Genomic DNA, 288,358 nt, shown 5'->3' on the forward strand with positions numbered 1-288,358 from the left:
TTCTTAGGAATTATAGTGTTGTCTCTAGCCAGAATCCTTATTTTTCTATGATTGCACCATTGGTTTCTCTGCGTGGGTTCTTCCCCACCTGAATTATTTTCTCCTTTTGGATCATCTCAAATCTCATGTGAACCTATCCCAAATACCACAGTGACTAGTTTTGTTTTGTCTTGTCCTTAAAGACACAATTTTACATTTTCAACTCCTTTTAAGGCCTTTTAAAATAAATAAATATGTTTTAAATTCCTGGCTCTATTGATAGAGCTCTCTTGTGTGCCTCCACTCCCTCTACTCACCAAATGCTAGTCCAAGTTGGGAATGCTCTACTTGATTTGAAGCAAGACAAGTTCCCATCTTAGTCCTGTATTGCTCCAAGAACAGCACCCTTACCTAGTAGATTTTGACTTCCACATTGTTCTCCTTCAATAGGGCAAAGAGTTGGTATACTACTTACTATCATGTGTGAGTTCTCACTCTTCATAGCAATGGCCTCCTGGACTTAAACAATGTATTCAACATCATTGTGGATTAAAAATGACCTCAAAGTAAAGATATGGCCAAGATTTTAGTTGTTAGTCCCTTTGTTAAGATCTCAGAAGGATTTAAGTGTGTGCCTTGTAGACCTTTTCTGTGAGACACCAGGATTTCTAGGAATCTGAAGGTGGCATACCACAGCAGTTTTACCGGTGGCCCAGGGTAGAGAATAGCCTGGATCAGAAAAGGACAATATGGGTGTGGCTTTTGTCTAGTGGAGTGGTTTATAAATCAATATATAAGAAATTCACAAAGTTTTAAATAGAATTTTACTAGATTGAACTGTAAAATATGGGAACCATATAAAATTTAAAGAAGCCTTTGAGCCTTTAAGCTTCTATGGCCAGAAATGAGACTGAGAAGACTAATCAGTTGAAACCGCGGTCCACTTTTATGGAAAAGGAAGAATGACTGGGAGTGGGGGTTGGGTGGTGGGAAGTCCAGAGGGAGGAGACGAGACCTGTGGAGAGTAACTCCCAGGGAAAAGGGTTATTCAAGGAACTGCCAACACGTGCCTAGCTAAATTTTAGAATCTCTATGGACCAGGGACTGCTATGTAATTCTAATGTTTCCTCCTTTTTGAATGGGAAAGGGCTAGTCTATCTTGGCTTCATCACTGTATGGCTAGTGTATAGGAGGCACACAATTTGTCTCTTTCATTCACAGGTCTTCAGAATGAGAGGTACCATACTTTTAAAACCTCATTCAGGAAGAAGCCTAGTAGAGGCCAGGCACAGTGGCTCAAGCCTGCAATCCCAGCACTTTGGGAGGCCAAGGCAGGCGGATCACTTTAGTCAGGAGTTTGACACCATCCTGTCCAATGTGGCGAAACCCCATCTCTACGAAATACAAAAATTAGCCAGGCGTGGTGGTGGGCGCCTATAATTCGAGCTACTCAGGAGGCTGAGATAGGAGAATCGCTTGAACCCGGGAGGCAGAGGTTGCAGTGAATCGAGATCATGCCACTGCACTCCAGCCTGGGCGACGAGACTCTTGTCTCAAAAAAAAAAAAAATAAGGAAAAAATGCCTAATAGATGCTTGGACTTGATTTAAATAATGGGGATCCTGAGGCTTGAGTCTTGAGTCTGGTCCTAATGTCCTGATGATGTAGTAGGATGAAACTGCTAGAGTTTTATAAGGAGGGAGTTTATTTTATATGTAAGAGAAACATAAATAATTTATGGACAGAGGGTGGACGGTGGCAGATTTTAAGCGGACGCAACTAGTTCTTTGACACTTTAACCCATCAGAGATGGATGGTACGGCCCCCTCTCTTAAATCTGGATGGGCTCTGTGAAGTTTTAAGCAAGAAAATATGATAGAAATGACATTGTGCAAGTTTCTAGGTCCAACCTTAAGAGACTATTATATTCAACTATCTCTTGGGACATTTATTCTTGGAGCCCTAAGCCATCATGCAAGATGTCTGGACCCTGTTGAAGAGACAATATGGAAAGGCCCTGAAACTACATGTAGAGAGAGAGGCCCACCTGAGCCCAGACTTCTGGTCATGCCCTCTAAGGTGTGTTAGTAAACCTGTCTTTGCCGCTCCAGACTAGCTATGCTGCCAGCTGAATATTACTGGGTGACTCTACTTAATGCCACATGGAGCAGCAGAATTGCCCAGATGAGTACTCTGAATTCCAGACTCACAAAGCCATGGAACATTACATTAACAAATGGTTGCTTTTTTAAACCACTAAATTAGAGAGTAGTTGGTTACACAGCATACAAAGTTTAACATTTAATTAACATTACATTTGATGATCAAATTATTGTAAATTTAACCAGTGGAAGCGCTTTTGGTTTGTTCTGGCACAACTAAAAAAACTACATGATCACTACGACAGACCAGGTGGCTTAAACAACATAAATTTATTGTCTCACAGTACTGAAGACTGGAAGTCCAAGATCGAGGCAGTACATCTGATTTCTCTACAGGCCTCTCCTTGGCTTGCAGATGAGCACTTTCTTGCTGTATCCTCACATGGTCTTTGGTTTGTGCATGCACATATCAAATATCTCTCTCTCTTTAGTCTCTGTTCTTATAGGGATATCAGTCATATTGAATTAGGGCCCCACCTGTAGGATCTCATTTAACCTTAATTACCTCTTTAAAGGCCTATCTCCAAATACAGTCACAGTAGGGCTTAGGGATTCAATATATGAATTCTGTCAGGGACATAATTCAAGTCATAACAATCATCTTTGTAAAGGATATTAAAAATAACGCCCTTTATATTATGATTGTCATACAGTTTACTTTTACTTATGCATATAACTGTAAAAATAGTTATTTTTTGCTTTAAACAATTATATATATATATAATTTTTTTTTTTTTTTTAGACAGAGTCTTGGTCTGTCACCCAGGCTGGACTGCAATGGTGTGATCTCAGCTCACTGCAATCTCTGCTTCCTGGGTTCCAGTAATTCTCCTGCCTCAGCCTCCCAAGTAGCTGGAACTACAAGCACATATCACTATGCACAGCTAATATTTGTATTTTTGGTAGAGATGGGTTTTCACCCTGTTGGCCAGGCTGACCTCGAACTCCTGACCTCAGGCGATCTGCCCACCTTGGCATCTGAAAGTGTTGGGATTACAGGCGTGAGCCACTGTGCCTAGCCATCTTTTGAAAAAATTAAAACAGAAGAAACATTTTTAAAATATATACTCACTTATTTAGTATATTTGGGACTGCTAATTTTTAATGTAGATCCAAGCGTCCAAGAAATTCCTTTTTTTTTTTTTCTTTTTAAAAAAAATTTGACTCCTTAAAAAAAGGAACTCTTGGCCAGGCACCGTGACAGCACTTTGGGAAGCCGAGGTGGAGGACCACGAGGTCAGGAGTTTGAGACCAGCCTGGCCAATATGGTGAGACCCTGTCTGTACTAAAAATACAAAAATTAGTCAGGCGTGGTGGCGGGTGCCTGCAGTCCCAGCTACTCAGGATACTGAGGCAGAAGAATCGCTTGAAGACAGGAGGCGGAGGTTACAGTGAGCCAAGATTGTGCCACAGCACTCCAGCCTGGGTGACAGACGAGGCTCCATCTCAAAAAAAAAAAACAAAAAAAACAAAAAAAAAAAAACTAAAAAAGAAACTTTTTTTTTTTGGTTTTAACATTTCCTTTTAAACTTTTATTTTAGGTTCAGGGGTACCTGTGTAGGTTTGTTATATAGACAAACTTGTGTCACAGGGGTTTGTTGTACAGATTATTTCATCACCCAGGTATAAGCCTAGGACCCAATAGTTATTTTTTCTGCTCCTCTCTTTTCTTCTACCCTCCATCCTCAAGTGGGTCCCAGTGTTTGTTGTTCCTCTCTTTGTGTCCACATGCTCTCATCACTTAGCTCCCACTTATAGGTGACAGCATACAGTATTTGGTTTTTTCTTCCTGCGTTAGTTTGCTAAGGGTAATGGCCTTCTCCTCCATTCATGTTTCTGCAAAAGACACAATCTCATTCTTTTTCATGACTGCATGATATTCCATGGCATACGTATACCACATTTTCTTTATCCATTCTGTCATTGATGGGCATTTAGGTTGGTTCCATATCTTTGCTATCGTGAATAATGCTGCTGTGTGAATAATTCACATGCTGTGAATACATGTGCATGTGTCTTCATGGTAGAATGATTTGTATTTCTCTGGGTATATACCCAGTAATAGGACCGCTTGGTCAAATGATAGTTCGTTTTTAGCTCATTGAGGAATCGCCATACTGCTTTCCACAATGGTTGAACTAATTTACACTTCCACAAACAGTGTATAAGTGTTCCCTTTTCTCTGCAACATTGCCAGCATGTTATTTTTTTGCTTTATTAAACAGTCAAAAAATGATGATGGTATCTCATTGTGGTTTTGATGTGCATTTCTCAAATGATCAGTGATATTGAGCTTTTCTCATATGCTTGTTGGCTTCATGTATGTCTTCTTTTGCAAAGTGTCTGTTCATGTCCTTTGCTCACTTTTTAATGGGGTTGTTTGTCTTTCTCTTGTAAATCTTTTGAAGTTCCTTATAGATCCTGGATATTAGACCTTTGTCAGATGCATAGTTTGCAAATATATTCTCCCATTCTATAGGATGTCTGTTTGCTCTGTTGATAGTTTCTTTTGCTGTGCAGAAGCTCTTAAGTTTAATTAGATCACTGTAGTTAATATTTGCTTTTGTTGCAATTGTTTTTTTGTGTCCTTGTCATAAAATCTGTGCCCATTCCTATGTCCAGGATGGTATTACCTAGTTGTCTTCCAGGGTTTTATAGTTTTGGTTTTTACATGTAAGTCTTTAATCCATCTCGAGTTAGTTTTTGAATATGGTGTAAGGAAGGGGTCCAGCTTCAATGTTCTGCATATGGCTGGTCAGTTATCCCAGCACCATTTATTGACAGGAAGTCCTTTCCCTTGTTTTGGTTACTGTAGCTATGGTATAGTTTGAAGTCAGGTAATGTGATGCCTCTAGTTGACTCCTTTTTGATTAGGATTTCCATGGCTATTTGGGCTCTTTTTTGGTTCCACATGAATTTTAAAATAGTTTTTTTCTAGTTTTGTGAAGAATGTCATTGGTAGTTTGACAGGAATAGAATTGAATCTTTAAAAAACATCCTTTTGTATTTCTTGTAGTTCAGATGCATTGGCAACAAATTACAAATTCACTAGTTTCTTTTGTCTAAAAGGGCTTTGTTTTGCCCTCATATTTGAAGGATATTTTTGCTGGATATAGATTTCTTGTTTGTCTCTGTTGTTTCCTCAGCACTTTAAAGGTATCGTTCCATTGTCTCCTGACTTGCGTAGTTTCTGAGAAAAGACTTGTTTATATTGTTTTTCTTTGCATAAAATATTGCTTTCTCTGTCTACATTTATCATTTTCTCATTATCACTGATTTTCAGCAATGCCATTATGAAGCATCATGGTGGTATGTGTGTGTGTTAATCCAGTTATGGAGGCCAGGCACAGTGACTCACACCTGTAATCCCAGCACTTTGGGGGGCTAAGGCGGGCAGATCCCATGAACTCAAGAGTTTGAGATCAACCTGGGCAACTGGCAAGACCCCATTTCTACTAAAAATACAAAAAAATAGCCAGGCATGGTGGTGTGTGCCTGTATTGCCAGCTACTCAGGAGGCTGAGGTGGGAGGATCACTCGAGCCTGGGAGATGGAAGGTTGCAGTGAGCTGAGATCATGCCACTGCACTCCAGCCTGGGCAATAGAGCCAGACCTTGTCTCAACTATGGGTTTTTGAGTTTCCTGTATCTTCAGGTTTATAGTTTTCACCAAATTTGGAAAATTTCAAAGCTTTTTTTTTTTTTTTTTTTTTTTTTTTTGAGACGGAGTCTTGCTCTGTCGCCCAGGCTGGAGTGCAGTGGCCGGATCTCAGCTCACTGCAAGCTCCGCCTCCCAGGTTCACGCCGTTCTCCTGCCTCAGCCTCCTGAGTAGCTGGGACTACAGGCGCCCGCCACCACGCCCGGCTAGCTTTTTGTATTTTTTAGTAGAGACGGGGTTTCACTGTGTTAGCCAGGATGGTCTCGATCTCCTGACCTCATGATCCGCCCATCTCGGCCTCCCAAAGTGCTGGGATTACAGGCTTGAGCCACCGCGCCCGGCCTAAAGCTATCTTTAAAGTATTTTTTCTTCCTCTTATTTTCATTCTCCTGGGTCTCTAAGTAGATGTATTATAGCATCATTAATTGATCAGTGTTCCTTGCTCTCTTGTATTTTTTTCTAATTTTTTTCTAATTTTTTTACTATGTTTTTTACTATGTTTGCTTTCTCTTGAATAGCTTCACTTGCCATGTCTTTAAATTCTTTAATCTTTTCTTCCAAAGTGTTTTAGAATTAAGCCCATCCAGTGAATTATTTCAGATATTCTATTTTTCATCTCTAAAAGTTCAATATAGTTCTTTCTACCATCTGCTTTTATTGAGTTAATGTTTTTCCTCAGATCTTGTGCATATTTATAGCTGTTTTACAGCCCTCTTCTAATTCCATTATGTGTAATTTCTGAGTCTCTCTTTTTTTTCTTTTGTTTTTAATTGACATACTGATTTTCCCGCTCATATCTTGTGTCATTTTTTTTATTTCCTTAAGTCGGACTTCACCTTTCTCTGGTGCCTCCTTGATTAGCTTAATAATTGACCTTTTGAATTCTTTTTCTGGCAACTCAGGGATTTTGTCCTGGTTTGGATCCATTGCTGGTGAGCCAGTGTGATTTTTGGGGGGTGTTAAGGAACCTTATTTTGTCATATTACAGTTGTTTTTCTGGTTCCTTCTCATTTGGGTAGGCTATGTCAGAGGGTAGATCTGGGGCTCAAGGCTGCTATTCAGGTTGTTTTGTCTCATGAGGTGCTCCCTTGATGTAGTACTCTCCTCCTTTTCCTAGGGATGTGGCTTCCTGAGAGCCAAATTGTGGTGACTGTTATTTCTCTTCTGGATCTAGCCACCCAGCTTCTTCTGGATCTTCTGGATCTGCCAGGCTCTGGGCTGGTACTGGGGGGTGTCTGTGCAGAGTCCTGTGATGTGAATCATCTTCAGGTCTCTCAGCCATGGATATCAGTACCCGCTTTTGTGGAGGTGGCAGATGAGTGAAATGGACTCTGAGTATCTTTAGTTGTAGTTGTTTAATGCACTAGTTTTGTTCTGGTTGACCTTTTACCAGGAGGTGGTGCTTTCAAGAGAGCATCAGCTGTGGTAGTATAGAGGAGGATCAGCCAGTGGGCAGGGCCCTGGAACTCCCAAGAGAATATGACCTTTGTCTTTGGCTACCAGATCGGGTAGGGAAGGACCATCAGGTACAGGAAAGGTTAGGCGTGTCTGAGTTCAGACTCTCTTTGGGGAGGGCTCCTGCGGTGGCTGTTGGGGATGGGGGTGTGGCTCCCAGGTCAATGGAGTTGTGTTCCCAGGAGGATTATGGCTGTCTCTGCTGTGTGAGGTTGTCAGGGAAGTGCAGGAAAGCTGGCAGTTACAGGCCTCACCCAGTTCCCATGTAACCGAAAAGGCCGATCTCACTCTCACCATGCCCCCCAACCAACAGCACCTAGTTGGTTTCCAGGCAGTGGGCAAGCAGGGCTGAGAACTTGCCCCAGGCTATGAGCCTCCTGGCTGAGGAAGCAAGCAGGGCTTTCGCGCCTCCCCGCCTATGGAGTCTGCACACCTGATTCACACCACCCCCTGAGTTCTGGCCGGGAGACTTTGTGTTCAGTTGAAATTGTTACAAAGTTCAGCTAGAGGTTTCCTTCTCCCTGCGGTCTTTTCCCTGTTCCTCTGGCAGACCTCTCCAAGGATCCCTGTGAGACAAGTCAGAAATGGCTTCCGTGGGGACCCGGAGAGCCCACAGGGCTTTTCCCACTGCTTCCTCTACCCATGTATTTTGCTTGGCTTTCTAAATTGTCTCACCTCCAGGTAAGGTCAAATCCTTCTCCCATGATCTGAACTTTCGGGTTTCTCAGTGAGGGTGTGTGTTCAGGGGCAGATGATCCCTCTTTCCCATTTTCACAGTTTGGGCACTCACAGTATTTGGGCTATCTCCTGTGTCCTGCAAGAGCAATCCGCTTCCTTCAAAGGGTCTGTGGATTCGCTCAGCTTTCTTGGTATATTCCTGCAGTAGTTCCTGGAGCAAGAGTTCACAGTGTGAGTCTCCACCCACTGCTCTGTATGAGCGGCAGCTGTGATTTAGTCCTGCCTCCTATCCGTTTTTTTTTTTTTGGGGGGGGTGCCCAAGGTATTGATGGGAGTTGCTACAATCCTCATTCCTACTTACTTACTGAAAGAAGTTCCTCCCGGTTTTCAGCTAATCCTAGTTGGGGAATGGGGTGGTAGAGACCCAGTGTTTTCTTCTGTTTTCTATGTGGCTGTTTCTGTTTCCATCTAGATTTATGTTACTCCTCTGAGACACTCTGGCACTCTCCCTCTGTTTTATTTTTGTTTGGTGTTTTTAAAATGTAGTGTTTTGAGACAGGGTCTCACTCTGTTGTCCAGCCTGGCGTGCAGTGGTGCAATCATGGCTCATCGTGATATACCTCAAATTCCTGGGCTTACGCAATACTCCTGTCTCAGCCTCCCTAGTAGCTAGGACTACAGGAATGCACCACCCACGTTTGGCTAATTTTTAAATAATTTTTTGTGGAGATGGGGTCTTGCTATGTTGCCTAGGTTGGTCTCAAACTCCTGGCTTTAAGTGATCCTTTCACTTCATCCTCCCAAAGCACTGGGATCACAGACATGAGCCACCATGCCCAGACTAAAATGTAGTTTTCATTGTTCTGGTTGTCCTCGTGAGAGAGACAAGTGCTAGAACTTCTAGTCTGCCATGTTTTCTGTGTCTATTAACTGATATTTCTCGTATGAGTCACATTTTTCAGCTTCTGTTCCTGTCCAGTAATTTTTGATGGAGTGCCGACGTTGTCCCAAGCAATTTCAAAGTACAGCAGGGAAAATTCCATTCAGTTTCAAGGCCTGAGAATAATCCTGTGATTCAAAGCTCTGCTCTCTGGGCTTACAACTCCTGGCTCTGCATGCAGAGCTCTGCCTTCCTGTAAACATTGCATATTTGTCTATATTCTATATCTATTATTTTCTCTACAACAACTTTTTACTTATTTTTTGGCTCATTTAATTTCTATCCTCTCTGTTCAGTGTGTGCTTTCAGTCATATCTCTTCTCCCTTGGGCCATTTCTAATTTAGCCTTGATTTAGGAGATAATTTTGCTGTTTTCATTCCTGAGTAAATGCAGGTCCTGTAAATGCAGCCTAGGCAAAAGTCAGACTCTGTTGATCAATTAGTAAGTTAGAATGTTTTGAATTACTGCTTTCCTCTGTTTCATGAAATTATTTTGGAGGGTGGTTTATTTACATTTTTATTTTTGGCACAGTCTCACTCTGTCACCCAGGCTGGAGTGCAATGGCACAATCATGGCTCACTGCAGCCTTTACCTCCCCAGGCTCAGGTAATTCTCAGCTTCCTGAGTAGCTGGGACTACAGGCACGTGACACCATGCATGGCTAATTTTTCTGTTTTTTATTTTTCTTTTGTAGAAGAAACCATGTTTCCCAGGCTGGTCTTGAACTCCTGGACTCCCACTTTGACCTCTCAAAGTGCTGCAATCACAGACATGAGCCACTCCTCCTCCCTTGCATTTTTTGAGACATGGTCTCACTCTGGACCCAGGCTGTAGTGGTGTGATCACTGCTCACTGCAGCCTCAACCTCCCCAGCTCAGACAATCCTCCTGCCTCAACCTCCCAAGTAGCTGGGACCACAAGAATGTGCTACCATGCCTGGCTAATTTTTTTTTTTTTTTTTGAGACGGAGTCTCTCTCTGTAGCCCAGGTTGGAGTGCAGTGGCGCGATCTCGGCTCACTGCAAGCTCCGCCTCCCGGGTTCACGCCATTCTCCTGCCTCAGCCTCCCGAGTAGCTGGGACTACAGGCGCCCACCACCTCGTCCAGCTAGATTTTTCTATTTTTTTTTTAGTAGAGATGGGGTTTCACCGTGTTAGCCAGGATGGTCTCGATCTCCTGACCTCGTGATCCGCCCGTCTCGGCCTCCCAAAGTGCTGGGATTACAGGCTTGAGCCACCGCGCCCGGCCTCACCTGGCTAATTTTTAAATTATTTGTAGAGATGTGGGGTCTCGCTATGTTGCCCAGGCTGGTCTTGAACTCTTAGGCTCAAGCAATCCTGCCTGGGCCTTCCAGTGCTGGGATTACAGGAACTGGTCACTGCACCCGGCCTAGAGTGTTTTTATATGTTTAAAAAAAAAAAAAAAAAAAAAGTTTTGAGAGTAACTTTGTGTGGTTTTTTTGTTTCACATGTGGTGTCAACTATTCACATTATAACAGTAAATAATCTTATGGACAAGTGTAGGGAAGAATATGGGGGGCTGTTTTTTTCATTCAGGAACACAGTGCTTTATTTGTAAAGTGAATCATGATTTCCTTTAAAAAAAAAAGCACACACCTTTATGGAGGATATTTTTGGATTATTTGATATCTTGTTAAATGACACTTTCATTTACTTCTTTTTTTCCCTTCACCAATAAGCCTCCAAAGGACATCAGTTCCTCTGAAGATGGCCTCCTATTTCAGAACTAATTTCCCAAAATATTCACATCTAATCACATACAATTTCCAACTATTTTTCAGTAGCCAGTTATTTGTTCTATTTCACCATTCAAAATGAGACCCTCTCCTTCTAAACTCCAGTTCATATTGTGTCAGTCCCAGTAGAATCCTTCTGCACTCTTCTATGTACCCCCTTTCCAATCATTTTCTGCTATAGTGTGGGGTCTAGGAGTCTCAGATGTTGATTTCCCAAATTATATGTAAAGGTTGCTGCCTTCTTTGCCATCTAATATGCTTAGGTATAGTATCTGAGTGATTTGTTCTTTTTCTTCTTTAAAGGGATTTGTGGAACAGTTGAAATTTAGGTGATTGTCATTACTGTATAAGAATCAGGCTTCTATGAGCTACAGGGCCATAGTGAATGCTTATATAACTTATTAGGGGGATCTGTTGGGCTGAAGTCTAGCCCTTGCTTCATTTGCTAAGCTGTTTCTTGTGGAGCTGCATTCTCAGAAGAAATGCCTCATTTGTGGGGCTACATTCATCTACACATGAAGTTTTCTCTAATGTAAGCTCCAGATGGGGCATTTCCCACCCTCCCCGCCCCATAAAGCTTCTCATTAGGAAAAAGCCCCATGAGATCTTAAAATACATTGCAAGTATTGTAGCTTGCTTAGTTATCTTCATGTCTGAATAGCCATAGTAATCTGATGCATTTTCTGCAAAACACAGAATGAAACAACCCAAATACAGACAACCAGATACTATTTTAAAGAATTATCTTTGCTTGTGTTCAGAATAAACTAAAAAGAAAGGTATGGCTTCAAAAAATAAATATGCTGCAATTTCAGAAATGATGCTAAGAGTAGATTCCAAAGGATTTTTAAAACTTACTTAACATGCCAGGCGCGGTGGCTCAAGCCTGTAATCCCAGCACTTTGGGAGGCCGAGACGGGCGGATCACAAGGTCAGGAGATCGAGACCATCCTGGCTAACACGGTGAAACCCCGTCTCTACTAAAAATACAAAAAACTAGCCAGGCGAGCTGGCGGGCGCCTGTCGTTCCAGCTACTCGGGAGGCTGAGGCAGGAGCTTGCAGTGAGCTGAGATCCGGCCACTGCACTCCAGCCTGGGCGACAGAGCGAGACTCCGTCTCAAAAAAAAAAAAAAAAAAAAAAAAAACTTATTTAACATATGTCCGGGGCTGATACACCATACAGGCTTGAGTTCTGTTACACAGGTCATATCTGTACATTGAACAGATAACTGATTGTCCATGAATAAAGCATTTTTTCCACTGTGGAGTGAAATGTGTTGTCACACCAATTGTTTCTATTACTCATCTGTATTTGCAGTGGGAGAACTTAAAGTGTTCTTGTTCCAAGGACCCCTGTGAAACAATGAGTATTAGTTCCCTGAATAATGGACCATATATATGCAGGGACAGCCAAGCGGAAAGGAAAACCATCTTGAAAAGCTCAAAAACAGATTCAGCTTTGAAAATAACTGTACTAAAATCTACACACATTTCTAAATACTAACAGGCACATTCAAATCATCTATGATCAGCTTTTTCCAGGTACTCCAACGCAGCAATCCCCAAGTGTTTTGGCACCAGGTTTCGTGGGAAGACGATTATTCCATGGACCCAGGACCGCAGGGGCTGAATGGTTTCAGGATGATTCAAGCGCATTACACTTCTTGTGCAGCTTTTTAATTATTACATTGTAATATACGATGAAATAATTATACAACTCACAATGATATAAAATCAGTGGGAGTCCTGAGCTTGTTTTCCTACAACTAGATGGTCCCATCTGGGGCTGATGGGAGACAGTGACAGACCATCAGGCATCACTCTCATAATGAGCGCACAGCCTAGATCCCTTGCATGCCCAGTTCACAACAGGATTCTCACTCCTATGAGAATCGAATGCCTCCACTGATCTGACAGGAGACGGAGCTCAGGCGGTAATACAAGCAAGGGGGAGCAGCTGTAAATAGAGATGAAGCTTTGCCTGACACTCACCTCCTGCTGTGCAGCCTGGTACCAGTTGTGGCCCATGGGTTCGGGACTCCCACTCCAAAGGGTAACATTTTAACATTCAGATTAAATAAATTTCACCAAAAATATCTCAACGATTCAAAGAGGAGTGTTCGGACACTGGATCACTTTATTCAACAGAGCAGCTCCCAGTCATGAAGTACTATTTGGTTTAAAAATAAAGCTATTTTTCCCACGTACACACATTCAACAAAACTTTTTGGTATTATGACTTTACTGAGAGAGTTTTAAAGGAGTTTGGAAAATTATTACATTCTTCTTCCTTTTCCCAATGTTAAAAGTTTTGTGTATTTTTTCCACACACATTTCTTTGTTCATATATATTTTTTAAAAATCTAAACAATATAGGATATTGTATCTTTTGCTTTGTAATTATTTTTCCTCATCAACCTCTTCTCAGGCCAACAGATACACATCTAACATTCTTTTTAGTGGTGAGAGAATATTCTATAATATTACATGTATGTACCACAATTTATTCAACCATTTACTTGCTAATTAACATTTAGATTTCCAGTTTTTAAAATTTTTATTTTATTTTATTGAAACAGAGTCTTGCTCTGTCACCCAGGCTGGACTGCAGTGGTGCAATCTCGGCTCACTGCAACCTCCACCTCCTGGGTTCAAGTGGTTCTCCTGTCTCAGCCTCTTGGAGTAGCTGGGACTACAGGCTCACAATCCCATACCCCACTAATTTTTATATTTTTAGTAGAGATGGGTTTCACCATGTTGGCCAGGCTGGCCACGAACTCCTGACTTCAAGTGATCCGCTCACTTCAGCCTCCTAAAGTGCTGGGATTACAGGTGTGAGCCACCACACCCAGCCTCCAGAATATGTTTCAATCAACATCTGTGTGCTTACATTTTTGCGCATGGATACTTTTATAATTTCTCAGAAAGTTGTTTACTGAAAGTTATGTGTACTCGATTTTAATTCACACCCAGATAACTTTGTCAGCAATGTTTCTGCCAATTTCCCTGCATCTTCACCAAAATGGATGTTGTCACTATGTAACCTTAAACCAATCTGATAAAAACTAGTATTACAATAATACTTTTTAAAAAACATTCCATTAGCCCTTATAATGAAGATGAACATACTTTATATTTGTTGACTTTTTCAATGTCCTATTCTGTGAATTGCTTATTCACAGTTTGACCACTTCTCCAATAACTCTCTTTGTATACAGGGACACTGACATGTTTCCTATTACTATACAAATATTTCTTCTAGTCTACTTGTTGTTTTAACTTTGACTGTGGTCCCTGCCATATGACATTTAAATTTTTTATTAAGTAAAATATGTCTGTGTTTCCAATCTTGTTAAAAAGATCACTTCCACCCTAAGGTTGTATAGGCTTTTCTTTGAATGTGTCTTTGTATTGTGTTTCCATTGTTGAGACCAATGTGAGAAATTTCTGCAATGTTTTTAAAAAATATTTTTTTTTTTTTTCAAAGGGAGGGCAAGGGCAAAGAGCAAGAAAGGAGGATGGAGATGACTGTTCCATGGTTTTAGTTAAGAAAAATCCTAGATTTCAGAAAATAAGATTTGTTAATGCTGTGAATCCTTATATGATCACAAAGCCACATTCTTAGAAAACACACAATTAAAAAATGTATTTGATGTATCTATTCCATTAATGTGGATAATGAAATTTTACATATATGTACATCATTTTATACTTCAACATTTCAACAATTTTTATTTCCACCTTCCTTGAATAATGCTTACCTATCAACTTAAAAAGACTGTGGCAAAGAACAGGCTATTTGGGAAAGTTATTCCATCCTCCTTATATTAACCAAATACAAATATAGAAATTCTTGATTTTAAAATGTCACATATTTTAAGTCAGCTAAATTGGCAGAGATCTTAAAACAACAGTATATCCCCCAAAAAAGTTTCTGCATGATTGTTTATTTAAAATATTATGACTCTGGATGTAAATACATATGGGCTTACATAATGTATGATTATCCATATAAACGCTCAATTAAAATATTTAGTTCATCCTTAACACCTTTTGTTCTAATAAGCATAATAGTAAATATTTTATCTCATTGAAAGTATTTAAAGCTGTTTGAATCTTGATTTGTGAAGAAATTGCTGAAAAATAACTTAGGGTTAACTACATCAAACAATATTATTGTTTGCAATGCTGTCAGATTTCTCCATGGCAAAATAGTCACGTATGGTTATTGCACAACTTATAGGTACAGGTTATTATGTGCATATAAACTCTCTACATAATGACAGTGTTTTCACTGCAACTTGCTCAACACATTTAAAATTGTTGAAATACAATTTACAAACATACTTTTAAGATAAAAGTATCCTGAGGATATTACAAAATTCATTTTACCAGCCCTTCATTTCTTTGACTCTTTAATTTCCAAGATAATCGTTGCCCATATTTTATTACATAAAATGCTATTATATATTTCCTATTAAACAAAATATATTTAAGTTAAATAGTATATAATTGTCCCATAAACACTTAGTCCCATCTGCCTGTAGCCTCATTGGTTAAAATCAAGTATTTATCAAGTTTTCTATAATTCTGAATCAGAAACGGTACAGCACAAAACAGAGAGAAACAGGGTTAGCACATTTAAGTTAAAAGCATTGTGCATTTTAAATATTTTGGTCATACTTTATAATAAAATATTTTGGCAAAAATAAAATATAAGGTTTAGTTTATTTTCTATCAATGGTAGATCTGGAGAGTATTTTACATTTCTAAATAGTATCTACTTAATTTGACTGTTTTCACATTTGTTTCTGAAAACACTGCTATAAGCTTTTCAGAATTTTGAGATTAAAAGCACCTAAAAATAAGATAAAATAAAATTTAAGTAAAATATGTTTGATGCTCCAAAAGTTGACAAATTCACAAACTTACTTTAAGTGTCTTATATGATATATGCCACCACAGAAACTTTATTGCCTGCTAAGACTTATTTGACTAAATCTAATCTTTAAAACAATAATCCTGAAAGTCTCCTTGAAACTTATTTGAAAATTAGGATGGGAATTCAAAATTTTTTTAAAAATGAAAAGCACAGTTGCAAAAAAAAAGTTATTCTGGTGGCAGTAGTTGTTATGGCACAAAAACACATGAAAAACCAGTTTTCGCTAATATATACAACTAAGTTCAAATAAGATATGTAAGATACACACACACACACATTATACATACATATAACTTGGGCTTCAGAGGGGAAACTGATGAAAACCTTACATAATGAGCCATCTGGCTCATTTATCACTGACATCTCAATGACAATTTTAATGAAGATGTTTTTTTTTTCATTCTTACTCAAATGTCTATCATTAATTAAGAAAAGAGTTTGAGATGTATAAGGCTAATAAAGGAAGTGAGAGTGTGATGAATTAAGGGATAAGTATTATGTACAATTGCCTTTTCAAAAAAGGTATTTTTACTGTGGAAGAAATTCATGCAGAGATGCCTGTGGAAGAGTATCAATAAGAAAACAAAACACCTTCAACACTATGACATATTGATTATAATATACTATGATATGTATTATTACAGCATTACTTACACATTCTACTTTAGGCAATGTAATCTACTTCTGAATGACCTTGTTAATTTTTAAGGCATCAGTGCATCAAGGGCAAAGCTCCATAAAATAAATATAAAAACAAGAAAGCATTAGCTAATTTGTGGCATAGAGAATGATCACTGTATATTACATCTGGTGGCCACTTCCATGTAGGTAATAAATTGTACATCTTATTGTAAAAATGTTATAGCATAAACTTCACATCATTTTTCAACACTTCATTTAAAGGGCTAAACTGATCTGGCAGTATTCTCATTTTCATTGTTCCATCAGCTCCACAGGAGAAAATGTGATTTGCGGGCCCTGTCTCAATTTGCATCACTCCAGTTCCAATATTCCTAAAAATGGACTGCCGAGCATGTTCACTGACAAAAGTATGGAGAAGACCAAAGGTAGAGAGACTCCAAATCTGAAAGATATTAAGAACAAAAGGAAAATTAGAGTTGATAATGACCTTAAGAAACCAAACGAGTCCAGGTGCAGTGGCTCACGCCTGTAATCCCAGCACTTTGGGAGGCCGAGGCGGGCAGACCACCTACGGTCAGGAGTTGGAGATCAGCCCGACCAACACGGAGAAACCCCATCTCTACTAGAAATACAAAATTAGCCAGGCGTGGTGGTGCACGCCTGTAATCCCAGCTACTCAGGAGGCTGAGGCAGGAGAATGGCTTGGACCTGGGAGGTGGAGTTCACAGTGACCCAAGATCGCACCACTGCACTCCAGCCTGGGCAACAAGAGTGAAACTCCATCTCAAAAGAAAAAAAAAAAAAGAAAAGAAAGCAAATGAAAATTTTAGGCCTGCATTCCTGTGCAGTAAGGAATTTCCAAAACAAAAATAGAGAAAAATCTGTGTAGGCCTAGGATCATAACACCTTGATTCTGTACAGGGTGTTGTAATTTACCAATCGCTTTAACACAAAATACTTAAAAATTCATCCAGTAAGAGAGACAATGTAGGTAACAAGGAGGTTAAGTATACAATGCTACAGAAACTTGTAAACTATAGTGATTAAAATCAAGGTTTCCTATCTCTTAGCAGAGCTTTTGCTGTATAGTTGTACATTAAGGTAATCTCTTCTTTATATTATTGAATGTTCACCAGGGATCAGAACAGCTGGAAAGAGGGAAGTACTTGACATCTAGAGGCCCTCTGACCAGGCAAAGCTATATTTTAACTATAAGACAAAGTCAATTATTACAATTTCAGGATACTTAATTTACTAAGATTTTGTATTTCCAGCCCTTATCAAAATAAATGTGTCTGTTTGTAAAGCAAATTATAAGCATCTTTACTTATGTGAAGAACTTAAATGCTTTCAGGACATCTATATTAGGTTTAGCGAAACCAACTTATTTCCTGGTTTTATTGGAGATCATTTTTTTAAACGTTTATTTACTCTAAGAAATTCATAAATTCATACTACCCCACCCATGAATTTGTTAAATTAGGGCTTCCGAATACATTGTATATTTTCAAGTCTTTTTTTTTTTTTTTTTTAACCTTGATTAAACAATAAACCACAGGATCAAAGTACAAACTAAAGAACCAATCTAGGCTGGGCGCGGTGGCTCATGCCTGTGATCCCAGCACTTTGGGAGGCAGAGGCAGGCGGATCATGAGGTCAGGAGATCGAGACCATCCTGGCCAACATGGTGAAACCCCATCTCTACTAAAATACAAAAAATTAGCAGGGCATAGTGGCGCACACCTGTAGTCCCAGCTACTCAGGAAGCAGAGGCAGGGAAATCGCTTGAACCCGGGAGGCAGAGGTTGCAGTGAGCCGAGATTGTGCCACTGTGCTCCAGCCTGGCGACAGAGCAAGACTCTGTCTCAAAAAAAAAAAAAAGAACCAACCTAACTATGGCATATTCTAAACTAGACAGTTCAAATAAGAAAGTAGTTTCAAACTAAAGGAAAATAATTCTGTTGGTATATATTTGATTTTAAGAAAAAGCCTTTTAAAACTTCCATAATTCTAGTCTTTTCCTGGATGAGAATTATGAAAATAATTTGCTGGCTCTAAAAAACCCATCTGATTCTACTAAGTAAGTGCTTAAATTAATAAACTCCTCTAGTCTAGGGTTGCTGATCATTAAAATAACATAGGGATTAGTCTAAACTGACTTATCAATTACCAAACAGGGCCAAAGGACCCTCCATTAAAATTGCTAGGTATGTGTTATTAAAATGCAGACCTCTAAGTCTTGGACTTACTTATCAACTGAGTATTTCTGGGATGAGACCCAGCAATTTGCATATTTAATAAGCTGTTTAACATTTGTAACAAGCTGCTCAACATTTTAAACAACCTGTCTTTAAGTTTTCAACACAATGGACTCTGAAAAAGACTGCTAAAGGCAAGGTTTATCCACAATTCTTGAATTAGGCACTGAGTGACTGGATAATAACATATATGAAAAAACGGGGAACAATGTAGGATAAAAGAAAATTATCAATACATTTCTCAGCCCCTGGAAATTCAGTACATTTATGTAACTCTGAACATGGAGTCAAGACAAACTCTAATATCTGAATTATGTTTATATCCATGGAAAATTTGGTGTTTTAGTATGAGTTAAACATATTTTAAAACAACTGAAAAATATAAAATTTTCAAGTTAAACAGTATTACATTCACTGAAAGATTAAATAGCAATTACCATTGCTGACTACAAAGGAGTTAATATAACTATTATTTAAATAGACTGATGTCATCGACATGATTAAAGAGCTAAGGTTTCTGAAGATTTCTTTTCATTTTGTAGATGTGGCATCAACTGTGTTTACCTTTATATTGCCTTCAGCAGATCCTGTAACAAAGTATTCTTCAGTTGGATCAACAGCAATGGCTTTAACAGGAGAATCATGGCTCTGGAAAAGCTGCCTCTGTTGTCGTTGACAAAGGTCAAATGCATATGTAAAACCTTTTCTGCCACCTGATATTAGTAGCTGATGTTTTGGAGCATATGCTAAAACTGTGGCTCCATTGTCATGGCAGGTAAAAGCTGAAAGTAAATTAAAAAAAAAAAAAAAAAAACACTTAACAATAAAAGACATAGACTTCTGGCTTTTGGCTAAGGTGAAATAACAGACCAGATTTGCTCTCCTGCTTGAAACAATTAAAAAATCAAATGAAATATAAAAACCAATATTTTGAGACACTGGACGTAAGTTAATGAAGCATGATCTCTGAGAGATGGGAAACAAACTGGGTTGGTCATAAAACTGCCCTAGCTTACTGCCTAGAGTTTTCTGACCATGGCACTAGGAGAGGAACCCTGGCTGAACTGGTTCCATACCAGCCTCAGTGGAATACTCAGAAGCATTTGACACAGTAGTGGAGAAAAATCAGCCCCAGACCAAATGTTGTTCTGGTCCTGTTTAACCAAGGTCTCCCAGATTCAACTGTTTCCAAGTAAGTTAGACCTATCCCAGAGCAAAGAAGCTCAAGAACATTTACAGAATACAAAAATAATAGGCACTTCATGAGGTAAAATTCACAATGCTTGGCATCTAATAATAAATTAACAGGAATGTAATAAAGCAGGAAAATATAACCCATAAGGAGAAGAAAAATCCATCAATTGAAACTAATCCAGAAATGACAGAGATGACAGAATTGGTAGGTAAGGAAATTAAAAGTCCATTATAATTATAAGTTAAGTAGAGGCATGAGAGGCCTAAATCAAAATTTAACAGATTAAAAACAGCAAGGCTCAAGATAAAAAAGGAACTGGATGGAATTAACAGCAGATTAAGACTCGTAAAAGAAAAGATTCATGAATTTGAAGACATTAGTATCAGAAATATAAAAATATAACACTATTTTTCTTTAAAAAAGAGTCCAGCCTAACAAATTTTAGGGAAAAAATCTGCACATAGCTTAAGGAGAATATTGCATAATGAAGAGTGAGGATTCTGGAGTTAGATCGCCTAGGTTTCAATCCTGGTTTCTGTGTGGGTTTAAATGTGTGCTTTTGCTGAATTACTTAAGTCTCAGTTTCATCGTTTGTAAAAGAGATTATCACCTACCTAATAGGGTTGCCTGATGATTAAATTAGTTAATATATGCAGATCATGTAGAGCCCATGGCATAAACTAAGCACTTGGTTATTATTGTAAGACTTGAAATAAAATTAATTATAGAGAAGGAACTTTGACCAGTACTTTGAGATACAACTTCCCAGAAGAAAATGCACACGTTTTAAGTATATACCTTGATGAGCACTGACAAATGAATACATCTGTGTAACCATCACTAAGATCAAGGTACAGAATATTTTCATCATCCCAGAAGGTAACTTCATGCCCTTTCATGGTCGATTCTCCTCCCCAACAAAAGCAATCACTATTCTGACTTCTATTCAATTCATTCCTTACAGAAGTTTTATTATTTTGCATATTGCATGCAGGTTTATGGTCCATTTTGAGTTAATTTTTATGAAAGGTGAGGTCTGTATCTGGGTTCAATTTTTTATATGTTGACACTCAATTGTTCCGGCATTATTTGTTGAAAAGACTATCGTTTCTCCACTGAATTGCCTCTGTGACATATTAAAGGTAAGTCTACTATATATGTGAGTCTATCAGTGGGCTCTCCATTCTGTTCCATGATCTATGTGTATATTCTTAAGCTAATACCACAATGTCTTGATTACTGTAGCTTATAAGTGTTGAAATCAGATAGTATAGTGTGAGTCCCACAAGTGTGTTTTTCTCCAGTATTTGGTTGGCTATTCCTTTGCCTTCCCATATAAACTTCAGAATCAGTTTGTTGGTATCTACAAAGTAGCATGCTGGAATTTTAATTAGGATTGTGTTGAACCTATGAAATCAAGATGAACTGACATCTTAAGAATATTGAGTCTTCTAATCTGTGAATGTGGAGTATCACTCATTTATTTAGATCTTCTTTGATTTATTCAATAGATATATTGGAACATTTTTTAAAGATTTGAGATAATTTGAAAAAACTTGCAGACAACCCACATAGCCAAGAAATACCAAAAAAATTAAGAAAAAGTATGCTATGAATGCATAAAATATATGTAGATGCTAGTCTATTTTATCATTTACTACCATAAAATATACATAAATCTTTATAAAAAGTTAAATTTATTGAAATGTATGCACACAAATATAGATTGTAAGTGGTGCCACTGACAGTCAAGAAATGTAAACAAAAATAAAGACAGTATGAAATCATAAGTGCATAAAATTAATTATAGTACATACTGTATTACTGTTATAATTTAGTAACCACCTCCTTTTGCTATTGCAGTTAGCTCCTAAGTGTTTCAAGTATACACTTAAAATGCTGTGTGATGCTAATCATTTCCACGTGGGCAGGTCCTCTCTCCAGTAAACTGTACATTGCGGTGAAAAGTGATCTCCTGTGGTACTTGTGAATTCTTCATTGTATTTAGTGCAATAGTGTAAACCTTGAATAACACCAGGGGAACCATAAACATGCCACTAGTAATGCTGGAAGTGTTCCCAGAAAGCAGAGGAAAGTCAAGACATTACAAGAAAAAAGTTGAATTGCTTGATATGCACCACAAATTGAAGTCTGCAGCTGCAGTTGCCTGCCATTTCAGATGGACAATTCACTTTGTAAACAGATGACATAAAAACTTTACAGTATCAATCAATACAGTACACTACTATATGTACTCTTATGATTTTCATAACACTTTCTTTTCTCTAGCTTCCTATATAATACATATACAAAACATGTGTTAATTGACTATATTATTAATAAGGTATCCAGTAAACACTAGGCTATTAGTAGTTAAATTCTGGGGGGAATAAAAAATTATATGAGAATTTTCAACTGTGCAGGGGTCAGCATCCCAATCCCTATGTTGTTCAAGGGTCAACTGTATACTGGCCTTGTATCCTGGGACCTTGCTATACTTGTGAGTTTCTTTTGTAGATTCTTTGGGATATTTTATAGAAAATTATGTCTTCTGTGAATAAAGACAGTTTTATTTCTTCCCTTCCATTTATATACATTTTATTTCCTATTATTGTGTTACTGCATTAGCTAGGACTTCCAGTGCAATGCTGAATAGGAGTGGTGAGAGGGGACATAATATTGAGTTTACATCATGTTTACAATAACCTGTGGCTATCAGATTCAAAGTAAACACAAATGATTTTTATATTATCTATGTCCCAATGCCCCCCATCAAGGTATAGTGAAGAGTTAATTATGTATATTGCAACTTTTTGCTTTCAAATCCTGCCATCATGGGCAAAATAAATCTCATGGGTTAATAAATATATGTGTCATTAGTAACAAATCCATTTATAAATAATATTTAGCTTATGAATTTCCTGACTTTCAAAAGTTATAAAATGCTTTGAAAACTTACCATGGACTAAACTATTGGCAGGTGCTACAAGAGTATCCCACAAACATACGTTTCTGGAAAAAAAAAAAAAAGATTACTTCTGAGTGACACAAAAAGTTAACAGAATAAAAAATATGTCATATATAACTGTGTGACTAAACCTTGCTATCACAGAAGGTTCTTAAATTTATAAAAGCAACAAATACAAGTAACCAACAAATTTATATGACATTAATTTTTATATAAAAAAAGGGAGCAGTAGTGGAATCTTGGCTCACTGCAGCCTCGATCTTACGGGCTCAAGCAATCCTCCCAACTCAGTGTCCTGAGTAACTGGGACTACAGATGTGTGCCACCATGTCTGGCTAATTTTTAAAATTTTTTGTAGAGATGGGGTCTCCCTATATTGCCCAGGCTGGTCTCAAACTCCTGGGCTGAAGTGATCCCCCTGCCTCAGCCTGCCAAGGCGCTGGGATTACAGGCATGAGCCACCATGCTCTGGCCACATTTGAGATGGAGTTTTGCACTCTTGTCGCCCAGGCTAGAGTGCAACGACGTGGTCTTGGCTCACTGCAACCTGCGCCTCCCAGGTTCAAGCTATTCTCCTGCCCCAGCCCCCTGAGTAGCTGGGATTACAGGCACTCGCCACTACGCCTGGTTAATTTTTTGTATTTTTAGTAGAGATGTGGTTTAACCATGTTGGCCAGGCTGGTCTCAAATTGCTGGCCTCAAGTGATCTGCCCACCTCGGCCTCCCAAAGTGCTGGGCTTACAAGCATGAGCCACCGTGCCCGACCCACAATTCTTACAGAAAATGTAAAACTACTATTATAGCTTAAAGTAACTTTAGATTAACAAGCATTTACAAATAATAATGTATGAAGGCTGAATATGGAAACTTCTTTTTGTATTCACTGATTCTCTAACAGTTGGACTGACATACATAATAGGAGAGATGCTGAATTTTCTTGAGCACAAAGAAAATTTATTTCTACTGTGTGGGGGGACCAACATACATTAAGAAATATCTACGGAAGACGAGCTGAAGAATCTATAGTCTTACAATCCTGTTTCTAGCGCAAAGTGAGGCCTTATGGATAAATACAAAAGCTAAGCAAACTCAGTGGGCCTTGATCTCAAAACTCAGTTATATGACAGAAATCAAAAGAGGCAGACAGACATTAGGGGAGGAGATGACACTTTCTTACAACCACAGCTTTTGGGGCTGGGGCTGGAATAACATGGCCAGTAAATAATAGTTTTTAGAATAAAAATACTGTATCTAAAGCCGTAAGTAAACTTTCGTGAAACACAAGGACAGAAACAATAAAAAAAGTTCAGCTATACTTTCTCATACTTCAATTTTAACTATCATCTCTTACCTATTGTCAGTTGAAAGACCAGCTGTAGCTATCAGAGAGGAGGAACTAACGAAGACAAAATCATTGGCTGTTTTGTTATGACACTGCCAAGTCTGGAATGGTTACAAACAATACATGTTACTGCTCTCACTAAAAATGTCATAACCAGGCAAATGTATTATTCAAAAAGTGATCATGTAGTTTCTGGCTTTCTTAAATCCTCTGTATCATTTTTTTTCCTTTGAACTTGAGAAAAATTGTAAAAGTAATACAGAGAACTTTCATATACCTTTTCCCCAGATGCAGCAACTTTTTAACATTTTGGCACATTGGTTTTGCTTCTACTTCTCTTTCATATTTGTAGACACCCACACATACACACACTTTTCCTGAACTATTTAAGTAGGCTGCACATATCATGACCTGTCATGAATCTCTTTGCTTTTGTTCAACCAAAAGTTCAAAGGAAAACATAAGGAGGTTAAACTTAAAGATTTTCCCCTAGCATAGTGAAAATTTTTGTTTTAGAACATAGAAACTAGAATTTTAGATGATACTAGACTTAATTATCTTTTAAAAATAATTGACATGTATTTTTCAAAAATATTTAAGCTTTTAAAAATTCAAGTACATGAAAAAAATTACTAATAGTTATCAAAATTAGAAAACATATACCATTTTTCAATATTCTACCAAACACTTAATTATGAGGTTTCATCATTTATAAAAGCTTCAAAATTATGTTTTAGATATTTCTCTTTAACAAAAAATGAATTTTTTTAAGTATCCCAAAATCACCACACCAAAGATTATTCCTTTGAGCCACCTGCCCATTTCCCCTGGAACACTACTGGAGCTGTACTAGATTATGTATCCTTAAAACAGACAAAATCCTCTTAATCTCCAAAAGCCATTCATTCACAATTTAAACCAATTTATTTTTTTAAAAGTTAAAAAAAAAAAAAAACAGTCCCTTAGAGAACATAAACTTATACATCTAAATCTTTAGGCTTAATACAAATATGAGAAACAGTATTAATATTCTTTCAAGGTACTCTAATCAATCCTCCCACGCTTGCTTGCATTTACTAAGATCAGTGCTGTATTCTAGCAATTAACCTTGGGTAAATTACCAGAATCTTAACCTATATTCTTCATTTGATCCTAGCCAAAAAGCCAAGAAGCGATTAATCTGTATTCTTAACTTTTTTCTGCCAGGAATTGCTTAGTCCTAATAAAGGGCTTCACTGAAGAATATAAAATACAAATTCAGTATTCTATGAAGCCATAGAAAGTTCATAAAAGCCTGCATAGTCCTGAATACAGATGTATCAATATGCCGTTAAAAAAAGAGATGAACAGGAAAATAGCAACAGCACCAGCTATAGGATGTCCTTTTCACTTTGTTTGTTCATAAGAGATAATCGCAGAAAAATAACCAGACGCATTGGTCTGGTAATCATTCTATTTAGGCATAATATAATAACCAGCTTAGTGAGCTTAGAAAAGGGATGTAGTAATCCACAGGATATATAGGTATCTGGGAGCATCGTGTTGCTTCTATACATGTCAACTTTCCAAATTACCAGAGACTAAGGAATTTTATGCTTCACAGAGTAATTTTCACATAACACAAGGACAGAATCTTACAGTAAAGTGACTGAGAACACAGGACTACATTTTATTTATTAGTTCTATAATTCTTGTCTCAAATACATATTCTTGGCTTATTTAAAATTCAAATTCAAATTCTATTTAAAGGTAGAAATTCTTGGCTTACCAGGTATGGCTTAGGCATGCTTCCAGTAACTGGACAACATTTCCAGTTTGTTTGATACAGACTTAAATATCCATCAGCATCAACTATCCCAAACTTAGAGAAAGAAAATATTTAAAAGTATTTAATATAAATATAAAAATATATTTATCCTTACCCTCAGTGTGACACTCATATTTTGACTCTTAAACATTTGATTGTATGTCATTTGATTTTTCACTTCACCTACACATGGATCTATTTCAGAAAACCATTCAGCTACTACTTTAAAAATCCCAGGGTGGACATAAAGAGAACAAACATCAGACACCCATTTTATTATACTAGGCTCTAGCATAGTCTATATATTCTCTATAAATATTACAAAAATAGGATACTGGATTAACAGATTATGCTAAATGACAGAACTTTATCATATATACGAAAGAAAACTGTTCATTTCCAAAAAGACAAAATAAGGACTTTCAGAAACAAACAATAAGGAAAACACATGAACAAGAGTACAAAGTAAAATAACGTAGGGATTATGAAAGTAAAATAATTCCTCTATGGGAGCTCAGGGCAACTCTGATTGGTAAGATGTCAAAATAATCCAGTAAGGGAGGTATGTGATACAGATCTTGAAGGATAAGACAGCAAAAATTCTTCCCTTTGATTATAAAAAGAATGCAGCTTATTGTTATTATTATTATTATTATTTTGAGATGGAGTCTCTGTTGCCCAGGCTGGAGTACAGTGGTGCGATCTTGGCTCACTGCAACCTCCGCTTCCTAAGTTCACGCCATTCTCCTGACTCAGCCTCCTGAGTGACTGGGACTACAGTTGCCCGGCTAATTTTTTATATTTTTAGTAGAGACGGGGTTTCACTGTGTTAGCCAGGATGGTCTCGATCTCCTGACCTTGTGATCTGCCCGCCTCGGCCTCCCAAAGTGCTGGGATTACAGGAGTGAGCCACCGCGCCCGGTCATAATGCAGCTTATTATAAAGTATGTAAAATAAAACAAATGTCTGTTTTGGACTCCTACCCTCCTCTGTCTCTAGACCTAACATCTGTTAACAATTTGATGTGTTTCCTTTCAGATTTCTTTCTCTGAATATTCAAAAATTCACAATATAGCATTAAAAAAATGGGATCATAATAATACCATTACACAATTACATTTTTGATTTATTGTAACTGTCTTTCCCATGTAAATACACATACATTTAGCTCATTTTTGTGCTGTGTGTAGTATTACACTGTATAGTGGTTTTATAATTTAAAACATATCGTTTTCAATTTTCTCTAATATAAAAAGGGTTGCTTTGAACATTCCTATATATACACATACCTTTGCGTAATTATGTAGGATAGACATCTAGAAATGGGAAAGTTTTGTTAAAGAACATCACTTAAAATTAACAGACTATGCCAAAATTAAATCCTATGTGGTAATATAAATTGACAGTCATTTTTCTTACACTTTAGTTAACATGGGGTATTATTAAAATCTAAAATACTTGTTAATTTTATGCAGACAAAAATAAGTCTCATTTTATTTGCATTTCTTCAATTATTAGTGAGGGTTGAGGGCTACTGGCCAGGCATAGTTTCTTGGTAAACTGTTAATATCTTTTATCTATTTCTCTATTATTTGTCTTATAAAAAATTTGACTGATAGGATGAATATTATGAATATTTAACCTATTGTTTTTATATTTGTTAATAATATTTTCCCAGGTCTATTCCTTTTTCTAGTTTATTTCTGGAGTAGATTTAGGTATGTTCTTCAGAAAGGGTATACACATAGAATGTGTTAAGTCTCTCTATACCTAAAAATATGTTTATTTTGCCAGCAAATTTGAACGATAGTTTGGATGGACATCGACAGTTCCCATTCCTTGTCCATCGGAATTCTGTGAATACTGTTCTCCTATCTATTTGTAATAGGCCAATGACATTTAGTGGCAGGGTGGGATGTGGGTTGTAAGTAACCATTTTCATTCTCACTCCTTTTTAGAACCTTATAGGATTCTCTCTTTAAAAACCAAAAGATACACAAACAGGATGTGTGCATGCATGTGTTGTTTCTCAATGCTTGGTGGGCCCTTCCTCTTATAATAGTCTATTCTTTGCTTTGGGGAAATATCTATTATTCCTCTGACTACTGTTTTTCCTTCATTTTTTCTTCTGAAATATTTCCTAAATTATTATCATCATGGGATAATTTCTTAATTTGTGCTTCCCATCAAGAAACCCGATTTTCAACTATTTCCATTCCGCCGTTCAGCTTTTCTAGTAAGTAGTTCCCCCACTGACCACATTTTGGGGAATCATATTTTTAATTTCCAGTAACTCTTTTCTGTTCTCCTACTGTCCTTGTTTAATGCTAGTCTGTTCCTGTTTTATAAATGTAATATATTCTTGAATCTCTGAGGAATTAGTCCTCATAGGTTATTTATTATTTATTCTGCTTAATACCCCTTTCCAGATGCTTAGTTTTTCTGAAATATTCACTGGCTTTTGGCACTGTTTTTCTATTCATAATTGAATATCAAATTCATCAGAATTACTGTGATACAGTGTGGGTCATCTCTTCCATTTACCTTAAGAGGCTTCCCTACTAGAAGAGATAGCATGCTTAGGGGCTATGCTATTAGACTTCATCAAGGCTAAGGTGAATGAATAGTAAGTTGGCTGCCTGTCAAAGATACCTGGGCAGGCAAAGACAAGCAGTTTTTTGTGCCTTAAAATGGCCTATGCAGAAGGCTGTAGTGAGTGTTAAAGCTGAAAAATAAAGTCACATTATAGAAGGTCTTAAATACTTGTTAAAGAATTTGACATGAGGAGCCTTAAAGGGTTCTTGAAAAAAATAATAACATGATCTCATCTATATTGTAATCATGTAACTATGTTTTTTGTTATATAATATGTTGGCAAGATGCATTAGAGAGATAAGGGTTCAGGTATAGAGATTAGTTAGGAGCAATATAAAACTGACAACCAAAGTGGAAATGCATGACCACAAAAAGCATACTGATAGAGAATACAACTGAAAATACAGTAGAATTGTAAAGGCAGATTTGTACTAAGTTCCCTTAATTTCCCATTAAGAAGCTAAGAATGTTGCTAACTGGTATTAAGAAACAAGCTCTCAAAATTTTGTTTCACAACTACATAAAACTATATTGACTTTTGTGAAATGAAAATACAGCCATGTGACAAACATGGTAGACAAAAAAGGCTGCAGCACACAATGATACAAGGAACGTGTGAGAATTTTAAGGTTGGGAGGCCGAGGGGAAAGAAAAGGCACGGTAAACCATCAGTTAGAGTCTGTGAGAGTAATTTTTGGTGAAGCATGGCCCTGAAAACAAAAAGAAGATAGATTTACCCTTTAATCATTTTGTAAAGGGCTAATAAGATATTAGGAGCAAAAAGAGGCAGTTTGGGCTGGCTGTGGGTGCACTGCCTCTGAATTAGCCCTGCTTCACAAGGAGTACTGTTCAATAAAAGATTGCTGTCTAACATCAAAAGCGGGGGCAGTTTGAACAAAGTAGGATTATGAGAAGTGAAGACAGTAAACGATGCTCTAGAGCAGGGCTGGCAAACTTTTTCTTAGGTGGCCATATTTTATTTTGCCGGCTATAAGGTCTTTGTCCTCCTGAACTATGTATGCTGTTGTAGTAGGAAGTAGCCAAAGAAAAATAATGAATGGGGGTAACTGTGGTCCAATAAAACTTTATTTATAAAACAGGCGGCTAGGATGTAGTTTGCTGATGTTCTGTTCTGGAGCAGTACCCCTTCCTCTTAAAAAACTTTAATATTTGTACAATCACAACAATATCAGGTTAAAATGCAGATAGTAATTCAGTACATCTGGAGAAGGAATAATAATATGCATTTATAATAAGCTCTAGATGTTACTTGCTGCTGGATCACACGTTGAGTAGGTTCCAAGGGATAAAGAGAGTAGGAGCATTTAATAATAAAAAGTGTGTAATATAAGGTGAATTGATAATCGTTTGGTCAGGCCGGGCGCGGTGGCTCAAGCGTGTAATCCCAGCACTTTGGGAGGCCGAGACGGGCGGATCACGAGGTCAGGAGATTGAGACCATCCTGGCTAACAGTGAAACCCCGTCTCTACCAAAAAATACAAAAAAAACGAGCCGGGCGAGGTAGCGGGCGCCTGTAGTCCCAGCTACTCGGGAGGCTGAGGCAGGAGAATGGCGTAAACCCGGGAGGTGGAGCTTGCAGTGAGCTGAGATCCGGCCACTGCACTCCAGCCCGGGCGACAGAGCGAGACTCCGTCTCAAAAAAAAAAATAAATAAAAATAAAATAAAATAAAATAAAATAAATAAATAAATAAATAAATAAATAAATAAATAAAAATAAGATAATCGTTTGGTCATTAAGAATCACTTAAATGAGTTTTAATGGACACCTACATAACATACTTCCATGAAGAACAAGTGAAGTGTTCTTTGAGAAGAATTTTTAAAAATCCATATAGATGAATACTTTACTACTACCCACTGAGCTGTTCTTTTCAGAAACCCAAACTAGTGATATTTATAAACCTCCAACACAATAAATTATTTTTACCATTTACATTTTTATATAATACCTTATTTCCCTGATAGTTAAATCTCATTCTTGTAACTCTTGAATTGCCACCAGATCGAAAACACGTTATTTGTTGAGAATGGCCCCATTCAAACATTCTTACACTTCCATCTTGAGCTCCTGTCAGATCTGCATTACAAGAGGGCAAAAATTGCATATTTATTTCAAGAATCTTTGGGAAAAGTTATTTCCTAATCCAATGTGAAAATCTTTATGAAAGAAACATCTAGGAAATAAATCAGTCAATTTATATAAATTTACCTTTGTATGAAATTTCAGTTGAATACTCTTCATCATAAAAACAGTTACACAATACATTTTCATTTGACTAAGAACACATCCTCAAATACAATAGGAGCATTTAGATCATAGCTCTATAAATTTTATTTCCCTTTAAAGTTATCTCAGTGATGTCTTAAGAGCCTTTTATTTTTTATAATAAATTATGTATTACTCATTATAACAAATTCTTAGGTAGAACCAATCCTTATCATACTATTAATGTTTAAATATGTATACATTTTTCTTTGAAAAAAATCAGATTAAAGAAGGTTTTAAATGCCATGCTAGAGAAAAAAATCAGTTCTAAGTTATCCTGATTGGCCTAATATCTCAAATATGTATTATGTTTATTTTTTAATTTTGTAGTTAATTTTTGTTTGTTTTTTTTAGAGACAGGGTCTTGCAATGTTGCCCAGGCTGGTCTTTAACTCCTGGCCTCAAGTGATCCTTCCACTTCAGCCTCTAAGAGGCTGGGATTTATAGGAACGTGTCACTGCACCTGACTTCTTGTTTCACTGATAAATATGAATAAGCCAATGACTATTAATTCTTCACTTTGCCATTTATTATTTGTGTTATACTAGGATATTTACTTAATCTCTCTGAGACTATTTCCTTCCTGTAAAAAGGGACTAATGATATATAAGTCACTGGACAGTTGTGAGTAGTAAATGAGATCACTCAGAAATATGCCTATCATATAACACTCAATTTATAGAGTATAATTATCAATATTAATGTGGTATGGAGGTAGTAAAAAATTACATTTATATAAAACATCTAGCACTTGCTAGTCACATATCAGTCAAGTTTCCCTCATTCCTTATCAAATATTTAAAATAAATGAACTTCGATGGGTTTGAAATGTTTTACCATTGGGCAGTGGATAGAGTTTTTTGAGACTAGGTATTTGACTGGCTCTACTCCCTTTCCCCCAATGCGCTTGCATAGCTTAATCAGAAAAATAAATTGGGGTAGCTGTACTAAAAAAAAAAAAAAAATCACTGAACTTTTCTATTATTATTTTATGATGTTAAAAAATTAAGAGCTGGGTTTGGTGGCACACACCTATAGTCCTACTCAGGTGACTGAGGCAGAAGAATCACTTGAGCCCAGGAGTTCAAAGCTGTAGTGTTCCTTGATTGTGCTGTAAGTAGCCATAAAACTCCTGCCTGGGCAACACAATGAGGCCCAGTCTCTTTTAAAAAATAAAATAAAATAAAGAAATCAATTGGGAGGCTATTAGGCTAAGACAGCTCCAGGGCCTTGTGTGCCTATATGAGCAAATCAAAACTCAATTCAACGTAAACAGTAGAATGAAGCTTAAGCTTAACCAATCAAAAACCACCAACTAACTTCTAACTAGACGCTTATCAATTAGAAACTCCCAACTAACTTCTAACTAAGGACTTTCCACTTTAACCGATCCAATATTGTCTTTGTTTTGCTTCCTTGAACACTATAAAAGTTTTCCCCTCATGCCACCTCGGTGAAGCCTTGATCGCTTCTGGTCTGGTGTTGCCCAATTCATGAATTTGAGCTAAATGCTCAAATAAACTCATTAAAATTTTAATGTGCCTATGTTTTAAGAGTTCTCAGCAGAGGAACAGGAAGGATATCCCCTGATGATGACCTCCAGGAGCAACAAGTAACCAGGGCACAGGTACCTCCCAGTAGGCCCCTTGTGCTTACTGTTTCTCATTGTGCATTTGAAGGTTACCACTTGAGCTGAAACCTGCAACTTTTACCCTTTAAGCATTTTTCATCCAGATCGGCTCTGGAAGTCAGACTGAACCTGACTGGATTGGGTCCAGTAAGAGGCCTCAGGTAGATAAGATTTTAGGACAAGAAATCATGGGTTCTTCTGAATTTAAGGAATTCAAGAACTCCTCCAACTGGAACTCCAGCTAATTTTATGTATAAACATTATGGACCCAGACCCTGTGCTTTCCTAGAGAAATGAGTATTTTTACCAAAGACAATTTAGAATTATGGTGGCCACAACAGGGAAGTTTTTAACTTATACAAAATTGTCCATCTACAGGAAGCACTAAATAAAAGGGAATCTCTAATGCTTCACAAACAGTGGGAGGCATTTTTTGATTGGTATGCAGAGGCTACTAGAAGACTAAATGAACTGCAAATTGTCTCTCTAAAAGAGTATTCACAAAAGACAAATGAGAAATCTTAAAAGTCTTCTTCCACAAATACTAGTAAAGTTTTAGCAATCTGGGTGGGTAATCTTGTCCCATTTTCAGGAACACAATTTGGATCCAGATATCCTTTTTATTATCTATCTATCTATCTATCTATCTATCTATCTATCTATCTATCTATCTATCTATCTATTTTTGAGACAGAGTCTCGTTCTGCTGCCCAGGCTGAAGTGCAATGGTGCGATCTTGGCTCACTACAACCTCCGCCTCCTGGGTTAAAGTGATTCTCCTGCCTCAGCCTCCTGAGTAGATGCGACTACAGGTGCATGCCACCATGCCTAGCTAATTTTTTGTATTTTTAGTACAGATGGGGTTTTACCATGTTAGCCAGGCTGGTCTCAAACTCCCAACCTTGTGATCTGCCTGTCTTGGCCTCCCAAAGTGCTGGGATTACAGGCGTGAGCCACTGTGCCCGGCCCAGATATCCTTTTTATAAACTACTGAGTTTGACATTTTATATCTGGCAGATCACTAAAATTTAGAATGAAAACTATAGAATCTGCTTCTGCCTGTATGTTTGTGTATGACTATATATATGTTAAATACATGTGATATTTTTCTATTACCAGATGGTATTCTCAAAATTTTTAATAATTATATATAATGGGTTTAAAGAAAAATAAGCACTTATATAAATTAAGTATTCCTTAAACTTTTAGAAAGATAGAAACAGACCCAAATGTTTTTCAAGTCCATCTGATGTCAGATAATCTTTGGTAAATGAAAGCTAATTTAAGTTTGTTGGTTTAATTAAAGCAGGCATATCCTTAGAGTTACCAGCACTAAATATAATGTGATATACATCTTTTATTTTACTTATGCTTACTAGTCAAATACACTCACGTTGTCTTTGTTACAAAATTTGTTAGCAAAAAATAAATAGTAACGAACTTGATGGCTGGCCTTGTCTGGTGTTATGTCTACTTGAAAACAGTTTTCCAAATCCCTTTGACAACTTATACTCTTAGTATTTCATTAAGTTTAATTAAATGATGGATATTAATTGAATATCTAGATAACTTCCAAATTACATAAAATACTAAAACATTAATTGCTAAATATAGGTTTATCTACTTTTGGCTTCTTATTACAGAAGAATAAAGATATTTGGGTCTGTTAGTAAACGTGTCCTGTGACACACTTTTGAAAAACTATACTATGAAAAAGAACATGCTTCTGTAAATTATGAAAGAGTATAGGTTTGCTAGTCTATAGAATGCTGGTGTGACTGACAGTGCACAACTGCTTATTACCTAGTTTTCACTAGAAACTAACATCACTAACAGTTAAGAATTCTAATCAATATATGTAATTTAAACTACTGAAATAAATAATTTTGTATGTCAGGAAAGTAAGATGCTTTTGGAATGTGAAGCTATGTGGTGTGAAGGATGTTTTTCTTATGGGAAAAAGAATAATTTTCGTACTAAAGCAGACTGTTTCATACTGGGAAAGAGGAAGAGTACAGAACAAAATATGAATGGATACAAGAATGCTATAGAAGGTTTGTGTAAGAGGAATTTGGAAAAACAATGTTATGTATGGCCAAGCTGGCTAATATGTATTTATATATGTTATTAAAAGAATGATGAGTCTTAATATCAGAAGTACATTGGTGCAAAGTTTTACTGCAGTATTGGTTTTCTCTTGACAAGAGATTGTGAAAGGTTTTCCTTTACCTTTTAAGCAAGCTGACTACAAAATCGAGATTTTATCAAGATGATTTTCTGTGCTTCACGTCTTTTTAGGTCTTTGATCACCTAAGACCTAATGTTAATATTATTATTTTTACCTTTTAAGCAATCTGACTACAAAATCGAGATTTTGTTTCTTTGTCTTTTTTTTTTTTTCCTCTTTATTGTGGAGAATGGGGTCTCCCTTTATTGTTCAGGCAGGTCTCAAACTCCTGGACTCAAGCTATCCTCCCACCTCTGCCTCCCTGAGAGCTGGGATTACAGGCATGAGCCACCGCGCCCGGCAGAGATTTTGTTTCATCAAGATAATTTCCTGTGCTTCATGTCTTTTTAGATCTTTGATTACCTAAGGCTTAATGTTAATATTAACATTATTACTAAATTAGCTATATTTCAATATTAAAATAGCTAAGGTTTTTTCCTACAACATTAAAATAGCTAAGGATTTTTCTACAACAATGTAACTTTCTGTATTTGCCTTTGAAGTATTTAAATTATCACTCTGGTTAAATATTTTTCCACAGAAATCTTATTATAATCAAGTGTTTTAAACCGTTTGGTATTTTTGACAAACTTCCCCCAAATACATTAAAAATGAAGTACTTTTGACCTCACTCTAACTTTGTGAGTTTCCAAAGGGCCCTTGGAATATCTCAAAAAAATTTGTTCTCTCTCCCTCTAAAAAGAAGAATGTTATAATAATTAGGCTTTGTTAAAACTAATTAGGCTTAATTGATATGTTAAATTGCATGGGAAGCATTGTCAAATAAAGGTGATACCTTCTTATATTTGTATGGGCATATGATATTAGGTAAGTATTCCAGAAATTGTGTGAAGTTTCTAAAAATCTGACATGTTCTGGTATAATGTTATCAGCCATACTTTCAGTTATTCTGTTAAAATATCGTATGCCACAGAAGCAATCAAATTTACTTGTCTATTGTGCATTATGATAATGAACTGATCTTTAGTTATGGCCATGTTAAGTCTTTTGTTACTGACAGATGGCTATTGTTTCACCTGATCTTCACTGAAAGTGTTTGCAAGTAACTATAATCCTAAAGTGCTCTGTCTTCAAGGAGATTCATAGAAAAGACTCTGAAAGGTACTGGTTTCTGATAACGTTTAGATACTATCATTGGACAGTGTAAGAACTTCCAGAACTCTAAGGGAGAAAACTTATAAATTCATTAAACTGCTAACCAAGATCAAGCTGAGCAAGAATTGAGTATGAGAGGCTGAATAACTTATTGAAGAAAAATTATGGTTTCTTAAGAATTGTGGTTTTGAAACATTGCTAGTTCTTTAATATTTTGTTTTCCAGATTTAAGAAAACCTTTTTTATTTTCTCTTATGTTATTCAATAGTTTATGGCAATTTGGCAAAGTATGCCTTCATGAACAAAGATAAAACAATTACTTTTTCTCCCTACCTGATCCCTCCAGAATTTGGAAGCTATTAGTGAGTATTTTTATTTTCATGGCAATATAGTTATTTGCGTAAGTTCAATAAGAATCTGTTCTTTACAGCTTGCCAGGAGTAAAAGCAAAAAGAACCTGTCCTTCTTATAGCAGGACATAATTGGAAACATCAGTCATATTACCAAGGCTTTGACTCATATATCATATTGGAGACTATGCACAAAATCAGATATGACCCAGACAGTTTTAAGGAACCAAAGGCTGACAGAGCAAATAAGGCACCTTGAAACCGCCCCCCACCCAAAAAAACAGAAAAACTGGCCTGGTACTGTACACATATAGTCCCTTACATGGTTGCCTTACAGAAGAGTAAGGACTATCACTTCTTGGCAGACAAGGGAATCCCAGGATTTTCTGAGGACCTCAAGAAAAGAGGAATTCACCCAAATCTACAGGATTGCAGGTGAAATCAGATGGCAAGTCCTTGGTTTGGCTTCCGAGCCTCGAGAGGTTTTTAAAAGTCTTATCTGAGATTCCTTATTAATGTTTCAGCAGAGCAGACTTCACTTTTACTCAGCTAGGCTTATATGGAACCTATCATGTAGCATGATTTCAACAAATACTTATTAAAAGGGGAAAACACATTAAACATTTTAGAAGGGGAAAAAATGATCCCTTATATAAAATATATATTTGGTCTTTGTGTGACATAAAATATATATTTGGCCTTTGTCCCTGGATCCTGGCATACAGCTAACTAAAATGCATGGAAGAGCACCTGAATTTACACTAATGCAGTGACTTAGATGGGGTCCCACAGATAGCCTAAAGCATTGAAATTTTCAGTGCCACTCGCCAACCTCCAGAAAAGGGCGGGAAAGGGAGCTGGAGATTAAGTTCTATAAAAACTCTTGAACAAGGAGATTTGATGAGTTTCTTGGCTGGTGAACACATCCACGTGCCAGGTTTGTAGTGCACCCCAACTCCAAGGGGACAGAAGCTCCTCTGCTTAGGAGTCTTACAGACCTCATTCTATGTACTTTTCATCTGTTTCTTTTATGATTATCTTTTATAATAAACTGATAAATGTAAGTAAAGTGTTTCTCCTGAGTTCTGTGAATCAGTGTAACAAATTAATCCAACCCAAGGAGGGGGCGGTGGGCACTCTGATTTATAGCCAGTATGTCAGATGTGTAGGTGACAACTGATAACCTGCGATTGGTGTCTGAAGTAAGGAGCAGTTTTGTGGGACTGAGCCCTTAACCTGTAGGATATGACTCTGACTCCAGGCAGACTGTGTCATAATTAAACCAAATTACAAGGCACCCAGCCAGTACTTGGAGAGGTGGAGAATGGCTTGAGGTGGACAAAAGCCAACACATCTGGTATCAGAAGTGTACACGACAGTATAAAGAAACAGTGTGTTTTCTACTCAAAAAATTATAAATGTACTAGGCTAACTTCTAAAAAGTTGTTTAAGGATTTTTCAAAAGATCTACTCCAAGGAAAGAAAACAGCTATCCTGACGCATCTGAACTTCAGACTAATATTTAAAAAAAATCCTGTCTCATAACATTTTCACAACACGAAAAGTGTTTGTTATCAAACTAAATTATTATCTGTGGGACTTGTTTGTGACATGAAAAGATATACTGGAAAAAAAATCCAGTAATTAAATTAGCTTTTAATTTTTCAGGTGTCTTATCTGCTAGTGACAGCAGTTCTCTAAACAGAGAAAGTACTTCTCTCTCAAGACAGCAGCAGCAGTAACTGATGCTGTCTAACACCTCTGACAATAGGTGCACTGAACCTTTGAAGCTTCGAGGGTGGACACTTTAAAGTTTATGGGCTTGAGGTATAGAGTATGTATACCTGCCAGGACACATGGTATGGGATTGAGAGAAAAATGAGGTCCCTTCAGTATCTCAGAAAACTTCCAAACCAGACTGCATAGAAGAGGGTAGTTTTAAGCAGTATCAAGTATTTCTTGATGTGGAGTAATATTTAAATTTTATATATAAAACACATTTTGACTCCTTAACACTACAGGCTTCATGACTGTTTTTTAGTTCTCACTTCACATTAAACTTGTGGGTAAAAAATACACACTTCTAGTGATGAATAAATTTGACATAGTGAAAACAGACAAATTTTTTTATATTATTTTATACCTCTAGCATAAGTAACAGATGTTATTCTCTTCAATATACATACATGGTTCTCTTGAGCCTCTCTTTGTACAGAGTATACAACTTTGATAATAGAGTCTTTAAGCATTTATCGTAAATGAAGCAGAAAAGAATACTGATTTTGTTAACTGCATTTTATCAGAATATCTCCCAAGACAAAAGTTTCTAAAGTTTTTAATAGGCTATTAAACTGGGGGGACATGAATACTCATTAATTAACATTCACTATTCTTGTTACTATGTAGGACAACTTGACGAAGGGCATAACTTAAAAAAAAATGTTAAAAATTGGAATACTCACACACCAGTGAGTATTGACTCCAACCCACCAGAATCAATACCTCCAATAAATTCCCCATTAATTAAGTTCTTGGTTGAAGGAAGAGAAACTTTTGAGATTCCTACGAAGATTAACTGAAAACAAATATATTCTGCCTTAGAATATAAAAACTTACTAATAATAACTTCCTATGCTTACTATTAATGTGTCTCATAAAAGACAAACTGAAAAAAAAGTAATAAAATACAAACTGAGTATAATGAGGTAATAAATAATCGAGGTATGGTTGTGGCTTATGTAATAAAGGTTGGCAGTGGTTCTATTATTAAAATAATTATTCACTATAATTTAGCATGATCAAAGAAATCCAGAAATGTTCAAAGATAAAATGTGTTAACTTAGAAATACACAAATTTTGTGTATTGGTAGTCGCAAATTTTGATTGGTAGTCAAAACACCAGAAAATTTACTTCATTAAATCAGTCTTCTCTTTTAGGGAAATATCTTTTTCTATTTTTACCTAGTTTTGAAATCAAGATTCTATTTGCTGGCAAATATTATCTAGAAAAAAAGTCTAATAAATGCTTTCAATTAAAACAAAAAGGTTTCCATACATTTCTTATAATAAAATTACCAAAAATATGTTTAAGAATAAGAAAGGATAATTGCTAATTATTATTCAACTTACAGTAAGGAAGAGTTGGATGAGAAGTCATTCTTCTAACATTATTAATGGCTTTCTTAATCATCTGGTAAAATAGAAAAATTATTTTACAGCCACAATAAAAAGGATTAAACATGTAAATTGTGACAGGAAATTCAAATAACATTCATGTATTTATTTTTACGTGAGTTCATAACGATCATTATGGGTGCTAAAAATACTAAACATGGTAACAGAGATTTAATAGTGCAGCTCTTATATTTGTACATACATTTTGGGCATTACTGACTAGGATCTAAAGATAAATTCCTCTCAAGAATTTAGTCTTCCCTCCTTTCTTGTCAATTCTTTTCTGATCCCATTAAATTTATTATTCAGTAATAATCCTGAATAGTATAAGTTTAGAAGACAGGAGCATATGAAAATAAAAGAAGATAAACAGATTTAAAAACTGATAGTTTGGAACTATGTGTTTACTCATTTTAAAGTTATGCTTTGAATAATTTAACTAGCCTGTCAAATGAGAGTAAAACAAATACATAAAATTAAACTAAAAATTTATAGAACATTTCCTATTTATATAGCATCATAACTACAAATATATGTTATCTTAAGTTTGTAGCATCAGTCTCAGGTAGATTTTGTTATTGTTATTCTTTTGGATTTTAAATGGTTCAATTAGCCTAAAGTTGTGGAGAAGGTGGGGAGTTGGTAGGGAGGACAGAGACTAGGCCAGAGAAAAAGTGAGGGATAAAAAAACTGAAACACATATATGGATGCAGTTATACTCCAAAATAGCAGAAGCTAGTCATAATGATTTTTTTTGCTATTAATTTTTATCATTTGATAAACTGAAAGGATTAAGAAAATATTTTATCAATTCTCTAGAAAAAATAAAAACCTGCTGCATATGACTTCTGTTTAGTAAACTTCATATTTAAATCCCATGTTCTTTTTAAAGAAATTCTTGAAGGTTCCTATCTTGCTTTTGTGTTCTTTTTTAATATTCACAGGAGAACCATGAGTAAAAAAATACATAAACACAGGTTTAAAAAAGTTTCTGAAAGCGTATGTAGAATACGTAAAATCATTATTTTAGAAGATCCACATAAAAAAGAACAACCTTATTCTACTGGTGTCTTTCTGTTGAGGGTAGAGTGAGGCAATCCCAACCCTTATGTTAACAAATCACAATTATTCAAAATAAAAAGATGACCTTCTAAGATTTAGGTAGGAAGAAAATTCAATCCTTAGTGTTATGCCTAGGGTAGATTTCTGTATTACAAAGCTTTGGAGTATAAACACATTTTTCTGAACACCTACTATACGTCCAATACCATTCTAGTTAGAAATCATCAATCTGCAAGACAGGAAGAATCCAAGTTCTCAAAGAGCTTAGATTCCAGGGCATATAAAAAAGACAACTTAAGGCAGGGCACGGTGGCTCATACCTGTAATCCCAGCATTTTGGGAGAACAAGGTGGGTGCATCACTTGAGGCCAGGAGTTCAAGATCAGCCTGGCCAACATGGCAAAACCCAATCTCTATTAAAAATACAAAAATTAGCTGGGCATGGTAGTGCATGTCTGTAATCCCAGCTACTAGGGAGGGTGAGGCAGGAGAACTGCTTGAACCTAGGGGCCGGAGGTTGCAATGAGCCAAGATTGTGCCACTGCACTAGAGACTGGGCAAAAGAGCAAGACTCCATCTCAAAAAAACAAACAAACAACAAAAAAAACACAACTAAATAATGAATAATTTCAATAACTGGTAAGTGCTAGGGATGAGAAAGATGATAAAATATAAGTTGAGTGGGGGTAGAGTGGGTAGGGGCAAATGCCTTAATTAGGGAAGCCAGGGAAATCGGGGGATTTGAGTTGAGATGTGAATGGTAAAACAGAGGGATGCAGCATTTTAAGCAGAAGGGAAGGCAAGGGCTCCTGACATGACCATGAGCTTAATACATTCAAGAGACAGAAAGAAGCCAGTGTAACTACAGCAAAGAGAATCAGATGTAGAATAAAGGGAGGTGAGATGGCAGGTTAAATTCTGTAGGGCCATATTAATGTTATTTAAAAGTTGTACTGGGAAATCTGACATTTTTTAGAAAGTGAGTGACAATCTCAATGATGTTTTAGAAAACAGTAACTGGCTGCTGCTGTGTAAAGAATAGAAAGAGGAAGAGACCAGCAAGAAAGATGTTACAGGAAGAACTATATTGTAATCTCTGAAGCTGGAGTTCAAAAAGTGCCTATTAGTCCTATTCACTTCTTCGGCATATTCCCCTTGAGTTCTCTTTTAAAATATTATAATATCAGTAAGTTTTACAGACGAACTGTAACACACCTGTCAGCTGGAAAAAGAATTTAACCACTACTGAGCAAGTCATTTCATCTGAATAATTACTAGATTGCTTTTCAAGTTCATTTTAATCCTTAAAACACTGCTACTTGAAATCATTGAACTAAGGAGAAGAGAAGGCTTTAAAACAAGCTCCACCAAGACACATTTAACAAAGTGACCTAAGTTGAACCACTTGACCTTTCTGGATCTCAAGCTTCATCTGAAGAATGTTTAAGTACGAGTAAATAACAACTACAACAGACACTGCAAATTATAAGGTAATATCAACTATAAAGGAATTGCATTAGGTACAAAATATTACAAGGTATTATTAAAGATGACTGAGCCTTTACTTGAACAATTACCCATACTAATTAATGAAAAAAAAATGTATTTTTTGGCCAAGGGAAGCATTCTACAGGACTTACGAAATTCTGAAAAACTACCACCTTTCTTTGCTTCTTCTAATCTGTTCATTAGTTCCCATACCCTAAGTAATAATAAAGGAAACTCTTGGAAGTACAAACATGAATCACATCTCTAGCCAATCAGGGCTAAAACAGATCCTCTATCACTACAGAAAAATTATGTTTCAGTTCATCATTATATTGCTTTTTGCTTAACTTAAAAAAAATTGTATTGTTTTTGTTAAAAAAAAAAAAAAAGAATATTTGTCCTGGCATTTAAAAAAGTGATAATACGGATATAGGTGTTAATTGATATCCATTAAAAGATACCTAGACAAGGGGTTAGCAAACCTTTTTTTATAAAGGACTGGATAGCAAATGTTTTGGCTTTATGGATATTTACTTTCTGTTGCAGATACTCAATTCTGCCACTGTAGTGTGAAGGCATCCACAGACAAAATAGAAACAAATGACTATGGCTGTGTTCCTATAAAACTTTATTTATAAAAAGACACTGAAATCAAGTTTCATGTAATTTTCATGTGCCAAAAAATACTATGTTTGTTTTTTCAACCACTGAAAAAACAACGTATATACCATTTCACTAAAATGTATACACCATTCTTAGCATATTAGCTACATAAAAACAGGTCATGGGTAATATTTGATCTATGGGGAATAGCTTGGTGAAGCCTGATCTGAACCATTATGTTTCAAATAATTCTTAATTAAAATATAGCTCTTTGATTTTCAAGCAAAGTATATTTTTGAAACAATTTGCTATTACCCTTTCAAATGAAAACATACTATTCTTCATTATCAAAATTTACAATTTCCAACATGTAAGACTTACTAAAACTTTAGGAATTAAGAAAAGTGTTTTAAATCATCCTTTATCCATTAACCTAGAGGGAAAAAAAAGTTACATATAACTTAAATTTATTTTTAACTTTACATACCACAGATGCTCCTCTGCCAGTCTGTGTACTACCAAGCCATGGCATGTTGATTGGAGTGCCAGGATTGCTATGTGTATATGGAGTTGTACCTTGAACAGCTGTTAAATCATCACGAGCATGTATAACCAAGAAGTCTTCTGATCTATAAAGGAATGTCAACCAGAATAAAAACAACTCATCATTTCTTTCTTTTTTACACTTGAAAGGTCTAAAATTTGAATTTATAGTTCCCTTTAAAATTAATTTTCTTCAGCTCTTATTCATAACTCACACACAACAACCTCATACCTGAACAATTTCTGTTCCCTTCACTTACTCTTCTCTCAATTCCCTTATTTAAAGCTCTTGCCACCCCTCATTTAGCATATCAGCTTCTACTCTGCTTACAATCTATAAATTGCTTTAAAGAATCTTTTGAAAGTGATAGTTCAGTAAATATAGTAACTCATACTGCAACATTACTAAATAAAAACAAAGTATGAAGGTACCCTTTGGTTTCCACTTCTATATCATCATCTACCCAAGTGTAGATCTGTGTGGCCAGAATTCCAGAAACATCCAGTTCTTGAACATCATGACTGGAAGCGATTGCTATGCAGTTTCTATTTGCCTGAAAAATAAGTCAAACAGTAATTTTAAAAGAAATAGGCAAAATAGGTATATAAGCTGCTTTTGAAAATGGTAGTTTTGAAATAACTTCTAGCAGTGATAACTAAAGTACAAGATATACAGCATTCTTACTTTTAGTGAAATAATAAGCTTCAGTTTGGAGATATGTTTATGTTCTAGGAAAAGTACATCCAATAGAAAGCCAGTATAAATGGCAATACATGCAGCATTTTATTTCCTCTCCCAGTACTGTCTTTCTAGACTGCTAGAATGCTATGAGCTCTCTAAAGTTTGCAAAATTCAGAAATGTGGAGGAAGATAGGAGCCCTATAGGGTACAGAAAGGTGAGGGCAATAAGGAACTCCAAACTAAAAACATAATTCTTAATTATTCAAACAAAACAACTTTCTCCTAAAGTTTTTCAATCTGAGGGAAAAAAAAAAAAAAGAAGTGGGAAAGGGTCACAGAAAAAAGGTGTAGGGACAGAAATATAGTGGGAGAAGTATGTCAGAAAAAGATTACAAATGAAAAGTGACATGAAATTTTAAATGCCTATGAATCAAAAATGTACATTTTGGCTGGGTGCAGTGGCTCACATCTATAATCCTAGCACTTTAGGAGGCTGAAGCAGGCAGACAGCTTGAGCTCAGGAGTTCGAGACTAGCCCGGGCAACATGGCAAAACACTGTCTCTACAAAAAATACAAAAATTAGTTGGGCATGGTGGCATGCACCTGTAGTCCCAGCTACTTGGGAGAATGAGGTGGAAGGATTGCTTGAGCCCAGGAGGTGGAGGCTGCAGTGAGCTGACATTGCACCACAGCACTGGGCACCAGGCATGAGACCCTGTCTCAATAAATAAATAAATAAATAAATAAATAAATAAATAAATAAATACATGCATGCATGCATGCATATCTTTAAAACAGAAAACAGGAAGATAATGACATCAAAGAGAAAATAGGATTACCATTACTGCTATGTAAGATTCTAACACAAACTATTAAGAAAAAACTGAGATCTTAGAAATAAATGAAAAAATGATATAGCTAGATTATTGGGTGGTAATTCTCCACGGGTCTCCCAAATTCTGCATGTTTTATAAGTGAGTCATGTCTGTCCTTTTTTCTGCAGTATAATTACCAGGATGTTTATATAACTATTGTCTCTCCCTCCAGAGCAAAGGGCAAGAATACTTACTATCTATTATAAAAGATCTGGTTCCCCTAAACTCAGTGATCCTCTCCTGTAATATAACCTACTATGTGTGTAGGTAAGGTAGGTATCATCTGGCCCTCTTCCCATCATTCTCTGGAAATTGTGGCTCAGGGAACCAGTGTAAAGTGCTGATTTTCTGGTTATTGCATTTGCTGTTAGACATAAACTATCCTTTGTCTCTGATCAAAGAATCGTATGTCTTCTAATAGCATCCATTAAACTGTTTAATGGATCAATTAAATGCACTGTTTAAACAATCCACTGCCTGCCTCAAAGAGAACTGTTTCTGTGACAACTAACAGAAACAGAAAGGTAACTGTTAGTTTTAATTTAAGGTAAAATCTGAGACCCTTCATAGTTTTCGACACAGGTAGTTCCCAACTAAACAAATCACAAAAAAAATCTCAATGGCATTTTAAAAAATGCAATTTAAAGCAAAGGTATTATTTCTCAGCTGCAAATTTAGTAAGGATATTAAAAATAGCAAATCGTCCAGGCACGGTAGCTCACACCTGTAATCTCAGCACTTTGGGAGGCCGAGGCGGGCGGGTCACGAAGTCAAGAGATCGAGACCATCCTGGCCAACCAACATGGTGAAACCCCGTCTCTACTAAAAATACAAAAATTAGCTGGGCATAGTGGTGCACACCTGTAGTCCCAGATACTTGGGAGGCTGAGGCAGGAGAATCGCTTGAACCTGGGAGGTGGAGGTTGCAGTGAGTCAAGGTTGTGCCACTGCACTCGAGCCCAGGCGACAGAGCGAGACTCTGTCTCAAAACATACTAAAATAAAATAAAATAAAATAAAATAAAATATAAAATAAAATAAAAATAAAAATATAAAAATAGCAAATCTGGGGAAATAAAAATTAAACAGGCATATTCATAGACAGTAACCTGTAGACTTTATACACGTGAATAACTGTTCATTACTAGTACTTATATATAAACACTCAAGAAGAAAACAACTAGTTTCTTTTATAGCACAGAATATTTTAAATAATATTTTCTTCAAGAAAAAGCAGGTAATGCAGGTATAGATAATAATTTTTTTTTTTTTTTTTTGTAGAGACAAGGTTTCACAATGTTGCCCAGGCTGCTATCAAACTCCTGGCCTCAAGTGAGCCTACTGCCTTGGCCTTCCAAAGTGTTGGGATGACAGGTGTGAGCAACCACACCTCGCCAACAATTTTGTATTTGACATGTATATATAATATCACATTATACAGATATTACAACTGGCTAAGGGGCTGACTCCAGATTTGTCTGTTTCGCACGGAGCTGTTTCTTTGACAACAGAACTGTCTGAAGCAGGCAAATCTGGAATCAGCCCCTTAACCAGTCATTGCTCAATGGTGTCTAAGAGGGAAATGAAGTGAAGGACGCAGAACAACAAACATACTGTCCAGAAGAATTCAGAGCAGACAGACATAGCACAAAAAGATAGAAAACCAACTGGTGAAAGGATTACTAAATGGGTAATTTTCCTGTATATCACATTTCCCTGTATATATTATAGGGTATGTATCTATATAATATTTAAAAATTATTTTAAATTTAGGAACATATGAAAATTTACTTTATATATATGTATACAATATCTCCTTTAGGTATCTTCTATGAATACATAAAAAGAAGATACACATATCCTTTAAGTTAATGGAAGGAAAACAAAAGAATAATTAGAAGTCATTAGGAACTACACAGCAAGGCAATTAGGGGAGATAGAAGGGGAAAATGATTAAGACAGATTTCAATCTTGGACTGTATTACCTAAGGCCACCTCTTCTGTGAGGAGCATACAGACGTCTAAGGAGGATGTTAAGTAGAAATTTAAGAAATACTAAGAAAATACACATGTTCGGCAGCTATTGAAGGTATAAATCAAAGAGGGAGAATTTGAGTCACACATAAGCTTAAATCTTACCAAACACCCAGAACCACATTTGACATATTCATAAGGAATATAAAAAACTTCTTCTGTGGGTTAACTACTGTACTACATTGTATAAATTCTAAAAGCGACTGTCTATATATTTGGTACTTCTCTCTGCATAGTAATAAAACATTACGTATTTTATCAGCTACATATCCAAAATCATATAATAACAAAATCACATTATCAAATAATATTTTATAAAATAAAAGAAGTATCCAGGTTGCAATTTAAGGAACTGGAAGCAGCTTTGGGAAAGAAATACTGGATAAACTGATAAAACAGAATATATTATCCATCTATAAATACTTAATAAACAAAAGAAGAATGTCTATGTACTTACCTTATTAACAGCGAACGCCGTAATGATATCAGATTCCTTATGAATAATTCTTGCTTTACCTCCAGGATATCCCAAATCTGCTTCTATCTAAATAAAAGGAAACAAAATCCAAAAATGCAGTGATTTTAGTAATAGAACTAATAATATGTGCCTATCTATCAATTAGTACTTGCATAAATTATTTTAAGAAACTAGATATTTCAATTCTAAAGGTACTATTGTATATGCTAATTATCCCTAAAACAAAGTTTGACAAGGGAAATTTAAATTTCTTCAAACTTGCTTTTTTACACATAAAAAAACAGCTGATACAACACACAACTTCATTAAGTGGTTATCCGCCCAAGACACAGTGAATTAACTTTAAAAGATCAACACATTCTAATTATTAAAGCAAAATGTATTTACCAAGTTTCTTAGCATTATAATTCTTTAATACTATTTTAAGAAATTTAAAAGGTCAGACAGTCAATATTTTAGGTTTTGCAGATCACAAAGGGTCACTGTTGCAATTTCTTTCAAACCTTTAAAAATTCTCAGCTCATGGGCTATGTAGAGGCAGGTGAGATTTGGCCAGCTGGTTGTAGTTAACCTTCAATTTATAGAGAAACCTGAAATCCTGAACGGCAAAGTAACTTGCCCAAGTGAGTAATCATTTTAGTAGCTAAATAAACCACAATTCTATGTACTTTAGATGGGGGACATATATTTGACCTTCTGCTTACTTCAGACACAGTGTATACATCTTTGGACTTAGAAAAGAATACTATGTAAATTCAACACTTACTAAAATAAGTTGAAAAGAGGAGGCAATTGAACAGTTGAATTGTTGCCTAATATAGGACATTATTTCATATTATCTTTTTTTTTGTTTTTTGAGATGGAATCTTGCTCTTGTCATCCAGGCTGGAGGGCAGTGGCCCACAGTCTCAGCTCACTGCAACCTCTGCCTCCCAGGTTCAAGCGATTCTCCTGCCTGAGACTCCTGCCTGAGACTTACAGGCACCTGCTACCATGCCTGGCTAATTTTTGTATTTTTAGTAGAGACGAGGTTTCACCATTTTGGCCAGGCTGGTCTCAAACTCCAGACCTCAGGTGATTCGGCGGCCTTGGCCTCCCAAAGTGCTGGGATTACAGGCGTGACCTACCACGCCTGGTCATCCTAACTTTCAGTCTTTTAAAATGAATTAGGTTTACAGACTTATTGTGAAACACATACATTATTTGAAATCAGCATACAATAAATTTACTTCCTGCAAAATTTTGATAGAAATATCACCAATGCCTGGCCATTGACCACAGAACTGATCAGAATATGCAGTGTTTTAAAAACAGCAACTAAGGTCAGGCGTGGTGGCTCACGCCTGTAATCTCAGCACTTTCAGAGGCTGAGGTGGGTGGATCACTTGAGGTCAGGAGTGCAAGAGCAGCCTGGCCAACATGGAGAAAACCTGCCTCTACTAAAAATACTAAAATTAGCTGGGCATGATGGTGCGCATCTGTAATCCCAGCTACTTGGGTGGCTGAGGTAAGAGAAATGCTTGAACCCAGGAGGCAGAGACTGCAGTAAGCTGAGATCGAGCCATTGTACTCCAGCCCAGGCAACAGAGCAAAACCCTGTCTCAAAAAAATAAATAAATAAAATAAAGGCAATTAAGATGACTGCTCAATTGGAAAGTTGAAAGAGACTTACAAGATAACCAAACCAAAATACCCCTACACAAACAAAAATCAGTCACCATATAAAAAGAGTCAAATACATTCTAATCTAAAGTATAATTTACTTATGAATTTCAGTATTCGCTGAACATTCTGGTTGACTTGAGGATCAACTTGTCTTCTGAGGGAAGTCTCAGCTCTGACCACAAAAGGCTGGTCATCTGTTAATGACATACATAACAAATTCCATAGTTTATGACAAAATCCCAGCTTACCTACCAATCTGCCTGGTATCTCAAGTATACTAAATGTTCATTCTTAGGTTTTGAAGAAATTGGCGACAGAGGAAGATGATGGCTCCATGGAATAGAGGGATGTGCCACTTGCTGGTAAAGGCAGGATGGGGGATCATACCAGTTTCACCTGGGGAATTTTTTCAAACTTTACATGTATGGGAGGAAAGCTCCTGCAGGTATGAACTTCAGAAAACCTTTCTCTATGTAGGAATACATTCCTGTCCTCATTATTTACTAAGAACATTGTTTCTCAATAAGGTGGTCTCAAGATAACCTGAATAACAGTCAACTGAGGTGACTTTTTTTTTTTTTTAATAGAAAACCTCTGAACGCCATGTCAGATACATAATCAGAATGTCATGAGGGTGGGTCAAAGAAATGGTGGTATCTCAGAAGTCTTAGATTAAATTTGTGAATGACCATAAGTGGCAGAAGGTAAGACTAGAGATAAAGGTAGAAGTTCAGGTCCTGCAGGGTCTTAAAAGACATAATAAAGAGTTCATATCCTGTTCTAAGTCAGAGAAACCACTGGTGGATTTTGAGAAGTCTGGCTATTGTGAGATAAAACATAAAGGGTTTGAGAATGACTGCCAGAAAACCAGTTAAAAGGCAACTACAGTAGCTGAAGTGAGAGATCATAGTGGATTGGATTGGGGCAGTAGGAATGGTGAAAGTGATAAGTGTTTGGAATTGGGATACATTTTGTTAATGGGCTGTAATTATAGTGTGATTAAAAGGAGGAAAGAAAAAGGATGAATCCTAGTTATCAGGCCTGACAGCTGGGTGAGTAAAGGTACCATTTACTGAGATGGACATAAGTGAAGGAAACAGTGGGGAGTAGGTTTGTAGCAGGCAATGTCTAGATTCGGGAAATTTGTTGGGACTAGAGAGATTTGAGAGTTGTCAGCATATAGATTATATTAATATTTAAATCGTGAGATAACCCAAAGAGAGAGTAAAGATAGGAAAGCTAAAAAGTTAGAGAACTGAATTCTGGGGCAACCAATATTTCAAGGACGGGAAAAAGACAATTCAGTAGTTATCAATTAGCTAACATAAGAAATTGAAGCGTTTGATATTATGGAAATTAAGTGAGGAAACAATTTTACAAAAATGTTATGGGTCAACACTACCAAATGATTATTAAGAAGTTGAATCATATGAAGACAGATAATTGACTACTAAATTTAGTATATTGGAAGTCAATGGTGACCATGTCTACGACAATCTCAGTGGAGTGGGCTGGAGATAATAACTAAGTTAGAGAGAATGTGATATCTGGTGAATAGGAAGGGGAGTCCACTGGGAAAGGATCATAGAGACATTCAACGGAATTGATAATGTTTTATTTCTTAAGCTGGGTGGTTTGTTTGCGGTGTTTCAATATTATTGTTTAAATCTTGAATGACTTTATAGGCAGATCTAAGTGAATTTTGCTATATCGGAGACTAGAGAAATGGAGTATTTTTTAAAGGCAAAACAGTAAAATATATTTGCTCATGCTAATGAGAATAATTTGAGAGAGGTAAACATTTACTGATGAGAAGAGAGGGAGATAGGCTTCAGTTATTAAGAACTGAAGACAAGTCCTTGGGTAGGTGAAAGCAGGTAAGATCTGTGCACAAGTGAAAGATCTGCCCTTGAATAAAAGGGTGACAGTTCACTCACTGTTAAAGGAGGCAGAAGAAAATATCTGCATATAGAGCAGAAATTAGATGATGATGGGCAGGTTAGGCTAAATCACTGCTGACTGCACTTATTTTAACAGCAAAATATATTGATATGTGGGGAGTGGGAAACAAATACTGGAAGTTTGAGGAAATGGAAGAAGTATGAAAATGAAAATGAGAAAACAAATTTGCTATAGAGCAATTTATTATGACTGCAGGGTAAATTTTATGTTAATTTGGGATTTGTGCTAATAAATTTAAAGTGAGGCAAGCTCTAGGGTCTGTGCTTTTCCTCCAAACATGTTCAGCTGCTTGAGTGCAGCCACAGAATAGGACAAAGAGTTGGGTTTAAGCATATTTGGGAATTTTCAAGGGAAGTATAGTGTAGGAAGAACAGAGATAAGGATGTTTGCAAGTGATTGATTCCATGATGGATCATGAAATCTAAGCTGGGAAGGGAAGGAAGTAGGAACATGATACAGTCAGCCAAAAACAGAGACAGAACTTGTGTGTGCTATGAACATAATTGTATTCGTTAAAGGCCTCATAACATAACATTATAGTTAAAAAAAAAATCACAATGAATATGGTCTTAAAAGATCTCCTAAAGTTTCAAGTCACACCTTATAAAGATGCCATGCTTTGATTGGGCTGGATATGTGAGGAAAAAAGAATCCAAATATTAATGCTAAAAGAGATTTAAAGAGATTATGCAGATCAAAAACTAAGCACAGAATTGCTATATGATCTAGCAATTCCACTTCTGTATATACCCCAAAAAACTGAGAGCAGAGACTGAGATATTTGTATATCAATGTTCATAGCACCATTATTCACAATAACCAAGACAGACACAACTTTGTCATTTAAAAAATTTCAGGATTCTACCAAACACTTCAGAAATAACACTAACTCTATAAAAATTCTTCCCAAAAATTAAAGAGGAGAGAATCTCCGTCAATTCATTCTAAGAGTCTAGCATTAATCTGAGACCAACACAAACAACACTGTAAGAAAACTACAGACTAATATCCTTCATGAACATAGATGTAAAAATTCTTAAAATTTTATCAAATGTAACTATATATATAAAAAGGATAACACATCATAACCAAGTACAGCTTATGCTGGGAATGCTAGATTGGTTTAACATTTTAAAAAAATTCATTAACCTATCATATTAAAAAAGAAAAAAGCATGATCATCTCAATAGTAGGCAAAAAAAAAAAAAAAAATTGATAAAAATCCGACATCCTTTTCTTATTAAAAACTCTTAACAAAGTAGGAACGCAAAGAAACGTCCTCAAACTTATAAAGGACATCTACAACAAACCTAAAGGAAACATTTTACTTAATAATAAAAGACTGCTTTCCCCAAGATCAGAAACAAGGCAGTAATGTCTGCTGGTGATCACTTCTATTCAACACTGGACTGGAAGTTCTAAGTCAGAGTGATAAGGCAAAAAACAAAAACAAAAAAAAAAAAGAAAAGAAAAGAACTTAGATGAAGAATATATTTGAAGGACTTATAATACATGACTTCAAGATTTATTATAAGGTTATAGTGATAAAGACAGTGAGCTATTACCATAAAGATGGATCAATGGCCCAAAATACACTCCAGAATTAGACCTACACATCTGTGTCAGTTGATTTTTGAAAAGGTGAAAGAGATAGTTTAGTGAAAGAAAAGATAATCTTTTCAACAAATAATGCTGTAAATACAGATGCAAAAACAACAACAGTAACAAAGAACTGAGGTCTATACTTCACACCATGTAAACAAATTAACTTGAAATGGATTATAGACCTAAATGTAATATTAAAACTCTAAAACACTTAGAATAGGAGAAACTCTTTGTGATCTTAGGTTAGGCAAAGATTTCTTAAATACAACACCAAAAGAAAATGAATAACCAGAACTAATACATTAGACATCATCAAAATTAGAACTTCTGCCCTTCAAAAGAACTTGTGGCTGGCTGCAGTGGTTCACGCCCCTCTTCCCAGCACTTTAGGAGGCCAAGGTGGGCAGATCACTTGAGGCCAGGAGTTCGAGACCAGCCTGGGCAACATGGTGAAACCCAGTCTACTCACCTACTAAAAACACAAAAATTAGCCAGGTGTGGTAGTGCACACCTGAGAATTGCTTGTACCTGGGAGGTGGAGATTACAGTGAGCCAAGATCACACCACTGCACTCCAGCCTAGGCAACAGAGCAAGACTTTGTTTAAAAATAAATAAATAAAATGAAAGCACTTTGTAAAGAGAATGAAAAGACAAGCCATAGAATAAGAGAAAATATTTGCAAATCACATTTCTGATAAATGATTTTTATCCAGAACACACAAGTAACTGTTAAAACTGAATTAAGAAAACAAGCAACCTAATACAAAATAAATACAACATTTGAAGGCAATTCATGCAGATAGACAAATGGCAAATAAGCATGTGATAAGATGCTCGATGCAAATTAAAACCACAATGAACTACTATTACACACCTACTAGAATGGTTAAAATGAAAATATAGACTACACCAACTGTTGGTAAGAATGTAAGGCGAGGCTGGGCATGGTGGGTCACACCTGTAATCCCAGCACTTCAGGAGGCTGAGGTGGGAAAATTGCCTGAGCCCAGAAGTTTGAGACCAGCCTGCGCAATATGGAGAAACCCCACCTCTACAAAAAATAAAAATGAGCTGGGCATGGTGATGCATGCATGTAGTCCCAGCTGCTCAGAAGGCTGAGGCAAGAGGACTGCTTGAGCCTGGGAGGTCAAGGCTGCAGTGAGCCATAATGACACCACTGCACCCAGTCTGGGAGACACAGTGAGACCCTGCCTTAAACAAAAAAAAAAATAGAATGGGATTTTGTACACCACCCATTGAGAATGTACATAAATAGTACAATCACCTTGGAAAATATTTGAATAGTTTCATAAAACGTTTAACATATACCCACCACATGATCCAGTCTTTCCACTCCTAGGCATTTACACAAGAGAAATGAAAGCATTTTTCCATACAATGTGACTTGTGCACAAATATTCAAAGCAGCCTTATTTGGAATAGGTCCAAAATAAAATTAGCTCAAGTGTTCATTAACAGGTAAACTATGGTATATCTATACAATGTAATAAGCATCATAATAAAAAGGAATGAACTACTAAAACACACAACACAGATCAATCTTGAAATAATTATGCTAAGTCAACACAGACTATAAACCAAAAATGATGTATTATATGATTCTATTTACATAAAATTCCAGAAAACAACAAATTAATCTTTAACGCCAGGAAAAATTCGGTAGTTGCTTGGGGAAGAGGGCACAGGTGAAAGAGAAAAAGAAGGGAGGGATTAAATTCTGGGGACTGATGGATATAATCATTATACTGGTTGTGGTGATGGTTTCGCTAGTGTAGACACATGCCAAAATTGAACAAGTTTTACACTTTCAATATATGTAGTTATTTTAGGTCAGGCATATCTTATAAAGTTTTTTTAAAAATTATATAGCAGTGGGCTTGGAAAATGCTGGCCAAAATGATGTTAACCCACCCCTCAAAAAGACTGCATTTTGACACAGCATGAAGATGACTATAGAAATACAACATTGATTATTAACATTTTATAAACAGTATCAAAACAAAAATGTTTGTATAAGAATTCCTGATATGTGGGTGGGTGCGGTGTCTCATGCCTGTAATCCCAGCACTTTGGGGGAGGCCAAGGCAGGTGGATCACCTGAGGTTGGGAATTCAAGACGAGCCTGATCAACATGGAGAAACCCTGTCTCTATTAAAAATACAAAAATTAGCTGGGTGTGGTGGCACATGCCTGTAATCCCAGCTACTCAGGAGGCTGAGGCAGGAGAATTGTTTGAACCTGGGAGGTGGAGGTTGCAGTAGGCTGAGATTGTGCCATGCACTCCAGCCTGGGCAACAAGAGCAAAACTCTGTCTTCAAAAAAAAAAAAAAAAAAGAATACCTGATAATGTGTAGACAGTGACAGTAGTAAGTAATCATCAATACCCTGGCAAGGAAAAGTGTTAATTGATTAAAAGTTTGAATTATATTCCCTCAAAACCCCCAAAGGCCACTAGAAATTTTCAAAGTATGAATCACATATACTTATTTTGCAAAAGTTTTAGTTATAATATACACCTGATATCAAATCAGGCTTTTTAATTAATTGCACAGAATCATTTCTCCTATTTTACCAAAAGACTCCCGTTGGAAAGAATAAGAGGTAGAAATTAGTAACTTTAAAAATTTTTTTGAGAAATTTTTCACTTAAAAATCACTGCTGAGATTGTTTTAAATACAGAATATGAAAAACATGAGTTAAATATCAACCTCATAAAGTCACAGTTGAATTGGCCAGGCATGGTGGCTCACGCCTATAATCCCAGCAGTTTGGGAGGCGGGTGGATCACCTGAGGTCAGGAGTTTGACATCAGCCTGGCCCACATGGCAAAACCCTGTCACTACTAAAAATACAAAAAAAAAAAAAAAAAAAAAAAAAAAAAAAAATTAGCCAGGTGTGGTCATGGCTGCCTATAATCCCAGCTACTCAGGAGGCTGAGGCAGGAGAATAGCTTGAACCTGGGGGGCAGAGGTTGCAGTGAGCTGAGACTGCGCCACTTCGCTCCAGCCTGGGCGAAAGAGTGAAACTCCGTCTCAAAAATAAAATAAAATAAAGTCATAGTTGAATATGCAATCACAGAACACCTAGGAGTTATTTCATAATTATACAGATTCTCATCTTTTGTGCTTTGATTCTCAAGTACCATGAGTACTTACTATGTACCCTTAAGGCACTTTGCTACATGCTGTTGCTACCAGTAAAATAAATGCTATGTAACAGTATTTACTATATTTTTAGGAATTAATATCATAGGAGAGAATTTTAACTTCAAAAATGATACTTGTAGAATTAAAATACTACTAAACAATTGCTATTGTAATCACATGTATTAAGAACTTTAGTTATATTTACTCAGAAAAATGTGTAGCCAAAACAAGATACATTCAACTCCCTTTAAAATTGCATTCTCTTATCTAACAAAACAGAAATCACTTTTACAACTGCAGTATTTAAGTTGTTAAAATAAAAGGAGAATAATCTGAGGGAACAATACTTTAAATCCATTGGAAACCAAGACCAGTTTAAAACTAAAATGCAAATGCTTTGTTCTTTTGTGAAAGAATGCAATTTCTAATTTCAGTTGAATGATATTTTGTACCTTATTGATGTTTGGCTCCTCCATCATAGAATTTTTGATGGTTTCACTGTTGTCCTCTAATGACTTCATCAAGAAAGAATAACCACATGACAAAGAGTAAAGATGAGATGTAACACGCAAAATACTGGGGATTGTTTAAATGTTATATTTTAAACCAAATTTACTAGAAAAGAACACTATATAGAGTTATTATTCTTAAAATTTCATACACCTTATAAGAAGCATGTGTGAGGGTGCACGGTTAGGGGATGAGCAAAACTTAATCCCTCAGAACTCATTAACTACCACTATAATTTTTATTCTATCCCTAAGAAGTTTTTACTCAATTTCAAAATGTTGACATTAAAGCATGATTGAAACCAAAGTACTTTATATTAAAATAATCAGAGCTACTGGTGTCAGAGCACTATCAACAAAGTCTAATTATTCTCTAACTCGCTGCTATGTCTTATCTCCACATCTGAACCTTCAGGAAAATCTCTTGATTAGAAAATTTCAATTTCTACATTTATCTAATTCTCTTCCACTGATGAAGCCAGAAACAGTCAATAAATAGCTTGGAAGCACATATACTTCTTAAAAGGGAATAGTAGTACTTGTTAAAGAAAGAGTTGTTCCAAGACTTTTAGTTCTTCTCAGAAAGTTCAACAAAACAAAACAAAAAAACAGAAAAAGGAATTGGGAACAATGATGGGAGGTGTCAAGTCCCAAGTTTTTATTAAGAATGACTTAATCTAATTGCAGTTGTCTGTACTTTCTATTTAAATACAAAGAGAGAAGACATTCTATTTTAAAACACATGTACCAGTAAACTTTACTATACAGGAAAAGAAAAGATCTGTGGAAAACCAGGATTTTAGGGTCAGATGAAGAAACTGTAAATAAAACTTCATTTTCAAACACATAAAGAAAGAAAGAGCAGTTCTCAGAATACTCTCCCATCACCTGCTATCCAAAATACAGGGCCTGTCATATATGTATCTCTTAACCACCTGGAAAATTACGTGACTTCAATTAAACTATTTAAGTGTAATCATCATTTTAGAAAAATAAGAGATGGAAGGTGATTCTGTTAATACTAAAACTAGGCTAGTAATCTTTCCAGTAAAGATTAATTTTACACAAACTCTATAAAGATTCTATTTAATTCCATTCAAATCTATGCTTTACTATGTAACATTTTTCTTTTCATATTCTTTATCAAAAAGACACTATTTTTAAGAGTATCACTATCAAGAATAAAACAAAGCAATAACAACAAACTTTTAATAACTACCATTAATTGTGTCAAGGTTTAAATAAACTTATTAAAACACTGCAAAGTAAGGGCTATTATAGTCATTTTGAATTAAAAACCAAAATTCAAAGAAAACATTTAGCTTACTGATAGTCACAAACTGTCAGTCCAACATTCATATTCATGTTCATGCTTCTGATTAAAATAATTACAATAAAAATAATTTTAAAATTTTCTTGAGATATGAAACTCCAAAGAATAACAGAAATTTTAAAATGTGCAGTTATATTTATTATTTGCTACGTTTATGTATTCTGGCTTGATTATATTACTATTTCCTTAATGATTCTATTCCTGGATCAACTAGACAATCTAACGGTTCAATAGTTTCTTTGTATTGTTTGCAGAACTACTTCATTTCCCAAATACCCAAACATATCAGCAGTAGAAAAATAAGATTTTTGTCAGATTAGTCAAATATGTCAACTTTTTTTTTAAAAAGATCAAATAAACAAATGAAATACATTCATGTTTGTCTACATTTCAATATTATACAAAGGTACTCAGGTCAAAATTCTTCTAAGTCAGCAAGAATACTACACACTATTTCCCGACTTGGTTGATTTGAATACATTTACAAAATGAGGCAAATAGTAAATAATAGCACATACAGTTTCCACTTAAAATGGGTGCTTAAATTGAGAGACAATGAGATACATATGTAATTTTCCTTGAAGGCAGAAAGGTTAGATGTCATCTTGCTTTCTGCTTGTCTATTGTGAAGCCATTCAATTTATTTCTTCAACTGAAATATCTTCAGTGTTTCCTCCAACTTCAAAAACTGTACAAAGCTTGCTTTCAGACTAGTTCAGTGCTACGCACAATGTGGTTCACACACCAAATGTCAGTTCTGAACTCTTCGTTATCAGTCCAGGAGACAAAACTGACTACATCACTATGTCTGCTGTTTAGTTCACCTGAACTTTTTATAACAAAACTTTCCAAATGAAAGAAGCAAGTTCCCCATATCATGAAACTGGTACTTATTACTAGCACTAAACTAAATGACCAAAAACAGAACAAAACAAAACAAAAACCCATTATGATAATATCAAGGTATAAGCAACCAGTTACAGCATAGGTTAATTTGGGTTTGTAAAATTTCATTAACTTAAGCATAATCCACAGAAAAGAAAATGTACATATTTAAAAAGTTGGCTGGGTGCAGTGCCTCAAGCCTGTAATCTCAGCACTTTGGGAGGCCAAGGCAGGTAGACTGTCTGAGTTCAGGAATTCAAGACCACCCCGGGCAATATGGTGAAACCCTGTCTCTACCAAAAATACAAAAAATCAGCTGGGCATGGTGGCATGCATCTGTAGTCCCAGCTACTTGGGAGGCTGAGATGGGAGGATTGTTTGAGCCTGGGAAGCAGAGGTTGCAGTGAGCTGAAATGGTGCCACTGTACTCCACCCTGAATGACAGAGACCCCATCTCAAAAAAATAAATACATAAAACAAAAATTTTTCAGTATACAAACCCAGTTACAATTAAACTTCTAAGATAGACTTCTTTTAATTGTCACATGAAAATCATAGAAAATTTCTATCTTCTCTCTTAAATTGATGATCATGACAATTCAAAATACAAGAAACAAGATGCGGAATCTTAAACATTTTTTTCAAGAAAAAAGTCCCATTTTAATTTGAATTAAATTAAATTGATTTATGAAAATACTGCCCCCTTCTAAATTACACTTTTCTAAGCATTAATTGCCTATGTTTATGATATAAAATGTGTTTCAAGAAATCTGTAAAATACAACTCATTTTAATGGTTATATAATAATATAAAAGATTTCAATAATAAAATAGTAAACAGGTTTTAACTTATACAGACCTCATGTAGACACCGTTTCTTTGTGAATATATTTTTGATAAAGGTTTCCTGAATTTCTTCCTGCTTCACCAAATACTGCCAAAGCCTCTTCACAGACAGTGCCAGATGGTGTTTGGATCTACAGAGAGAGACAGCAAATTTAATTATAAACTTCAGAAATTTCTGATTAACTTGATAACAATTCCTTGGTGCCATATAAATGTTTATTATAATAAGTTAACTGCAATCAGACTATATGATTGGAGGCAGATTATATCGCCAAGCTTTTCCTTAAAGGATAAGATAGTACATAATTTAGGCTTTGTGGACCATACGGTCTCTGCCACAACTACTCAAGTCTGATATTGTACAGGTAAAGCATCCCTTATCTAAAATGCTTGGGACCAGAAGTATTTTGAATTTCATCTATTTTCAGATTTAGAAATATCTGAATATATATGTCTAAATTAAAAATTCATTTATGTTTCATATACATCTTACATGCATAATCTGAAGGTAAGAAATTATATATATACATACATACACACGTGTGTGTGTGTGTGTAGATATATATATATATATATATATATATATATATATATATATTTTTTTTTTTTTTTTTTAGATGGAATCCCAGTCTTTGGCCCAGACTGCAGTGCAACAAGGTGATCTTGGCTCACTGCAACCTCCACCTCCCAGGTTCCAGTGATTCTCCTGTTTCAGCCTCCTGAGTACCTGGGATTACAGGCACCTGCCACCACGCCCAGCTAATTTTTGTATTTTTGGTAGAGATAGGGTTTCACTATGTTGGCAGGCTGGTCTTGAACTCCTGACCTCAGGTGATCCATCCACTTCAGCCTTCCAAAGTGCTGGGATTACAGGCAGTGAAGGTGAGAAATTATATTTTTAATAATTATATGCATGAAACAAAGTTTGTGTTAAATACTTACATGTGGCATTTTCTACTTACAGCATCATGTTGGTACTCAAAAAAGTTTGAATTTTGGAACATTTCAGAACTGAATTAGGGACTGTCAACTTCCAGTGGGAAAGCAACCACTGGCAATATGCAAAATTGAGAGCATTTATGGCTATAATTCAATAAAACTTTATTTAAAGAAGCATGGAGAGGTCTGGATTTCACCTGTGGGGATGGCCCTAGTTTGTTGATCCCTAGCCTAAGGTCATAGGATCTAACAAAAGTAGGTATGCTTTACCAAAATCTCTGGGACATAGCTAAGGCAGTATTAAGAGGAAATTCATAGCACTAAATGTCCACATCAAAAAGTTAGAAAGATCTCAAATTAACAACCTAACATCATAATGGAAAATATCAGAGAAGCAAGAACAAAGAAACCCCAAAGCTAGTAGAAGATAAAAAAATAACAAAAATCAGAGCTGAACTGAAAGAAATTGAGACACACAAAACCATTCAAAAGATCAACGAATCCAGGAGTTGGTCTTTTGAAAAAATTAGTAAGACAGAGAGACTGCGAGCTAGACTAATAAAGAAGAAAAGAGAGATCCAAATAAACACAATTAGAAATGACCAAGGGGATGTAACCACTGACCCCACAGAAATAAAAATAACCATCAGAAACTACTATGGGCACCTCTATGCACACAGACTACAAAACCTACAAGAGATGGATAAATTCCTGGACACATATACTCTCCCAAGACTGAACCTGGAAGAAATGATTCCCTGACTAAACTAATAATGAGCTCTGAAATTCAATCAGTAATGAATAGCATACCAACCAAAAAAAGCACAGAACCAGATGGATTAACAGCCAAATTCTACCAAATGTACAAAGATAAGCTGGTACCATGCCTACTAAAACTACTCCAAAAATCGAGGAGGTGGAACTCCTCCACACCTAATTCTATGAAGTCAACATTATCCTGATACCAAAACCTGCAGAGACACAACAAAAAAAGAAAACTTCAAACCAATATCCTTGATGAATGTCAACACAAATATCCTCAACAAAATACTCGCAAACCAAACCCAGCAGCACAACAAAAAGCTAATTCACCATGATCAAGTAGGCTTAATTCCCAGGATGCAAGTTTGGTTCAACATATGCAAATCAATAAATGTGATACATCACATAAACAGAACTAAAGACAAAAATCACATAATTATATCAGAAAAAGCTTCTGATAAAATTCAACATCAATCCATGTAAAAACTCCCAGTAAACTAGGTATTGAAAGAACATACTTCAAAATAGTAAGAGCTATCTATGACAAACCCACAGTCAACATCATACTGAATGGGCAAAAGCAGGAAGCATTCTCCTTGAAAATAAACACAAGACAAGGATGCTCTCTCTCACCACTCCCATTCAATCTAGTATTCAAAGTCCTGACCAGAGCAATCAGGAAAGAGAAAGAAATAAAAGGCATCCATATAGGAAGAGAGGAAGTAAAACTATGCCTGTTTGTAGATGACATGATTCTGTATCTAGAAAACACCATGTCTCAGCCCCAAAACTCCTAGATCTGATAAACAACTTAGCAAAGTTTCAGAATACAAAAATCAGTGTACAAGAAATCACCAGTATTCCTATACAAAACAACTAAGATGACAGCCAAATCAAGAAGGCAGCCCCATTCACAACTGCCACAAAAAGAATAAAATACCTAGAAATACAGCTAACCAGGAGGTGAAAGATCTCTACAATGAGAATTACAAAACACTGCTCAAAGAAATCACATAAGACACAAACAAATGGAAGAAACATCCCATGTTCATGGAGAAGAAGAATCAATATCATTAAAGTGGATATACTGTCCAAAGCAATTTACAGATTCAATGCCATTCCTAACAAACCACCAACAACATTATTCACAGAACTAGAGAAATCTATTTTAAAATTAGTATGGAACAAAAAAAAAGAGCCTGAATAGCAATGCAATCCTAAGCAAAAGGAACAAAACTGGAATCACATTACCTGATTTTGAAGTATACTACAAAAATACAGTAACCAAACAGAAAAGTATTGCTACAAAAACAGGCACATTGACCACTGGAACACAATAGAGAACTGGGAAATAAGGTGACACACCTCTGGCCATGTGATCTTCAACAAAGCTGACAAAAACAAGCAATTAAGAAAAGACTGCCTATTCTATAAATGGTGCTGGGATAACCGGCTAGCCAAATGCAGAAGATTGAAACTGAACCCCTTCCTTGCAACGTACACAAAAATCAACTCAAGATGGATTAAAGACTTACATATTAAACCAAAAGTTATAAAAGTTTTGGCAGACAACCTAGGCAATACCACCCTGGACGTAGGAACAGGCAAAGATTTTATGACAAGGACCCCAAAAGGAATTGCAATAAAAGTAAAAATTGACAAATAGGATCTAATTAAACTTAAGAGCTTCTGCACAACAAAAGAAACTATCAACAGAGTAAACAGACAACCTAAAGAATGGCAGAAAATATTTTCAAACTATGTACCTGACAAAGGTCTAACATCCAGCATCTATAATGAACTTCAACTGATGTACAAAAGCAAAGCAAACACCACCATTAAAAAATGGGCAAAGGACAAGAACAGACACTTTGCAAAAGAAGACGTACATGCCAATGAGCATAAGAAAAAAGCTCTGTATCACTGATCATTTGAGAAAGCAAATCAAAAGCACAATGAGACACCATCTCACACCAGTCAGAATGGCTATCATTAAAAAATAACAGATTATTTATAAAAAATAACAGATGCTGGGAAGGTTGCAGAGAAAAGGGAACACTTATGCACTGTCAGTGGCAGTGTAAGTTACTTCAACCACTGTGGAAAGCAGTATGGCGATTCCTCAAAGAGCTAAAAATGCAACTATCATTTGACCCAGCAATCCCATTACTGGGTATATACCTAGGGTAATATAAATCATTCTACCATAAAAGACACATGCACACAAGTGTTTGCTGCAGCATTATTCACAATAGCAAAGACATAGAACGAACCTAAATGCTCATCAGTGACAGACCGGTTAAGGAAATGTGGTACAGATACAAGAAATACTATGCAGCCATAAAAAAGAATGAGATAGTATCTTTTGCAAGAACATGGATGGAGCTGGAGGTTACTATCCTTAGTAAACTAGCACAAGAACAGAAAACCAAATACTGTATGTTCTCACTTAAAAGTGGGAGCTAAATGTTGAGAACTCGTGAACACAAAGAAGGGAACAACAGACAGTGGGGTCTACTTGAGGGGGGAGGGGGGAGGAGAAAGAGGATCAGAAAAAATAACTATTGGGGGCCAGGCATGGTGGCTCACAGCTGAAATCCCAGCACTCTGGGGGGCTGTGGCAGGTGGGCTGCTTGAGCACAGGAGTTTGAGACCAGTCTGAGTAACAAGGTGAAACCCCGTCTCTACAAAAAATACAAAAAATTAGTTGGGCATGGTGTTGCATGCCTGTGATCCCAGCTACTCAGGAGGCCGACACAGGATGATCATTTGTGCCCAGGAAGTGAAGGCTGCAGTGAACTGTTACCATGCCAATGCACTCCAGCCTGGTTAACAGAGCAAGACTTTGTCTCCAAAAAAGGAAAAATAACTACTGGGTACCAGGCTTAGTACCACCTGAGTGATGAAATAATCTGTAGAACAAATCCTCACGAGTTTATTTCTGAGTTCTCTATTTTGTTCCACTGGTCTATTTGTCTATTTTTGTACCAGTACCATGCTGTTTTGGTTACTGTTGCTTTGTAGTATAGTTTGAAGTCAGGTAATGTGATGCCTTGTTCTTTTTGCTTAGGATTGCTTTGGCTAGTCCAGCTCTCTATTGGTTCTATGTGAAATTTAGAATAGTTTTTTCCTAATGCTGTTAAGAACGATGTTGGTAATTTGACAGGAATTGTGCTGAATCTGTTGACTGTTGCTTAGTGCTATAAACTTTCCTCTTAACACTTCTGTAACCAGCTATTTTCTGTAACCTGCTCTAGCACTGCTCTAGAGCAGGCATCAATAAACTATGGCTCACAGTCCAAATCTAGCCTACCTACCATTTTAAGAAATAACGTTTATTGTACAACAACTGAATATATTTCTGTACATGTTGTCTATGGTGGCTTTTACTCTACATTGGCAGGGTTGAGCAGTTATGACAAGAATGTGCAGCCCAAAAAGTAAAACTCCTATCTTAAAAACAGTATTCAGGGTGGGTGTGGTGGCTCACGCCTGTAATCCCAGCACTTTGGGAGGCCGAGGCGGGTGCATCACCTGAGGTCGGGAGTTTGAGACCAGCCTGGCCAACATGGTAAAACCCCATTTCCACTAAAAATACAAAAATTAACCAGGCATGGTGGCGGGCTCCTGTAATCCCAGCTATTCAGGAGACTGAAGCAGGATAATCGCTTGAACCCAGGAGGCAGAGGCTGCAGTGAGCTAAGATTGTGCCATTGCACTCCAGCCTGGATGACAGAGTGAGATGTCATCTCAAAAAACAAACAAACAAAAAAACCCAAACAATATTCATAAGAAAACCTACTTGAAAGGAGTGTTTGTAGGTTCCAGTAAAGCTTTGTGGCGAAGAATTGCAGGACCTGCAGACAAACTCTCTTCAGAGGTATGACTTGCGATATAATTTTGAGGTGGCCCACCATGGATTTCAAGTCGTCGGAGAAGAACTTGTTCCCAACATTGAAGAGTTTTTAGAACCGCATGACAAAGAGGTGAACTAACTGGAAGCTCTAAAATGGGAACAATGACTCATATTAATCTTATGCAGTAAAATGCCATATTCAATTTTAAGGAAGACTGAAATGAGAGCGGGGAGAACGGATGCAGGAAAAAAAAAAAGACTGAGATTAAATATTAACATACACTTTGGCAGGGAAGATGTGCAAGGTGAGATGGGCAAAGAAACCCAGAGGATTACAAAAGGTATGCCGTAAATCTGTGTAAGTATTTCAACATTACTGCTTCTGACTTTAATATTACAAGAAAAATGTATCTGAAGATTTTGAAAATATGTATGTGGGGAAAATTAATTGCTTTAAATCAAACTTGTCCAACCCATGGCCCACAGGCTGCATGCGGCCCAGACAGCTTTGAATGAAGCCCAACACAAATCCGTAAACTTTCTTAAAACATTATGAAATTTGTGATTTTTCTTTTAAGCTCATCATCTGTTGTTAGTATGAATGTATTTCATGTGTGGCCCAAGGCAATTATTCTTCCTCTGTGGCCCAGAGAAGCCAAAAGATTGGACACCCCTGCTTTAATTTGTATCAGACTAATTTCTGTATGGCATATAACTCTTATTTAAGAGCTATAGAAAATGAAAACAAAACATAAAGTTAAAATTAAATAATACTTGCCATGGAACTCAGCACTTTGCAATTCTGCCCATCTGTACTCTGGAGTCCTGATCTCACTTTCAACTTTTAGTTATTCCTTCTACTTACCTCTCTATATCTAAATAACATGCTTAATACTTAATTTTTCAATTTCAGAAATGATCTACTGACTTACTACTATGGCATAAGGAGAATAAACTCCTCTGTCATCATTATGATAGAGTCTCATAAAAATATTTGGTTAAATTGGTATTTTTGTGTTTACTGTATCATATATACAGAACTATAGTTCATAGCAGAATCACTTAGTATGTTATCATGCCCCTTTCTTTCCTGTACAATCTTTTCCTCCTTTGAAGTTAATAATTGCTAGCTTTCGCATTTGCTTAGTTTTCTCTCCATTGTAAAATCCCTTAACACTTGGCTAGAGTATAAATAGAATCTCAATATAGTCAATCCTATCACGTTCAGTGCCCTTGATTTCTTGGATGTTGCCCTCCTCATGCACCTAACAGTATGACAGATACATTTACAGATGGTTGGTTTAGTTAAAAGAAATCTAACTTCTATAACAGGATGTCACTAAACTTTTCCCCCACTCCAGAAAAACAAACACACAAACAAAAAAAACAAGTAGTAAGTCAAAAGCTATGGTACCATGAGTTCAAGTGGAGCTATTTATTACCTGCAAGATCATGACCTGCAAAGGGATAAAAAGTCTTCAAATTGTTGAGCACCAATTGCACCATTGCCAACCGCATCAAGGACCAACTAAAAATAAAGCAACAATGGATCTGTTAAAAATTTCTATATGAATTTAGAAGAGTATACTACCCTTTGATTCAACAAATTCCACTATTAGGAATCAACCTGAATATACCCCTCTACGAAAACAAAATAATATACACATCCAGTTAGTCGTGTCAGCATTATCTACAATAGCAGAAGTGCAGAAATAACCAAAATTATCCATGACGAGAGTACTCGTTGAATAACTATTTTTGACCTAAGGAATATTAGGGTAACCATAAGAAGGAATGAAGAAGGATCTCTAAATGTTAATATGGAGTAAGTTTTCGTATGTAGTAACAAATAAAAAGCAGGTAGCAGAACACTATATGTAGTATGCTACCCTCTGCAAGAAATCAGGGGGAATAAGTTTGGACAGATGCTTTTGCTTATTTGCAAACAGAAGGATAAACAAGAAGCTAATAAAAGTGATTTGCTGTAGAGGATGTGCAGAAGAAATTGGATAGAGTAAATAGAAGCTTAAGTAAAACTTGTGATTTCACATTTTTATATAGTTTGATTTAAAAAAAGTCAGCTTCTCTTTTATTTCAAGTGGAAAATATTTATTTCTTAAAAGATTGAATTTTTAGTTATTTTTTAACAGTGGTAAAATACAAAAACATAAAATTTACCATTTTGGCCATTTTTAAGTTTATAGTTCAGGGGCATTAAGTACATTCACATTGCTGTGCAATCACCATCACTATCCAACTCCAGAATTCTTTTCTTCTTGCAAAACTGAAACTGAAAATTCATTCCCCATTCTCCCCCCACCGCCAGCCCTTGAAAACCACTATTTTATTTTTAGTCTTTATGTATTTCACGATTCTAGGTACCTCATATAAGTGAAATCACATACTATAACCCTTTCTGTGACTGATTTATGTCAGTTAGCATTATATCCATGTTGTAGCATGTGTCAGAATTTCCTTCCTAATTAGGGCTGAATAATACTCCACTGAGTGTACATAGCACATTTTGTTTAGTAATTCATCTGTTAAAACACACTTGATTGTTTCTTCCCCTCAGTTACTGTAACTAATGCTGCTAAGAACATGGGGAGTACAAATATCTGTTTCAGTCCCTGTTTTCAATATTTTCAGGTATATATACATAGTGGAAAGGCTGGATCATATGTTAATTTTATTTTTAATTTTTTAAGGAACCAGTTTTTCACAGTTGTTTTTACTGTTTTTCACAGTTGCTGCACCATTTTACATTCTCACCAAAAGTGCACAAAGATTCCAATTTCTCCTCCTCCTTGCCAGCACTGTTACGTTTTTTTTGTAGCCATCCTAACGCATATGAGATGTTGTCTCATTGGGAAACTGATCTGCATTTCTCTAATGATTAATGATATTGAGCATCTTTTCATATGCTTATTGGCCATTTTCACATCATCTTTGGAGAAATGTCTATTCAAGTCCTTTGTTCATTAACTTTTTTTTTTTTTTTTTTAGAAATACAGATGGGGTTTTGCCATGTTGTCTGGGCTGATCTTGAACTCCTGGGTTCAAGTGATCTGACCACCTTGGCCTCCCAAAGTGCTGGGATTACAGGTATAGGCCATCATGCCCAGCCCTTTGTTCATTTTTTAAATTATTTGTCTTTCTGTTGTTGAGTTGTGCAGTTTGACTTTTAAATGATTTATATACTGAAAAAGTAAAATTCATTCAGCAGGGGGAAAAAAACCCTCAATAAACCAGGAAGTAAAAAATCTCATAGTAACTTTTAAATAAAGAATGACTTCAATGTCCTCATATATTTATTTCTTTTGGAAAATTTACATTTTTTTATCACACCATTAACATACCATGTTTTAGTAAAACATATATATGTTTTAGATGTAAACATATCAACAGAGACAAGATAATATTCTATCGTTCACGAATGTAAGAATAACGCAGTACTGGAGCTAGAGGTGAGCATTTAGAACATTTACAGAGTACTTTTTGAAGATAGTGCCTATTGATATCTTACAGTACTAGTGTTCTACTGAAAATACTTTATATTTTCTAGACTAAAACAGTAGAACTTGTTTATGTTAGAGCCCAAAATGCAAGGTATAATCTTGGAGCAAGATTTGTGAGGAATGATGCAAATTACGGATAGTCCATTAATGGACAAACGAAGATATGTGAGAAATTATTGTTAAGGAAAGGAATTTAACAATTTCAACTAAAGAAATCTGAGTTATAATGTGTTATAAAGTCAACATAGAAATTATTGTTAAGGAAAGGAATTTAACAATTTCAACTAAAGAAATCTGGGTTATAATGTGTTATAAAGTCAACAAGCTATTAATTTCACCTCACATGTGTTTTTTCAAAAATATTATTTATGTAAACCATGATTTTTAAAAAGAAATTTAAAATAAAATATTCCATACCTATACGAATTTGAATTAGAATGCTCCTGGAGATGGAAATCTGATGCTAAAACATCATCATCATCATCATCATCATCATCATCATCATCACTTCCCAGACTCTCCTCTGAATCATATTCAGCTCTACTTTGAGAAGGGGGTAGAAAAGGCTAAAATAAAGGAATCATGAAATTTATCAGCCAAATATCTAATTTAATACATTCAAACATATAGTCTAACAGTAATAACTCATCTCATTTGCAGATACTTCATTGTAAGAGAGGTAAGTAACTATTATCTTACCATCCTATGCCTTTGACATCACTTGATACAATTCCATTATTTATTCATCCATTCAACAAAAATTTATTAAGTATCCACTGTGCAGCAAGAATTCTACCTGATTTAAGAATTTTTAAGACAGATACAATCACCACCCTCATTTACGTTTTATATGTTAGTGGAAAAAATAGGCAAATAACAGAAAACTAAATACAACTTGTATTACGTGCTACAAAGAAAAGAAATGGAGAATAAGGAGAATTGAGATAAGGTGATCATGGAAGTCCTCTTTGAAAAGTATGAGAGGCCAGGCGCGGTGGCTCACGCCTGTAATCCCAGCACTTTGGGAGGCCGAGGCGGGCGGATCACAAGTTCAGGAGATTGAGACCATCCTGGTGAACACGGTGAAACCCCGTTTCTACTAAAAATACAAAAAATTAGCTGGGCGTGGTGGCGGGCACCTGTAGTCCCAGCTACTTGAGAGGCTGAGGCAGGAGAATGGTGTGAACTGGGAGGCGGAGGTTGCAGTGAGCCGAGATCGCACCACTGCACCCCAGCCTGGGCGACAGAGCCAAACTTTGTCTCAAAAAAAAAAAAAAAAAAAAAGAAAAAAGAAAAGTATGAGAACTAAAGGACAGGAAGGAACAAACCATACAACAAGAGGGAAGAAAAGTATTTTAGACAGTGGAAAAAGAATGCAGAAAGAGTTTGGGAAAGAGTTTGGTTTGAAAATAGTATTTTGATCGAGTCTGCTAAGCAGAAAGATAAATGTTGGGAGAAAGATTGGAGAGAATAGCAAATGACAGCTCAGACGGGGTCTCATAGGCCATGGTAAAGGAATGTAAGGGAATGCCACCAATAAGTTGTAGGTAGAAGACAGCTTCTGAGATTTGTATGCTAAGTATATCATTACGATCACTCTTTTATGAGAGAAAAGCTAAATGGCAAGAGTAGAATTGAAGACATCACTAACTAAAACAGGAGTTGGCAGCTTGGATATAGGTGGTTAGTAATGAAGCTGGAGAAAAATAGTAGATTCAAGACCTATTTTGGAGAAAGCACCGACAGATCTGCTGATAGATTTGGAGAGCAAGAGAAGGTGGGGGAAAAACAAATGATTCCCAGGGTTTTGGCTTGAGCAACTATAAGGATGAATATATAATTTCATAAAATGGAAAGACTGGGTATGAGAGGGAAGGTTTTGGGGAAAATCGATATAAAATGTCCAAATCACGAAGAAGACCAACATTCATGGGTCAAATAGAAGAGGAAGGATGAAGAAAGAAGATTATGAAGGAATAAATAGTAAGTTTAAGAAAAAAAGCTACAAGAGACTGGCATCAAGAGAAAAGGAGAGAAAAGCATTTCAAGGCAGGAGTAGTGAAGAATGTTGAATGATGCTAAGAAGACAGATAAGAAAATAATTAAAAAGTTTCCACTATACTTGACATGGATATCACCTGAATCTCAACAACAGCAGTTTTAATGGGTGTAACTGGGTCAGAAAGTTATATGCTAAGTAAGTATGAAAGGGAAATAAGGCAGTAGAAAGCACATGTGTCTATAGTTTTGAAAAGCTGAATGTGTACGGGAAAAATGGGATAGCAGCTGGAAAAAATTTCAGGGTCAAAGCAGGGGTTTGGGATGGGAGATACTAAAGCACATTTCTGTCTTGATGTGAAGGATTCGACAGAGAGGAAGAGAACTTAAAACACAGGGGAGAGTAGAGAAGAAAAGAAAGAATGCGATTCAGAGTAGCACTCGAGAAAATGGTCTTTGATAGAAAGACTCTTCCTCCATTGTAACAGGAGGGAATAAGCCAGGAACAAATGTCATTGATCTGTAACTTTAAATTGGGATGATAAAAAAGTTTTGTCTGATTCTATCTTTCTCAGTGACTTACAAGGTGAGGTCATCAATTAAGAGTGAGGATAGGATGGAAGGGGAGATGCGGGAAATTTGAAAAAAAGGTTGTAAAACCTTGGAAGACCAACAAAGAAACATAGCAGGGAGAGTGGGACTTCTGGAACAGCTAAGTAAACAGCTTGGTAAGTCCTTTCTCCAAAAAGCAACAATAAAATTGAACAAAGTTGTAGAAAACAACCAATGGTTGACCCATGCATATAACACATAGAGAAGTATTTATTTAAAAAAATCTATGGGATTTGATCTGGGTAAAACAGTGAGAACTTGGTCAGGAGCTGTTCCCATTCTACCCCAATATCTGTGGTGTAGGTGTTCCACCAGCGTCAGCAGGGCAGGCTGTGAAGACTAGAGTTCTGATGCCCTGCCAGAGGGGATTGTCTTTAAAATTCTAGGCCCATAGGCATTATCAAAAGTAACAGAGATCTCAGGAGCAAACAATTAGGGAAGGTAACATCTCAACTACTTTGAAGTTGTGATATTGACTGGGTGTAAGGGCAGACCCTAGACATTTAACAAAAAGATTCAGAAACAAGACAGCTAAAGAAGGCCTTGCTAACCAACAATCCTATATCCAGCGAAACTCTCCTTCAAAATATAGAAGTGAAATAAAGATATTCCTAGATAAATGAAGTGCTTACTAAATATTTGTTGAATATATGAATAAATAAATCACTCAAAAAAGGGCAGTGAGGAACAAGGAGACACAAACTCCCTTCATTACCCTTAAGCATGTAGGATATGAGAAAAATAAAAGCCATAGCTTAGTAGGCCTGGGAGACTTTTGTCACTAGAGAACAGTTAGAGTTAGATGTCAATTTGTGCAGGAGAACGTCTGGAAATTGAGAATGTGAGGGATGTGGCTGATGACACAAAAAGTGAAAGATACTTATATAGGCAGTCCTTGTTTCGCACAATATTGCATGAGTATAAAAACGACCATGCATGCAGAAACTATACAGAGCAATAATAATCAATGGGAAAAATTACAAATGTTTTGTGACCTTTAAAAACATTTGTCAAAACACTAGAAACTCTTACCATCAGTTATAAATGAATAGAAAAAATTTTTTAAAATAAACTAATTTTAACATACTGTAATTAAAATATTAGGAATACAAAGAAATAACATGTTTTATTTCTTTGTAAAAAACTTATCAAGAGTAGCTTGAGTAACGATTGCCTTTTATCTCTGTAACTTAGGATATGAAGCAAGCATTTCTTCTGTGCCTTAAACAAACTGTCACACTTCTAAGATTTTATCAGCTTCCAACATACTGTTCTTTGCATTTTCAATGCTGTGAATCCCTTCAGTGTAAAGTTTTTTGGCAAGGTCACGATCTCTGAACATCTTCATCATTTTATCACAACTACTTTCTACATTTATAAGTTCACCTTCACTAAATTCCTCTGGCTGTACATCTAGAGTCTTTCAAATGGCAGCATTGTCAACATACCCACAGTTGGCTATTTGTTCTCTAACTTCACTTATGTTCAACTTGAATGTCACTCTCAGTACTATCACTTTTTTATGGATGCACTTTCATCTTAGGTGGCCACTTCCCTCTTCTGATTAAATCCAATTTTGTACTCTATCATATGGGTTTATCACAGGAGATGAAGCAAAACAACTGCATGCTTTGCCGTGTGTGAACTGAGTAACAGGTGCTGCATAATCAATCACTGAAAGACTTTAAAAGAACTGGTATGATTGGTCACTGATCAAAAAGTGCATATTTACATAGTGATTTCTAGACTGAAGTGCTAGCAGGGAAGTTTACTCATATTTAACATACTGTGGTAACGAATTTGAACAATGTTGTTGAGGGAATAACGTTACTTAACTAAACACTGGTAATTGAAATTTATGCATTTCAGGATAATGAAAGACTGCTGTAGTATAAAAAAAAAGTATATGGATGATAGATGACCACAGCACTTTGATTTCTTAATCACCATCAAGTACATTAACATGAGGGTGTTAAGCAAATTATCTTTTATCTTATAAAAATATAATAAAATGCAAAAGTTATTGTTTAAAATGCAAACATCATAATTTACCAAAAAACTGCCTTAAAAACTCTATGAAATATGGTCAAAATATTCTAGGGTATATATTTTTGGAATGTAGCCTGATACTAACGAAAATTTTCTAAACCAAAGTGGGAAAACATTTGGAAGCACCAAAAATTATACTTATTTCTGATATTCTCATTTCTATTTGACTATGAAAATATTGATCTAGATAGCATTTTAATTACCTTAGCTATGAAATAGTCCCAGATACTGAGCTCAGGTGGGATGAACTTTTCTTTAACTGCCAGTGACTCCTGGCTTACTGGTGCTGAGGAAGGGGTCAGTGGGGCAGATTCTCTGCAAGACATTTTTGATGATCTAAAACGTTTGTTCTGTTTTTCTCCTTCTTCAACTAGTGAAGAAACTAATAAAAAGAAAATAAAACATTACTGAAGTACTATTTTCATTGCATTTATTTCACCTGTGTTTATATACGATCTAAGGTTAACTACAAATAAGCACGCACAAAAAAATAAGATTAAGATTATGAAAGTACACAGCAGGTAAGAAAATAAATAGAGGAAGACAGACATTTTTGTCTAGCAACCTCTGCATTTTCCTCAATTTGTCTCTCACTCTCTAAATGCTGACTTATCTGTTGTATATGAAAGATAAAAGGATGTAATATCCACCCATAAATCAGTCCACAATGTAACTATGAACACGATAGGAAATTTCCAACGTCCTTCTACTTTGATTTTTTTAAAGATTACCATGGGGTATCAGTGTTAATTAAAAGCAACAACTCCCTTCTGAGATTATTCGGTAATCATGTGGCCTTATATCTAAAACTATATTTTTCATTAGAAAATATAAACAAAATTCAGGCACCATAACTACTTAAACTGATTCAAACTTTTGGAAATGGCTCAGAGATAGAATTTTCTAGTCAATGGAATGATAAAGGAAGAAAATAATGCAAACTTCTTTTATTTTGTGAACACTCTACAATTAGGCAGTATTTTTTTAGTATATTACCTCAGAATACTAAAGACATTAGCATTAAAAAAGTTATACAAATCTTTAATCAACCTTGAGTTACAAAATGCAAATCACCAGTAGACAATCAAGGATTTTGCAAAGGCATGATCTAATATACAGGCAAACAATTCCACATTAAGGCACACCAATATTCTCCTTTAATGGTTCCAATGAGATTTTACTTACGTTCCAAAGGAAAGAAAATACTTGTGCTGTAATACAGTTTGGTTTTATTGTTTGAAGCGTCTCAGCTTGCAGACACAGCATGCACATGCATTATAACAAGCTATAGTCAAGCTGAGTTTAATATAGTAATTTGGTTATTTCAGAAAAAGGTAAAGATGAATAAAATATTAGTATTCTAGGAGACTACTAAAAAGTGGCATAAAAAGATTACTTAATCTTTAAAATGATTTTAAAAGGAACTGTTAGATTAAACGTGTAAATTTTTTTCTTTGTTCTTACTAACATTTGATAATCAACAATCAAGTTTCCAGTATTACTGCTGCATACAATAACACACATTCTAAAACTTAAACAGTAGTTTACCAACTTCTCATCAAGCGAAAAGTGAGAACTATAGAGGTATTTTTTTACCTTTCAAAAACTTAACGCTAAGTTTTAAAGTAAATTTATCAATTTATAATTTGGCTTTAACATTACTATTTTGTCTTTTTTAAGAGATGGAGGTCTCCCTATGTTGCCTAGGCTGGATTTAATCCCTGGACTCAAGGGATACCCACAACTCAGACTCCTGAGTGGCTGGGACTACAGGCTGGTGCCACTGCACCTGGCTGTTTTTATGTTATTAAAAAGTATGTAAACCAAGAAGTATAGACAATCTCTGAAAAAAATAAAACGTACAATGTTAAATTAATAGATTTTTGCCAAGATTACTATGTCATAGTTTTCTTTTTTTCTTTTACTGACCCATTGGTAGATAAAAATAGTTTTAAAAGTAAAACATAAGAGAGTTTTTAAAGACAGAAAACACTTGAAACTACAAGCTGTGAATCCAGTCACATGACATGAAAATATTAACCACACTGGGAGGAGGAAACATTTAAAATTTACAGACTCAACACCAGGAAGTAGAAAACCACTTATTAAAACACTTTTTGGCTGGGCGTGGTGGCTCACGCCTGTAATCCCAGCACTTTGGGAGGCAGAGGTGGGCAGATAACCTGAGGTCAGGAGTTCGAGACCAGCCTGGCCAACATGGTGAAACCCTGACTTTACTAAAAATACAAAAATGAGCCAGGCGTGGTGGCGTGCGCCTGTAATCCCAGCTACTCAGGAGGCTGAGGCATGAGTATTGCTTGAACCTGGGAGGGGGAGGTTGCAGTGAGCCAAGATTATGCCTGGGCGACAGAGCAAGACTTCGTCTCAAACAACCACCACCACCACCACCACCACCACCACCACTATCCCCCTTTGCATGAAGCAGGACCAAAGGAAAAAAAATGGCAGTTTTACAGTAATGAGCGTGTATTACTTTAGATGCTTTAACTAAAAGGACCTTAGCGATGTCACCCAGCAAACAAGAAATGACCTATGACTTGTCAATAGGGTAGTTACTCCCTCTTCTTTGTCCTCCAATTGTAGGAAGACTTAAGGCAATTTTATGCTTGAATCTTGTTAGGTCAGATTGGTTGTGAAGTTTAAGGGCACCAATTCAAACTATAGCTGCTGGGGTATTCAACTGGTTGTTTTTGAAAATGCTAATAATCAAATATCAAGAACATTTGCCACTCCTTGGGTGAAAACTAACTCTACTGTTCTATTATTATGGGAAAACAGCTATTTTATTAGTAACAGAAGAAAAAAATAGCATTAGGGAGAAATTAAGAGCAACTTGAATATAGAGTTTATGAATTTTAAGAGGTGTAAGGAGGCTAGAAAGTGACTGAAGAAAAACTAAGGCATTCACAGGAAAAACAGAATCATGTCCTGACATAAATTTAAAAAATAAGTTTCAGTTGCTTTCCCAGGAAGTACTTTTTAAAACAAAGTTTCCATGTCAAGACAGTAGGCTGTACAGACAAATATACCTTCCTTCCCTTAAGAATCCTTTCCTTACCCTCAGAATATCTGTAATGTGGTTTTCTAAGAATTATAAAAGTAACTCCCCAAAGAACCCAAAACAGAAATGGAGAAATGGTTAACAGGCTACACATAGGAAAGGGGAGGAGCAGAGGAATAAGACAACATTTCTTCCTATAAATTTTTCTGTACTACTAGACTCATTACCACACATATATATTGCTGTGATTAAAACTAAAATGTAGGGGAAGGTGAAGTTAATATTTATTTTTCAGTTTATCATTTAAAATCAGCACAACGAAATTAATATTCTGAACCTAGATTTAAATGTCTTTTCTTTAAAAACTGAACTTAGAGTTCAAGACCCGCCTGGGCAACAGGATGAAACCTAGTCTCTACAAAAAAACACAAAAATTAGCTGGGCATGGTGGCACATGCCTGTAGTCCCAGCTACTTGGGAGGATCACTTGAGCCCAGGAGATGGAGGGTGCAGTGAGCTGAGACCACACCATTGCACTCCAGCCTGGGCAACAGAACCAGATCCTGTCTCAACAACAAAACAAACAACAAAAAAACTGAACTTAAAGTAACCAGCAGGCCTCATTCTCTACTTCTTAATCTAAGGTATCCATATCCACAGAGCTATTCATGAGTTTGCCAGAGGATACACGAAGCTTCAGGAGAAACATTAGTCTGGACCTTCAAACTGAGCCCCAAAATATAGAAAAGATAAAAGCCATGTAAGTTTAAGGCAAAACAGATTTCAAATTTATTTCTTGCTTTCAGCAAAGCCAATTCAGTCTAAGTCCTCAGTCTCCTAAGAGGTATATATTAACCTTTCTTTATCTTCAGGTAAAAAGTGTGAGGACTACAAACGTACATGAACACTAAGTGTAAAACAAATCCTCAAAATTAAATGGAAAACGTGATTTTTCCAAGTAAACTTCAAAGATTCCAAAAATAAAAGGATTAAAGAAGCAATTAATTGAAGGTACTTCTTAATTCTCAAAGAATAAGATTAGTGATTGAAAAAAAAAGTCTGGCCAGGCACAGTGGATCATGCCTGTAATCCCAGCACTTTGGGATGCTGAGGCAGGCAGATCACATGAGGCCAGGAGTTTGAGACCAGCCTGGCCAAAATGGCAAAACACCATCTCTACCAAAAATACAAAAATTAGCCAAGTGTCGTGGTGTGCACCTGTACTCCCAGCTGCTTGGGAGGCTGAGGTACAAGAATCACCTGAACCTGGAAGGCAGAGGTTGCAGTGAGCCAAGATCATGCCAGTGCACTCCAGCCTGGCTGACAGAGTGAGACTCGGTCTCAAAAAACAACAACAAAAAAAGTCTGGAATATGATACTATCCAGCTTTCAGAAAGATTGACCCTCAAAGTCTTCCTAGGATCATTACCATACACAGTATCTTGAACATGGCTCCATAAATATCTATAAAAATGAAATAATAAATATCTTAATAGAAAGTGATGATTGGTCTCCAAACCACAGAGCAAGGCAGTCTCCATGGTAGTTGGTGTACAAAACGATTCACTGGAATATGGAACGAAAATACCACAACTTCTATTTAGATTTATTTTTTGATAAATAGGGGGAAATGGCAGAAGGAGAAGTGAATGAGGTAGTGGAGAAGAAGAAAGGGACAGGGGAAGAAGTAGAGGGAAAGGAGAAGGGACAAGAAGAAAGGAGAGATGGGAGCAGGGGGACAGGAAAGCAGAGGAAAGAAGGGGAAGAAGGAAAGTAGTTAGGAGAAGAAACTAAATTTTGTCAATGTTTAACATCTGGATCAACAGCAGTAGACATAAATATACAAATATTGAGAATTTGGTCAAGCATGTTTTATGGATAAGGTAATGTATTCAAAAGCCTGAAGTCACTGCCCTAAAGTAGTACTTACTTTTCAAACACCCTGAATGCCACAATACGGTTCTGTATATAAGATTTCACCCAAACTCAACAAACTTATTGAAAATGTGAATGGACTATACACCCACAATGTAATATTCAGCCTTAAAAAGGAAGGAAATTCTGTTGTAAGCTACAACATGGATGAACATTATACTAGGTGAAATAAGCTAGTCACAGAAAGACAAAGCACTATATAATTCGACTTATATGAGGTATATAAAGTAATCAAATTCCTGGAAACAGAGTAGAATGGTGATTACCAGGGATTGTACGAAGTGGGCAAACTGTTTAATGGGTATAGTTTCAGATTCGCAAGACGAAAAAGTTCCGGAGATTTGTTTCACCACAATAGACTTACCACTAAACTATATATTTAAAAATGGCTCACTTGGTAAATTTTATATCATGTGTTTTTAGTCATGATAAAAAAATTAGAATGGAGAAAATATATTCAAGCCATTTTGCTGCAGGACTTAGGACTGCCAGAAATATTAGAAAACTGGGCTGAAGAGAGAGATCACATGATTGGTCTCAGTAAGATACACAGAAATATTGAATGAAGCAGGGCATGGTGGCTCACACCTGTAATCCCAGCACTTTGGGAGGTTGAGGTGGGAAGATCACTTCAGTCCAGGAGTGCAAGACCAGCCTGGGTATAGTGAGACCTTGTTTCTACAAAAATAAAACTTAAAAACTTGACTAGGCTAATCAATGATGGCCTGCACCTGTAGTCCCAGCTACCTGGAGCGCTGAGGTGGAAGGATCACTTGAGCCCAAGAGGCCAAGGCTGCAATGAGCTGTGATCGCACCACTGCACTCAGCCTGGGCGACAGAGCAAGACCCTGCCTCAGAAAAAAAAAAGAAGAAGAAGAAAACATGAATGAGGGAGTCTAGGTCAGATAAATCAATGTTTTATTTCTTATAAGGTTAGTTTCTTCTTTTGTCATCAGGCTTTACCAGTGAAATAAAAGAATAATTACATGTAAAAATCTATATATGTACATTTCTTGGAGTTTCTTTTATCTTCTATGCTTTCTCTACTCTTATATAAAAATTTGCCTTCCTGAGTCATTTGTAAAATTAATGAATAGAATACTTTTTAAACTTTAAATTAAAATTTACATTTTATGGTCTTCAATGAAAAGTCTAACAAAAAAATGTACTCCTGGCCAGGCGTGCTGGCTCACACTTGTAATCCCAGCACTTTAGGAGGCCAAGGCAGGCGGATCACTGGTGGTGAGGAGTTTGAGAACAGCCTGGCCCGTCTCTACCAAAAACTACAAAAATCAGCTGGGTGTGGTGGTGCATGCCTGTAATCCCAGCTAATTGAGAGGCTGAGGTGGGAGAATCACTTAAACTCAGGAGGCGGAGGCTGCAGTGAGCTGAGACCACGCCACTGCACTCTAACCTGGACGACAGAATGAGACTGTCTCAAAAAGAAAAGAATAGAAAAAAAAAGTATTCCCTTCCACAGAATTAGTTACTTTGAAGTTCAGCAGTCTTTTAAAAGTTCCTTATAATAAACCACCAGTTAAATGTTTGGCATATTCAATTATATTTTAAATCACCTATTTTGTTTCATATTTTAATATGCTCAAGTCTTAGCTCTTCTGGTCAAGATATTTTGCCGTTTTGCTTATTTTGCTAAAGGAATGATAGCAATGATGTGATAATCATTGAATACTGAATATAGAACTTTTATTTTTATAAAAATTTTATAAGAAAAAGCAAAACATGGATTTTCTGATCTGTTTTAGCATAATAAGTCAGAAATAAACTTTATGTCTAGAATATCATTAGCAATCTCATAGTAAAAAATATATGACATGCTTACCACAAATAAAATATTTATTTTATATTTCCATTCCTCAACTTGGAGACTTAAAAAAATCATTACTATGAATTTATCAAGATAGATAATTCACAGTTCATATAAATGCAAGTATCACAAAACAATAAAATTTCTTAAAAATGTTTTATTTATAATATAGAATAAAAAGCAAAAGTATGGATTTCTAACTGTTAGCAGAAAAAGTAATTTTTGGAAAATTGCTATTGCTTAGTTGGTTATCTTCTTTAAAAATCGACCATAATAACAAAATAATTCAGAGCTCCATGAACATACACCTGCCCTAGAGTTTTAATTAGAAAAATCAAACTCTTCCATAATATATAAAGTGGAATTCACAAAAAAAATTTGATTAAAAATTAATTCATGTACATTAACATTTTTGTTAAGAATTTTGACCTGCCAGACTAGAATCTAATAAAAATCTATCATTTTCTTCAGTTATGAAGCTTAAGTTATCTTTAAATATTATGTTATTACAAGAATATGTTAAGTATATAATAGCTATATAGAATGAAATATAATCTAGTTCATGAGGCCATCATTGTAAAGAAAATTTAAATCCAAATTTATAACAGAACAAGGAAAACAAATGATGGCTTTCAAATTCCTCTCATAATACAGTACCGAAACTTATGGAACACTTTTTAGAAAACATGTTTAAGGGTATTTCATCTTCAATATACAATGTATTTCGTCTTCAATATACAATGTATTTCAACATACATGTATTTCACCTTCAATATACAATGCTTTGACACAGGTTTGAGTAGTCAGGAAGATGAAATATTCTAGATTTATCAGCTTTCACTGGCCAAATTTAAAAGATAAAAATTTTTAAATATACATTAATTTTAACCGGATTCAAGTCGACTTTTCTAAAATACACTGTTTTATTCCCTTGATCAACAATGTATATTGAACATTACTTAATGCAATTAGACTCTTGGGACATCATAATTACGATTAGCAGTAATCCAAACACACAGAACTGATTACCTATAACCTAAAATTTATCAGGTTGCTGTCCTGCCTCAGCAAGTTTTCAGGGCAACATAATAATGCCTTTGAAAAACTGAGATTTCTGAACTTTATATTAAAAGCCAATGCTGCTAGTAGTTCCTTGTCTTGGTGGACTTTCTGTTCTGAAATTTTCTCTCTCTAGTTTTCAGTGGATCCCTACTCCATAGGACCTTCGCTTCTTTCCCTTTCTCTTTCTTCTTGCTCCTTTTCTTTTCTTTTTTGAGATGGAGTCTCGCTCTGTTGCCCAGGCTGGAGTGCAGTGGCACAATCTCAGCTTACTGCAACCTCCACCTCCCAGGTTCAAGCGATTCTCCTGCCTCAGCCTCCCCAGTAGCTCGATCTATAGGCGTGCGCCACCACACCCAGCTAATTTTTGTAGAGACAGTGTTTCACCTTGTTGGTCAGGCTGGTCTCAAACTCCTGACCTAGGTGATCTGCCCACCTAGGCCTCCCAGAATGCTGGGGTCACAGGTGTGAGCCACCACACCCAGCCTTCCTGCTCCTTTTCCAATTAGATCAGCTTTGAAACCAGCAGGCCTTTAGTTTTCATTATTCAGTGAATATATTCCTTTTTTTCTGGTTAGCAAATGGACAAATTGTACCATTCATGTTTTCTTTAAGTACTCCTTCAGTTACTTCCATGATTGTATTTAGAATACTTTCTGGGTACTCAAGGACAGATGAGCACCATATAACCTAGATATGACTCTATCTAGCCCTACCACTAAGTGAACAATATATTTTCAGTATTCCTTATTATTGATTGAGGCTAAACATATAGATGCAGATAATTTTAGGTCACTTTATTTTTTACTTGGGGTTAAATAAGTGGTAGGATACAGCTTATGAGGGACTTATAATGGCTCCCCAAAATAATTTATGTTATGGTATTTTTGCCTACAACCAACAACTAGACGGGTTAATAAGATTGGTGCAAAAGTAACTGTGGTTTTTGCCATTGCTGTTGCACCAACCTTATACAAAGATCAACCTGGACTTTCAGTCAGGATCTTTACATACATCTGTGCTCAGAAAAATGGAAGAAATTGAGACCTGATGGCTAGTTAGTAAGAACGTATTTTTCGTTTTCTTTTTATGGATATCTGGACATTTCTTAGCAATAATTTACCCCTTTTTTAACATTTTACATCAACAAGATCAGAGTCTTAACAAATGAATTTTTCTCAGAACATATTAAAAACATGGTCAAAATTAATTTACCAATTTTTAATTTAAAATTAAACTCAACAGAGCTGTGGATCTTACTTCCCTTGACTTTGAAAGTTTTTCCTTAACTGAATTCAGATATCTCAAGTATCAATACAGTCCAAGGCAAATTTCATGTGAAATTAGTCCTTTAAAAAAATCTATACAAAAAGCACAATAAACAACTTTTTTTTTTTTTTTTTTGAGACGGAGTCTCGCTGTGTCGCCCAGGCTGGAGTGCAGTGGCCGGATCTCAGCTCACTGCAAGCTCCGCCTCCCGGGTTCCCGCCATTCTCCCGCCTCAGCCTCCCGAGTAGCTGGGACTACAGGCGCCGCCACCACGCCCGGCTAGTTTTTTGTATTTTTAGTAGAGACGGGGTTTCACCGTGTTAGCCAGGAGGGTCTCGATCTCCTGACCTCGTGATCCGCCCGCCTCGGCCTCCCAAAGTGCTGGGATTACAGGCTTGAGCCACCGCGCCCGGCCAATAAACAACTTTTTAAAAAACAGAAAAGGAATGTTACAAAAACTAAAAATACTTAATATTTTAATAAGCAAAGGTAAATCTGGCAAATAAGGTAAATTTGCATATGAAATCTGACGCGCATAAGAAGAAAAAGAAGAAGTAAATAAGTTTAATTTAAGGCAAATGGCAGGGACCAGAGAGATAAAACAGTCATCAAAGTAGTAAGTGAAGTGTGATAGGTGGATGAGTACTAGGCAGGATGGTATCAGGCTTCTGGAGAAGTCATGTTAGCATTCTACATATTCAATATTTTACAACAGCAAAAACTGTATTAGCCCCTAGATTTGTTCAAGGAAGCTAAGGGCCATGGCAGGGAAGATTATAAATTATCCCTCTGATGCCACTTATACTATTTCATAAGTACAATTTGTGGTTAGGTCAAATACTTTAAGAGACTCACGGTGAACTCTATGTCCCCAAACATTAACTGTAGTTGTTCTTAAAACCTGAAATTCCTTTAACAGGGAAGGCAAATATTCTATTCCAAATAGAGCAATAACAAAGTGCTTCTACTTGTAAAGCAGGGGTTGGCAAATTGCAATCCAAGAGATAAATAATGTTTTATTAGAACACAGCTATACTCATCTGTTTACAAATGGTCTATGGCTGCTTTTGTGCTACAAGGGCAGAACTAAATAGTTGTGAGATACCAAATGGACTCCAAAACCTAAAATATATATTTGCTTTTTTACAGAAAAAGCTGATTGAACTCTGCTCTAAGTTATAAACGGAATTTGCCTCATGGTAAGTATTATACATAAAGGAATTCCTGCCTGTTTTTTCTTGGTGGAAGAAAGAGGCAGGACCCAGACTAGAAAGTATGAGAGTCCTAGGTAACTGAAGAAACAATTTCAATTAAGGAGAGGAAGTAAAAGCTAGGCCATCATGATTTTTTGCTATATAGTCATGCAGGGCCACAGCTTAGTGGAAACTGCTTTTGAAAAGTATAATATATGCCAACATTGCTACTAATCACTTTTAAATATTTTAACAAGACAATAACTTTTCTAACTTCCTTTTAATATAGCTTCATCCAAAGAATATTGATCAATCATGGTATAGATTTTGGCAATAATTTTCTCCTAAATAATGAAGCCAAATTCAAGTTTTTCTTATTCTCTCATGCCCCTCACCAACTGCTTGACCTCCCAAAACATAAATATCCAAGCCCACATACACCTATATGTCCAAGCATATGTTCAGTGTAAACGTCAGGGAAGAAGTGAATGAAAATTCATAAAGAGATAAATAATCTTGCTGAGCTTCTGTCTTAAATGTATGCATAGGGCTTTTTTTTGGAAAAACATTTAACATTTTCAATTTATTCAACATCAGTATAGAATGAAATAAGTTTTCAGGTACTATATATTAAAAATAAACCTACTCCTCATGCCCTCCACAACTGAAAAACCAAGATTATCACACATGGGCTGACACATGAAAAAAAATACAGTTTTAACATTAGAAAGTTTTTAAAAGGGGATATAATTGTTTAAAATATTTACTTTTCACTTAGAATAAAATATTAACTTTTCATCACTTAAATCACTTAAATATTCACTTAAAATATTTACTTTTCATCATGAACACTTAGAAATCCAAAAACTCTAATGGCCGGAATCATACTATGCAAATCATAAAGCAGCCTAATTTGAAATGTTTTTCTAGCCATTTCAAGCCACAGTCTGATTTTCTATGATTAGCACTGACAGTGTTTCATTTTTACACACTTTAAAATGTTCAAGTCTAAAGGTCAGAAATATAAAAAACAAAGAATTTAAAAGCAGAATAAAATAGCAGAGATAGTTTTCTAAACTGCTAATCATTGTTTTAAATCAAAAATATGGCTTGATCAAAGGAAACTTCTCAATTTTCTATAAATGCCAAACAAAATAAAACTGGCCCACTGTACCCCAGCCCCCCAAAACAACACAAAGCAAGCTGAATGATAAAAGCCTATTTCTAAAGCTCATATCTTGCCTGCAAGACTGGGAGGGCTATGAGAACTGATGGCTGAAAGAGCTTTGGAAAAGCCCACACATTCCATGGAGAATACCACTACCTGGTGGGGGCTAGGCATAGCAAAGTGCCTTCCTGCCAAAGAAAGAAGAAAGAATCTGTATTTGGGATAGAACAAAAACCAATATTACAGTGTGTTTCAAAACAGATGAAAGTTTCAATAGTAAAATATTGAATAAATTTACATAAGATCATCGTTCTAACTGTTGGTATAGGAATATCTTAAAGATTAAAAACTGCACCAGTAACTTTAATATTGTATTTTCACCATATAACTATTTGTTCATGCTTTCACAAATGGTCTGTAACAAGAACTTTCTATAACTAAATTAAAATGTAATTACCTTTGAGAATGATATCACTCAGATAAATAAAGCTTCAGTCTTAAAAAAATTTTTTTAAACTCACCAGGTAAAGCTTTTGAATGTGTCTGTTCTTTGCTAGGAACATGTGCACCTCCACCAAATACAGCGGACCACATTTTTTCATTTAGAGGATGGGCCACAATCCGAAATAGCTCATTACTTGAATGTGTGGCCAGGCCATGGATGAAGAGACTAAGATACACTGCTGTGAGAATTTCACAGAGCAAGACTGTAAGCCCTGACTGGGCTTCCTCGCCAGAAGAATTCAAAAGTCGAATTAGACAAGTTATTCCTAGAACAACAAACAAATATAGCTGTCACTGACCATAAATTTTTAAAATTAAAAATTAACCATATTTTTCTAATTTTAGGAAAAAATGTATTGTATCAGGATTTAATACTGTATTTTCTTCCCTAGATTCATAGAGTAGTAGCGGTTATTACAGTTAATGCACAAATGGGCTATTTGAGAGAAACATTAAAAATCTTTAACATTAAACACTAAAATCTTTAATGACTAAGATCTGATAGATAAAATTTCATAGACATGTTTTTCCAGTATGACAAAAATCCAGTATGATTTAAAAAATGGTATTACAAAACATTTGAGTCATATTAGCATAACGATCAAGGGAATACTAATGTTAAGTAACTGCATAATTCAGAATGAGTGGTGAATACTGAACTGGTATCAATTCTAACAATATTTAATAATGATTATTATGCGGCAAAACTAAAATCGTCTTTTTACTTATCTAAGATTATAAACAAGACTAAGAAAAAAATGATCTACACATAAAAATTATACCTGGCCATTGAGCTGGTGATGTATTGGGAGTTATTGCTTCATCTAAGCTTCCTGTTTTCAAAGAATGTCGATGAGGAAGCAGTACTGTCTGATATACCATTCCAGTAAACTGATTTGTTTGAAATGAACTAAGAGAAGAAAACAATATTTAAATCTATAAACTGTATATAATAATTTCATGTTTCAGATCTAATTTCAAGACTATCAATTTCTGTTTATTGATTATACTGCTAGTACATCTAAGTAGTATACTGTACAGTCTAGTGCTATATGAAAACAAAGTATTCTTTAAGTGTAAATACACACATTTTCTAAATTAAAACACATTTTAAGAGATAGAGTAAGTACAAACGAGAAAACTAAATCGCTATGTACCACAAGTAGCAAGCTTACATATTTGACTTAAAAACATAGTTATCTGGTTGAAAATGAAGTCATTTTAGGCTCCCTTTTATGTATAATGGCTAGTCTACCCTACATCAGGCACTGTAGCAGGCACTAGGTATATAAGGAATAACAATGTTTCTGTCCCCATAAAATTTACTCTACTAGAGGAACAAAACACAAATAATGTTATCATACTGCTCTTAAAAGATGAAACCTATGCATACGATGCTATCAAGGCAAAATAAAGGAGTATTTCACACAATTTGAGAATTCAGAATAAGTTTCCCCAAGTAAAAGATGCAAAGCGAAGACTAACAGATGAATGAACAAAAAAACTTGCAGCTTGACATAAACTATGAAATAATTCTGACAGAAAATGGTGTAAGGAATTATGTTAAGTCCTTTAGAAATGCCTACATCAAACATTAAGTACATGAACATAATACTTAAATATAGCACATTTATTGGTGTAGATGTGTTACGATTGGCAAATCTCATTCGTTATAACATTGTGATGCCTTTGTAGTTTCTCTTTACTTTCCAGTTTCAAGATGGCAGAGTAACAACAAAAAAACCTCCCTCATTCCTATAGAAATCACAGATAGGAAAGATAAAACGAAGTTAATGAAAATAAAGCCTAAATAATAAGAAAGTGAATTACTGAAGGATCAGGGTTAACGAAATCAAGTTGAAGCTACCTTGGGAAATACAAAACCAGAGTGGTAAGTAAGGTTACCCACAGAAAATTCAAAAACATAAAATTGACAGACAACCAAAAATCAATAAGGAAGGCTGACACCATGTAAGAAATAACAAACTCAACAAAAGATCTTCACCTGAGAAACCCAATTTATCAGTAAATTAAAGTACTTCATACTCAAAAATTTTTTTTAAATCAAGAAATGTTATAGAAACAGAAGCAACTATTAAATTCAATGAGATCTTGAAAACAAAAAACAGTATTTCTAAAATATAAATTCTTGCTAAATAAGACAGGACATTGCTGAATAATGAATCCGTGTTTGGAAAATGAAGCTAGAATTTCTCCTGAAATGAAACAAAAAGAGATAAAGAAAAAGAACATAGGATGGGAAAGTTAAAACAACATTAAGAAATGACCCAGAAGTTGCAATATCTGTTTAACAGGAAAGATAGAAAAGAGATGAGACAATATTTGAAGAAATAGAGTATTTCAAAGAACTAAAGATAGATATAGAAAGACCCCAAAGGGTAACAAACTATTTTTTTAAAGCCTAGATAAATTACAGTAAAACTTTATAACATAAAGAGAAATACAGAGAAATATCCTATACATCAATTATTTGGTAAAATTTTCTCAATTCCAAGTTACTCCCTCCCCTGTGCTCCCTGAGCCTTTTACTATTTACCATTTTATTGTAGTTACCATTTTAGTACTATGCCATATTACATACATATCATTTATCAGCTCACATGTTTGTCTCTAACTAGACTGACCCTAAGAAATAGACCTTATTTTATTATTTGCGTTAAAATTCTCAGTGCCAATCACAATGTCTGACATAAGGCAGTGATCAGTAATAGGCTGCTAAATAAGTTATACTGAATAAAAGTTTGAGATTCATTTGCCATAAAAATTTCAAAGATGAACAAAAAGTACTCAAAACTTCAACCATATGCTTTTTGCATTACTTAAAATAGACTGTTTTATATAGTTCTAAACCACTAACATACAAAATATGAAACCTCATTGCTTACTGTAAGCATTCTTAAATTTCATAAAAAGATAGTTACCTGTAGTTATGACTACCACAAAGGCACTGATAAATACAAGCAGAAAGTGAGGCTGCTAAAGTATGCATTACATATACCTGGAAAACAAAAACAAAATTACTTTAAGTATAATCTTTTTAAAGTACAGATTTTTTTTTTCAAGACCTACTATAATCAGCATTTTTAAAAGAATGAAAAAATTTTTGATTCTTTGCCTTCATAAACTATTTCCATTTTTTCTATAACACTCATTTTTATCTACATGAGTCTCACTACAGAAAATTTAAACAAAACACACTGAAGCCTTTAGCAGAAATTATAAAACACACATTTGCTATCTAATTTCTTTTTCTAGAGCAAAGGGGAACAGATGTCAGCTCTCCAGTAGAGCATGAACCATGTATTAAAGTAAGCCCTCCAACACTCAATCTGCTTTTTCCTCAAAGAAAATATGAAGAGACAGTCTGATAACTGACAGTTCACCAATGGGCAGGTCACTGAAGAATATGCTACCACATATCCTAGTTATCTTAGAAAACAATTTGAAGAGAGTGAAACTAGAGAAAAGAGAAAGGATATAAGGTATGAAAGGCAGTAACTGAAAGGCAGTGAAGTCAGGCATTTGTTTTAAGGAAGAGAAGACTCTAAATAGGGCATGGCAAGGGCCGTAACATTAGGTAGAACTGAGGATGAAGAAGTTTCAGCTAGGTAAGAAAGCAAACTAGACTAGAATATTCTGATTGTGAAGTACGCCAGTCTTTTTGTAGATAAAAATGGAGAATGACAGATCAAATCTAATTGCGAAATTTTCCTTGAAATGTCAATAAAACGTGGTATGAATTAAAAGATACTATAAAATTGAAGATAACAAAAACTATGCATGGGACTTGCAAAAATGATCACAATATTTTGCAGCTTCTGCATGAGAGAATTGGACCTACTTCTCCACTCACTGTATCTGAGCTGGGCTTGACTTGTTCGACGAAGAGGACCCAACAGAAGTAAAGTGTGAGTTCTGAATCTACACCTCAAAAGGCCTTGCAAATTATATTCTTGCTGCTCTTGAACCCCTGAAACCACCATGTGAAAAAAATCTAGGTGTGACTGGGCCATGGGGTGCACAGACATTGGATTGAACGTTATTTTGGGTGTCTGTGAGATGTTTTCAGGTGAGACAAACATTTGAATCAGACTGATTAAAGCAGATTGTGCTCTGTAATGTGAGTAGACTCAACTGACAAGACCTGAAAAGAACAAAAAGGCTGAGTAACTCGCGTCTAACTGCACTGAGCTGGGACATTGCTTTTCCTGTCTTCAGACTTGAACTAAAACATCAACTCTTTTTGGGTCTTCAGCCTGCTGACTTTCTGACCTGAACTGAAATCATAGCTCTCCTGGTTCTCAGGCCTTCTGATTTGGACTGGAACTACACCTTCAGCTCTCCTGGGTCTCCAACTTGCCAACTGCGGATCTTGGGACTTTTCAGCCTCCAAAACCACATAAACCAATTCCTTATAATATATCTCTCATTATATACATACACATACATACTGATTCTGTTTCTTTGGTGAACCCAGACCAATATATTATTAGGCTTGCCTGCTGGAGGATGAGATATATATGACTCAGATTCTCCTGTCAGTGCTGTCAACATGTGCCAACCACCAGAAATGTAAATGATACCATCTTAAATCATCTAGAATCCAATTAACCCAACAGTTGACCAAAGATTAATGAGAAAGTCCAGACATTAGTACAGCTGGCCCAAACCAAAGAACTAATGAACCAACCCACAGAATCATGAGCAAAATAAATAACGGCTTTTTAAGCCACAAATGTTTCAGGACAGGTTTTTTTTTTTTTTTTTTTTTTTTTTTTTTGTGTGTGTGTGTGTGTGTGTGTGGGGGTGGTGGGTGGGCACAGAGTTTCATTCTTGTTGCCCAGGTTGGAGTGCAAAGGTGCGATCTTGGCTCACCACAACCTATGCCTCCCGGGTTCAAGCAATTCTCCTGCCTCAGCCTCCCAAATAGCTGGGATTACAGGCATGCGCCACTATACCCGGCTAATTCTTTGTATTTTCAGTAGAGACAAGGTTTCCCTATGTTGGTCAGGCTGGTCTCCAATTCCTGACCTCAGGTGATCTGCCCACCTTGGCCTCCCAAAGTGGTGGTATTAGAGGCATGAACCACTACGCTGGCCTCAGGACAGTTCTTAAGCAGCAAAAGCTAACTGATACACCACAGGTATACTATAATTTGAGTTTTAAATATGAAATATAGTTTGGCTAAAATGAGCACAATCTGAAAGAAATTAAATTCTAAACTGTATAATAAGCACTATGGTCATTTATACTACAGAGCAGTACAGAAAAATAAGTAGTGAAATTCAATTGCAAGGATTAAGGTAACTAAAGAGGGTAAAATTGTAGGAGAGTCCACCATCAGGCAAACAGAAAATCGAATTGGTGTGATATAACCTGTGAGGTGGATGAGAGCTACATGACAGTCTATTAAAAAAACAAACAAACACTCAAAAACAACTCTAGGGATATATGAAAATAGTCAATGTCAGTAATACTTCAAAAGATTTCAATATGTCTGGAAAGTAAAGATAAAATACGACGTTAACAACAGATAAAGTAGAATAATGATGAATAGGATGCTTTGGTGGATTAGACAATTAACTATAACAATATAATTAGTTGCATGCATTAGAATCACACAAGGAGCATCTTTAAAAATATACATTCCTAGGACATACTCTCACAGACTGATTCAATAAGTTTGGAGTGAACTTGAGAATCCAGACTTTTAACAAGCACTGCAGGTGATTCTGTTGTAGCTGGTTCACAAAGTACTGCCTACCTTAGAGGAATAATGGGGGCAAATAGTTCACATTATCCCTAAAATGTGGATTTCTTTAATATTAATAAGGAAAAACTTCATTTGCATACTAGTGCCTTTACATTAAAATATTAAGTTTCTATATTTAAAAAACAATGAGCTTTTTGGTTAAATGTACTACTAAAGGAATCACTCATATTCACCTATTTTTCTCAAAGCAGCTAGACTAAATAAGCATTGTGATAAAAAGAAATTCAAGAACTCTATTGGGTATAAATAACATGAGTAAGATAAGCCAGTCTACAACCAGAAGATTTCCTTAACAGGAATCAACATAAACTTGATAAGGTAACAATTGCTATGCTTAGTCTGATGTTTAAAATTACTTTAAAAAAAAAAAAACCTGAATATTTATCTTGCAGTTTTATCACTGTATAGATGAATTAAAAGCTTGAAACCAAGCATACTTACTTTATTGCTTTGGGTATCAGGGTGGGGTGGTGAATCAAAGTTTATTATGGCATGGAGAATATCATGTGTTAGATTACTAAGGTGCAATAATGGATTGGCAACTACTGTTTTGGCATTGGCTGTACAAGCAAAGAGGAGAGGCACTGAGGTTTGCTCTGACAGAGGGCTAGAAAATAGCGGTTCTGACGTTTCCTTAAAAACAAAGAGGGATAAAATGTTAACCAACTATTTACAGTTACAAACCATTACTTCAGTAAATCAAGGGCTCTCTAAAACACTTCAAAACAATTAAAAAATAAAAGCATAATAGAAACTTAGAAGGGATGTGAAGAAGTCTGCATTCCAATAATCATATTTAAAAATAAGACACTGGCCGGGTGCGGTGGCTCACGCCTGTAATCCCAGCACTTTGGGAGGCCGAGGCGGGCAGATCATGAGGTCAGGAGATCGATATCATCCTGGCTAACACAGTGAAACCCCGTCTCTACTAAAAATACAAAAAATTAGCCGGGCGTGGTGGCGGGCGCCTGTAGTCCCAGCTACTCGGGAGGCTGAGGCAGGAGAATGGCCTGTACCCGGGAGGCGGAGCTTGCAGTGAGCCGAGACAGTGCCACTGCACTCCAGCCCGGGCAACAGAGCGACAGAGCGAGACTCCATCTCAAAAAAAAAAAAAAAAAAAAAAAGACATTTGAGGGGGGACAGAGAAGGAAAAAAAAATAAGACAATATCCTCTTGCAATAAGAAGTCTGTCACCCTACAAGGCATTCAGACAACACTTTGGAGTGTGAATTAAGTGCAGGTCATAAGGCCTGAAACTACTATAAATACCCAACTTTACTAATTCATAATATGAAGGACCACACAAAAGGGAGCATTCCCTAAAGCAACTGTAATGAAGAAAATCAAGTCTTAGTATTCAAAACCAAAAAACCAACATCAAAAACAGTTTTAGACATGTACTATTTTTGACTATCAAGTAAATTACATACCTGCTGAGATTCTTGCAAAAGCAAAATCAATTCCATTCTTACAGATGCAAGACCCCCACCATGGGATCCATGAAGTATGCAGTAACTAAGAAACATTCTCAAAAGTGACTGATACTTCAAGAGCCACTGTCTTTTTTCCTGAAAATTTTCTCTCAGTTGTTTCACCTTCGTTTGATGAGGCAAATCTTCAGCATCTTCATTTAATCCAAATTCATCTTCATTTCTGCCAAATGCAGACTGTAGTTCTTCAGCATCTGAGCAAAAGTCACAAGTCCTCTGAAGAGCTATCACCTCTTTTTCAAGCCAGTGGTATAGTTGGTAACGCAATTTTCCACCATCTATTTCATAGCCGGTAGATAAAGTACGAAGTTCTACTGTGAGAATCTTTAAACATGCTCTAAATTTTAATTGAACTGCAATTATATCTTCTGATGGATTTATAAGGTCATTTTCATCTAGTGTGCTGAAAGATTCTGTGTAGTTAGAACTTACGTCATCTAACTTTTTATCTGTTTTTCTCTGTAAAGGTTTTAGTTCTTTCATTGAAATAGGGACATCCTCATTTTCTTCATCATTATCACTGTCCCATTTTAACTCTAAAGAGTCATCCTGAAACACAACACTTGGTTGGCTCCAGTCAAAAGAAAGAGTGGAGTTTGACTGCTTCTCTGAGGAACCCTCTGAAGAAGATCCAAAACCATTTATCAGTGACTGTGACCAATCAACAGCAGAAGACTTATCTTCTCTTGCATCCAACTTTAATGGAGAAGAAGGAGAACTGTCTTTACTAGTATCCAGAAAACTAGGAGCTCTACAAAAAGGTCTTGTTTTCTTGATGACTTTAGGCATCTTTGATAATACTTCCAAAGCCAACATTGGGCAGCCAGCTTTTAAATGAGCACTGGCAGTAGTAAAAAATAATCGTCTTTCACTTAAATTAATTGTTCCTGCCAGTCCACTTTTTCCTGTTAGATTCATATGTGTGGAAAATGTATCAGATGATCCAAAGTGACGTCTCAGCAAAAGAGGATGTGTTCTTAGATAATTGTAGAAATTAAAAACTGTAGGATTACAGGCTGATAAAACTTGATCTGAAAGTAAATTCATTTTATGAGCCAAGAAAAGTTGTTCAAGAGTTGAACTGTGTGTTTGTATCGTGGTCTCTTTTCTCTCTCTACTATGACACCTTTATCTACAGGGTCTTTTGACAAAATTGTACTAATAGGCCACAATAATCCATGGCACTAAGAGACAGCATCACATTTATAATGGACATGTTCTAACAAAGTAAGAAAACAAAGATTACGCTTATTTCCCATTGAAACAAATCTCTTCAGGTAACATTCTAGGATAATTTAAAATATCCAGTTATAGACTCTTAGTTCTTTTTCTCCTACTTCCCTGGATACTTCTCCTCAGTCTGCTTTGCTAGTCCTCCTCATCTTCCCTACTTTTGAACGCTGAGAGTCTCCTGGGGTTTAACTGCGGACTTATTTTCTATCTATATTCCCTGAGTTGAATTCATATAGTTCCATGACTTTCAATAACATCTACACGCTGATAACCTGGACGTCATCTCTATCTCCAGTCCCAACTTCACACTGAAAATCTAAACTCCTGAATCCAAAAGCCTACATTTCATTTCTACTTACATGTACTGCTTCAGGGCCTTTTTATTTAGTGTGCCCTTGACTAAAACCACTCTTTACCTATATCTACATTGATTAACTCATTTCAACCAGTTCTCTGCTCAAAGTTCACCTTATCAGAGAAAGCTTCATGATCTAAAACAATACTTCCCCATATCATTTACCTATTGTTCAATCTAAAAAGCCAAGAGTTACCTTTGACTCCTAATTCCTTCACACTCCATATCAAATCCAGTCCTATCTAATCAATCTTAAAATCATATCCCAAACCCAACCCATCTCTCTGCCTCCATTCCAATCATTCTGGTTCAAGCCACTATTATTATTTTTTGCAATTTTCTTCTAGAATAATACAAGTTTAATTGACAATAAAAGTATATAAAAATGTACAAATGTACTAGTCCCAAATCAAAATACAATTTTTACATGAATACGTGTAAGTATGAGAAAAGGTCAGGCGCAATGGCTCAGGCCGGGCACAGTGGCTCACGCCTGTAATCCCAGCACTTTGGGAGGCCGAGGCGGGCGGATCACGAGGTCAGGAGATCGAGACCATCCTGGCTAACACGGTGAAACCCCATCTCTACTAAGAATACAAAAAATTAGCCGGGTGTGGTTGCAGGCACCAGTAGTCCCAGCTACTTGGGAGGCTGAGGCAGGAGAATGGTGTGAACCTGGGAGGTAGAGCTTGCAGTGAGCCGAGATAGTGTCACTGCACTCCAGCCTGGGTGACAGAGCGTCTAAAAAAGAGAAGGTGGGTCAGGGCTGGGCATGGTGGCTCATGCCTATAATTCCAGCACTTTGAGCTCAGGAGTTCAAGACCAGCCTGGGCAACATGGAGAAACCCCATCTCTAGCAAAAATACAAAAAAAGTAGCAGGGCACGGTGGCACACACCTGTGGTCCCCGCTATTCAGGAGGCTGAGGTGGGAAGATTGCTTGAGCTAGGGAGGTGAAAGCTACAGTGAGCTGAGATAGCACCACTGCACTTCAGCCTGGGTGAGAGTGAGACTCCATCTCACGAAAGAAAGACGAAAGAAAAGAGTAAAGAAAAGAGAAAAAAAAAAAGAGAAAAGGAAAGAGGAAGGGAAAGGGAAAGGAGGACAGGCACAGTGGCTCATGCCTGTAATTCCAGACTTTGGGAGGCCAAGGTGGGAGGACAGCTGGATGCCAGGTGTTTGAGATGAGCCAGGGCAACAAAGCAAGATACGGCATCTAAAAAAATTTTTTTTTTTTTTTTTAATGAAAACACTTAGAAAGTGGCTGCAAAAGGCATTTACATTTTCCTTCATTACATAAAGGCTAGTTTGAAAATCTTTAGCTTAAATGGCTAGGAGACTTAAACAAATGAGTCACCCATCTTTCTCAAAGGTTTAGAAAGTAAGACAAAGGCCACTTCCTGATTAAATGATATCACATAACAATCTATAAACTAGACCCTTTTCCAATTAGTATTCCAAATAATATAATACGTATTTTATCAGCTACCAAACACAATTCAATCTATGAAAAAATATCTGAACAGTAAATCTCCTTTTTATATGCATCTATATAAAGAATTCCATTTTATACTGGCCGCTAAGAAAGCTTTAACAAAGAGTATTTCTAAAAGAAAAGGTACTAGTAGACTCAAAAGAGTACATAAGCTCTACCAGTTCATAACAAGACAGTCAAAAAGTTTATCTAGCTAAAGATTTTCTAATCATATCACTTAAGTCAACCTTTTTTTACACTGAACACATTTTTCACTATGAGAATTCTAAAACTGATTGACAAACACACTAAATTCAACCTAAGATTTAAAAACTGGTTTTATAGCAGTATTTCTTCAATATGTTTACATTCAAGTGTTGACATTATTTATGTTCAATAAATCTATTTGGTAAAAACAGAAAATCCAAAGTTATTTGTTTTCAAAGGATTTATCTTTCTGGAGAAAAAAACCAAACCACCAACCAAAAACTGTTATAAAGACCATGAATTCAATTTGTTTGTATTACCCTTACCACCTAATAGAGTGATTTGCACATGTAGCAATTACCAATAATACTCTTAATCATTAACATCTTAGAAGTACAGCTTACCATCATTCTCTCTGATAGGTTGCTTTATTAATGTTTCCAGAGCACCACTATAATCTTCCAAAATCCAATATGCCATGCTCCGAAGAAAAGGATCATGATGCATATTTATGTTCAATGAACACAGTTCGTTGACAGGAGAATCGATTCCCAAAACTTTTTTATGTAAAATAGATTTATATGTTGCAGATGTATCAAATTCAGACTCATACAGTCTTGCTATTACAAGAGCCAACTGAATATCATTCAGTTTCTCAAGACATACCTTTAAAAAAAAATTGTTTTTAAATAAGCAGGAGCAGGTTTCATTTTAGTATAAATTCAGTTAACTCACTAACAACTAGAAAAATATAAGGCTTTATAAATATCCAAAATTAGCAAAGAAGGATAAGAAACAAAACATATGCTGCTTGCTTTTACCAAATCTACTTGACAATATTTAATATGTGCAAATCTACCTTCTAGTACTAAATATATATATGTGCAAAAATTAAACTAAATGAGGAAATAACGGATAATTTAAATGATGTCAATTTAAGCTATATTATTTTATTTTTGTCTTGAACCTCTCTTCTATTTTCCATCCACCCCGGGAGACTTGAGTCTCCATATTAAAAAGATGTTTTGAATTACCTGTATGAAACTCTGAGCAAAAGGACAATTTGAGACAAATGTTCTATCTTAAATATTCATAATTTTTTTAAGGTTTACTAAGAAATAATCAGTTAAGGATTTTCTAACATTCATCAAATAATACAGAGCCAGATATGGGGTTCAAATAAGTTTAAATTGGTAGGACAAACCTTTTTATTTTTTGAATATTCTTAAGAGTCAAATCAATTACCTATCTCAATCAACTAACAAACACCATTTGGTTAATCTTAATTCTGTATAAATACCATTCAAGTTAACAAATTTTTAAATGTCTCTATTAAATATTAACAGTTATTTTAGATATTTGGCCTTGTGTTATTTCCAATAAAGTTGAATTTAAAAAAAATAAAATTTAAACACTATAGAGCTTTAAAAGATGACATTGCTATTCTTTGTTATTTAAATTTCATTAATTACCTCAATTGCATCTCTGAGGCAACCAGCTAAAAGAAAAAATGCTGCAGAATGTTCAAATCTTTGTTTGCCTAGCAAAGAAAAAGCATTCTTTAAAGCTGCTTTACGCCACCTTTCATCCTCAAAATTGTGTCCAAAAAACTGTGTCATCCTGGTGTTTTTTTCAGCTCTATAAACGAAAAAAAAAAAAATGGTATGAAAATTTTGGAATACAATTTTTTTTACATCAGAATCAATTTTCTAAAGTTAGGATTTGGCTAAGGCTCAATAGAAACATCTGCCAGTTCATACCTTACTATATACCTGCTCCTTTTCCCAGTAAAAATTATATTAAGTAAACATTTGTTACATAAGTCTCAGAGATTACGAAAAGTTTTTCTTTCAAAATACAAAGAAAACTACATTAGCAGGACTGTGAAAATTACTTTTACATCCATGCAAAATGTTTAACTTATATTAACTTGTGTGCCACCATTGAAACTCATCAGTAACTTTTCACCCCTGCCCATCTGAGAATGACCTAAGAGATAAAAATCTAAAGAATGTGCCTTGAATCAAAACAATCATAAATCATCAAGTCTCTTTTCCCCAAAGGTTGCTGTTCATGTGGGTCATCTGAAAATCAAACAAATGATGAACTATTTATCGTAATCATGTTCACCAGTCTTGCTGAGAAATGAGAGAGAAAAATTCTAAGTGAATTCAGCTCAGAAAGAAGGTGGGGCCCACAGGAAGGAGGTAGTTTTGTGGGGTAGGCTGGCCCATAGCACAGAGGTAGATGCCTGTTCCAGACTCCACCAATTAATTCATCTCCTTCTGTGTCCCAAGTATAAGTTTCTGGTTTAGTTACCTGATATGTTTTGCTGTGTCCCCACCCAAATCTCATCTTGAATTCCCACATGCTGTGGGAGGGACCCAGTGGGAGGTAACTGAATCATGAGGGCAAGTCCTTCCCATGCTATTCTTGAGATAGTGAATAAGCCTCAAGAGACTTGATGGTTTTACAAAGAGGAGTTTCCCTGCATACGCTCTCTTTTGTCTTGTCTGCTGCCATGTGAGACATGCCTTCCACCTTCTGCCATGATTGTGAGGCCTTCCCAGCCACGTGGAACTGTATGTCCAATAAACCTCTTTCTTTTGTAAATTGCCCAGTCTTGGGTATTTCTTTACTAGCAGCATGAAAACGGACTAATACATTACCTTTGCTTTATAGGAGCATGAGAAGTTCTTAAGCAAAATATTGTTTCTGGATTGATAAATCTGAAAATTAATTAAACTGACCTCATCAGGTTTCTTCCACTCTGAAAAACACTTGGGACTTTTTCCTTATGAAATCTCTCTCTTAAATACAAAACAACTAAGAATCTACATGAATCAACATCAAGAACAACAAATCTTACTTCATTCATTTACTTCTTATGAACAGGTTTTTCACATTGAAGCTTTTTTTTTTTTTTTTTTTTTTTTTTTTTTACCTACCTATATAATCCCCAAATCACAGCTTTCTTTTTCATTGCAAGGTAAAAAATGGCAGCATCTAAAGGATCATTCTTTCTATAAAAGGCTGCTTTAGCTACCTATAATCAAAAAATATTAATCAAAAATTCACAGAAACAGTTTTGAACAAGTAATTTCCTTCATATGCAAGGCTGGCACATATCCACTGAATGTTTAATAAAATTTTAAAAATATGTACATGAATAATGTGTGCATGTATATATAAAATAGTAACAAAAGTGACTTATAGTGGTGGCTTCAATGGTTACAGAGAAGAAATAATAGGACTATTGCCTTTCATTACAAGTTATTCTGTACTACTTTTACATTTTTCTAAACATAAACACATATTATTTTCTAAAAATCAGACATATACTACTAACAAGTGTGTCAATTAAAAACTTGGGAATTAGAATATACATTTTAAAACTTTAGGTATTTTCAAATACGTTATAAATGAAATATAAATAAAGACTATTCAAAAGTCTTTTGCCGCTTCAAAAACAAAAGGGAGTAATGGCAGAGAAGATACAAAATGCCACTTAAAGAAATGTCCAAAAAATATTAATTCACTTATACACCAAAATAAAACACTTACTTTTTCTATGCATTTGCGCAAGATGCGGGTATTCCGGACCCACCACCCCACACCCATAGCTCTTAGTTCAGACCAAGTGGGATCATCTTTCTGCATGGCTGGCAACATGTTCAGCAGTTCTTCTTCTGCTACTGAGTGAAATGCCCAAGCAAAATGACTTGTAGACAGGCCTGAAGAAATGTCAAAAATGATGTTTATAAAAAATATAAATATGCTTATATGATTATCAGAAATGTATGTTCCATATTTTCAATATAAATGTGTAAACTTCTATGAGATTCACAGTTTAAGATTAGAAATATGGGCTTTTTAAAATTTTTGCTTCTTCAAACAACTATATCACTCCAATGAGCATATATATGTTTTTTAGAAATAGCATATTTTTTTTGAAAGGAAAAGAAAAAATGCTTATGGCAAATTTCACTGTGCTGATGTATTTATGATCCTTTTTTAAAAATGAGAAACACTTAAAGCATTATTTTATGTTGATATATTTCTGTCTTCAAAGCTGCTTTTCACCTTCCTTTGGTCAACATTTGTTTTGTGGATGTAATTCCACGGAATTAATAAAAAAGAATCAAGTAAGCAGTTCAGGTTGATGAATTAGGAATAGCACTGCAAAGACTCCAGAATCCGAATGCATACATTAAATTCCAGCTCCAAAGCCGGGCGCAGTGGCTCACGCCTGTAATCCCAACACTTTGGGAGGCTGAGGCGGGCAGATCACAAGGTCAGAAGATCGAGACCATCCTGGCTAACACGGTGAAACCCCGTCTCTATTAAAAATACAAAAAAATTAGCCAGGCGTGGTGGCAGGCGCCTGTAGTCCCAGCTACTCGGGAGGCTGAGGCAGGAGAATGGCGTGGGTCCACGAGGTGGAGCTTGCAGTGAGCTGAGATCCGGCCACTGCACTCCAGTCTGGGTGACAGAGCGAGACTCCGCCTCAAAAAAATAAAAAAAATAATAAAAAAATAAATAAATAAATAAATTCTAGCTCCAGCTGGGAGTGGTGGCTTACGCCTATAATTCCAGCACTTTGGGAGGCCTAGGTGGGTGTATCACTTGAGGTCAGAAGTTTGAGACCAGCCTGGTCAACATGGTGAAAACCCCGTCTCTACTTAAAAAACATACAATTAGGCCGGGAGCGGTGGCTCATGCCTGTAATCCCAGCACTTTTGGAGGCCGAGGTGGGCAGATCACAACAACAGGAGATCGAGACCATCCTGGCTAACACAGTGAAACCCCGTCTCTACTAAAAATACAAAAAATTAGCCAGGCGTGGTGCCTGTAGTCCCAGCTACTTGGGAGGCTGAGGCAGGAGAATGGCGTGAACCCGGGAGGCAGAGCTTGCAGTGAGCCGAGATTATGCCACTGCACTCCAGACTGGACAACAGAGTGAGACTCTGTCTCAAAAACAAAACAAAACAAAACAAAACAAAACAAAACCATACAATTAGCCGGACAGGTGGTATGTGCCTGTAATCCCAGGTACTGAGGAAGCTGAGGCAGAAAAATCGCTTGAACTGGGGAAGCAGAGGTGGCAGTGAGCCAAGATTGTGCCACTGCACTCCAGCCTCGGTGACAGAGTAAGGCTGTGTCTCAAAAATGAAAATAAAATTCCAGCTCTATTGTTACTATTAAGTTGGTACAAAAATAACTGCAGGTGGTTTCTGCCATTAAAAAAGGCAAAAACGGCAATTGCTTTTGTACCAGCCTAATATATTCATATAATCTTAGATAAAATACATTGTCTCTTAATGCCTCAATTTCTCTGTATATAAAATGCAAACAATCATGGAACTACCTTATAACATAGTTTTGATAATTAAATAATATAGTTATAAAATTTAGAATAGAATCTGTCACACAGTAATTATTACTCCATATCACCATATTAGTAAGATATTTGTATATTTATACATCATCATTTATGTCAGTAATTCTCTCAACCTGATGGAATACATATGTTTATTGCTCAGCTTCTATTTTAACTTTTCATAATACAGTTTGTTTAGCATTACTAGGTAAAGTAAATGATTAACTATAGGATGTGGCTTTGAGATACACGGCCTCAAATTTTTAACCTACGTCAAGCAAGGAATTATCTCCCATGCCAAGCAATGTGAAATGCTTTCTATATGGAACACTGAAAATAAATAAAAGGTTAAAACAAAACAAAAAAACCCTACATTGTGAATGGACTATTATTCTAAATCATTTTTGGATTCCTGTTATCTCTCTAGCAACTTCAATACATTTTCATACATAATTAAATAAACTGATTTAGACATCAGTAAGATGGCAGGAATAGAAGTTCCAGGTTTCATTCCTTGCCATGATTTGCATATTTATATCCCTTCAGATTTCACGTTGAAACTTAACCTGCAATGTAACAGCATTAACAGGCAGAGCCTTAAGGAGATAACTAGCCACTGCCCTCATGAATGGGATTAACGTCCTTATAAAAGAGATCAAGAGAACTAGGTAGTCCTTTTTACCAATTCCATCATTTAAGGATGTAGCACCAAGGTGCCAACTATGGAGCAGAGATCAAGCCCTTACCAGACACCAAATCTGCTGGTGCCTCGATCTTGGACTTCCCAGTCTCCAGAAATACGAAAAATAAATTGTTCCTATTTATAAATTACCCAGTCTAAGGTATTTGTTATAGAAGCCCCAAAAGACAGATACCCCTGCACAGAGAGAGTTTAAGTAGCAACTAGCCACAGATGAGAAAATGCCATTTTAACCCCAAACTTGGGAATGAGCTGAGACACCTCTGCGGACCACAGAACCAAATTAAAACTACAGTAGAAGGGTAAGAGAAACACTCTCACTTTGAGCACATCATCCGTTCCCGTCCAAGCTGATTTGTGGTACGAAGAGAAAATTCCCTAGATCCAGTTTGTACAGTGGGAAAAGCAAGCCATGGTCAGGCACTGAGCTTCCCCAGAGTTCTAAAATGTTTCCCAGGAAGCTCACGCAGGTCTCACCTCAAGGGAAACAATGTGGGCAATGTCATAGCTAGATCATCTGGGGTTGGGTAGAAACAAATAAAGGAGTTAGACCTTATAGCAACAAGCCTACAGATGGTGGTGGTAGCTCTGTGTTCCTGCCAGCAGTAGCATCCAATTAGAGGTAACAGCCATTGGCACATCCTACCTGCAAAGTCAAGCTGGTTGCTTCCAGAAGCATGGTAAAAAATTCAACCTGGCTTCAGTCCTTAGATGGCCAACCTCCACATCCAGACTCAGAGCCCACCGCAAAGCCCCACCCAGACTGGCAGACACCTACCTCAGCATATTTCAGCAAAGCTCAGAGGCTAGACCTGCCCAACCAGAGAGTTCAAACAGTGGCTTGGCTCAGCCTCAAACAACACTCGAGGGTCCTACACAGGCAGGGAGACACCTATCACTGTGTACTTCCTTAGAGGACAGACCTGCCCAACCTGTGAGGCCAAACAGGGGCTTGGCCCAGCCCCAGACCTCACACCAAGGCTCTGTTCAGGCAGGAGGGCAAGGTGCAAACACGCATTTCTATAAAACAGCCTCTGAATCTGTCCATCTGGAGTAACAACTCTGCCTAACTTCAGGGCCAGCCTGCAACCTTGCCCAACTTCAGAACCCAAATGATAATACTGCCTGGCCAGAGAACACATCCTGTGACCCAGCCCAATTAGAGGCTATCGCAGTGCCCAGCCAGCAGCTCTGAGTGACTGCAGAGACCAGCCAGTGGTCTTGCCAAACAGCAAAACCTAGAGAGCAGCATCATCCAACCTTAGAACCTAAAGGCAGGGGCCTAGCCACCTAGAGAACCCAACTGTAAGCCCTGCCCCCCTGGGGTCATTTCAGGCTAAACCATGCATAATCAGAGGCTAGATTTAACAGTGAAGCTCTATCTTGGCCAGAAATCACCTATAAAGCCCAGAAGAGGCTGCTATCTCCTCAAATGTGCAGACCCCAAAGCAAATACACGAGAATGGTGAAGAAGCAGGGAATCATTATATCTCAAAAAGAAACTAATAAATTTCCAATTATGAACCCAAAGGAAACAGATCTATGAAATGACCGATGAATATTGGAATAATCCACTTAAAAAGTTCAGTGAACTACTTGAATATACAGAGGAAAATTAAAATAAATTTATTCTTATTTAAATAAATCCTACTCAAATAGAAACCGAAAGAGAATGGGGGTAGCTATACTTAGACAAAATAGACTTCAAGTCAAAAACTGTAAAAGGAGACAAAGAAGTATGTTGCATAATGATAAAAGGGTCAATTCATCCAGAGGATATTAATAATTATAAATATATATATATGTATACTCAACATCAGAGGCACTTAAGACTTCGAAAGCAAATATTAAAGAAACTAAAGGGAGAGATAGATTACAATACAGTAATAATAGGAGGATTCAATACCCTACTTTCAACAAAGGACAGACCATCCAGATAGAAAATCAAGAACACTGGATCTGACCAATGTTTAGTCTCTTAGACCAAATGTACCTAAAAGACATTTACAGAACACTCTACCAAACAGCAAGAGAATACGCATTCTTTTTGTGCACACAAAGAATATTCCCCAAAATAGATAATATGTTAGATTACAAAGCAAGTTTTAAAAAATTCAAGTGGATGTAAATCATATGAAGTATCTTTGCGGATCACAATAGTATGAAATGAGAAATAAATAACAGGAGAAATGTTGGAAAAGTCACCAATTTGTGGAAATTAAACAATATGCTCCTGAAAAAACAATGGGTCAAAGAAGAAATCAAAAGAGAAATTAAAAATTATCTTGAGACAAACAAATACAAAAACAGAATATGCTAAAATTTATGGGATGCAGCAAAACCATTTATAAGAGAGAAAATTACAGCATTCAGTTCCTCCCCCCATATCTCTCTCTCTCTCTCTCTCTCAAATAAACAACCTACTATTATACATCAAGGAACTAAAAATAGAAAAACTCAGCCCAAAGTTAGCAGAAGAAAGGAAATGAAGATCAGAGGAGAAATAAATAAAGTATAAACTAGAAAAATGATAGGGAAAAAAAAAACCAACAAAACTAAGGGTCAGTTTTCTGGAAAGATAAATATACTTGACAAATCCTTAGCAAGATTAAGAAAAAGAAGGGCCAGGCACAGTGGCTCATGCCTGTAATCCCAGTACTTTTAGGAGATGGAGGCAGGAGGATCACTTGAGGTCAAGAGTTCGAGACCAGCTTGGTCAACATGGCAAAACCCTGTCTCTACTAAAAATACAAAAATTAGCTGGGTGTGGTGGAGCAAGCCGATAATCCCAGCTACTTGAGAGGCTGAGGCAGGAGAATCGCTTAAACCCAGGAGGCACAGGTTGCAGTGAGCTGCGAGGCGCCATGGCATTCCAGCCTGGGAGACAGAGAAAGTCTCTATCTCAATAAATAAATAAACCAAAGACTAAAAATAAAATTAGAACTTAAAGAAGAGACACTACAACTGATACCACAAACAAATAATCATAAGAGATGAATATGCAGATATCTGCCAACAAATTGGATAACCCAGAAGAAATGGATAAATTCCTAGACACAGAAAACCTGCCAGAACTGAAATATGAAGAAATAAAATATCTGAACAGATTGATATGGGTAAGCACATAAATCAGTAATATAAAGTCTCCCATCAGATCAGGCATGGTGTCTCATGCCTGTAACCCCAGCACTTTGGGAGGTCAAGGCAGGCAGATCACTTGAGATCAGGAGTTTCAGACCAGCCTTGCCAACATGGTGAAACTCTGTCTCTACTAAATTACCCCAGCTACTTCAAGAGGCTGAAGTAGGAGAATCACTTGAAACCCGGAGGCAGAAGTTGCAGTGAGCTGAGATTGCACCACTGCACTCCAGAGTTGGGTGACAGGAGCGTCTCAAAACAAACAAACAAACAAACAAACAAAAAAACACACAAGTCTCCCATCAACCCATCAAAGAAAAGTCCAGAATCTGATCACATCACAGGTGCATTCTACTAAACATTTAAAGAAAAACTAACATTAATCCTTCTTAAACTCTTCCAAAGAACAGAAGAGGAAAGAAAAGTTCTTCTTTTTATGACACCAGGATTTCCCGGATGCCAATGCCAGGCAAAATAAATACAAAAAAAATAAACAAATAAAATAAAAATTATAGGTCATTATCCCTGATAAACACAAATGTAAAACCCTCCACAAAATACTAGCAAACCAAATTAACAGCACAATAAAAGGATCACCCACTATGATCAAGTAGGAATTATGCCAAGGGTTCAAGATTGGCTCAACATGTGCAAATTAACTGATGTCATTTTGTTCACATTAACAAAATTAAGGACAAAACCATACGATCCTCTCAACAGATGCAAAAAAAGCATCAAGTAAAATTCAACATCCTTTCATGACAAAAACTCTCAAAAAATTAGGTGCAAAAGGAATGTACCTCAACACAATAAAGGCCACAAATGACAAGCCCAGAGTTAAACATCATACTCAACAGTGACAATTTAAAAGCTTTTCCTCTAAGATCAGAAAGAGGGTAAAGATGCACTCTCTCACAACTTCTACTCAACTATGACAGTACTAGAAGTCCCTGCCAGAGCAACTGGACAAAAGAAAGAAATAAAAAGGCATCCAAATAGGAAATGAAGAAGTGAAAATGTCACTGTTTGCTAACAACACAATCTTACATACAGAAAACACAAAAGACTCTACCAAAGAAATAGAACGAATAAACAACTACATTAAACATGAAGGATACAAAATTAAAATGCAAAATGAAGTGGCATTTCCATACAGTAACAACAAATTATCTGATCTGATTTAAAAAATAAATAAAACAATCTCATTAATCATTGCTACAAAAAAAAAAAACGTGGAAATATATCTGCCAGGCTGGTGGCTCACGTCTGTAATCCCAGCATTTGGGAGGCCAGAGTGGGAGGGCAGTTTGAGCTGAGGAGTTTAAGAACAGCCTGGGCAACACAGCAAGACCCCATCTCATTAAAAACAAAAATTTAACCAAGGAGGTAAAAGAGCTCTACAATAAAAACTGTAAAACACTGATGAAAGAAATTTGAAGACACAAAAAAATGGTAAGATATCCAGTGTTCACAGATTGGAAAAATTAATTTAATTTTTAAATTGTTAAGATGTTCAAACTACCCAAAATTATCTATAGATTCAATGCAATCTCTATCAAAATACTGATGTCATTTTTCACAGAAATAGAAAAAAAAAAACCCTAAAATTCATTAGGAATACCAAGAAACCCCAAATAACCAAAGTAAACTTGAGATGAAAGAACAAACCTAGAGACATCACACTGCCTGATTTCAAACTATATTACAAAGCTAGGGTAATCAAAATAGCAAGGTACTGGTGTAAAAACAGAAACACAGACCAATGGAATAGAACAGAAGGCGTGGAAATCAACTCATGCATTTATACTCAATTGATTTTTGACAAAGGTGCCAGGAACACACAATAGAAAAGGACAGTTTCTTCAAAAAATGGCGCTGGGAAAACTAGATAACCACAAGCAGAAGAATGAAATTGGACCATTAGCTTACACCATATACAAAAACAGGTCAAAATGGATTAAAGACTTAAACATAAGACCTGCATTATAAAACCACTAGAAGAAAACACAGGGGGAAAACTACATGTCATCAGTCTGGGCAATGATTTTTTTTGTACACAGCACCAAAGGGTCAGGCAACAAAAGCAAAAATGAACAAATGGGATTACATCAAACTGAAAATGTCTGCATAGCAAAAAATACAATCAGCAGAGTGAAGAGAAAAGCCATGGATTGGGAAATAATATTTGCAATCTGTATATCTGATACGGAGTTAATATCCAAAATATATCAAGAACTCGAATAACCCAATAGCAAGAAAACAACTCAATTAAAAAATGGACATGCCAGGCACAAGCAGTGCACACCTGTAGTCCCAGCTATTTGAGAGGCTGAGGCAGGAGGATGGCTTGAGGCCAGGAATTTGACTCCAGCCTGGGTAACAGAGTAAGACCCTCATCTCTTGGGGGGGGGGGGGGGAAAAACAACCCAGAGGGGACAAATGACCTAAACAGATATTTCTCAAAAGAAGACATATGAATGTCCAACAGATAAATGAAAAAGGTGCTTGACATCTATAATCATCAGGAAAATGCAAATTAAAGCTATAATGAGATAATAATTCACACCAGCTAGAATGTCTATTATCAGAAAGAGAGAAAAAAAAAAACAGTTTTGGTAAAGAAGTGGCGAAAAGGGGAGCCTGGTACACTGCTAGTGGGAACATAAACTAGTACAGCCATTATGGAAAAGGGTATGAAGGTTCCTCAAGTATCTAAAAATATTCTGGGACAATGTTTTATTAAAAGAAGAAAAGCAAAAAATTTTAACTATAAAAAGAAAGAAAAAATATAAAAACAAAATTACCACATGATCCACTAATCCCACTTATGTGTATATAGTCAAAGGATGTGAAATCAGTATGTTGAAGAGCTATCTGCACTCCAATGTTAAGTGTAGCTTTATTCACAATAGCTTAGTTATCAAATCAACCTAAGTATCCATCAATAAATTAAGAAAGAAAATGTCTCATATATAGGCATACCTTGGAGATACCGTAGGTTCGATTTCGGACCACCACAATAAAGCAAATATTGCAGTAAAATGAGTAACACAACTTTTTGTTTCCCAGTGCTTATACAAGTTATGGTTACATCATACTGTGGTCTATTCACTGTGCAACAGCATTATGTCTAAAATCAGTGTACATACCTTAATGAAAAAATACATTATTGCTAAAACGTAACAATAATCTGAGCCTTAAGCAAGTCATAATCTTTGCTGATGAAGAATTTTGCCTCGATGTTACTGGCTGATCATGGTAGAGGTTACTGAAGGCTGGGATGGCTGTAGCAATTTCTTAAAATAAGACAACAACGAAGAGTGCCACACAGATGGCCTCTTCCTTTTATGTGAGATTTCTCTATACCATGTAATTCTATTTGATAGAATTTAGAACTTCTTTCAAAATTGGAGTCAGTCCTCTCCAACTCTGCCAGTGCTCTATCAACTAAGTTTACAGACTATTCTAAATCCTTTGTTTTAATTTCAACCATGTTCACTGCATCTTCACCAGGGGTAGATTCCACCTTAAGAAACCACATTCATTGCTCATCCCTTAAGAAGCAACTCCTCATCTGCTGAAGGTTTTGCTTTTTTGCTTTTTTTTTTTTTTTTTTTTTTTTTTTTTTTTTTTTTTTTGAGACAGGGTCTCCTTCTGTTGCCCAGGCTGGAGTGCAGTGGTGTGATCACAGCTCATTGCAGTCTTGACCTCCCGGACTCAAGTGATATTCCCATTCAGCTCCCTGAGTAGCTAGGACTACAGGCACGTATCACTAAACCTACCTAAATTTTTTTCAGAGATGGGGTCTATGTTGCTCAGGCTGGTCCTAAACTCCTGGCCTCAAATGATCCTTCCACCTCAATATCCCAAAGTGTTGAGACTACAGGCATGAGCCACCATGCCCAGCTCTGCTGAAATTTTACCCTGAGATTGCAGCAATTCAGTCACATCTTCAGGTTCTACTTTTAATTCCAGTTCCCCTGCTATTTCTACCATATCTGCAATTACTTCCTCTACTGAAGTCATGAACCCTTCAAAGTCATCTGTGAAGGCTGCAATCAACTTCTTTCAAACTCTTGTTAATGTTGATATTTTGACATCCTCCCATGAATTACAAACGTCCCTAATGGCATCTAGAATTGTGAAGCCTTTCCAGTGGTTTTCAATTTACTTTGTCCAGATACATCAGAGGAATCATTATCTATAGCAGTTATAGCCTTATGAAATATATTTCTTAAATGATAAGACTGAAAAGTTGGAAGCATTCCTTGATTCATGGACTGCAAAATGAATGTTGTGTTACAGGCATAAAAACTATATTAATCTCCTTGTACATCTGCATCAGAGCTCTAGTGTGAACAGGTCACTGTCAATAACAGCAATATTTTGAAAGGAAATCTTTTTTCTCAACAGAAGGTCTCAATAGTGGGCTGAAAATATTCAGTAAATTATGCTATAAACAGAGGTGCTGCCATCGGGCTTTGTTGTTCCATTTGTAGAGCACAGACAGAAGAGGTTTCGCGTAATTCTTAAAGACTCTAGGATTTTCAGAATGGTAAATGGGCATTGGATTCAACTTAATTACCAGCTGTATTAGCCCCTGACAAGAGTCAGTCTGTCCTTTAAAGCTTTGAAGCCAGGCACTGACTTCTCTGTAACTATGAAAGTCCTAGATGGCATCTTCTTCCAAAAGAAGGCTGTTCCATCTACTTTAAAAATCTGTCCTTTTGTGTAGCCACCTTCATCCATTATCTTAGCCAGATCTTCTGGAAAACATGCTGAAGCAAGTGCTGAATGACATAGAAGCTTCAGCATGTTATCCAGAAGATCTAGCGTCACCTTGTACTTGTAGTTTACGGAGAAGGCTTCTTTCCTTAAACCTCAGGGACCAACATCTGCTAGCTTCAAACTTTAATTCTGCAGCTTCCTCACCTCTCTCACCTTTCATGAAATTAAGACAAGTTAGAGCCTTGTTCTAGATTAGGCGTTGGCATAAGAGAATCTTGTGGCTAGTTCGACCCATCCAGACCACTCAAACTTTTTCCACATAAGCAATAAGGCTACTTTGCTTTCTCATCATTCATGTGTTCAATGGAGAATGTTTAGTTTCCTTTGGACCTTGTCCTTTGCATTTACAATTTGGTAAACTGTTTGGCACAAGAGGCTTAGCTTTCAGCCTATCTTGGCTTTCGACATGCCTTCCTTACTAAGCTTAGTCATTTCTAGCTTTTGATTTAAAGCAAGAGATATGCAGCTCTTCCTTTTGCTTGAACACTTAGAAGACACTGTAGGGTTGTTAAACTGTCCTAATTTCTATATTGGTTATGTCTCAGTGAACAGGGAGGTCTGAGCAGAAGGAGAAATACAGCGGAATGGCTGATTGGTGTTGTAGCCACAGTACACAATTTATTGGCTAAATTCAATGTCCTACATAGGCGCAGTTCATGGCACTCCAAAACCATTATAATAATAACAAAGATCACTGATCACAGATGACAGGAAAAGTTTGAAATATTGTGAGAATTACCAAAATGAGACACAGAGACATGAAGTGAACACGTGCTGTTGGAAAAATGGTGCTGACAGACTTGCTCAACAAAGGGTTGCCACAAAGCTTCAATTTGTAAAAACTGCTGTATTTGCAAAATGCAACCTAGCAAAGCACAACAAAAAGGAATATGCTCGTATATACACTGGAGTACCAGTCAGCCTTAAAAAAAGGAAATCTTGTCATTTGCAACAACATGGATGAACCTGGAGAACATTATAGTAAGTGAAATAAGCCAGTCATATACAAATATTGCATGATCTCACTTATGTGTGGAATCAAATACAATTGAAATCAAAGAAACAGAGAAAAAAATGGTTATTTACCCAAGGCTGGGGACAGGATGAGAAGGGAGACATTGGTCAAAGAGTACAAAGTTTCAGTTAGGAGGAATACATTTCTGATATCTACTGCACAGCTTGGTAACTACCTTTAATAATAGTGTATTGTATATTTCAATATTGCTAAGAGAGTACATTTCAAATATTCTTGCCACCAATATGCTACATATTTGAGGTGATGGATATGTCTAGTTTGACTTAATCATTGCACTTTGTATACATATAACATTACTTTGTACCCTATAAATATACACAATTTTAATGTGTTAAATTACAATTTAAAAATTTTAAAGAGAATTTGGCCTGGCAAGGTGGTTCACCCCTGCAATCCCCAGCAGTTTGGGAGGCCAAGGCAGGCGGACCAGTTGAGGTCAGGAGTTCAAGACTGGCCTGGCCAATATGGTGAAACCCCATCTCTATTAAAAACACAAAAATTAGCCAGGCGTAGCGGCATGTGCCTGTAGTCCCAGGTATTCGGGAGGCTGAGGCAGGAGAATCACTTGAACCCGGGAAACGGAGGTTGCAGTGTGTGGAAATCACACCACTGTACTCTAGCCTGGATGATGGAGCAAGACTCTATCTCAAAAAGAAAAAAAAAAAAAAAAAACTAAAAAGAATTTGATTTAGAATTTTCAACTTTACTTTTTTCAAAGCTATATACAAAATGAGAGAAAAAAAATAGAGAAACAAAGACAGACAAAAGGTACGAGCAAGAGACTGAGACAAAGGGGCAGAGGCTAAAAGGCTAAACTGCAAAGTCCCAATAACACTTTTTAAACCTACAGATCCAATAATGCTGAAAGCCAGCTCTATTTCTTGAACTTCCTGGGAGATGAGACAAAAAACATGCTGTTTTGTTTAAGTGAACTTAAGTGAGATTTCTCTCACTTGGAACTAAGACAATGTTATTTTCAGATACCTACAATAATCGTTTAGTAAGAATCTATTAAGTTATGCTAAGACAGTTCAAAGTCTAACACAGTTCAAAGTAAGAGAACTAACAGTATCTGAAATACAGCACTAAATACAGAATATATGAAATATACTAAACTAATATCTGAAATACATATTTTAACAGTTTTAAGTGTGGGTAAATTTACACTTTCAATATTCTGTACTCTTTGTGAAACATTTAAAATTTGAGAATGTATTATAACAAAAATGTTATTCAAAGTTTGGTGGAAAAACTGAATTTAGATAAATGTCAAAAAAAGGAGAAAAAAGACAATCTAAAGAATAAATTAAAGAAAATGAAACAATACTAATTTGCCTTGAACATAACATGCATTTAAAAACATTAACACAGAATATCCAATTTCCCAGTATCTGTTTCTTCATTAACTCCTTTTGTCTACCATTAAAAATTCCAATGTTTTAAGCAAAACATTTCCTCATAAGGAAATAAACATTCTAACAAATAAAGGAAACTTAAAATGTGTTAAATTTGTCATCATTATCATCTCTGGTTAAAAACAAGTTTAAAAACTCCCAAGTCTCTCATTTTCTACTCGCTTTATTTCCCTTTAATAGATTACTATCAAAATCACCTTGGTGAAGGAGTTGAGCTCGATAGGCTGGAAGGGAAGTTGTAAGAAAGGTATGGAGTCGAACAGCCAAAAGAAATTTTAATCCACATTCATCAAGAGTTTCTCCACCTGCAGTGGGAGAAAGGGGAAGCAATGTATTCAAAAAAAAAAAAAATTGTAAGCAAAAGAACACCAAATATAGGCATATAACATTCTTAACCTGACCAAAAAAAAAAAAAAAAAAAAAGTTATCAGTCTAAAATATTTTCTAACATTTATCTTTTTCTACACAATTTTACATTACAGAAAAAACAGTATAAACAATTGGAAAAATAATAAAAAAGAGAATAAAGAGAGTCTGAAACTGTTTAGAATCTGACCTCTTCTGATTGAAATCTTATTTAAATTGTGACTGATTTTTTAACAGTTTAACCTTTTCTGTGGCACATGTACAGTAATATCTTTAATCAATACGGTTTATTCAAATCATACATCCACCCCAATAATCTGCTGTTAACAATGGAAGAAATAGTTCTATGATGGGAGGGGCTGATATTTTTTCCTTGAAGCAAAAACTAAAAACATAAAACACCTATAACATATTCACATCAAAAATAGTATCTACTAGTAACATCTCTAAAAGTGTCAAGATTCATAACCAACTTAATTTTTCTTAAATTTAAATTTTGTTATATTAAGTTTACCCTAAATTTTCCTTTCAAGCTTCGTTCAAAGGGATACTGACATATATATGGTCCACAAGGCTCAATTTGTTCATTTCAGAACTTGAGATTTGATGGGAAACTGTTCACAACTCAGCAGTATTTTTTTTTAAATGCTCTCTGGTTGAGGAAAAGATCTAATTACATTATGCTTTTCTAGGTAGAAGCATACACTAATGCTAATTAAAAAAAAAATGTTTTAAAAACCGAATTACAATTGTTAACAGTGGATTATTACAAAATGAGGGGAAAAAACCAGAAATCACCTTTTACTTTTAGGTACCTAAAATAATTGCTTAATAAGAATCTGCTAAATTTTGCTAAACTAAGAAAGATTCAGTTGGATCTCTTATAATACTAAGCAGACAATTAGTAAAAATGACCGGCATAAGGAGTCTTTGTGCACTTGCTCATAGTACTATGATTTATGGGATAAATAGTGCATATTAAGAGTTTACTGTTTATGATAGTCTAGGGGGGAAAAAAGTTAAAACTGCTGTGAAAGTAGCAAGGATGTTTCCAAAAAAAACCTTAATGGTTTTTTTTTTTTTTTAAGAGACAGGGTCTTGCTCTATTGCCCAGGCTGTAGTGCAGTGGCACAATCAATTCACTGCCGCCTCAACCTCCTGGGCTCAAGCATCATCCCACCTCAGCCTCCTGAGTAGCTAGGACTATAGGCATGAGGCACCATATCTGGCTAATTTTTTTTTTGTTTTCATAGAGATGGGGGTCTCATTATGTTGCCCAGGCTGGTCTTAAACTCCTGGGTTCTAGTGATCCTCCTGCCTCAGCCTCCGAAAGAGCTGAATTTACAGGCATGAGCCCCTGTGCCTAGCTAATGGCATCATTTTAATAAAAATTATTTAAAATTATTTTCTGTGAAAATAAGTAAAAATGTTATCAGTATGGAGTTTAGTTTTACCTTGGCTTCTGTCTCGGCTTTCTCCAATATCAGTGCTTGTTGTTGCAATTGTATCTGCTAAGGCCATCAAAGACATCTGCTCCATCCGGCTGAGTCCTGGTAAACTAGAATGAAGTAAGTGGCCAGAAAGAACCTGAGCATGCTCAGGTCCAAAGTAAGTTGGACTGTATTGTGAAAGATCAATAACTCTAGGCTTTGTATTTTCTTCATCTGTCTCTAACATATGAGTATCAGTCATTACAGGTTGAATCTGAAAAAGCTCATCATAACTTTCTTTTGATAACTGGTTTGATTTACTTAAGGTACTCTCATTACCAGATTTCTCCAAAGATGAGTAACAGCTATCATCATCTGCTGCAAGTAAGGCATACAAAGGAAGTGGAGGAACAGAATCTATTTCTGTGTAATCTGTATTTTCAGCCTTGTTGAATGCCTGGGGGTCTCTGGTAGTGCTTCCACTAGCACTGATTGTGAGAGACCTAAGGCGGCGTTCATGATTAGATTCAGCTTCATTCAGAGCCACAACTTCCCCAGCAATGCACTTAACAAGATGGGACAATATGGCCTTGGCTCTCCGAACTTTACCAAGATCCATGAGTTCCAAAAGCTGCAAGGGATGATACTGAGGTAGAGTCGGGGAAAGTACATGAGCTGCTTCAAAAAGACCTGAATCTTCCATATCCACTGAAGGATCGAATGCAGTTTTCTTTCCACAGATTTTCTGTGCGAGACTGGTCATGGATCGAGTCAGAGTTTTCTTTGGAGGATGTAACCCAGAACTGGAGTTACTCTGTTTCATTAAACTTGTTATAGATGGAGTGCTCCCACTGTACGAATCTGTTATAACAGGTTCTTGTTTAGAAGATGGCTGCCATTGGGAATACACATGCATTTCACAGTCCATTCCTACCACAAGGATGCCATCCCGGACCCACGATAAAGAAACAGGAAAAGGTGGGGAGCCATCTACAGAAGAAACCAGGTCCACACTTCGTAGTAGTACAAATTTAGAAAGGGGCACAACTTTAGTACTCTCCCAGAGAGGAAACGCCAGGCTTTCCTTAGCAGTCTGGTCTTGTACCTTGCCAGCCAGGGGTCCATACATAAAAAGTTTTGATCCAATTCCTACAGTCAGGATATGAGAACCATCTTCTCTAGACATCCAATCTAAGTGAACTAAATGCTTTGTGTTTGATGTGATATTCTCTTTACTAGATATATATATCTCTTGTTTATTATAGGCCACTAAATTGCTGTCAACACTAATGCCAGAATCCAATACTGTGCTTAACTCATCTAAATGAATTGTCTGTTCAAGGACCCAACATGAACCTCCTGTTGACTCACATTCGAAAATACTTACATGCATCACAAAGTCCTGGGAAGATCTACTATTAGATGCAGGCTGCTTATAAGCCACTGCTAAACGATTTGTATGTGCACAGCTAACTTCTATAGGCCTACCAGGTACAGTGATACTACTATTGCTCTGAAGTCCATCTTCAATAAGTAATGGCCATTCTTCCCAAATGTATGCAAGATCAATTTTTCCATTCTTTGATGTGGCAGATTGTCCATCTGTTACTCTGCATCTCCAGAATCTTACTTTCTCATCTGAACATGAAGTTGCCAATAAATAAGGAGCACTGCATGCAGGATATATAGAAGATGAACTCAGATGTCCTAAAATAAAAAAAATCCATTAACAAAATGTCAAATTTGGTTAAATACTTCTGTTTTTATGTACTTAAGATTTTAGTCTTCTTGTATTAACTGCTGTTAAGAGCATGGCAGCCTATATTTATTTAAGAAGAGGCAGCAAGAATAGTAAGAAAGAGGCTTTTAATGACATCAGAAAGGTGTATAAAAAGAAAGGATCACCAAAACCTAGAATGCAAAGGGAACTCTGAGATAATTTACTTCAGTTATTGAAGGTTAAACATCTTGGGCCTAAATCAAACAACTTAGGCATAGGCAGAATTTAAAAACTTGAATTCTAGTCAATCCAGAATTTGTTTCACAGCTCTTTGTTAGTTTTATACATTATAAATCTAATTTTAAAGCTATCAATGCATTTTTTTTTCTTAATTTGTCAACACTCACTGGCTCCTTCTCTTTCACATTTTTCAATATAAATGTGAATGGCCTATGTTTACTTAAGTGCTGAATGGTCACTTTACAGGGCCCTTCATGATTGAGGTATATTTGCCATAACAAATGCTGAGAAGATTCCTAATTAGAACTTAACATTTGCTTGACTTAATTATGCACTATTAGTTTTCTAAAACAGGGGCCTTGATTTTTATTTTTGATTAGTATTCTTGATACTACAGAACAGTAGTTCTTGACCTTTTGCATGCATAAGAATCACTTGAAAGGCTTGTAAGACCAGGCCACTGGGCCCCATCCCAGAGTATGAGATTCAGTAACCCTGGGTGGCCCATTTCTAACAAGTTTCCAGGATGCTGATGCTGTTGGCCTGGGGACACTTTGAAAACCACTGCTCTAGAAAAAGGATACTAAATATATAGCAGAAACCATACAATCAGAATCACGGCTCCAGGAAGCTATTGCCAATACCATCAAAGTTTGCAAATAAGGGACAACTTAGTTACCATCTCCGCTCTAGAAACTGTCCCTTTGTCTTCCCAAAAAGACAAACAAAATTTGTTTTAGAAATCAATATTTAAGACTAGAACTGGCTGATAAATGTCAGAGTAATCTGAAAACATAATGAGAACTGTAAGTCTTCAATTTAGGGTACTTGAATACTACTGTTTCCATTTCTGGTTCTGTGTGGATTTAAGAGGTAGTTGTAGCACCTATTTTTAAATACCTGGTAAATACTCATGTGTTACAAAATTAGTCTCTTTTCATAAAATTTACAAACCTGCTGATGGCTTAATACTTATTATCTCAACTCCTTCTGGCAAATGCAATTCTTGGCTATAAACCATTTCTGAAAACAGAGTCAACTTGCTGGTACTCTGGAGATTTGCTCTGCAAGCCTGATACTTTTGTGAAAAAGGAGATAGGATCTTCTCTGGAGAAGAAGAATAATGTTCTTCTGGCTGCCAAACTGCTTCAGATAATTTTGTATCTACTTTTTCATCTATAAAACATAAGAAAAGAAACAAAAACTGAGGCAGGGGAACCCTATAAATATTACGATTGCTACATTTCACAATCCGAAACTGCCTTGTAAAAGATAAAATATTAAACATGTAAATATGATTCTTCACATAAAGAAAATAAGAAAAGCTTTTTGAATTAATTGAATAATCTACAGTTATCACCATTTAATGAGAATGGCTTTAAGAAATATGTACCAAATTATCTAATTTTTTGTAATCTGTTAACTTAAGCCTATTAAAAGTTACACACACACATAAAAGACTTACCTAATGAGACAGGAATTGATTTTAGATGTAAATTCCACATGTGTAATAGTGAACGGTTGTCTTGAGTGCATTCTATGACAATTAGGTAGAACTTCTCAGAAAATCCATTAGGTGAGCTGCCTGTTGGTATTAACGATATTTTTCACTGTTAATATGTATAAAAGAGACAACTTGCTAAATATGCCAAGTTAAAATAATTGGACTTTAAAAAGAACAAAATTAAAAACTTCTACCTAAGGCTTCAAATACAAGTGGTATTATAAAATATATTCAAGTCCTTCACCATACGAATTTGTATTAACTTAAAATTTTTACAATAATATGTATGCTATTTCATGTTTGAATTGACAGGTTTACAGTCACCATCATCAAATTGTTCACAAAGATTAAACCATATGAAGTAGAAAATTTCTGAACAGATAGGAACTATGCAATATATACTTAAACTTAACATATGATGAAATGGTGGTGCCAAACATTTTTCAAATGAGTAAGGTCCATAATTGATGATGACTTCATGATATTTATCCAATGGTCAAATTATAAGTATTCATTATAAAACATATCATTCAAGAAAATTTGTCTTCGCCCAAATTGCACAGTTTTAAACAGCATATGAGTTGCTCAAAATAAATATATCTTTTTAAAATACATCAGAAAAAATCAATGATTTATTTATTGCCTGAAAAAACCTTTTTAACAAGAGATTTTATCCAACTTTTCTTCATTATAAGCTATTATTCACTATGTGCACAATTAGGTAAATGAAAATTACAGTATAAAAACAAAATAAATCACAGAACATGTAAAACATGAGAAAGCAGGTATAGAAGGGTACAAAGACTTTGCCCTTTTATAAATCTGCATAGGAAAAAAATAAAAAACGGTAACCATCAAGTTTTAAATCATCCTGCATTGACAGACTAAATGAAAAGGTAACTTTGGTAATGTATTCTAAGTTAGACATCCAAATTACAGAAATTAAGAGAAAAGAAAGGATAAAGATTATGACAAAAGAAAAAAGAAATCAATCCTGGTTTTGATAATTTCACTAACAACAAAAAATGCTCCAATAATGAAAATATTTGTAAAACATTTTTCTTCTTCATAATATAGCAAAAGAAATGAAATCATAATTCCTTAGGTATTTTCTAGGAAACTCTAATAATGAACATAATAGTCTTTGGGTAAAAGTAAAAATTTCCTGAATATTTTAAGAAAAATCGTAGCCTTAAAGAGAAAAAAAAAAAAATACATTAAAAATTGAAGAATCTGAAAAAAGAAAATGTTAGAACACATGAAGATCATAGAAAATCTCAACCTTATACAAATAGAGTAACTTCTTTTAAAAGTTTTAAAGAGACTTAAATTGTTAACAATATTAACATGTTCATTAATATTTTAATATGAAAAGAAAGGATATTTTTGTTTATACAATAAATAATCCTATCTCTTATGTCTGATATCTTTAATCCCCATTTTTAGCATATTTCCACCATGTTCAGAGTTAAAAAAAACACATAAAGTGTATTTGCACAGCTCATTAATTCAGGGAAAACTGATAGAAGACGAAAAGCAATGGTAAGAAATTAGATGTCAACATAAAAGTGCAGAACTCTAAGGAGTACTTCTCATAAAAGAAGAAAAATGGAAAAGGTGGCAGAAAGACATGATATACAAGAGAAGAAAAAAGTCTGAACAAATACAGAAGATATTTAACATCTGAATCTTGATGACTTCTTTGTGTAATGGGCACATACTGTATAATTGATTTATAAGATTTTGATCCTCAAGAATGCCATTTTTGAGTCTGGTTTGGCTCTGTAATCTCAAGTGATGACCAAGAGATTTTAGCTTTATTTTACTCAGTGTGCTTTCATGTAAAGTAATAATTAATGTTGATGAGAGGAGTTTAACAACATTTTAAAACCTGTTTTACTATAAAAATATTAATTAAGACAATTAGTTTTTAAATTAAGGACTTTCTAGCTTGAAGTTTTTTTTTTTTTTTTTTTTTTTGAGACGGAGTCTCACTCTGTCGCCCAGGCTGGAGTGCAGTGGCCGGATCTCAGCTCACTGCAAGCTCCGCCTCCCGGGTTCCCACCATTCTCCTGCCTCAGCCTCCCGAATAGCTGGGACTACAGGCGCCCGCCACCTCGCCCGGCTAGTTTTTTGTAGTTTTTAGTAGAGACGGGGTTTCACCGTGTTAGCCAGGATGGTCTCGATCTCCTGACCTCTTGATCCGCCCATCTCGGCCTCCCAAAGTGTTGGGATTACAGGCTTGAGCCACCGCGCCCGGCCAGCTTGAAGTTTTAAGCTACTTCTTTAAATTACAAATTTTCAAAAGGCAGGCGGTCCATAATATCCAAATGGATGGGTAGGACCCCATCCATGCAAAAAGCTCTCACATGTTAATAATAAAGCATTTCTATTATGCAGTTTAAAAAACATAAAACCAAGACGCCCCTTTAATTTTGTTCATATTTCCTACCTGGTTAAGAATAAAAAGATACTCACATTTATGATAAATATTTAATAAACCTACTCCAAACAATTTTTACTTCAAACAGACAATGTAAAGCATTTTACCAATTCATCTTTATTAACTGCCTAACACACTGTACATAGTATTTCTCATTCCATAAACACTTCTTCCTTACCTGCATTAGATGAAATGTTGTCTTTGCCAAGGCTTTTCTTCTCAATGTTATTCAAAATGAAGTCTTCTTGAAAAACATGAAGCAGTTGGGTTTTTCTCCCATGCTGAATATAAATAAATATCAACGTAAGTTGATCTATGTGTTATTTACCCAATGCTAAATAGCCAGAAAAATAATACTTCATAATGAGATATTTAAAGGCAGAATAAGAAGTCAAACGTTCAGCAGAACGTAAGTGTATGGTACCTCCATTAGATTAAACAGATGAATATAAAAATTTAGGTCAAGATGATTCGCTTTCATTACAACGAGTCTTTATAAGTAAGAAATAATATCCACCAGTCTTTTATTTAGCCACAAATTGGAAACTAGTTTTCTTTCCAGTGATTTTCATAACCAAGGATGAGGAACCTAACACCACTTTATTAAATCTAATGGTAATATGATAATATTTTTATAATATGTTTGAGTCAAAGTTTGAAAATTTATTTGGTTGTGAATATAGTAATGAGCATTATAATTTGTTTTCTAGTCTGAAGTCTAGAAGGTAAAATACACAATAGTATGTTATCTATTACGTGATGAGTTAATTACTGAATCTATTTTACCTGTAAATATATAGCAAATTATCCAATTATATTAATATATAGATTTTATGTAAAATGCTTTCACAAACTTTTTTTAATATACCTCCCCTCCAAAATTAATACTTACAAGTTTGGTGATGGTATCTAATGCAATAATGCATCCTGGCCTGGCTGTTGATTGTTGACTGACGATGTTAAAGACTTCACCAACGTATTTCTGTTTTTTTAAAAAATTGATAATTTACTAAACAATTCATATGCAAATAAGAGTAACAAAATTTCAGGCATAACAGAAAAATAACAATAAAATTCAAGTGGGCTTAAATATAGTGCCTTTCAACTATAAAAATTCTAGGTCTTTAGTCTTTATAGGAAGTAACACACAAACGAAAAAGCATTACAGCTCAGTTGGTACAGAGAAAAACAAAAGCAATGCTTGATAACCATTAAGGGAAAGAAATTATATCAATAAATGTGAAAAACTGATTTCAATCTCCTAGAAATGTTCTAATAATTAGTGCTTTTTAAACATTAATTTTCAGGTAGGAAGGATAGAGCTAAAGAAACAAGATTCCATACTATCAAGTATGCTGATTTCTTGAGCCATTCATGTCCTGACTGCTTTAGTTAAGGTCACACTGCTAAATTCAGTGGTCTGTTTTCAAATCTTTACAGTACTTGCTTTATTAGCAGCATCTGATCTTGGTAATCATTTCTTCTCCCTCTTTGAAATACTTTTTTCTTTTGTCTTCCATTATACGCCACATTCACCCTTGTATTTCCACCCTACTTTTAACAGAGCTTTCCAGCATTCAATCTTTTAATTTTTTTTAACTTTCACTATAGGTTTGGGGGTACATGTGCAAGTGTGTTATACAGGTAAACTGATGTCACAGGGCTTTGTTGTACAGATTATTTCATCATCCAGGTACTAAGCCTACTACCCAACAGTTATTTTTTCTGGTCCTCTCCCTCCTCCCACCTTCCACCCTGAAGAAGTCCCCAGTGTCTGTTGTTCCATTCTTTGGGTTCATAAGTGCTCATCATTTAGCTCCCACTTATAAGTGAGAACATGCAGTATCTGGTTTTCCATTCCTGTGTTAAGTTTGCTAAGGATAATGGCCTCCTTAAAGAATGGCCTCCATAAAGAAGTTGCTTTATGAATGCCAGCTCCACCCATGTTCCTGCAAAATACATCATTTCATTCTTTTTTATGGCTGCACAGTATTCCATGGTATACATGCACCACATTTTCTTTTTTTTTTTTTTTTGAGACAGAGTCTCACTCTGCCTCCCAGGCTGGAGTGCAGTGGAGCATCTTGGCTCACTGCAAGCTCCGCCTCCCGGGATCACGCCATTCTCCTGCCTCAGCCTCCCAAGTAGCTGGGACTACAGGCACCTGCCACCACACCCTGCTAATTTTTTGTACTTTTTTAGTAGAGACGGGGTTTCACCATGTTAGCCAGGATGGTCTTGATCTCCTGACCTCATGATCCGCCCTCCTCGGCCTCCCAAAGTTCTGGGATTACAGGCGTGAGCCACCGCACCCAGCCGCACCACATTTTCTTAATCCAATCTGTCACTCTTTGTCACTCTTGGGCATTTGGGTTGATTCTGTCTTTGCTATTGTGAATAATGCTGCAGTGAATATTCGCATGCATGTGCCCTTATCACAGAATGATTTTGTAATCATTAATGATTACAGTAATCAATGGGATTTCTGTAATGGGATTGCTGGGTCGAAAGGCAGTTCTGTTTTTAGCTCTTTGAGGAATCACAGTACTGCTTCCACAATGGCTGAACTAATTTATACTCCCATCAACAGTGTGTGTTCCCTTTTCACTGTAACCTCACCAACATCTGTTTTTTTTTTGTTTTTTTTTTGTTTTTTGTTTTTTTCATAATAGCCATTCTGACTGGTGTGAGATGGTGTCACACTGCGGTTTTTATTTGCATTTCTCTAATGATCAGTAATATTCAGTTTATCATGTTTGTTGCCACATGTATATCTTCTTTTGAAAAGTTCTCATGTCCTTTATCCACTTTTTGATGGAGCTGTTTTTCTCTTGTAAATTTGTTTCAGTTCCTTATAAATGTTGGATATTCAGATCTTTCTCAGAGGCATAGTTTGCAAATATTTTCTCCTATTCTGTAGGTTGTCTACTTACTCTGTTGTGATTGCTTTTGATGTCTTTGTCATGAAATCACTGCCCATTCCTATGTCCAGAACGGTATTGCCTAGAATTGTCTTCCAGCATTTTTAGAGTTTTAGGTTTTACATTTAAGTCTTTAATCCATCTTGAGTTGATTTCTGTATATGATACAAGGAAGGGATCCAGTTTCAATTTTCTGAATATGGCTAGCCAATTCTGCCAGCACCATTTATTAAATAGGGAATCCTTTCCCCATTGCTTTTGTCAGGTTTGTCAAAGATCAGAGAGTTGTAGGTGTGTGGTCTTATATCTGGATTCTCTATTGTGTTCCACTGTCAATGTGCCTGTTTTTGTACCACTACTCTGCTGTTTTGGTTACTGTATCCCTGTAGTATAGTTTGAAGTCAGGTAACATGATACCTCAAAGCTTTTTTTTTTTTTTTTTTTTTTTTTTAGGATTGCCTTGGCTACAAAGGCTCTTATTTTGGTTCCATATGACTTTTAAAATAGGTTTCTCTAGTTCTGTGAAGAATGTTGTTGGTAGTTTGATAGGAATAGCATTGAATCTGTAAATTGCTTTGAGCAGTATGGCCATTTTAATGATACTCATTCTTCCTATCCATCAACATAGGATCTTTTTCCCATGTGTTTGTGTCTTATCTGGTTTCTTTGAGCAGTGTTTTGTAATTCTCATTGTAGAGATCTTTCACCCCCCATGGATAGCTGTATTCCTAGGTATTTTATTCTTTTTGTGGCAGTTGGGAATGGGACTGTCTTCCTGAATTGGTTCTCAGCTTAGCTGCTGCTGGCGTATAGGAATGCTAGTGATTTCTTGTATATTGATTTTTGTATCCTGAAACTTTACTGAAGCTATTTATTAGATCTAGGAGCCTTTGGGCCAAGACATAGGGTTATCTAGATATAGAAACATGTCATGTACAAATAGTGATAGTTTTACTTCCTGTCTTCCTATTTAGATGCCCTTTATTCCTCTTTCCTGATTGCTCTGGCCAGCACTTCCAATAAAATGTTGAACAGGAGTGGTAAGAGAGGGAATCCTTGCCTTGTGTCAGTTTTCAAGGGGAATGCTTCCAGCTTTTGCCCATTCAGTATGATGTTGGCTGTGAGTTTGTCAAAGATGGCTGTTATTATTCTGAGGTATGTTCCTTCAACACCTAGTTTACGGAGAATTTTTAACATGAAGGAATGCCAAATTTTATCAAAAGCCTTTTCTGCATCTATCGAAATAATTACGTTTTTTGTCTTCAGTTCTCCTTATGTGATAAATCATATTTAATTTTCGTATGCTGAACAAAACTTGCATCCTGGGAATTAAGCCTACTTGATCATTGTGAATTAGCTTTCTGATGTGCTGCTGCATTTGGTTTGCCAGTATTTTGTCAAGGATTTTTGCAATGATATTCACAGAGGATACTGGGCTTTCTTTTTGTGTGTGTCTGCCAGGTTTTGGTATCAGGATAATGCTGGCCACAAAAAATTAGTTGGGGAGGAGTCTCTCCTCCTCAATTTTTTGGAATAGTTTCAGTAGGAATGATACCAGCTCTTCTTTGTGCATCTGGTGGAATTCAGCTATGAATCCCTCAGATCCTGGGTTTTTCGGTTGGTAGGCTATTAATTACTGATTCAATTTTGGAGCTCGTATTGTTCTGTTTGGGGAATCAATTTCTTCCTGGTTCAGTCTTAGGAGGGGGTATGTGTCCAGGAATTTATCCATCCCTTGTAGGTTTTGTAGTCTGTGTCCATGCAGGTGTTTGTAGTAGTTTCTGATTATTGTTCTTATTTCTGTAGAGTCAGTGGTAACATCCCCTTGGTAATTTCTAACTGGGTTTATTCGGATTTTCTCTCTCTTAGTTAGAAATGTATCTGTCTTATTAATTTTTTTCAAGAAACCAATTCCTGGAATTGTAGACCTTTTGAATGGTATTTTGTGTTTCAATTTCCTTCAGTTCATCTCTGATTTTGATGATTTCTTATCTTCTGCTAGCTTTGGGGTTGATTTGTTTTTCCTTCTCTAATTCTTTCAGTTGTGATGTTAGGTTATTAATTTGTGATCTTTCTGACTTTTTGATGTGAGCATTTAGTACTATAAATTTCCCTCTTAACACTGCCTTAGCTGTGTCCCAGAGATTCTGGCATGTTGTATCTTTATTCTCATTACTTTCAAAGAACTTCTTGGTTTCTGCCTTAATTTCACTGTTTACCCAAAAGTCACTCAGGAGCATGTTTTTAATATCCATGTAATTGCCTGGTTTAAGCTATTTTTTAAATCCTGACTTCTATTTTCATTGTACTGTGGTCCAACGGTGTGTTTCGTATGATTTGGGTTCTTCTGCATTTGCTGAGGATTGTTTTATATCCATTTATGTGGTCCAATTTAGAGTATGTGCCATGTGGCCATGAGAGGAATATCTATTCTGTTGTTTTGGGTGGACAGTTCTGCAGCAGTCTGTCAGACACATTTGGTCCAATGTTGAGTTCAGGTCCTGAATATCTGTTAATTTTCTGCCTACATGATCTAATACTGACAGTGAAGTGTTGAAGTCTCCCAACTTATGTGGGAGTCTATGTCTCTGTGTAGGTTTCTAAGAAGTTGCTTTATGAATCTGGGTGCTCCTGTGTTGGTTGCATGTATATTTACCACAGTTAGGTCTTCTTGTTGAATTGAACCCTTTACCATTGTGTAATGCCTTTCTTTGTCTTTTTTAAATCTTTGTTGGTTTAGAGTCTGGTTTGTCTGAAATCAGGATGGCAACCTGGCTTTTTTCTGATTTCCATTTACTTGGTAGATCTTTCTCCATCCCTTTATTTTGAGCCTATGGGTGTCATTACATGTGAGATGGGTCTCTTGAAGACCACATACCACTGTTTTTTAAAATTCAGTCTGCCACTGTATACCGTGTACATGGCGCATTAAGCCTGTTTACATTCAAGGTTAGCACTGATATGTGTGGATCTGATTGTGTTATTGTGTTGTGAGCTGGTTATTATGCTGGCTTGTATGTGTGGTTGCTTTATAGTGTTACTAGTCTGTGTATTTAAGCGTGTTTTTATATCAGGTGGTAGTGATCTTTCCATTCAATATTTACTACTCCCTTCAAGAACTCTTGTAAGGCAGATTCCCTCAACATTTATCTAAAAAGGGTCTTATTTCTTCTCACTTAGGAAGCTTAGTTTGGCTGGATATGAAATTCTTGGTTGAAGAGTTTTTCTTCTTTAACGATGTTGAATATAGGTCCCCAGTCTCTTCTGGAGAAATACGGAACACTTCACAAATTTGCATGTCATCCTTGCCCAGGAGCCATGCTCATCTTCTCTGTATTATTCCAATTTTAGTATATGGTGCTGCTAAAGTGAGCACACATTCAATCTATCACTTCTTAAGATGGTGTCTCTCTCTGTTGTCCAAGGCTGGAGTGCAGTGGTGTGATCTTGGTTCACTGCAACCTCTGCCTCCCAGGTTCAAGCGATTCTCCTGCCTCAGCCTCCCAGGTAGCTGAGACTATAGGTTCCTGCCACCACATCTAGCTAATTTATATATATTTAATAGATGGGGCTTCACCATGTTGGCCAACCTGGTCTCAAACTTCTGACCTCAAGTGATTCACCTGCCTTGGCCTCCAAAACAGCTGGGACTACAGGCATGAGCCATCACTCCTGGCCTAACACTTCTGTTTTCTAACTATAGTCTCACCCTTGACAATCTCACCCACTTCCACAACTTTAAATTTATATGCTGACGACTATTGCATATCTTCAGGCCAGACCTCCCTCTGAACTCCAGATACTAACCTACTATGTCTTTTGGCTGTCAAACAGGCATCTCAAAATTAACATGATCAAAGCCAGACTCTTGAATTTCCCTGTCTCTCAAAACCTGTTACTTCTACATTCTTCCACATCTCAATTTACAGCAATTCTATTCTTCTTAATATTCAATAACGAATCTTGGGAGTCCTCTTTTTTTCTCACACACATACCGTATCCAGTTCATTCAGAGTTATTCAATGTTCTAAACAACATCTTGAATTTGGCCATTCTTATCATCTCTGCCGTTACCACTAGCTACATTCTAAGCTCCTTTTTTCCCTCTCCTAGACTACTATAATTGGTTCCTAAATTGGTCTCTTTGGATCTACTTCTGCATCCCATGTCTAATCTATACAACCACCAGAGGAATCATTTAAAACTTAAATCATTTCATACCTCTTCTGTGGTTTCCATGTTATTCAGAGTAAAAGCTGAAGTAACCACAATGGCCTATCAGCCTTCATATGACCTGGCCAGGCTAACTTTCTGACTTTATCCCTATTTTCCACCTCACATGCTCTTCTCTAGCCTGGTGGCCTTATTGCTCTTCCTTTACATACTGTATTAGTCCATTTTCACACTGCTATAAATAAATACTTGAGACTGGGTAATTTATAAATAAAAGTTTAACGGACTCATAGTTCTGCATGACAGGGGAGGCCTCAGGAAACTTACAATCATGGTGGAAGGTGAAGGAGAAGTAAGACCTTCTTCACAAGGTGGCAGGAAAAAAGCATGCAGGGGAAACTGCCACTTTTAAAACTATCAGATCTTGTGTGAACTTGCTCACTATCAGGCAAACAGCATGAGGGAAACGGCCCCCACGTTCCAATCACCTCCTACCAGGTGCCTCCCTTGACATGTGCAATTACAATTCAAGATGAGATGTGGGTGAGCACACAGCAATAAACCGTATCAATTCACCCAAGCCCCTCCCAAATCCCCTTTTCACATTCCAAAACCAATCATGCCTTCCCAATAGTTCCCCAAAGTCTTAACTCCTTCCAGAATTAACCCAAAAGCCCAAGTCCAAAGTCTCATCTGAGACAAGGCAAGTCCCTTCTGCCTATAAGCCTGTAAAATCAAAAACAAGTTGGTTACTTCCAAGATACAATGGGAGCACAGGCATTGGGTAAATGTTCTGTTTCAAATAGGAGAAACTGGCCAAAACAAAGGGGCCATGGGCTCCATGTAAGTCTGAAACTTGGCCAGGCAGTCATTAAATCTTAAGCTCCAAAATCTCCTTTGACTACATGTCTTACATCCAGGGCATACTGACAGAGGGGTGGGTTCCCACAGCCTTGGGAAGCTCTGCCCCTGTGGCTCTGCAGGGTACAATGCCTGTGGCTGCTTTCATGGGCTAGTGTTGAGTGCTTATGGCTTTTCCAGGCACATGGTGCAAGCTGTCAGTGGATCTACCTTTTTGGGGTCTGGAGGATGATGGCCCTCTTCTCCCAGTTCCATGAAAGCAGGCCCCAGTAGAACTCTGTGGGACACTCCAACTCCACATTCTCCTTCTGCATTGCCTCAGCAGAAGTTCTCCATGAGGGCTTTGCCTCTGCTGCAGACCTCTGCCTGAATATCCAGCTGTTTCCATATATCCTCTGAAATCTAGGTGGTTGCTGCCAAGTCTCAACTCTCATATTCTGCTCACCCACAGGCCCAACACCATGTGGAAGCCACCAAGGCTTAGGACTTGCACTCTCTGAAGCAAAAGCCCGAGCTGTACCATGGCCCCTTTTAGCCATAGCTGGAGCTAGAGCAGCTGGGAGGAAAGGCACTGAATCCCAAGGCTGCACAGAGCAGCTGGGTCCTGGGCCTGACCCATGAAACCACTTTCACTCCTGGGCCTCTGGACCTCTGATGGGAGGGGCTGCCATGAAGATCTTTGACATGCCCCGGAGACATTTTCCCCATTGTCTTGGCTATTAACATTCAGCTCCTGGTTACTTATTAAATTTCTGTAGCCCTTGAATTCTTCTTCAGAAATGGGTTTTTCTTTTCTACCACAGGGTCAGGCTGCATATTTTCTAAACTTTTATGCTCTGCTTCCCTTTTAAATGTAAGTTAACATCAATTTCTATTTCAAGCCATCTCTTTGTAAACACATATAACTGAATGCATTCAGAATAAGCCAGGTGATCTCTTGAATGCTTTGCTGCTTAGAAATTTCTTCTGCCAGATAACCTAAATCATCTCTCTCAAGTTCAAAGTTCCACAGATCTCTAGAGCTGGGCCAAAATGCCACCAGTCTCTTTGCTAAAGCATAACATGAGTGATCTTTGCTCCAGATCCCAGTAAGTTCCTCATCTCCATCAGAGACCACCTCAGCCAGGACTTCATTGTCCATATCACGATCAGCAATTTGGTCAAAGTCATTCAACAAGTCTCTAGGAAGTTCCAAACTTCCCCACATCTTCCTGTCTTCTTCTGAGCCCTCCAAACTATTCCAACTTCTGCGTGTTACCCAGTTGCAATGTCGCGTCCACATTTTTGGTTTATCCTTATAGCAGTGCCCCACTCCTGGTACCAATTCTCTGTATTAGGCTGTTTTCACACTCTATAAAGAAATACCTCAGACTGGGTAATTTATAAATTAGTTTAATTGATTCACAATTCTACATGGCTCAGGAGGCCTCAGGACTTAACAATCATGGCAGAAGGTAAAGGAGAAGCAAGCACCTTCTTCACAGGTATCAGGAGAGAGCACATGCGCAGGGGAAACTGCCACTTTTAAAACCATCAGATCTTGTGAGAACTCCCTCACTATCATGAGAACAGAATGGGAGAACTGCCCCCATGATCCAATCACCTCCCACCCAGAGCCCTCCCTCAACACGTGGGAATTATAATTAAGATGTGATTTGGGTGGGACACAGAGCCAAACCATATCACATACCAAACATGCTGTGGCCTTGGGATCTCTGAACCAGCTGTCCCTTTTCCCAAATCACTCTTCCTTTAACAAATATCTACATATCTAGTTCCCACATGTTCAGATCTTTACTCAAATGGTACTTTTTCTGTGAAATTTTCCCTGACCAGCAACTTCCTTGGCAATCCTTAATTCTTCTGCAACACTGTTTCTCTCCATAGTATTTTTTAATTAATATATTTTTATCTGTTTTCTTCCTATCTCCCTTCACCAGAATATAAGCTCTACAATACAAATTTTTACCTGTTTTCTTCACATCTAAATTCCCATTACTTAAAAATGCCTGATAAATAGAAGACCCCCCCCCCAAAATATACACATTTCTACTGTAACACTATATACATGTTTTGGAAAACCTTGTATTCTGCAAAGTTATGCATTAAAATTAACTTACAGAAAAAAACAGGATTGGAACAGATCACTGACATTTATGCAACTTTGTAAGCCGAGCATTAACAAATACATTAATTGGCAGTCAGGGAGATGGCTTGAATCTCCTAAATAGAAAGCCTGGTACAGCTGAAGGCTACCTCTGGAGATACCAAAAGAAAAATTGTCAAAACCAGAAAAGTGGAAATGCTTGCTTGTTGGATGTTCCAAGACAATGCAGTTAGAAGGTTGTTATTAGGTGGGTATGAGAACAAATGTGGCCTGTCATAAGGCAAAAGCCTTGCAACAATACTGAAAGAACTCTTGTCTGAATCGTAACCAAGCTAAGGGCTCTTTCTTTTCATGCTTAAGATAAAAATTCTATTCCTGTTGTTCCAGCTCCTCTGGCCTATAAAATAATTGCAGATGGGCTGATATAACTTCTACATTATACTGTCAGTAGTCCTCATTTATCTACGAGCAAAGAAGTGTTACAGAAACATATTTTAGGAGACCAGACTCTACTTTCTTTCAAAGAGTGAAAGAAATGGTTTCCTTTTAAAGGAGCTTAGAATCATTGTAAGAGTACAATACAAATGTGAAAAATAAAACAAAGATACAAATGCTTATTACAAATTATAGGTCACAATTCTAGAACATACCCAAAAAATATAAACTATCTAAAAACGTAACACTATATACTTAAGCTGTTTTAAAAGACATTACTTACAGAAATTTCAGGGTTAGAAAGCTCAGATAAAAGTTTCTTAGCATCAATAACTGCTTCATATAATCTCAGATATTGTCCATCACTGGCTACAAAGCATGCACTAGGAGAGTTGCAGTATGCACCTAGAAAGTATTTACAAATATTAAAATTTCACCCTTTAATGATAATGTCAGCAAATCTAAATTACTGAAATAAAAACCAGAATACTTACCCAGACAATAACTGGGTATAAGAGTGGGCAGCCATGCCACATTGGAAAAGGCAGAAACATGAAGAGAATTAATCCGGGCAAGCTCAGAAACTCCTCCAGAAAAAGACAATGGCCCAACTGGGTCAACCCTCCAAAGAATAAGCTCACTGTAAACTGCATTGGGATCCTGACATGCCACATCAACAGTGCTTTTATTTTGTTGTGTCCAAGAGCATTCTTCAATATTTAGGGCATCAAAAGGTTGCTTTGGGTTATCAACATCTGGCGTCCTTAATGCATTATGGTGTGATGTTGTCAGCAACAATGGTAATACTGAGTGGCAAGCTAAGTCATTAAGATGAAAACGATGACCACAATATCTGGATTTGTGGGAAATACTGAGAACAGTAGAAAAAGCAGATTCCTCGGCAAAACTGACCAGCCACTGATTCAGAGAACCATCAGCGTGTTTTGAAATCATCATAACATTAGGAGTAAAAATACTTAATTTTAAACTATTAGATGATTTATTGTGACCGGAAGAAATAAGCATTGATGTGGAACGGGTGAGGCCAGAGGGTTTTTGTTTCCCTTGCTGAATAGCCAAGTCAACATTCTTGGTACAGGCATACATCATTATGCTTTTACAGAGAGAGTTTGCGTCACCTGTGGGGAAAGCTACTGGAATTCTGGAAACAAAGGACACCTAGAATTAAGAAAGCAAGTGTTAGAACATACAAAATTATATAAAGAGGTATCAGAAAACAGTACCCACATAAACAAGAAAGTAGCTCTCCAGAAATAACAGTAGTACCTGTACTTGACGAAACATACCAGGCTGGTATTCATCCAGCCAATCCACATGCCAAACTAGCAAAGAACCATCCATTGGATGAATACTAAATAGCATATCTGCATTTTTACTCCATTCAGACAGAAGTACTTCAATCTGATGATCAATGGCAGCTGACGATAATGATGTAAAACTTGGATTTGGTACCATTTTATCACAGCCTAATTCCTTCTTTTCAGGATTTATTTTCAGATCATCAACACCATCATCCGTTTCTATAAGCAAAAGAGTTCATAAACCAAGTAAATACAATCAGGCTTTTACTGTAAATTAAGAATTACCGAGCTTCTGGATAGCTGAACACATGGAGGTCTTATGCCTAAGGAAAGCATGGAAGCTCCATACCCCTTCCACCATACCTTACCCTACACATCTCTTTATCTGTATCCTTTGCAATATCCTTTATAATAAACCAGTAAACACAATGCTTAATGATAATGCTCCAGAGCATGCTTTGAGATCTAGTTTCTTACCTACTTTTGCCCTTGCACAGACGAAAGGAGAAAACTTGGGACTTTCAAAAAATAAAAGTATCATTTGTTACCATAACACCTATCAAGTAGTTCAATTTAATCGCTTACCTTTCGTGTTGAGTTTCATAGCCAGCAGCAATGCCAATATAGGACTAATTGTCAACCCAGAAAAGGAACTTGCTCCATTATTTGAACAACTGAGACAAGTTGTGGAAGTTTCTTTTTTAGTGGGACTCAGTCTTACTCTCGCCCAGGTTGGAGTACAGTGGCGTGATCTCGGCTCATTGCAACCTCTGCTGCCCGGGTCTAACCAATTCTGACTCAACCTCCCAAGTAGCTGGGATTACAGGTGCCTGCCACTGTGCCCGGCTAATTCTTGTACTTTTTAGTAGAGATGGGGTTTCACCATCTTGGTCAAGCTGGTAACTCCTGACCTCATGATCCACCTGCCTCGGCCTCCCAAAGTACTGGGATCACAGGCATGAGCCACCACGCCTGGCCAAGTTATGGAAGTTTCTTAATCTGACAGTGGTATGTACCTTATCTTCATTATAACAACACAAAATCAATCCAGCAATCTATAGACAACAATACTTTTATTAACCATGTGCTCAAGAAGGGGCCTCTTTCGCCACCTTATAATAAAGAGCCTATAGATATAATTTATAGCCAGATCAACTGTTATATATTCTGGTGTAGAGCCTTTTCTTATTTAGTGAGATCTGGGGATATCACCAGAATGGTTCAATCTATCACAACCCCCAAAGAGTTAGTTCAGTCATCAACTATGAATGAGATTTTATTCAGTGGATCAACATCAAACTGGTACTTTGATCCACTTGAGCCATTAAGTACTGTACAATATGCCCAGATCCGCATAATGAAGAAGACTCTTTTTATTTTGAAGAAGTATATATTTTTCTTCAGATTATGTTTTCTTTGCCTTGAGTGTGAGGAACATAAAATGCCTTAGTAAAAGTAATACAACTAGCACAAACACACACACAAATATCTTTATAAATGGATTCAAGATGAAAAACGTAACAGTTTTCATATTAATAAGAAATGGGCTCTGCATTAAAAGTAACTTTGCTCCAGAATATAAGGTCACTGGAGTTCACTGAGTAATCAGTAGTCATACAGGACTCAGTCAGTGGATTACTGGTAGAAAACTTAGTATCAACTGGAAAGTAAGTAAATTGGCTTCTCGATCCAGATGTTCTATATTCAACCACTCAGCTAACCTTCAGTAACACACACTGCTTTTCTGGACCTCAGTTTTGCTCACACTAAAAAGAGGGAATTGGAATTGGAACTATAATTGGGACTGAGTTTTTTTTTTTTTTTTTTTTAAGGCGGAGTCTCGCTCTGTCCCCCAGGCTAGAGTGCAGTGGCGCGACCTTGGCTCACTGCAAACTCCGCCTCCCGGGTTCATGCCATTCTCCTGCCTCAGCCTACCGATTAGCTGGGACTACAGGCGCCTACCACCACACCCGGTTAATTTTTTTGGATTTTTAGTAGAGACAGGGTTTCACCATGTTAGCCAGGATGGTCTCGATCTTCTGACCTCATGATCCACCCACCTTGGCCTCCCGAAGTGCTGGGATTACAGGCGTAAGCCACAGCACCCGGCCGGGACTGTTTTTAAAATACATTATTTGAGTGTAATTTGTACTTTCTCCAAAGTACCAGGTTTATCCAAATCTCAGTATGCTACATTAGTTATCCTCTAGGTGTATGGACTTGTAACTGGTATGGCATCTTAAAGAAACCATTTCAAGGGAATGCATTTATGGTGCCAATTTCCAGGTTTCCTTCAACATCTTAGTAATAAAAAATAAACTGTATATCAACTTATCAATACAGGTAAATATGTATAGTCTTTCCTCTTTCAAAAATCCCAGTCCCCTCACCCTCCCCCAATTCCTGGTTAGCAATACAGAGCCTTTCTCTGAAGAGACATTTTTTTTTTTAAGTTTTGACTGTTTACCAGATTTAAAAAGTAAGTCAAGATATACAAATCAATTAGGAAAAAAAAAAAACTCAGCAGGAAATTTGATAAAAGGTATTAAAAGGCAAGTCACAGAAGGGCTAAAATATAATAAAAGATATTCTGCTTAATTTGCATCAAGAAAATGCAAAGTAAAACAAGTTGTCCATTGTCCCCTTATCAACTGGCAAAAAAAGAGAAAGTAATACAATGAAAACATCCAGTGTTGATAAGGATGTAAAGCATATATTTAGAAACACTAAGAGAAAGTAAAAACTGGTAAAACATTCCTGGAGGGCAATTTGTCAGAAGTTATTGCTATTTAAAATTGGTACACTCCCTGGAAATTCTACTCCTAGAAATCAAGGCTATAGAAAAACTCACACAAAAATTAAAAAGACAAGTCATTGTACCTAGAATAATGAAAAATAATTTAAATCAATTTAAATGTCTATCAATAGAAGACCTGTTAGACATTTTTCTTAGACATGGAATACTCAGCAACCATTATATACAATGAAATGAAAAACTGCCCATTACTCGCAAGCCGAGCGTGATGTTTCACGCCTGTAATCCCAGCACTTTGGGAGGCCCTGGTGGGTGGGTCACGTGAGGTCAGGAGTTTGAGACCAGCCTGGCCAACATGGTGAAATCCTGTCTCTACTAAAAATACAAAAATTAGCCAGGCGTGGTGGCAGGTGCCTGTAATCCCAGCTAATCAGGAGGCTGAGGCAGGAGAATTGCTTGAACCCAGGAGGTGGAGGCTGCAATAAGCCAAGATTGCACCACTGCACTCCAGCCTGGGTGACAGAGCAAGACTCCATCTCGAAAAGACAAACAAACAAAAAAAACAAAGTACAGGGCCGGGCGCGGTGGCTCACGCCTGTAATCCCAGCACTTTGGGAGGCCGAGGCGGGCGGATCACGAGGTCAGGAGATCGAGACCATCCTGGCTAACATGGTGAAACCCCGTCTCTACTAAAAATACAAAAAACTAGCCGGGTGAGGTGGCGGGCGCCTGTAGTCCCAGCTACTCGGGAGGCTGAGGCAGGAGAATGGCATGAACCCGGGAGGCGGAGCTTGCAGTGAGCCGAGATTGTGCCACTGCACTCCAGTCTGGGCGACAGAGCGAGACTCCGCCTCAAAAAAAAAAAAAAAAAAAAAAAAACAAAGTACAGAACATTATTTCTGTATAAAAATGAGCACCCACAGTACAACTTTTAAGAGTCTGTATTTAGATGTTTGTATGAGCATAAGGAAAGAATCAAACTGGAAGGATACTCATCAAACTTAACAATGTGGAAACTTTATAACTATCTGTATACTTGTTTGATTTTTCTTCCCTAATGATCACAAACAATCTTGACATTAAAAGAAAACTTAAAAAAGAAAAAAAAAAAAAAAAAAAAACACATGGCTAGCTGCCCACCACAGTTTCTCACTTCCCATTTCTCAGTATATGAAGACTATACAGTAAGGAATTACATGGGCCCTGTGACTAGTTCTTGTCAGCTGAATGACAGTGTAAGTGATACGTGTCAATCAAGGTAGCTGAGAAAACAGCTATGCTTTCTTTCTCTTTACCTCTCTCTCTATACCAACTGAAGGCCAAAGGCAGAGAAATTTAAGGTACTAGTTCCAATGCTTCTCAAACTTTAATGTACATACAGATCACCTGGAAATATCATTAAATTGCAGATTCTGGTTTGGTGGGTCTGTGTGGACCTTGAGACATGCATTCTAACGAGCTCCTGGGTAACACCAATGCTACCAGTCTACAGAGAGTCCTTTATATAGGAAAGTCCTAAGGGCTAACAAAACCAGAAGAATGAGAACCCTGAGTCCTTAAATAACCATGTGGAAGAAAGCCACCTGGAACAGAAATATCTACACTAGATTATTAAATGAGCTAGTCCATGTTTGGATCACGTCATTGCAATTTTGGAGTTTATTTCCTACAAGTAGCTAGTTTTACCCTAATACGAAAATGTCTGCTATTTTGAAAAAAACTTTAAATTTTTCTGTCTTCTTAAAGTTTTACCTTCATCAGATTTTACATCTGCCTGATTAGAATCTTCTACACTGGCCTCAGAAGATGGTTGTTCAAAACTTTTTCTAAGTTGCTGTAAAAAAACTTCCATGGACAAAGTAAAATGCAGTTCTTTATTGTTTAGCCAGTGTACAACAAAAGGTCCAGTCTTCTCTTCATTTTCATTTAGACTCAGAGATGTAATAGATGGAAGAAGTGGAATGTCTGTAAGAGAAAAAAAGACTGTAAAATTAAAATTTTTACCTTCTAGCGTATAAAACATTCATGTTTCATATTTTTATTACTATTACATTTAAATTTTGTTTGCCTGAAAGTCTTTCTCTTTCACTTTTTAATTTTATTTTGAGTTTTTTTTTGAGACAGAGTCTTGCTCTGTTGTCAGGCTGGAGTGTACTGGCGTGATTTTGGCTCACTGCAAATTCCCTGGTTCAGGCCATTCTCCTGCCTCAGCTTCCTGAGTAGCTGGGATTACAGGCATGTGCCACCACGCCCAGCTAATTTTTGTATTTTTAGTAGAGACAGGGTTTCACCATGTTGGCCAGGATGGTGTCGATCTCCTGACCTCGTGATCCACCTGCCTCAGCCTCCCAAAGTGCTGGGATTACAAGCGTGAGCCCCCGTGCCCGGCCTATTTTGAGATTTTTTAAAGACTATTTTTTAGAGTAGTTTTAAGTTCATAGCAAAATTCAAAGGTACAGCCATATTCCCCATCCTACATATGCACAGCCTCCCACATTATCAACACCCATTACCAAAGTGGTACATTTATTACAACTGATGAATCCACACTGACACATCACTATCACCCAAAGTCTGTAGTTTACCTTAGGGTTCATTCTTGGTGTTGTACATTCTACAGGTCTGAACAAATTTATAATATTTATCTTTAAATCTCTGGAATACATTTTATTTAACCTCTAAATAAGATTTCCAGCTGGGGCTAGTCATGGAGCGGGGAGGAGATGCCAGTCAGCAAGAGATCCGCTGCTGAGGAGAGAAGCATCAACAGCAGCATCGTAGCTCAACAGAAGAACCCTGAAGTCTATGTGGGATTTTTTCAATCTCCCAAATCAAATATCCAGAAAATCAGTGAAGAGAGGGTTGGAATTCATACTTATGGTAGTTGGTAAATCTGGATTCAGAAACTTTACATTAATCGACTCATTATTCCTCACAGATTTGTATTCTCCAGAGTATCCAGAATTAAAAAGAATTAAAGATTAATTCTTTAATTATCCAGAATTTTAATTTAAGTATCCAGAATTAAAAAGATTGTGCAGGTGGAACTACACAAAGTTTTAATCAAAGAAGGTGGTGTTCAGTTGCTGCTCACAAGAGTTGATATCCTAGGATTTAGAGTTGCAATGGGTAATAGTAATTGTTGGTTACTGACTACACTGACAGGAAATTGAGGACCACCTAAATGGAGAATCATGATAAAACAGATGTCAGATGCCTGATAATAGGGTACAGTGTTGTTTATACTTCATTGCTCCTTCAGGACATGGACTTAAACCATTGGATACTAAGTTTATGACGCTTTTGCTTGAAAAAGTGAGTATCATCTCACTTATTGCCAAAGTAGACATGCTGATACCAGAGAAATGCCAATAGTTTAAAAACAGATAATGAAAGAAATCCAAGAACATAAAATTAAATATATGAATTTCCAAAAACATAAGATGAAGAAAATAAACTTGTTAAAAAGATAAAGGACTGGCTGGGTGCAGCGGCTCATGTCTGTAATCCTAACACTCTGGGAGGCCAGAGCAGGAAGATCACTTGAGGCCAGGGGTTCGAGACCAGCCTGGTCAACATGACGAAACCCCATCTCTACTAAAAATACAAAAATTAGCCGGGCATGGTGGCATGTGCCTGTAATCGTAGCTACTTGGGAGGCTGAGTCACAAGAATCACTTGAAGCCAGGAGGCGTAAGTTGCAGTGAGCTATCGGCCATTGGACTCCAGATTACCAGACTAAGTTATTCTGTGAGTAATTCTGTAAGTTTAAAGTTGAACTAAAGTTCTATCCTGGACAACCAGCTATCACCAGGTTTGCCTGGGTGACAGAGTGAGACTCTGTCTCAAAAAAAAAAAAGAAAAGGAAAAAGGACTGTTTATCTCTTGCTGTGGTAGGCAGTAATACTACCACCGAAGTTAATGGCAAGAGAGTCAGAGGAAAGCAGTATCCTAGGGGTGTTGCTGATGTTGAATATGGTGAACACTGTAATTTTACAATTCAAAGGAATATGTTGATAAGAACACACATACAGACTTGAAAGATGTTCCTGATAATGCCCACTATGAAAACTACAGAAGCAAAACACTGGCAGCTGACTTACAATGGAGTTGGTAACAAGAAGAATAAAGGGCAGCTTACTAACAGCCCTCAGGCACAAACAGAAGAGGAAAGAAGAGAGCATGTAGCTAAAATGAAGAAGATGGAGACAGAGATAGAGAAGGTGTTCAAGATGAAGGTCAAAAAAAAAAAGTTCAAAAACTGAAGGACCATGAAACTGAGCTCCAACGGTGCCAAGAGCAAAAAGGAATTTAAGCACAGGGCAAATAATTAGAGGAAAAACGATATCAGTTTGAGAATGAGAAAGCAAACTGAGAAGCTCAACTCAACAACATATTTTAGAACAGAACTCTTCAAGATCCCTGAAAAAGAACAATAGAAAGTGAAGATCTTTTAAACTCTCTACTGACCACCAGTTATGCATTAGTTGTCAACGCCAGCTTGGACATCAGTGTTAGATGAATCTGTCTAATCAATCTTTACCAGTTTTGTCTATAATGATGGATTTAACAGCCTGACAAAATTTTTTTTTTTGTTATTGTTCTTCATGGAGGTTATGATGCCTTGAATTATCCGTGGTGTTGTGCACTTAGAAATAACAGCTCTAAGTACATTTCCTACATTTTCCTTTTTGTCTTTCGTTGAACAGATATCCTCATTTTAATGCAAGAGAACATTTTGTTGTTATACATTCATGTCCTGGTGGTATGACTGTTGACAGGATATTCCAAAATAAAAGGATACTGCAAGGTTTTCAATGAGGATAAATTGCCATAATATGATGCAAACTGCTTTTTCGATAATTATAATACAAAGGTTCCATTCAATGAAGCATATACAATAATGTAATAAATACATATATTTATATTTTATTTTTGAGACATAGTTTCACTCTTGCTGTCCAGACTGGAGTGCAATGACGCAATCTCAGCTCACTGCAACTTCCACCTCCCAGGTTCAAGCGATTCTCCTGCCTCAGCCTCCCAAGTAGCTGGGATTACAGGCATACACCACCAAACCTGGCTAATTTTGTATTTTTAGTAGAGACGGAGTTTCACCATGTTGGCCAGGCTGGTCTCAAACTCCTGACTTCACCACTGCCTCAGCCTCCCAAAGTGCTGGGATTATAGGCGTGAGCCACTGCACCCAGCCAATAACATAATTTAGTCTAATACAGTTGATCCTTCCATTGTTTAAAAATACACATGAAAAAAGAAAAAAACCTATATGCTTACAGTGCATCCAGAGCTTTTTTATAGCAACCTTTGTTTGTTTTGGATTTTTAAAATATACATTGGCCGGATGCGGTGGCTCACGCCTATAATCCCAGCACTTTGGGAGGCCAAGGCGTGTGGATCACGAGGTCAGGAGATAGAGCCCATCCTGGCTAATACGGTGTAACCCTGCCTCTATTAAAAATACAAAAAATTAGCCGGGAGTGGTGGTAGGCACCTGTAGTCCCAGCTACTCGGGAGGCTGAGGCAGGAGAATGGCGTGAACCCGGGAGGCGGAGTTTGCCGTGAGCCGAGATGGCACCACTGCACTTCAGCCTGGGTGACAGAGTGAGACTCCGTCTCAAAAAACAATAATAATAAATAAATATATATATATAATCCTCATTTAGTGCCCTTCTTAGCTAGAATCTCATTACTAATTCATTTTTTACAACATTAAATTTAGATATTTTCCATATATTGGTCCTGCTAAAATAGAATATAGCATCTTTCTTATGGTAGTAACCAACAAGGAAACTTTCCTTTAACTCCCTTTTTATACTTTTGGTAAGTAGCAGGGGGAAAAATGCATTCATAGATAATTTCTAGGCAAAATTGTAAAGCTAATAACCAATCTTTTTCTATTTAGGCTATTTCACTAGAAGAGAAAAAAAGTCTTTTTACCCTCAAAGAGAAAAAAGTCACCATTCTGCATTTAGTTATATTCATATATTGCATTTCTGTATTTTTGTTTCTACTGTCAAAAATCCACATATAACAATGTGATGTAAAAGAAAAGATTTCCAACATGTTTGCCACTATTATTATTAGTAAAATATTTAAGTGGTAAATTTAATGTATCTATTGTAAAGGAAATTAAATTATATATTTTAGGTCATATAGCATAATTCATTTAACCATAAATGTTTTAAAACTGAAAAATATTCATATGACGTCCACAATTTGTAGCTCTGTTAATAGAAATATCTTAATTTATAACAAATTTTGATAATAAGCAAATTTTAAACTGATCCGCAAAAAAAAAAAAAAAGTTGGCTGGGCGCAGTGGCTCACGCCTGTAATACCAGCACCTTGGGAGGCCGAGGCATGCGGATCACGAGGTCAGGAGTTCGAGACCAGCCCGGCCAACATGCTGAAACATCAACTCTACTAAAAATACAAAAATTAGCCAGGAGTGGTGGTGCCTGCCTGTAATTCCAGCTACTCAGGAGGCTGAGGCAGAAGAATCGGTTGAACTCGGGAGGCAGATGTTGCAGTGAGCCCTGATTATACCACTGCACTCCAGCTTGGCGACAGAGCGAGACTCCGTCTCAAAAAAAAAAAAAAGTCATCACCATAATGTCAAAGGTACTAGTAACATATGTATCTTAATATCAACAACAATTAGTTTTTACTTAATAGACTGATCTATCAACCTCTTTAATGAGCTAATTCTAAGATGGACTGCTTATTTGTTAGCATCAAGACTGAAGTTGAGGTTCCCTTCTCATGCTCAAGGAAAGCATTCAAGACAGTCACCTCAGCTAAACAAGCATTTGTTCCTTGGTATTACTTTTTTTTTTTTTGAGATGGAGTCTTGCTCTGTCACCCAGGCTGGAGTGCAGTGGTGTAATCTCAGCTCACTACAACCTCTGCCTCCCAGGTTCAAGCAATTCTCCTGCCCCAGCCTCCCAAGTAGCTGGGACTACAGGTGCCTGCCACCACACTTGGCTAATTTTTTTTTTGTATTTTTGGTAGAGAAAGGGTTTTACCATGTTGGGCAGGCTGGTCTCGAACTCCTGGCCTCAGGTGATCCTCCCACCTCAGCCTCCCAAAATGTTGGGATTACAGGGATGAGCGACCGCGCCCAGCTCCTTGGTGTTACTTTTGATATGAATGTAAAAGTGAGTATACTGAAGTACAAATCCAGTGAGTTGTTGCAAATAATCCCTAATTATGGAAGTAAGCAAAAATTTAAGTATCACATTAAATCAAACCTGGATCATGCTAGTGTCTGCCAAACTGTAAAGGCTAGAATGAACTCAAGGAGTGTAAACAATTTTCTCCAAATCTATTTTTTAAAAGAAAAGTAAAGAAAGGCCAGGCACGGTGGCTCCTGCCTGTAATCCCAGCACTCTGGGAGGCCGAGGCAGGCAGATCACAAGGTCAGGAGTTTGAGACCAGCTTGGTCAACATGGTGAAACCCCGTCTCTACCAAAAATATAAAAAATTAGCTGGGCGTGGTGGTGGTTGCCTGTAATCTCAGCTACTCAGGAGGCTGAGGCAGGAGAATTGCTTGACCCAGGAGGCAGAGGTTGCTGTGAGCCGAGATCACGCCACTGCACTCTAGCCTGGGCAACAGAGCAAGAGTCCCTCTCAAAAAAAAAAAAAAAGAATATTTCATAATAAACAAAAACTCATCAATATTTGTTAGTGGTTATCTTCTAGAGAGAGGGACAAAGGTGGAGTAGAGGTGAAAAGTAGGCTTTTACTTTTCACTTTCTGTACAAATAACACCTTATGCAAATATTGCCTTTAATGTTTTTCTAAAGTAATATTCCAGGCTCTACTTTAAATGCTCCAATTATGACAACTAGTTTTTAGACTCATAAAAATTGTGTACTTGAGGCGGACAGAATGCTTGAGGCCTGGAGTTCAGTATCAGCCTGGCCAACATGGTGAAAACCCGTCTCTATTAAGAATGCCAAAATTAGCTGGGCATAGTGGCACATTCCTGTAACCCCAGCTTCTTAGGAGGCTGAGGCATGAGAATCGCTTGACCCCAAGAGGCAGAGGCTGCAGTGAGCCAAGATCGCACCACTGCATTCCAGCCTGGGCAACGGAGCAAGACTGTCCAAAAAAAAACCAAGTTACTAAAATAATAAGTCCTGGCTAGGTACAGTGGCTCATGCCTATAATCTCAACACTTCAGGAGGCCAAGGCAGGTGGAACTCTTGAGCCCAGGAGTTTGAGACCAGCCTGGACAACATGGTGAAACTGAGTTTCTACTAAAAATACAAAAAATTAGCTGGACATGGTGGTATGCACCTATAGGCCCAGCTACTTGGGAGGCTGAGATGCAAGAATCACCTGGGCCTGGGAAGTCGAGGTTGCAGTGAACCGTGTTCAAGCCACTATACTCCAACCTGGGTAACAGGAGTGATTCCCCATTTCAAAAATAATAAGTACTTAAATCTTCAAATTCATAGGTAGACCCAGATATTCTAGATCTCTTAGTCTAATAGTACATATTTGACTACAGAGATAAGTTTCTTAATTCTCCCAGTAATAACTTTTACATATTTCTGCCCTCTTTATGGAATGGATCTAAAGATCAAGTACCAAACACAAAGATTTTAACAACTATACGATAATTATAAAATACTACTTTTAGAGGTTGGACATGGCAGCTCATGCTGGTAATCCCAGCATTTTGGGAGGCCAAGGCAAGACGACTGCTTGAGGCCAGGAGTTTGAGACCAGCCTGGGCAACACAGTGATAAAAAATAAAAAGTAAAACAATACAATACTACATCCGTAGTACTAACCTTTATTAAGTAACAGTTCAAATATTATCTTTTGAATAAACTAATAATGAACTTCAATGCCTTATCAAGATCCTAACTCACAAGTCAAATCATGGTCTTAAAGGGCAAACAGAAATCAGTGAGCTTGCTACAATGAAAAGTGGGCTAAGAAAGTCATCTCCAATATTTTACTTATTTGAAAACTAAAAGTATAACTTACTTGTCATAAAATCAAACTATTCAATTTCAGAAACATGTTTTGAACAATGTTTCATTACCTGTGGCTGGATTGATGCTGGCTGCAATATGAAAGTGGCAAAGTGCATTGGCATGCAGTGGAGTGTTCCTGTGTACATGATGAGGATCCTGCTGATGTGGCAGATACCCAGTATGTGCTACAAGTGCAAGTGATCTCCTCCGACCTCTTCGAAAATGTCTCAGATTTACCTGTGTGAATAGAAACAAAACTAATGCCTATATTGTCAAAAGTCGTACATGCGTAGGTTACATAATGATTTTCAGAAGTTACATATATCCTAGTTCAGAACATTTTATATGCTTTATATGTAAAAACGCCTTTTAACGTTTTATATGTAAAAACATCTTTCAATATTTTGGTATAGCAAATTTGAATCCTGAAGAATAAAGTTATGACTTAAAGTACCTAGATGTTCTCTTAATCCTCACACAATATTTTGCAATTTTTATTAGGCTTATTTTCTTAAAATGTAGTTCCTAAAATCAAATGTTAAAAAATTTTTTTTCCAATACTATTGTTTGTGAATGATGTCTCTACACACACTGTCCTCTTTTGTCTATAGGTAACTCCTTATGACCATATAGTGTTAAATAATATTACCATTGCACATGGGACATTTCATAATTTACAAAGCATTTTCATAGAGATCATCCCATTTGATGCCATGAGGCAGGCAGTGTAAATACTGTTATTCTCATCTTTCATATGATAAAATAATCTATATAGAACCCAAGATCATCTAGCTAAGAAGAGACAGGGCAAAAGGTAGAACAAGCCTTCAGATTCCTGGTCAATAACTTCTTTCACCTATTACTACACGTAACCATTCTATTCGTTGTTGAATCAATAAAGAATTTATTATATTCTGAGCCATGAGAATACTATTCAAATTAGAAAAATAGTTGCTGCATAATCATACAAAGCATTCAAAGATAAATTGTTTTAAAATCACTTCTGTTTTCAGGGTTGGGCGTGGCGGCTCATGCCTGTGATCCCAGCACTTTGGGAGGCCAAGGCAGGCAGATCACTTGAGGCCAGGAGTTCGAGATCAGCCTGGGTGGGAGGATTACTTGAGCCAACATGGCAAAACGCCATCTCTACTTTAAATACAAAAATTAGCCAGGTGTGGTGGCACACACGTGTATAATCCCAGCTACTTGGAAGGCTAAGGATGGAGAATTGCTTGAACGTGGGAGGCAGAGATTGCAGTGAGCTGATACCGCGCCACTACATTCCATCCTGCGTGACAGAGAGAGACTCTGTCTCAAAAAACAAGCCCTCCCCCCCCCAAAAGAAATCCACAAAACGTAAAATAAAATCACCTCACCTCCTGTTTTCAATATTAAGAAAATAATAGGCCGAGCACCATGGCTTATGCCTGTAATCCCAGCCTTTGGGAAGCCGAGGCAGGTAGATCACTTGAGGTCAAGAGTTCGAGACCAGCCCTGGCCAACATGGTGAAGCCCTCTCCCTATTAAAAAATACAAAAATTAGCTGGGCATGTGCATGGTGATGCACACCTGTAATTCCAGCTACTCAGGAGGCTAAGGCCAGGAATACAGTGAGCCAAGATCATGCCACTGCATTCCAACCTGATTGACAGAGTGAGAATCTGTCTCAAAAACAAAAAAAAAAGAAGAATCTGTATTACTGTTCTATTGTTTCTCAGCCTTTAGGCTATGATCAAATGTATTACTATTCTACCTTTAGCATGTCCAAAAACCAAAAACTGACTTTCACTTTCAATATTAATTTGTAAAGACCCCAAGTTCTGGGGGGTGGGGTGGGGTTTCTAAAGATAAAATGGTAGAAAAACAGAATAGGATAAACTACTCAAGCTCTATGAAAGGAAAAATAAGTTATTTTTAGAGTTAAATCTTTGCATTCTCACATTTTACTTTGTTACTTCAGCTAAGTCAAATGTAATCATCCTTTTATCATCATCATCAGTAAACCTAAGATTAACTTCATAATTATAGGTAGTTTTGTGTTCCAGACAAAATCTAGATAAAAAGATATTTTTGAACCAAATAGAACTGAAAATTTTCTAAGAATGATTTTCCTAGGATATAGATTTTTTATAACATTACTTTGTTACCAAAACGGCAATGTACCAAAGGTTTTAAAACTTGTAGTAAGTAATGTAACAAAAACACTCACTTCTAAAGCATTTTGAACTCGTTCTTTACTGGAAGCATTTCTCTTGAAGTTATTTGTTAAATTAATTGATTCAGTCCAATGGCTGTAGTCACCTCCGTATAGCAAACAATCATTTGGTAAAAATGTCTCTACCCAAAGACGACACACATTATCTTTGCAGCAAGTCAACAGTACATTACATACAGAAGCCCTAAGGAATGAAAAGATTTTAGAAGCAAAAATATAAATACCACACAGTATCACAAACAATTCTATGATGTTTCTGTAATTACTTAAATGTACCAACTAAGATGCTAATGAAGAAAATATCAATATGTATAGATTTCATCACAGCAAATGCTTGCCAACCCATGTCTTTTCTGCCTAGAATTCAATAGTTCTTGTTTCAATAATCTTGCCAAAATTTTTTTCTTTTTTTTAAGAGATGTGGTCTCACTATGTTGCCCAGGCTGCTCTCAAACTCCTGGGTTCAAACAATTCTCCAGTTCAAGTAATCCTCCTGCCTCATCCTGGGATTACAGGTATGTGCCACCATCCCAGCTCTCAATAAGATTCTTTTTACATCTAAAAAAACAAAGACTGAGATTAAGCCACAATCTCTCAATTGACACACAAGAAATAACCACATCTTCTAATAAAATTTTCTGATTTATTGCATGGATAGTTCTTTGAATTATATCATATGCTTCATTTCCACTTCCTATAAAGGCACCTGCACAGTCACAAAAACCTACAGTAACTACTGAGTACACTTATTCTCTCCTTGCCTAATAGATGCCCAAAGCAGTGAAATGCAAGAATTGAATATTCATGATAAAGTAAGTACTAAACACTTTCCCTCCTTAGTCATCCTTGACTTTCAGTTAATTTCCTTTTTGCCATCTCCTTAAAATAAAAGCGAAAATCAATTACATATATGTTAATAAGTCCCATAAGCATCAACAACTCAAAGGCTGAAACCCTATCAACAAGGACTACCTTCCATCAGGAAATTCAGTAACTTTAGAAGAGAGAAAGAAAAAGTCACAATATTTTGTAGTAGCAACTTGTTCCAGCATATATATCTGATTTTTAAAAACGGAACAATCAGCAGGTTTTATCAGTAACTCAGTGAGTTAAAGTAATGAGAAAAGAAATCACAATACTGTCTAAAGGCCACTTTGTTAAACATACCTACCTGACTGAAAAAGAAGCTGCAGAAGAGAAGGGAGAACAGCATGATTTGTATTGGTTGCTCCCTCCTTCTCCTTTCCTCCTCCATTCTTGCATCTCTCTCCCTCTGGCTCCCTCTCCTTTGTCTATTTCCCTCTCTTCTTCTCCCTTTCTACCTCCTCTCTGGGCTTCCCTCTCCCACCAATCTTTGCTTTCACAGACTTTCCAGGCCACCCTCCCTTTCTACCTGTCTCCTTCTGTCCCCTCTCTCTCCCTTCCTAGCATCTTTTTTCTTTCCTTCCCCAACCCCTTGTTTCTCCTCCTTTCCCCATCCTCACACCCACCTCACTCCATTTTTTCTCATTCTCTTTTCTCTATCCCTGTCTTGGCTATAGCTGCACTATAGCTCAAAACATCTAGTCAGCAAAATTCATAAAACAGTGAAAAGGTAGGAAAAAAATGCCAGATGGTGTGGCCAAATTGAAAATGGCCATATGGTACAAAATGGGATTTCTGGCTGCGCACAGTGGCTCATGCTTGTAATTCCAGCACTTTGGGAGACCGAGGCAGGCAGATCATCTGAGCTCAGGAGTTCAAGACAAGCCTGGGCAACATGGCAAAACCCCATCTCTACAAAAAATCCAAAAAGAAAAAAATATATTAGCCCAGCATGGTGGCACACACCTGTAGTCCCTGCTATTTGAGAAGTTGAGGCGGGAGGATCAGTTGAGCCCAGGAGGTGGAGGTTGCAGTGAGCCATGATTGGGGCACTGCACTCCAGTCTGGATGACAGAGCAAGACCCTGTCTCAATACAAAACAAAACAAAAACACATAACAAAAAACAAACAAACAAACAAAAAATAGGGAATTTCTACCTGTATTTAAGTAATAGGTCTCTATAACCTACTAAAATTCAGTATGATATTAACTCTTTCCAGAACTACAGATAAAAAAGAAGGGACTAGGGGTATGTATGTGTGTGTCATTGTGTGCTTGTGTGGTTAAACTTACACCGATTTCAGAGAAGAATAATGTAGGGTATTAACCTACTCTTTCTTTTCCTCAGATATGCCGGGTGCAGTCATATAAACATACAAGAACTCATGGTATATCCTCTTAATAAAGCTATTTTTTAAAAGAAGAAAACCAGGGAAGAGCTACTAGAAGGTACAAGATGACAGAGTATTTCTGTAAAAACATAAACAACAATCTGGAGAAAAAGGATGACAGAATTAGAAACAAAACAAAAAGAAAAAGAAAATATGTACAACTCTGTGACTTAAAGACATCTGATATGGAGTAAATTATCCCAGCTTAAACTCCTTTAATATGGCTCTCATCCTAAGCATCAAACATAGCTGACCCACAGCCACAGATGTGCAGGCCAGAGGCTATTTAATATTACTCCAATCTTCATAGGCTCAGAAGGCCTATTAACTATGGACTCTCAAAAGTGAGAGAAGCAATCAAAGTAACAAAGATGATGTTCCTTAATATGTGGGGGAAAATGACCAATCCACTGACCTAGGCATATATTTGCTTGTTTTACGCCAGGAAAATCCATTTACGGCTCGAGGATGGGCCAGATACACAAAAGAAAAGTCAGTTTCTCCTTGGGATTGTTTTTCTGAACTTCTATCTGGAGAAGTAACAGCTGTCCGCCAGTTTTCTACATTGTACCATACCTTCAAAAGACAGTCATCCTAAGGAAAAAAAGAAACCAGAAAAACATGCAGATCAGAATTAAAGATTAAATCAAATAGCAAAAGTAAGACTTTTCTCCAAATAGCAAAAGTAAGACTTTTCTCCCCAATGGCAAGAACTCGGGGATGGGAAGAGACATTGGGCACAGAGGAATTAAGAACAAAATTCTGATTCTGGCACTTTTCTATTAGCATTCCCTAATTGTGCTTTAAAAACTGAAGTGTGTGAATGTGTGTATTCTGCTCAAGAAAAACGCTTGCTAATTACTAGAGTATGGGGAATGGAGTCATTCAGGAAAGACTGAAAGATAAAACTAAGGATTTCTTTTCCAGTAAGCCAAATATTAAATAAGAAATCAATACCACTAGCAGACATATGAAGAATGCTAATTATTGGGGGGGAAAAACAAAAAACAAAGTACTTTTCATGAATTTTCAGGTGACTTTTCAAAGAAAATGTTGATGATGAAAATAACAAGTTAATATATAAATACTACATAAAATACTCAAATTTATAGTCCTAATTTGGGAAATAAGAAAAAACCAAAGGAGACTAGAATGTACCAGGTACTACTTTTAAGTTGTAACTGAGTTCCCACCTGTAAAGTCAATCAGAATAAACAGCTCCACTTCTCTCCTAAAAAACAGAAACCTTACTGTGGTTTTAGAGTATCTTACACTCTTAGTTTGCAGAAGGCTTTGAGCCATGAGAACAATAACTTGACTTATTAGCAGTTCATGAAATGCTCTATGAACCAATGAATAAAAATAACTTCAAAGAAATACATTGCTTTAAAATCAACAGGTAATAACAAAGTATGCACACTAAAGAAATGGTTACTAGTATCTTTCTAGAAAGCCTATGAAGTCTTATATATTAAAAACAGCCTAATATACATCAGCTAAGAGGTAATATAAGTCGAAGCTATGCTTTATTGATTGTATACTACATGAAAGGCACTGTGCCAGTGACTCTATACTGCATATATTGTCTAAATTAATCCTATGATTAATGATCTATGAGGTAGGTATTTTTTTCCTCATATTATATATGAGAAAAGAAAGGTTCAAGAAGATTAACTTGCCCAAGAGGATAAAGCTGGTAAATGGCAGATTTACATCCAGATCTGCCCCTACGTCTGTGTTATTTCAATTATATCACACAGTCTTTTAACACCACAAAAATGCAGTCAATTTCTGCTACTTAAAATTTATAATGGCCGGGCACAGCAGCTCATGCCTATAATGTCAGGAATTCACGACCAGCCTGGCCAATATGGTGAAACCCCATCTCTATTAAAAAATACAAAAATTAGCTGGGCGTGGTGGCGCGTGGCTGTAGTCCCAGCTACTTGGGAGGCTGAGGCAGGAGAATTGCTTGAACCTGGGAAGTGGAGTCTGCAGTGAGCCAAGATTGCGCCACTGCACTCCAGCCTGGGTGACACAGCGAGACTCCATCTCAAAACAAACAAACAAAAAATTGTTAATGGAAACTATTATTTTCAAGTTAAATAAACAAAAGAATGAAGCCAGTTAATGTTTTTAAAGTTTCAAAGTAAACTATAAACACATAATTTGGCAACAGCATTTTCACAATTTACCTTCCCAGCAGTGGCAAAAAATTCTCCATCTGGTGAAAATTTCATTAAATGAACTTCGGAAGCAGTTCTGTAAATTAAACAGATAAGGAAAAATTTGCAATGAAAACTAAAAAGAAAAAGTTCAATATTCTCAAAATTATACATCAGCAATTGGTTCAAAAGACAGAAAATTTTATAAGTTTCACACACATCTTTATGTACCTGAAAAATGAACTAGCTAGTAAGATAAACTTTAAATATAAAAACATCCATCCATAGAATCACGGAAGGAATGGCTTGTCAAAATCTTCAAAGTCTAAAACAAAAAAGTCAACTTTCATTCCCTTAGAATGAGAGAGAATGGTTTCATTTTTTAAATCTGGAAATCTAGTTTCCAGAACCATGGATCCCTATATGCCAACATACTTCAGGGATAATATATAATAAATTTGCCTTAGGGTAATACTTACCTAATTAAAGATTATGTATGGGTTAACAAGGGACTTGCAGCAATTAGGGATTCAGCCTACCAGCTTCACCTATATACTTGGTACATACTTGCCTTTTCTTCTCAAAGGAACTTTGGTTCATTTCTCTTCATTGCCCTCCCTTACAGCTACTCATATATATCGATCTCAAGACATCCACCACTATCATTACTTTTCTTTTCTTTGACCAAATTCATGATTAGATAGGTCAATACTAAATTTATTTGTAAAGATATCCAAAGAGGAATTCTCTCACATTTCATTTCAGATACAAATAACTTTTTTTTTCTGATTTTAAGCATAATACATTGTAGAAAAGCTGATACAGGTAGATAAAAAGAAAATGAAATCATTCATATTTTTCACCAATACTGCCACATCCTTTCCTCAGACAAAGCCAATGTTAACATTTTAATACATAAACTTCCAAATCCTTTTCTCTGCTCTCTCTACTTTCTGCAGAAAAAGGTGGGAGAAGTAGGGCTAGAAACTGAAGTCATATCTATCACCCATTAAAAAATATGACACGGGCCAGGCACGGTGGCTCATGCCTGTAATCCTAGTACTTTGGGAGGCTGAAGTGGGCAGACCACAAGGTCAGGAGTTCAAGACCAGCCTGGCCAACATGATGAAACCCTATCTCTACTAAAAATACCAAAAATTAGCCAGGTGTGGTGACATGCCCCTGTAATCCCAACGACTTGGGAGGCTGAGGCAGAAGAATTGCTTGAACCCGGCAGGTGGAGGTTGCAGTTAGCCGAGATCATACTACTGTACTCAGCCTGGGTGACAGAGCAAAACTCTGTCTCAAGTAACAACAACAAAACTTTGTCATGAACATCTTTGCACATAGATGCAAAAGATGTGTATATTTTTCCAGGTGTACAGATCTACATTATTTTATTGGCTTATGATACTCCATTGCATATGTTTACAATGATTTCAAATAATTTTTCACTGCTGTTTTCTAATTTTTGCTGCAACAACAAAAAGAGAAGTGAACATGCCTGCACACACATTTTTAGAACATCTGGTTAATCCTAAGGATATCCTTAAGACAAAATACTACTTTTTTTTTGTTTTGTTTTTTTTATTGAGATGGAGTCTCACTCTATTGCCCAGCCTGGAGTGCAGTGGTGTGATCTCGGTTCACTGAAATCTGCCACCTGGGTTCAAGCTATTCTCATGCCTCAGCCTCTCAAGTAGCTAGGATTACAGGCATGTGCCACCACACCTGGCTAATTTTTGTATTTTTAGTAGAGATGGGGTTTCGCCATCTTGGTCAGACTGGTCTTGAACTGCCGACCTCAGGTGATCCGCCCACCTCGGCCTCCCAAAGTGCTGAGATTACAGGCGTGAGCCACCATGCCCAGCCTACAGCTCTTTCTAAAGAACTATTTATGCAAAATTCTGTTCCCTTTCTACATGTTAACCCATTACCTATCTGAGGGGTGCAAAATACATGGAACCAACTCCTTTGAAATCTCCTCTGTAAATTCTACATACGGGACGTCTGCCTTACTTTGGTATGTGATATTTATGCTATCACCACTTCATATAAATCTAGTCAGTTTCACTTAACATCCTATTATACCAGTCTACTGGTTTATTTTCTGTCTACCCCTATCTGTTCATCGCAATATTCTAAGCATCTTTAAAGCTGCCTGGAACCATTCAACAAATATTTGTTGAATTAATGAATGAAACCTGGAAAACTTATTTAAAGGATATGAAAAAAATTAAGCCTGTTGAATCATACTTCCAAAATGTGCTCTAAAAAGATAATATCAGGGTGGACACAGTGGCTCACACCTGTAATCCCAGCATTTTGGGAGGCCAAGGCAGAAGGATCATGAGGTCAGGAGATCAAGACCATCCTGGCTAACACGGTGAAACCCTGTTTCTACTAAAAATAGAAAACATTAGCCAGGTGTGGCGGTGGGCGCCTGTAGTCCTAGCTACTTGGGAGGTTGAGGCAGGAGAATGGCGTGAAGCTGGGAGGCGGAGCTTGCAGTAAGCTGTGATCACACCACTGCATTCCAGCCTGGGCTCCATCTCAAAAAATAATATCAACTGTACTCTACTCCCTTATTGACAGTATACAAGAGCACCTATTTCTCTAAACACTATTATATAAGATTCATCCTTTTTCTGAAATTTCACATTCTTGATTTCAAGTGAGATCACCTTTTATCGCACTTATTGTTAATATGTTCTATACCTTCTTGAAATTTTCTCTCCATTGCCTGACGTTGCTTAGTATTGTGATACCTGTTCTTTTCTAACTAATTTAAGGCCTACTTTTAAAAACGCATTTGCCCAAAACTGCACATATTTCTCCTTATGTTTGTGTTTCTTTCCTTGTGGACATTTTGCTTTATAGAAATGTTTTATTGATACAGTTAGAACTATTAATTTTTCCTAGCCTATCCACTTCCAGTTTGGGAGTCATTCTTAGTCTTTCCCTAACTCTTTAAAGCAGCATTTCTTGTCAAACAGCAATATAAAATAAATGACAAATTTAGCCAAATATGTAATTTAAATTTCCTATCAGCCACATTTTTTAAAAAAGTTGAAACAGGCGAAATTAATCATATATTTTATTTAACCTAATACATAAAATTTTAATTTCAACATATTTTTTAAAATGTTAGAGATATTTTACACTTTTTTTAATACTAAATTTTTAAAGTACAGCACATCTCAGTTTGGACTAGTTGCATTTCAAGTGCTCAGTAATAACGTGCAGTAAGTGGCTACCATACTGGACAATGTAGCTCTAAAATATAAAATTTCACCTGTATTTTCCTCTAATATTTTTGTTTCATTTTATGGAAATTTTTTCCTCCATCTCACATTTGTTTTGGTATCAGGTATGAAAGACTCTAACTTAATTTCCCCTCTACAGAGCTAGCTGTTTTCCCCACTATAAAATACTACCTTAGGCCAGGCGCGGTGGCTCAAGCCTGTAATCCCCACACTTTGGGAGGCCGACACGGGCGGATCATGAGGTCAGGAGATCGAGACCATCCTGGCTAATACGGTGAAACCCCATCTCTACTAAAAAATACAAAAAACTAGCCGGGCGAGGTGGCGGGCGCCTGTAGTCCCAGCTACTTGGGAGGCTGAGGCAGGAGAATGGCGTAAACGCGGGGGGCGGAGCTTGCAGTGAGCTGAGATCTAGCCACTGCACTCCAGCCTGGGTGACAGAGCAAGACTCTGCCTCAAAAAAAAAAAAAAAAAAAAAATACTACCTTATAGCTGGGCATGGTGGCTCACAACTGTAATGCCAGCACGTTGGGAGGCTGAAGCGGGCAGATCATCTGAAGTCAGGAGTTCAAGACCAGCCTGGCCAACATGGTGAAACCCTGTCTCTACTAAAAATACAAAAATTAGCTGGGTGTGGTGGTGCATGCCTGTAATCCCAGTTCCTCAGGAGGCTGAGACAGGAGAACTGCTTGAACCGGGGAGGCAGTAAGAATTGCAGTAAGCCTCGCATCATTGCACTTCAGAGTCTAATCCTGGATCCTAATCTGTCCATTCCTACATCAATAACAAAATGCTTGATCATCTGTGGCATGAGAATTCATTTTACTATACTGCATATCTTTATTCTTCTTTTCTTTCAGAATTTCTCTGACTTTCCCATAGTTGTCCTTTTAAGCAGAGCTTAGAACTATGCTCAATAGAAATTCCACTCAGATTTTGGCAAGGATTATGTTCAATATACAGATTATGTGGGAAAAATAGATCTCTTCACAATATGAAGTCTTCCATTCAAAAGCATGAAAGTCATCTAACTTTTCATATAATTTGGCAAGTTTGTATTTAATGGTCTTCATATAGGCCTTATACATTTATGTTTCTTCCTACTTTATTTGACATTTTTAAAAAATGTATTTGTAGAACACAGGAAATAGAAAATTATCTGTGTATAAGAAAAAGCAAACCATAGACTAAAAAACAATACTTTTTTATGTCGGTGTGATTTTATACAACTAAAATACATTTATGGTAAAACCACATAGAACAATAGGTTTATCAGTTTACTCCCCTGATCAATTGCTTACTTGCAATGCCAAATGCATCTCCAATCTCCAAAGTTAAGATCTGTTTTATTTACATTTTCATCTTCAGTTGGCTTCTCCAAGTTCGTATTAGACCAGAGTTGCAAATAGCTCGAACCAGTTAAAAGACGACTGCCTAAAAAAAAAATTATTCATCATTTATATTTAGATATTTAATAGTGACTTAAATTACATGCTCAAGAATTTCACATAAAACAACTTCTTAAAAAAGTTAAATATCAAAAAAAAAAATATTTTGAGGAACAGAGGAGAAGGCTGTATTTTAATTTTGTTAAAATAGCTTGAGATAGAAAGGAAGATATCTTATAATTTCTCATTTAACAAATATTTAATGAGCATCTTCTTTGTCCCAGGCACTGTGCTAGACATTGGAAATACAATGACAAATAAAACACTGCCCTTTTTCATGAGTCCATATTTCAGTAGAAAGACATGGAAATATGATACCACATAAAAGTGTTACATACATGATAGAAATGTGTGCAAAGCTTTATGGAAGCCCACAGGAAGGAGACATTAATGTGTACCTGTAGTAAAAGTGCCAGGAAATGTGACGAAATGCAACCTGGTCCTTAATGGATGAATAAGCAGAAGAGACAGGCATTTCAGAAAGGAAACCTAACATGAACAAAGGCATGAAGACATATAAGTTCATATATTTTCCTAAGAATGCCTTTTAATCTGGTATAGGTTAAGGAGTAACATACACGGAAAGGCTGGAAAAAAAAATTACCATGGAAAAAATGCCAAGGTGAGACTGTGGAGAGTTTTTCAAGTTCATAGCATTTGGACTAGGTTATAGGCAGTTGGGAGTAAAAGATTTTCAAGTGGCAGTGGGAAATTGTCGGGGAGTTGTTATAAAACTGGATCTGTATTTTAGAACAAGAAGGCTTAACTGGAGGAGGAGCAGTCAACAGATGGCGAGGCCTGTTGAGTCCCCCTCTACTGAGATAACATACAAAAATCACATATACAATATATGCATTTTTCCAGAAAGATAATCTGTAACTTTCGAGATTTCAAAGACTCTAGTATACAAAGAAGGTTAAAAATACTTCTTAGAAAACAACTCTAGAGACAGACAACATCAAGGAAAACATAAATGTGTGGCTAACCAACTATTAAACTATTAAACCTGGTTAATTAACTATAAAAATTCAGATGGTAGGCCAGGCATGGTGGCTCACACCTGTAATCCCAGCACTTTGGGAGGCCAAGGCGGGTGGATCACCGGAGGTCGGGAGTCCAAGATTAACCTGACCAACATGGAGAAACCCCATCTCTACTAAAAATACAAAATTAGCCAGGTGTGGTGGAGCATGCCTATAAACCCAGCTACTCAGGAGACTGAGGCAGGAGAATCGCTTGAACCTGGGAGGCAGAGGTTGCAGTGAACTGAGATCACACCATTGCAATCCAGCCTGAGCAAGAAGAGTGAAACTCTGCCTAAAAAAAATAAAAAATAAAAAATAAAAAATTCAGATGGTAAATCATAAGGATCTCAATCAAATATTTAAAAAGCAAGCATCTGAAAGCCGTTTCAAAAGGTATTATCAAGGCTGGGTGCAGTGGCTTACACCTGTAATCCCACCACTTTGGGAGGCCAAGGTGGGAGGACTGCTTGAACCCAGGAGTTCAAGACCTGCCTGGGCAATACAGTGAAACCCTGTCTCTACAAAAAAAAAAATTACAAAAATTAGTTAGACATGTGTTTGTAGTACCAGACACTAGGGAGGCTGAGGTGAAAGGATCACTCAAGCCTGGGAGGTCAAGGCTGCAGTGAGCTATGATTATGCCACTGCAGTCCAGCCTGGGCAATAGAGCAAGACCCTGTCTCAAGAAAAAAATGGAAAAAAGAATTGTCAAGGTTTGACACCAAATAAATACAGGGGAAAACCAAGAGGTTTCAATGACAGATTCCCAACTTTATGACTTGGGAATTAAGTAGAAGGTCATGCTATCATCCACACAAAAGACAAGCAATTTTGGCAAAAAAACTGACAATAAAGATGGCCTTCACCTTGGCAATTAAAGACTATAGATTTGTTTATTTCTAGAATAAACACTATTTTTTAAATTTTTTGCTGAGACAGGGTCTCACTATGTTGCCCAGGCTGGTCTCAAACTCCTGGGCTCAAACAACCCTCCCACCTCAGCCTCCCAAACTGCTGGCATTACGGGCATGGGCCAGCATGCTTGGCCCTCGTTTTCAAAAGGAAAGTGGATCTCTGGCATAGACTTTAGATCAGAAATCCCTGTGTCTAAATCCCAAGTAAGATGCTTAATTAGCCATGTGAATTTGATCTAGTTGGGCAATTTCTGAGTTTCAATTTTCTCATCTACAAAATTTGAGGTTTAAACACAGTTGTAAGGATTAGCTATAATATGCACAAAGTCTCTAGCACAGGCCAGGTACTAAGCAGAAGCTCAATAAATAGTAGAGCAACTAGATAGAAGGTTTCACAGACAGGGGAAGAAAAAAAGCACAAGTAGTAATGAAACATTCCATTTAAATATGTTGATTATTCCACTTTTGAACTTACCAACAAATACAAGTTTTATTTTGCTTAATATAAACTGAAGTTAAATTAAGACATCCCATAAAAGATTAAGAATTTAATACAGAATATAAAATTAATCCCAGGTATGGAATGGAACAAAAGTAGGTAAGATATAATATGGTATACTGATTTCAAACTCTAAGAATTAGATATTATAGATATTAAATTATGGATATTTAAGTAGGATATTATGGATATTAAAGCAGGAAATGTAGAGGACTATGTGCTTGCAAACGAAGCAGGGCGTTCCCGATAAGTCCTGCTCTTGCAAACGAAGCAGGACATTCCTCCCCTGCAAACAGGGATGACAAAGGAGCCAGTTGCAAATAGCAGACCCTGGGAGCTTGTTTATATGTAAACATCTTGGAAATCCAGAAAGTCAGGGAAAGGTCAGAAAAACAACAATGTGTCTTGTGACTTGGTAACATTCCACAAACTACGGTATAAAATAAAGCGGAGCGTGTCGTTCGGCGCGGCCGCCATGTTTGTCTTGTCTTGTGTTGTCTTGTGTGTTCATTCCTTTGTTCAGGAAACACGCGGACCCCAACATCTGGCGCAGCGAGCAGGGTCCGTGGCTCCACAAGAGCAAGGAACCAGAGGGGGAACACCCCGGGCAGGCGCGGGGAGACCGCGGGCAGGTGCCGGAGACGAGTGGTTTCCATCTCGACGGTTGAAACAGTGTCACGGCGAAAAGGAGCCGATCCGAAGAGTTCCTCAAGGAATTTCAGGAGCTGAATCTGAGTGCTCAGAGAACATTCACCTTCAGGACTGGGCGTGCAGAGCCCCCGACATGGGGTCAACTGAGAAAGCTTACTCAGAAAGCTGAAGGGGTTGTTCAACAAGCTGGGCAGCCCAAAACCCCACTGACTTTATTCCTGGCTATGCTGGCCGTAGTAAATTGTCAGGTAACGGCTAGAGAATTTACATACTGGGCTTATATTCCTTTTCCACCCTTATATCAAGGTGTGGCCTGGGGAGACAGAGAAGTCTCAGTACTTACTAATGATACTGCTTGGATGCCATCGCCTTTTTTAAACCAGGACCCTGAATTAGACACTGGCACAGTAAATAGTTCATATCAATTTGGAGTTGAAGGGTTACCTATATATCTTAGGAGTAGTCCACATTGTCTGCATCTTTCTCATGAGGCTTGGGCTGTTCACTACAACCATAGTCATATCTCTGCCTTTACTATGATTATTGTGGCTCAAAGTTTTAAGTATAATCATACTGCAGTACTTAATGAAACTCTACCAACTACATTATCTTTATGCCCTATCCATGATGTGTCCGGAGGTGTTTCCCAATTAGAGTGGACTAGGGGTAGAGGGAGTGAGCCACGAGTAAAAGGAAAAAGTCATAATTACCTTATCACAGATTGGAGTCTACATGGAGATTTTCAAACTACATTTAGTCATATCAACCTATGTTGGCATAAAGGTAATCACAGCATTGCTGCGGATGGCAACGAAACTATTATTTGGCATGATGGTGGTCTATCACCCCCATGCCACATTTGGCTAATACCTCACAAATACAAGGTCATATGTGGAAGTTGCTAGCTGCTGGTAAACCAATGTTCACTTTCACGGGAAACACGTCCTTAAATCTTACTAATACTGCTAACCCTTTCCATATATCTTTGTATCGAAATAGTTCTAGATATGTTATTGCATGTGTAAGAAAGCCTTACTTGTTGACAGGAATTTTTTTTTTTTTTGAGACGGAGTCTCGCTCTGTCGCCCAGGCTGGAGTGCAGTGGCCAGATCTCAGCTCACTGCAAGCTCCGCCCCCTGGGTTTACGCCATTCTCCGGCCTCAGCCTCTCGAGTAGCTGGGACTATAGGTGCCCGCCCCCTCGCCCGGCTTATTTTTGTATTTTTTAGTAGAGACGGGGTTTCACTGTGTTAGCCAGGATGGTCTCGATCTCCTGACCTCGTGATCCGCCCATCTCGGCCTCCCAAAGGGCTGGGATTACAGGCTTGAGCCACCGTGCCCGGCGACAGGAATTTTTAAATGGGATAATAATACAGGGGTAGTTAACTGTACAAACAATTGTACATTCTTCAGTTGTATAAATACTACTTGGTGGAATAATAATTGGAATGAGTCTCATTCCGATTTATATCTACTAAGAGCCAGAAAAGAAACCTGGCTACCTGTAAACTTAGTGAATCTGCTGGGGTTACGCAAATTTACAAGGCTATGCAAGATCTTGTCCACCGCAGTCGGAGGATGGTTAGAATCGTTGTGACCGCGGTGATAGGGCTTGTAGCAATTGCTTCCACCGCTGCTGTTGCTGGATTAGCTCTACACCAGAGTATACAAAATGCAGAATTTGTGCAACAGTGGCATGAACAATCACATTTGTTGGGGCAGCAGCAACGAGACATAGATGCTCATTTGACTGAGTGAGTGGATAATCTGGAGCAAGTGGTTTCTTGGTTGGGAGATCAGCTAACAGTGTTGAATACACGAGCTTTGTTGAAACGTGATTGGAATACTACCCAATTTTGTATTACTCCTCTTCCTTTTAACAGCACTGTACATAATTGGACTGAGATAAAGAGACTTTTAATTGGTCATAATAATCCTTCCCGAGAAATACAAGAATTAACACAGAACAATTCTGAAACATTTCGCAATCAGTTACCGTTGCTGACTGGTGCAGATTTGATGACTGGTATTGCACAAAGTTTGACGTCCTTGAACCCTATGAGCCCTGTAAAAACCTTGCTGACCTCTGTTTCTAGCAATGTATTGATTGTTGTTCTTGCTTTTGTCATTTTCACAGTCTGCTGGAGACGGTGCCAAAGGGCAAACACCGAATCCCAGCGAGCTCAACATGTAATGATGGTTTTGAAAGAAATTCAAACTTGTAAATAAGGAAAGGGGAAACGTAGAGGACTATGTGCTTGCAAACGAAGCAGGACATTCCTCCCCTGCAAACAGGGAGGACAAAGGAGCCAGTTGCAAATAGCAGACCCTGGGAGCTTGTTTATATATAAACATCTTGGAAATCCAGAAAGTCAGGGAAAGGTCAGAAAAACAATGTGTCTTGTGACTTGGTAACATTCTACAAATGACGGTATAAAATAAAGTGGAGCGTGTTGTTTGGCGTGGCCGCCATGTTTGTCTTGTGTTGTCTTGTGTGTTCATTCCTTTGTTCAGGAAACACGCAGACTCCAACAGGAAAAAAGCATAAAAAGTCTAAAACAGAAAATCTTATGATTTAGGTAAGATACAATAGTAAATTTGGACACAAAAGAAAGGCATTAATCAGTTTACCAATACCATCTAAAAATACTTTTATCTCTCTGATGACTTCTATTTCTATGTTCCAAAGATAACTTTTTTTCCTTTTTTTTTTTTTTTTTTTTTTTTTCTGAGACAAGGTCTTGCTGTCACCCAGGCTAGAATGCAGTAGCACAATCACGGCTCACTGCAGCCTCAACCTCCTAGGCTCAAACAAGCCTCCCACCTCAGTCTCCTGAGTAGCTGAGACCTCAGGTGCTGGCCACCAAGCCTGACTAACTTTCCAAAAACTTTTTTGTAGAGATGGAGTCTCCCTATATTGCTCAGGCTGGTCCCAAACTCCTGGGCTCAAGCAATTCTCCCCACTCAGCCTCCCAAAGTGGTGATATTACAGGTGTAAGAAACCGTGCCCAGCCTGAAAGATAACTTTTTATGTTCTAGATTCAAATGTCTATACATTGCTTTATGATATACAAGCTTCTCAAAGTCCACATATCCAGTTAACACCTTATGTTCCACTACTTCTAACTCTTACATATTACTCTTTGTGTGGTCACAGATACTCTCAAAGTAATTTCAAATCCAGTTGTCAAGTAATGTCAATTCTACTGCCTAAACACATTTCACATCCAGGTATACCTTTCACTATTCATTAATTCATTTAATATTAATTGAGCACCTACTATGGAAAAGGCATTGAAATAAGTTCTTATTTCTCATCCAGACTAACGAGACTACAACCTCTCCAAAGGTCACTCCTTCTCCTGTTCCATTTGCCACTGACCCTTCTAACTCACTGCTAGCAGACCAATCTCGCAAAACCATAAATCTTACATTACTAGCCTCTTTCGAAAACCTATAGTTTTTAGACAACCATAAATAATTAAATTCAAATTTTTTAGCATGACTTTAAAGGTCTCCCATAACATGGTAAGGTCTTATCTCCTTACCACCACTGAGACTCAGCCCAGTGAAGTACTAATCCTTATTATAATGTATCTTATGCTTTCTTTCTCTGTGCCTTCGGTCACTTTTGTAGAATGGTAAAAATGGCTCCCAATAAATTATGTCTCCTTATGGTGATGCCCCCATGTAATATGACTTTGCCATATCTTTCATCAAGAGGTGGAGTCTATGTCTCCCATTCCTTAATATTAGCTGGACTTGTGACCATATAATGTGGCAGGAATAACAGTCTGGGACTTCCTTGTAGCTTCCACTTTCACTCTCAGAATGCAGCCATCATGTAAAATCCAGGCTGCCCTGCTAGAGAGAGCCATAGAAGAGGTCATGTGGAGGAGAACAAAGGCACTGTAGTAGATATAGCAAGCAGCAAGGCCCAGATATGTGAACAAAGCCTTTCTTGGATCTTTTAGCTGCAGATAAACTGCTTCAGTCACTACCACATGGAACAATAGACAAGCCATTCCCACAGAGCCTTCCTGACCAATAGAATCATAAGCAACAAAATGATGGATGTTTTAAGCCATCCATCATTTTGGAGGATGCTTTTCTAATGCAGATAACTGATACAAATATTCATTATATTTTATTTCTTTTTTTTTTTTTGAGATGGATTTTCACTCTTGTTGCCCAGGCTGGAGTGCAATAGCATGATCTCAGCTCACCGCAGCCTCCACCTACCGGGTTCAAGCAATTCTCCAACCTCAGCCTCCCAAGTAGCTGGGATTACACGCATGCGCCACTACGCCTGGCTAATTTTTTGTATTTTTGGTAGAGATGGGGTTTCTCCATGTTGGTCAGGCTGGTCTCAAACTCCCAACCTCAGGTGATCTGCCCACCTCAGCCTCCCAAAGTGCTGGCAATACAGGCGTGAGCCACCATATCCGGCATATATTTTCTTAAATTTCACTTTTTTACTGTTCCATCTACTCAACTTTCATTGCTAAAGTCTGTTTACTCTCAGGTCCAAAGACTCCTTTTCAATAAAACCTTAATTCTCCAGAGAAATATCTCTTTCCAAAAACAATGGGTATCCTACTATGGCACTTAGAACATTCTCTCATTTCTTACAGTGCATATCTGTCTTCGTTTCAGTATAAACTCTAAAAGGGCATAATCCATTTTACCTCTTTGGTATTCCCCACAATCTTACACACAGCGCAAGTGAAATACATGAGAGTAATAAAAATAAGAACAACTAGGCAAATGATATTTCATTTTAGTTAATCCTGCTTATTTTCTTACCTGTGGGATCCCAAGTTATATTGTGTGCTATTGATTCCAGAAAAAATTGGCCACTTTTCTGCCACTGACTATATAATTCCTAAAATTAAGAAAAGAGTCATTTAGCCCATTATGATTGGCATCTTTTCTCTGTCAAATGTGTACGTTTACGCTTGCTATTCTTACAATAACACAGTTTTAAAGATAACAAAATGTTCAATTCAGTCAACAAAAATAGAGAATATATGATAAAGAAGACATGTAAGAGAATATCTATTACTGGTGGTCAAGATTCTAACTTTAGTATAAACAGCCAATAACCATATGCTACCTTGGATATCAGTCTTATTAACCTCAGATTTAATTATTAATTTATTATTACTACAGTTATAGTTAAAAATTTAATTTTAAAAGTGTCTGTGGCTTTACTATTTGATGTTTCCTTCTCTTTTACTGTTTTATCTCCATCTGAGATCATAATGGTATGTGGGAACATTCAGAATAAAAGATGTAATGTTTTGATACTACTATATAATTTATCGCCTTACAGCTTCTTAGAGCAAACTTTTTCCCTTTTTTCTGCCTACAAATCAGTAAGAAATATACAATGTATTGTGACCCAGAACACATACACATACAAATAAAAACAACCTACGTTTATCCTTATTACATGTGACATACTCTGATATTTTCTCTATTTCATTCTCTTTTTAAATTCAGGTTGTGGTCTACACTAAGCTGAATTCACAGCCCAATTACAGATTGAGACTCATACTCTCTTAATGTGGTGGCTCTCAAACTTTGGTACAACAAAGAATAGCCTGAGATGTTACTAAAAATTCAAATTTCCAAGACCTGTACCCAAAAATTCAGGTTCAAAAGTTTCAGGATGGGGCACAGAAACCTGTACTTTAACACCCCAGGTGATTTTGACATAGGTGACCTACAGAATATGCTTTCATGAAAGACTGTCTTGCAGGAATGTCTTTCAATCACAGTACATACCAGAACCCTCTCTGGAACAAGACATATAAGTGCACTGACACAATCCTACAGCTACAGATTTAGAAATTCCCAGGGCAGGATCTGGGCACATATACCCAATGGTAGTTGTGATGTGCAATTCTCATGAAGACCACCATCTTAAAAGAATACTCCGTAATATACGAAGAAAAGGAAATATTTTTACAAGGATCTGAAGATTCTGAGACTATATTCTAGAATCATAGGTTTTATACAACTTTCAAGTCTGTAACTTTACCATTTGATCCACTTTAGCCCTTCTTCAAGTTTTTTATTATCCCTTCTGCAAAGTCAGTGCTGATAAGCCAATAAACCAGCCTCTTTTTGAGTTTTATATATTATATTCATAATTAGTAAAGGAGAAAATGGCCAAACACTGAAATTCTCTATTTTATCCTTCCCAATAAAGGCATTTTAACATAACATAGTGATTTTCAAAAGCCACTTATTTTATTTAATAAATATTTATTGAGTATTGAAATACACTGTTCTGGGCTGGGTGGGGTAATCACCTAAAACATTTCTTTTTAGTACTGCCAATTACTAATTCTTTTCTTTTTTTTTTTTTTTTTTTTTTTTTTTGAGACGGAGTCTCGCTCTGTCGCCCAGGCTGGAGTGCAGTGGCCGGATCTCAGCTCACTGCAAGCTCCGCCTCCCGGGGTTACCGCCATTCTCCTGCCTCAGCCTCCCAGTAGCTGGGACTACAGGCGCCCGCCACCTCGCCCGGCTAGTTTTTTGTATTTTTTAGTAGAGACGGGGTTTCACAGTGTTAGCCAGGATGGTCTCGATCTCCTGACCTCGTGATCCGCCCGCCTCGGCCTCCCAAAGTGCTGGGATTACAGGCTTGAGCCACCGCGCCCGGCCGCCAATTACTAATTCTTAAGCCTTTAAGAGGCTCAAATATTGGATTCACTAGGCAATCTATAAAAATAGAAATCAGAAGTGTGAACACTACTTCTGTGAAATTTAAAGATAAATATCAATTAACTCAAAAAATAGTTTTCATTAACACAAAGTAAGGAAAGGACGCTCACACCTAGGAATCAATACTTTGATTTTTTAAAATGGTTTTACTCTTAGCTCTGTGGCTTAACAGCTGTTTCACTGGTCAAGTCACTATATTCTTTGAGCCTACTCTACTGCCTTATTCGTAAAAAGAAGAAATAATAGCTGTACAAACTAGGTTTGAAGTAATTTGTAAAATACTAATGAGCTAAGTGAAGATGATATGAAAACTATCAAAAGATATATAAAGGTATGTCTGCTATTAAAACAGTTTAATCCTTTATAATTAATGTATTTCTAAATGGTCTTTGACATGTTAGCCTAATAATATTCCTATCAAGACTGAATAGATATTAATCAATTTGAGAGTTGAGCAAAGAATTTCATAAGGCTGACTTACCTAAGACCAACTAGCTAGATAGACCCAGAAATAGAAACCAGTCCTATGACCCCCAAAATATTGCTCTTTCAATGACACTATACTTACCTTCTTTCAGATGGTTTGTTTTTATTTTTATTTTTAGAGACAGGGTCTCTCTGTGTCACCCTGGCTGGAATGCAGTGCTGCAACCACTGCTCACTACAACTTCAAATTTTTGGGCTCAAATGATCCTCCCGTCTCAGCCTCCTGAGCAGCTGAGACTATAGGCATGCGCCACCATGTCTGGATAAACTGTTTTAAAAATCTTGCCCAGGCTGGTTTCAAACTCTTGGCCTTATGTAATCTTCCTGCCTCAGCCTCTTAAGTAGAGAAGATTACAGGCACGAGCATTAAAGAACCTATAAAATCTACTAACATGATGCAAATATTTATAAACTATTGGGTAACCAGTTTTCAGAACTGTTTCTGAGTACAGCTTCCTTATAAAGAAAAACATTCACTGACCTATTAACGATTGTATTACATGATCTAAATAATGCAAGAAAGTTAAGCCCTGAAGAGACAAAAAATCTGAATAAAGGTAGATTATAAAACAAAGAAAAAGTACTACATATGGCTGGACAAGAGTATTTGATACTAGCAATAAAGTAAGTGCCAAACTTTAGGTTACTGACTCTTGAAATATTATAAAATTAAAAATTTCAGAAATAAAATAATAAAGCATTTTAACAATTCATTGGCACAATTTATTTTAACTCTATTCCAATGAAAAATTTAAATATTTTTTAATATCAAAATGGAATTTAACATGTAGGTTCAATTATAGTATGTAAGTTATACCGATGTACTTCATGATCACTCTGATTTTACGCTCTTTTAATACTTAACACACTTCAATTCCTAAAAGAAAAAATCATAAATTACTGACCAAATTTTTCTTTTGTTTCGGTAGGTTAACTGGTTCAAAAATGGAGATAACGTTTCCATAAGATGCTGCAATCTTTTAAAAAGAAAAAAAGAACTTATCAAGGATATGTTAACTTACTCATGAATCAAAAAAAAGCAAAGAAATGAATACTATAACTTTATGCCAATACACACAATTTCACTCACTGATGCTTAAGAATGTCAGTTTTGAAGACTATCACATCTGCATTAGAATCCTAGAACTGCTACTTACTATGTAACTAGCAACTTAATCTCTCCAAACGTTAGTTTCCATATCAGTGTTCATAATATGTACAATACTATCTTCTTAACAGCATTATTTTGAGGGTTGAAATAACATTTGTAAAACACCTAGCATATAATAAGTGACATACAATATGCACAGTAAATGTTAATTATTGTCATCCATCCTCAAAATTCATAATTCCGTCAGTGTATATTAACGTTTTAAAAATATAACTTAGGTCTATTCCTCTGGAAACTCCTGAGTACATTTTAAAACATATTCTACTTTATTTATCCTTTGAATTTACTCTTTACATTGATGGATCATAACCTTTCCTGGCTCTGTTTTATAAGGTAACTACTACAAAAATTTGAGCGAGTCTCATATGAAGAACATCAAAATATTAGAAATCAAACAGACAGAGAGAGAGAGAGAGACAGACAGAGATTAAATGAATGAATCAGGGATAGAAAAAAGAACATATGATCTAGTAAAGAGGAAGGTAAGAAATGAGGACACAACATACATACGGAGAAAAAAACTGTGAATGGATATTTTAAGCATTCTGAGTTCTTAGGATATAGATGTCACTTGTGCTGCACTGATCTGGAGGAAGTGTTAATTTGGGCCTTTAATTATAGGTGAGATTTCAAAAAGCAGCAAGTATTCAACTTTATAAATAGGGCATAGTGTATGAACACAGGTGTAAACATTAAAAGAGGCAATATATGTTTAGAGGCGAATGACCACCATCCCACCAAGAAAAGAGTGCTCCTTATAACAGAATAGAGTACCTGAGACTAAAAAGGCAGGTCTGAACCAGGTTGTAAAACGCCTCACACCAAGGTGAACAATTTGAACTTTTCCAAGGTAATGGGCTAAGAATATTTTGAAGCTGATGAATAACAGGATAAATGAGGATTAATTTTCTCAGAAAAATGAATTAGGTGGTAGTACAGCACAAAGAAAAAAACAGCAGTAATAAAAATACAGGTGCCTATGACGTTAACATTTCCTTTTTTTTTCTTGAGACAGTCTCACACTGTTGCCCGAGCTGAAGTGCAATGGCGGGATCTCGGCTCACTGCAACCTCTGCCTCCCGAGTTCAAGCGATTCTCCTGCCTCAGTCTCCTGAGTAGCTGGGATTACAGGTGCCTGCCACCATGCCCAGCTAATTTTTTTTTTTTTTTTTTTTTTTTTTTTTTTGTATTTTTAAGTAGAGACGGGGTTTCTCTATTTTGGCCATAATAGTCTTGAACTCCTGACCTCATGATCCACCTGCCTTGGCTTCCCAAAGAACATTTCCTTCTTAAATGCAGTCAAAAGTCCCCGGGTACCAGAACCTGCCAATTTTCTTCCTGATACTTTAAGGAACCACTATGATAATACCGATATCTGTAAATGAAGAAAATATTTCTTCATTAGAATGATTATAAAACCAAATGACTTCTTAATTCCTCTTTTTGTTTTTCTAGAGATGGGGTCTTGCTTTGTCACTCAGGCTGCAGTGCGTGGTGCAATCAGAGCTCACTGCAGCCTGGAACTCCTGGACTCAAGTGATTCTCCCACTTCAGCTTCCCGGGTAGCTAGAACTACAGAAGCATACCACCACTTCCAGGTATTTACTTTGTATTTTTATTTTTGTAGAGACAGGGTTGCCCCACGCTGGTCTCAAACTCCTGGTCTCAAGCGATCTGCCCACCTTGACCCTTCTAAAGCTCTGGGATTACAGGCATGAGCCACCACACCTGGCCATGATTTCTTCATGCTAACCTGGACTGTCATATAGTCTATCACAAAAAGATAGCCCATATTGGAAAGCATTAAATTAGATTTTTAACATTAACCAACTCCATGTGAGTCTAGATAGTATTAAGCAAGTATTTATACAGTTAAGAAAGATTACAGAACAGAAGAGCTAGGAGATCAAACAAACATGAAGAGAATGAGAATAAAAATCTCAAAGATAGGCTGGGCGCCGTGGTTCACATAATCCCAGCACTTTGGGAGCCCGATGAGGGTGGATCACGAGGTCAGGAGATTGAGACCAGACTGACCAACATGGTGAAACCCCGTTTCTACTAAAAATACAAAAATTAGCCGGGTGTGATGGCGGGCACCTGTAATCCCAGCTATTCGTGAGGCTGAGGTAGGAGAATTACCTGAACCCAGGAGGCAGAGGCAGCAGTGAGCCGAGATTGCGCCACTGCACTCCAGCCTGGGCAACAGAACAAGAGTCCATCTCAAACAAACAAAAAAAAATTAAAAAATAAAGGATTTTCAGCATTCCATAATAAAGAGCATTTTTGTTGTATAGCAAGAAGTCATCAGAGGCCTCAACAAAAGATAGGGGAAACTTGTAACTATATTAAAAGGAAGGAATACCATGTAACAAAAAGAATAGTAGTCCAACAAATATGTAAAGATTGAGAAAACAGAAACTCCTTTTATAATTAGTATCTTTAAGTCCCAGGAAGCAACTTTTAATACTAGAAGGTTTACCTCAAATGAAGATTAGGTTTAAAAACAAATGATTGGGTTCATGGACTCATATGACGCTTTTGATTCCTTACACAAAATGTTCTAGTGGAATCATTTATTTGCAAAGTTCAGTCCAGTCTAGCTACAACTATACATAGGCCTTACCATCTATGCCTACATGGAGTTATTTTAAGCTATATATTATGCTGCCTTGCCCACTAGTATGACTTCCTCATTCTGGTACTACAGGAACTGTATTTAACCCGATCTAGAAAAATTTTCTACTTTGTTTCTTCTGTTTTTGTTGTTACTATCTTACTTTCAAGGTTACCTTTTTAATTTTCATATGCAAATAGAAGTTCAGATAAAGTTTTTCACTTTTCTTATGGGCTTAGAATATTATAAATTCTAGAAGAGTTTTTCATTTCCACAAAGTTACACAGCCCTTGTTACACAGAAGTTACAAGGAGATAACTACCTGTTTACAAACAAACAAAAAAAAACTAAATCATTTCCTTTAGTTTATTTGTAAATGTTGAAGATTTATTGTTACTCCTTTCCCCCAATCCAATCACCTTTTAAATACATAAGCTTTAGACTCATTCTATATCAGTAAGTACTATATTTCTTTCTCAGAGAAGATGATGCTATAATTTAAAATTATATAAGAACAGAATTTCTGGCACTCTTAGAATGCATCTTAGAGAGCCAAAAATTTTTCTAGCTACACTATCTTTGAAACAAAGCCAAGTCTCTAATTCAATAGGAAATACATACTTCAGAGATTATCCTGACAAAAACCATATTCCAAACAAATTTGTATATTACAAGATTACAAACCTTGCCTTGTTGCATTGAACAGTCTACACATCCCACTTGAATATTTCCATGTTTAGCTCCTGGGATTATCTGTAATCTTTCAAAATCGCTTCCCAGTATTACAATGTCACATCCAGATGCATAAGCCTAAAAAATAAAATAAAATAAAAATGATAAAAGTGTCAAGGAAACATTTACCATGTAGAATACTAGTATTAACTATCGTATTTTAAGGCAGGGAGAACAAATGTTTTAAAAGACCAATTTTAGATGTTTTCTTCAAAAAAAATCTGTATTTGGAACTATTTCCCTTACCTCCCAATATACAGCCTATTAGCAAATTCTGTCAGTCCCATCTGCAAAATATGCATCAACTCTGTCCACTTTTTTCATCTCCAATGAATGACCCTTGTCTAAACCAAACCATGATGTTTCTCTCCTGTCCTACTATTAATAGTGAACTTCCATTCTTGCCTCCCTCTAATGCATTTCCACAAAGAGTGATATTTGAAAAATGTTTACTGCACCAAGTAATTTTCCCTGCTTAAACCCCTCAATAGTTTTTCATTGCACTTGGAATAAAATCTCAACACCTTACCATGGTCAATATCCTAAAAGGTGGTCCCTCTATAAACCCATCTCAGGCTATTCTTTCCTTCTCTCAGTTGGCTCTTGTTTCTGTTCCTTTTTCCATCTCAAGGTGTTTATCTGCCTGGTCTTTTCTAGTTAGCTGCTTTCCAACATTCAGGTCACAGTTCTCAACCACTATCTCTCCCATTACTTTCTATCACATTACAGTTTATTTTCTTCATGGCATATATCACAATTTTTAAATGTGTTGTTTATTGTCCATATCTATTATTAAAAGTTAAATTCCAAAAAGGAAGGATTCAAGTTCATCTTGTTCTCTACTCTCGTCTTCAATTCTAAAACAAGGGCCTAGAATGCAGCTAATAATTTATAAATGGAATAAATGAAACATTTTATTTCACAAAAACAGTCACCACAACAAAAGAAAGTATACACAGTTCAAGACTTGTTGGCAGGCATTTCATAGCTCTTTTTCAATTTTACAACAGTTAACATAACCCTCCCAACTAGAACTCTTTTTGTGTGTGTCCTTTTCCCTACCACCTTCTTTGATCACAGGAGTTTCTTCCATTACAGGTACATGGTTGTTCTCCTAGGATTCATATTATAGGCTGGAACACGTTACAATAATAAAACATTTAACACAAACTGTTTTCCAACCTGAGTTCATAAAGTTTTTATCAACTCTCTACTTGCTCCTCATTTTTGCACAAGCATATATATTTAAAAATTATACTTCAGGCTGGGTGCAGTGGCTCACGCCTGTAATCCCAGCACTTTAGCAGGCGGAGGCAGGCAGATCACCTGAGGTCTGGAGTTCAAGGCCAGCCTGATCAACACGGAGAAACCTTGTCTCTACTAAAAATACAAAATTAGCCGGGCGTGGTCGTGCATGCCTGTGATCTCAGCTACTTGGGAGGCCGAGGCAGGAGAATCGCTTGAACCCAGGAGGTGGAGGCTGCAGCAAGCTGAGATCACGCCACTGCACTCCAGCCTAGATAACAAAAGTGAAACTCCATCTCAAAAAAAAAAAAAAAATACTTCATATATACTTTATCTTAATTCCTACCAAAACCAAAATTATTCTGTATATGCTATCAAAAAGTATTTAAAATGGCACTTGAGAAAACATACAAATGAATGTGCTATATGGAAAAGAAAATCAAGGCCCAAATAAGTTGATAGTGTCTTAATGGCACAGTGGGCTTCAGAACCTGATCTCTTGATTCTTGGTTTCCTGCTATTTCCATGGCACCAACAGGGCCTTCCCTACTTAACATGTTTGCCTGGAATTTCACCTAAAAATAAGAAAGAATAATCAAGTATGATTCCACTAGTATCACAAAGTGAAAAGAACTGGCTCAAACAAACAAAGAATCACATGATGATCTCCTCTCCTATATAAATATCCATGATGGGGTCATAAGACTTGTCATAAGACCATTAGCAAGAATAAATTCCAAAGGCTAATTTTAAGAGAAGTTGTCTTTCAAATAATTTAGAAACTAATTTTTCTCCTTGATATTAAATTTTGAGAATACTAATTGTCACTGTTTCTCAAAATATTGTGTTGAATTTTACATGTTTACAATTTAGATTTGCTCCCTTCTAAACAACATTTTCAGTTTCCTTTCAGTGGAATAAAAAACTCATGTCTTCATAACTTCACCTTTGTTATACATGAAATTATCTACCTAATTTCAGATATTATGTTGCAAGTATTTTGTCAAACATGATCCAAAATTTTCCCACATCGTCTATTTTAATTTTGAAGCACCACACAAATTACTATTTAATACGAGTATTACACTTGCAGAGTTGAGAAATGTAAAGTAATCCCAAAAATAAATACTTAGTACTATACAGAGGAAAACACCAACTAATAACACAATTACCACTTCATCATTCAATGACTTATCTAGTTCTGGATTACCTTTGTTCTTTTGCTGCTGCTCCATCATACTACTACTATTTGACTTTTGCTCAGAGATGGTACTAGAAGTTACAAAGCTGTCTCTGTTGTCTTGGTAAATTTTAAATCAAACAAAATTACTGAACTTGGCTGGGTGTGGTGGCTCACACCTGTAATCCCAGAACCTTGGGAGGCCAAGACAGGCGAGTCGCTTGGGTCCAGGAGTTAAAGACCAGCTTGGGCTACATGGCAAAACCGCCTCTACAGAAAACACAAAAAATTAGCTGGTTGCCGTGGCGCACACCTGTAGTCCCAGCTACTCAAAAGGCTGAGGTGGGAGGATCACCTGAGCCCAGAAGGTCAAGGCTGTGGTGAGCATCACTACACTCCAGCCCAGGCAACAGAGTAAGACATTGTCTAAAAATAAAAAATAAAATTTTAAAAAATTGCAGCAAGTCTGCAGTTCCTTCCTCTACTGAAGACTTGAACCCCTCAAAGTAATTTGTGAAGGTTGAAATCAACTTCTTCCAAACTCTTGGTAATGTTGATATTTTGACCTCTTCCTAAGAATTGCAATTGTCCCTAATGGCATCTAGAGTGGTGAAGCCTTTCCAGAAGGTTTTCAATTTACTTTGTCCTGATCCATCAGAGAAATCATTATCTATAGCAGCTACAGCCTTATGAAATATATTTCTTAAATAAGACTTTAAAAGTTGGAAGCATTTCTTGGTTCATGGACTACAGAATGAATGTTGTGTTAGCAAGCATAAAAACCACATTAATCTCCTTGTGCACCTGCATCGGAGCTCTTGGGTGATCAGGTCATTGCCAATGAACAGCAATATTTCGAAAGGAAATCTTTTTTCTCAGCAGTAGGTCTCAACAGTGGGCTGGAAATATTTAGTAAACTGTGCTGTAAACAGAGGTGCTGTCATCTAGGCTTTGTCGTTCCATTTGTAGAGCACAGGCAAAATAGGTTTAGCATAATTCTTAAAGACTCTAAGATATTCAGAATGGTAAATGGGCATGGGCTTCAACTTAAAGTTGCCAACTGCATTAAACCCTAACAAGAGTCAGCCTGTCCTTTGAAGCTTTGAAGCCAGGCATTGACCTCTCCTCTCTAGCTATGAAAGGCCTAGATGGCATCTTCTTCTAACAGAAGGCTGTTTCATCTACTTTAAAATCTATTCTCTCACATAACCACCTTCATGAATTATCTCAGCTAGATCTTCTGGATAACATGCTGAAGCTTCTACATCAGTCAGCATTTGCTGCTTCACCTTGTACTTAAAGGTTATAAAGATGACTTCTTTCCTTAAACCTCATGAATTAACGTCTACTGGCTTCAAACTTTACTTTGCAGCTTCCTCACTTCTCCCAGTCTTCATGGAATTGAGAAGAGTTAGGGTCTTGCTCTGGATTAGGTTTTGGCTTAAAGGAATGTTGTGGTTGGTCCGATCTTCTAGCCAGACCACTCAAACTTTCTCCACATAAGCAACAAGGCTATTTTGCTTCCTTATCATTCATGTCTTCAATGGAGCAGAACTTTTATTAAAAGTTTCCTTTGGAATTTGCCCTTTGCATTTACAACGGCTAACTAGCACAATAGGCCCAGCTTTTGGCCCATCTCAACACACCCTCCTCACTAAACTTAATCATTTCTAGCTTTTGATTTAAAGGAAGAGACCTTTCACTTGAACACTTAAAAGACACTGTAGGGTTGTAACTATTCTAATTTCTATATCATTGTGTCTCAGTGAATAGGGAGGTCTGAGCAGAAAAGAGATATGAGAGAAAAGCCAATTGGTGGTGCAGTCACAATACACAAAACATTTATTAAGTTTACTGTCCTACAGAAGCGCAGTGCATTGGCATTCCACAACCATTACAATAGTAACAAAGATCACTGATCACCATAACAGGTATAATAATAATTTTAAAAGGGGCCAGGTATGGTGGCTTACACCTGTAAACCCAGCATGTGGGGAGGCTGAGGCAGGCAGATCACTTGAGGTCAGGAGTTCAAGACCAGCCTCACCAACATGGTGAAATCCCGTCTCCACTTCAAATACAAAAATTGGTCAGACATGCTTGTTTGAACCCAGGAGGCAGAGGTTGCACTGAGCGAAGATCGTGCTGCTGCACTCCAGCCTGGATGACAGAGCGAGACTCTGTTCAAAAATAACAATAATAAAGGTGTGAAATATTTTGAGAATTACCAAAATGCGACAGAGACACAAAGTGAGCTCATGCAGCTGGAAAAATAGTGCTGACAGATTTGCTCAACAAAGGGTTGCCACAAAACTTCAATTTGGAGTTCAAGACCAGCCTGACCAATCTGGAGAAACCTCGTCTCCACTAAAAATATAAAACTAGCTGGGTGCAGTGGCGTATGCCTGTAATCCCAGCTACTCAGGAAGGCTGAGCCAGGAGAATTGCTTGAACCCAGGAGGCAGAGGTTGCAGTGAGCCAAGACTGTGCCATTGTATTCCAGCCTGGGCAACAAGAGTGAAACTCTGTCTCAAAATTAAAAAAAAAAAAAAAAGGCAGTACCAAAAACGAAGCAGCTATGCACAAGACTGATGCTTGTAATCCCAGCACTTTGGGAGGCCAGGGTGAGTGGATCACTTAAGGCCAGGAGGTTGAGACCAGCCTGGCCAAAATGGCAAAACCCCATCTCTACTAAAAAATACAAAAATAAGCAGGGTAAAGTGGTGCACACCTGTAATTCCAGCTACTTGGGAGGCTGAGGCATGAGAATTGCTTGAATCCAGGAGGCGGAGGTTACAGTGATCTGAGATTGTGCCACTGCACTCCAGCCTGGGTGATGGAATGAGACTCCGTCTCAAAAACATATATATATAAAGGAGCTCCAATTTGTCTGGCAAAAGATTCATCAAGGGAAACCACATAGGCCAGGAAGGAGCGAGATGACACTTTCAAAATGCTAAAAGACAAAATACTGTCTTCTACAAATACTGTAGCCAGCAAAGTTATCCTTCAAATATGAAGGAGAGATAAAGTATTTCCCAAAGGGTGACAAAATCCACCACCTTCAAGACTTGCAAAAATGCTACACGGAGTTCTTCAACATGAAACAAAAAAACCACTAACATGCAAAAAAAATTTTTTTTGGAAGATACAAAACTCAATGGAAAAATTAAGTCACATACACATTTAGAAGAACACTATAATTGTGGTGTGCAACCTATTCATAACTCTATTATGAAGCCCAAAAGACAAATCTATCAAAAACAATATCTACAGTAACTTTTTAAGAGATAGGCAACATAAAAACATGCAAATTAAGATAACTGAAAGCCAAAAATGTGAATATAGAATTTTATTTTTATTTGTTTCTATTATTTGAGATATAAGCTGTCATAGCTTTAAGATAATAATGCACTTCAATAAGATGTCTTATGTGAGCCCTCATGGTAGCCACAGTGCCAAAACCAATAATAAATTTTTTAAAAATAAACAGTAACAAAGTAAAACACACTATCAGAGAAGAGCATTTAACCACAAAGGATGACAGTTAAGAAAGGAAGAGAAGAGTAGAAAAACAACCAGAAAAACAACAAAATGCCAGTAGTAAATCCTTACTTACCAATAATATTTTTTTAAAAGGAAAACCCACAATTACTTTTGCACCAACCTCATAACACAATGTAAAGGGGCTTTATTCTCCCATTAGAAGGCACAGAGTGGCTGAATAAATGAAGAAAAAAGAGCCAATTATATACTGTCCACAAGAAACCCACCTCACCAATAAAAGCATACATAGACTGAAAGTAAAGGGATGGAAAGAGATATTACATGCAACTGAAAACCAAAAAATAGCCAGACTAGCTATACTTACATCAGATAAAATATGCTACAAATCAAAGACTATAAAGAGACAAAGATTACTATATAATGATAAAGCAGTCAATCCAGAAATAGGATATAACAATTATAAATATCTCCATCACCCAACACCAGAGCTCTCAAGCATATAAAGCAAACACTGCTGGGCACGGTGCCTCACACTAGTAATCCCAGCACTTTGGGAGGCCGAGACTGGCAGATCACCTGAGGTCAGGAGTTTGAGGCCAGCCTAGCCAACATGGTGAAGCCTTCTCTCTACTAAAAATACAAAAATTAGCTGGGCATGGTGGGGGGTGCCTGTAATCCCAGCAACTCGGGAGGCTGAGGCAGAAGAATCGCCTGAACCTGGGAGAAAGAGGTTGCAGTTAGCCAAGATCACGCCATTGCACTCCAGCCTGGGCAACAGAATGAGACTCTGTCTCAAATAAATAAATAAATAAATAAATAAATAAATAAATAAATAAATAAATAAAAATAAAGCAAGCATGAATAGATCTAAATAGAACGCAATACAATAACGTAGGAGAATTTAACACCCCACTCTCAGTGATAGACAGATCATCTAACAGAAGAATCAACAAAGAAATATCAGTTAAACGATACACTAGATCTAATAGGCCTGACATTTAAAGAACACCCACCTAACCACTGCAGAATACATATTATTTTCATCAGCACATAGACTACTGCCAAAAATAGACATATCTGGGTCACAAAACAAGTCTGAACAATTTTTTTAAAAAGAAATCATATAAAGTATCTTTTCTCACTACAATGGAATGAAACTAGAAATAAGTAAGAAAACCTTCGGAAACTTCACAAATATGCTCCTGAATGACCAATGGATCAATAACAAAATTAGGAAGGAAATGAAAACTTTCTTAAAACAAATGAAAATGGGAATACAACATAAAATCTATAGGATACAGCAAAAGCAGTACTAAGAAAAGTTGAAAGCAATAAATGCTTATATTTAAAAAGTAGAAAAAAGAAAAAAAGTAGAAAGACTTCAAATAACCTAATAATACACCTCAAGGAACTTGAAAACCACGAGCAAATCAAACCCAAATTCATATGAGGAAAAAATGAAGATCAGAGCATAAATAAATGAAACTGAGACAAAAAGATCAACGAAATGAAACTTTTTAATGAAAAGTTAAAGAAAATAAACAAACCTTTGGCTTGACTAACAAAAATAGAGAAGACCCAAATAAGTAACAAATTAAAAAGAAGACATAACAACTAGATCAAAGAAATAAAAAGAATCCTTACGAACAACTATATACCAGCAAATTCAATAAAATCCAGAAGTGAGTGGATAAATTCCTGGACACATACAACCTACCAAGATTGAACCACAAGGAAATAGAAAACCTCAACAAATCAACAATGAGTAATGAGATGGAAGCCATAATAAATAGTATTTTATCAAAGAAAAGCTCAGGACCTGATCATTTCACTGCTGAATTCTATCAAACATTTAAAGAAGAACTAACACCAATTCTACTCAAACTCTTCAAAAAAAATTGAAGAGAAAGGAAGACTTCCAAACTCATCTGGAGACCAGCATTATCCTGACACCAAAACCAGACAAAACAACAATAACAAAAATCTACAAGCCCATATCACACATGAAGACAGATACAAAAATTCTCAATAAAACACCTGCAAACCAAATTGAACAACACACTAAAAGATCATTCACCATGATAAAGTGGTATTCATCCCAGGGATGCAAGGATGGTTCAACATATGTGATATGGTTTGGCTCTGTGTCCCCACCCAAATCTCATCTTGAATTGTACTCCTATAATTTCCATGTGTTGTGGAAGGGACCAGGTGGGAGAGAATTGAATCATGGAGGCGGTTTACCCCATACTGTTCTCGCGGGAGTGAGTAAGTCTCACGAGATCTGATGGTTTGATAAGGGGAAACCCATTTCGCTTGGCTCTCTTTCTCTCTCTTGCCACCGCCATGTGAAATGTGCCTTTCACCTTCGGCCATGATTGTGAGGCCTCCCCAGCCATGTGGAAATGTAAGTTCAATAAACCTCTTTTGTAACGTGCTCAGTCTTGGGTATGTCTTTATCAGCAGCATGAAAAGAGACTAATACAATATGTAAATCAATAAATGTGATATATCACCTTAACAGAAACAAGAACAAAAACCATACGATAGTTTCAATAGATCCTGGAAAAGCATTTGATAAAATTCTACATCCCTTTATGATAAAAACCCTCAACAAAACTGGGCATAGGAGGAACATTCCTCACAATAATAAAGATTATTTATGAAAAACCCACAGCTAACGTCATTCTAAATAGGGAAAAACTGAAGATTTTTCCTCTAAGATCTGGAACGAGAATGCCCACTTTCACCACTCTTATTCAATACAGTACTAGAAGTCCTGGCCAGAGCAGTTAAGCAAGAGAAAAACATAAAGGGTAACCAAATTGGAAAAGAAGTCAAATTAGCCTTGTTCACAAATGATATGACTGTATACTCAGAACAGCCTTAAGACTCCACCAAAAAAACCTGTTAGAATGGATAAACAAATTCGGTAAAATTCCAGGATGCAAAATCAACATTCAAAAATCAGCAGCATTTCTATACATCAATGGTGTACAGAATAGCATACACAATTGTATGCTCACGGTGAGCAATCTGCCAAAGAAATCAGAAAGCAATCCCATTACAATAGCTACAAAGAACAGAAAAAATCCAGGAATTATTATTATTAGTATTACTATTTTATTTATTTATTTTGAGATAGATTCTCACTCTGCCACCCAGGCTGGAATGCAGTGGCGCCAATCTTGGCTCACTGCAGCCTCTGTCTCCTGGGTTCAAGCCATTCTCATGCCTCACTCTCCCGAGTAGCTAGGACTATAGGTGCACACTACCATGCCTGGCTAATTCTTTTGTATTTTTAGTAGAGACCGGGTTTCACCATGTTGGCTAGGCTGGTCTTGAACTCTTGGCCTCAAGTGATCTCCCCTCCTCAGCCTCCCAAAGTGATGGGATTACAGGAATGAGCCCCCCGTGACCAGCCGGAATTAATTTAACCAAAGAAGTGAACGATTTGTACACGGAAAACTATAAAGCTGATGAAAGAAATTGATGCAGACACACAAAAAATGGAAAGATATTCCATGCTCATGGACTGGAAGAATTAATATTGTTAAAATGACCATACCGAAAACAATTTTAGGATTTTTTTTTTTTTTTTTTTTCTGAGATGGAGTTTCACTCTTGTTGTCCAGGCTGGAGTGCAAAGGCGCGATCTCGGCTTACCACAACTTACACCTTCCAGGTTCAAGCGATTCTCCTGCCTCAGCCTCCCGAGTAGCTGGTATTACAGGCATGCGCCACCACGGCCAGCTAATTTTGTATTTTTAGGAGAGACGGGGTTTCTGCATGTTGGTCACACGCTGGTCTTAAGCTCCCAGCCTCAGATGATCCACCCGCCTCAGCCTCCCAAAGTGCCAGGATTATAGGCGTGAGCCACAGCAACCGGCCAAGGATCGTGTTTTCTACTTCTGCGAAGACTGTCTTTGGTATTCTGATACAGATTACATTCTTCACAGAAATAGAAAAAATGACCCTACAATTTATGTGGAGCCACAAACATCCCAAATAGCCAAAACAATTTTAAGCAAAAAGAACCCTTTTGGGGAAAAGGGCAGGCACGGTGGCTCATGCCTGAAGTTCCAGCATTTTGGGAGGCCGAGGCGGGTGGATCACTTGAGGTCAGGAGTTTGAGACTAGCCTGGCCAACATGGCAAAACCCCATCTCTACTACAAATACAAAAATCAGCCAGGCATGGTGGTGCGCACCTGTAATCCCAGCTACTTGGAGGCTGAGGCAGGAGAATTGCTTGAACCCAGGAGGCAGAGGTTGCAAGGAGCCGAGATCGAGCTACCGCACTCCAGCCTGGGAAACAGCACAAGACTCTGTCTTAAAAAAAAAAAAAAGGAAAAAGATATGAACAGACATTTCTAAAAAGAAGACATACAAATGGCCAACACATATATGAAAAAATGTTCAACATCACAAATCATCAGAAAAATGCAAATAAAAACTATAAAGATACATAATCTCACCCCAGTTAAAATGGCTTTTAACAAGAAGACTGGTGATAGCAGATGTTCTCAAAAGATGCAGAGAAAGGGGAACCCTGGAACTGCGTTGGTGGGAATGTAAATTAGTACAACCACTATGAATAACTGTATGCAGGTTCTCAAAAACCTAGTAACTGGTTAGGCACGGTGGCTCAGGGCTGTAATGCCAGCACTTTGGGAGGCCAAGGCAGGCAGATCAACTTAGGACAGGAATTTGAGACCAGCCTGTCTCACATAAAACCCCATCTCTACTAAAAACACAAAAATTTGCCAGGCGAGGTGGCGCATACCTGTAATCCCAGCTACTCAGAGGCAGAGGCAGAAGAATCACTTGAACCCAGGAGGCGGAGGTTGCAGTGAGCCGAGATTGTGTCACTGTACTCCAGCCTGGGCAACAGAGCAAGACTCTATCTCAAAAAAACCAAAAACCTAATAACTGAACAACCATATGATCCAGCAATTCCATTATTGGGTATATATCCAAAAGAATGGAATTCAATACATCAAAAAGACATTTATGTGCCCATGTTTATTGTAACACTACTCACAGTACCCAAGATAATAAAATCAACCTGCGTGAGTGCACATCAATGGATGAAAAAAACGTAGCATATGTACACAATGAAATATTATTCAGCCATTAAAAAGAATGAAATCCTGCCATTTGCAGCAACAAGGATGGAACTACACTTTGGGAAGTCAAGGTGGGCAGATCACTTGAGGCCAGGAGTTTGAGATCAGCCTGGTCAACATGTCAAAACCCATCTCTACTAAATATATACACAGACATATACATATACACACAGACATATATACACATACACACATATATACACACACACACACACACACACAATTAGCCAGGCATGGTGGCACGTGCCTGTAATCCCAGGTACTGGGGAGGCTGAGGCACAAGAATCGCCTGAACCTGGGAAGCAGAGGTTGCAGTGAGCCAAGGTCAGGCCACTGCACTCCAGCCTTTTTGAGACTCGGACTCAAATAAATAAATAAATAAACAAACAAACAATAAAAAGGATGGAACTGGAGGTCATTCTTTTTTTTTTTTTTTTTTTTTTTTTTTTTGAGGCGGAGTCTCGCTCTGTCGCCCAGGCTGGAGTGCAGTGGCCGGATCTCAGCTCACTGCAAGCTCCGCCTCCCGGGTTCCCGCCATTCTCCTGCCTCAGCCTCCGGAGTAGCTGGGACTACAGGCGCCGCCACCTCGCCCGGCTAGTTTTCACATTTTTAGTAGAGACGGGGTTTCACCGTGTAGGCCAGGATGGTCTCCATCTCCTGACCTCGTGATCCGCCCGTCTCGGCCTCCCAAAGTGCTGGGATTACAGGCTTGAGCCACCGCGCCCGGCCTGGAGGTCATTCTAAGTGACATAAGCGAAGCTCAGAAAGACAAATATATCACATGTTCTCATTCTTATGTGGGAACTACAAAAGCGGATCTCATAGAGAGTAGACTGATGCTTTCCAGAGGGCTAAGGGGGTTGGGGGTGAGGATGAAGAGAAGTTGAATAATTGGTACTAATAAACGTTTCACAGAAGTCATAAGACCTAGCGTCAGACAGATCAGTACTGTAACTGTAGTTTACAATAATCTATTCTGTATTTCAAAATAGCTAGAAGAATTCGAATAGTTCTAGCATAAACACAAATATTTAAGGGCTGGATATGCCAAGTACAGTGATTTAATCTTTACAAAGTATATGAATGTATTAAATTATCACACTTACTTTGAAAGCATGTATATCTATCATTCATCAACTAAAAAATAAAATAAGGCCAGGCATGGCAGCTCACGTCTATAATCCCAGCACTCTGGGAGGACAACGCGGGAGGATTGCTTGAGCCTGGGTAATGCAATGAGACCCCACTCTACAAAAAATTTTAAAAATTAGCCAGGCATGGTGGGACGTACCTGTTATGCCGGCTACTTGGGACATTGTGGTGGAAGGATCTACTTGAGCCAAGGAGGTTGAAGCTGCAGTGAGCTGTGTTCACACTACTGCACTCCAGCCTGGGCAACAGAGTGAGACCCTGTCTCTAGAAAAATAAAATAAGCCAGGCATGCTGGCACGTGTCTATAGTTTCAGCTACTCAAGAGGCTGAGGTAGCATGACTGTTTAAACTCAAGAGTTTGAGGCTGCAGTGAGTTATGACTGTGCCACTACACTGCAGCCTGGGAAACACTGTAAGACTCTGTCTCTAAAAAAAATTAAAAATAAGTAAAATAAAAATTGATTTTATAAAACATTCTAAGAACATATAAATACACACACATATACACACACACACACACACGTTATCTTAAGAAAACTTTCTCTGGGAAATAATTATGTCAGCAATCAATTCAGACAACAATAAACTTAGGCTCCTGAAGGGCAAGAATCATGTTTATTCATAATTCTTTCTCATATTTTTAGATAGCAGGACCCCAAATGCAGTAAAAACTCTATTTTTATTTCCAAAGGAACTCTTTTCTTAAATCCTTTATCACTTATGGACAAAAACTACCTTCGAATACACATAAGAACAAAATTCTCCATGCACAGACTCAATTTGTCCCCATTAGTTAAAAGGAAAAGGTTAAGCAAGGGCACCTCTGGTTAAAATTGGCAAAGTGTAAGTTGGTCTTCAATCTTTGTTTCTGTAGCTCTATATCTTCTTCAAATTAACTTCTCATCTACACTTGTTGCATCCAATACTTAGGGGTTCTTATTCCTCCTATAAAAACAAAACGTAACCAGAAGCCAACTATATATACCTGTTAATTGACTTAAGTCTGAAGACGTTGGAGTCAAAGTATATTCTCAAGCAGTTTTTACACATTAAAATATGTTTTATTTTAAAAAGGTTCTGACTCAGGTAAAGATTTTAGCTACCAATAAACAACGCCTCGCACACATATGGCATCAATAAATGTTAGTTAAATGAATCAAGAAAGAGTGCTGTTTCTGTGGGGAGTGAATAGAAAGCTGAAATCACACTTCCTTACCCCAAGGCCTTCCAATAAGTCATCTGGATTTGACTTTTTGAGGATTCTAAGCTGGGACTGAAGAAGGGGAGGCAGCCCAAACGCAGCTGTCTTCTTTGCCTTGCCCACAACAGACAGCTTAGTCCTTGGAGCTCTTCTGATTCCAGCACAGGTTTTCTTTGTCCCATTTGTCCTCATGTATTTACTAGGCCCTACCTTGTCAGCTGTTTGGAATGCAACATGAAGTCACTGCCCCAGAGGTAGTATAAGTCTAGTGGGTAACAACTGAAAAAGGAATTACAAGATAGGCTACAAATAGGAAGATCATCTAGTCTGAACAGGGACACCTAAACCAAGATTTTAGGGATGAGTTAGCCAAATTTACGTCTGTTTTGCATAGGGAGGGGGAAATGAAACGCTGCCTGAAGAGCTTGTGAAATGGCTTGGAAATAAGAAAGCATTTCTTACTGTATAAATGGAAAGACGTTAGATACAGCTAAAGTTATGGAGGCAACTACTGCAGGGAGGAGGAAAAGTGATAAGAGACTAGAAAAGTACAGTAAAATGCATTGGGAAGAATTCACACTTTATCCTAATCTGCCTTTTAAAATGGTCCCTCTGGCAATATTGTTTAAGTTGAAGGCAAGCATGATTAAATACAGGGACACAGGTTAAAAGGCTATGTCAACAGAGTAACAGCACTACTGAAAAGACAAATGGAAATACATTAAAATTACTCAGGAGACAGAATCTACAGGGCTTGGCTGATTGTATAAGAAAAATGTAGATGGATTAGGTGTTAAGGATATTTCCAAATCTTTGGCTTAAAAAAAAAATAGCTGGATAATGGAACCATTCACAGAGATAATGAACACAGGAGGACAAACAAAACAAATGGGGGTGTGGGTTGCAAGGCGCACCAAGGTAGGGGAGTTGACTGAGTATGGAACATTTTATTTTACTTATTTTATTTTAATTTTGAGACGAAGTCTTGCTCTGTCACCCAGGATGGAGTGCAGCGGGACGATCTTGGCTCACTGCAACCTCTGCCTCCTAGGTTCAAGCGATTCTCCTGCCTCAACCTCCCGAGTAGCTGAGATTACAGGCACCTACCACCACACCTGGCTAATTTTTTGTATTTTTAGTAGAGACAGGGTTTCACCATGTTGGCCAGGATGGCCTAGAACTCATGACCTCAAGCAATCCACCTGCCTCAGCCTCCCAAAGTGCTGGGATTACAGGCGTGCAGAACATGTTAAAATTGATTATTTGTAGTAACTTCAAGTGGAACAATCCAAAAGGCATTTAAACTTATCAATATGAAGCTCAAGACAGGGATCCACCATCACAGACTATACATCAGGAGCTGCATGTAGAATGAAACAAGAAGAGGACCAGGGCCCGGCAGGCCTGGCGGTCACCAATATTTAGGGAGAGACAAGAAAGATATCTTGCAAAGAACATTGAGGATGACTGAAGGGGTGGGGTTGGGGGCGAGTATGGTATAACTAAGCCAAGGAAAGTGAAGGAGAAAATGATCAACATGACAAATGCCAAAGAGAAAGCAAGATACAGAGGCGATCTGTTGATTCAAATTAGCATCAATGTGGTTACCGGTGACGAAGGAGACAAAAGCTGCCAAAGTATAGTGAGTTAAGAAGTCAGCAGGACATAAAAGTGGCAACAAATACAGACAACTCAAGGACTTTGACTCTGAAGTCAAAGATAAAGAGGGATGTGGCATCAAAGGATTTTCTGGCTGGCTGTTTTTCAAGATGAGCATTTAAAGCATGTCTTAGAACCTCTGGAAAGAAAAAAGTAGAGATAACTTTAGGGCTGAGATCCCGGAGACAGCCTGAAGAGATAAGATCCAGGGCACCAGGAAGACGGACTAACCTTGGACAATTCTGGGGGACATCTATTTTACTGTACCAGGAGGAGAGAAGGAAAGAATGGATGCTGATATAAGTGGGTTTTTCGGCTTGTAGTCAAAAATGAGGGAGCTGCCATCTGAATGATTCCAGGCGACAAGTTTATATGAGTTAAGAGAGCACTGGGGTGGGAGGTTTCAGAAGGTGTAAGAAAGGAAAAATGAGCAGATGAGTGGGAGTATTCCTGGAAAGCTTTGAGGTCCCATCTGAGGTTGGCAAACATGACTTTGTTTTCCACAGCAATTTCTTTACATCGTCTAGTAGTGCTCACAAGATATACAGGAACAAGAAAGAACACGAGACTGATCAAGTGTGTGGAATTTCATCAGACTGGTGTAAACAAAAAGGGTCAAGAGAGTTAAAGGATACTGGCAACAAAGAGTGTTGCTAAATTAACTCATGCTAAATTATATAAATTGTGAAGTTAAAATGTGTAGCAATAACTGTGAAACAACAGGTAATAAGGTCAAGAATTAAAGTCTGATTTCCATATAGTTATCTTCATCCTGCAACACAGGCATGATATGAACTCCTTGATCTGAATATCTCACAGACTGGGTGCAGTGGCTCATGCCTGTAATCCCAGTACTTTGAGAGGCCAAGGTGGGAGGATCACTTGAGCCAGGAGTTTGAGACCAGCCTGGGCAACATAGTGGGACCCCATCTCCGCACAAAATAAAAACAAAAAATTTGCTGGGCCTGGTGTGGCACATGCCTGTGGTCCCAGCTACTTGGGAGACTGAAGTTACAAGACTGATTGAGCCCAGGAGGTTGAGAGTGCAGTGAGCCATGATCCCACAACTGTACTCCAGCCTGGGTGACAGAGCAAGACTCTGCCTCAAAAAAATAAATAAAATAAATATCTCACAAATATGTGCTAAGAACAGAGGAATCAGTGCCCGGACAAATAATTCAAGCTCCAAGTCCATGTAAGTGGTCTCGTTTCTAAAAGAAACGGACATATTAAATCTCTAGTTTCCATGTCCTCCTTAATACTAGAAAGTTTGTGAAAATATGAGCCAGGTGCAGCAGCACAGGCTTGTAGTCCCAGCTACTTGGGAGGCTGAGGCAGTAGGATCGCTTGAGGCCAGAAGTTCCAGACTAGCCCTGGCAACACAGAGAGACCCCACCTCTAAAAAATTGTTTTAAATAAATAAATGAAACAGAATGGGCTGCGCATGATTTTAAAATAATTCTTGTACCACTAAATTCTTAAATAAAAATACTCCGTCTACCTGATTTAAAAACCTAAAACAGCCCAGGTGTGGTGGTTCACACCTGTAATCCCAGTACTTTGGGAGGCTGAGGCAGGTGGATTGCTTGAGCTCGGGAATTTGAGAAGAGCCCGGGCTACATGACGAGACCCTATCTGTACTTTAAAAAAAAAAATATATATATATATATAGAGAGAGAGAGAGAGAGAGACGAAAAAATTACAAAAAAAAAAAAAAAAAACCAGGAATGGTGACACGTGTCTGTGGTCCTAGCCACTTGGGAGGCTAAGGTGGGAGAATCACTTCAGCCCAGGAGGCAGAGGCTGCAGTGAGCTGAGATCCACTGCACTCCAGCCTGGGTGACAGAGTGAGGCCCTGTCTTAAAACAAACAAACAAAAAAAACCTAAGATGTAATACAACACATGAAACTTCTAAATCAAAATGTAAAACTGGTTTTACAGATCTGTCTAAAATAAATTATTCACAAAAACTCATTTCAAGGTGCTCTGACTATAACGTAGGAGGTTATCAAAACAATAATAGGAGCACCGGCTTATCAAATAAACTGTCGATGTCACCAGCTGCTCCTGTCAAAAGATCTATAACCATTGTGCACAGTGGGGCACACCTGTAATCACAGGCAGGCTCACCTGAGCCCAGGAGTTCCAAACTGGCCTGGGCAATATAACAAGATCCCGCCTCAAAAAAATAACATAACATAACATAACATAACATAACATAACATAACATAACATAACATAACATAAAATAACATAAAATAACATAAAATAACATAAAATAAAATAAAATAAAATAAAATAAAATAAAATAAAATAAAATAAAATAAAATAAAATAAATAAAATAAATAAAATAAATAAAATAAAATAAAATAAAATAAAATAAAATAAAATAAAATAAAATAAAATAAATAAAATAAAATAAAATAGCACTGGGCCTGGTGGTTCACCCCTGTAATCCCAGCACTTGTGGGAGGCCAAGATGGGAGGATCACTTGAGGCCGGGAGTTCCTGGTCATGCCTGGTCAATATAGGGAGACCCCATCTCTTTTTATTTAAAAATGTTTTAATTAAAAAATAATAATAAAAGATCTGTAATCAGAATAATCTATTACTAACCAACAAAATTAAATTGACAAATGAAAATCCTTCTATTAGGCACATACAACACTAGGTTTATCAACTTTAAAACTAAACATGATGCACAGAAAGAACTGAGTCACATGTATGCTATCAAGCATATAATCAAAATGTAACTTTCAACCTGAGTCACACGTGTGCTATCAAGCATATAATCAAAATATAACTTTCAACTTTAAATTTTGGCAGAGAATCTTCTCAAATATTCTAAATTTCAATAAAATTCAAGGCTGTAACAGTCAGTATTCTAGTTTTAATCAACAATACCAGGTAAACATCCCCCAAAAATTCCTTTCTGGTATATGTCCTGTTTAAATGACACAGGTTTTAAGTCTGGCATGCAGCAATTATTATCTTTAAAATATAATAAAGTATTGAGAACTAGTATCATTTCAATTATTTTAAAGGTACTTTAACACTATAAAACTTTATGTTTTGTTAGGGCACGGTGGCTCACGCCTGTAATCCCAGCACTTTGGGAGGCCAAGGCGGGCGGATCATGAGGTCAGGAGATCGAGACCATCCTGGCTAATGCAGTGAAACCCCGTCTCTACTAAAAATACAAAAAATTAGCTGGGCGTGGTGGTGGGTGCCTGTAATACTGGCTACTCAGGAGGCTGAGGCAGGAGAACGGCTTGAATCCGGGAAGCAGAGCTTGCAGTGAACCACATGGCGCCACTCCACCCCAGCCTGGGCGATAGAGTGAGACTCCGTCTCAAAAAAAAAAAAAAAAACTTCATGTTTTAAAACAGGCCAACATATTTTAAAGTCCAATTTAGTACTTGTACTATTATATGCACCACAAACATCTTTCTCTTTCTTCATATGTGAGCAGTAGCAATCTTTCCCCTTCTATATTCTTCCCAACCACAAAGACTCACAGGTCCCCTTTCAAAAAAAAAAAAAAAAACACCTTCTCATCCTCCCGATTTGACAATCACACTGCTACCAATAAAAGTTTCCTTAGGCAGGGCGCGGTGGCTCAGGCCTGTAATCCCAGCACTTTGGGAGGCCGAGACGGGCGGATCAAGAGGTCAGGAGATCGAGACCATCCTGGCTAACACAGTGAAACCCCGTCTCTACTAAAAATACAAAAACTAGCCGGGCGAGGTGGCGGGCGCCTGTAGTCCCAGCTATTTGGGAGGCTGAGGCAGGAGAATGGCGTAAACCCGGGAGGCAGAGCTTGCAGTGAGCTGAGATCCGGCCACTGCACTCCAGTCCGGGCAACAGAGTGAGACTCCGCCTCAAAAAAAAAAAAAAAAAAAAAAGTTTCCTTAGTGAACACAACAGAGCTAAACTCAAGGATGCTTATTACAGAAAGCTGAGGAAGAAGACTGCTTATTCAGCCCTATTTCTCTAATGACACTCTCATAATTGCCGTCTTCTGATTTCTAATCTAGATTCCCTTAGCTGGAAACACTGAGTTTTCTAAAACTAAAGGGAAATTGGAGCTATAACATATTTGCTTTCCCTCCCATAGCTCAGGTGTTTAAATTCTAAATCAGAGACAGGAAGTCCTATATATTGGCACAATCTTTCTGTCTCTTGGAAATTATCACCCTTTCCATGTCATTCAATTCACAATTTCAACCCTAAGTATGGATAAACTACAAAAAAAAAAAAAAAAAAAAGTATCATATCAACAGTATGCATAAAAATAGAATCTAGAAATGTAGATTCTAATTAGTCTTCTTTTTAACTTGCTGCCTTTTATAAACAGAATATATTTAATTCTAAAAACAAAAATTGTAGGCTGGACATGGAAGCTCACGTCTGTAATCCCAGCAGCCTGGGAGGCTGAGGTGGGAGGATCACCTGAGCCCAGGAGTTAGACACCAGCCTGGGCAACATAAGGAGACCTTGTCTCCTTTTTTTTTTTTTTTTTAATTTAAAAAAAAAAGGCCGGGCGCGGTGGCTCAAGCCTGTAATCCCAGCACTTTGGGAGGCCGAGACGGGCGGATCACGAGGTCAGGAGATCGAGACCATCCTGGCTAACACGGTGAAACCCCGTCTCTACTAAAAATACAAAAACTAGCCGGGCGAGGTGGCGGGCGCCTGTAGTCCCAGCTACTCGGGAGGCTGAGGCAGGAGAATGGCGTAAACCCGGGAGGCGGAGCTTGCAGTGAGCTGAGATCTGGCCACTGCACTCCAGTCCGGGCGACAGAGCGAGACTCCGCCTCAAAAAAAAAAAAAAAAAAAAAAAAAAAAAAAAAAAAAATTCCTACTAGGAGCAGTAGGAAATTAACAAGGAAAAAAGCATGAAGGAAGCATTCCAGTAAATAAGGAAAAAATAATTTTTGCTTAGTATACCTGGAGTCTCCCCTAGTTGCTCACTTGATGTTGATGATAAAATGCCTACCAACTGACTTTGGAAAATAAACTAACAGGCAGGGCACGGTGACTCACGCCTGTAATCCCAGCATGTGGGGAGGCTGAGGCAGGCAGATCACTTGAGGTCAGGAGTTCAAGACCAGCCTGGTCAACATGATGAAACCCGTTTCTACTAAAAATGCAAAAATTAGCTGGGCGTGGTGGTGTGTGCCTGTAATCCCAGCTACTTGGGAGACTGAGGCATGAGAATAGCTTGAACCTGGGAAGTGGAGGTTGCAGCAAGCTGAAATCGCGCCACTGCACTCCAGCCTGGGTGACAGAATGATACTCAGTCTCAAAAAAAAAAAAAAAGAAAGAAACTAACAGGAATATTCATTTGGACTCAAATCTAAATGATTAAAGCTATTCTTAAATACAGCAAGTATTAATTATATTACTGTAAGGTTTCTCTATCCATTTTTCATTAATTCAACCACGACTTACGAAGTACTTTCTATTGTTAGGTATTACAATATAACCTTAATTTTATGAAAACTGACATTTTTGAGAATTTTTCATGTGCTAAACCACAGACTTACAGCTTAGCACTTTTTCATGTAACAACTCTATGAATAATACTATTTTAGTCCCATTTTACACAGAGGAAAAAAGAAATTCAAAGAGTAGAACTTGCTAATGGATAAACAGCTAATTATAAGGGACCACACTGGAAATCAACTCCAAGTAATGACCTTACTGTTAGGTTTAAATACTCTTTCAGTCACTGTTCTAAGTGCTCACAATGAAGCCTGGGAAGTCACACACATACAATCCACAAGGCAAGACTGGTTAATGATACAATAAAGATGCGAAGAAAGTGCTCTGAAAGCACAGCAGAGACAGTCATTGCCCACAAGAGGTTTTCTTACTAACAGCAAAGTCAAAACAGCTTGACGCCTGTTGAGGTAGTAAAAAAGTATCTAATACTTAGATTAACCTGCACTGGTAATTTCATATTTTCAAATCTAGAAAATAGGAGAAGTGGCCTTCAGTTTCATTTCCATTTAAAACCTGTCAGACTTTATGAGTAAAACAAGATCTCATATCTTGTAATCTTTCAAACTAAGAACAGGCAAGTTATCTGCAAACATGCAAAGGGAGGAATTACAAAAACAGGACTGTCCTAAGAGAAGGCACAAAGTACCAGAAGGAATAAAAGAATTTTTCAAGGGGAACTACAAGAGGAAGATGTCATGCTCCACTTCAAGTAAAATGCAACTGAGGGATATTTTAGTCTTCACATACCATCTACCATTAATGTTTGCTATTTTCCTATCAAAGAAAAGTCAAAATCAAAAGAGGTTAAAAACAAAACTCAAGGCTGGGCGCAGCGGCTCACACCTGTAATCCCAGCACTTTGGGAGGCCGAGGCAGGTGGATCACCTGAGGTCAGGAACTCGAGACCAGCCTGACCAACATGGTGAAACCCCACCTCTACTAAAGAATGCAAATTAGCCGGGCATGGTGGTACATGCCTGTAATCCCAGCTACTCGGGAGGCTGAGGCAGGAGAATCTCTTGAACCTAGGAGGCGGAGGTTGCAGTGAGATGAGATCGCGCCATTGCACTCCAGCCTGGGCAACAAGAGTGAAACTCCATCTCAAAAAAAAACTAATCGAGAAATAAACAATAGATTCCGCCTTTTAACGAGAGGAAAAAAAAAGGGCGATTTCAAGACAGATAAATTTAAGGTGTATATAAGTGTCCAGGATAATGAGCGTAATCAACTTAAAGAGTCAGGGAGGGATAGGCTACAAAGGAAAACCATGACTGTCAAATCCTTAAAATCTCATCAAAACTAAAGACAGCTAAGCTCTCTTTATACTTAAAAAATATTTTTAGTTTATTTACTGAATGTTTCCAGAGACCTGGAAAAAATCTGCAGTAGGCTTGGTGGGAGATTAAATCCTACTCTATGGAAATGAACTTTAAAATTCAGCAGAACTGAGCAACAAGCTACGTGATGGTACAGGATGACCATCTATCTAATCCTTGGCATATTAACTGATCTCTCCTTAAAAATAATACAGAGACATTCACCAAGCTTTTATAGAGGAATGCATCCAGGTATATAAATAGGCCATCATACTGTATATGCTCTAAAGTTCACACTACTGCTTACATAGATTGTGAATGCCTTCTTAGAAAAAATTCTTGGCCGAGTGTGGTGGCTCATGCCTGTAATCCCAGCACTTTGGGGGGCCAAGGCGGGCGGATCACAAGGTCAGGAGATACAGACCATCCTGGTGAACACGGTGAAACCCTGTTTCTACTAAAAATACAAAAAATTAGCGGGGCGTGGTGGCGGACTATAGGGTGGCAGCTATTTGAGAGGCTGAGGCAGGAGAATGGTGTGAAAAAACCGAAAAGCGGAGGTTGCAGTGAGCAGAGATCGCACCACTGCGCTCCAGCCTAGGGGACAGAGCCAGACTTTGTCTCAAAAAAAAAAAAAAGAAAAAATTCTTAGGGCTGGGCATGTTGGCTCACGCCTCTAATCCTAGCATTTTAGGAGGCAAAAGTGGGAGGATCACTTGAGCACAGGGACTTGAAATCAGCCTGGGCAAACATAAGGAGACCCCTCTCTACAAAAAATAGAAAACTTAGCCAGGCGTGGTGATTAGCATCTGTAGTCCTAGCTACTCAGGAGCCTAAGGTGGCAGGATGGCTTGAGCCAGGGAGGTCCAGGCTGCAGTGAGCTGTGATCACGCCACTGCACTCCAGCCTGGGTGACAGAGGGAGCCTTCATTTCAAAATTTTTTAAAAAGCAGAAGTTCTTAGAATTTACACTGGAGAAAGAATTCATATAACTTTAGGAAATGACAGAGAATGCAACATTATTATCCTATAATATCCCACTGGGAAAACCTTCTAAGGATGATGTTTATTTCCCACTTAAGTAGCAAGAGCAGAGAGCAATGCCCAGCTGTAAGGAAATTATAGTTGCTCACTGGGACCCTCAGAGCTCACTCTTTTCCCAAGTATTCAGGCTGGGCAAACATTTAGAATCGGAATCCCGATGAATTAAGATGTGTATAAGTCAATCTAAAGGAGAGGTACAGTCTCTATTTGAAAGCAAAATGCTTGTTGGCACAATTCTAAAAGTACAATTCAGGCATTAAATGCCTACACCATGTTAAATGCTGAGTATTATTTATTCTAAGCAACGAAGACCACAGAAAAATTAAAAGCAGAGAAAAAGATTAGAAATTTAAGACTCCTAAACCTGGGGCATTGGTTACGTTGTTTACTTTGTGTCACTTATACAAAATTAAGTTTTACTTTTTTTTTTTTTTTTTTTAAGAAAAAAAGCCTACAGCACTCAGCATTCCCAGGCAGTAACAAGTTTTACTTTTAATCACAACTAAAGACGTATCTACACAAATTGTAGCAAAAATCATTAGCATTATAAACTTACGTAGATAAAAGTATCATGTGCAATTACTGACTTATAGTTTGAAACTGTTATATTAAAAAACAAAAACAAAAACTATAGTTAAGGCAGAAAATGCCACTATACTGACAAGTAGCCCGAAGTTTGGTGCCCTCTTCTTGTCAATATGTGACCAATGAAAAGCAAGTTAAGCAACCTTAACCTGGGATTACCGGGTTATTGTAAAATATCCAAGAAATATTGTTAAAAATGAAAACGCTGTTTTTCTTTCCTAAGTTATTTCTCAGGGAATTTGAAAAGAAAATAAATGAAAAGCACTGTTCTCAAAGCTAGTTGTTGATAGCAAACAATTGGTCATTGTTTTGGGACACCCACTTTTTTTTCACTACAAAGATACTTGACCTTAACTTAGAATACAAGATGAAAGCAATCCCCACCATTCCGAAATTTAACAATCTGAACCTACAGAATGGTATAAAAAGCCTCCAACTCGTTACTCAACAAAGATGTTTGGATAAACGACTTTGGCAAAGCACCCCGGTCCAAGGAAGTCAGACCAAAACTTTAAAAATCCTACAAAGCATTCTCTAAGTTGAGTTCAGGCTCCCTCCAGTATCTCACTGACCGAAATGGTTTTGCTTCCTTAGTTCTCAAGGGCCAGGTCTGCCCGGCTCTGGGTGGTAGGGACAACCCTGGGGCGACAAGTCGCTCGCGCCTCTGCCCGTCGTTCTGGGCCGAGCTTGGCCCAGAATGATGGGCAAAGGCCGGGCCACGGGCGACGCGAGGGCCTCCCTCACTCACCGTGAAGCGCTGGTCGCCAATGCTGCCCACGGAGAAGCAGTGGTCGCCAGGGTTCACAGCCCCGGTCAGCACCTGGTGCAGGTTCATGTCGCCGCCCTAGTCCTGCAACGGACACAGCATCCAGCTCATGCCACGGGCCAGCGGCCGCGTCCCTCCCTCCTGCCCTCAGGGGCGGCGGCTGCTCTTCGGTGGCGACGGCAGAAGCAGCGACAGGCGCCTGGAGCCGGAGCCGCTCAGCTGGGGCCCGCGGCTCATCCCGAGCCCTGGAGGGCGAGGCCCGGAGGGGGCGGGTCGGCGAGCGGGCGGAGCGCCGCGCTCCTTCGCGCACCTGTCACTGCCCGCGCTGGCCCAGGTGAAGCACAGGGTCCCCTCACCAGCCACGACCCGGGGTCGACTCACTGGCCAGGAAGGCCGCGCTCTCCACACACTTCCTCCGGACCTCGGGCAGCCGCTCCTGACCCAGCCCGAGTGGCGGAGGCAGTATGCGCTCGCACGCCCCGCCTGACCTGTCCCTTCCCGGCTCCGGTGCCCGCCACCCCCGCAGTCCTCCGCCACTCGCTACGCGTCTGTGGAGCCCTGCGGCCGAAATATCGCGAGACTTCGCTCGACGAAGCCAATACTGTGGTAAAAGATTCACTTTTTTTTTTACCACAGCATACGGATCAGCAAGTGAACATAAAAACGCCTCTTCCAGTCAGAAACTGGCCAATCCTGACCCCTGGTCCATCTAGGGCTCCGCCCACCGCCGAGGATAAGCCAATCTCTTTGAGGCTTGTACAGGAGACCGCCGTGCGTTTGAGCTTGAACATGCTAAGCCTGGCAGAAGCCTGATGAACCCAGAATGGGTGAGATGTGGTAAGTTGTGCTTTAGGTTAGGGCTTAATCTAACTGTTGGGCCAGAAAATGTGAAGGGGAGAAGTGCATCCTAAATGGAGTTGCAGTTTTCTCGGTTCTGGTAGGACTACAAGTCCCAATATGCACCGCTCCCCAGGGCGGCCCGAGTGTCTCTTAAGTAAATGTGACACTTGAAATGTCTACGTTAGCAGCTTAGTGGTTTCTCCAGCCTTGCGCGTTTCCAAGTGCCTAAATGGGATGGTTTTTGAAAGGCTCGAACACTTGACAAGTAGTAAAGTGGTGTTTTCTTAGCCTAAATTACCTTAACACATGTTTTGAAATAGTGCTGGCAATAACAACACACCAGCCCACCATTGAGCTTTTGTTTTGGAAAAGAACCTAGGAATTCCAGAATGATCAGAGTCACAGCTACAAACTGAGATTCAACTCTCATTGTATTTTGACACAAGTTTTGTATTATAATTGACAAACACCTGTTTATGTCTCCCCCTGTATACGTAAGCCTTTTTGGGATAGAGAGGAACAGGACACAAATGTGCCCCTAATGCCTAGCACCGCACCAGTCCCACCTATTCAGGGTGTTCTGTAAATGTTGTATGAATGTGTATAGAAACTCTCCAGATACACCGGGCACGGTGACTCACACCTGTAATTTCAGAACTTCGGGAGTCCGAGGAGGGTGGATCACAAGGTCAGGAGTTCGAGACCAGCCTGGCCAACATAGTGAAACCCCATCTCTGCTAAAAATACAAAAATTAGCCGGGTGTGGTGGCTCCCGCCTGTAATACCAGCTACTCGGGAGACTGAGGCAGGAGAATCACTTGAACCCGGGAGGCTGAGATTGCAGTGAGCCAAGACCACGCCGTTGCACTCCAGCCTGGGTGACAGACACTCCATCTCAAAACAAACAAACAAACAAAATCCTCAAAAAACTCTCCAAATAGGCTGGGCATGATGGCTCACACCTATAATCCCAGCACTTTGGGAAGTCGGGCGGGGTGGAGGCGGGTATCACCTGAGGTTGGGAGTTCGAGACCAGCCTGGCTAACATGGTGAAATCCCGTTTCTACTAAAAATAAAAACATTATCCGGGCGTGGTGGCACGCGCCTATAATCCCAGCTACTCGGGAGAGTGAGGCAGAAGAATCGCTCGAACCTGGGAGACGGAGGTTGCAGTGAGCCAAGGTTGCGCCATTGCACTCCAGCTTGGGCAACAAGAGAGAAACTACAAAAGAAAGAAAGAAACTCCCCAAATGAAATGAGTGGTTTTTAGAATTTTACTAAATTTATTTTGTATATGCTTTTTTTGTAGTATAAATACTTCAAACTATAATAATACTTGGGTGGGACGAGTACTAGTAACTTTATTTCCTTTTATTTTTACTGCATTTTTTGCAATGTACATTTACTTTGTCTTGCAATCAAAAGCTACTTACGAGTTACTTTTGTAGTTCATAAGTGTGATGATTGTGTGTTCACACTTGTGTGAGATGTCCCTCCCTCAAACCTTGTTGTGCCATCTGCACATTACCCATCTGATGTGGGGGGGAACCCCGAAACTTACAAAAAATAATGAATTTCATTATGTATTCCAGGCTTTTCATAAGATGAGGGACAAAACTTAATTTGTCTTTTTAAGAATATATATATTTTTGAGGTCTAACATACCTACAGTTTGACTTGTCTTTTGTTATTTCAAATTATACTTCAAGTGCTTTTTAATTTTATATTTTAGAACCAGAATCAGGATTGTTGTATGTACTTGTGTGGGTCCCACATAAATTCTGTGACTGGCCCATAATTTAGATGTGTACTCATTCTATTTTTGCCTAGTTGTTAGTTTTGAAGAGCATTCCATATATTAGAATGAAACAGCAACAAGAGACCGGGCGCGGTGGCTCACGCCTGTAATTCCAGCGCTTTGGGAGGCCAAGTCGGGCGGATCACAAGGTCAGGGGAGATTGAGACCATCCTAACAAACACGGTGAAACCCCGACTCTACTAAAAATACAAAAAATTATCCGGGCGTGGTGGCGGGCGCCTGTGGTCCCAGCTACTCAGGAGGCTGAGGCAGGAGAATGGTGTCAACCTAGGAGGCTGAGCTTGCAGTGAGCCGAGATCGCACCACTGCACTCCAGCCTGGGCGACAGAGCGAGGCTCCGTCTCAAAAAAAAAAAAAAGAAAAGAAAAGAAAAGAAAAAAAAAAAAACTGAGCAACAAGAGTAGTCAGGGAATCTATGATCTATTCCTGATTCTCAGAGTAACTAGCTGTGTGACCGTGAAAAAGTCTGTTTAAGTTTGTTTGTTTGTTTGTTTGTTTGTTTGTTTGAGATAGAGTTTCACTCTTGATGCCCTGGCTGGAGTGCAATGGCACGATCTCGGCTCACTGCAATCTCTGCCTCCCGGGTTCAAGTGATTCTCCTGCCTCAGCCTCCTGAGTAGCTGGGATTACAGGCATGCACCACTACGCCCGGCTAATTTGTATTTTAGTAGAGACGGGGTTTCTCCATGTTGGTCAGGCTCCTCTCAAATTCCTGACCTCAGGTGATCCACCCACCTCGGCCTCCCAAAGTGCTGGGATTACAGGACTGAGCCACCGCGCCTGGCTTGTTTAATTTTTAAGACTGACTTTCGTCATCTGTAAAATTAGGGAGTTTAACTTGATTATTCACAACATTTTGTTTAGCAGTGCCATTTCTACAGCTCTGTGCATCTGTTAGTGTTTCTTTAAATTACTGGCCAGGCGCAGTGGCTCGCACCTGTAATCCTAGCACTTTGGGAGGCTGCGGCAAAAGGATCACTTGAGCTCAGGCGTTCAAGACCAGCCTGGCCACCATCGTGAAACCCCGTCTCTACGAAAAATACAGACTGGGCAACAAAGGGAGACCCCATCTTTACAAAAAAAAGATTTTAAAAAATGAAGTGTGTTGTGTGCATGCCTGTAGTCCAAGCTACTTGGGAGGCTGAGGTGGGAGGATCGCTTGAGCCCAGGAGTTTGAGGCCGCAGTGAGCTATGATGGTGCCACTGCATTCCAGCTTGGGTGACAGAGAGAAACCCTGTCTCAAAAACACAATAACAACAACAAAAATGAGGTGGGCGAGGTGGCTCATTCTTCTAATCCCTCCCACTTTGGGAGGCCAAATCAGAAGGACGGCTTGAAACCAAGAATTTGAGACCTGCCTGGGAAACATAGTGAGGCCCTATTTCTATTTTTTTAAAAAAACAGGCTGGGCCCGGTGGCTCACACCTGTAATCCCAGCACTTTGGGAGGCCGAGGCGGGCAGATCACAAGGTCAGGAGATCAAGAACATCCTGGCCAACACAGTGAAACCCCGTCTCTACTACAAATACAGAAAACAAAATTAGCCAGGCGTGGTGGTGGGCCTGTAGTCCCAGCTACTTGGGAGGCTGAGGCAGGAGAATGGCGTGAACCCGGGAGGTGGAGCTTGCAGCCAGCAGAGTTTGTGCCACTGCACTCCAGCCTGGGCAACAGAGCGAGACTCTGTCTCACAAAAAAAAAACAGCAACAACAACAAACAAAATTCCTTTTGCCTCCAAGCTGCTGCTCCTCATAGATCATATCTCCTAATGTCATAAAACTCCCCTAATAAGGTTCTGTCGAATCCTAATTCTATTCCTGATTTATTGTGTAACTTTGACAGGACTCTGACCTTATGGGAAGATTAATAAGAAGGTAGAGGAGGTGAAAGTTAATTGTAGGTTGTTTGCTCCTCATCCTTCCCTTCCTGTTTCCTTACTGCAGGTCTAGAAAACAGCACTGCATGCCTGCATTCCACTTGCTCACAGTCTCCACCTTACTTCTACCTAAGGCTCACAAATCCACCTGCTAATCCAAGAAATCCAGGAGAAGGGCCTGGTGTGGTAGTTAACGCCTGCAATCCCAGCGTTTTGGGAGGCTGAGGCAGGAAGATCCCTGAACTCAGGAGTTCCAGGTTGCAGTGAACTATGATCACACCACTGCACTCTAACCTGGGCATAGACCCTGTCTTTAAAAAAAAAAATCCCGGAGAATCATTGAGTCTAATTATCCCCTCAACTATAATTGAATTGTATCAATCCATCCTTTGAATGCTCACTGACTGTGTGCTTAGTTTCTAAAAAAAATAAGAGAGAAAGGATGGCTCAAAAAAAAAAAAAAAAAAAAAGTCTTGCTGTGTGCAGCGCCAGTAGTCCCAGTTACCCAAGAGGCTAAAGCAGGAGAATCAGTTGAAAGTCCAGGAGTTCAAGTCCAGTCTAGGTAAAACAGTGAGATCACATCTCTAAAAACCAAATAAAAAATTAAAAATAAAATAAAGGAAGTCTTTTCTTGTACAGTTTGCATTATTACTAGCAGGAAGATCTCTTACATAACCGAAGTGCTATGTGGTTTCTGAGACTAGCAAGCCAAAGATAACTTATGTTGTCTTCAATACTAGTCTTCAAGAGGAAGGGGATTTTGTTTGTTTGTTTGTTTGAGACAGAGTCTTGCTGTGTCGCCCAGGCTGGAGAGCAGTGGTGCGATCTCGGGAGGGGGAGGAATTTCATAAGAGTCAGTAGGTAGTGATAGTGTAAAGAAACTCAAGCAGGCCAAATTCTGAGATTCTTGGAAAGAAAAGGAGCATATAGGAAGCTAGCTCAGATTGGGAAATAATCATGCCTCTTGCCCACTCTTGATTTCTAGAAATCCTTGTCATTACCCTCCTCCCCCACCCCAAAGAGACAAATCTAAATCCCTATTCTTGGCCGGGGGCGGTGGCTTACGCCTGTAATCCCAGCACTTTGGGAGGCTCCACTTTGGGAGGCCCAGCACTTTGGGCAGATCACCTGAGGTCCAGAGACCAACATGGCAAAACCCTGTCTTACTAAAAAATACAAAAATTAGGGCCGGGGGCGGTGGGTCATGCCTGTAATCCCAGCACTTTGGGAGGCTGAGGCAGGTGGATCGTGAGGTCAGGAGTTTGAGACCAACCTGGCCAACATAGTGAAACCCTGTCTCTTCTAAAAATACAAAAAATTAGACAGGAGTGCTGGCGGGTGCCTATGATTCCAGCTGCTCTGGAGGCTGAGGCAGGAGAATCGCTTGAAGCTATGAGGTGGAGGTTGCAGTGAGCTGAGATCATACCATTACACTCCAGCCTGGGTAACAAGAGTGAAACTCCGTCTCATAAACAAACAAATGAACAAAAAATTATCAGGGTGTGGTGGCACGTGCCTGTAGTCCCAGCTACTCCGGAGGCTAAGGCAGGGAATCACTTGAAACTGGGAGGCGGAGGTTGCAGTGAGCTGAGATCGCTCTACTGCACTCCAGCCTGGGCCGACAGAGCAAGACTTTGTCTCCAAAAAAAAAAAAAAAAAAAATCCCTATTCTCCCAGATCTGTCACTAGATCCACCTATAGGGACTTCGGTCCCCAATGCCAACACCGACAGATGACGGAAGTTAGGAGTAAGGGAACTTCTTAGTCTCATAACTAAGCCTAAATCAAGGGGAGTATGTTGCTTGAATTTCACAAGCATTCTAACCTCATTATCTCACAAAAATAATATGAGGGTCTCTGTGCAATGAAGATGTTAGTTACTCTGGAAACTTGCCTCTACTGCCAAGAGCAACCTTGCCTACAGCAAAATTCATCAGGAATAGTATAGGTTGTATAGATATTTGATAGCCAGGGGTAGTGATGCATGCTTGTAGTCCTAGCTCCTTTAGAGGCTGAGGTAGGAGGATCGCTTGAGCCCAAGAGATTGAGGTGGCGATGTGCCATGATTGGCACCACTGCACTCTAGCCTGCGTGACAGAGGAAGATCCTGTTTCAAAAAGAAAAAAAGAAAAAAAAAGGATTTGTACAAATAATCCAAATTTAGAAAGATGTGAACAGGAACTACTGTATATTATTTTTTATGTCTTCTGCCTGAGGGAAGTGGAAATAGCTGCTAGAGAGGAACAAAGAAAGAATTATACACATGTATACACACACAAACACATACTTTTTTTTTTTTTTTTCTTGAGAAGAGTCTCACTCTGTCACCCAGGCAGGAGTGGAGTGGCACCATCACGATTCACTGCAGCCTTGACCTCCAGGCAGGTTCAGGTGATCCTTCTGCCTCAGCCTCCCAAGTAGCTGGGACCACAGGTACATGCCACCACGCCCAGCAAATTTTTGTATTTTTGTAGTGATGGGGTTTTGGCATGTTGCCCAGGCTGGTCTCAAACTCCTGGGCTCAAGTGATCCACCCACCTCGGCCTCCCTAAGTGCTGGGATTATAGGCATGAGCCACCATGCCTGGTCACACACACTTTTTATATGAGGAATGTAAGCCCTTTTAAATTATCAGGCCCAGAAAGGCATTAAAATGAGACAGCATTCATATCCTATCTCTCTCCTTGAACTGTGTAATCTCTTGAAACTGCTTTCGTGGCTGGGCGTGGTGGCTCACGCCTGTAATCATAACACTTTGGGAGGCCGAGGTGGGCGGATCAACTGAGGTAGGGAGTTCGAGACCAGCCTGGCCAACATGGTGAAACCTGTCTCTACTAAAAATACAAAAATTAGCCAGGCGTAGTGACAGCCGCCTATGATCCCAGCTACTGGGGAGGCTGAGGCAGGAGAATCACTTGAACCCGCTGGAGGTTGTGGTGAGGCTGGAGGTTGTGGTGAGCCAAGATCGCACCACTGCACTCCAGCCTGGGCGACAGAGTGAGACGACTCCATCTCAAAAAAAAAAAAAAGAAAAAAAAAAGGAAGGAAAGAAAAGAAAAGAAACTACCAGCTATACTAGCTATTGCTACAAGTAACTATAAATTAATCTAACAATGCCACATTCTGGACAGTATAACCCACACACTGTAGCTCAACAATATATAGCCAATCACTAATCAATGTTATTTCTGTGAACTGGTGAGAATTCCTGACAAATGACTTTGTATAAGCCCACTCCTTGTCCCCTTTTTGCCTTCAAAAATCTGCTTGTAGCAAAGGTCTGAACGGAGCACTTCCCAAGACAATTTGGAAGTGTGTCCCAGGCAGCTGTTCTCTACTTTGGCCCAAATAAAGTCTATATTAATTCTGCCTCAGCTTCTTTTCTTTTAGTTTGACAACAGAGATGAATAAAAAGAGAAATGAACAACCACAACCTGGGCTACCTCTCGTTAGCAGACACATAGGCTCCAGGGCCCTACTCTGAATTAAGGGAATGGTCCAAATTCCAGTGGTAATTCCCATGTGAAGAGAATTATGAGTCTGGCAAGTATCAGAGAGTTCATTAGAAGCAGATTACATAAATCCTACACATTTCACAAAGTGGGACATGGGAACCAAGTCTAGCAGTATAGACGCCAGTTAGATACCATAGGCACATTAAAAAGAAATACCAATTATGTAATCATTGTAATCATTAACATTAAGTGAATATTTAGTAAACTAAGTACTATTTATTCTAAGCATTCTGTATTGACTCATTTAATCCTCATGTCAATCTGAAGAGATGGATACTATTATTCCCTCTTCCCTGATTATTTTCCCCTATTATTTTCTTCCTTGTACATAAGGAAACTGAGACAGAGTAAATTTGCTTGCCCAAGTCACATAGTAAGGGGTAGAGGCAGAAGTTCTTAACTGTTATGCTATGCTGCCTCTGTACAGGAGAAAAAAGAAAGGGAAGGAGGAGGTTTAAAAAAGAAAAAAATCTAGCATGCAAAATCCAGAACCAAACGAAGCATAGCTCTCCTAAAAGAAGAAAATTTTCTCAGGTAGCTTTGCATGGTACTGTAATAATACAAATGCAATTAAACAAAACCTCAGAGATGAGATGATAATAAAATGAGAAGAAAAGGAAGATTTCAGAACTAAATAAACAAATTCATGACATAATTTTACAACATTAATAAATTAGAGCAAGAAATACACAGGTGTGGCTGAAAATCAAACCTCTTTCTTTATCTTTATCTCTGTCTTTAAGATGGAGTCTCGCTATGTTGCCTCGGCTGGTCTCAAACTCCTGGGCTCAAGTGATCCTCCTATCTCAGCCTCCCAAGTAGCTGGGACTACAGGCGTGTACCACTGTGCCAGGCTGAAAATAAAATTTCTGGTGTAAAAGGAAAATTTATAATAATTATAAAATTGCAAAAATAACTAATATGATAGCAAATGAAGAAGATAAAATAAATATGAAGAACAATAATAAATATACAAATTATGAATTTAAAAATTAGTATTATCTGTCTTACAAGTGGAAAGTGGGAGCGTAATTCTTGGAAAGAAGAGAATTACTTTAAAATGATGGAATATATTTACTTATTTTAATTTTTTTAAAAATGTATGTGTAAATATGTTCATTATCAAAAAATCTGAAAATGCAGAAGAAAAAAAGCAGGTAAAACTCATTTAAATCTTGGGCATGGTGACTCACAATTGTAATCCCAGTACTTTAGGAGGCCAAGGCAGGAGGATCACTTGAGGCTAGGAGTTCCAGACCAGGTTGGGCAATATAGTGAGGCTTCATCTTTATTTATTTATTTATTTTTTACAAAGTATAATCCAAATCTCACCACTTAAAGGTAACTACTATTAATAGGTTTTTGTATGTCTGTTATACACACTTTTTACCAAAAAATAAAAATGGGATTATAGCTTAATCATTTTATAATCTTTTTTAAAATGCAACAATTTGTTGTGAACATCTTTGCCTATAAATAAATATACTTCTCTAGCATCATTTTTAATGACAACATAGTAATCCATTTTGTGTATATAACATACACTATGCAGCTAGTCTCCAATGGGTGTGCATATTTTCACAATGTTTTTCTTTTCTTTTTTTGAGGCAGGATCTCTGTTGCCCAGGCTGGAGAGCAGTGCTGCTATCAGAGCTCACTGCAGCCTTGAACTCCTGGACTCCCTAAAGTGCTGGGATTACAGGCATGAGACACTGGACCTGACCCTATTTTTACAGTTTTTGATGAATATTTTCAAATTACCTTTCAGAAAGGTATTTAGCAGCTAATCTATTTTGGTTGCCCACCACTCTACACTGTTCTCTATCTCCACTACCACCTCCTACTCATAGCAACCCCTCCCACGCAAACCACAAGAAAAGACACATGACCAATAATAAAAATACTCGGTAGGATTTATGCAGTATATTCTGCTCTTTAGGGATTGTTCTGTGTATTTCTACACAGAATGTAATCTTTACAACGTAATCCCTAGATTACAGATAAGGAAATGAAAACAGTAAAGGTCAGTAATTTCCCAAGGTCACACAGCTACTGGGATTTAAGTCCATTATGTCCGGCAACACAGAACACATGCCCTTTCCCAATCAGGGCTGTACTGCCTCATCTCTGTTTCCCTGGCTACTGTGATTGACTCAGGGAAGAACCCCATTTGGGTCAATCAGAATCTTTCTCCAGGATTTTCTGCTGCATCTAGCAGGGAACTCTTGCATTTTTGAAGTCATTAAACATTGTGCCTGAACATAAATGACCCCTGAGTGTTTTAGGAAGAATAAAGAAAGAAAAGTAGAGCTGAACTTTTTGATAGGGAGTAAAAGGAAGCCATGACAACCTCACTTGAACTCTTGGTCCAGTCCTGTTTAATGTCCATTCTACCCAATTATGTGAGCACAAAATCTTCCCCACCTACCTTTTATATATATATATATATATATATATATAGTGAGAGAGAGAGAGATGAGTCATGCTATATTGACCTCAAGCAATCCTCCCACTTTGGCCTCCCAAAGTGTTAAGGATTACAGGTGTGAACCACCATGCCCAACCTCTATCTACCTTTTTTTTTCTCAAGTTGGCTTGAATTCTATTTCTGTCACTTTGGATCACAAGACTAATACATGATAACTTAAATTCCCACCAACATGAGAGTTCGTTTTCCTGCATCTTTAGAAAATATTAAGCATGTGAATTAACAGAGACAAGAACATCAGAGATTAGAGAAAAGCAAGCATATGATTCCTGAAAGGTGCTTAATACATAACTTAACAAAACTAACTTTAATTGCCAGCAGTAGGATTTTTTAAACTTTTCTTTTTTTTTTTTTTTTTGAGACAGATTATTGCTCTGTCGCCCGGGCTGGAGTGCAGTGGCGCGATCTCGGCTCACTGCAAGCTCTGCCTCCCGGATTCACACCATTCTCCTGCCTAAGCCTCCCAAGTAGCTGGGATTACAGGTGCCCACCACCATGCCCGGCTAATTTTTTGTATTTTTAGTGGAGATGGGTTTCACTGTGTTAGCCAGGGTGGTCTCAATCTCCTGACCTCATGATCTACCCGCCTCGACCTTCCAAAGTGCTGGGATTACAGGCGTGAGCCACTGCACCCGGCCGGAAAAGGATTTTTAAAAATAAAAGTATAGACACAAGGTGAAAATTCTACAGAAAAATATGTAACAGAGTTCTCAATGAATAGAAGAAAGCAGAGTTGAGGAATGGGTGAATTGCTTAATCTTTTGCCTGCTGAGTTTTCATTCCTGGTATAGCAGAAAGAAAAAAAAAGAGAGAACTTTTTTTAAGAAAGAATTTCAGTAAGCAGCTTTCTGAAAACACTCATTTCTGTCACTGAAATTGCTAGAAATTCAAATATCTACAATACCTTTCCCTGTATTCTAGAAGAACACTTCCATATTCTCTGTGCAGAGGCTTTTGATTATAGTACCTGGATTTAAAGCGTCCATATAGAGAAAGCTCCAGGTTTGCACATACTGCTTTAATTAAACAATAATGGATTTTCAGTAAGTAGAGTCTTTTGCTCTCTAAATCCAAAGAACTAAAGGTAAATAAAAGAAATATCTTTTGCTATAAGTGAAAAAGTAATTTTTGCTCTACTGTATATATTTCTGGGGAGAAAAAAATCTCACCCTCAAGCTTGTGTTTTTTAAAATGAAATATTTTGACCAAGCACAGTGGCCTATGCCTGTAATCCCAGCAACTTGGGAGGGCAAGGCGGGATAGCTTGAGGCCAGGAGTTCAAGACCAGCCTGGGCAACATAGAGAGAGACCTCATCTCTATTTTTTAAAAAATGAAATGTTAAAATATATAATGGTATTTTTACATATTTTTAAATTTTTATTATAGATAATGCAGTCTGGTGTCTGACATATTACATTTGTTTGCTTAATATTTTTTCTAGAAAAGTTTTTGTCTTGGAAAAAAGGAGGGAAAACATTTTGAAGATTTATTTTAGAAAAGTAATGGAAGCTGGGTGCGGTGGCTCATACCTGTAATCCCAGCACTTTGAGAAGCCAAGGTGGATGGATCACCTGAGGTCAGGAGTTTCAGAGCAGCCTAGCCAATGTGATGAAACTCCGTCTCTACTAAAAATACAAAAGTTAGCAGGGCATGGTGGCAGGCACCTGTAATCCCAGTTACTCGGGAGGCTAAGGCAGGAGAAATGCTTGAATCTGGGAAGCAGAGGTTGCAGTGAGCCGAGATCGCACCATTCAACTCCAACCTGGACAACAAGAGTGAAATTCTGTCTCAAAAAAAAAAAAAAGAGAAAAGAAAAGTAGTAGTGGAAACTAGCCACTATATTAGCAGGGTTGGATGACTAAGGAAATGGTATTTTACTAATGTAGTAAGATAGGGAGAAAATAGTAGGATAAGCCATTTTGGGTAGGTAAGGCTAATACTCATTTTAGCATTAGAATCTGAAGTAATCATGGGGCATCTATTACAGAAGATAGTTGGACAGATGGGATTGGGACTCAGGAATGCTGTCAGAGCAGGTAATACAAAACCAAGAGTTATCTTTTGTCAAGAGTTTAGCCTCAGGAATGGAGGAGATTTCCAAGGTAGAAGGTGAAGAAAGTGGAGTAGAGAACTAAGAACTAAAGCTTAGTGACTACCCAATATTAGTAGTCGAGGGATCAACTCTTCTAATGCAGTCAGGTGGGTGGGAGAGGCATTGAGGAACAATGGTTTTAGGAAGGGCCTGGTGGGGAAAAAAGGTTGCTGCTCAGAGAGTAAAAAGAATTGAAGTCTAAGAGAACATCGGATTTAGGATTTTAGAAAGTCATTAGTGACTGTCAGAAATGTACTTTGGTAAAGTGGGGGTTATCAATGTTAGATTAGATGATGAAGACATTAGGAGACCTTCATTGTGTAAATTGTCTTTGCCCTTTTACTTACTTATTGTCCTTTTCTCAAGCAGGATCCTGAAATAGGAAATCTATGAAGAAAATGACAAGACTCTGAAGAATTAGCTTGCCAGGAGGGACTCAATTGGAGGCTTGAATCTGACCTGGGGACTGAGAACCCTTGAATAGATGAAGACAGTATCTTTCTTTTTTTCCTTCAATATTTCTTTTTAAATCTATTTGTTTAGTTGCTTTTTGGGGACTAAGAAGTTTTTAAATTGCCCTGATACCTACAAGGCTGTCACAGGGAAAGGTGATGCTGGAGAATACCTACACTACAATAGATAGAAAGGCAGTGGCTTCCTAGGCTGCAGAGAACAAGTCCTTTCTAGCAGTGGCTCAGGACCACTGTTTTGAAAAGTCTAATTAATTTGCTTCTCTGACCTTGATTGCTACCTTGAAAAGAAGCCTTAAAGCCTGCTTGGTCTCCTGAACTTGCCAAGCCCTGCCGCCTGGGTCCAGTCAGCAATCTTGCTCTGCCCAGACCTCTTACTGTCTGACCACAGGGCTTAGCTAACCCCATTTGTGTCACACCCCACTGCTGTGCCTCCTTTCGAAAGGCCTATTTAAGTAGCTCCCTATATAAATGGAAGGACATTAAAGACTCTTCATGGAGTAAACACTCAGGAGATAAGGAATCAAGGGGGGAGGGGTTGGTCTTGGACATGGTAAATGTAGAGATAGAGACTACCTAGACAGAAAGGTTAACTTTCATAGTCTTCATTCTACAAAGTAGGATGCAAATTCCTTTGAAAGAGGAACTGTGAATTGTATAGTATGTGAATTATCTTTCAATAAAGCTATTTTTAAAAAGCAGAGAATGTAAGAGATGGAATAGGATTAGAAAAGTATTGAGTTTAAAAGTCACATTCGTATTACGATGGCAATTCCTGGTTATGGGTCTCTTTAATGATGTTTCTATACAGAGTGAATGTAGTAGTCTGTATGTTTCTCTCTTCCTTTTTAATTAAAATATTAGATTGCGCCAAAGGTTTCCATATACTGTTCAACTTTCTAGCAGTCATCCCAGAAAAGGAACAAATGAAGCATTAACCATATGTTTACTAATCAACAAATGCAAATGTGATGGCTATACTAAATATTCTGATACATAAATAATATTTATATTGTATGTGTTAGGCTGTACATAACAGACAAGGCAACTAGCAGTGGCTTAAATAAAAAATATTATTAAATATATATTATTATAATGTTATTAAATAAATATTTTATAAATATTTATTATTAGGCTGTGGCATGTGCCCATATTCCCAGCTATGTATGCCAGAGGAGGCTGAGGCAGGAGGATCCATTGAACCCAGGACAGGAGTTTATGGCCAGCCTGGGCAACACAGCAAGACCCCGTCTCTGAAAAATAAAAATAAAAAAGACATACAATTGAGTCATACAACGATAGTTCCAGAATTGTTCAGCAGCAAAGTGTAGGCTTTCCCCTGATGGGCACACATTGGCTATAGAAGCACCAAATGTTTTGTTCTCACCAGACAACATACAGAAAAGCAGGAAGGTGGGGAAGGAAAAAGGCATGCTTCTCACTTTCTACTTTTCTTTTATCAGGAAGAAAAATCTTTCTAGGAAGCTACCAAGCAAACTTCCTATTATATATCAATGGCCAGAAGTGGGCCACATTGCAAACCCCTAGTTTCAAGGGTGGCTGGGAAGTGAAAATTAGTGTTTCTAGCCTTAGAAAAAGAAGTGCATGGGCTGGGTGCGGTGGCTCAAGCTTGTAATCCCAGCACTTTGGGAGGCCTAGGCGGGCGGGTCACGAGGTCAGGAGATTGAGACCATGGTGAAACCCCATCTCTACTAAAAAAATACAAAAAAGTAGCCGGGCGTGGTGGCCTGTGCACGTAGTCCCAGCTACTCGGGAGGCTGAGGCAGGAGAATGGCATGAACCCGGGAGGCGGAGCTTGCAGTGAGCCGAGATCGCACCACTGCACTCCAGCCTGGGCCACAGAGCGAGACTCCGTCTCAAAAAAAAAAAAGTGCATGAAAGGAGGGGCTGGAAATGGCTGTTGGGTAGGCAACCAAACTGTCTGCTGTATAATTCACTGGGAAAAAGGATAATAAAACCAAGAAATATTTGCTTGAGGAACCTCAGATATGAGCAGATTTCATTTAAACTCACAAAGCTCAGAAGCTGAGAGCAACGATTTGAGATTTGAGTAGCACACTTGAATAGCAAGCAAAACTTCAAAAACCAAAACATGAACCTGGTTATGAAAATAAATCTGATTAAGGTAGCTCTGTGTTTTGGTTTCTACTGAGTTTGGGAGGACTGCAGATTTTTTGTAGTGGTGGCTAACTCTTCCTGGAATTCTCCCAGATGCTCAGGAGGCCAAGAGCCTGGATATCTGCATCTGAAACAAATTAGCCTAGGATGTTTCTTTTTTTCTTTTTTTTTTCTTTTTGAGACGGAGTCTTACCCTGTTGCCCAGGCTGGAGTGCAATGGTGTGATCTCAGCTCACTACAACCTCTGCCTCTCAGGTTCAAGCAGTTCTCCTGCCTCAGCCTCCCGAGTAGCTGAGATTACAGGCATGCACCACCAAGCCTGGCTAATTTTATATTTTTAGTAGAGATAGGGTTTCTCCATGTTGGTCAGGCTGGTCTTGAACTCCCAACCTCAGGTGATCTGCCCGCCTCGGCCTCCCAAAGTGCTGGGTTTACAGTCGGGAGCCACCGTACCCAGCCTCATTCCCCGTAGTAATCTGCCTTTTGTCAGTTTAATTGAAAGGCCCTAAAACTATGCTATCAGGGATAATTTCTGTAGATCATTACTATAGATCATTACTAGGGATAATTTCTATAGATCATTACTAGAGATCATTACTAATTTATATAGATCATTAGTATGCTATCAGGGATAATTTCTATAGATCACTTCTGGAAATCATTACTATAGAAATGATTGTTTCTATACATCATTAGTAGAGATCATTACTAATTTATATAGATCATTAATATGCTATGAGGGATAATTTCTATAGATCATTTCTGGAAATCATTACTATAGAAATGATCATTTCTATACATCATTACTAGAGATCATTACTATAGATCATTACTAATTGAAAGGCCCTGAAACTATGCTACCAGGGATAATTTCTATAGATCATTACTAGAGAAGCTTCTCTGTACATGTAGAGCAAAAGTAAAAACAAAAACAAAAAAAAGAAAGGTCCCCATTGATGTACCTAAGAGGGTACTGCATCCGTCTTGTGTCTCTTTTATAAAGGCACTAATGGCCGGGCGCAGTGGCTCACACCTGTAATCCCAGCACTTTGGGAGGCTGAAGTGAGTGGATCACCTGAGGTCAGGAGTTGGAGACCAGCCTGGCTAACATGGTGAAACCCCATCTCTGCTAAAAATACAAAAAAAAAATAGCCAGGCGTGGTGGCAGGCGCCTGTAATCCCAGCTACTCAGGTGGCTGAGGTAGGAGAATCACTTGAACCTGGGAGGCGGAGATTGCAGTGAACTGAGATCGTGCCATTGCACTCCAGCTTGGGTGACAGAGCAAGACTCTGTCTCAAAAAAAAAAAAAAAAAAGGCACTAATCTCATTCATGAGGGCTCAGCCCTCATGACCTCATGACCTCAAAGGCCCTATCTTCTAACACCATCATCTTGGGGCTTAGGATTTCAACATATAAGGTTTTGGGGGGTACAGAAACATTTAGACCATAGCACATCCCAAGGAGATAAATCCTTCTGACAGATTATAGGCCATTTGAAACTTTGCTAAGTCAGTAACTAAGACACAGTTAAGAGGACTCCTAGTTGACATTGGCTTTTTCAGGCAGTGGGCTCCCAACAGTGTGTAGAAGTCAAGGGAAAGCTTCCCCTCTGCCTTCTACATTTTCACTGAAAATTAACTTACAATAAGCAGATTAATAGGAGAAAAAGCCATGCAAAACTTATTAACATGCATATGGATACAGGAGCCATATACCAAATATGAGACTAGAAGAGGAGCCAGATGGTTGAGGCTTATATAGATTTATGGAGGCAGATACTATTTTGTAAATGAGACTATTTTGTAGATAAGACCAAGAGTTGCAAGCTATGGGAAGGTGAGGGGCAGAATGGCACAGAAACACAGCTTGTCTCATTATGCAGACAAAGTCTTCCACATACTCCCTGGGCCCTGCCCTCAGATGAATAGATGAAAAGCCTCTCTGGGTGTGGTGATTCCTCGTAGCTTCTCCTCTCTAGGTGGCTAATTTTTCCTGATTATTTGATGAGATTCCTGGGGAGGGGTTAAGTCAATTGCAATTTTTTTTTTTTTTTTTTTTTTTTTGAGACAGGGTCTCACTCTGTCACCCAGGCTAGAGTGCAGTGGCATGATCTTGGCTCACTGCAACCTCTGCCTCCCAGGTTCAAGAGATTCTCCTGCCTCAGTCTCCCAAGTAGTGGGGATTACAGATAAGTGTCACCATGCCTAGCTAATTTTTGTATTTTCAGTAGAGACGGGGTTTCAGTAGAGATGTTAGCCAGGCTGGGACAATGGCATTTCTGTTGGAAGAAGTTTTCTTAGTCCCATATGAAAATTCCAGAGGAGAGTCCCTCTTGGTGCTTTGGGAAAGAGAATGAGAGACAGGCAGGTAGCATAGAGATAGACTTTAAAGTCCGCTTCTTCAGTGTAGCATGTTAAAGCACCATATTTTGGGGTATCATTTTCTTTTTCTTCTCTTCTGAGACAGGCTCTTGCTCTGTTGCAATCATAGCTCACTGCAGCCTCGAATTCCTGGGCTCAAGCAATCCTCCCACCTTAGCCTCCCAAGTAGTTGGGACTATAGGTACATACCACCACACCCAGCTAAATTTTTTTTTTTATTTTTTGTAGATACAGGGTTTCACTGTGTTTCCCAGTCTGGTCTTAAACTTTAAACTTCTGGGCTCAAGTAATCATCTTGCCCCAGCCTCCCAAAGTCCTGGGATTACAGGTGTGAGCCATCGTTCCTGGCTCAGATATTATTTTCTGAGCTCCAAAGTGTCTGTTCAAAGAAGCTATATGACTTAATCAGTCTTTGTACAAACCTCTTCTTTGGGAATCTAAACATGAACAAGTCTTTCTTGAGTTAAAAATGAGCCCTTCCTCACACTTTGGGAGGTAGGGGCGGGCGGATCACGAAATCAAGAGATCAAGACCATCCTGGCTAACACGGTGAAACCCCGTCTCTACTAAAAATACAAAAAATGAGCAGGGCATTGTGGCGGGCGCCTGTAGTCCCAGCTACTCGGGAGGCTGAGGCAGGAGAATGGCGTAAACCCGGGAGGCGGAGCTTGCAGTGAGCTGAGATCCGGCCACTGCACTCCAGCCTGGGCGGCAGAGCGAGACTCCGCCTCAAAAAAAAAAAAAAAAAAAAGCCCTTTAGCAGCTTTGTTTGGTTTGTCTGACAGTAGCCACAGCAGCTAAACTAGTAGAGACTTCAGCAATTGTTTTTGTTTTTGGAGTCTCCTTTAAATTTCATGGTCCTTCATGCTGTATAATCTTTGGTTCGCACTGAATATATACCACATTTCTTAGTAAATAAGCTTATCTCTTATGAAATCCTATTACCTTCTCTGTTACATATTTCTAATCATTGTTATAATCTTGGAAAATCCTATTACTTTCCTTCCATCACCTGAAGAAAAGGAAACTCTTGACTGTCTAACCTGCGTTTGTGAAATATCTGTGCATTAAATAGATTAGAAATTCCTTTAGAAAATCCAGGCCGGACGCGGTGGCTCAAGCCTGTAATCCCAGCACTTTGAGAGGCCGAGACGGGCGGATCACGAGGTCAGGAGATCGAGACCATCCTGGCTAACACGGTGAAACCCCGTCTCTACTAAAAAATACACAAAAAACTAGTCAGGCGAGGTGGCGGCGCCTGTAGTCCCAGCTACTCGGGAGGCTGAGGCAGGAGAATGGCGGGAACCCGGGAGGCGGAGCTTCCAGTGAGCTGAGATCCGGCCACTGCACTCCAGCCCCGGTGACAGAGTGAGACTCCGTCTCAAAAAAAAAAAAAAAAAATAGAAAATCCAGACTTAACCTTGTTTGTTGGTGGGTCATATTTTAACATTAAAGCAGAAAAATGTCACTTACACTACACTGTTAAAAAAATAACTAAATTCACCCCTAGAATATAACCCCTTGCCGGAAGTGGCAGAACTTGTAACCATAATAGATCCATTGCCTGATGCACACAGCAAGTAAATATGCTGAGACACTATGTTGCAGCAGAGAAAGAGATTTAATCAGAAGGCTGCCAAATGAGGAGACTGGAGGAAACTTCAGTCCATCTCCTCAAGAGGCTTGGGGCTAGGATTTTTTTCTTCCATTTATTAGGGTTTCCATTAAAAGCATTACATTTCCATTCTTTACAACCATAAAAGAATAAATGATTTTGAAGGATTGCTTGATAGGAGATGTCTATTTTAAATGGAACTTGGAAATATCTGGGAAATCACTAATAAATGTACTTAATAGACCCAATGCTGTGAAATTCTTTTTAACTGTTTTCTTAAGCACATAAAAATATATAACACTTCCTCCAACATTTTTTGAAATACAATTTGGTTTGAGGTTTTTCTCTATAACATTTGCCGTATAAATATTTCTTACAATGCTTTCATTGCCTGCCCGCCTGCCTGCCTGCCTGCCTTCCTTCCTTCCTTCCTTCCTTCCTTCCTTCCTGCCTGCCTGCCTGCCTGCCTGCCTGCCTGCCTGCCTGCCTTCCTTCCTTCCTTCCTTCCTTCCTTCCTTCCTTCCTTCCTTCCTTCCTTCCTTCTCTTAGTGCTGAGGCTGACTTCTTAACACCAATAAATTCTGACCCCTTTCATTGCTTTAATCTGCCAAGTTGGTGCAGTTCAGAAACCGAAGGGAAAAGCAGGGCTTTGCTCCCACAAAACACTCAATCTCAGTTCCACATGGCTGGGGGGGCTTCGCCAATCATGGCAGAAGGTGAACGAGGGGCAAAGTCACATTTTACATGGTGGCAGGCAAGAGGGGGCTAGGAATTTTAAGGGTTGTAGATTGGGCTGAAGTATGGATATCATTGATTGGTCAAAGAGTGCAGGGTGAAGTCATGTGACAGATGAAGAAACTGTATTATCATACTGATTCAGTCCTCTGTGGTTCCTGGGGGTCTTTAAACTGATTGGCATCAGCTGTTCTGCTGGAATTCGGGATGTGCTTAAGCAATTCTTTTTGTTGTTGTTGTTGTTTTCCTGAGATGGAGTCTTGCTCTGTCACCCAGGTTGGAGTGCAGTGGTTCCATCTCGGCTCACTGCAACCTCCACCTCCTACGTTCAAGTGATTCTCCTGCCTCAGCCTCCTGAGTAGCTGGGATTACAGGCACCCACCACCATGCCCGGCTAATTTTTGTATTTGTAGTAGAGACGGGGTTTCACCATGTTGGCCAGGCTGCTCTTGAACTCCTGACCTCAGGTGATCTGCCTGCCTCGGCCTCCCAAAGTGCTAGGATTACAGGCGTGACCATCCGCATGGCCTGCTTAAGCAATTCTTAAACAAAGCCTTATGATTCTAACATCAGAAATCCTATTGAAAGAAAAAATGGGAATGCAAATTGTCAGTATTTAGTGTTAGATGACTTTTGGGTACAAGGAAGTGGGTCAAAGTACAGCCTGATAATGCTTAATTATAACTATATTTCTCTCCAGAATTCTTGTTAACCCTGTGAGGACAGTTTTAAACTCACTGTGCTCACTAGAGCTTGTTAGCTAGATTAGAATGTTAACATTTCCAGAGAAAGTAGATATGTTTGGGGATAGTTCATTAAAGTGCTCCTGAGTTCTTGACCTCAGGAGGAGCCCAATTAAGAATGGCCAGCTGGGTTGGATGCAGTGGCTCACGCCTATAATCCCAAATTTTGGAAGGCTGAGGCAGGAGGATGCCTTGAGACCAGGAGTTCAAGACCAGCCTGAACAACATGGTGAGACCCTGTCTCTACAAAAAAAAAAAAAAAAAAAAAAAATTGTTTCAAAAAGTAGCTGGGCATGGTGGCATGCACCTGTAATCCTAGCTACTCAGGAGGCTGAGGCGGGAGGATTGTTTGAGTCCAGGAGTTTGAGGCTACAGTAAGCTATGATCATGTCACTGCACTCCAGCCTGGGCAACAGAATGAGACCCTATCTTAACAACAACAAAAAGAATGGTCAGCTAATTAAAGAATTTTGAGTATTGTAGTGTTTCCTAAGGAGGTAGCTATTGTTAAAGTAGGAATGCTCTGGCACTCAACTAAGATCTTAGCCCTCATGATACTTCAAAAAGCTACATATTTGAAGAGAATCAAGGAGTCTGCAAAATGCCAGCATTCAACAGAGCTCATAATCCAGTTATGTGGGAGAAGCATGTGATCAAGTAAATGCAATAACCGATATAAATAATCTTACAGAAGTAACCTGTCAGGCAAACAGGATTTGCCATATGAAGGAAATTGTCAGTTCTTGAGAAAAGGAAGGGAACAGTAATGGATATGGAACAGTTTCTTCTGGACTCTTCTGGAAAGGGAAGGCTTTCCAGGCAAAGTGGGTAGCGTAAGCAAAGGCAGCTTAAGCAGGGTTTATGAAGCAGCTTGGCCAGTCCAGGGACCTGCAAACTTTGTGTGGCAGGTCCAGGGATCTACAAACAGTTTGTATTATCTTTTCTTTGTTACCAAAGAACATAATTTCCAAATGTGGAAAATATGTGTACCTTGATCCCTACCTTAAATAAAGAAATGTGGAGTAAGGGAAAGGATTTGGTAAAACCTAATTTTGTATTAGTACATAGAATGTTTTAGCTGAAAAGCTTCTGATTTTTACTATTATAAATATATCTTGATTCTGATAGTCTCACTTATTTCTTAATTGCCCTAAAACTTAGCTTAAGAATCATGGCACATATTCAGTTCTAATGACATACTTTCTCCCACCATAACCCAGTTGCTGCAGTATTTTAAAACCTCATTCTAGATTGTGGATAAGCATAAATTCATGAGAATGTGTTTACTTTTAACCAGATGTTATTCAATTGGAAAGCAGTTATGTTTGGATATTCAGAATATTTACAAAGATGGCCTGTATTTTTTTTTTTTTTTTTCTTCGAGACAGGGTCTCTCACTCGTCGCCCAGGCTGGAGTGCAGTGGTGCTCAACGCAACCTCCGCCACCTGGGCACAAGGAATTCTCCCACCTCAGCTTCTTGAGTAGCTGGGACCACAGGCTCACGCCACCATGCCCAGCGAATTTATATATATTTAGTAGAGATGGGGTTTCGCCATGTTGCCCAAGCTGTTCTTGGACTCCTGGACTCAAGCAATCTGCCCTCTTTGGCCTCCCAAAGTGCTGGGATCACAGACATGAGCCACCACGCCTGGCTGCCTGTATTCTTATACTTGAATAACAAATATGTATTTTTTATGTGGCTGTGTATATGCTTGTATCTGTGGATGTGTACACACAAATATCATTTCTGTTTTTGTAGTATCATTTTGTAACCTAAACCCAACATTCCATGCTATCGTCTGATGGTTTTCTAATTATTGTTATGTAGCACTGTTGTTAGTAAACACTGTACATGAAGAGAAGTATTACACTAAGCCAACTGAACCACAATTCAATGCCCTTACTCAGTATTTTTTAACTTTTTTTTTTTTTTTTTTGAGACAGAGTCTCACTCTGTCGCCCAGGCTGGAGTGCAATGGCACAATCTTGGCTCACCAGAACCTCTGCTTCCTAGGTGTAAGGACTTCTCCTGCCTCAGCCTCCTGAGTAGCTGGAATTACAGGCACCTGCCAGCACACCTGGCTAATCTTTGTATTTTTAGTAGAGCCGGGGTTTTGCCATGTTGGCCAGGCTGGTCTTGAACTCCTGACCTCAGGCCATCCACCCGCCTTTGCCTCCCAAAGTGCTGGAATTACAGGCGGGAGCAACCACGCCCAGCCTTACTCAGTACTTTTACTGAGTAATATAAAGATATTGTCATATTAATATAAATAATATAAATAAATATTATATAGAGTATAAATATATTATTTTCAGAGTATAAGCAATGAAAAACCTAACGATGGAAACAGAAACATGTCATATCCTTTCTTTTCCTTTTAGTTTTGGATCTCAGGTTTAGAGGGTTAAGCTAACTTCCTTGTTCATGGCACATTGCCATCATTTGTTTTACGTTTTAGGTGAGAGAAATATTTTACATGTGTTCTCCCATTCCCTAGGGTTTAGATCAAAATGAAATCCTAGAAATGCTCTGGAGTCAGGGAGACTAGGTTCTGTGCCACTTAATCAACATATAATCTTACAAAAATGATTTGACATCTCTAAGAGTTCATTTTCTCTGAATTTTGAATATGAGCTGGTTGTGGTGGCTCATACCTGTAATTCCAGAACTTTGGGAGGCTGGTCTTGAACTCCTGACCTCAGGTGATCCACCCGCCTTGGCCTCCCAAAGTTTTGGGATTCAGGTGTGAGTCACCCCCACCGGCGTGTATCACTTCATAGTCATATAGATCATACCAATTTGTTCCTCTTCATCACTAAAATCCCAAAAGTTTGTACAGCAGGGTAAGTACGTGGGCTTTTTGGTCAGCCATGATACTATGTATCGTTGTCTTGGTTTCCCCATCTGTAAAATGATAAAACAGTGCCTTTGGCTGGGTGCAGTGGCTCATGCCTGTAATCCCAGCACTTTGGGAGCCTGAGGTGGGTGGATCACTTGAGGTCAGGAGTTGGAGACCAGCCTGATCAATATGGTGAAACCCTGTCTGTACTGAAAATACAAAAATTAGCTGCGCGTGGTGGCGAGCACCTGTAATCCCAGCTACTCGAAGACTGAGGAAGGAGAATCACTTGAGCCCAGGAGGTGGAGGTTGCAGTGGGCCAAGATTGTGCCACTGCACTCCAGCCTGCATGACAGAGAAAGATTCTGTCTCAAAAACCAGTGCCTTCATCATGGGATTAGATAAGAGAGAGGTAAGAGAGGTTTACATAAGTGAAGTGATTAGCTCAGTTTCTGACTAACAGTAAATACTTAATATTATGTTATTAATAGTAAATGTTAATGGTTGTCATTGTTATTTTAAATAAAATAACAAGGTGGCTGAGGCAGTGGCTCAAACCTGTAATCCTTGTACTTTGGGAGGCTGAGGCAGGAGGATCACTTGAGCTCAGGAGTTCTAGACCAGCCTGGGCAACATAGTGAGATCTCTTCTCTATTAACAAAAGAAAATATATAAAAATAAATAAAAGAACAAGACATATAAGCCCCTTCTGGTATTTCCTCATTTTAACTATCATTATCAAATTTAAATGTGGTCAGAATTAGGGCCTCTTATTGTAGATTTAGACATTTATAAACAATCCTAGAACAATCCTAAGTTTGGTCCATAGTAGACACTCATATAAATATTGTTGATGAATGCCCCTGTTGGTACACTGAATGTTTAACTTTTCTCTGTGAACCTCACAGCTCAGTCTCTAAGATATTTTTGTTTTGTTTTACCTTACTGTTTCAAGCCAGTTTAGCTGAGGGAGGTTGTTTATGCTATCACTAGATCCTGCTGTATCTAATCTCTTCTTAGCTCAATGTTAGAAGCAGCTGAAAGAAGTATAGCAAGTTGGCGTTAGAGTAGACATCGAGAAAGTATGGAGGATTTAGGAAAACATTTTTAATAGTAATAAGAAAAGAAGCCAGGCACGTTGGCTCATGCCTGTAATCGCAGGACTTTGGGAGGCCAAGGTGGGCGAATCATCTGAGGTCAAGAGTTTAAGACCAGCCTGGCCAACATGGCGAAACCCCGTCTCTACTAAATAAACAAAAATTATCCATGTGTGGCAGTGCACGCCTGTAATCCCAGCTACTCAGGAGGCTGAGGCAGGAGAATCACTTGAACCCGGGAGGCGGAGGTTGCCGTGAGCTGAGATCACGCCACTGCACTCCAGCCTGGGTGAGACAGCGAGTCTCCATCCAAAAAAAGAAAAGAATAAGATATTCTTTCCTTGGACGTAAATGCCTCACATGTATGTTGGAGTTTGAATTACCTTCTCTATGGGCCAACTCTGAAATTTTAGTTAGCATTTTCCTTCATCCAATTTACTCAGCTTAAACATCATTAATGTCTTAATAGATTAAAATTAATTGTAGAATTAGCTTGAGCAAAATGCAATAAGGAAGGTGAAGATTTAACTCCCTTCTTCCTCAAATGCATTCCAAAGCACAACAGGTTTTACATTACGAATTGCACTCAAATACTCATAGCACTGCCACCCATCATTTAAAGAGAGAAACATTTTTTAAAATTGTAATAAGTTAACAAATTTGTTTTTCTTTTTTCATATTCTTTTATTTTTTTACTTCCTCTATGTGGGCCAAGATGAGAAAACAAAATATTTTAGCAGAAAAAAAATTGCCATGAATTCCCAAGGGGAAGCAAAGTTATATGTACCCATTCATATACTGTACTTACAATAGATTGTTTATTAAATTTTGTTTCCTCTACCACAGCCCTTAATCTAAACTTTATCTTCATTTACCAGGATGTTGCTATGGCAATGCCAGTACTCATAGTACTAGAAAGTGGCCAGGTAGAATACCACCAGCTATGCTTCTGTGCGTCCATAGCACTTTGCTCCTGGTGTTTATCATTTATTAGCTGTATGATATTTGTTTAGTTATTTGTATACCTGTCCAGAGACAGTTTCTACAATTCCTGCTGCCTGGGACAATCTATTGGAAGGAAGGGAAGAAAAGTGTGTTGGCATAGAGCTAGAGATAGGGTCAGAGAAGTGGGCCTAAAAAAGTACTATTGCCATTATGTTCTCCTGCCTCTTACATATACCCAGCTGCCTGCAGTTTTGTCTCTATCAAATTTCTTGACACTAGTATTAAAGAAAAGTAATTCCAAGATATTTTCTTTGTTGTTACTAGCGGATTCAATCATTTTAATCCCCATCAGTAGTAACAATACTGAAAGTACATATATATATCTATATATATATAGATATATAGATATATAGATTTTTTTTTTTTTTTTTTTTTTGTGATGGAGTCTCACTCTTTTGCTCAGGCTGGAGTGCAGCGGCATGATCTCGGCTCACTGCAACCTCCGCCTCCCGGGTTCAAGCATTTCTCCTGCCTCAGCCTCCTGAGTAGCTGGGATTACAGGCTTGCGCCAACCGCCTGGCTATTTTATGTGTTTTTAGTAGAGATGATGTTTCACCATGTTGGTCAGGCTGGTCTCAAACTCCTGACCTCATGATCCGCTCGCCTCAGCCTCCCAAAGTGCTGGGATTACAGGTGTGAGCCACTGCGCCTGTCAGAAGTATTTTTAAATGCAGGATTTAAAATAGGCTATACTGAATAATTCATAATCTATTGTGTATGTACTTGTCCATCTCCTTTATCAAAGTTTGGTTTTTGTGTCTGTCAGTCTTGAGATTAATAAAACTTTCTGAGGTTTAAAAAGAAAAAGAAGCTTAACATTATTTTCCCTTTGTACTTTAACTTACCCTTTTATCCATAAAGCTGAAAGATTTAATTTTGGAACCACACCCATTTTTCACCCCAGTGAGCATATTAAATAGCCTATGATGGCACACAATGAAATATAATTATGGATATGGCTTTTTAGAGTACTGTTCTTTGACTCTAAAAGACACTTGATTGACTGCATTCTTCCTGATTGCAAGATAGCACAGCTCATTAACCTGAGGGATAGGGTGGCATTTGCTGTGTATTTTACTGTTTTAAGCATAGGGTTTTCCCAATAGATTATGTTATCGGTCTTCATAATATTTCAAGGGAAACTGTTAGTTTAATTTAAAAAAAATTCTATTTCCTTTTTTGAACAGATAGATAGTGTACTATCTATTCAAACCATATTTTAATATGGTTTAAAATTCAAAAATCCAAAAGGGTATATAGTGAGATGTTTTTCTCCTGCCCTTGTCTTCCAGCCACCCAGTTCCTGGAGCTGATCACTGTGTGTTTTGGGTATTCTTCTAGACATATTCAAATATTCTTTTTTTTTTTTTTTTTTTTGCGAGATGAGTCTTGCTCTATCCCCCAGGCTGGAATGCAGAGTGGCGCAATCCTGGCTCACTGCAACCTCTGCCTCCCGGGTTCAAGCAATTCTCCTACCTGCTCAGCCTCCCAAGTAGCTGGGATTATAGGCATGTACCACCACACCCAGCTAATTTTTGTATTTTTACTAGAGACAGGGTTCCACCATGTTGGCCAGGCTTGTCTTGGGCTCCTGACCTTGTGATCCACCTGCCTCAGTTTCCCAAAGCGCTGGGATTACAGGCGTGAACCACCATGCCCGGCCTAGACATATTCTAATACTGATTTTCATTTTATTTATTTAGATTTTTTTTTTTTTTTTATGGATGGGGTCTTGCATTTTGTCCAAGCTGGACTCAAACTCTTGGGCTTAAGAGATCTTCCCATCTTAGCCTCCCAAATAACTGGGACTACTGGCATAAGCCATCATGCCTGGATTGATTTTTTTTTAATTATTTTTTTCTCAATACAAGGACAAGCACTCATACTGATTTTTGTCACATCTCATTTAATCTAAGCAGACATTTGGCTCAGCCTGTAAATGCCAGATTCAGTTTTTTCCTAGAAGAGTTGTTTCTCCCCACTGGCCATTTGCTATAAATTAGTTTATGAAATGGAAAAATTCGGTATAATTAAACTCCCGTTTGAACAAACTTAATAGGATGTTAAAATTGTTGGTTTTAAATAATGTTTAAAAGAAGCCAGTTGCTCAAAGTGTAGATCACAAAAATGTTTTTTTAAAAAATGGCTGGGTGTGGTGGGTCTTGCCTCTAATCCCAGAACTTTGGGAGGCCAAGGCAGCCAGATCACCTGAGATCAGGAGTTCGAGACCCTCCTGACCAACGTGGAGAAACCCTGTCTCTAGTAAAAATACAAAATTAGCCGGGCATGGTGGCACGTGCCTGTATTCCCAGCTACTCTGGAGGCTGAGGCAGAAGAATTGCTTGAACCCAGGAGTGGAAGTTGCAGTGAGCTGAGATTGCGCCGTTGCACTCTAGCCTGGGGTAACAAGAGCGAAACTCCCTACCAAAAAAAAAAAAATATATATATATATATATATATATAAAATAAAGCAAGTGTCTTCTTGAGTTGGTTTGTTAGTAAAGAGGATGACTTTTATATCAGTAAATTATTTGTCATTGCTTTAATCTTGTCACGTGGGACAAAATTCATGTCAGATTAGGCTTCAAATCCATTTGCACAGTACCCTTTCTTTTTTTTTTTTCTTGAGACAAGGTTTCATTCTGTCACCCAGACTGGAGTGCAGTGGCATGATCACAGCTCACTGCAGCCTCAATTTTCTGGGCTCAAGTGATCCTCCTCCCTCAGCTTCCCAAGTAGCTGGGACTACAGGCATGCACCACCATGCCCAGCTAATTTTTTCTTTTCTTTTTTCTTTTTTTTTTTTTTTTTTTGACACGAAGTCTTGCTCTTGTCCCCCAGGCTAGAGTGTGATGGTGCAGTCTCAGCTCACTGCAACCTCTGCCTCCTGGGTTCAAGGGATTTTCCTGCCTCAGCCCCCCGAGTAGCTGAGATTACAGGCGCCTGCCACCATGCCTGGCTAATTTTTATATTTTTTAGTAGAGATGAGATTTTACCATGTTGGCCAGGCTGGTCTAGAACTCCTGACCTCAGGTGACCCACTTCGGCCTCCCAAAGTGCTGGGATTACAGGCGTGACCCACCGTGTCCGGCCAATTTTTTCTATTTTTTGTAGATACAGGGATTTCAATATGTTCCCCAGCCTAGTCTCGAACTCCTATACTCAAGTTATTCTCCTGTATCAGCATCCTAAAGTGCTGGAATTACAGGTGTGCTTCACCACACCCAGCCCAGTATCCCTTCTTTTATCTCTACATCTCCCTGCACTCTAAAAGCAATCATCGTAGGTTGGGCGCGGTGACTCACGCCTGTAATCCCAGCACTTTGGGAGGCCAAGGCGGGTGGATCACCTGAGGTCAGAAGTTCGAGACTAGCCTGTCGAGACTAGAGTCTAAGACAGACCTGCATCATCAAGGAAAGTGCAATTTCACTAAATGCCTGTTCAATTTAAGTTTCTATTTTATGAACCAATTCCCATATCCAAACAAGTTACCCATGAATAGTAAGGCAGTTTACATGGTTCAACAAATTATACTGAATGGAAAGTACCATATAAAAGTTTTGTTCCCAAACACCACAATATCCAACGTGACTACTCTGGAATTAATTTTTTTTTTTTTTTTTTTTTTTTTTTTTTTTTTTTTTGAGGCGGAGTCTCGCTCTGTCGTCTGTCGCCCGGACTGGAGTGCAGTGGCCAGATCTCAGCTCACTGCAAGCTCCACCTCCCGGGTTCCCGCCATTCTCCTGCCTCAGCCTCCCGAGTAGCTGGGACTACAGGCGCCCGCCACTTCGCCCGGCTAGTTTTTTTTGTATTTTTAGTAGAGACGGGGTTTCACCGTGTTAGCCAGGATGGTCTCGATCTCCTGACCTCGTGATCCGCCCGTCTCGGCCTCCCAAAGTGCTGGGATTACAGGCTTGAGCCACCGCGCCCGGCCAAAAAGCTTTCTTGGAATTAATTATTTACGCTCTGTGTTTGTATGCTGGGACCTTGATGGACTGGAAAGCAGGGAAGAAGAACAGAGAAGTGAGGTAAACAGGAATAGACCCACTGGGCAACTCTAAAAATGTGTAAAACGCAAATGCTGGCAGGATAGAGGAGCTAGGCTAAAGATAAGGTTATTGCTTTTTTTTTTTTTTTCTTTTTTTTTGAGACTGAGTTTCGCTCTTGTCGCCCAGGCTGGAGTGCAATGGCGTGATCTTGGCTCACTGAAACCTCCACCTCTGGGATTCAAGCAATTCTCCTGCCTCAGCCTCCCAAGTAGCTGGGATTACAGGTGCCCACCACCATGCCCAGCTAATTATTGTACTTTTAGTAGAGACAGGGTTTCACCATATTGGCCAGGCTGGTCTTGAATTCCTGACCTCAAGTGATCCACCAGCCTTGGCCTTCAAAAGTGCTAGGATTATAGGCGTGAGCCACCGCGCCTGGCCAAGATTCCTTTCTAATGAGGGCTTTTGGGTATTTCTTGTAGTTAATACTATTTTGCTGGATTCAACAAGGACTTACCTTATATTATGTTACATATACTCTTACGGCAAGGTCCCAGAGTTTTATTAGCTCTATTGTTGCTGGGGCGCGGGGGGGGGGGGGGGGGGGGGGGGGGGGGGGGGGGGGGGGGGTGCGGTGCTTGCTCCCAGAGCTTCGAAGATGGTGGCAAGCCATCAGTGTTCTCTGACCTGGGGTTCTGGGCCTCACGGATTCCAAGGAATGGAATCTTGGGCCATGTGGTGAGTGTTACTAGTGTTCAGCTCCATTAGGATGAACCCAGGCACTTAGCCATGCAGGAACAATGGCGAGCCTTTAGCCTGATCGGGAGTGGCAATGGGCGCCTCACTGGATCAGGAGCACAGGGGACACCCTGCCGGATCCAGAGGGATGGAAGTCAGCGGCAGGTCTGCCACGGTGGCAAACAGCAGAGGTGAATATCCAGTGAAAGCTCAGCTCCAACCATAACAAACACGGACCGGAAGAGTGCAGTTGCGAGATTTAATAGAGTGAAAAGAGAGCTCCCATACAAAGGGAGGGGACCCAAAGGGGGTTGCCCTTGCGGGCTCAAATCCCTGGGTTTATATCCCAATCATTGTCCCTCCTGCTGTGCTCTCAGGCAACAAATGATTGGCTATTTCTTTACCTCCTGTTGTTGCCTAATTAGCATTTTAGTGAACTTGCCTTACTATCTGATTGGTCGTGTGTGAGCTAAGTTGCACGTCCCCTGTTTAAAGGTGGAAGCGGTCACCTTCCCAGCTAGGCTTTGGGATTCTTAGTCGGCCTAGGAAATCCAGCTAGTCCTGTGTCTCACTGTCACTATAAATTTATACTAACAGAACATGTACTAACTAAAAAGAACAAGGTTTTCATTTTTCATTATCAAGTACTGTAACCAGGTAACCAGGAATTTGACTAGAATCTGCTGTTTGCTTAGCACACAATCTTACCGACCTCATAGGCCTCCACCAACAAGGTTAGAGATTCCTGTGCCAATGTCATACCGTTCTAGAATTATTGGATCTCTTATGTTAACGTATCTTTTTCCCAGTGAGCTTTAGATCAAGTGTTTTTCTACTTATTATTCACTTTTTAAAACCACACTGCTTTAAATGGGTTGTCTGAAATACAGTCTCTTAATAGCACAGTCTTACATTTCATAATTTGAAAACAAGGGTATCTGGGCCCAACCTATTTTTTAGTCTATGTGAGAACTAATTATTATAAAAGTTTAGACTTGTATACAAAATATTAGTGCTTTATTTCTGGTGTGTGTTTTCATAAGAAACTTTATCACTAAAGGACAAAGTAGCAAAAACTCTGTTGTTCAGATGTTCTTGTTTTATACCATCTAATAATTTTATAATTATATTTTCTGCCACAGTGTTGTTAGATTACTTACAAGGTGGTTATCTTACAAGCCAGGATACCAGATAGTAATGACGGAATTAGTAGAAAACTATTGACTTGTCACCAGGCACAGTGGCTCACACCTGTAATCCCAGCACTTTGGGAGGCTGAGGTGGGCAGATCACCTGAGGTCAGGAGTTCGTGACCAGCCTGGCCAACATGGTGAAACCCTGTCTTTACTAAAAATACAAAAATTATCTGGGTGTGGTGGCGGGCATCTGTAATCCCAGCTACTCAGGAGGGTGAGGCAGGACAATTACTTGAACACGGAATGCAGAGGTTGCAGAGAGCCGAGATCATGCCACTGTACCACTCCAGCCTGGGCAACAGAACAAGACTCCGTCTCAAAAAAAAAAAAAAAAAAAAAAAAAAGGAAAAAAGAAAACTATTGACTTGTCTAATGTACTTCCTATGTAGGCTATCATAAATGTAACAGATATCAGTATATCTTGGGAAGCCATGGCAGGCGAGTCACCTGAAGTCAGGAGTTTGAGGCCAGCCTGACCAATGTGGCAAAACCCTTTATCTACTAAAAATACAAAAATTAGCCAGGTGTGATGGCATCCACCTGTAGTCCCAGCTACTTGGGAGGCTGAGGCATAAGAATAGCTTGAACCGTGAGCTGAGATCACACGATTGCACTCCAGCCTGGGTGACAGAGTGAGACTCCGTTTCAAAACAAACAAACAAACAAAAATCTCTATCTTTGCATTGCATTTTAACAATGTCTTTAGGTATTTGAATCCCTCTAAATTTATTCTCAAACCAGTTATTGTTAAAAACTGGTAGGAAAATAGCTATGTTTTAAAATGTTCTTTCCTTCTATGATTTCTGGGGTTTATGTTTAAACAATTCTCCTGACAATTACTTTAGAACTAATAGGTAATGACTCATTGGAACAGTTGTATCTCTGACTCATGGAGAATCTAGTATAAGTCATTTGACTCCTCTGCTTCTCCCATTTAGGAAAAGTCACTATAAATGTGTCGTAAGGTGCTGTGAAATGCCTGACTGCACAGATAAAAGGTGCTAGAAAATTACAAGGTTGGAGAGTCGTATGTTAACATATTGTTTTATGAAACTTCAAAAGGTGTTTTAATTTTGGTATAGATCAATTCTGAAATAACCTTTTTATGTAGGGGATGAAAACCTTTCCTCCCTTCCATATGAAATGTCTAGTTAAGAAATTTTATAGCTTCTGTAGGTTTCCGGTCATTTTGTCAAATAAAATAAATTGAAAGAAGGATTTCTTGTTGAATTTAGTTTTTTTGCTAATTAAAAAAATCCACACAATATCAAAAGCATACCATAAATTAGATTAATCAAATCAGTTGCTTATTTCACTTTAAAGTAGAATTAAGCCTATTTGTAGCATAAATTTTTAAAGATTCACAAATATTAGCCTCCTAAAATGACTTCAACTAAACAGAAAATATGATTTAATGTGTAAATGATATGCTTTTATTAGAATAACTGAAAACTTTTTTTAAAATGATAGACTTTTAAAAGAACACTTATAGATTTACGGAAAAATTGAGAAGATAGTACAGTATTCCCATATACCCCATACCACTTCCTCTATTATTAACATTCATTAGGCCGGATGCAGTGGCTTACGCCTGTAATCCCAGCACTTTGGGAGGCCAAGGCAGGCGGATCACCTGAGGTTTGGGGTTCAAGACCAGCTTGACCAACATGGAGAATTTTGTACTAAATTTGTGCTAAAATACAAAATTGTGTTGGTGCGTGCCTGTAATCTCAGCTACTCGGGAGGCTGAAGCAGGAGAATCGCTTGAACCCAGGAGGCAGAGGTTGTGGTAAGCTGAGATTGCGCCATTGCACTCCAGCCTGGGCAACAAGAGCAAATTCTGTCTCCAAAAAAAAAAAGTATATTTGTTAAAATTAATGAACCAATATTGATACATTGTTCTTTACTAATGTCCATGGTTTATTTATATTTCTTGGACTTGATATGCTTTTTCTGTCCCAGGATTTCATTAAGCATATCACATTCCATTCAGTTATTATGTGTCTTTAGGCTCCTCTTGCCTATGACACTTTCTCAGATATTTTGTTTTTGATTATTTTGACAGTTTTGAGGAGTACTGGTAAAGTAGTTTATAGCATATCCCTCTATGGAGGTTTCTCTGATTGTTTTCTCATAATTGTACTGAAGTTATACGATTTTGGGAGAAGACCACAGATGTGAGGTGCTGTTTTCTTTTTTGAGACAGAGTCTTGCTCTGTTACCCAGGCTAGAGTGCAATGGCGCTATCTCAGCTCACTGCAACCTCTGCCTCCCAGGTTTCAAGCGATTCTCCTGCCTCAGTCTCCTGAGTAGCTGGGATTACAGGCATGTGCTACCACACCTGGCTAATTTTCTACTTTTAGTAGAGATGGGGTTTCTCCATGTTGGTCAGGCTGGTCTTGAACTCCTGACCTCAGGTGATCCGCCCACCTTGGCCTCCCAAAGTGTTGGGATTACAGGCGTGAGCCACTGCTCCCTGCTGAAGTACTATTTTCATCACATAATATTAAGGCTACATTTACCAACTGATTTATCACTGGTCATGTTGACCTTGATCACCTGGCTGACACAGTGTTTGTCAAGTTTCTCCACTGGAAAGTTATTATTTTTCCCTCCTTCCTATATTGTGCTATTTGGAAAGAAGTCACTATGCACAGACCACACTTATGGAGTTGGAAGTTAAGTTCCCCCTTCTTGAGGGTGGAATATCTATATAAGTTCTCTGGAATTTTTTTGCATGAGAAATTTCTCTTTTCTCCCTTGCTCATTTATTTATCCAATCATTTGTTTATATCAGCATGGATTCATAGATTTTATTGTATACATTGGTTTATAATCCAATGCCATTTTATATTGTGGCTCAAACTATTTCAACTTTGGCCATTGGAAATTCTTTCAGTCAGCTCCAATGTTGCTTTGGCATACCTACATTATTGTCTATGTTTTCATTTTTGGTTCTTTTAGAGAGAAAGTCTAGCTCTGTTGCCCAGGTTGGAGTGCAGCAACTTTGGAACCAAGGAATCCTCCTGCCTCAGGGCTCAAGGAATCTTCATGCCTCAGCCTCCTGAGTAGCTAGAACTACAGGGGCATGCCACCACTCCTGGCTATATTTTTTTTTTTTTTTAAGATGGGGGGCATCTCACCATATTGCCCAGGCTGGTCTGGAGCTCCTGGGCTTGAGCGATCCTCTACCTCAGCCTCCCAAAATGCTGCGATTACAGGTGTGACCCACCATGTCTGGCCTCCTGCCAATTAAAAACGTTTTTTTTTGGAGACAAAGTCTCACTATGTTACCCAGGCTGGTCTTGAACTCCTGGCCTAAAGGGATCTTCCTGCCTGAGCTTCACATGTAGCTGGGATTCCAGGTGAGAGCTCTGCGCCCATCTGTTCATTGTTTTGTTTCAGCATTTCCTTGCTTGATGACACTTCAAGATGCTCCAGGCTCATCTGAGCAAAACTGACAAATTCAAAAACTATGTCTTCTTTGAAATCATGTCAGGGCGGAGCAAGATGGCCGAATAGGAACAGCTCCAGTCTCCAACTCCCGGCGCGAGCGACACAGAAGACTGGTGATTTCTGCATTTTCAACTGAGGTACTGGGGTCATCTCACTGGGGAGTGCCGGACAATCGGTGCTGGTCAGCTGCTGCAGCCCGACCAGTGAGAGCTGAAGCAGGGTGAGGCATTGCCTCACCTGGGAAGCGCAAGGGGGCAGGGAATCCCTTTTCCTAGCCAGGGGAACTGAGACACACAACACCTGGAAAATCGGGTAATTCCCACCCCAATACTGCGCTTTAAGCAAACAGGCACACCAGGAGATTATACCCATACCTGGCCGGGAGGATCCCACGGCCACGGAGCCTCCCTCATTGCTAGCACAGCAGTCTGCGATCTAACCGCAAGGCAGCAGCAAGACTGGGGGAGGGGCGCCCACCATTGCTGAGGCTTAAGTAGGTAAACAAAGCCGCTGGGAAGCTCCAATTGGGTGGAGCTCACAGCAGCTCAAGGAAACCTGCCTGTCTCTGTAGACTCCACCTCTGGGGACAGGGCACAGCTAAAAAAAAACAACAGGGAAAGCAGCAGAGGCCTGTGCAGACCCGAACGACTCTGTCTGACAGCTTTGAAGAGAGCAGTGGATCTCCCAACACGGAGGTTGAGATTTGAGAACGGACAGACTGCCTGCTCAAGTGGGTCCCTGACCCCTGAGTAGCCTAACTGGGAGACATCCCCCACTAGGGGCAGTCTGACACCCCACACCTCACAGGGTGGAGTACACCCCTGAGAGGAAGCTCCCAATGTAAGAATCAGACAGGTACACTCGCTGTTCAGCAATATTCTATCTTCTGCAACCTCTGCTGCTGATACCCAGGCAAACAGGGTCTGGAGTGGACCTCAAGCAATCTCCAACAGACCTACAGCTGAGGGTCCTGACTATTAGAAGGAAAACTATCAAACAGGAAGAACACCTATACCAAAACCTCATCAGTACATCACCATCATCAAAGACCAGAGGCAGATAAAACCACAAAGATGGGGAAGAAGCAGGGCAGAAAAGCTGGAAAATCAAAAAATAAGAGCGCATCTCCCCCTGCAAAGGAGCACAGCTCATCGCCAGCAACGGATCAAAGCTGGTCAGAGAATGACTTTGACGAGATGAGAGAAGAAGGCTTCAGTCCATCAAACTTCTCAGAGCTAAAGGAGGAATTACGTACCCAGCGCAAAGAAACTAAAAATCTTGAAAAAAGAGTGGAAGAATTGATAGCTAGAATAATTAATGCAGAGAAGGTCATAAATGAAATGACAGAGATGAAAACCATGACACGAGAAATACGTGACAAATCCACAAGCTTCAGTAACCGACTTGATCAACTGGAAGAAAGAGTATCAGTGATTGAGGATCAAATGAATGAAATGAAGCAAGAAGAGAAACCAAAAGAAAAAAGAAGAAAAAAGAAATGAACAAAGCCTGCAAGAAGTATGGGATTATGTAAAAATACCAAATCTATGTCTGATTGGGGTGCCTGAAAGTGAGGGGGAAAATGGAACCAATTTGGAAAACACTCTTCAGGATATCATCCAGGAGAACTTCCCCAACCTAGTAGGGCAGGCCAACATTCAAATTCAAGAAATACAGAGAACACCACAAAGATACTCCTCCAGAAGAGCAACTCCAAGACACATCATTGCCAGATTCACCAAAGTTGAAATGAAGGAAAAAATCTTAAGGGCAGCCAGAGAGAAAGGTCGGGTTACCCACAAAGGGAAGCCCATCAGACTAACAGCAGATCTCTCGGCAGAAACTCTACAAGCCAGAAGAGAGTGGGGGCCAATATTCAACGTTTTAAAGAAAAGAATTTTAAACCCAGAATTTCATATCCAGCCAAACTAAGTTTCATCAGTGAAGGAGAAATAAAATCCTTTACAGATAAGCAAATGCTTAGAGATTTTGTCACCACCAGGCCTGCCTTACAAGAGACCCTGAAGGAAGCCCTAAACATGGGAAGGAACAACTGGTACCAGCCATTGCAAAAACATACCAAAATGTAAAGACCATCGAGGCTAGGAAGAAACTGCATCAACTAACGAGCAAAAAAGCCAGTTAATATCATAATGGCAGGATCAAGTTCACACATAACAATATTAACCTTAAATGTTAATGGACTAAATGCTCCAATTAAAAGACACAGACTGGCAAACTGGATAAAGAGTCAAGACCCATCAGTCTGCTGTATTCAGGAGACCCATCTCACATGCAGAGACATACATAGGCTCAAAATAAAGGGATGGAGGAAGATCTACCAAGCAAATGGAGAACAAAAAAAAGCAGGGGTTGCAATCCTAGTCTCTGATAAAATAGACTTTAAACCATCAAAGATCAAAAGAGACAAAGAAGGCCATTACATAATGGTAAAGGGATCAATTCAACAGGAAGAGCTAACTATCCTAAATATATATGCACCCAATACAGGAGCACCCAGATTCATAAAGCAAGTCCTTAGAGACTTACAAAGAGACTTACACTCCCATACAATAATAATGGGAGACTTCAACACTCCACTGTCAACATTAGACGGATCAACGAGACAGAAAGTTAACAAGGATATCCAGGAATTGAACTCATCTCTGCACCAAGCGGACCTAATAGACATCTATAGAACTCTCCACCCCAAATCAACAGAATATACATTCTTCTCAGCACCACATCGCACTTATTCCAAAATTGACCACATAATTGGAAGTAAAGCACTCCTTAGCAAATGTACAAGAACAGAAATTATAACAAACTATCTCTCAGACCACAGTGCAATCAAACGAGAACTCAGGACTAAGAAACTCAATCAAAACCGCTCAACTACATGGAAACTGAACAACCTGCTCCTGAATGACTACTGGGTACATAACGAAATGAAGGCAGAAACAAAGATGTTCTTTGAAACCAATGAGAACAAAGATACAACATACCAGAATCTCTGGGACACATTTAAAGCAGTGTGTAGAGGGAAATTTATAGCACTAAATGCCCACAAGAGAAAGCTGGAAAGATCTAAAATTGACACTCTAACATCACAATTAAAAGAACTGGAGAAGCAAGAGCCAAAACATTCAAAAGCTAGCAGAAGGCAAGAAATAACTAAGATCAGAGCAGAACTGAAGGAGATAGAGAGACAAAAAACCCTCCAAAAAATCAATGAATCCAGGAGTTGGTTTTTTGAAAAAATCAACAAAATTGACAGACCTCTAGCAAGACTAATAAAGAAGAAAAGAGAGAAGAATCAAATAGACGCAATAAAAAATGATAAAGGGGATATCACCACGGACCCCACAGAAATACAAACTACCATCAGAGAATACTATAAACACCTCTACGCAAATCAACTAGAAAATCTAGAAGAAATGGACAATTTCCTGGACACTTACACTCTTCCGAGACTAAACCAGGAAGAAGTTGAATCCCTGAATAGACCAATAGCAGGCTCTGAAATTGAGGCAATAATTAATAGCCTACCAACCAAAAAAAGTCCAGGACCAGATGGATTCACAGCTGAATTCTACCAGAGGTACAAAAAGGAGCTGGTACCATTCCTTCTGAAACTATTCCAATCAATAGAAAAAGAGGGAATCCTCCCTAACTCATTTTATGAGGCCAACATCATCCTGATACCAAAGCCTGGCAGAGACACAACAAAAACAGAAAATTTTAGACCAATATCCCTGATGAACATCGATGCAAAAATCCTCAATAAAATACTGGCCAAACGGATTCAGCAGCACATCAAAAAGCTTATCCACCATGATCAAGTGGGCTTCATCCCTGGGATGCAAGGCTGGTTCAACATTCGCAGATCAATAAACGTAATCCAGCATATAAACAGAACCAAAGACAAGAACCACATGATTATCTCAATAGATGCAGAAAAGGCTTTTGACAAAATTCAACAGCCCTTCATGCTAAAAACACTCAATAAATTTTGTATTCATGGAACGTACCTCAAAATAATAAGAGCTATTTATGACAAACCCACAGCCAATATCATACTGAATGGGCAAAAACTGGAAAAATTCCCTTTGAAAACTGGCACAAGACAGGGATGCCCTCTCTCACCACTCCTATTCAACATAGTCTTGGAAGTTCTGGCTAGGGCAATCAGGCAAGAGAAAGAAATAAAGGGTATCCAGTTAGGAATAGAAGAAGTCAAATTGTCCCTGTTTGCAGATGACATGATTGTATATTTAGAAAACCCCATTGTCTCAGCCCAAAATCTCCTTAAGCTGATAAGCAACTTCAGCAAAGTCTCAGGATACAAAATCAATGTGCAAAAATCACAAGCATTCTTATACACCAGTAACAGACAAACAGAGAGCCAAATCATGAATGAACTTCCATTCACAATTGCTTCAAAGAGAATAAAATACCTAGGAATCCAACTTACAAGGGATGTAAAGGACCTCTTCAAGGAGAACTACAAACCACTGCTCAGTGAAATCAAAGAGGACACTAACAAATGGAAGAACATACCATGCTCATGGATAGGATGAATCAATATCATGAAAATGGCCATACTGCCCAAGGTCATTTATAGATTCAATGCCATCCCCATCAAGCTACCAATGAGTTTCTTCACAGAACTGGAAAAAACAGCTTTGAAGTTCATATGGAACCAAAAAAGAGCCCGCATTGCCAAGACAATCCTAAGCCAAAAGAACAAAGCTGGAGGCATCACGCTACCTGACTTCAAACTATACTACAAGGCTACAGTAACCAAAAGAGCATGTTACTGGTACCAAAACAGAGCTATAGACCAATGGAACAGAACAGAGTCCTCAGAAATAATACCACACATCTACAGCCATCTGATCTTTGACAAACCTGAGAGAAACAAGAAATGGGGAAAGGACTCCGTATTTAATAAATGGTGCTGGGAAAATTGACTAGCCATAAGTAGAAAGCTGAAACTGGATCCTTTCCTTACTCCTTATACGAAAATTAATTCAAGATGGATTAGAGACTTAAATGTTAGACCTAATACCATCAAAACCCTAGAAGAAAACCTAGGTAGTACCATTCAGGACATAGGCCTGGGCAAGGACTTCATGTCTAAAACACCAAAAGCAACGGCAGCAAAAGCCAAAATTGACAAATGGGATATGATTAAACTAAAGAGCTTCTGCACAGCAAAACAAACTACCATCAGAGTGAACAGGCAACCTACATAATGGGAGAACATTTTTGCAATCTACTCATCTGACAAAGGGCTAATATCCAGAATCTACAAAGAACTCAAACAAATGTACAAGAAAAAAACAAACAACCCCATCAAAAAGTGGGCAAAGGATATGAACAGACATTTCTCAAAAGAAGACATTCATACAGCCAACAGACACATGAAAAAATGCTCATCATCACTGGCCATCAGAGAAATGGAAATCAAAACCACAATGAGATACCATCTCACACCAGTTAGAATGGCAATCATTAAAAAGTCAGGCAACAACAGGTGCTGGAGAGGATGTGGAGAAATAGGAACACTTTTACACTGTTGGTGGGATTGTAAACTAGTTCAACCATTATGGAAAACAGTATGGCGATTCCTCAAGGATCTAGAACTAGAAGTACCATATGACCCAGCCATCCTACTACTGGGTATATACCCAAAGGATTATAAATCATGCTGCTATAAAGACACATGCACACGTATGTTTATTGCGGCACTATTCACAATAGCAAAGACTTGGAATCAACCCAAATGTCCATCTGTGACAGACTGGATTAAGAAAATGTGGCCCATGAACACTATGGAATATTATGCAGCCATAAAAAAGGATGAGTTTGCGTCCTTTGTAGGGACATGGATGCAGCTGGAAACCATCATTCTTAGCAAACTATCACAAGAACAGAAAACCAAACACCGCATGTTCTCACTCATAGGTGGGAACTGAACAATGAGATCACTTGGACTCAGGAAGGGAACATCACACACTGGGGCCTATCATGGGGAGGGGGTAGGGGGGAGGGATTGCATTGGGAGTTATACCTGATGTAAATGATGAGTTGATGGGTGCTGATGAGTTGATGGGTGCAGCACACCAACATGGCACAAGTATACATATGTAACAAACCTGCACGTTATGCACATGTACCCTAGAACTTAAAGTATAAAAAAAAAAAAAAAAAAGAATGGCCATAATCAAAAAATAATAATTAAAAAAAAAAAAAAAGGAAATCATGTCCTTTGCAGCAACATGGATGGAATTAGAGGTCATTATGTTAAGGAGATAAGCCTGGCACAGAAAGACAGATACCACATGTTCATCATATGTGGGCGCTAAAAATGTTGATCTCGTGGATACAGAGAATAGAAGGATAGATACCACAGGCTGGGAAGAGTGTGTGGGTGGCAGAGGGGATAAAGATGTGGGTGGAGGAGGGGATACAGAGAGGTTGATTAGTGGGGCACATACATACATTTGAAGAAATAAGCCCCAATGTAGCAGAGTAGGGTGACTATATTTATCAACAATGTATTGTATATTTCAAAGTAGCTAGAAGAGAGAATTTGAAATGTTACCAATACATAGAAATGATAAATATTCAAGGTAATGGATAGCTGGAATACCCTGACTTGACTATAACACACTCTATGCATATAACAAATACTAACATGTACCCCGTAAATACACAAAATGTTTTGTATCAGTAAAAAGAGAATGCCTATTAAAAACTCAACTGAAAAACAACTTGAATAGAAATTTCTTCAAAGAAGATATGCAAATGGTCAATAAGCACATAAAAAGATAATCAACATCATAAGTCATTAGAGGAATGCAAATCAAAACCACATTGAGATACCACTTCATGCCCATTAGGATGGCTATTACTAAAAAAAAAAAGGAAGAAAGAAAGGAAAACAAGTGTTGGCTAGGATGTGGAGAAATTGGAACCCTTGTGCATGGCTGGCGAGAATGTAAAATGCTGCATCTATTGTTGAAAACAGTATGGTGTTTCCTCTTGAAATTAAAAATTAATTGCCATGTGACCCAGCAATTTCACCTCTGGATATACACACAAAAGAATTGAAAGCAAGGACTCAAACAGCTATTTGTACAACCACATTCATACAGCATTATTCACAATAGCCAAAAGATGGAAGCAATTCATAATGTCCATGAACAGATGAATGGATAAACAAAATGTGGTATTACAAAAAATGGAATATTATTCAGCCTTAAAAAGGAAGGAAATGCTGACACATGCTACAACATGGATGAACTTTGAAGACATTTATGCTAAGTGAAATGAGCTATTCACAAAGTCAAATACTGTATGATGCCACTTATATGAGGTACCTAAAGTAGTCAAATTCACAAAGACAGAAAGTAGAATGGTGGTTTCCAGGGGCTGTGAGAAGGGGGAATGGGAAGTTAGTGTTTAATGGGTACTGAATTTCAACTTGGGACGATAAAAAAGTTCTGGAAATGGATAGTGTATTGGTTGCACAGCAGTGTAAATGGACTTAACACTACTGAATTATACATCTAAGAATAGTTAAGACAGCAAGTTTTATGTTATATACATTTTATCACAATAAATATAAACACACTATTAAAAATATATATTTTAATATCTTGCTAATTAGGAGAATTGACCATTATAATACACTTTTATTTATCTCTCATCCAAACTATCAGATTATCCAAATAACTATTTTTTCTGTATTTAATATTACAAGATAATCATGAACTTAGTTTGCATTCAAATCAGTTTTCTGTAATTTTTTTTTTTTTTTTGAGACGGAGTCTCGTTCTGCTGCCCAGGCTGGAGGCACTGCAAGCTCCACCTCCCGGGTTCATGCCATTCTCCTGCTTCAGCCTCCCAAGTAGCTGGGATGACAGGCTGCCACCATCGCGGCCGGCTAAGTTTTTTTTTTTTTTTGTATTTTTAGTAGAGGCAGGGTTTCACCGTGTTAGCCAGGATGGTCTTGTTCTCTTGACCACGTGATCGCTCGCCTCAGCCTCCCAAAGTACTGGGATTACAAGCATGAGCCACCATGCCCGGCCTATAGTAGGGCTGGTCTCGAACTCCTGACCTCAAGTGGTCTGCCCACCTCCGTCTCCCAGTGTGCTGGGATTACAGGTGTGAGCCACCATGCCCAACCTATAGTAGAATTTATAATAATGACCAAGATTGGACAAGAACCTCAAAAGTTTTCTGAATCAAAGATTTAAACATATTATATATGTATATGTTTGTGTGTGTGTGTGTGTGTGTGTGTGTGTGTGTGTGTGTGTGTGTTTTGAGACAGAATCTTTCTTTGTTGCCCAGGCTGGAGTGCAGTGGAGTGACCACAGCTCACTGCAGCCTTGACCTCCTGGGCTCAAGCCATCCCCCTATTAATACCTCAGCTTCCCGAGTAGCTGGAACCACAGGAGCATGCTGCCATGCTAATTTTTAATTTTTTTTTTTTTTGTAGAGGTGAGGTCTCACAATGTTGGCCAGGCTGGTCTCAAACTCCTGGGCTCAAGGGGTCTTCCCATCTCAGCCTCAGTGCTAGGATTACAGGCATCAATTAAGTATAATTTTAATACTATATACTATAGTCTATGTTTAAAAAAAAATTAACTCAAATGTTGTATATAAAACACTCAAATGCCCAACCATCACAGATAATTGGAATTTCACCATAGAAAGCTGAATAATTTTGTCTATAAGAATGCAAGTAAATGTGAACATTTCTTAGGATATAAAGCACTGTCATAGACTGGAAAACAAGATAATATTAGGCTTTTCACAAATGGCAAGAATGATATTAAATGCAATAATATAAGCAAAAGTATGTAGCAGAGTGCCTGACACATTTGTTTCTTTATTATTATTATTACTATTTTTGAGACAGAGTCTCACTCTGTTGCCCAGGCTGGAGTGCAGTGGTGCAATCTCAGCTCACCGCAACCTCTGCCTCCCAGGTTCAACCAATTCTCCTGCCTCAGCCTCCTGAGTAGCTGGGATTACAGGCACCCACCACCATGCCTGGCTAATTTTTGTATTTTTAGTAGAGATGAGGTTTCACCATGCCAGGCTAGTCTCGAACTCCTGACCTCAGGTGATCCACCCGCCTCGGCCTCCCAAAATGCTGGGATTACAGGCGTGAGCCACTGCACCCAGCCAACACATTTGTTTTAACCTTAATGTTCAGGCTAAAGATGGCCAGAGATAAATATAAAGTCCTGTGGTGCATCCTGGGTCTAGTATGTGTTTCTTGCCGGTATCTAACACTACTTTGGAAGGTTGAGTATGTGCAGGAAAGGTCCATTTGATATTCAATGATTCCAAGAGGCTGCTGGTTCCTTGGGTGACTCTGTGTTGAGCCTGAGGGCAGTTCTGCTGCTGTCTCATGATAGTAAGACCACGTAAGAACTCACTGTTTAAGCTTTACAGACTGAAAAAAAGACAAAGCTTGTAATGACTCTGGAATCATTCAAGTCAATTCAAGTCAATTTATATGCATTGATGCAGTCTCATACACTGTACTCAGCCTTCTTCTGGGCTGCTCACTGCACATATGCTGCAGAGGTTTTGGAGATGCCGTGGTCAGAAGCAAACTTAGTGAACAGAACAGTTCCATTCCTGAGAAAGGCAAGGATTTTTTTTTCATCCTGCCACCAAAAGTTTCTAATAGATGGGATAAATAGCAACCCTACATTATACTCCAATTTTTGCTTTCAGAAAGAAAGACATAGCCTTCCAGATTTGAAGGTTCTTAGATATAGTAAGCATTAAATGAGTGGACTTCTCTGTTGTTGGCTTATATATTATAATTATATTATTATTATACTGTCTCTTTTTTTCCTTATGAGAGCTAGGGCTGCTGGTCAAACCTGAGTTCCTGAAACCTTTAACCCTACTCAGCCAATACAACCGATAACATTCGTGAAGGTGTAGTTAGATCCAGACTTTATGGAGCGTGAAGATTATACAGTTTGAGAGGCCCTCTTCAAAATAATAGACAAAATTAGTTTCATTTCTTAGAAGGGGCCCAAGCAACGTGAAGCACTGAAGCTTAATGTTTGTTAGCTTTATGGATAAGTCTGTCACTACTAAGGAAATTTATGAAAATAAAATAATTAACGAATGTAAAATAATACCAAAAATATATATTCCTGTATATGTGTGTGTGGTTTCATATATATATGTATTTATATATATATGAGAAGCAAAAAACAACATATTCATAGGAACACTATTTCTATCTGAGGTTTTGTCTCCTATCTCCAGATACATGTAGTGAGTTAGATTGGACCATCTAAATGGTCAAATTTGAATCTCAGATTTTACAATTTTTTTTTTTTTTTTTTTTTTTTTGAGACGGAGTCTCACTCAATTGCCCAGGCTGGAGTACAGTGGTGCCATCTCGGCTCACTGCAACCTCTGCCTCCTGGGTTTAAGCGATTCTCCTGCCTCAGCCTCCCAAGTAGCTGGGACTACAGGCACCCACCACCACACCCAGCTAATTTTTGGATTTTTAGTAGAAACAGGGTTTCACCATATTGGCCAGGCTGGTCGAACTCCTGACATTGTGATCCGCCTGCCTCGACCTCCCAAAGAACTGGGATTGCAAGCGTGAGCCACCGTGCCTGGCCTATAATTCTTATATAAAATGAGGTAGAGAGAAATGTGCTAGAATGGAAAAGAGCAAGTCCAAATACCTAAACTTGAACTGGCCTGGATTACTAACCTAGACACTTCCCTGAATGAGGATCAGAGCTATTTTACCTAAGCCTCCTGAAAGAGAGGACACCAAGAGAGAGATCACTCCCGTGAGTTCCATTTACCTTTGAAAGCATCTTCCTAAAACACTGTAGGTTATCCTTCCTTCTACAGGGTAAGGGGCCAGGCAGGAGCCCTTCTGTGTGGCAGAGCTAAGCCGCAGAGCAAAGCCAGTTGGCTAGGTGGTAGAGGGACACGGAGGCTACAGAAGCAAACATGTCTTCCCCATCTCCAGACTACAAAATTAATCCTTCCATTTACCCAATATCACTTTCCTAAAATTTAGAAACTATTGATATTTATTTTACTGAAGTTTTTGGATTGTTTGCTCTGATTGATCAAGATGTTTAATTCATCTGCTACTAATATAGCATTAGTTCCAAAAAACAAAAACTCAATCTAAAAGAACGGGGTAAAGAAACTTAGGGGCTGAAAACTGGAAGTACAGCTCTGTCTCTCTCTTTCATGGGTCGGTTTCTACTTCCTTCTGTGTTTCTGTTCATTGTCTTCCTGGTGGCTAACTTCCGCTCACAATTTCTGCTCCCCTTTAACTTCTGTGTGCACATAACTTGGACTTGTTATGGTACTATGCTAGGTGCCGGAAACAGCAGTGAGTAAGGCAGCCCTGACTTTTCAGCCCCTCATAGGACCCACAGTAGGGCAGGGAATAGACACACGCACACATACGCACACACACACACACACACACACACACACACACACGAGTTGTGATGTGCTATGAAACAAATTTATCAGATACAGTGAAAGCTTTCATTAAGGCAGTGTAGTTTAAACTGTGGATCATGATCTATGAGTGGGTCATGAAATCTATCTAGTGGCTTAAGACCAGTATTTTTAACAAAATAAGTAATAAAAAAGTCCTAGTAAATAACAGATAATAAGGATAAGTATTCTTTTGTGAAGCTTTGATTTCCATTTACATTGTCAGTGAATAAATATATAAATCTAGGGGCTTATAGAGTATGCTTTCAAGAGGAAAGATAGAAAATAAACAAGATAAATTAATAAAATATGGAATATATTATAAGATGACAAGAAAATGAAAAACAAAAGAACAAGGAAGAAGAGTATGTAAAATGTGAAGGGTGGGGGTTAAAATTTTAGAAAGGGTAGCCAGAGAAGACTTATTTGGGAAAGCACCTTGTGGTTAAAGATCTTAAAGAATTGAGGGAGTTAGTCATATGGATACTTGGAGGAGGAACATTCCAGGCAAAAGGAATAGTTAGTGCAAAGGCCCTGAGTGTGGCTGGCCAGTCTGAAGAGAAGCAAGGCCAACATGACTGAAGGGGAGTGCAAGGGGAGGACTAGCAGGTGACGGGGAAAGAGGGTGAGTCAGGGTTGGCAGGGCAAATCATGTAAGGCTATGTGTTTTGTAGTAGGCAGGGCCTTGGTTTTGACTCTGAGATGGGAAGTCATTGGATGGCATTGAGCAAAAGAGTGACATCTGATTTATGTTTTAATAGGATCACTTTGGCTGCAGGATTGAGAATAGTTTTAAGGAAGGCAAAGGCAGAAACAGGATTACTAGAATGTAAACTCCATTAAAGCAAAGTTTTTATACGTTTATTCACTTTGTATCCCTAATGCTTTATAATAGTGACTGGCAGATAGGCATAATCATCTAAGAATGCATATTTGCATGTATGTGCACCAGATCATGATATGAAATATATTTCCTATGGTGGATCAAGGTCAAAAGGATTGAAAACCCGTCTTAAAACTGACCTAGTCTTGGATATCAGGAAAGGGATTCTCTGGGAATTGACCTTTTTTAGGCTGAGATCTGAAGAATGAATAGGAGGACATGGGGGTGTCAGAGAAAAGATTTTTTCAGAAGTTGTAAATTTGAGAATCCTCAGCACATGCATAGTATTTGAAGCTCTCAGCAGGTGTTTTTGTCTGTATGAAAGTAAGGAGCCAAATTAAAGCCATGGCTAACCGCCTCCACTTTCTGTTTCTTATTTTGTATGCTCATTTCCTGTAACATTCGTCCTGTTGAAAAATAGCATATAGTAGTCATTTATTTTTTTAAAAGTATAAATCTTGAAGGATGCTTCCTGTCTCACATCATAGAAACAGGAAAAGTCAATGAATTTGAAATTCAAATTTAGTTGATTTAAATGAGTAAGAAGATTCACAGATATTTTAGGTATGCCACATTTTCTGAGGCTGTATCTTTTTACCTCTGAGTCTGTGATTCAATTTTGAATACTCAGAATATGCTTCTTCTATACAAGTATTTGTATGAGTTATATCATCTGCCCAAGGGACTGGCAATGATTTTCTTTTTTTCTTTTTTTTCTTTTTTTTTCTTTTGGGGACTTTTGGAAAGGCATGATTGTGTGTTGAAATGTGAGAATGACATGAAATTTGGGAGAGGCCGGGGTGGATTGATACGGTTTAGCTCTGTGTCCCCACAGAGCAAAATAGGGACAGCAAGTCCTGAAGGAGAGGAGGCTCATGCTTACATATCTGAGATAACAACTGTTTCCAAGAACTTTCTAAAAGTCCTTTCACTTCTTTCATACATCGTTTGATAAGATTTATCACAAGACCGCTGGGCACTGTGGCTCACGCCTATAATGCCAGCACTTTGGGAGGCTGAGGCGGGCTGATCACTTGAGGTCAGGAGTTTGAGACCAGCCTGGCCAACATGGTGAAACCTCATCTCTACTAAAAATGCAAAAATTAACCAGGTGTGGTGGCATGCGCCTGTAATCCTAGCTACTCAGGAGGCTTTGGCAAGAGATGTGCTTGAACCTGGGAGGTGAAGGTTGCAGTGAGCTGAGAGCACGCTGCTGTACTCCAGCCTGGGTGACAGAGTGAGACTCCATCTCAAAAAAAAAAAAAAAAGATTTATCACAAGACATTCTTTAAGACTGCAGTGATTAAGTTAAGCTATGCCTGGAAAACCATTTGCCCAGTAATAGCATTTCTATCAATGAACTAACAGCAACTCTGGCTTAGAAACTCCATGACCAATGAGCCATTTCTAAGCAGCGTATGTAAATCTTTTTTGCTAGTAAAGGCTCTCCTTACCCTTTCTTCACTGAATGCACTGGTGATTTGCCATGTCATGCATTCCAAATTATAATCCTTATTTCTATGCCCAAGTAAACTCAATATATTTAGAGATAATTTTCTCTAGCATCTTTTGACAACCTCATGAGCTAAACACCTCTCATTAGGCCCCACCTCCCAACACTATTGCATTGGGAGTTAAGTTTTCAACACACGCAATTTGGGGGACACAGTCAACTATATCACTTTGTCTGCCACTATTAGAATCAGATATCCACACTGTGTTTTTTTAAAAAAAGAATCAAATCTTTCTTTTTTTTTTTTGAGATGAAGTCTTGCTCTCTTGCCCAGGCTGGACTGCAGTGTCACCATCTCGGCTCACTGCAACCTCTGTCTTCTGGCTTCAAGTGATTCTCCTGCCTCAGCCTCCTGAGGAGCTGGAATTACAGGTGCACACCACCATGCCCAGGAAATTTTTGTAATTTTAGTAGAGACAGGATTTCACCATGTTGGCCAGGCTGGTCTCAAACTCCTGACCTCAGGTGATCCACCCACCTCAGCCTCCCAAAGTGCTGGGATTATAGGCATGAGTCACCATGCCTGACCCAAATCTTTTAATTAATTAATTGATTGATTTATTAACAGATGTGGACTCACTCTGTCACTCAGGCTGGGGTGCAGTGGTGCAATCATATATCATAGCTGAACTCCTGGACTCAAGTGATCCTGCTGCCTCAGCCTCCCAAGTAGTTAGGATTATAGGTGCATACCACCATGCCTGGCGAATTTATTTTTTGTAGAGATGGGTCTTGCTGTTTTGTCCAGGCTGGTCTTGAACTCCTAGCTTCAAGTGATCCTTCTGTTTTGGCCTCTCAGAGCACTGGGATTGCAGGTGTGGGCCATTGCACCTGGCCTAAATATTTCACTTAATGCTACACCCTCTCTTCCCACAACCCACTTTAAAAAAAATCAAATATTAAGTTTGCAAACTTATTCACTTATGTTTATTTTATAAAAGTGAAGACAATTTTATTTTATGGCAAATGTTATCCTACTTTCTTGAACTGATTAAGAAAAAAGTGATTTCTTCCTCATTAGTATAGTGGTATTAAAATAAAAAGAAGAAGAAAGAAAATAAAATTACTTCTCAAGTGATCTCCTCATTAAATAAAAATGCAAAGTATTTCCTGTTCAGTGCAGAGAAGACCTCTTAAAGTACATTGTCCAAAAAGGAGGAGAAAACGTTTTACCTGTAGCTTTCCCCTTTGGGGATTTCTCATTGTTTCAGGTCACTACCAGTTACCTTGTTTCCTTCAGAGACAGGCTCCGTCCTTTAAAACTTTGATCCAAATGTTGACAAAACCCTCAATCTCCCACTAGTTATGCTCTGTGCACATGTAAGTGTATGTATACACACACATTCACATACACGCTTTTAAAAAAATGTTGAGTTTATACAAATATCAATAATTCCATTCAAATGCCACAGGGTCTTTCTTATTCTCCCTCATTCCATATCTGTATCTCTCTTCTCCCTCATGGAGAGCCATGGATCTCAGTGGGATCACTCAACTACAACTTCTACCTGTCTGCCAGAGTTATCCAACAGAATTAAGCCTCAACTGTCCACAACTATAATCTGCTTGATGAAGGTAACATTATCAGTTTTCTTTTTTCCCTTCCCTGGATCACTGCTCTATTCCTCTGCTGGTGCTTCTGGGACTCAATTCCTAAGTAAACTACCTGTATTCAAATTCTTGTCTCAGTACATGCTTCTGGGGAAGCACCGTGTAAGTCACACCCCCCACTCACTAACCCACTGATCCCAAGTACCAAGAAATGGTCTTGTAAAAACTACACATATACAAATGGTCTTGCAAAAATTATAAATATTCAAAGCATAATATTACATTAGCAATATAATAAGATATATCTAGACAGTAAAATGTAGTACAAATCTAGGAAGAAAAACTTTACTTTCTCATGATCATATTTTAATACTCAGTTATTTCCAGTTATCATGAAACATAATTGTGTTAATATTAGTTTTCTTTATGAGTTATAGTGTGTACAGCTAAAAGAAGAAAATAATGAAAGAAAGCAAGAAAGGAAGTGGTGAGAAAATAGAAGACAAGAAGGGAGAGAAAAAATAAATCTACCTACAGGGTGAATGTTCTGTTTTTAAGTGGCCTTTGCGATTCATAAACACTAGCAATGTGTCATTTGATCCACAGACCCACGCCTCCAAGGCGCAAATGCAGGAATCAATGAGCACTAAGGCCCTGAGTTTGGTCTCACGCAAAAGGAAAGTAATATTACTTCATCAAATGAGCTGTTTGTGAGTAAAGAAACGAATTGAAAAAACTTGATTTCCTGTCATCTTTGGTTCAATTTTGGGATAGAAAGGAATAAAAACAGGAGATGTCTTAGATCAGTGCCAGTTTAGTAAGAACAGCTTTTCACATGACATAACAAAACACCTCTCAACCTTTCAAAGAAAAAACAATGCAAGTCTTTGCTCCAAATCTACACAGAGGTAAATCACTATTATAATACTCATAGAACTCTGTGAGCCTAATATAAAGAAATCTGTATTTAAGAGCGCAATTATTATTTCAAAATTAATTGAAGGCCAGGTGCGGTGGCTCACACCTGAAATCTCAGCACTTTGGGAGACCGAGGCAGGCGGATCACCTGAGATCAGGAGTTCAAGACCAACCTGCCTAACATGACAAAACCTTGTCTCTACAAAAAATACAAAAATTAGCTAGGCATGGTGGCAGGTGCCTGTAATCCCACATATTAGGGAGGCTAAGGCAGGAGAATCGCTTGAACCTGGGAGGCAGATGTTTCAGTGAGCTGAGATGGCACCACTGTACTCCAGCCTGGGTGACAGAGAGGGACTCCGTCTCAAAAAAAAATATATATATATATATATATATGTGTGTGTGTATATATATATATAGGATACAGATATATGTAGGATAGGTATTTGCAAAAGTATTGGAAATTAAAAAATTTATGGAGTAGGTATTTACAAGCATATTCACAATAAGACTTCTTATATATAGTCAACTTTATTTTAAAAGCAAAAGTGACATAAATGAGTGAGAGAGAGCCAAGCGTTGTAGAGTATAAATGCTCTTTGAGCGCTTATATTTGTTTATACAGAAATTTTCTTCATAAAGAGACTTTTGGTGAAGAACAGTGAGTACAGTTATTTACAAAGTTGTCTTTTAATTCAAACAATGAGTTTAACTGAAAAGGCTGAAAATTGAGTGATTTCCTAAACCAGGAAGAAGTTGAATCCCTGAATAGAACAATAACAAATTCTGAAATTGAGGCAGTAATTAATAGCTTACTCACCAAAAAAAGCCCAGGACCAGATGGATTCATAGCCAAATTCCACCAGAGGTACAAAGAGGAGCTGGTACCATTCCTTCTGAAACTATTCCAAACAATAGAAAAAGATGAAGTCCTCCCTAACTCATTTTATGAGGCCAGCATTATCCTGGTTCCAAAACCTGGCAGAGACACAACAAAAAGACAGCATTTCAGGCCAATATCCCTGATGAACATAAATGCAAAAATCCTCAATAAAATACTGGCAAACCAAATACAGCAGCACATCAAAAAGCTTATCCACCACAATCAAGTCGTCTTCATCCCTAAAATATAAGGCTGGTTCAACATATGCAAATCAATAAACATAATCCATCACATAAAGAGAACCAATGACAAAATCCACATGATTATCTCAATAGATACAGAAAAGGCCTTTGGTAAAATTCAACACCCTTTCATGCTAAAACTCTCAATAAACTAGGTATTGATGGAACATATCTCAAAATAATAAGAGCTGTTCATGAAAACCCATAGCTAATATCATACTGAATAGGCAAAAGCTGGAAGCATTTGAAAACTGTCACAAGACAAGGATGCCCTCTCTCACCTCTCCTATTCAACATAGTATTGCAAGTTCTGGCCAGGGCAATCAAGCCAGAGAAAGAAATAAAGGGTATTCAAATAGGAAGAGAGGAAGTCAAATTGTCTCTGTCTGCAGATGACATGATTGTATATTTAGAAAACCCCATCATCTCAGCCTCAAAACTCCTTAAGCTGATAAATAACTTCAGCAAAGTCTCAGGATACAAAATCAATGGACAAAAATCACAGGCATTCCTATACTCCAATAATAGACAAACAGAGAGTCATATCATGAATGAACTCTCATTCACAATTGCTGCAAAGGAAATAAGGAATACAACTTACAAGGGATGTGAAGGACCTCTTCAAGGAGAATTACAAACCACTGCTCAAGCAAATAAGAGAGGACACAAATGGAAAAACATTCCATGCTCATGGATAGGAAGAATCAATATTGTGAAAATGGCCATCCTGCCCAAAGTAATTTATAGATTCAATGTTATTCCCATCAAGCTACCACTGAGTTTCTTCACAGAACTAGAAAAAACTACTTTAAATTTCATATGGAACTGAAAAAGAGCCCATATAGCCAAGACAAGCCTAAGCAAAAAGAAGAAAACTGGAGGCATCACACTACCTGACTTCAAACTATACTACAAGGCTACAGTAACCAAAACAACATGGTACTGGTACTAAAACAGATATATAGACCAATGGAACAGAACAGAGGCCTCAGAAGTAACACCACACACCTACAACCATCTGATCTTTGACAGACCTGACAAAAACCTGACAATGGGGAAAGGATTCCCTATTTAATAAATGGTATTGGGAAAACTGGCTAGCCATATGCGGAAAACAGAAACTGGATCCCTTCCTTACACCTTATACAAAAATTAACTTAAAATGGATTAAAGACTTAAACCTAAAACCTAAAACCATAAAAACACTAGAAGAAAACCTAGGCAGTACCATTCATGACATCAGCATAGGCAAAGACTTTATAACTAAAACACTAAAAGCAATTGCAACAAAAGCCAAAATTGACAAATGGGATCTAATTAAACTAAAGAGTTTCTTCTCAGCAAAAGAAACTATCGTCAGAGTGAACAGACAACCTACAGACTGGGAGAAGATTTTTGCAATCTATCCATCAGACAAAGGTCTAATATCCAGAATCTAAAAGAAACTTAAACAAATTTACAAGAAAAAAACAAACAATTCCATCAAAAAGTGGGCAAAGGATATGAATAGACACTTTTCAACAGAAGACACTATTGGTGGGAGTGTAAATTAGTTCAACCACTGTGGAAGACAGTGTGGCAATTCCTCAAGGTTCTAAAACCAGAAATATCATTTGACCCAGCAATACCATTACTGAGTATATACCCAAAGGATTATAAATCATTCTACCATAAAGACACACACACACGTATGTTTTTTGTGGCACTGTTAACAATAGCAAAGACTTAGAACCAACCCAAATGCCCATCAATGATAGACTGGATAAAGAAAATGGGGCACACATACACCATGGAATACTATGCAGCTATAAAAGAAGAATGAGTTCATGTCCTTTGCAGGGACATGGATGAAGCTGGAAACCATCATCCTCAGCAAACTAACACAGGAACAGAAAACCAAACACCACATGTTCTCACTCATAAATGGGAGTTGAACAATGAGAACACATGGACACAGGGAGGGGAATATCACACACTGGAGCCTGTCAGGGAGTGAGGGGAAAGGGGAGGGAGACCATTAGGACAAATACCTAATGCATGGGGGACGTAAAACCTAGATGACAGGTTGATAGGTGCAGCAAACCACCACGGCACATGTATACCTATGTAACCAACCTGCACGTTTAGCACACGTATCCCAGAACTTAAAGTAAAAATAAAGTAAGTAAATAAATAAAAAAGAAAATTGAGTGATTCCTTTGTTAATCTCTGAGGTACGCTTTTCCTCCCAGTTCTTCCTCTTCATGTCCCTAGCCATGTCTGGGGTGTTATGAATGGATCATTCTCTTGGAACCATTTCCTTGTTTGACTCTCACCTGCCATTTGAACAACTGAAATCTCAAATAAGTCATGTGAAACAACCTCGAATTTGCTATAGCTATTGGATATGGTTGTTGTCCTTCACTCATGAAGGACTAGCTTTACAGCTCCTACCTGGATTCTGAGATAAAGACACCTGGATTCAAGTCCTGGCTCTGTCACTATTTTTGGTGAATGATTAAAGACTTCTTGACAGTAGAAGTTCTCTCTAGGTTGTTGGATGAACTAGCTGAAGCTGGGGCCTCCTCTCCTTTTGCCAGTGAAAGCGGCTATGTCTGAAACAACTTCTCTTGGTACCTGTTGCTCCCTTTCTTCCAGTGGGCAGAACTGTGACTAAAATCAACTTTCCATAGGAACTAATGAGCAGTGTTGCCAGATGACTGGTACCTAAATTCAGACCATTCAGTGTCCCAGACCAGACTTTATGTCCCTTGCTTATAATTCCACTTTCATCTTGCCCTATAAAGGGGAGAGGAACAAAGGTGGATTCCTCTCTTTAAGCACAGCCCTGTTATGCATCCAGCTGCACCCTGGCCCTACTTAGATCACTCACCTCTTTGCAAGATGCCCAGAGAATAGGGTAACCCTTCTGCCTGTGGCATACACACCCAGTGATACTGCAGATGTTTGCAAGAGCCCTTGGCTGGCAGCATGATATTTTACTTTTGTGACCCTTAGTTTCCTCATTTGTGAAAATGAAAAACACAATATAGTCTTCCTTCATATCAGGGGGAGGATTAGTTCCAGGACCCCTGTGGATGCCAAAACCCACTGATGCTTAAGTCTCTCATATAAATAAATGAGCCTTTCATATAAATAAAATGGCATAGTATTTGCATATAACCTATGCACATCTTCCTGTATACTTTAAATCATCTCTAGGTTACTTATAATCCATAATACAATGTAAATGTTATGTAAATAGTTGTTCTATATATATGTCTTTAACATTTGTATTGTTTTTCATTTTAAAACTATTTTTGATCTATGTTTGGTTGACTCTGTGGATGTGAAACTTACAGATAAGGAGGGTCAACTGTACCTCACAAGATTGTTTGCAAAGTTAAATTTATCTATTCATTCAACTCGTGTTGAGTTAACTCTTATGTAAAAGTTTGCTGCATAGATTAAAATAAATCACCTTTGAGAGAGTTGTTGTGTTATCAAAAGGGTATGGACTTGTGAGTCACGTGTTTGGCTTCACATACATTCCAACTTTGTTGCTTTTAGCCCCCGTGACCTTTAGTAAGGTGTGAGTATTAAATGAAATGATGTCTATAAAAGGATCAAGTACACACGTGCACATGCTCAATAAATTGTTAACTTGCTTTCCTGCTCCCCTGCCTTTCCGCCTCCCTTCCTCTTTTTTTTTTTTTTTTTTTCAGAGATGGGGTCTCACTTTGTGACCCAGCGTGGAGTGCAGTGGTGTGATCTTGAACCTTGAACTCCTGGGAACTCATGAGCTCAAGGGATCATCCTGCCTCAGCCTCCTGAGTAGATGGTACCACATGTGTGTTCCACCATGCCTGGCTAATTAAAAAAAAATTCTTTCTGTAGAGATACAGTCTTGCTTTGTTGCCCTGGCTGGTCTCGAATTCCTGGCTCCAAGCAACCCCGCCCGCTAGACCTCACAAAATGCTGGGATTATAGTTGTGAGCCACTATGCCTGGCACCTACCTTCCTCTTTACCTCCACACTTGCTTGCTTTCTTGTTTCTTACTCCATTCTGATTCTCCTTCACTGTTGCCCCTATCTGGACTCTTTCCCCCTCCAAATTTTCCCCTAACTGGTATGCTATGTTTTCTCAAACTCAACGGATTCTCAACATGCGGTAGAGAATAAAGGATTAAATTCATAGTGAATGTGGGCCTGGGACTGGGTGCATTTTCTGGACCTACCACATATGGAAAGTTTGGGCAATGAACATCCATCCTTGTGATAGCTGCTAAAGGTCATCAATAAGTGCAGTAATGCTTACTTCAGTAGTCATCAGATGTGTATGTTTATGCAAATCTGGGCTGTTCTTTGCTTCCCTCCTCTGGTGACTTTCTTTTTTTCTTTTTTCTTTTCTTTTTTTTTTTTTAGATTTCTTCAGAGAGCAGCTGTAAAGCTGAAATTTGGAGGGACGTAGTAAACAAGTCAGTAATTCTAGAGTAGCATCCAATATCTACCATCTTCCTGGCTCTCTTTCTTGCAACTGAGGCAGTATTGTTATTTCCCACAATGGACTTGCTGACATCAATGGAGCCAGAAAGACTAGGCAAAATTGAGACTTAGAATTAGACATTCTATGGAGGCACTAGGTAAGTAGAACCCAACTGAGATGATAAGTTCTGTAGGGATAGAGGAGGGACTCTTTCCCTAAGGATCTAACTTAAATGACTTCACGTTCCAGGCAAGTAAGTAAACCAGTAAAGGGGCAGATATACAGTAGGGAGTGCTAGAGACTATGGCGAACTGGGGAACATATGTCTGGCCTAAGGACATTCAAATGTAAACATTTCAAACATTGAATGTTGCAAACCAAATATGTTAGCTGGCTAAATTTGCCCTACGCACCATCAGTTTGCAACCTCCTCAAGACTTACAGAACTTGGTCTTCAGGGAAAACAGCAACCGGTAGTAGTGGTGAGCCAGAAAAGTGGTTCCTATCAGGAAGGTTCACACAGGTGTAACAGGAGTAACCTGAGCGTGAGTGTTGTTATGGCATGCAATATGGGAAAAGTAAGCCAGCAGTTAACAGGGACCTAGTTCCACGGATGAGAGTGGCAGGAGGCAGAGCTCAGTGAAGGGCTCTAAGTCCTCTGTGGTGGCAGAGGGAACAAGACAATTTCCAAACAGGAAGGCCTAGGTTATGAGTATGGTAATTGTTATGGGAAATCAGAACAAGGATGCAACAAATGACAAGATCATGTATCACTTATTACTGAATCACTAGCATATTGAATGTAAATCCCTTACAATGTTTTTATTGCTTCTTAAAAACTGATTTTTAAAATTGTTTATTATAGAACATTTAGAAAATATGAAAAAGCATAATAAAAAATAACTTTTGGGCTGTCCTACCTGAGGAAAGGTAGTACTGTTTCCAAAGCTTGGAGCCAGGCAGGGAATCAAGAACTTCTCTCTTGAGAAGAGGACTTTGGAGTATGGGGGCAGGAAACTAGACTAGGAGCCTTTATGAATTATCTATAGCAGAACTGATTTCAGACTATTTAAGATTATTTATCATAATTTTTTATTTGAAATATTGTAATTAGGATGGCTGGGCACGGTGGCTCATGCCTGTGATTGTAGCACTTTGGGAGGCCCAGGCAGGTGGATCATCTGAGGTCAGGAGTTTGAGACCAGCCTGGCCAACATGGTGAAATTCCTGTCTCTATTGAAAATACAAAACTTAGCCAGGCATGGTGGTGGGGCCTGTAATTCCAGTTACTCAGGAGGCTGAGGCGGCAGAAGCACTTGAACCCGGGAGGTGGAGGTTGCAGTGAGCCTAGATCACACCACTGTACTCCAGCCTGGGTGACAGAGAAAGGTTCCATCAAAAAACAAAAAACAAAAAAAAAAAGAAAGAAAGAAAGAAAGAGAAAATAAATATTGTAGTTATATTGTAGTTAGGAGCCAGAATATACAACTTAGCTCTTATCTAGTCAGATCTTTAATATTCATAATACACCTTCATCTTTTTAAGGAGGTATGAACTATCAGGATGTCAAATATTCATATCTTCCCAAAATCCATGTCCTTAATTTCTCTTTCAGGGTTATGGACTTCTGGATTATATAGACACTACTGATCTTCCACATTATGGATTACACTGTTTTAGAATAATTCTGGTTTAACTGAATATATGTATAGCAGAGTATGAATCTTTTAAATCTTCAATTATTAGTCTGTTTTATGTAACAGTTATGGGTCACTGTGTGTGTTTTTAGTATAGGAGTAACTTTTTTTTTTAGAGACAGAGTATTGTTCTGTTGCCCAGGCTAGAGTACAGTGGCACAATCACAGCTCACTGCAGCTTCCAACTTCTGGACTCACGTGATTCTTCTGCCTCAGACTTCCAGGTAGCTGGGACTACAGGCACGAATCCCCACAGCCGGCTTAGAGTGACTTTCTAAGGGTAAATAACAAGTCAATTGAGACTGTAATTATATGACTTGGGGCAAAATTAACTGTTGTCAGCTGATTTGTTACCATATTTAATTTTAATTTTGGAGCTTGTATTCAAAAGCTATTATATGAATATAAGAATAAATGAATTTTTTTTTTTTACAAAAAAAGATTATTTTGGAAGAGAAACATGATATCTAGAAGAGAAACATTTCAACTTCCTATTCTTTGGGCTATACTTAAACTGCACTCACATCTCTCCTAAAATAAACAAAATCAATCAACCATCATATGCTCATATAATGGCATTTTCAGTGAATAGGGGTATTGTGTAGAACATGTCCTAAAATGTAAAATCTAAGATTTCCCATGTGTGGCTGCCACAATAACTCTACTCATGCATTCTAACATCTGATAGTCTAACATTATTTCTATATTTAGTTTTTCTTTAAACTTCCCCTTTTTTTTCTTTTCTGCATTAGCAATTTTTAAACTTCCTCCTGCAAAAATGCTGTAAAAACATGTATGCTGCTTGTAAAATATAACCATTATCTCTTTGGAAACTTGGAAAAATATAGTAAAATTAGTGAGAAATGGAATTACAAGCATTTTTTTTTCTTTTGATGTAGTCTCACTCTGTCGCCCAGACTGGAGTGCAGTGGCACAATCTCGGCTCATTGCAACCTCCGCCTCCCGGGTTCAAGAGATTCTCCTGCCTCAGCCTCCTGAGTATCTGGGATTACAGGTGCATGCCAGCACACCCAACTAATTTTTGTATTTTTAGTAGAGAAGGGGTTTTGCCATGTTGGCCAGGCTCGTCTTGAACTCCAGACCTCAGGTGATCCACCTACCTCAGCCTCCCAAAGTGCTGGGATTACAGGCATGAGCCACCACCCTCGGCCCAAGCATTCTTTCTTTTTCTTTTCCTTTTTTCTGTTTTTTTTTTTTTTTTTTTTTTTTTTTTTTTTTTTTTTTTTTTTTTTTTTTTGAGACGGAGTTTCGCTCTTGTTGCCCAGGCTGGAGTGCAATGGCACGATCTTGGCTCACCGCAACCTCCGCCTCCGGGATTCAAGCAATTCTCCTGACTCAGCCTCCCGAGAAGCTGGGATTACAGGCATGTGCCACCACGCCCGGCTATTTTGTATTTTTAGTAGAGACGGGGTTTCTCCATGTTGGTCAGGTTGGTCTCGAACTCTCGACCTCAGGTGGTCCACCCGCCTCGGCCTCCCAAAGTGCTGGGAATGCCAGGCATATTTTCCCCATAGTTTTAGCTCAAGGTATTCCATAGTCACTGCCAAAAGAAACAATGGTAAACATCTATAGCTGAATCGTCAGTGAATATGTAATGGTTTACTTAAGAAAAAGTGACTCAGGAAATATAAACTTTAATCTTAGCTATTTCTGACGTAATTTCATGATGTCAGCCATTTGTTTTACTCTATGGTATTTTGATTTTGTATCTCATAAAATTTGGGAAACTGCTAGTAAATAACTACTCAACAATGTGGGAAGGATGAAAAAGGCTTTATGATGTCACAGAAAGAGCAGTCGGCCAGGAATTAGAAGATCTGACTTCTAAACATAGTCTTTTCACTTAAGATTGCCATGTTACTTTAGACAAGCCATTTCATTTTTCAGAGACTGTCATTTTCTTCATCTATCAGATACAGGTACTAATACATATCTTATTTTTATCTTAAGGCTGTAGGGAAGTATAAAATTAAACAGTGTTGGTAAAAGGACTTTACAAATTGCGAAGTTGTAATTTCAGATATAACACCAGAGCTTTGCTATAGTACCATTTGCTATAGCATGGAATTCAACACAATGCTGCTCTCTTTCAGATCGAAAGGGGTATGCCAGTGGCAAGGCTATATCATATTCATCTCTGCAGGAATTTCTAGTTTGGTATGATGAAATTCAAAGGATATTTATTTTAGAATTCTGACTCATTTCTGTTAACTCATACATATACTATTTCAATGATTTACTTTTGTTTTGAGAATTACTAGATTTTCCCCTAATTCATTTGTTCTCCATTCCTTTCTCCACCAACTCCCACCCCCACAAACAGTAAACTAAAAACAGATGTTCTTCTTTTCCTTTATGAGATAGGCTCTCACTCTATCACCCAGACTGGAGTGCAGTAGCGCAATCTTGGCTTGTTGCAGCCTCGACCTCCTGGGCTCAAGCAATCCTCCTGCCTCAGCCTCCCAAGTAGCTGGTACAACAGGCGTGAGCCACCATGTCCAGCTAATTTTTTGGTTTTTGTAGAGACAGGGTTTTGCCGAGTTGCCCAGGCTAGTCTCAAACTTCCAGCCTCAAGTGACCCTCCCCCCTTGCCTCCCAAAGTGCTGGGATTACAGGCAGGCGCCACTGCACCTGGCTCTGAAAACAGATGTTTATAGAAGAACCAATGGTCATTTTTGTGTTCCAGATCTGTTAAAAGTTTACAGTACAATCAAAGGGATTTGAAGAGATCTCATGGAGCTATTCCAGCTTTAGTAAAGGCTATATATAGAAAATGATGGCTCATTTTATTTGCTGCCCCTTCTGAAATCAGGCAAACAGTAGGTATTTCTAAGATACATTTGAATGCCTGTTTTTAAAAAAATCAAAATCACATGGAATAATATTACCACTTATTTAAAATCTTCGTTTTTATCTCTGACTTTTTCATAATCTAGCCATGCTCTCTCTCTCATATATATAATATATATCTATATACACATACCTATACACATATATGTGTATGTGTACTTGATACCTTGATGTGCTACTTTAAACATAGCACGAACAAAACAGAATTCTTGGTATCCTATTTTGCCACCCCTTTCTTCCAGATACGTTGATCACCCCAGTCTTCTCTATCTCATGTGATGATACCATTATCACTCAGTTACTCCAGTCCAAAATCTGTTTCCCATGATTCTTTTTCATTTAGCCTATATGTTTAAACCATCAGCTAATCTTTTGACTTTACCTCTAAAACATATTTAATCTGTGTATTTCTTTCCATCTATTTTCATCCTATTACAAAGCAATGTCTGTCTGTCTGTCTCTCTCTCTCTCTCCCTGTACACACACACACACACACACACACGCACACACACACAAACTTTTTGCCATTTAAGAGTAAGTTGCAGATATGATACTTCATTATCCCAAAATACTTCAGTGTTTAATTCCAAAATACAAGGACATTCTGTTATACCGTTATAATTTTTTAAATAAATAAACATAGATATACTACTATAATCTATAGATTTTGTTCAGCAATCTCTAATAGTCTAAGTAAAATATACTCACTTTAAGCTGCCCTAAATCTGCAGAATAAGCTTAAGCAATGTGTTGTACCTAGCACAGAATGATTGGTTCATAGATAGTACCATTATAGTTTCACTTCTCCTAATAATTTATATGATACTTTTTCTTTTCTTTTTTTAGACAGAGTCTTGCTCTGTTGCCCAGGCTGGAGTGCAGTGGCATGATCTTGGCTCATTGCAACTTCTGCCTTCTGGGTTCAAGCAATTCTTGTGCCTCAGCCCCTGGAGTAGCTGGGAATACAGGCATGCACCACCACGCCTGGCTAATTTTTCTATTTTTAGTAGAGACAGAGTTTCACCATGTTGGAGAGGCTGGTCTCAAACTCCTGACCTCAAGTGATCCTCCTGCCTCGGCCTCCCAAAGTGCTGAGATTACAGGTGTGAACCACTGTGCCCAGCCTATGTAGTACCTTTATGAAAATACATGAAAGGAAGTGGGGGCTTGGTTCTATATACCACCGCCTTCTGTCAAATCTTTCACTAGTAACTTAAAATATCTGGTTCTTAGCTTCTTTAAGTATAAGGCTATACAAGATTATCACTGAGGAGCCCAGTGGTTCTAGAATTTCATAATTATATAAGGATGGTTTGTGTCCCCATATTTTAGTCTCAGACTGAATTCTAGCACCATTCTGAGGCTCTTTGTTAACAGTTAGGTTCACTACATGAAGGGCGGGTTGTTGGAAGACAGTTCTTAAATTTTAAGGTTCTTTCAGGCTACCATAGAAACTCACATACAGGGTTGTTGCTCTGGAGGAAGCAGATGAGCAAAAGTGCCTCTTTCTGCTCAAGGATCTTGACTCTGTGTATACTGATGATGGAACTTGAACATTAAAGCCCAAAATCTACTAATAATTATTTTCCAACATTTTCTCTCAAGGATTTAAGGATAAAGAGCAAAAGGCAACTGCCAGGATGCTTTTAAATGAAGTTATACTTCTGTCTACACTTCAATTCAAAACAGAATAATTCAAAAGGAGAGATAAATTCAGGGCTTATGACTTTTAGTTATTGGCTAGAATGAAGAGATAACAGGTGACATGTTAGACCAAGGTGCTTCCTGGGGCTCAAAATTTCAAGAGGGGATGTTTCTCAAGGAATTCCAAGGCTGAGATTTTTATCTCCTTAGATAGCTTAACATACAGAACAATATCCATAAGCCTAGACTATTGATATCAGCTTTGGAATCCCTGATGAGGGGTAGTGTGAGTTGCCACAGACAAATAGGACGCTATCTTCCATTACCTCTTCGTGGTGCCTTCCCATCTGTTGTCTTTGAGCTTTGCTTTTCTCTCGCTCTCCTCATTTCTCACCCCGATTAACAAATGTTTTATTTAGCATTATAGATGTTACGGGAAGTCAGGGACCCCGAACAGAGGGACTGGCTGAAGCCACAGTGGAAGAACATAAATTGTGAAGATTTCATGGACATTTATTAGTTCCCCAAATTAATACTTCTATAATTTCTTACACCTGTCTTTACTGCAATCTCTGAACATAAATTACGAAGATTTCATGGACACTTATCACTTCCCCAATCAATACTCTTGTGATTTCCTATGCCTGTCTTGACTTTAATCTGTTAATCCCATCATCTTCGTAAGCTGAGGAGGATGAACGTCACCTCGGGACACTGTGATGATTGCGTTGACTGCACAAATTGTTTGTAGAGCATGTGGGTTTGAACGATATGAAATCTGGGCGCCTTGAAAAAAGGAACGGGATAACAGCGATGTTCAGGGAACAAGGGAGATGGCCTTGGACTCTGACTGCTGGTGAACCAGGTGGAACAGAGCCATATTTCTATTCTTTCAAAAGCAAATAGAAATACCACTGAATTCTTTTTCTCAGCAAGGAATATCCCTGAGAAAGAGAATGCGCCCTGAGGGTAGGTCTATAGACAGCCCCCTTAAGGCGGCCACCTTTTACGGTCGAAGCCAAAGGGATGAAATAAGCCCCCATCTCCTGTAGTGCTTCCAGGTCTATTAGGACGAGAAAATTCCTGCCTAATAAATTTTGGTCAGACAGGCTGTCTGCTCTCAAACCCTGTCTCCAGATAAGATGTTATCAATGACAATGTGTGCCCGAAACTTCATTAGCAATTTTAATTTCGCCCCATCTGGAGGTCCTGTGATCTCACCCTACCTCCACTTGCTTTGTGATATTTTATTACCTCGTGAAGTATGTGATCTCTGTGATCCACACCCTATTCGTGCACTCCCTCCCCTTTTGAAAATCGCTAATAAAAACTTGCTGGTTTTACAGCTCGGGGAGCATCACGGAATCTGCCGATGTGTGATGCCTTCCCTGGACACCCAGCTTTAAAATTTCTCTCTCGTACTCTTTCGCTTTATTTCTCAAACCAGCTGAGATGCTCAGGAAATAGAAAAGAATCCATGGTAAATATCAGGGGTGGGGTTTTCCCCTGACAATAGACAATTATTTTATTATTATTCCAGTCTCCTAATGCCAAACATTTTCAGTAAATAATCTTCATTCTCATCCCTCCAGGTAATTACAAAAGTAAACTTCTTTAACATAGTTCTATCATAGCACAAGTGGGAGGAAGAAAGAGAAGGAGGAGATGGTTCTTCCTACTGGTCCTAAAAATGCTCTTGAGTGATATCTATACAATCAAGGGTAATATTAAAATATTTAAGATTCAGTCCTGTAGTCCCAGCTACTCGGGAGGCTGAGGCAGGAGAATGGTGGGAACCCGGGAGGCGGAGCTTGCAGTGAGCAGAGATCATGCCACTGCACTCCAGCCTGGGCGACAGAGTGAGACTCCGTCTCAAAAAAAAAAAAAAAAGATTAAAAAAAAAAAAAAGAACCAGTACCCCTTAGGATTCATCTGACCAATTGTAATGGATGCAAATAGCAGGGCTAGATCAGGGTTCTAGAGGCCTCCTTCTGTGCTAACCTTTCCTCTTTGGTGCTGGATCAAAAGTAGGAAAAATGGGGCTCCAGGCAGGAGATACTGTAAATCAGCATTTTAATAGGTTTTTTGGTCACATCTGTGCACATTCGTTGATTATCAGGCCTGTGCTCAATGGTCTCAAGATGTAACTTCTCCAAATCTTTTCTTCCTCCATATCAGCAACCACTTCCAAGTTAAAGATATATCTGCTCCTTATGGGTGGGAGTGTAGTAGCAGATTTTTAAAAAAATCTTTTAAAAAAAATTTACAAAAAATACAGATGGGATCTTGCTGTGTTGCCCAGTCTCGTCTTGAACTCCTGGGCTCAAGCGATCATCCCACTTCAGTCTCCCAAAGTGCTGGGATTACAAACATGAGCCATGGTGCCTGGGTTAGTAGTAGATTTTATTAGGTGTTTTAAAATTTTGTTTACATTGGTCTTGGCATACAAATGTTTATGGTTTTATTAATCAAATAAACATTTTTTGTTTATGCTTTTGTTGCACTGCCTTTATGGTTATAAAGACCTTTCCTGTAGAGATATCAAACAAATACTAAGGTATATTTTTTCCGAATTTACAAAATACGATATCTTTTTTTTTTTTTTAGACGGAGTCTCACTCTGTTGCTAGGCTGGACTGCAGTGGCACGATCTGGGCTCACTGCAACCTCCACCTCCTAAGTTCAACTAATCCTTCTGCCTCAGCCTCCTGAGTATCTTGGACTACAGGTGTGTGTCACCATGCCCGACTCATGTTTTGTATTTTTAGTAGAGACGGGGTTTCACCACTTTGGCCAGGATGACCTCGAACTCCAGACCTCGTGATTCATCCACCTCGACCTCCCATGCTTGGCCTGGTAGTATCATTTTTAAATTCAACTTTTTCTCTGTGACCTGTTTTTTTTTTTTTTTTTTTTTTTTTTTTTTTTTTTTTTTTTTTTTTATGTTATGTGTAGTTCTAACTTGCTTTTTATCCAAAGTTTCCATTTTCCCAACATCATACTTTTTTTTCACTGTTTCAAAATTTTTTAATTTTAAGGAATCTTAGTCTAAAACAAAAAAATTAATAAAATCATAGGTTTATTTCAATATTTGAAAGTATCTTCAGTAACTTTCCACTCAGCAGGTAGATAACCACAAAGTTTTTGCCTAAGGAAGGGTGCAAATGGAATTTAATATTGTCTTACTGTACTACGTAGAATACAAACTGTGAAGACAAGGAAATTAAATAATTCCATTTTTTTTTCTCCTACATCATTTTTGCTGAAGAACTGCTCACTTAGCATCCTAGGAACAATCTTTTTGAGATTTGTCACCACTATGTAAAAGGGATGAACCTTTATCCTTAGCATAATGAATGTGACACCGCCTACATCCATCCTGTGGGACAGCTAAAAGAATGAGCCCTAGCATCACACATGCCAACCAGTCTCCTAGAGCAATCATCCATATAACTATGGAATTTCCAATTCTGGAAATGGCTCACAGCAAAACTGAATTTTCTGTTCTGTTCATAATACGGGTGAAACCACTGTCAGTAGAGAACAGAAGGGGGGCTGCATGGTTAGGCTGCACCAAAGACATTTTGCTTTTATGAATCCACTGAAGAAAAATGACTTTTGGTGCCATGTGGCTTGCACTTTTCTCCAGCAAGACAGCCTAGCTCCCTCAACCCCATTGCGTGTCTAGGAAAAGATAGTAAAAACATTTCCTTGAGAGGTAAAGACTACAAGGAAGCTACAAGCTCACTGTGCACAGGTGAGAAAGGAGGACCATCTGTAGATTTTTTTCTATCTGAACAGACATTTATGTTTTGAATTCTCTATTTCCAAGAATTCCCTTCATTATCTTTTGCTGGGCCCAAGGATCTTGAAGCCATCCATCTCTTTACTTGTCTTCCAAGTTCATCAGTGCCTGCACAACATGGTAACAACAAAGTTAAAGACATTCCACTCTTCCAGAAAAGGGAAAAGCTGGAGAGCCACATAAGAAGGATCACCAGGATGAAAATAAACAAGATAAACCAAGTTGACACCTCCAAGGTCAGCTTCAATGGCCACAGTTAGGTATTTGTGGATTCCAGCAATTCTATTTCAACTATCAATACGATCGTATTCAAAAAGATGAGGAAGATGACGAAGTTTGTGAAGAGAGGACACTCGAGCACCCATCCGATCCACAAAGAAAGAGGTGACCTCTGACTGCAGCGCACATGAAGCCTGCTCAACAGCCTCTGGGCATGTGAAATCTGTCCTACACGTTGAGGCTTTATAGAGAAGCACACTAGCTGGTGTTGATCTCCCAACATTAAATTTCTTCTGGCGGGAAGGATCAAGTAACTCCCTGATAGTGTGCCACACGGCACAGCTTGGCTCAAGCCTTGCAAATGCTAGATGAGAAAGTATCGGTGAGACATGAACGAATGGCGTCAGCTAGGGGCAGCTGCATCTGCCCTTCTTGGTGAGAAGTGGCCATGTCTGCTCAGCCCAGGTTCTCTTCGCCCACTCAGTGCTAACTTCCCGCTTCCACCTCCAGCTCTGGCGCCCCGAGCCCCGCTTCCCACACGCAGGATGAGCTCAGGGCCGGCTCCCAGCCTCACTGCACCCCATTCCCAGCCCCAGCCCTAGCCCAGGATTGGGCCCAGCCACGCTCAGGTGAGCCGCCTCACTCCGCCCAGCCGACCATGTGTAGATTTTAAGTTTTTTTTTTTTTTTTTTAACTGGAGGAATCTGTCACACACCACAAAAAAAAATTGTGTCCTCCTTTAAAAAAAAAAAAAGGTCATGCAAAAAAATCAGATTCATAATAGAAAAGGAAGTATACCTCCAAAGTAGGCAAAAATATGTTTTATGTTTTAAAAACATGCAAAATAATTTCATGATGAAATACCTTGATTTGCATGTGACTTAGAACTTATTTCATATCAACCAGATTCAGTTGCTGTGATAAATCTATTATGTGTTTTAGAATATCTATTTTTAAAAAATATGTATTTTTAAGCCAGAAGATAAACCTGGCATTTGTGTATCCATGTGTAAGCTAGCCTGCTTGGTATCATGCAGCCAAGATACTAAAAGATTAATAAAATTATTTTAAAAATCTCCTGTTACAGACTAGCAAATAATATATTTCCTCAACTTTTCTGGGCTATACTACTTTCTATTAATGCAATCTGAATTTTCAGATATAAATATAAAAAATGGTTGTTTGTTAAAACTTAAAAGCAATAGGGTTGGGAGGACCTTTGCAATATTCATCATTAAATCATAAGTACAATTATTCTGGACCACAGTAAGTGGAATGCCCTAACTTTTCTTAGTTCAAACTCTGCAAATTGATTATAAAGTTTATAATCATGCCCTTTTATGTGCTTTAAGCGGACGTACTGACTTTGTGGTGTATACTTTGTAAGAGAGCAGGTAACTCCAGCACAGAAGAAACCATGTAATGCAGAACTGGGGAGGACTTCAGTGGCACTGTTCTATTTTTATTGATCTAGACCATTGCTTTCAATCCTTCACTGAGGCCTCCTTGGACGTCGGTTTCTAATGTGTTACTGACTGTCACACAGTCCCCAGGTTGTACTTTGAGAAGACTGCAGCAGTAATAAAATATGGATGGTGCTGGCTTCTCTCTCTGCTCTCTACCTCCAATAGCGTGGAAATACGACTGACAGGCACAAGCCCCAATCTTCTCTCTCTGGATCTGTCTGTCCCCATTCCTTAATAAAAATAGGCGGGCCTCTTTTCGAAGTTCGGAGAGCATGACTTTGATATTTTCTGCTAGTGTCATAAGCTGTAAACATGTAGATTTCCCAAGGAAGCGACATTCTTCAGTCAATTTTCTATTGGTGGCACCATCTTTTGTTTCCTGGATTGCTTCTTCCCAATTGAAGTCCTTAGATCGGTAATGCATGTACTGTAAGAATGAAAACGTTCCTTGCTGAGTTCAACTTGAATTTTATCACAGATGATTTCAGCCTTTTCTTAGAATGATATTTTGGTTGTAAGAACTTTATCACCTCCGACAGGTCTCTCCTGCTCGCCCCGGCCATGTTGACGAGCATGTTGTCCAGGTCAAATAAAGAGGCCAGCATGTGGCTCATCCCCGTAGCCCCCATGGCTCCTGCCACCCTTGCACCTGTGAAGTGGGCGTCCCGGCAATGTCATACTTTTAATAATATGTGATTTTTTTTCATTGATGGGTATTAAATTTTTTTTATCATGTTTTAGGTTGTTCTGTGTACTGTAATAAATTCTCTTCAAGAGTTGCCTATTTTTTTTCAATTGATTAGTCTTAATTACCGTATCTTTATATGCCTATCTGGGAAAGAATAAAATGCCCTCTAGAATTGTGCAACATGGAAGCCTGGTCTAGAAGAAACTGATAGTGTTGAATTTTACCTAAGTTCTGTGCTCCTGGAAACGAGCAGAGATGGAGAAATCCCCCACCCTTTTGTGTTTCAGAAAGGCCTTGCTGAAAAGAAGCACCTTTTCCCATATAGTTTAGATAAAACTCATGTATACTGCCTTGTTTACCTATGACAAGGCCAGAAACAGACTCCAAATTCCCACTCTTTGCCTCATAAATGATTAACTAAACTTGTTTGTACTAATGATCAATGGGAACAAAACGCTTGTTAATCACACTTTGGTTAAGATTCTGTCTATTCCCCAGGTCCTTGAACCTTGGCCCATCCTCAGTCTGAGTCAGCATGTAACCCCTCTTCAACAGCAGCTCTGGAGAGAAAGCTGACTTCAGGGTAAAACATTCTTTAACCCCATTCTCTTATCCCACTTGCCCACATCCAAATCTTTCTAATCTAGTTTACTCCTTTCTATAAAAGAAAACCTCTTTTCACCTAACTCTTGAGAAGCTTGCAGGTATTATGGTCAAATAGTTCCTATTATTGCAATAGCTCCCCTTCTCCTATTGAAAGAGACCCTTTTCCTCTTACAATAATCCTTCCGACAAAGTCTGTCCTTACTAAGTCTGGGTTTGCTTTTTATTTGACAGGACCCACTCGTTACCTTTTATAAAATTTTTTTCTTTCTTATTCTCAAATAAGAAAAAAATTATTTTGCCATCTCTGGCCCCCACCTGATTTAGGTTTTTAAAAAACTTTTTGGAGGTATAACTTACATACATACAAACCTATGTATAACTTGCATATATTTATTTATTTATTTATTTTAATGTTTTAAATAATTATTCCAGATTATTTTTATTTCCTTTTTTATTTATTTTTATTTTTATTTTTTATTATACTTTAAGTTCTAGGGTACATGTGCATAACGTGCAGGTTTGTTACATATGTATACTTGTGCCATGTTGGTGTGCTGCACCCATCAACTCATCAGCACCCATCAACTCGTCATTTACATCAGGTATAACTCTCAATGCAATCCCTCCCCCCTCTCCCCTCCCCGTGATAGGCCCCGGTGTGTGATGTTCCCCTTCCCAAGTCCAAGTGATCTCATTGTTCAGTTCTCACCTATGACTGAGAACATGCGGTGTTTGGTTTTCTGTTCTTGCGATAGTTTGCTGAGAATGATGGTTTCCAGCTGCATCCATGTCCCTACAAAGGACGCAAACTCATCCTTTTTTATGGCTGCATAGTATTCCATGGTGTATATGTGCCACATTTTCTTAATTCAGTCTGTCACTGATGGACATTTGGGTTGATTCCAAGTCTTTGCTATTGTGAATAGTGTCGCAATAAACATACGTGTGCGTGTGTCTTTATAGCAGCATGATTTATAATCCTTTGGGTATATACCCAGTAATGGGATGGCTGGGTCATATGGTACTTCTAGTTCTAGATCCTTGAGGAATCGCCATACTGTTTTCCATAATGGTTGAACTAGTTTACAATCCCACCAACAGTGTAAAAGTGTTCCTATTTCTCCACATCCTCTCCAACACCTGTTGTTTCCTGACTTTTTAATGATTGCCATTCTAAGTGGTGTGAGATGGTATCTCATTGTGGTTTTGATTTGCATTTCTCTGATGGCCAGTGATGATGAGCATTTTTTCATGTGTCTGTTGGCTGTATGAATGTATTCTTTTGAGAAATGTCTGTTCATATCCTTTGCCCACTTTTTGATGGGGTTGTTTGTTTTTTTCTTGTAAATTTGTTTGAGTTCTTTGTAGATTCTGGATATTAGCCCTTTGTCAGATGAGTAGATTGCAAAAATTTTCTCCCATTCTGTAGGTTGCCTGTTCACTCTGATGGTAGTTTCTTTTGCTGTGCAGAAGCTCTTTAGTTTAATTAGATCCCAGTTGTCAATTTTGGCTTTTGTTGCCGTTGCTTTTGGTGTTTTAGACATGAAGTCCTTGCCCATACCTATGTCCTGAATGGTATTACCCAGGTTTTCTTCTAGGGTTTTGATGGTATTAGGTCTAACATTTAAGTCTCTAATCCATCTTGAATTAATCTTCGTATAAGGAGTAAGGAAAGGATCCAGTTTCAGCTTTCTACTTATGGCTAGCCAATTTTCCCAGCACCATTTATTAAATAGGGAATCCTTTCCCCATTTCTTGTTTTTCTCGGGTTTATCAAAGATCAGATGGCTGTAGATGTGTGGTATTATTTCTGAGGACTCTGTTCTGTTCCACTGGTAAGTTGCATATATTCAAAAGGTAAAATTTGGTGATATTTGACAGATGTATAACCCCTGTGAAACTTGTATTACACAATGTATGGAACATTTCTGTCATCTCTGTTTTCTTGAGCCGCTTTGCATATAACCCCCCTTCTGCCCTTGGCTCTATGCAACCACTGATCTGTTCTCTGTCAGTATATGCTAGTTTGCATTTTCTAGAACTTTTTATGTGTGGAATTATATGGTGTGTCTGGCTTCTTTCACTCAGCTTAACGATTTTGAGATTCAACACTATTGTTGCAGTTATTAGTAGTTAATTCCTCTTTTGTTATTGGGTATTATTCCATTTGTATAGATACACCATATTCTTTATCCACTGATCTACTGATGAATATTTCTGATTTTTCCCCCAGTTTTAAGATGGCTATAAGCTGAATGTTTGTGTCTTCCCAAAATTCATATGTTGAAAACTAATCCCTAATGTGACAGTGTTTGGAGTGAGGCCTTTGGGAGATGATAGGTCATATGGTTGTTGGGAGGTGGGACCTTTGGAAATAATAGGTCATATGGTTGGAGGCCTCATGAATAGGATTACTGTCCTTATAAAAAAGACTTCAGAGAGTTCCTCTGCCTCTTCTGCTGTGTGAGGAAACAATGAGAAGATGGCCATCTGTCTGTGAACCAGGAAGTGGGACCTCACCAAAAACTGAATCTGCCTGTGGCTTAATCTTGGACTTCCCATCCTCCAAAACTGTGAGGAATAAATTTCTGTTGTTTATAAGCCATGCAGTATATGGTATTTTTATTGTAGCAGCCCCCACTGAGAGGGATATTGCAAATAAAATTACTATGAACATTTAATTACAAGTGTTTGTGTGAACATATATTTTCATTTCTTTTGAGGAGGAGTAAAAGGGCTGGGTCCAAAGGTAGGTATACATTTGAATTCTAAGAAACTGCCATAGTACTACCATGTTACATTTTCACCGGCAGTGAATAAACCCCTTTTAGGTTTGAATTAACATTATATAGTTTGGGAAGAAACAACGTGGTAGTGATATTCAGTTTTCTATAGAGGCAAATGCTATACATTTTTAGTTATTAAAAATGTTCACATCACTCAGTGAAGTTGGTTTTTCTTTTTTTTTTAACTTTTAATTCCTTCATGTCATCCTTGTGCAGGGGCCATGTTAATCTCTGTATCATTCCAATTTTAGTTTATGTGCTGCTGAAGCGAGCACACTCTGAAGTTTTATGTCTTTTCATCACATAGGTCTTATTAATTTCCTATTAGGATTAGTCCTAAGTATTTCATGTTTCTATTATGGAAGATAACTTTTGTTTTAGTTTATGTTTTAACTGCCTACAATTATCTTTTTTAAAACTATAAATATTTTTCAGATTGGTTTTAGATTTGCAGAAAAGTCATGAAGATAGTACAGAAAGTTTCTACATATCTAGTATCCAGTTTCTCTATTATAAACATCTTATGTTAGTCTTGTACATTCATCATAATTTATGAGCCAATATTAATACATTATTGTTAACTAAAATCCATACTTTATTCACTTGTCCTTTGTTTTTACCTAATGTCCTCTTTCTGTTCCAGGATTCCATCCAAGGTACCACATTATATTTGCTAATCATGTGTTCTTTGGCTTCTCTTGTTTGTGATGGTTTCTCAGACTTTTGTTTTGGTTTGTTCTTAATAGCCTTGACAGTTTTGAGGAGTAGTGATAAGATAATTTATAGAATACCCCATAATTGGGATTTGTCTGGTGTTTTTCTTATAATTAGACTGGGGTTATGGGTTTTGGAAGTAAGACCACAGAGACCAATTGCCGTTTTCATCACATGGTACAAGGGCACACACTACCACCATGACTGATATTGTTCACATTGACCATGAGTTAGTGTTTGTCAAATTTTTCCACTGAAAAATTACTCTCTTCTCACCCCCTTTCCATTCTGTATTCTTTGGAAGAAAGTTACCATGCACAGACCACTCTTAGGGAGTGAGGAATTATGTTCCCCCTCCTTGAGAATGGAGTACCTACATAAATTACTTGGGATTCTTCTGCATGGGAGGTTTGTTTTTCCTCTCACATTTATTTATTCAATTATTTATTCATATCACTATAAACTCATGGGTTTTCATTTTACACATTGGGTTATAATTCAATATTTCCTTTTTTTTTTTTCTTTGACACAGGGTCTTGCTCAGACCAGAGTACACTGGCACAATCATGGCTCCCTGCAACCTCAACCTCCTGGGCTCAAGCAATCCTCCCACCTCCGCCTCCCAAGTAGCTGGGACTACAGGTGCATGCTATTATACCAAGCTAATTTTTAAAATTTTTTGTAGAGACAAGGTCCTACTATGTTTCCCAGGCTGGTCTTGAACACTTAGGCTCAAGCAATTCTCCTACTTTGGTTTCCCAAAGTGCTGGCCTGAGCCACTGTGCCCAGACTCATTCTTTATTAAACTATTTTGTGGCTCAAATTGTTCCAGCATTGGTCACTGGGAGCTCTTTCCATTGGCTTCTCTGTCCCTTTGATGTACCTCCATCATTTTGCTTATGAATTATTTAAAATTATGTTTATTTTTTATACTTTCTTACTTTCTGGCACTACAAGATGCTCAAGCCTTATCTTGTTTATTTCCTGCCCCATTTTTAGAATTGACCATTTCTCCAAAGAGCCCTTGTTCCTTTAATTAAACAGCATTAAATATAAACTAATATATTTCAGTATATTAGAAACCAAGATCTGAGCTAGGCATGGCGGCTCATGCCTGTACTCCCAGCACTTTGGTAGGCTGAGGCAGGAGGATCACTTGAATCCAGGAATTTAAGGCTGCAGTGAGCCATAATCATGCCACTGTACTCCAGCCTGGATGATAGAGTGAGACTCTGCCTCAAAAATAAAATAAAATAAAATAAAATAAAATAAAATAAAATAAAATAAAATAAAATAAAATAAATAACTGAATAGCTTTCCATGTTTCCAAGACAGTTTTAATCACATTTAATCTTTTAATGTTTGAAATTATCCATTTGCAGAATTATTTGAGCCTAGAGTATACTGGAGGCAGTTCTTTGACACATTTTTCATGGTATTGGTCTATTCAGGGCTTCTATTTTGTGCCTGTGTCAAGTTTTGAAGGTAAAATTTCCAGAAAATCATGAGGCAAGCCAGCAGTCTTGAAAAATTGAGTTAATATAAAGTATAGGAAATGAAAGGAGCTCAGTGCCTTCTCAGCAGTTCTTCTTTGCACTCAATACTGCTAACTTCTAGAACTATTTGTGCCTATTCAGTGCTTTTAAGGAGACAGACAAGTTCCTTGGCATTGGACATCTTTGTTAATGATTCCAATTTATAAATTCTGAAAGTTACTATTGTGTGACCATGACCAAGTTACTTAATCTCTTTTTTTTTTTTTTTTTTGAGATGAAGTCTTGCTCTGTCGCTCAGGTTGGAGTGCAGTGGCAAGATCTCGGCTCACTGCAACCTCCACCTTCCAGGTTCAAGTAATTATCCTGCCTCAGCCTCCTGAGTAGCTGGGATTACAGGTGCCTGCCATCACACCCGGATAATTTTTGTAGTTTTAATAGAGACTGGGTTTTGCCATGTTGGTCAGGCTGGTCTCGAACTCCTGGCCTCTAGTGGTCCTCCTGCCTTGGCCTCCCAAAGTGCTGGGATTACGGGTGTGAGCCACTGTGCCTGGTGTTACTTAACCTCTCTGTTCTTTAGTCTTTTTCTTTGTAGAGGTAAACATAATATTTACCTTATAGGGTTAATCCTAAGATTATGAGATAGTCTTAGGATTACATGTAAAGTGGTTAGTATAGTGCCTGACAAATGGAGAGTTTTTTTGTTTTTGGTTTTTTTTTTTTTGAGACGGAGTCTCACTCTGTCGCCCAGGCTGGAGTGCAGTGGCATGATCTCGGCTCACTGCAAGCTCTGCCTCCTGGGTTCACGCCATTCTCCTGCCCCAGCCTCCTGTGTAGCTAGGACTACAGGTGCCCGCCACCATACCCGGCTAATTTTTGTATTTTTTTTTAGTAGAGACAGGGTTTCACCATGTTAGCCAAGATGGTCTCGATCTCCTGACCTTGTGATCCACCTGCCTCGGCCTCCCAAAGTGCTGGGATTACAGGCATGAGCCACCACGTCTGGCAAAAGTTTTCAATAAATGTTCTTCTTGCTAAGACTTACTGAACTATTAATTAAATTATATTTTTCTAGACTAATTAAACAATTATATCTGCCAAGGCCTTTGTAGCTATTTAGACATTCTAGTTTTAATCATTTTGCATCATATTTTTCCAGTTCAATTACTTATTGCCTCAGTTCAACATCTTGTAGAATTCAGGACTACAAAAAGGGAGGAAAACAAAGGAAAGGAGAGTGGTTGTGGTGATGAACTACTGCTGTGTTGAAAATGTCCCCCAAATTGGATTGTGGTACACTAAAAACAGTAGCAATATGTAATCTAACAAAAACAAAGAGCCATCAATTTAAAAAATGGAAGAGAGAAATGTAAGTTATATTGTTTTCGTATGATAAAAACCTCATCACTTTAGGTAACTTGCAATGGTTCTCAACTTTGGTGCTCATCGGGATTACCTAAGGAGTGACAAATTCTGTTTCATTAGGTTTGAGGTAGAACCTAGAACTTTATGAACAGTTATGAATGCTCTAGAGAAGCCTTTGAACACCTCAAAGATGGAGAACAATCTGTGGAGTAGAAAACTCAGTAGGTTTGAAGTCAGGAGGCTTGAATTTCTACCTGGTCTTTTTCCTCATGAGTCTTAGCTTTCTCATCTGTAGAAGTAAAATCTTAGATTACGCCAGTGCTTTTCAATTCAAGCTGCAAGACAGATTTCCTAGGAGTGCTGATGCCTGCAAGTTTCCCCCATACCAGCTTCTAATTTAATTGGCCTAGGGGTTCCTCACGTGATTCCAATGTGAGCCAGGCTAGAGGATTACTGTGCTACACAATCTTTAAATTCTATTCTTGCTTGAGAATTAGATGATTCTAGTAATAGAGTTAATTTGTATTTCATTCAGATAGTTAAGTTAAATTCCCAGTCATCAGAATTGGGTTTTAAATTTTTAATTATTTAACTCCCCATAGGAATATTTAATTCAAAATACAAAATTGGCTGGGTGTGGTGACTCACGCCTGTAATCCCAGCATTTTGGGAGGCCAAGGCAGGCAGATAACTTGAGGTCAGGAGTTCGAGACCAACCTGGCCAACATGATGAAACCCTGTCTCTACTAAGAATACAAAAATTAGCTGGGCATGGTGGTGTCCACCTATAGTCCCAGCTACTCAGGAGGTTGAGACAGGAGAATGGCTTGACCCCAGGGGAAATCGAGCCACTGCACTCCAGCCTGGGTGACACAATGAGACTCTGCCTAAAAAAAATATATATATATATAAATTTATATAATATATAATATATAAATTTATATAATATATAATATATATTTATATAATATTATATATATCCTGTTATAAAACTGATTGGTGAAACAAACAAATCCAAGTACATAAAGTGCTTTAAAAAATAATCCCTGTATTCACCAAGATGGAGAGAGAAAAAAAAGAAAGGAAAAAAAAATCCTTTGCTGGGTGCAGCAGTTGGTGCCTATAATTCGCACCGATCAGGAGGTAGAAAGATTGCTTGAGGCCAGGAGTTCTAGTTCAGCCTAGGCAACATTCCTCTAAAAAAAATTCCTGCAGGCAGAAAACTAAGATTATTTTAAGATTGTATATTCTATGTATGGATAAGAAATAATATAGTGGGTCTTCACATGTGAAAAAGAAGAAGTAATAAATATCCAATTTAATTAACCCAGAATTTTAAGAAAATATAAAAGCAACACTGCACAGCCAAAAAATATAAAAATTAGAATAGATCCCTGAGGAAAATCAGGCAGAAAAAGACATTTTTTATAGATAGCTAGTGTCAGGAAACTTAAGGAAACAAAAAGACAAGCATTATACCAATGGTATAACTAATGAAGAAATGGTTCAGGACATATTGGTGACAATTTGGGTGAAAGGGAGAAAGGCATGAAGCTGTGAAGGAAGTCCCTGCCCTGAGAAAAACTATCTCAACCTGGAGGTTGACAGAAAGAAGGACATCTCTCTATCAGCAACAAAGTCACTTAAGAATAACTTATATATAAAAATAATCATGATAGTTGTACGTGAGGACCTTGCATTAAATATTAGCATCGCTGGACTCACTACTAATTCACATTAAAAAATTAGAAATATGGCTGGGCATGGTGGCTCATGGCTATAATCCCAGCACTTTGGGAGGCTGAGGCAGGCAGATCACCTGAAGTCAGGAGTTCAAGACTAGCTTGGACAGCATGGTGAAACCCTGTCTCTACTAAAAATACAAAAATCAGCCAGGTATGGTGGCACACACCTGCAATCCCAGCTACTTGGGAGGCTGAGGGAGGAGAATGGCTTGAACCTGGGAGGCAGAGGTTACAGTGAGCTGAGACCATGTCACTACATTTCCAGCCTGGGTGACAGAACAAGGCTCCATCTCAAAAAAGAAAAAAAAAAAAAAAAAAAAAGAAATACATTATTAAGGAAAGGTCAGCAAGTAAACCAAATAATGGAATTAATAGAAACTATCTTCTACTTATATAACTTGATATTAATCAGACCATTGTTAGATTTTGATGTCTAGTTAATGTTCCATATTCTTCTTCTAAAAATAGTATTTACATGTCATTGTGTAGAATATTTGTAAGATAAAAGAAAAACACACCCAGACCTTTAATCTCAGTATCTTGATAGAAATATTGATTTTTCTGGTATATATATTTCCATTTTTTTATACGTAGTTTGTATGAATTTGCAAGCAGGAGTTCCGGTGAGCAAATTTATGGTGGGCAGAATTTTGAGCCCTGTGATCTTTGTCCTCTGGTATAAAGCCTTGTGAATATGCTACTTCACAGCAAAAGGGAATTAGGTTTGCTAACCATTTGATTTTAACATACGGAGACTATCCTGGATGATCTGGCTAGAAACGGAAGTGGAAAAGGAAGGCAGAGTTGGTTAGAAAGATGTGATGGAAAAAAGGGCAGGAGAGATTCCGAACATGAGAAGGACTCAACCTGCCCCTGCTGGCTTCACAGATGGAGGATGCGGGCCATGAGCCAGAGAACATGGGTTACGTCTAGAAGCTGAGACTAGCCTTTAGCTGACAGTCAGCAAGAAAATAACCACCACAGGGAACTGAATTCTGCCAACACCTAAATAAGCAAGAAAACAGATTATCCCTTAGAGCCTCCAAGGGAATCCAGCCTGCCAATATCTAGATTTTAGTCCTGTGGGATGTATGTCAGATTTCTGACATACAGAGTTGTAAGATAAATAATGTATGTTGGTAGGAGGGGGTGGAGAAAAAAAGTATCTGTTAAAAAGCCACTAAATTGACTACTCTGCCTATGGAGTAGCCATTCTTTATTCCTTTACTTTCCTAGTAAACTTGCTTTCACTTTACTCTATGAATTTGCCTCAAACTCTTCTTTGTGTGAGGCCCAAGAACTCTCTCTTAGGGTCTGGACCAGGACCTCTTTCCGGTAACATCTTCCTGATGAACCCCAAAGAGGAGACCCTGGACTCAAAGGAAACAGACTGCAGCACTGATTGGCTGACTTTGGGTGAGTGGTGGGGTAACTGGGTAAAGGACAGGATTAGGTTAGAGGCCCAATTTAGGGGAGTTAGAGTCTCTCCTAAGACAGAGTGGGTTAAAAGCCCCTCTTAATAAAAGGCAAGGATGCTTGACCAAACTTGGGGTCAAGGCTGAACTTAGGAAGGTTAGATAGACTCCTTCCTAAGATTTAGGGGGTTAGAGGCCACCCTCTCAGTAAAGTCCCTTTTGGTTAAAAATAGATTTGGTATTATGGGAAGTTAACCACTGTTCTCTTCGGATTAATCTGCCTTGCATTCTTTGCTGAAGGCTATGGGTGACAGGGTTAGTCATGTACAGGACCGTGGGGCATGGGCAGCTTTTTCCTCCCCAAAGGGAGAAACTTCAGAGCTGATGGGGCTGCTGGAAAAGATCCCTCTTCAACTGAAAAGTGGCTGCCTGAACTTTTGATTCAGTGTCACTGCATCGGGTGGGTCTTTCTCTGGCCTCCCTGAGTGCCTTGCCTTCCCCACCCTGTCTCAGGCAATGCTTTTCGCCCTTTCCTTTCCCTTTCTTTTCTGGTACTCAGGACAAACATCTTGCTCAGAGACCACACATTGAAAAATGTCCTTGGGAACCTGACCTTGTAACCATGTGGCAGTACTTTTGCTTGGTCTCCCCCTTCCAGGGAACAGGAATTTTGGGGTTCATGTCATAGTTAGCTCTAAAAATTGTCTTGAGCAGTTAAAACCCATTGCAAGCACAAAACTGGCTGCTTTAGTCTCCTTCTGGGAAAAAGCATCAGAAACTGCCCAGTGCTGTAGTTTAGTGGTTAAGCCTTCATCTTTTCTTAATGGTGGCCGAGGTTCAGGGTTCAATTCCTGGCTTAGGGAATGAGTCCTTTCCGGTTTGTCTGTGTGACCTTCACTAGTTGTTGATTCTCTTTCCCTCTATTAACTGTCTTGAATTTTCCTTTCTCTGAGCACAAAGATATTGGCTGTTTGGCCTGGCTAAAGTCATGTAATAAGAGACTTAAAAAGATTTTTTAAAGAGCACTATGGTTAAAAGTCAGCTTATTTAAAAGTGGATATTCAAGCTTTAACAGCCTGGGACTTCTTGGGAAAAACAGAGGAGGCACCACAGACACTGTTTTGGGAAAAACCTCTGTTTTCCTCATGAAACCTCTGGAACTGAAAGCAGATAAATCCTTCTCAAAATCTAAAGCTCTGTTCTATTTTGCATTGCCTTATCTCATGGTTTTGACTTTAGGGGGAAGCAGAAATTACTTCGCACTATGAGAGAGCTTTGGTGTATAATAACCAGATAGGAAATGTACTTCTGGGGCTAATGGCAGTTATGGGGAGATAGCTCTTTGCATGTTTGGATTAGAGAAGCATGCCTTTGGCTACCTAAAAGAAATGAAAACGTCCCTACTCCCTACTGAGAGATAAGACTCTCATGAAAGATGGGCCAGTCACAGAATGGGCTGATTGGTTTTATATTGCTTTGCAATGAAATGCATGGCAAAAATTACTGCACTGTCTTATTCCATAGCATTTCTCTTTCTTTGGGATGCAGGATCTGGTAAAAAAAGGAGACCCTGAATTTTGAGGGATGTTTTGCCTTTCAGCTGTGCCTGCTTATTAGGCCATGGAAACTTCATGTTTTCCTGGCCCTGTTCCTCCCAAGGGCTCCACCCTGGAGTCAGCAATTAAAAAACTGGCAAATGAAAAATCTTAAAATTACTGGATCTTCTTCTGTCTATATTTATATGTGATGTGTGTGTGATGTTTATTTATTTATCTTTTTTTATCCCTGAGATGGAGTCTTGCTCTGTCACCCAGGCTGGAGTGCAATGGCATGATCTCGGCTTACTGCAACTTCCGCCTCCTGGGTTCAAGCAATTCTCCTGCCTCAGCCTCCTGAGTAGCTAGGATTACAAGCGCCCACCGCCATGCCTAGCTGTGTATGTGATGTTTACATATGAAAGAGCTTTATTTGTTTTAAAAATAATACATGCTTAACTCAAATATTTTGTCAGAAAAGTAAAAACTGTAATGCTTTTTAGTTCACATGACTTTACTAATCTTGAAAATAAAAACAGCTTTACATGCAAGATGTGTAAGGAAAGTGAAATGTGTTCTTTATAAAAGATTATAAGATGTCGGCCGGGTGCGGTGGCTTACACCTGTAATCCCAGCACTTTGGGAGGCCGAGACAGGTGGATCATGAGGTCAGGAGATCGAGACCATCCTGGCTAATACAGTGAAACCCTGTCTCTACTAAAAATACAAAAAAAATTAGCCGGGTGTAGTGGCGGGCGCCTGTAGTCCCAGCTACTTGGGAGGCTGAGGCAGGAGAATGGCGTGAACCTGGGAGGCGGAGCTTGCAGTGAGCTGAGATTGTGCCACTGCACTCCAGCCTGGGCGACAGAGTGAGATTCCATCTCAAAAAAAAAAAAAAAAAAAAAGATTATGTCATGGGAATGTAGTTTTTTTGTGTGTGCCTAAGGGGTTAAAGGATTCTTTTAAGTTAAGTAGAATAAAGCTGAAGGTTTGAGTAAGTTGTGGAAGGTTTGTGAAAGTTTAATCCTGTAAAAGAAATTCTATGTGTGAACATATTGGCTAAAGTTAAAAGGGTATTCAGTTTTTTCATAATTTGAACATTGGAATAAAAGCACAACAGGTTTTTCTAATAGCACTAATCTCTTCTTTAACAAAAATTTGTAAAGATTTATAAAAGGTTTATGAGAATCTTACCTTATGGCCAGACATGAAAATTAGATAGCTTTGTCTGTACAGTTTTATTAAAGATTGGGGTTGACATTAATAGTACACTAATGCAAAGGGTAAAATTTGGCTTTCTCTCTTGAACAAGATTTTCACGTACTATCAAAGAAAAAAGAAAGATTTTTGTTTGCCTTTTAAACAAAATATAGGAAAAAGAAAGGAAAGAAAAAAAAGGCTCAGATTGTTTAGAAAGCTAAGTCTTCCCTCTTAATGAATAAAGGTTTTGCCTTTAAAAATATTTTTAAGTCATCATTTTGCCTGAATGAATAACTTACGGTGGCCTGGGATTCTATTTTGTGATATTGTGTTTTAAACCTTTGATGTCTGACAAACTTTCCTAAATCATACTCTAAATTATGTCTTTTTCTGACCCAATTAATCTTTTAGATATTAGGTTCCCTAAAGTTCTACAGAGACATATTTGGCTTATTTGGTATAAAAATCATGTAGAGCCAGGCATGGTGGCTTACACTGGTAATCCCAGCACTTTGGGAGACTGAGGCAGATGGATCACCTGGGGTCAGCAGTTCGAGACCAGCCTGGCCAACATGGTGAAACCTTGTCTCCACTAAAAACACAAAAATTAGCTGGGTGTGGTGGTGTGTGCCTGTAATACCAGCTACTTGGGAGGCTGAGGCAGGAGAATCATTTGAACCCAGGAGGCAGAGGTTGCAGTGAGCTGAGATTGCACCACTGGGTGCAATTACTCCAGCCTGGGTGACAGAGTGAGACTCTGTCTCAAAAATATAAATAAAAATAAAAATCATACAGGAAGTGTTGTCAAATATAAAATGGTGTTTGGCTTTCTTCAGGCTGTACTTGTATAAATGTAATTGGTATGTATTCCAAAATCATGTAAACTCTTATAATTCTAATATGACTTAGTGTATGTTATTAATAGTTATAATTGTTATGTAAAATTGTTGTATGCCACAGAAGTAACCAAATTTTCTTTTCAATTGTGGTTTTTAATAGTGGCTGTCCTAAGACTTTGTCATCCACAGACAATTGTCTTATTTTGATCCTCTTCAAAAGATGGTTTATAAATCAGCTATAGGACTTTGATAGGTGCTCTTAAGTGCACATTTCTAATAACTTTGGATATTGTAACATTAGAGTAGAAGAAAAAACTTTCAGGACTCTCATGGAGAGCTGAAATGTTCATGAATATCATGCAGAACAGGAGTTAATTGCATAGACTGAACTAATAGAAGACTGAAGTAATCTTTTTGATTTTTTTTGCTTAAAACGTTGCTGATCTTTTGTTTTGTTTTTCAGAGCCAAGAAAACTTTCAAGCTACTTACAGCTTTTAACAATTGAGTAAAGTTTATTCCTGTAAACAAAATTTGGAGTATATTTATTTATCTCTACCTGATTTGTCCAGAATTGGAAATTATTTGCGAGCATTCTTAACTTATGGCAATATAGTTATTTGCATAAGTGCAATAAGTATCTGTTTTCTTTTGTAATAGGACACAATTGGAGACACTGGTTACCTTACCAAGGTTTTGACTGGAATGGTATGCTTTCTTTTAAGGAATCAAATTTGACTTACAAAGCCCATAAAAGCCTCTTGGGAAACTGGCCTCACCTCACACCTTGTCTATATAGTACCTGTATAGAGTTTTGGACTTGTGATAAGTAAAGAATGTCAGTTTTTGACAGGTCCAGGAGCCCCAGATTATCTTGGGACTTCAAGAGAAAAGGAACTTACCCAACTTATAGGTATTTGACAGCACAACCCCATAGCTGGGTTGGGCTTTTAAAAAAAGTCTTATCTAAGAGTTCTTTGATGGAATAAAAGTTCTATCAAAGCCAATTAAAATAAGCCTATGTGGCAAATAATTCTTCTTGCTGCACTTTATACAAATAATCAGGCCAAGTATAATAAGGCAAATCGGTTTACCATAATTTGTATTTAGTAAAAATGGGAGACTGAAGAGAGAAAAACTATGTTTCAAGAACTATGGTACAATTGTTATTAGATTCTAACCTCATCAGTTGTTTTTGAGAATTTTTTTTTCCCTGAAATTTAGACTGACTGCTTATCCCTGTGAACCAATCAGTGATCTCTGGCTGCTTCTCAAATGAAACAAGGGGGATGGATAATGTAAAAATCTAGATCAATATTTTAATTCTGGGCCTATACTGGAATCAGGTAGTGACACTATATCAGCTTGGTTTCAAATTGCCCAGTTCATGGAAAGCTTTTTTATCTAGTTTACTTGGGATAATTTTGCTTATTTTGCTTTACTATTGTGGAACATATTGCTGCTGTACTCTCCATGTAAGAATTCAGGATAAGTTTACTCAATGTTATCTTAAAGCAAACACTTATTAATCTTCCAGATATCGCCTTTTGTCAGAGTTTTGTCTCACCATACTGATGCTTTCTGACTGAGCTCCTCTCTACCCCAAATACAAGAGATCCTAGTAGTTAGGCAAGAATATCATCACCCCTATTCAGCCTGAAGAAGCTACAGAAGAAGGATCTTTGTCCCTCTACAACGCTTAGCATTAAGGGTTCTCCTATAAAAGGGAGGTGGGAAATATATCAGAGACGTTTGAACCAGAGCAATTCCATCTTGAATAGGGGCTGGGTAAAATAAGGCTGAGACTTACTGAGTTGCATTCCTAGGAGGTTAGGCATTCTAAGCCACAGGATGAGACAGGAGGTCAGCACAAGGTACAGGTCATAAACATGTGATAAAGAAGCTGGTCAAATCATATCCAAACCAATGTGGCCAAGCAAGTGACCTCTGGTCGTCCTCAGCACTCATTATATGCTAATTATAATGCATTAGTATGCTAAAAGACACTCCCATCAGCACCATGACAGTTTGCAAATGCCAAGGCAACATCAGGAAGTAATCCTATATGGTCTGGAAAGGGGAGGAGCCCTCAGTCCTGGAAATTGCCCACCCCTTTCCCAGAAAACTCATAAATAATCTACCCCTTGTTTAATATATAATCAAGAAATAACTATCCTTGGTGGAGCAGCCTAAGCTGCTGCTCTGCCTAAGGAGTAGCCATTCTTTATTCCTTTACTTTCCTAATAAACTTGGTTTTCACTTAAAAGAAAAATAAGTGGCCGGGCGCAGTGGCTCACTCCTGTAATCCCAGCACTTTGGGAGGCCGCGGAGGGTGGATCACCTGAGGTCGGGGGTTCAAGACCAGCCTGATCAACACAGTAAAACCCCGTCTCTACTAAAAATACAAATTTATCTGGGTGTGGTAGTGCACAGCCTGTAGTCCCAGCTACTGGGAGGCTGAGGCAGGAGAATTGCTTGAACCCAGGAGGTGGAGGTTGCAGTGAGCCCAGATCGCGCCACTGCACTCCAGCCTGGGCAGCAGAGCGAGACTCCATCTCAAAAAAAAAAAAAAAAAAAAAAAGGAGAAAACCACTAAATTTGTGGTTATTAGTTTCACAGTGATAGAAAATGAATACAGCAAGAAATATCATGTTTTTATTTCATATAAATCAAATCTTAATACAATGCCAAATCCTCATACTGCAGGCCTGGCAGGATATTCAATCCCTTACACTACTGAGGCCCTTTCCTCTACCAGTAACAGGATCTCTTTTTCCCAGGATGGTCCTTTTCCCAGGCATGGTCCTAAGATTGTCCTCAGTCTTTACTACCCAAACTCCCCTGAGGCAAAGGAGCATATAAGTCTGGTTTTCTACCTGAAGTTGGGAGACAAACAAAACATACATTAACACCTCAATACATTATCTTGACACCAGTATGTTGGCTGAATCCTATAAAGGGCATCTTACTCCCCTTTCTGGTGTCTTGGTACTTCCCAGAAGCTGAGTCACTGATGGTCTGATACCTGGGTCTGCCCCAAGGTAGTAACCTCACCCGAAAGTTTCCTCAGGCTTCTGAAGGTCATTGTTCACAAACCTGGATATTGGCTGAATTTCTTGCTTCCCATAGAGAAAAATGGCTCTCCTTTCTCAACTCTGTGTCCTGCCTGGATGGAAGCTTTCTTTGATTCTACCATGGACTTGTAGGGGATTTTCTTCATAGGGAGCAGAGATGGAGCAGGAGACCATTTAGGTCTTTGGCAATATTCTATGTAAGAGATGATGGGGGCTTGAACCAGGGCAGAAGTAGTAGGCAAGATAAATGTTTGGATTTTGAATACTTTGAAGGGTAAAGCCAATAATCTGATATGGGGTGTTAAAAAGGAAGCCCAAAATAAGTAGGCTCACGTCAACCTAAAAGGAAGGAGCAAAGGCAAAATTAATATAGAGAGTTTATTTGGGCCAAGGTTGAGGACTGCAGCCTAGGACATATTTCCAGGTTGCGGTGGAGAGTGCTATGGAGAAAAAAATGGGCTGGAGTTTTTAAAGAAAGGAGAATGAATCAGCAGAGGGGGGCATTACAAAAGTTATTTCTCAGGAAATGTCATTTATTTGCAGAAATAACATTGGTTAGTGATTGGCTATACATGTGGTTGAACTATAGGGTATATGGCATTTTATGGTTACTTGGTGTCAGTCTAGGGCTTGCCTAGCAAGTGGCTTCAAGAGGTAATTATTTAGCTCAAGGGAGAGTGCGACATGACCGCTTGCATTCCTTAGATAAAAAGTTTTTTTTCCTTATCATCTGTCTTCTCACACCACACAACTGGGAGTCGAGGGACCTTACATGACTTGAGCATATTTCACCTCTTGAAATTAAAGATGAGCAGCTTCCTTTCGTTTAAAGATAAGTCACATGAGAATTTAATTTTGGTAGTTAAAGAACTGGTTCCCCAACCTAAATCTGCAGCCAAGATGAATTTTCTGATTCACCTCCTTCCCTACAGTTTCTGGGTTTTGTTTATCCTCCAATTCCAAATAGCATAATTGCTTTCTTTCTCCCACTCTACACCCATCACCAGCTGGGTGTTTCAGCTTTTTCTGTCTCTCAAATAGGATGCTCCAAAGGAAAAGAGAGGTGCTAGTTCGGAGGGAAAAGAATGTACGATAGTCGAAAACAACAGCACGGTATTTTCTTCACAAACTTGATTTTAAGATGACTGAAAAATCTAAAAGTGAAATAAACATTTTAAGAAATACAGTATTTGCTCTATTACTCTGTGTTGTCTACTTTGCTTCACATTTAACCTATTACAACTATAGAGTTAAGACAATTGTGATTCCTAAACTTAATTCACATGATTGATGAAAACTAAGCTTAATTCTGTTTAAATGTTGTGTACTGCTGGAAGTAACACAAAGCATTAATAAATAAAAGGAATTCGACACCCATCTTGGGTAAAAAGCATTTCTGCCTTCATTCTAACATAGATTTCATTTTGGCTTTTAAAAAACAGCTACTGTGCTATACTGCCGTATCTGGTAGTTGTGAATACTGGGCAAGGTTACCTTTCAAGGGCTTGTTTCCCCATACATAAAACCTATTGGTACCCCAGGCCAGCTCTCCTATTGCTTCCTGATCCGGGACAATCTAAAAAGCTAATTTAAGAAACATTTGGTGTCCAGTGTAAATTAGTGTGCTTGATGTCTTATTAGTACAAGGCATAGAAGAGCAGGAAAGTCACATAATGAAACGGACCAGCTGTGAGTAGTTTCCAGTGGATATAACCTCTTTGTTGGCCTTTAAATAATAAGTACATCAGCTGCTGCAACTGCGATGCATGCACTGTGGAAATCCTGCATATTCTTAAACTGCCATCCCAAGGCAGAAAATGCAGAATTCCATTTTATTTTAACTTTTAAACGGGTTAAATTCGGGCTTGGTACTGGGGTGCTCTCGCGGAGGTTTCCCTTACCTCTCCCAGTGAGGATACTTAACCTCACCAGCACTCCACCACTGTCCACACTTTCCTACCCGGTCCCACTGGGCACGGGCCAATCGGCTCGTTCCTTCCCAGCGGCAGGGTGGAACCTCCAGACTGGACTTCGGAGACCCGCCCCCTGTACGTGGCGTGCGCGCATGGCGCTACGCGACGCGGGCCGGTTTCTCCAGTGTGTGGCGCCCCCTGGCGGTAGCCGGGCTTCAATGCCACGGCCTGACCGGAGTGTCCGCCATGGAGTCGCAGAAAGAGGCGCGAATACTCCAGCAGCCCGTCGCGCGGCCTCCTGGGGCCTCAAGGTCTCAGACGCCCAACGCCAAGGAGCGGCAGGAGGGCGGCCCAGTGCCGGCGGCGGCTGCCCTGGGCGCAGAGGCGGACGACGACAGTGCGGACGGGCTGTGGGAGCTGCCGGTGGAGCCGGCCAAACGGAGGCCCGAGTGCAGCCGCTGCAGGTGACCGCAGGGCCGGGGGCGGGGACTGCAGCCGGCAGCGGCCTTTGGAGGAGGCTGCGGCGCCCCCTGCCGGGGTGTCGGCGGCTGGGGCAGCTCTGCGCTTAGGGCGGCGGAGTTGGCGGGTGCACGTTGGAAATCTCGGAAATGCCGGGCACAGCTACCTAGTAAGAAGCCCTTTTTCCAGGTTCATGATTATCTAACCTTACTTCCTGCAATATATTGCGCGTGTCATGGGATGAGCAGACATCATTTCTGTTTCCAAGAAACTTAAGCGTCAGATAGGGAAATAAGGGGTGATGACAATAATACTTGTAGTATAGTTACACAGTCCTACTTAAGTGGCATAGTCGTATCTCAGTTAAAACACAAAGTGGATTGAGGGAGAGAGACAGTCTCCTTTGCCTATCCTACCAGAACTCTAAATATAGGGCCTTTTCAGGTCTTCATTCTAGGCTCTCATAACCCTACAGACGTCCCACTGGTAATCTTTAAAATTAAGTTTTCATGGTAATTTATCATCTATATCCCAGTGTGTCTATCTCAGACCTTTATTCTGAGCACAGGATCTGTGCGTTAATTTATCAGGTGTTTATTGAGTGCTTTGATAATCACTGACAATGCAGTGGAGTCCGTGTCTATGTATTCTCTTACTGGATACGGATAATAAATAAGCAAAGAAGCTATCCAATATGTAATTACAAACTGGGAAAAAAGCAATGAAGGAAAGGAATGGGTGGCTCTTACAGAAAATAGCTAGATGGTGTCGTGAACTATCTCTGAGATTTGAAAGATGAGAAGATTCCAGCCAGGGGAAAAGCATTCCAAGAAGGGGACCAGAAGGACTGAATATGGTTGAAGGTCTTTACTGCTTGAGTACTTGGAGTTTGTTACTTTCGACATTTTGACTTTTTCCTAGGGTTTTTATATTTTCTAAATGTACTATGTATAGTTGACGCTCAGTAGACCTCTGAGGAGGATGGAAAATTTGTGATTAGAAGGGACTGTGAATTTGAACATGGGGGTTTGTGAATGTAATTAATTTAAACAAGTTGTCTGAGGGGGTTAGGGGAAACATTTAAAAATGTTTGGAGGAGTCTCAGTAGGATACTGAAAGAAAAGTGTTTCAAATATAAATCAAAGGCTAAATTACTGTGCTAGCTTTATTATGTAGTTTTTAGTCTGTTCAGAATTGTTAATTATAAATATATAGTTAAAATTCTGTTTACCAGAGATTTATTTTATACTGCTTTCTAAAAAATAAAAATGACTTGCTGAATTTTATCTTTTTTTGGTTACATTTAGTTAATACCTTACGATTACAATTTTTCCCAACATTTCTGCACTTCGCTTATTACTGGTGAAATTTGCTACCTGTGAAAAGCTCTCCTCCCTCTTGGCATGCTATGCATTTTATTTGCTTTAATTAGGTAGAATATAATTCTAGAATTATGGAGAATATTTAGGTGTTGTCAATAAGACAGAAGCGAATTGATGGCTTTTTATGTTTTATTTCATTAGGTTATTAGAATTCTGCTAGTACCCTGTGTGAACTTCTTTACATTTATGTTTAAAATAGTTTTAAAAATGCATTCTTAGATTTGATTGATCATTGAGTCACAGTTATTTGACTATTTACTTAAACTGTATTCATTTCTCTGAATACATTACTACAAATGTCATAGCCTAAGGGAGTTCCAGGAATTAGGTTTGTTCAGGAAGTGCAAACTCACTTTGACTTTTCAGCAGAATCTTGCTTGTTAGAAATATAACATATCTTCAATATGAATGGAATATTCTTTAAAAGATCCCAGACTTGTAGTTTATTATTGCAGGATATAGGTTCTATGAATGTATTCTGTCCTCTATGTATATCTTGTTTACAAAACCTGCCTGTATTCCATTTACCTCTTAGAATACCTTTCCTATCCCCCATTCCCGAACATATAACATTATCTTTTTTCAGATAAAGACAAAGTCTTGGTTGATCTCCCCAGAGTATGTATCATTAGCGTTATTTGAGATAAAATAAGAAGGATGAGGGTCATGGGACATGGTAGGTGCACAAAAGATTTGTTGAACAACTTGGTAAAATTCAGTTGTTCAACAAATATTTTTGGAGACCCTACTTCTAGACAGTGTGACAGACTATGAAATACAAAGATGAAAAAGAGATGACTTCAGTTCTCCTGTAGATCAGGATCTAGTGGAAAGTGGCATATCTATTTAAATGGGGAGCCCTCAGATTCAATAGCCGAAGATGTAGGGCAGCTTTTTCAAATTATAGGTAATGAACCACAGTGAAACTTTTGTTCTATGCATACTTATACGTAGTAGAGAATGTATTCAAAAAGAGTTTGACAAACATCAAATTTTTGAGGCTCTGAAGAAAACAGCAAAAAATGTTTTCTGAATTTTTCAAAGTAAAAGCATTTGTAAAATAACTTTGTTCAGGTTAAAATCATTTTGCTAATTTAAACATCTTATTTAAATTATATGACATCAGATTGGAAAGATTTAAACACTTTTTATATGTGTTTGATATCCTTCGGCAGTCTTCGAAATTAGGCCGTCATGGAGTAAGAGTCAGAAGGCGAAAGGGTGCATGTTCACCAAGTAGTGCTTCTGAGATTTTACTAGAGTCTTTAATTTTGTTAGGAAATAAAATGTAATGTTCGTGTGTATATGTATGTGTATATGTGTATATATGTAAAATGCACGTAAGCATGTGGTCTTTTTCTTGTTGAATTCTACACTATCAGCTTCTTTCTTAGATGTGTATATGTGAGGTGTTATAGGAACATATAAAAAGGTGCTCCTAACCCTAAGTTTGAGTGGTGGAGATGAGGAAGAGATCTGGGAAATCTTGGAAGTGACATGTAAGCTGAGACTGAAGGACATAACAAAATATTTAACCTAGATTCTAATATTTAGGATTAATTAGGGAAGAGACTGGCTGGGGGAGGGCTTGAGGGAGGAAAAAGTGAGCTCTGCTTGAGGGAACAGGATGTATGAGAGTTTAGTGTATAGAATGCATAGTGTATTTGGAGAGTTTGGGAGAAGGGATGGAGTGGTGACAGACAAGGCTGCAGAGATTAGTGGTGGTTGCCTCAGAAAGGGCAAAATAAACTATGTCAGGGAGTTTGGGCCTAATGCTCTATAACCCAACAAGCCAGCCACGGTAATATTTTTATATTTGAAAGGTGGTGACAAGTTTGACTTTTGTAGGTGACTTTTGCTGTATAATTTATACTTTTTCATTTTATAAAAAAAAGCAGCTGGATGGTGATAAAAGGATACAAGCTTGATTGGGTAGAATTAGGGCCTCATTCCAGAAATATTTTAGTCATCTTAATTGTACTTTTGTATCTTCTGCAGATACCACTATGCATTTGAGGCTGAGTCATAAACCACTTGCAAATCATTGGTCATAGGAATAATGGAATAATGTCTAAAAACAGTGTGTTTGAAAACCTGTTTAAGGGAAGAAACAGCAGGGAGAGCATGCACACAAACTGAATCAGGTAGACCCTGAGATGGAAGTTTTTATGTCTCCAGTATTTTCTTTTCAAAAGTAACAAGCTGTAAGAATTATAATAAACCGTTTCTACATATTTCACACCCTTTTACTAAACACCAGGCACATACCAGGCCTAGGTATTTTATATATGATAATATTTTGTTTAGTTCTTGTTTAGATTGCTGCTTTTTTTTTTTTTTTGAAATGGAGTCTTGCTCTGTCACCCAGGCTGGATTGCAGTTGTGCAATCTCGGCTCACTTCAACCTCCGCCTCCCAGGTTCAAGCCATTCTCCTGCCTCAGCCTCCCGAGTAGCTGGGACTACAGGTGCCCGCCACCATGCCTGGATAAGTTTTTTTTTTTTTTTTTTTTAAAGACGGAGTTTTGCTCTTGTTGCCCAGACTGCAGTGCAATGGCCTGATCTCAGCTCACTGTAACCCCTGCCTCCCAGGTTCAAATGATTCTCCTGCCTCAGCCTCTTGAGTAGCTGGGATTGCAGGCATGCACCTCCATGCCCAACTACTTCTGTGTTTTTAGTAGAGACGGGGTTTCTCCATGTTGGTCAGGCTGGTCTCGAACTTCTGACCTCAGGTGATACGCCTGCCTTGGCCTCTCAAAGTGCTGGTATTACAGGCATAAGCCACTGCGCCCAGCCTAGGTTTTGTATTTTTAGTAGAAGCAGGGTTTCCTCCCTGTTGGTCAGGCTGCTCTCGAACTCCTGACCTCAGGTCATCAGCCTGCCTTAGCCTCCCAAAGTACTGGGATTACAGGTGAGAGCCACTGTGCCCGGCTACTGTTTGCTTTTAAATGATGAGGAAATAGAGGTAACAGGCAAGTAGCAGAATTGGGTCTCTAGCTCCAGTCCTCTTGGCTCCCTAGCTCATGCAAGTACTTGATCTCACTCCAGGCTCCTTGCTGAAGAAGCATTAAGATTTTGTTTGTACAGTAGGTATTGTCACCAGTTGAAATGGCATCATTAACACTGCAAGATTTTCAGGCTTTTTAAGTTAGTAAAAGGATGCTGAGTTTTAGTATTTTCTCTGGCTTTTTAATTCCACATATCGTAACTTTTTCCTTATTCTTTAGGCTTGGATATTCTGGAGGAAAAAGTGATGGGGGGAACATCGTAAGAGAGAAACAGAGAGAGAAAGTCAGGGAAGGAGAGAGAGAAGGGAAGACTGCAGGTGTTTAAGAAGAATGCATGAGCCACAAACTGGCAGTCTACAGATGTTTTGCTTTGAACTGTGTTTTATCAGCTTTTAAATTAGTAGCTAATAGTTCAAAATCAAGATGTTTTGTATAAAAATTCAGATTTCTGGCTTTTGTTGACAGTGGGAAGATCTGACAGCTTCAGAGACCACCTTCCTGAGCAGCAGTTGGTTAAGCTCAGTATTATTGGCTGTGCCCTTATGTTGGGCGTGATCTCTCCAGGTCACCGTAGCTCCTAGTCATTCCTATTTAACTCATTAGTGGTTAACTGCTGGCCCCTCATAGGCATTTATGTGTTGATTCTGTGTCTCCGGTACATCATTGTGGTTGTCTGACTGAGCAACTGGTAAATCAGTCTTCAAATTTGGTGTGAAAAGTGAAAAGTGGTAATTCCCAGGGTAGTTAATGTAGAATAACTGAAACTGTTGAATCAGTATCATCACTTAGAAAACAAACTATTTTGGGCTGGGCGTGGTGGCTCACGCTTGTAATCCCAGCACTTTGGGTGACCGAGGTGGGTGGATCACGAGGTCAGGAGATCGAGACCAGCCTGACCAACATGGTGAAACCCCATCTCTACTTAAAATACAAACAAATTAGCTGGGTGTGGTGGTGAGCGCCTATAATCTCAGCTACTTGGGAGACTGAGGCAGGAGAATCTCTTGAACCCGGGAGGCAGAGGTTGCAGTGAGCTGAGATTGCACCACTGCACTCCACCCTGGTTGACAGAGTGAGGCTGTGTCTCAAGAAAAAAAAAAAAGAAAAAGAAAAGAAAACTATTTTGGTAAATTTAAAATAGGCTAGATTATTGATAATTTTTAGGGTAAAAATTTGGGTATTCTGAAGCTTAGTTTTTGTACATATTAAAGATATATTCTCAAGAGAAAATTATTACATTAATTTGTTCTTTCCTGTTAGTATAGAAAATATGTTTATTCTTTGAAATAGTTCATTCATAATATATGTGGAAAGCTGACTGATTTACAAATCACTGTGCAGGCTAATTGTATGTCCAAAGTTGAGCAAAGGTGATATATGTCAAGAGGGAATTTTTTCATAACCTTAATTAAGTCTTCAAAGAGGAATGGCCAGTTTTAAAAACCACATTAGAGCTTTCTAAGTGTTTGATTTATTTTCCCTAGGAAAAATAGGAATTATATTTTTACCCTCTGATAGGTAGAAGTTTTCTTCAAAGACCGTAAAAGCACATTAATTCCTTGAGTTCATTTGCCCAAAATTAATAATTCATAGTTTCTATTAGTGCTTGTATAGTTAGAGAATATATTCAGAAATAGTCTTGCCTAAAATTTGGTATCACTTGTAAAGAGTTCACAGGCTACAAAGTACTTTTACATTTTTGTTTAATACATGAGACAACCTTATGATTTAAATAGTGTTATTCCGTTTTATAGACTCTTACAGTCAGATGGCTAACAAGAGGCAGAGCTGCTTTAGCGTTCATCTTTTTATTGCTATACCACATAATAATGAATTATACTTAAATGAACAGTGTGACTGCATTTGTTTTCTTGCATATAGTAAGTATTTACATGAGGTGTTTCTTTGCCTTTTTCTAATCTAAAGATTCTTTTCCTTTACCTTTGGTCATAGGTATTTTTAATTATTTTGAGATGAGCATTTTTTTTTTTTTTTTTGAGACGGAGTCTCGCTCTATCGCCCAGGCTGGAGTGCAGTGGCGGGATCT

The 288,358-nt window shown here is 38.2% G+C and overlaps 3 protein-coding genes, 3 non-coding genes and 2 pseudogenes across 9 annotated transcripts in view; 3 read left to right on the forward strand and 5 right to left on the reverse strand.

Annotated features, from left to right (window-relative positions):
- Window positions 1-14,851: 14,851 nt before the first annotated feature.
- On the reverse strand, window positions 14,852-193,932 carry DMXL1 (Dmx like 1). Of its 4 annotated transcripts, none has more exons than XM_030927850.1 (45): window positions 193,752-193,920; window positions 193,353-193,454; window positions 169,034-169,159; window positions 165,467-165,538; window positions 162,150-162,228; window positions 154,109-154,241; window positions 149,572-149,638; window positions 147,792-147,970; window positions 145,115-145,304; window positions 142,974-143,142; window positions 135,647-135,859; window positions 131,105-131,358; window positions 130,312-130,996; window positions 130,101-130,222; window positions 120,213-120,302; window positions 119,499-119,601; window positions 116,839-116,958; window positions 116,328-116,549; window positions 113,438-115,120; window positions 111,815-111,922; window positions 98,725-98,894; window positions 98,109-98,206; window positions 96,633-96,798; window positions 95,565-95,826; window positions 91,833-92,923; window positions 90,844-91,035; window positions 87,551-87,627; window positions 85,391-85,518; window positions 84,626-84,874; window positions 72,837-73,015; window positions 68,392-68,540; window positions 65,899-65,984; window positions 64,403-64,604; window positions 58,913-59,030; window positions 55,780-55,842; window positions 46,907-46,993; window positions 43,291-43,412; window positions 42,803-42,944; window positions 39,118-39,178; window positions 30,349-30,476; window positions 25,744-25,836; window positions 23,985-24,076; window positions 22,625-22,677; window positions 19,035-19,252; window positions 14,852-16,654 (listed from the first exon to the last, which is right to left on the reverse strand). In XM_030927850.1, the coding sequence occupies exons 2-45, from the start codon at window positions 193,437-193,439 to the stop codon at window positions 16,430-16,432; spliced, it is 9,153 nt and encodes a 3,050-aa protein (XP_030783710.1). In that variant the 5' UTR covers window positions 193,440-193,454; window positions 193,752-193,920; the 3' UTR covers window positions 14,852-16,429. The 4 variants fall into 4 exon arrangements, with proteins under 4 accessions (XP_030783710.1, XP_030783708.1, XP_010352087.1 ...); XM_030927849.1 differs by having other exon boundaries at window positions 16,430-16,654; window positions 193,681-193,932; XM_030927848.1 differs by having other exon boundaries at window positions 193,353-193,932.
- LOC115896600 lies at window positions 125,510-125,617 on the reverse strand. The gene has a single exon (XR_004056519.1). It is a non-coding gene; the product is annotated as a U6 spliceosomal RNA (small nuclear RNA).
- LOC104654585 lies at window positions 136,618-138,340 on the forward strand (annotated as a pseudogene).
- A 1,714-nt stretch (window positions 193,933-195,646) lies between the features above and the next one.
- LOC115896717 lies at window positions 195,647-195,748 on the forward strand. Its single transcript, XR_004056618.1, has one exon. It is a non-coding gene; the product is annotated as a small nucleolar RNA U13 (small nucleolar RNA).
- Window positions 195,749-260,509: 64,761 nt separating this feature from the next.
- On the reverse strand, window positions 260,510-261,077 carry CATSPER2 (cation channel sperm associated 2). The gene is given in 5 exon segments (XM_030926671.1): window positions 260,510-260,556; window positions 260,559-260,913; window positions 260,915-260,959; window positions 260,962-260,993; window positions 260,996-261,077. Coding segments are annotated over 5 exon segments (561 nt in total).
- Window positions 261,078-261,974: 897 nt separating this feature from the next.
- LOC104662657 lies at window positions 261,975-262,707 on the reverse strand (annotated as a pseudogene).
- A 3,637-nt stretch (window positions 262,708-266,344) lies between these two features.
- LOC115896630 lies at window positions 266,345-266,448 on the reverse strand. Its single transcript, XR_004056544.1, has one exon. It is a non-coding gene; the product is annotated as a U6 spliceosomal RNA (small nuclear RNA).
- Window positions 266,449-281,622: 15,174 nt separating this feature from the next.
- DTWD2 (DTW domain containing 2) overlaps window positions 281,623-288,358 on the forward strand; it is a 167,126-nt gene continuing 160,390 nt past the window's right edge. Inside the window, exon 1 of the mRNA XM_030926685.1 lies at window positions 281,623-281,928. Coding sequence (XP_030782545.1) covers window positions 281,711-281,928 — 218 coding nt within the window. The 5' untranslated portion in view covers window positions 281,623-281,710. The remainder of the gene's footprint in view (window positions 281,929-288,358) is intronic.

The sequence above is a fragment of the Rhinopithecus roxellana genome, chromosome 3 (assembly GCF_007565055.1).
Source record: "Rhinopithecus roxellana isolate Shanxi Qingling chromosome 3, ASM756505v1, whole genome shotgun sequence".
NCBI lineage: Eukaryota > Metazoa > Chordata > Mammalia > Primates > Cercopithecidae > Rhinopithecus > Rhinopithecus roxellana.

Bases quoted from the DNA above. Each gene is read 5' to 3' on its own strand.
- DMXL1 (XM_030927848.1), bottom strand. From the start codon at position 193,439: ATGAACCTGCACCAGGTGCTGACCGGGGCTGTGAACCCTGGCGACCAC. The intron at 154,242-162,149 runs GTAAGAAAATAA...TTTTTTTTTTAG, and splicing joins TATAACTTGGGATCCCACAG to GCAGTCGTCTTTTAACTGGT. The intron at 111,923-113,437 runs GTAAAACTAAAC...CTCCCACTGCAG, and splicing joins AAGCCGAGACAGAAGCCAAG to GTGGAGAAACTCTTGATGAA.